This window comes from Hyperolius riggenbachi, chromosome 3, assembly GCF_040937935.1.
Source record: "Hyperolius riggenbachi isolate aHypRig1 chromosome 3, aHypRig1.pri, whole genome shotgun sequence".
NCBI lineage: Eukaryota > Metazoa > Chordata > Amphibia > Anura > Hyperoliidae > Hyperolius > Hyperolius riggenbachi.
This window is the reverse complement of record NC_090648.1, coordinates 473,951,324-474,210,782: the sequence shown is the minus strand read 5'-3', so window position 1 is coordinate 474,210,782 and position 259,459 is coordinate 473,951,324. Positions and strand designations below refer to the sequence as shown.

Here is a 259,459-nt window from a genome sequence, read left to right as displayed (position 1 = left end):
TGCAAATCGCCAAACGCAAATTTGTATCCTGCACCATTTTCAGGCGATTTCCCGGCGATCGCGTTTAGTGCTATAGAAGCGCTAATCGCAAGTGTGAAAAATCGCCAAGTGTGAATTGTGATTTTTTTCGCATTAATCGCCAACAATCGCCAGAGCAAAACGCTAGCAAAAGTGCTAGCGTTTTGCAAGTGTGAATGGGGCCTTAAAGTAAACCTGAGACGGGTAAAAAAAAGTTTTATACATACTTGGGGCTTCCTCCAGCCCCCTTCAGGCTGATCACTTCCTTGCCATCCTCCTCCACTGCATGGATCCTCCGGTAGGCGGCTTGGTAACTTCACAAGTACATGCCCGAGCATGCGCACGTGCCTCTTCGTGCTACCATTGCCAGGAGAGACCATGATGGGTGAGCACACGTGGCCGGCCTGCGCTGACCTGCAAAATTACCGGGCCATCTAGCAGAAGACCGCATGGGAAACCTGTAACAAATTTAGACACGCCTGTTAGGCATAACCTGATGGTTACCCTGTGTCCCCGCCCCTGAGGTTTCTGATTGGTTAATACCTGTGCTCGTGCTTGTATTTATATGTGTTGAGTGTCACACAGTCTTTGTACACAGCTTGACAAAGGGTGTATCCCGAAACAGTAGCCTGTTGCTGCGCTTATTTGTATCTATGATCCTGCAACAATAAAACAGAGCTATATCCAACGAGTCTTCTTGCTATAAATAAACGGATTGTCCTCTTGGGTACGAGGACAATCTGTGTCTACGCACATCTGACTTCCTAATCCGTGGGTGCTCCTGAACTTTCCTTACATTACCAGAGGATCCAGGTGACGGAGGAGGGTGCGAGGGACCGATCAGCCTGGAGGAAACCCCAGATATGTATACAACTTTTTTTTTTCTCGTCTCAGGTACCCTTTAAATAATCCATTGTATCCACCAGCACGTGTTTCTTTGGGAGACTGTTTCTCATGTCCAAAGGCATTACAGGTTCTGCTACATGCAAACTGGTAGATACTTATCTACAGAAACATTTGCTTGTGATCATCTGGAAAATAACTGGCCGACTGCTATTGCAGCTTCCTAACACACCGCCTGGTACACAAGCAACTTAGGCCTTGCGTGTATGTCGGTACTTATGCTATTTACAATTTATAAAATTTGTGTAAGGCCCAGTACACTTTACGTACACTACCTGCACATTGTTATAATTTAAGTAGGCCTCAGTTATTTGGACTGAGTTTTAGGTAAAAGACTTGTTTGCAGAGTATACCTTTAACCTCCCTGGCGGTTTGTTAAAATCCGCTAGGGAGCAGCAAATACCTTTTTTTCAATTTTTTTTTTTCCATGTAGCGAGACAATGTCTCGCTACATGATAGCCGCTGCTGAGCGGCATACCCCCAGCCCCTTCGATCGCCTCCGGCGAACGGAGATCAAGAGATCCCGTTTAAAGAACGGGATCTCTTGGAGGGCTTCCCCCGTCGCCATGGTGACGGGGCAGGATGACGTCACCGACGTCATCGACGTCGTGACGTCAAAGGGGAATCCGATCCACCCCACAGCGCTGCCTGGCACTGATTGGCCAGGCAGCGCACGGGGTCTGGGGGGCGGCTGCGGCGACGGGTATAGCGGCGGATCGGCGGGTAGTGGCGGCGATCGGAGGTTACACGCAGCTAACAAAGTGCTAGCTGCGTGTAACAAAAAAAAAATTATGCAAATCAGCCCAGCGGGGCCTGAGCGGTGCCTCCCGGCGGCATAGCCCGAGCTCAGCTCGGGCTTACCGCCAGGGAGGTTAAATAGAGTGCCGAAACCCGGGATCAAACCAGGAACCTTTGGTTTTTGTGTGTTAAATTACGCAAAACAAATTAACCTGGTCAAGAGATTGGTGCCTCATAAACAATCTCATGAACCAATATTTCCAAATTAAGGGATATACAGGGTTACGGGTATAGGTGTAGCAGTACCTTTGATGGAGCTGATTGTATAAAGGCTTCTTTTAGAAGGCACCTGGCACTGCTCCATTGTGTAACAGACAAATGAGTTTCACTTTTCTGTGATCATGCAAGTTTGTAAGTGATACGCAAGTGACGCAAATGCTGAGAATGTGGTTTAGAGGGATTTAGAAGTAGGGCATGCCCAGATAGCCTGGTTACAGGAAGACCAAGAGGTCTTGCCCTCTCTTCCAGGGATAACCACCTAGAGCAGAGAAGGTGTGTGAGCACGAGCATCGAAAAGCGAAACATAAATAAAAGAAACCAGGTACTGCTGGGTTCAGAAGCTGGGATCTGCGGATCAAGCCATTTTAGGGAGGATTGTTATAATTTAAGTAGGCCTCAGTTATTTGGACTTGTACAACTTGTACTTTGAAGACGACTGAGAACGGTCTATCTCCAATAATGCTTGCTGTGTGAGAGTCAAGTTATCTCACAGTCTGTAAGGTGCAACTCTAAGAAGTTGCTGGTGTCGAAGCAAAAAGGTGAATTATAACACACATGTAATGTTTCCAGAGATTTGCTGGATTTACCCCAATACGTGAGCAAAGGTCCTGCTCCAGAATATTAACCTTTAACTCTACATATAATGGTTTTGTTGTTCAATCATGTCTGACTCTTTGCGACCCCATAGACCACAGCTCACCAGGGGTAGCAGGAAATTCAGGCATCCCACTAGCGGCAGAGATTTGGGCACCGCCGTAGGCTCCCATTGAAACAGCTGTATTGAGGGGAAATTTGAGCGCCCTGTAAATAGTGGGTGTTGGGCAGTGGCGTAGCTAAGGAACTGTGGGCCCCGATGCAAGTTTTACATTGGGGCCTGTCACAGAACAGCCGTGAGAAACGCAGGCGAATCTGGACGATTTGCAGTCGATTTTCTGATTTCCTGGTTAGATTTGTGCAGTCATGGCAAGCGATCAGAAAATGACATTTCTTAGTATAAAAGGCAGTTTCTTTTCTCCTTCCACCAAAAGGCAGGAGCCTGCAGCAGAGTGTCCCAGGCACCCAGCTGTGCTAATGGCCCATCCATCAGATGAAGTAGATAAGCAGCCTGGCAGAAGAAATTTAGAGGAAGGAGAGTGAGACTCCCCGGCCCCGATCACAGCGGGGGAGCTGACACGTAGTCTGCTGTCCTAAGCTTCAAAAGAGCCTTCACCTAGAACTGACCTACTGTTACCTCTAGATGTATATAATATTCCATAAGCTGCTATATGTGTCATATTTCCTGTATTGCCAGGCTGGCAGCCCCCCCAAACTCACAGAGCATGCTGGGCCTGGTCTGGCGCTGGTACTGAAAAAGTTTCAGAACATTCTGAGGTAAAGACTGCCAGTTAGGCAGTTCGAAAGTGCCCTGATGATACCACAGGGGTCCTACCCCTAATGTTTGGTATCAGGCTGCTGGGTAAATCGACACAGACCTGAAAATGTTAGTAAATCTGCCCTGACCTGTACGGTTCTGTGAGATAGAGCCCATATATGGTTAGATATGATTTCTGGTCCCCAGGACAAGGGGAGGACTCCTCTCATATTCTAAGGGGGTGTGTGGCTCCCGCCCTCACTCCCTCCTACTGGATTAGGGGCATAAGAATGGCAGAGGAGCCAAACTCAGTGTCCTCCACTTTGAACATCATCCTGATTATATCCTTGCCAGCTTGAGGACATGCTGGCACCTGGTTTGTTTGGACTTTGGAACTGAACTGCAACCAAGAACTTTAGGAGATTTCCCAGAAGGACATACTTCCACGAACTAAGTATCTTCTCCCTTTTTATTTTCATACTGGCTATTAATGTTTCTATAATTGTTGATTTTAATAATTTTCTGTATATATTAATTATTTATATTGCATTTTAATAAAACAACGCTAAAACTTCATTTTGTTTATTCCGCTACCCTATTATTCAGCCGCACAGAAACTGAACCCAGGGCTCTGAAGAGACGCTACTATTGTCACTAGCTAGACAGAATAGAGTGTGTTTAACCGTTTTTATTTGCAGGTCTAGACTTAGCCAGTCCGTGGGCTTCTCTGTCCCATGGCCATGGTAACAGAGGTGGTGGAAGTTATACCCTGAAATAGTGTGTAATTTGTAATTACCGTAACTCACAGGCTCCCTTCTAGTCGGTCTGCTGCCAAAATTCCAGCGGTTTCTGTGCACCGAGTGCGACCACAGCTTGCATGGTCTGTGTGCTGAAACCACTTGGAAGGCATTTTGCGGTCCGGCCACTAGGGGCACTGTGACACGCCCCCCTAAGCACTCTATACATAGCAATTTATACGGCGCACTAAAACCTGCCAATGACAACTACAGTGTCAGAGGTGCAAGAAGGGGGTTGGGGACAGTTTGTTAATGATTACTACCATTCAAAGCATCTATAGAAGTGATTATTATGAGCACAGGACCAATAGAGAGCTAATACTGCAGTTAAGGGTGGACCCCTCGGGGCCCCTCTGGCTCAAGGTCCCCGATGCGGTCGCAACCTCTGCACCTCCTATTGCTACGACCCTGGTGCTGCACCCAATTCCCCTCAATGCTGCTATTTTATTGTGTGTGGGGGTGGTTAAGGTTAGGCGTCAGGCAGAGTGTATGTGTCTGTGTGTGTGTGTGTGTGTGTGGGGGGGGAGGGGGCGAGATTGGGTTAGGCATCAGGAAGGGCGTCTGTGTGTGGGGGGGGGGAGGAGATGTTAGCTATCAGAGGGAAGGTTCTCTGTGAAAGTAGGGATAGATTTAACTATCTAATACTAATATTTTACGATCCTTCTTTACACTTCCCGATATTTTTCTATCGGCTTTCCTGGGCACCCAAATGACCAGGTGCCCTTTTATTACATACACCACACCAGGCCACCCTATCTTCTACTGCCTCTCGAGGCTTGTCCAAGCTCATGTTTGTTGCTTCCATGATACTATATAGCCATTTCATTCTCTGCCGTTCCCTCTTCCTTTTGCCCTCTACCTTTCCCAGCATCAGGACCTCCTCCAATTAATCCTGTCTTCTCATTCTCATTATACTGGATGTCCAAAGTATTTCAGCTTCAGCAACGCTCCTTCCAATAAACAACGTTAATTATTTTCAAGTGTACCTGTAGGGAAAAAAGCGCCTACTCACCTTTGGAGGGGGAAGTCTCTGGATCCTAGAGAGGTTTCCCCCGTTCTCCTCCACCACCTCATTCCAGCTGGCTGAGGAGGACAGTGAAAGCCTCTTTATGATCCAGAGGCAACCCCCTCCCTAGGTAAGTATCTAAAATTGCTGATTGCAAACCTCACAGGTTTGATTTAAAGTGAATACATTTAAAGAGAACCAGAGACAAAGAAGAAATAGATTTATACATACCTGGGGCTTCCTCCAGCTCCATAAGCCTGGATCGCTCCCACGCCGCCGTCCTCCGGTGGCTCTGTCCGCCGGTACCATGTCACGTCATTTCGTCCAGTCAACACAAGCGCAGTGCGCTCCCTCCGTACTGCGCAGGTGCATGCGTACAGAGCTGGAGGGAGCCCCTGTGCATGCATAAGACCGGTCGAGTCCGGTGGAAGTGACGGGACTCGGTACTGGCGATAGAGGCAGTGGAGGATGGCAGCGTGGGAGCGATCCAGGCTTATGGAGCTGGAGAAAGCCCCAGGTATGTATAACATCATTTTCTATTTTTAAGCTTTCCCTCGTCTCTGGTTCCCTTTAAAGGGAAGGTTCAAGCATGACCTAAAAAAAATAAAAATACAAATCCTCTTACCTGGGGCTTCCTCCAGCCCGTGGCAGCCAGGACGTGCCCTCGCCGTGGCTCCGCAGGCTCCCGGTCTTCTCCGGTGGCCGACCCGACCTGGCCAGGCCGGCTGCCAGGTCGGGCTTCTTCTGCGCTCCAAAATGTGCCTCACAGGGGCGCGCTGACATCATCGGACGTCCCCGGGCTGTACTGCGCAGGCTCAGAACTACTGCGCCTGTGCAGTACAGCCCGGAGGACGGCCGATGACGTCATCTCGCCCCCGTGAGGCGCACGTTGGAGCGCAGAAGAAGCACGACCTGGCAGCCGGCCTGGCCAGGTTGGGTCGGCCACCAGAGAAGACCGGGAGCCACGGCGAGGGCACCTCCTGGCTGCCACGGGCTGGAGGAAGCCCCAGGTAAGAGGATTTGTATTTTTATTTTTTTTAGGTCATGCCTGAACCTTCCCTTTAAGCAATGCCAGCTGCCTGGCTATCCTGCTGATCCTCTGCCTCTAATACTTTTAGCCATAGCTCCTGAAGCATGCAGCAGATCAGGTGTTCCTGACATTATTGTCAAATCTGACAAGATTAGCCGCATGTTTGTTTCTGGTGTTATTAAGACACTACTGCAGCCAAATAGACCAGCAGGGCTGCCACGCAACTGGTATTGTTTTTAAAAAAAACAAATATGGCAGCCTTCATATACCTCTCACCTCTGGTTCACTTTAAGGATTGACTAATTGGATTTTGTTGCAGTCTAAGTGACTCTCAAACATCCAGCAACACAATTCGAAGGCATTGATTATTCAGCACTCAATCTTCCTCATCGTCCAACTCTCGCAATTTTACCCAGAGTTCTCCTTTAAAAAACTATTTCATCTGAAACAGATGACAGTTTATTCAATCCGTTAATCCTGTCATGTCTCCAAAGAGGCACTGAAAGCAATAAAAACACTTTATTAGGTAGTTCTGGAGAAAGATAAGTACCTTTGTCCTTTTTATTGCTTTTTGTGACATTGCTGGATAGATTCCTTCACCTTTTTATTTTTCAGCTTCCCAACACGGAACTGACGCTGCAATAAAATGCTATAGATGTTTTGAGTCTTCCGCATGCTATGCAAAAGTAAACAAATATTGCTGCTTTTCTACATAGACGTAGCGTAGTTGCCACTATTGCCAGAAGGCTGATTTTATTCTCTGAGGCCTAGTTCACATTGCGTTCGGCTCACGTGTTCGTCAGCAGTGGGGTTTTTTTTCCATAATTTTCTGCGCGGTCGCTCGGTTTTGTGGGCGTTTTTGTATGCGCTTTTGCAGAGCGCTTCCATCTTTTGATTCGGAAAAAAATCAGGAAAAAATAAATGCCATGTATTTTTTTTTTTTAAACACTCACACAATCGCTTGCCAAAGCGATTTTGTGAGCGTTTTGTGTTTTTCCTGTACCTTCCATTGAGGTAAATCGCCTCAAAAATGGCCCAAGTACCATCGCAAACGAACCACTCTGATATGAACTGTTGCTGCCGCACAGTCCCGTCGCGCTCTCCATTCTTGTCGCTCAGGCGCTGCTGCAGTCCACTCATTCAGCTGTCCTAAATGACAGCTGAACTCTGTACGCCGTTCAGGACCTGATTTTATTGGTTCCTGACCCTGTGATCACTGTAAGCCAATCAGAGTAATCACAGCTCGAAATCCAGCAAAAAAAGTATCTTGCCATAGACGGTGGATGCAGAAAGGGTTAAACTTTTACCTACTGTATAGACTTGCATATAAGCCGACCTGTGTATAAGCCGAGATACTCACTTTTCACTCATAAACCAGGAAAAAGTGATTGACTTGCATATAAACCTCCTCCCCAGTATAGTCTTCTCCACACAAGCCAGATGTGCCCCCATTACAAGTCATCCCCTCTCCCCATAGCCAGATGTGCCCCAAGGATGTTACAGCTGTGTCTCAAGATGCCACTAGATGGCGTCATAGATAAGACACAACGATTGCCACACAGGAAGAACACCCAATCACTGCACCGATGATACCGCTGGAAAACCACGTGGGCAGGAGAGTATCTGGGTAATATAGAGCCTATGGCAAACACTGAAATTGCGCCCCACTCTGGTCAGAGCCCCCTTCCCCTCTAAAAACAGCATCCTTTCTCATGTACATGTGTAATGGTTGCCTGTGTTTTTGGGCTTGAGATATTGCTGAAATTACTTTTATGGAAATATCTTTTATTTCCTCTCTGTCCTCTTTTCTAACACTAAGCCAAGTGCACCTTACATACATAAATTAAGTAGCCATGTTCCCCAGATGACAGAATTAATCTGATCTTAGTCTAAGTGACAGGGAGGCATGGGGCAGGCATGGCAGCGCAGCTCATGGACTGTGGTGCCCATAGCACGAGTCATGCCTGCACCCCTCTAGATACGCCTCTGCATGTGGAGCATGCGGATATGCAGAGACGGAATCCCAGAAGCCAGCAAGGGACAAGCGGAGGTCGCAAAGAGGTATACATTTACACAGGGGAAAAGGGGGACATTTACATTGGGGGGGACAGCGTCGGGAGTTTCGTCAAGCGCGTCGATTGTTGGGAAATTGTATGTTGTTACTGCAGCGCACCTGATCAAGCAACATCTTGCAGCATCGAGAATGCGACCTATTTTAATTCCGAAATTGGTCGCATTGTTGGTCGGACATGCATTTGGCGGCACCGATTTTCATTCAATTCAATTATAATTTTCGAATTGGATGGTCGATTGGCCACCAAGTCGCCTGATGTATGGCCACCTTTAAGCTACATACTGTTCCCCGTTGAATGGAGACAAGAGACCAGGGAGCGGCAGCTCCCTGGCGGCGACAGCTATACACACGTCTCGCCAGAAAGGCAGAGACGCAGCGGAAGCTGTCTGTGAAAGGAGCATCCCCCGGCCGGATACTCCATCCACTCTCCTTTGTCTCCTGTCGCTAGTCCGCATACACACGCAGTACACGTGGCGGACTAGCGACAGTTGCGGCGACAGCTGTTTCCAGCGATTGGCCACGTCAATCGCCTGGCGACAGCTCTGACTGGCGACTGTTCGTGGCGCACGCATCATACACACGGGGGACCTGTTGCCGCAACATGCACGTGCCACGTGTTTGTGGTGACAGTTGTGCCCCGTGTGTATGGGCCTTTAGATTCCTTTCCAAAGGATATTGATAAGGGGAGCCAGGGACCAGATCCCCATCTTAAATCCCTAACTGACAAAAACTGCATTCCTCCATATCCTCCGGAGGCTTCCCCTGTTCTCCTCCATCTGGCCGTTCCAGCACTGCACTGTATCTGCGCAGTAGCAAAGACTCAGGCTTTGGCAGAAAAAGCAGAGCTGGGTTAATGCTACTGCGCAGGTGCACACTATCAACAAGGGCTTGTTGACAAGTCTTTCAGGGGACAATCCGGTGGAGGAGGATGGGGGAAGCCTCTGGATTATCCAGAGGCTTCCCTCTATTAAAGTAGAATGAAACCCAGCATTTCTTCTTTGCTCTAAAACATTAATTACAGCATATTATATGCTACCACCATTTTATTACTAGAACAGCATTCAAAGGGTTAAACACAGGACTTCAAAGCTCCCTGCCGGGAAAGCTGGACGCATCTGAACTGGAGATAATGTTATGTATTTAATTGTATCAAGTGAGGGATGTAAACAAACACTTCTCTGACACTGCAGGCTCTCCTGAACACAGACAGACACTCAGAAAGCATTTCTGCTTATATTTCAAGATGAAAAAGAACAGTTATGAATAAAATACAAAGTCATCTCTCAGAGCAAAAAAAGTGTACTTTGGGAACTTGTAATTTCTAAATGAATAATAATGCTTATGCACAAAAGCAAATATGATAACCAGCATCTAAAAAGTAGGAAAATATGTTTTATTGAATATTATGTCAGGGTTTTATAACACTTTAAGGTGAGTACTTTTTTTTTCACTACAGGTATCATTTAAAGCGGACCTGAACTCAGATCTTCCTCTCTGCTCTAAAAGATAAGCAGCAGCATAATAACCTTTTTAAGAAACACATTTCTTTGTTACAGCTTACAGAAGTCCTGCAGTAAATCTGCAGTATGACTACTTCCTGCTTTCTTGGAAAGCAAACACAGAGTTAGTATCCTGTGTTTACAAATTAGCTGCCCTGCCGAGGCAGCCAGCTGACACAGCGAGGGAGTTTTCAGCCGCGGTTCTGCGGCGTTTTAAGAGAGACAATAATGTTTAGGGAGACTTCAGTCTCAATAGCCACAAATAATAACCGCTGCCATCTAGTGACCATTTTAAATATAACCCAAGTAGTGCAAATCTATCTAACAATTATTACCAATATTTATTACAAACAATGATCTATACAGTGCCATAGCTATATCTGCCATATATTACCCACTATGTACTAAACCCAGATATTGCGTAGTTTCTAGCAATCATTAAAAATGGTTAATCATTGCAAATGGTTTCATTGCATTAACCCAATAAGTACTACATCCTTACTCAACTTAAACAAATGTTCCTACCAAAAAACAAACAAACAAAAAAACACACATTAGCCAGTGTTCTCTCGCACAAAATAGTGGTAGGTATAAGATTGTGAGCTCCTCTGAGAAAAGTCAGACCTTAATGCTGGCGGGGGCTGCATCAGCTATGCGGGTACTTTAGGGAGGCTTATGACAGTCCATCAGCAGCAGCTAGGCCTGAACATGCAATGTACTCCTTATCATCAACAGTATCTTCTCTGAGTTCAATGTCGCTGTGTGTGGAAAGCTTTCTCACACAGAGGCCTAGTGCACACCAGAGCGGTTCTGCTGCGGTTTGCGATCCGCTTGCGGGTGCGGATCCGCTAGGGTAATGTATTTCAATGGGGTGGTGCACACCAGAGCGGGAGGCGTTTTGCAGAAACGCATACTCCCGGGCTGCTGCAGATTTTGGATTGCGGATGCGTTTTTGCCTCAATGTTAAGTATAGGAAAAACGCAAACCGCTCTGAAAAACGGCACTTCAGAGCGGTTTGCCAGGCGCTTTTTGTTACGGTAGCTGTTCAGTAACAGCTTTACTGTAACAATACATGAAATCTACTACACCAAAAACGCTTCACAAAACCGCAAAATGCTAGCTGAAACACTACAGAAAAAGAAGAAAAAGCGTTTCAAAATCTGCTAGCATTTTGCGGATCTGCTAGCAGTTTTTGGTTTGCACCAGGCCTAACAGTCTGTAGTAACACCACTTTGAAACATACTAGGTGGCTTGGGGTTGGCCCGCAGACCTGTACTCAAGTGTCTGTGGCCTCTGGTATGGCTCGGGTCTAGGCAAGGTCACTGTCCATACTGGTATGCGCTGGTCTCTCTATAGCCGCCGGGTCCCCTACTACTGTCCAGGCGACTGCTACAGCCTCTCTGTGTCACCTTCTGCCCGCTCCGCACCACCAGCTCCGTCCATCTTTCTCTCCTCTCTGGCGCGCGCTCTCTGGTCCCAGCCCCTTCCCTCCGGCTACACCCTGGTCTCCCCGCCCCTTGAGCATGCGCAGAAGCTCCCTGACTGGTCACGCTGGGTTTCTGGAAAGTTCCAGCAAATTCCCCTAATTTGCATATTGGATCACTTAGCAACAGTCTATGCGACCTGCCTGACGCTTACTCTCCTTCCCATGCGCCTATTTGATTCCATAGGCCTAGATACTTTCTTGTGGCCATTTTTCAGAAGGCAACTCTGCAATAATATTGTGTAACCTTCTTTTGGGGGTTACAGAGGAAGTCCTTGATGCACGCACAATGGGCTTGATTCACAAAATGGTGCTAACTTACTGTTAGCACGCTGTGAAAAGTGCTTTGCGTGAAATTTCGCGTGATAACGATTTTCACGTGCGCGTTAACGTTCACGCGATAAATTCACGTTATTGTGCGTTAATGTTTGCGTTAGCACGCAAACGCAAATTTTTGTGCGCGCGAAACGGTTTTCTTGCGAAAACCAATTTTTTCACGTGAAAACGCACCAAAACGCGCGAAAACCCGTGCTAACAGCCGTGCTAAAAGTTAGCACCGTTTTGTGAATCAAGCCCCAAGAGTGGAGTCAACTCCGAGCTGCACAAGGTTGTTGGGCAGGATGTCCAGGCAGATCGTGTTGATGGCAAGCTTAAGTCCAAGAAAAGGTTCCCGGCATCTACAGCGACTCCTCGAGAGCCACTCAGAGTGGCACTGACGTGGTCTGGAGTGTACTGCGCAGGCGCAGTAGTTCTGCACCTTTGCAGAACACTCCAGATGACATCAGCACATCTGCAAGCAGCTCTTGCACAGGCGCAGTAAATGCCCGCAGTATCTGCTCCAGAGGGGACCTGCGGGCTACCGGCTGGGAGCGGAGCTGCAGCAAGGGCACAGGATGGCTGCCAGGGGCTGGAGGAAGCCCCAGGTAAGTAGATTTTGGTTTTGGTTTTTCATTACCTTAGATCTGTCCTTTAACGTTTAAGAGCCATATCATCCAACCTGCAGACGGCAGCTCTTTCAGACTTCACTGACCTTCATCAGTGTATGAAAGATATTAATATGTCTCTTTGGTAGTCATTGTGAAGCAGAATCTCTAGGATTTTGTAAGGAGCTAAAAGGAACCAAAAAGTCCCCTTTCTAAAAAAGCTAAACTAAATATGTTGGAGTTCTGAAGACAGAAGAGATTAGATTATAACCTTTCTACTGTAGTTAGTTTACTATTAGAACACTGTACATCTATAAAGTTTGTAAATGGCGCCATCTAGAGGACTTCTGGAAGTTGTGGGTATTCAAAGTCTCTCATTCTTATGACATAAACAGTAGGTTCTAACTACAAACCAGTGATAAAACAGGAAAAATGCCCCCAATACCCCCCCCCCCCCCCAAAAAAAATGAAAATAAAAAAAAATGATTTACTATTTTATCACCTCGTTTCCACTTTAATGTTGAATTATTCGATTTATGAAATTATGACGAACAGGAGGAGTAATTGTAAACAAACTGTTTGCCATCCCCTACTTGCATCTCGGACACTGTTGTTGAAGAAAAAGAAAAAGGTTTTGGTGCGCCGTATCAATTGTTATGCATAGAGTGCTTGGGGGGACCAATGTAAAACTTGCACCGGGGCCCATAGCTACTTCGCTACACCACTGAGAAGAATATTGCTGCTCTTTGCTTTATGCCTGCAGGCGCTGTGTGACAATAGCTGAAAGGATTTCAAAAAGTTGCTGTGCTGCGAAACTCGTGCAGTACAGACTGTGCCACTGAGGAGACCATTTTGACCACCTTCATGTAGTGTGAGGCATACCTCCCAACTTTTTGAGATGAGAAAGAGGGACACCCCTGTCACACCCCTTGTCATGCATAGTCACTGCTAGTCACCATGAAGATTTAATCAGAAAAATACTGTATATCCTCGAATATAAGTCGACCTCTTGTATAAGTCGACCCCAATATTTGACCCTCTTAAGATGGAATTTTGTTCTGACTTAAGTATAAGTCTACCCAGCAAAGTTAATGGCTGCACTTAGGGACCAGGAAGAATTAACAGTTGCACTTGAGGACCTAGAGGTGTTAATGACTGCACTGCATACAGTATTGCAGCTATTAACTCCTCCTGTCCCTTAATTGCAGCCAGTAACTCCAGGCCCTTAAGTACCGCAATTATTTACTCCTCTTCTTGCAGCCCAGTATCCCTCCCCGCCCCCCTTTCCTTGGTAATTGTGGCCAGGACTTTCAGACCTGTGTTTTCTTGGCATTTACTTTTTCAAGAAAGTGTCACTTACCACTGGGTAAATTGCTGCAAACGGAAATGTCACTAATAGTACACACATTATTTATTGTGCTCAGAGTTGCTTGTGACTCGCATATAAGTCGACCCCTACACTTTTATTTAGGGCCGGTTCACACGGACGGCAGGCGGCGTTGGGGCGGCCAGGAAGTCGCGTCGTCCTGTGACGTCCCGTTCGGTGGCAGCGGTACAGAGATCGTCGCGATCGGCGTTTCTCGTCCCCGCAGGGGGACATGAAGCCGCGCCGGCTAGCCGTCCCTGGACGTTGCATGCGGCTTCTAGGGACGGCCGAAACGATGCGTTAAATCGGGATCAGAACGCCGCGTTTATGCAATCGACGGTAATCGACGGTAACCGCGCAATGCTAAACGCTCCTATTCACTTGAATGGGAGAGTTTAGCCGATGGGTCCCGAACGCTTGACGGTAGACGCCGCCAAGCGGCCGTGTGAACCGGCCCTTAGTGAATTAGACCTACGTTTCTAAACTTATAGTCGAGTATATACAGTATGTTGTTTTATAATTCAAACCACACAGGTCCTTTCTATCTTGGTTCATTTTCCTACATATTCACATTTTAAAATGAGTAATATATCAATTTAAAGCATGGGAATAAAGTTTAGACTCTATCAAACACATTTCTTAGTAGATAAATAAACATATTTACATAGAAAGATGAACAAAGTCCTTAAAGAGGGACAAATGAGGAGGAAAGAGGGACAAAGGGACAGGGCTCCCAAAGAGGGACTGTCCCTCCAAAAGAGGGACAGTTGGGAGCTATGGTGTGAGGGCCAACAGATTTTGGAATACTATAAACAGATAGTGCAGGTAAGCTCTTATAATACATAGAAGTGGTGACATTTGCTAATGATTGGACAATCAAAGTTGGTTGTGTGCACCAGGCTTGAGTTGAAGAGGTACTCCATGAAATAACAGCACCCTCCTGGGTCCCCAAGCAAAGTTTACACCCAGATACACACACACACTCTCCCCCTCTACTGAGTATCATATTAGAAGCAGTAGAGTGTTGTACTGTGTTTCGTTTGAATGAGTTACAATGCCTTCTCATCACACTGAGTCTGTGGAATGTGATGGTTAAGCAAACAAGTGGTCTTATCTGTTTGTCATAAATTAGCTTGCATCCCTGTGAGACCCTCTTGATGTTGTAATTAAGGAATCCAATGGCAATTATTGCATAACAATGTATCTCCTTTTTAATGTCCACTGTATACAAACTTTGTTGTAAATTTTGTCAGTATACAGGAATCAGTCTGATGAAGGCTTCATAGCCGAAAGCTTACTCCTTTTCTTCCAAGTTAGCTAATAAATGGTGTCATCCTGATCCAAAACTTCTTGCTTCTACTGAAGGAGATATGAATTTATTTTTATTTAATTTACAAAATGTAAGATGTAGTGTAAAATGTTCAGAGCCAAACGCACCAAAGTGCGCCCCTCATCCCTCCCACCCCAGCAGTCACACACTGATTGCTATTAGACTAAGAGGCGCTCCAGGGCCACCTACTCTCCAACACCTTAATCTCTAGTTATCTGGCTTGCAGTCACTGCCATGTATCCCCTTTTCTTATTTCTTTCTGTTTCTAACCCAATAGGGGAATGATAGCTGAGTGACTTGTGCGCCCCCTCCTACACTGCACCCTGAGGTTGGAGCCTCTCTAGGCTCTGCCTCGGCCCCGTCCCTGAATATGATTATTTTTTACTTTTTTACGTTTATTTTTACCACTAGATGTCCTTACACTCACAGTGCGACAGTATTATTACAGCAAAGATCATTGGCTTTTCATTGAAGCCATGGTCTTTGCCTTACCGGCACTTTGATTCAGGGAAGACTTCTTCCCTTTCACTAATCTCGGCTTTCCGGTTTCCAACGGGGATGGGGGGGAGCGTGCATGCACGGTAGCAGCGGGGGAGGACGTTTTAAAACGTCCTGTGTTTTGTTAACATGTATCAGAGCTGACAAAAAAGAAAAGATTTATACATACCTGGGGCTTCCTCCAGCCCCATACGCTCAGATTGCTCCCACCGTAACATGCTGCCCCTGTAATCTCTTTGTCTGACGCAAGTGTTTCACCTGGTTTCACGAGAGAACCAACATCCAGAAGGAAGGGAGAGTCCAGTGAGATGTGTGTGTGTGTGTGTGTGTGTGTGTGTGGGGGGGGGTCAGTGGTCAGGGATTCATGCATGTTAGTCTCGGCTAGTATAAAAAACAATTTCCAATTTTAATGCCATTTTGGGGGCATGGATTCACATATGTATGATATCTAGATATCACAGACTTTTAGCCAGATGTAATAAGAAGCTCTTAGCTGTAATAATGAGATTTGTGACTGGCCTCAAGGGACTCAAGACAGGAAGACAGAGGGCTAGTGCAACACAGATGCATTTGATTCAATCAGAGGTATGAAGGCTCTGATGCAATAAGGACATCAGTAGCGGAAAATGGTAACATTTCCAATACATACATTTCCCAGCGTAAAATGCACTATAAATTACTTTTTCTAATGATGCTTTCACTTGGAATAGTCCAAAATCTGAGACATCTGTCAGATTTTCTCTATGGTAGGTGGATAAAATCTAAAGGTAGCCATACATCAGGTGACTTGGCAGCCGATTGACCATTCGATTCGATTATTATAACTGGAATTGGATGAAAATTGGTGCCGCCAAGTGCATTCCTGATCGACAATGTGACCAATTGCGGGCCGAAATTGGTTGCATATATCAGTCAGACATGAAGGAAGATGTAGGGCTGATTTACACGGTGTGTATGCGGCTATGGAAGCGCGGCGGATTCAGAAGATGGACGGGCACCGCGACACAGGACAGGTAATGTGTAAATGTACTCCTGCGCACACATTTATACATTAGAGGAACAGAGGCGAGGTGGCGGATGCGGCAAGTTTACTAATTGGGCGCCGCCATAGGTGTATGCGGCAAGTGGACTAATTGGGCACCGCCAATAGAAAATATTGCTCTAGGTAGTGTGTGTGTGTGTGCAGAGGCGGGACAAGGTCCTTCAGCACCCAAGGCTGAGATAGCAAAGTGCGCCCCTCCATCCCTCCCACCCCAGCTGTCACACACTAATTGCTATTAGACTAAGAGGCGCCCCAGGGCCCCCAACATCTTAATCTCTAGTTATCTGGCTTGCAGTCACTGCTATGTATGCCCTTTTCTTATTTCTTTGTGCTTCAAACACAATTGGGAATGACAGCTGAATGAATTGTGCGCCCCCTGCTACACTGCGCCCTGAGGCTGGAGCCTCTGCAGCCTCTGCCTCGGCCCGGCCCTGTGTGTGTGTGTGTGTGGGTTAGTTTTAGGCATCAGCCAGGTAGTGTGTGTGTGTGTGTGTGTGTGTCAGTGTGTGTGTGTGTGTGTGTGTGTGTGTGTGTGTGTGTGTGTGTGTGTGTGTGTGTGTGTGTGTCAGTGTGTGTGTGTGTGTGTGTGTGTGTGTGTGTGTGGGGAAGGGGGGGTTAGTTTTAGGCATCAGCCAGGGTAGTTTTAGGTATTAGCCAGGTAGTGTGTTTGGGTGGGGGGTAGTTTTAGGCAGTAGCCAGGTAGTGTGTGCGTGTGTGTGTGTGTGTGTGTGTGGGGGGGGGGGGTAGTTTTAGGCATTAGCCAGGTAGGGTGTGTGTGTGTGTGTGGTTAGTTTTATGCATTAGCTAGGCATTAGTCAGGTAGGGTGTGTGTGTGTGGTTAGTTTTAGGCATTAGCTAGGCATTAGTCAGGTAGTGTGCGCGGGTGTGTGTGTGTGTGTGTGTGTGTGTGTGCGGGGGGGGGGGGGGGGGGGGTTAGTTTCAGGCATTAGCTAGGTAGTGTGTGCAGGTGGGGTAGGGTTAGTTTTAAGCATTAACCAGGTAGTGTGTGTGTGTGTGAGAGAGAGTGTGTGTGTGTGTGTGTGTGTGTGTGTGGGGGGGGGGGGGGGGTTAGTTTTAGGCATCAGCCAGGGTAGTTTTAGGCATTAGTTAGGTAGTGTGCGCAGGTGGGGGTTAGTTATAGGCATTAGTCAGGTAGTGTGTGCGGGGGAAGGGGAGGGTGTTAAGGTTAGCCGTCTGGGGGGGAGGTTCTGTGTGAGAGTAGGGTTAGGTTTGGCAATAATATTAAATACAGATATTTTACACTTTAATAGTAAAATATTGGTATTTAATACCAATATTTTACTATCTGCATTCCTGCACCCAAATTTCCAGGCACCTTTAATATATGTATGCTACCAGTTTAGTGAATGCAGCCCTTTATCACTTACTATGCAAGTAATTTCTCATTCTGAGCACTAGAGGGCATATGAGGACAGCATTTCTTCTGCAATGAGTTTATATCGAGTAAAATGTAATTTTGCCTTCTTAAAACATGTTATTGGCCATAATTCAGCTGTAAGTGAGAAACTGTAGTTTCCCATGATGCACCACTCTTGAACATGCAAACCATCTCTATTTTCCCCTGAAAGCAAGGCTGCATATACAGAACCGTCGGTGTATAGTGAGCCCATAGCTAATAAGTTTTACAGAGCCACATCAATCCAATATGCATAAAGTATGTTTCAGACTTTTTGGTCCTCATCAGTGCATGGCCCGGATTGATATGGTTCTATGGGATAGGGCTTGAACCAGTACTAAAGAATACCTAGACCAAAACCAAAAAGTCAGAAACAGGATGTATATATGTTGGCAGTGGCGTATCTAGAGGGGTACAGGCATGGCTTGGGCCATGGCCGCAACATCACCATGGGCAACATACCTACCCCTGTGCTGTGTTGCCATGCCTGCCCCCCTGTGCTGCGCCGCCATGCCTGACCCTGTGCTGCGCTGCCATGCCGGACCCTGTGCTGTGCCCCCGTGCATGCCCCAGCGCTGCGCCACCATGTCTGCCCCTGTGCTGCCCCTCATGTCTGACCCTGTGCTGTGCAGCCATGTCTGACTCTGTGCTGCACTGCCATGTCTTCCCCCTGTGCTGTGCCGCCATGCCTGACCCTGTGCTGTGCCGCCATGCCTGACCCTGTGCCTCCCCATCACTCAAATCAGATTCATTCTCTTATCATGACTGCCTAATGTATGTATCTAGGGCGAACTTGACTATTTAATTATTTTATCTTCACTCACCTGGCTATTTAAGTTGTTTATCATGAGGCACCAGACTCTGGATGCTTGTGACTATGTAATATTTTTATTGGGGGGCATGTGACACTTGATGAATTATCTAGAGGCAGGGGCTACTTGATTCTTTTATCAGGAGGCATGGAAATATTTGATTCTTTTATCTGGAATCACATGACTACTTGGCACATGGTTACTTAATTCTAATATCTAAGGGACCATGGCCTCAGGTTCCACACTTACCTGGGGCTTCCTTAATTAATCACTTAACGACCGCCTAACGCCGATAGGCGGCGGCAGGTCGTAAGTGGTTTTGCATGGAAACAGCCTTTCCATGTCAGTTCATAGAGGGTGTCTCCGTGAACAGCCTGCGAGTCTCCGATCGTGGCTCGCAGGCGAAATGTAAACACGCGGGGAAGAAATCCCCGGTGTTTACATCATACGGCGCTGCTGCGCAGCAGCGCCGTAAAGGAGATCGCGATGATCGCCGCAGTCTGATAGGCAGATCGCCGTCCTGCGCCGCCCAGGGGAAGGAGGGGAGGGAGGGAAAGAGAGGGAGGCCCAATATCGCTGCGGAGGGAGGCTTTGAGGAGCCCCCCCACAACACGCGGATAGCCGGCGGCGATCAGACCCCCCTCCCCCAAGCAGGACATCCCCTAGTGGGGAAAAAAGGGGGGGGAAGTCTGGTCGCCCTGGCTGCAACTTGATCTGTGCTGTGCATGCAGCACAGATCAGCACAAAATAGCGTGGTTCTTATGTGATTAAACCCCCTTAAGGCAGCGCATGCCTCCCGTCTCCCCGGGGGACTCCTGTCGCTCACAAGCCCCCCAAGTGTCCAGAATCTTGTGGGACTGTCCCGATTTGGGGGCTATCCCGCAATGACCCCCCAGTGTCCCGGCTGGCAATGGGCAGAGAGGGGGGGAAAAAATGATTGAGGCGCCAGCCGCGTTAATGTGACGTGGGGCCGGCATCACATACATTCCTCCCTCCCTCTGAATGTCCCCCCCCCCCTGTGTCCCCCCTGTTTGCAGAGTAAAGTGTGCGCAGCTGAGCGGGCTGTCATCTAATCTTACCATTGATCCTCGCGTACCGGCAGCCGGCTTCACTCTGCTTCCTGTGACATCACAGGAAGGAAGCAGAGAATAGCCAGATGCCAGTACATGAGGATCAGTGGTAAGATTAGATGACAGCCCGCTCTACTGCGCACACTTTACTCTGCAAACAGGGGGGGGGGGCACATTCGGAGGGAGGGAGGGAGGAATGTATGTGATGCTGGCCCCACATGTCACATTAATGCGGCTTGCGCCCAGTGGCGTAGCTATGAATCTCGGGGCCCCGGTGCGAGTTTTACATTGGGGCCCCCCAAGAACTCTATACGTAGCAATTGATATGGCGCAACAAAACCTGCCAAGGTCATCTACAGTGTCAGAGGTGCCAGAAGGAGATGGGGAACAGCTTGTTAATGATTACTACCATTCAAAGCATCTATAGAAGTGATCATTACCAACACAGGACCAATAAACAGCTTATACTTTGGTTTAGGAAGGGCCCCATGGGGCCCCTCTCTGGCCCAAGGGCCCAGATGCGGTCGCTACTTCTGCAACCCCCATTGCTACGCCCCTGCTTGCGCCTCTATAATTTTTTTCCGCCTCCTCTCCAGTGGCATCCTCCTCCCCACCCACCGGGTGAAGGGATATTGATTAAAAAATTTTTTTTACTAGAAAATCTTTATAGGAGTGTGTTGGGGGTGTGGTTAGGGATGTGGCCTAAGTGTCCCGATTTCTGATTTGAAAGTGTTGGGAGGTATGTTCTCGCAATTCAGCACGAAACCCTGGCTGAGTCACCCTTCATCGCGCATGCGCAGCCCGGCCAGGCGCACTCCCCTGTCTCGCTCCTGCGGCTGGGAGCATTCTGCACTTGCACAGTAGTACAGCGCAGGCACAGAACGCTCCCGGGGAATGCTCCTGGGGCTGTGTACGTGCGATGAAGCGCGACTCGGCCAGGCTTTCGGGCTCAATTGTGGGGGACCAGAGCCACCCGGGGAGATGGAAAGGGCTTAAGGAAGCCTCAGTTAAGTATGGAACCTAAGATGCTTCTTATCTCCGGTACACTTTAAAATCTGGTATTTGGATAGCCCAGCTGATTAATTCTGGTATCTAAGGGCAAGACATGTGTCTTATAACAGTAGTGCGGCCTACAGATAGAAGTTAAGGGAGCCATATATCTAACGATGATGGACAGATTCGACCAAGAGACAAATCTCTCTCTAATCAAATCTGATTATAAAGAGATCTGGCTGCCCATACACTGCAGGCTGATTCCCGATCAATTTCATAGTGAAATCAATCTGGAATCGGCCTTGTAACTCTGGCTGCCTCGCCGACCCAATGCAGTCCTCCAAATGTTCAATGTGCCCTGCCCCCTGGTGCCAATTGCACTATACACTAACTGTCCATGTCTGCCGCTGGTTCTGGGCTCCATACACGTGCCCCACGTGGTTGCGACGTACATGTGGGCTTGTGTGTGACGTCACACATGCACCTACGTTACACGGGCAACCACATGGGGCACGTGTATGGAGCCCGGAACCAGCGGCAGACATGGATAGTGTAACCATTGGTGTCAACACGCAGAGAGAGAATCTGATTATTGGTGATCTGCAGAATCACCAGTAATGCAGATATACACCAGATTATGGAGAATCTGCAGAATCACCAATAATCCAGGTATGTCTAACCTCTGGACACCTGAGATATGAGTGTTTGGTGTAACAGTACCACTTTGAGTAAGGACCACCAGAGGAGCTGGAGGTTAGAGGACGAAAGGAATTTACCCCAGACTGTGGGTGAATCCCTATAGCCTAAAGTAGAGTTGAGCCGAAATTTTCGTAATTTCGCATTACTATAATTACGCATGCGAAATTTGCGATTACGATGCGAAATTACGGTAGCGTAATTGCCATTAAAATCGTAATTGAAAATACCGTAAGCGTAATTTTCAACGTGTAATTTCGCGTTTCGTTCATGCCGTAATTTCGCATTAAACGCTACCGTAATTTCGCGTTAAACCGTAACGCTCCGTATAATGTAAAAAAGCCACCGACTTTAAGGGTTAATAGCAAAGCCCCCTTAAATGCCAAGAGCCTCAAATTTGGAGAATATATTAAGGAGATCAGGAGGAATAAGAGGAAGCCAGAATCAAATCAGAAGGAACCCCATTGGTCTGCTAAGGACCAATGGGGCTCCTTGGAGCCCAAATTCAAAGATGCTTCTCAGAGCTCTGAGCTATATATCTCAGAGCTCTGTCGGGTCCGTGCAGCGCAGACGCGTATGCGGCGGCTGAGCGGCGAGTGACGTCGGGTGCGGCGTAGTTACAATGTAACAAAGTTGTTACATTGTAATAACTTTGTTACATTGTAACTGATAGAACATTTCCGAGGCTATTTCAAGGGATCATTTATTTAAAGGGACAGGTAAGTATTAATGGTTAATTAAGAATATTAAAGGACTTTTTTTTCGTGGTTATGTTTTTTGTTCAATTAAAATACTTTTTCTAAGTGTTTGTGTGTTTATTTACTTTTAACTCTTAAAGGAAATGGGTAAGGGGTACAAAGGGGCATAAATCGCGGCCTCCACCTCCACCGCCCATCGGAGGTGGAGAAGAGCCCCTTGTCCTTGGATTGGACAAGGGCTCGGAGGGGGAGGGGAAAGCTTGGCTGCCCCTCCCCTTCCGAGACCCCCCAATCCATGGACCATGCGGGCTGGTATAGTCAGGGTGCGGAGCCCCACGCGGCCGGTGCTCCGCATTCTGGCTATCCCAGCCTGCATGGGGGACAAGGGGTTAAAGAGGTCTGGGAGGGGGGACCCCACGTCGTTTTTTTTCCCACACTCAGAACGAAGTAAGTAAAACTCTTCCCACTTGGGGGAATCTATGAAAATAATACACTATTGTTACCTGTGCAAAAAAAACCTGACATTTTCCGCATTTAAAAGACATTTTTGCCCTTGAAACTTAAAAATCGATTTTCTCAAAAACTATAAGGTCTTTTTGAAAAAAATTTGTTTCCTCTTATTCCCACTGATCCCCTTAATATACCCTAGGAATTTGGTGTTCCTAAACTTTAAGCAGGCTTTGCTATTAACCATTAAAGTCGGCGGGTTTTTAAATGTATACATTTTTACTTTGAAACTTTAACATCGATTTTCTCAAAAACTATAAGGTCTTTTTTTAAAAAAAAATGTTTCCTCTTATTCCTTCTGATCTCCTTAATATATTCTCCAAATTTGAGGCTCTTAGCATTTAAGGGGGCTTTGCTATTAACCCTTAAAGTCGGCGGCTTTTTTACATTATACGGAGCGTTACGGTTCAACGCGAAATTACGGTAGCGTTTAATGCGAAATTACGGCATGAACAAATACCCATTGTAATGCGAAAATTACGCGAAAATTACGCTTACGCGAAATTTCGCGAAATCCTTCTTCATTACGATTATGTACTTACGGCCATAATCGTAATTACACTAATTACGCGAAATTTCGCGAAATCGTAATTACGTCATTACGCTCATCTCTAGCCTAAAGGCTCCCTAGGAGAGGGGCCTAGGCTTGGTTGCAGGATGCCCTGCTGCTAAGATGAACAGACTTGCCCTAACTGGATGAGAGATACTAGCTCTCTACACCCTGGAAGTGGGCTAAAGTAATAAATACACAATTGGTGTGAGGTCCGTAGTCACAACACCCCGGAACTAGTCTATATCATAACACAGTAATGACACAGTTTCCTAGGCTTGGGTGGGAGGTCCGTAGTCACAACACCCTGGAACTAGTCTACAGCATAACATAACAATGCGAGAATAATCTAGCTCAGTGTGAATTCCCAGGTCCTCCTGGTTACAACACACTGTGGGATCTGACTGAGGTCTGTGTGCCAACACATAGCATTTGCAATGGCAGACAACGTGAGACTGAGGGACGAGTGGTTATATAGTGCAGCGCTGATCAGCGCCGCCCCGTCCCCTCCAGCCAATCCGCATACATCCTGAGATCAGCTGACCAAGGGAGTCAAGCTTCTGTCTCTCCGCGCGCGCGTGTATTCCTCAGCCTATGTGCACAGGAAGGCTGTACTACATCAGACACATGTCGCCGCGCGTAAACCGCCGGACTGGACGCGGAAGTAGCCGCCATGCCGTCAGAGCACGCGGCGGCTATTCCGCAATCCTTCACAGACAGGTAGTGTATAGTGCACTGTACATGCATAGTGTATAGGGCACCGGGGGCACATTGGGGGGGGGGACAGTGTCTGGGGTTTGTTGCGTACGTCATTGTTCTGATATCGCACCCCATTACTGCTGCGCACCCGATCAAGCCAGTTGGCGCTACATCTTGCAGCATCTCTGACCGTTTCATATGACCAATTATGGGCTGAAATTGTACGTATCGTCGATAAGGCATGCACTTGGCGGCACCAATTGTCATCTGATTTGATTATAATAATCAAATCAAATGGTAGATTGGCCGCCAAGTCGCCTTAGGTTTGGCCACCTTTAAAGGATACCCGAAGTGACATGTGACATGATGAGGTAGACATGTGTATGTATAGTACCTAGCACACAAATAACTATGCTGTGTTCCTTTTTTTCTTTCTCTGCCTGAAAGAGTTAAATATCAGCTATATAAGTGGCTCAGTCCTGACTGACAGACAGGAAGTGGCTACAGTGTCACCCTCACTGATCAGAAATTCCAACTATAAAACACTTTCCAAGCAGAAAATGGCTTCTGAGAGCAGGAAAGAGATAAAAAGGGGAATTTCTTATCAGTGAGGGTCACACTGTAGTCACGTCCTCTCTGAGTCAGGACTGAGTCAGCCACTTACATACCTGATATTTAACTCTTTCAGGCAGAGAAAGAAAAAAAAAAGGAACACAGCATAGTTATTTGTGTGTTTGGCACTGTACATACCCATGTCTTTCTCATCATGTTACTTCGGGTATCCTTTAAACTGCCTCTCTGGCAGTATTGAATTGTGGTCTCCCCATTGCTTGTTGGACTGAGATATTCCAACTTGTCTAACACCCTTTCAACCAATAAACAGAGAGGGTGGGGAAAAAGTAGGGGGTACATATTAATTGGTCTTCCTGGAGCCCTGTATGGTCTTAATCCATATCAGATGTTTAAGGTGCATACACACGCACTACCAGAAACAGCCTTATCAGTCCGCTGACAGCGCGTACGCACGTGCAACTGTCGGCTAAAAGACCGCCCAGCGGGAGGGTCAGGCGGACCCGTCGTTGCCGCTGGCAGTGCTTGTGTACGCACCTTTAAACTAATTAGCTGTAATAGTGAGGGGAATGGTTATTGTTAGAAGTGGAGTGGAGGGAAGTTAGTGTTAAGAGTCAAAAGGGGAAGGTTAGGATTGGAGTGGGAGATTAGTGTTAAAAAGGGGGAAAGTTAATGTTAGAATATAGTACAGAGGGGGAATTAGAAGAGATATTTCCAAAAAAGGGCAGGGGAAGGGGGGCTCTGACTGGAGGGGGGGGGGGGGGGGGGCAATATGCACTAGCGGTTTTGGATGTGCATATTTGGATGGGGGTTATCAGTTGCCTACCAAGGGGGGTTATTAGTTCCCTCGGGAGGGTTATTAGTTGCACAGCGCTTGCGCGTGTGTGTGTGTGTGTGTGTGTAAGGGGGGTTAGTAGCTCCATCCAGGGGGTTATTTCTTTCCCACCAAGGGGGGGGGGGGATGTTATTAGTACCCTCGGGGGGGGAGGGGGGTTATTAGTTGCTTGCCAACCAAGGAGAGTTCATGTATGCTACTTTGACTATACATCCTAGTTTGTTGGGACACTGGACTTTACCCTGGAACTTAGTGGAAAGCAGCCCAAAGAAGGTACTGTGCTCTGCTGTGTACATTGTTTGGCTGCAGGACTTTTGACCTGCATGCAGAGTCTGCTGTGTTCTGCGCTGAGGACAACAAGCCGCACTCTGCCAGCCATGCCACAGCAAAAGCACAGCCAGCAAGCCTGCAGCGTCCCAGCTGCATCTCAGTGAGAGGATCCCTCCTTCAGCTGTTGTGGATGTGCCCCTTCATGCAACTAGCCAAACAGCAGGCTCTGAGTGAGGACCAGTGGCTTTGTATGCGCTCAGGGGGCCCCTTGGAATGCACATCTAATATGCAACTGTTACTTAGCATCTGACAGCCTGGAAGACGGATTAGCAGATCAGACACGGCTCTCTGAAAGTATGCAGATCCTCAGGAAGAACACAGATGAGGTAAGCAAAAAAAGTCTTATATTAAAATACAGGCAACTTCATGTTTCCTGCTTCTTTAGCTCCTCTGCAGTTTCGCTTGCAGCTGCACAGCCGGGTGATTAAATCGCTGGTAGTTTAGATCTGATTTATTGCTTGGGATTAGGAGTCTGGTGTTTGAGGCAAGGCCACAAAGGCTATGGCCTATGGCACTAGGAAGCAAGGGGCGGGCTGGCACACTCATGCAGTCAAGCTGCCAAACATTTGAACTGCAGTAGTCAGGCAAGTATCTGGAACTCAGGGGATGAAGGAGCAGCAAACCGGGGCAGCTTATTGTCTGTGACCTGAGCCGTCACTCATCATCACCGTCAGCTGCTCTTTGAGTCCAGCTCCGCCCTCCACCCAGTTCCAACCTATCAGAGTGGAAGGCATCTATTTGGCCCATAAATGGAAGAAAAACGGTGCACGCACGATCAAGCTCTTGTGATTGAGATTTTACCAGCATTCCCAATCAATCCTTTCGACCTGAAATTGATCAAAAAATTGCTCAATTGAAACCACTGATTTTCCGACAGTTCGATAAAATAAATTTCATTGATTTGGACGGTTGATCAGCCCGCAAAATTGAGGGGTGTATGAGCATCTTTAAGGTTAGGGTATAGGACAGATGGAGGTTAGCTTTATTAAAGTTGGGAGGTTAAAGGACACCCGAACCAAAAATAAACTAATTAAATAAACAATTGTATCTATCCTTCTTCTCCTAAAAAATACTTTTTAAGATATTCCACAGTTTTATTTTATGTTTAAATCTTTTTAAGTTTTAACTGTTTTATTGTTTTTGCTGAATGACACATTAATTGAAGTATGCCAGAGCTAAAAATCGATGAACTATTGACCCTTTTTATCTCTTTCCTGCACTCAGAAGCCATTTCTGCTAGGAAAGTGTTTTATAGTTGGAATTTCTTATCAGTGAGGGTCACACTGTAGTCACTTCCTGTTAGTCAAGACTGAGTCAGCCACTTACATGCCTGATATTTAACTCTTTGCGGAAAAAAAAGGAAAAAAAAAAAAAAAAGGAACACAGCATAGTTATTTGTGTGGTAGGCACTTTACATACCAATGTCTATCTCATCATGTCACACGTCACTTCGGGTATCCTTTAAGGTGTTTTCATAAGGAAGGGGTTAACATTCAAGGTAAGGTTAGGGATATTTGTCAGGGAAGCAGACAGCATTAATCTCCTCAGCGGTAATTCCGAGTCAGGCTTGGGTTGTAAATCTGCAGCTCAGAGCAGTAACCCCAAGCTGGATCCATGAGAGATGTGAAATGAAATGTACAGGGCTGCCGCAGGGGAGGACTGGCCAGGGGGGAAGGGGGGTAATTTCCCCCCAGGCTGTCTCTTATTTAATGATTTAGGGCTGGTAAAGGACCTGGTGCATTCAGGTTTTTGTATAAGGCAATGTGAACCACTAGGTTAGCTGGCTGAGGAAAATAAAAGCACAATTAGAGAACAATTAGAGGGTGGGCAAGTTAGTAAATATACACAGTATGATGCAGAGCAGAAGCTTACCTGCAGGGTCCGTGGGTAAAATATTTGTCCGGACTCTCTTTGGAAATAATTGTGTGTTTGGAAGGGGTGATGCTTGGGAAATTAAGGAGGCCATACACCTGTTGACTGGGCGATCAACCAACTGTTTTGATAATTATTATCGAATTCGCCACAAGCATGCCCAGTCAATGATTTCACTAATTTCAGGCGGAAATTGGTCGAGTTTGACATGCTGGGAAATTTAGACCGATGTGGTTGATCGGGTGCACAGCGGTAACGGCATGCGATAATCATGAAATACGGAAACGAAGGAAACCCCTGGCTGTCTGTCATCCCTCCAAATGTATTATGTGACCCTGATGCCTGTGCATTTATACTTTCATGCAGCACTGTCCTGCAAGCGTCCGTGCTGTATTTCCGCATTGGCGTCACATGTGACTACCAGTATATAGCGCGTGGGGCGCATGTGTGACATCATTTGGGCTGAGGCTGCCATGAACATGGGCCTCTAGTTTGTGTTTTAAAGGTCCCAGTCCTCCCCTGTCTAGCGGTATGACTTTAAGGGTCTAAAAGCGTGTGAAAAAATTGCACTGATTTTAGACACTAAAATCCGGAAATCATACAGCCAGGGAGGTTAAAGGGGATTATAACATCCAAAAATAAAAATTGCCAAACAAGCTAGTACCCCAAATATACATGTAAACCCGATTTTTTTTTCTAAAATAGTTCCCTATATGTCCCTCAATTTGTATTTCTCTGTTCTGTGTACCTTTGCCTTACTTTCAGGAACTATGCAGTGTCAGCGGGATTGTGGGAAGTTTTTTTTACTTAGTTACAATATCAAGCTCATATCAGTATGCAAATAACCGAAAGCTTCCTACAGATCAAATAAGGTCACTATTGGCTTGATTCATTAGGCTGTGCTGCTAAAGCGCGTAACTTTAACATAGTATAACTATGTTAACTGACATAGTAGCGGACGCTAGTGGACGCTAGTGGAGTATCGCCCCGCGATACTTCACAGGACCGCCCGCATTTAAAGTTACGCATGTTGCTATGTAAGCAATGCATCTAACTAAGAAAGGCAAGCTCCTTACAGCAATGAGCGCTGCTATGTAAGGCGTGCATAGTGGGCGCTCCTTCACATTAAGCAGCGCTGCTTTCGTAGCGCAGCTTAAAGAGAATCTGTACTGTCCGATTTGTACAATAAAAAACATACCAATGGAGTCACTGTGATCTCCTGGATCCCTCTTTGCTGTTTCCGCTGCTTCCGCCGCGATCCTGGATTTTAATCGCCAGTTTTAGGCAGTGTTTACAAACAAAAAACATGGGCACTAACCAGGAAGTGATATTTGTGTGTGTATGTGTGTGTGTGTGTGTATATATACTGTATACACACACACACACACACACACACACACACACACACACTAATATGTGTGTATATATACGTGTGTGTGTGTGTATATATATCTCATGTTACAGTATACTACAAGTTTTTATTACATAGTGAATTATCTGCACTCCAGTCTGGGATTCTCACAATTTCTCAGCATGTGACAGGCAGCTCCCTTCCCCCCTCAGCCTCGCAAACTGCATCAGAAACTGAGAGCAGAGGCTGAGAAGTAAACAAAGCACACAGAACCTGCAGGGGGAGTGCATAACTTGTATTCATTAAAAAAGAAAATTGTGGAGCGCCAGTGGTGGATGTGCCCAGCACTCGATCCGTCAGCACTCCAGATCCAAAATTTTGTAGTAGAGAGTGAAGCCGGCACCATCCAAGTTGAATTAATGCTCTTTTATTTGATATTAATGCATACTATCAAGCAAGATACAGCAGTGTCAAGCAACGTTTCGAGGCTATTGCCCCTTTATCAAGCTATTGCTGCATCAATGTTACATGAAATGGTCACCATACACATATTATATAGTACTACTAATCAGTGAAAGCCAATAGTTTCAAATTTAACTCTAACTAACCAATCATAATGGTCCTAAAACACACGGACCTGATGGGGAACTATATGGCTAAACACTGACTGGATGCAGGCGTGAATACACTCCCACTTCCACACACCCACTATGACTCACCTCCTCCGCCCCTTGTAGTCCATCTAACTCCCTTGCTTCCACAATGCAGGTCGCTACGAGCGGACCTGATGGGGAACACACAAAGTAACACGCCGGCTTCAGCACGCCTGCGCAGCTGCAGTGCGTGTGGAATAACTTGTATTCATTACAACAGAGGCAGCCCATTCCTCAATGGGTCGACAAAGCTTGACAAAGAAAAGAAGATTAGATATATTACAGAGACAGCGCAACTAGAAAAGGCTGCAGTAATCCAGACCACATTAGAACAGGTATAGGAACTTATAGGATAGAAGAAATAATGCCGAAAATGTTGTTACAGAGTCTCTTTAAAGAGGAACTCCAGTGAAAATAATGTGATAAAAAGTGCTTCATTTTTACAATAATTATGTATAAATGATTTAGTCAGTGTTTGCCCATTGTAAAAGCTTTCCTCTCCCTAATTTACATACTGACATTTATCATATGGTGACATTTTTACTGCTGGCAGGTGATGTCACTGGAAGTAGCTGTTGCTTGCTTTTTTGGCGTTTAGAAACAGCTGTAAAGAGCTATTTCCCACAATGCAAGGAGGTTCACAGACAGGAAACAGCCAGGCCCATGGTCCTCACAGTTTCCTGTGGGAGGGGTTTCACCGCAATGGGGTTGATTCACTAAACCAGGCTATGACAAATAGCACGCCTTATCAGAGGTAGCACGCCTTATCAAAGTTTACACGCCTTATCAGAGTAGCCTAGCGAGCGCTACAAACTTATGCCTGCTAATTGGCAATGGCACTCGTCCTGCCCTGAGCCTGAGGGTTCATAGCGCTTGCTATACTACTCTGATAAGGCGTGTTAACTTTGATAAGGCGTGCTATCTCGGATATAAGGCGTGCTATTTGTCATAGCACGGTTTAGTGAATCAACACCAATATTAGCCATACAGAGCCCCATACAGCCCCATACAGAGCCCCATACAGAGCCCCCTGATGACCGTTTGTGAAAAGGAATAGATTTCTCATGGGAAAGGGGGTATCACCTACTGATTGGGATGAACTTCAATTCTTGGTCACAGTTTCTCTTTAACGAATCAGGTCCTATGTCCAGAAGAAGATAATTGAACCCCCCTCATCCCTCTGAAGAGTTTACACAGTGATGTGAGTCTGCTGTCCAGGTGATGTTTGCTGTAGGATGGACACTGGGACATTAAACTGTGGCAGCAAAAGGCAACATTTTAAGGCTCATACACACGGGGTACGGCCGTCGCCGCAACCACGTGGCACGTGCATGTTGCGGCGACAGTTCGCCCGTGTGTATGACGCGTGCGCCCCGAACCGTCGCCCGTCGGAGCTGTCGCCAGGCGATTGACATGTTCAATCGCCGGCTACAGCTGTCGCCGCAACCTCGCCGGAACTGTCGCTAGTCCCGCATGTGTATGTGGGCTAGCAACAGCAACCCACACACAGCACACGGAGCTTCCGGTGGGGGGGAGGAACCTCGGCGACAGCTTCCGCCGCATCGCTAATCCCTCTGCTGCCGTGTGGACGCAGAGGGACTTGGCGACGAGCTGTCGCCGAGCTGTCGCGCACACACGCTCCCGTGTGCTAGCGACAGCTACAATTGTCCCCCCTTGTGTACTTAGCTTAACACTGAGCTTGGTTGATAAAAAAAGAAAAGGGCAAAATTGATTTTGGCATCACAGAGAAATGGAAAACAGCAGAAATATTATTTTATTTTTTCCATATTACATTTCTCCTAAACAGGGGCATAACTATAAATCATGAGGCCCCCCAGCAAAGCTTTGATGGGCCCTCCCAATGGTCACACCCCTTCCCTTGACAACCCCTGGTGACCCTCACAGCCTGGGGCCCCATCTTACAAGGGCCCTAAAACAAGTGCGGACATCATAATCTACACACCCATAACAAGTAGCCACAAAAACACCTGATATGAAGAATGGAACCCTTTATCAGAGTGAAATAGTAGGGCCCCTCAGCCGATGAACTAGCCTACCATTGACAAATGCATAGGCAGGAAGGTTTCGGGGGGGGGGGGGGGGGGGGGGGATAGTAAAGTCAGTGGGATGTAAGTTAGTTTGACATGTAGGCTATTTTGTTGGAGCGACCCCTTACAGCTCTGAAGCCCCTTGCCTTTGCAGGGGCTGATCCCTTGCAGTTAATCCTGTTTTACTAAAAATGACAAAAAAAGCAGAGTAACCAAGCAGCTCGGGGTGACCCAAACCACTAGGAACGTATAGGGGGATAAAAGAGACCGAAACGCAACCCTGCTACTAATAAGCAATGCCTGGTTAAATTTGCCTTCTTAAAACAGAAGGACATTTGCAATAATTTAGCTATAAGTGAACATTTTTGTGGTTACCCACAATGCACCACTACTGAATATGCAAATAATCCCTTTGTGCACCAGTAAGCCAGGCAAGCATCCAGAACCGCTGGTTTATAGGCTTGCTATACACCAGCGGTTCTGGATGCTTCTCTGGCTTACAGGGGCGAAAAGGGATAATTTGCATATTCAGTAGTAGTGAATTGTGGGTAACCACAAATGTTCACTTATAGCTGAATTATTGCAAATTTCCTTCATTTTTAAGAAGGCAAATTCCACAAAAAATGACATGAAACACAAAAAAACAGCATAGGTAAGCTAATATCTCATTAGATTATTATTTTCATTTTTCAGTTAATATGGAGTTTTTGCCCGCTTTAAAGGAGGTTTAGGCACTAGAACTTTCATTAGGTGGGTTGTTACTTTCACAACAATACAAAATGAAATGGGTCCGCTTTCAATTCTTCACACTCAATAAATCGAATCCCCCCCCAATCCCCCCTTCTCTTGGTGCTTTAACCTATGAATACGCACAGATCCATTCCAGGGGGGATACAATCCTTGTGGCAGATGGGATGTCCTGAAACATACACTTCAAAGTGCATAGAAAGCACACAAGGAAAAAACACTGTTCAACGGATCTGTGCTATGTAATCTTCCACACTTCCTGCAGATCAGAGGGGCTGAGCAGGGAGAAAAACAGAATTGCGGTGAGTAAACACACTGAAATGATTCTGAAGGGCCACTCTTATAATATTATTATACCAAATGTGGGCAATGTTTTGTGTGTCCAGTAAAGGGACTTGAGTTACACACTGTAATAAGTAAATAGGCAGCCTTATAGGACTAGGACTACTTGGGAAAGTAGAGAGGGTTGCTTCTTCTCTAAAATAAATTGGAGTTGATCTCATTTAGAAAAGGATTTGAACGCATGTAACAGATCGCAAAGGCCTTGCAAACATCTGCGCAGGAGTTTTTGTACTTGTTCATTTTCTTCACTTAATACAAGTGTGGAATAGATGGGGCAGTATTGCGAAAGTGGTTAACTATTTCCTCGCTAGTTCAATTGTCCGAGCTGTAAATACATAGAACACTGACAGGGAAGCAGGAAATTGGACAGTTTGGGCGCCCCAGAGGCGCTAATGTAAACATTGGCTATTGGGTGCCAAAACCAGAAATTTATAATAATAGTAAATAGCGGGTGCTGTGCCTGTCCAACCAACATTTTTCGTTTGTGAGAATTATCATTTTGAAATGTATTATTTTCAAATTTTGAAATGTATGATTTTTTAAATGTATTGTTTGAAAAAGGAATGTTTTTTTTTGTATTTATGTCAGTTGCGGCAGGGAGTTTTTAAGGTTAGGCATCAGGAAGGGGGGGTTTAGGGTTAGGCGACAGGAAAGGTGGTTTTAAGGTTAGGCGTCAGGAAGGGGGGTTTTAGTGATAGATGTCAGGAAGAAGAGTTTTAGAGTTAGGCATCAAGAAGGGGTGTTTTTAGGGTTAGGTGTCAGGAAGGAGGGGTTTTAGGGTTAGGTGTCATGAAGGGGGGCTTTAAGGTTAGGAATTAGATGAGGGAGGGTTCTGTGTGAGAGTTGGGTTAGGTTTAGTTGTAGTAAAATATCAGGAACATTTACTAATGTGTTATTATCATCATTACCACTGTAACTACTGTATGTTTCCGGTTTCATTTGGCGCCAAATCCACAACACTATTGTTTAGATTTATATCCGCTTCACCCGGCACCCATTTTTCCTCACGCCTCTATATCATGCACACAGCTGACAGATCTATAATACTAATCCACTGTTGGATTAAGCCTCATACACACGCTTTACTAAATTTGGCTGAGGCAGTCGATAATGACCGCCTCCGCCAATCAAGCATGTGTACTTAGGCTCGCGACCCCCGAAGCACAAGTGATCTACCTGGCAGACCTACTAACCCCTAGCGATGAGTGATCCTATTGTCCACACCGCTGCCTAGCCTGCCACTTGACGTCGCGCACGCATGACCCCGTCATCCCTCCGCAGAGCAACAGAACGCATTGTCAGCTAAACAGCTGACTCTGTGCAGACCAGCCCAGGGATTCCCGACCACATCAAAGGTGTGTGTGCACCTTTAGTTGGACCCACAGTAAGCATGGATCTGGAAGCTGAGAGATCACCATGACAATCTGGCATCACAAGGATTTTGAAGAAACGTATCCTATATACTAACCAAAGGCTGTACATATGCATAGTTCTGGAAGCACATTTGGGTGGCGTTGTTGTGGTTGGTGGCTTGTGGCCAGCCACTCAGGGCAGCAGTTGTGGTGTGTGCACTGAGCGCCCAATTCTTTTCAATTCAATTGCATAGATCAACTTCAGTTTCAAGTAGAGTATTTTTTTTAAAGAAGCATTAACTTTGCTGTTGCCAACTGCATCACTTGCACCTGTCTGGAAATCATCCCAAGGTCGGGGTAGCAGGGGATGAGGGGAATTCTATGCAATCTGCAGAGCACTGCACATGGTGTTTTAAAGCCCCGTCTACACGGGGAGATGTGGAGGCGATCCGGCAGCTCGATTAGCCGCCGGATCGCCTCTTCCGCATGCCCGCGCGTACCCGCCACGTTCCCGCTCGTCGCGCGTGCGTCGTATTCGATCCCCTGCTCGTCCCCGCCCAGCCCCGATTATCTTCCGCTCGATTCCCTGCCATTGTGCCCTCGTGGGGAACGAGCAGGGAATCGGCGGCTCACAGATCGGACCTGTGGGAACTTATCAATCGAGCCGCATCAGCGGCTCAATTGATAAGGAACATCACCGCCACATCTCCCCGTGTAGACGGGGCTTTACAAGGTAGGCCACTGGTGTGGGCACCAGTACTTGGCTACAATACAGCCGATGCCTGCTAGCTATCTTGGCATTCAGGATTTTTTGGGCAGGCTCAGTCAGGTGCTGGCATTCACCTATTCAATAGCTCGAGCTGCCTGTATTTACATTTTATAAACAGAAAAGCCAGTTGCGCTGGGTCTATATAGTTCCACCGGTCTGAATCGTCAATAATACTTGGTGCTTATACACCTGATTGAAATTTAAAACATGCATAAATTTGCATACATTTATTAATACAGAAAGCATATACAAATGATATATAGATACAATCTCCACATAAAATACTATAAAACAATAGTTATTACCAGTATTTGCATTTTCAATCAACCGCTATAATGAATGTCACACTCATACACTCACACATACCCAGACCATCCAATGTGTACAAAAAAGGGGGAGGGGGAGGGGATATGGTTGTTCTATGTGTCAACCAATTTGGGGAAATATAGATTGTAATAAATGATTTGTGAGAAAGATAAATATAGTATTGAGGGATGACTGTATGGAGAAAGGCTTATGTTGCTATGCACAGTCCTTCTCTGTAGATCTTGCCAGTCTATTATAGCTTCCCTTTATCTTCCCAAATGGGTTACTGGTTTGATGGTGCGGAGATTTTGACTGTGTGTAACCACTAACCAAATAGGGGAATCCCCTTTTCCTCAGTCCTATTGGTTAATATAGTACCTGTTCGATGATATAGAGGGATAAAGGTCAAGGAGTTCACTCCTTCAAAGTCTATTCCAGGTATTATGCCGGTATTTTGATCTGAAATTAAAATAGCTTTCCGTGTGGATTACAAATGTACTCACACTCCCCTCTTGAGTGCTGCGGGGTTGTGGCAAAACGTTCAATTCCTGGGGTCAGAGCTCCGGCCGGCAGCTCAATGACTTACAATAACTTTCGTCTCCCGTTCGTCACTACGTGTCTACGATAGTGAGATGTAGTGGTTCCGGGTGGCGGCTGGTTCACTTCCGGTGACGTCACCTATTGCCCGCGTCTACGGTTGCTTGGAGACCAGTCTGCTGCGCTTATTGGAGAGATGGAGAGATGAATAAAGATTGTCTCAAGCGTATGCGACCTATGTGATGGGGTTCCTTATGCAACTTAAGACTCCGGGAAGGTATACTGCAGGGCTGACGCGTTTCGACGGTCTGCAGCCGTCTTTCTCAAAGCCAGTATCCTTGTGAACTGCCGTCTGTTGGCGGATATAGTCTAGTGAGTCCCTCCCATCTTCGGTAAAGTTACTCATGTAAATAAGAGCGTGTGAGTGTTGTAGCCGGGCAGGCAGGCACAGCACTAGAGGAGACTCACAGGCAGTTCCAGCATGTCTAAGAAGGAGGAGCGATGGAGGAGATCATGGAGTCTAAAGTGATGTGGTACCCTGACAGCAAGAGAATCACACAGATGGATCAGTTCAGGGCCAGGGTGAACAAGAACTATAGTCTCAGCCTGGGTGAGTGACGGATGCTAAACTAGTGAGAGAGAAAGAGAGCTTCTATTTACATTTTGGCCATAGTGCTTAGGTTCAGTGGCTAACAGGAAGCCAACCGTGAAAGACCCCAGTATCAGACAGCCTCCGATAATGGACTGTAGTAAAAGACAGCACTCCATAACAGACACCAGTAACAGACCTCAGAAGCAGATAGCACTCCATAACATACTCCAGTAACAAGCTGCAGTACTAGCCAATAACATAAAAGAGTCCAGTAACAGACAGCACTCTATGACAGCCCCCATCCCTCAGTAACACAACCCCATGACAAATTCCAGTAAGACAGAACCACATGACAGTCACCCAATAAAGGGCAGCACTCCATAACAGACCCCAGTAATAAGCAGCACCCCAAAACAGCTCTTGATAGCCAACATCCTATTCTTAACCATGCAGCACAGCTGAACTGCCACAGCTAATCTATGCCCCAAACACTGGCGTAACAATAGTCCCTGCAGCCCCTGCTCCCGCTTGAGATGTCACTACCGGAAGTGTTGTCAGCCGCTAAAGCGAGGAGTATGCGGTGGAACGCACAAAAGAAGGTATGTATCTGCCCGCCGCCCACACTGTAACTAGCTAGAGGGAAACGCAGAGGGGAGAGCCCCGAGGTGAGGGAGAGGGGGGGAACTTACCCTCTCCCCGCCGACTGTGGCCAAGGCTTTCCCCTAATGCTGCCACCCCTCCAGTCCCCACAAAACGGCCACGAGCAGGCCCCAGGGAGGGGGGGGGCGCTCTGAAATTTTGCAATGGGGCCCGGTGCCTATAGGCACAGATGTCCTGGCACCCGAAACCTCACCCTCCATGAACCTACAAACCCTCACCAAAGCACACACCACAAATGTGCCAGCTGGCCCAGCTGTCACCTTTCCCCTACTTCTCCAGCCTGGCATAGGTAGCCTCAATTGCACCTTAGTATTAGGTAGCCAGAGGTACCCTCAGTATTAAGTAGCTAGAGGTTTCCCTGACTGAAGGGAGATCTGATCAGTGGAATGTTGAGAGCTGAGTGAGTAATCTCTTATTTACGCTCTGATCAGGATTCTGCATAGGTAGGGTGGTAGGGAGGAACTCAGGGAGGGGAGTGAGCTGCCTTTCCACCATCAGGCGCCTGTAGGCACGTGCCTACAGTGCCTTATGGTAAATCCGTCCCTGGCCACCTCTCTGTCTCTCTTTTTGCCATTCTTTTTTTATGTCACTTCACTCTGTCTTCATCCTGTCTGTCGCCTCTTCCTCCGTCAGTCTCTGCCGTCTTGCTTTCTCTTAGTCTGCCTCCCCTCTCGCTCCCTTTCTGCCCCCCCCCCCCTTCCTCTCTCCCCCTGCTCTTTATTCAATTCACTTTTTCTCCTAAGTTTTCTCCTAGGTGATGCTTTCACACCTTAGGACTGGTTCACATGGACGTCTGGGCTGTGGTCAACGACGGGTGCAGCACTAGTCGTTTAAGCCTTGGGCCAAATGAATGGACAGCGCTTGGTACCATTGTTTACCATACTTAGCGTCGTTTGCGCAAATGCTGCACTTTGATCCCAATTTTCCTCGTCGTTTTGTTTTTTTCTTCGATGCAACCTACAGCATCCAGGATTGGCAACTGCGCTGCCTCCATGTGCCCCTGCTGTGGTCAAAAACGCAACATACAGAGAAAACGACAGGAATCGCCACCAAAGGTAGCCAAATGCTGCATTTGAACAAGACAATGGCCGGCTGCTGGATGCTGGTTGAGATGCCCGTTTGAACCAGGCCTTAATGATAAATTGCCTTTGGAGCTACCAACAGGCAAGAATAAAATAATTTTGACAGTACTTTTTCACCTACTTTTAGAATTGCAGAGTGCAGAAAAGATATTTTAAGCAGAAAATGAACAATTTTCTCCAAAGAGAAAACTTAGGCAAAAAAGAGAAGTGAATAAAGCCCTCTGTGAATTGTCCCTCTTTCTCTTGCTGACACCCCTAGTTCTGTCACTGCTTAGCCCTTCCTTTTCTCTAGACTCTTTGGGGTTAGTTTTAATGTAAATTAGTAGATTTTCCTTTAGGCTACTTGCACACCAAGACGTTGCGTTAGGTGCTACGTTAAGGTCGCATAACGTGCACCTAACGCATCGTATGGTGCTACAAGTGAGGATGGTAGAGTGAGCCGCGTTAGGCGGCTCGATTCCTATAATGTCTCCCAGAGTGGCGCTGATTGGCCAGCGGGACCACGTGATGCGGAGCGAGACACTCCGCATCACGTGGTCCCGCCGGCCAATCAGCGCCCGCCAGTGCAGTGAATATTAAGTAGCCATGTGCGCGGCTACTGTAGCTGGCTCTCCCCGCCTCCTCTTCGCCCCCCACTGCGCATGTGCAAACAGTCTAACGCGGCTATAGCCGCTGTAACGCCGTAGCATGCTGCACTTTCCGGAGAACGTGCAGCGTTACATGTAACGCAACGTGGGCTGTGTGAACAGCCCACTTGTGTTACATTGCTGTGCGTTTGGGGAGTGTTACAGGCGCACTAACGTGCGCCTGTAACGTCTTAGTGTGTAAGCAGCCTTAATGTTGGATTAAAGTACTAAACCCAATTACTTTTCTGCAAACGAAATCTCAAAAAAAATCTATTCTCCGAGGAGTCCACATTTTTGTGTGATAGCCAATGAAAACAAGATGTTATGCAATAAAAATGCCTTTCCTAAAATTCTCCTAACGCTTATGTTCACATTTCCTTCTACTCTCTTCCTGGCTTCTATGAAATTTACACACTGACAGAACTGCGTGCAATTACATCAGCACAAAGCAGGTTCTAGTACCGTGAGTTATTTGCTAGCTCAGTGGGCAGGGGCAAACCCAGGATTTTCAAGGGGTGGGGGGAGGCGATTCATGAAAGGTCTCCCTCAACAATACATAATACAGTATATTAATATGGTAGGACATCATGCTGGGTACACATAATGCAATTTCCTGTCTGACCGACAACTGGATCGATCAGGAGCAGTTTGGATACAGATAATAATGAGGACAGACGACATTGCTAATGAAAGTAAAGCATTCACACAGCAGGGAATAGTGCTGTGCTCATACCTGACTCTGTTTAGTTCCCCAGAGCTGCTCCATGCTCTGTACACACACTGCTGCTCCATGCTCTGTACACACGCTGCTGCTCCATCCAAAGTCAAAAGAAGCAGGGAAAGAAAGGGGGCGGGGCTGTGAGCTGCAGGATACCTGCAGATATTTTGATGTCTCAACTTGTGCCTGTCCCCAGACACTGCACCGGCCCTGGTCTGAAGGGGAATCTGGGCAGCTGTAATCCCCCCTCCCCCTGCGTTTGCCTATGGTGGGGCTGATGCATAGCTCCCAACTGTCCCTCTTTTGGAGAGACAGTCCCTTGTTGGGAGCCCTGTCCCTCTGTTCCTCCTCATTTGTCCCTCTTTCAGGACTTTGTCCCTCTTTCTATGCAAATATATATATTTCTCTACTAAAAGTGTGTTTGATTGACTCTAAGAAGAAAGAAACCTGAGACGTTTTTATTAGCTGTATGTCAGGAGGAGGATGTGCATCACAAGGAACTACAATGAAAAAATATATATGTACTGTGTTTCCCTAAAAATAAGACGGTGTCTTATTATGTAATAATTTTTGTTCCAAAAGGTATGCTCGGGCTTATTTTCAGGGGATGTCTTATATTTCTATAAACACACAAGTTCCTGTGCTGTATGTCCCCCTGCCTTCCCCACTGTGCCACCTCTTCCTCTGCTGGATCCACCTCTTGTGTGCCCGTGTTCTCCTTGTAACTTTAGTGTCCTCCTGGTGTCCCCCCTCTGTCCCCCTGTCCTCCTCTACCCCATGTCTTCACGTGTCTTCCACTGTCCCCCTGCATCCTCCTCTTACCCCCAGCTCCAATGCCGCACTGTCCCCTGATTTCCCCCTACATCCTTTTCTTTCCCCAGCTCCATGCTGCTGTGTCCCCAAGCTTCAGCCTATGGGGAAAAATTACAGCAACTTGTGTTTCTGCTGGAGCCGATGGTCTTTTAGGCATTGGGCCAATCACAGCATTTGGTGAGTAGCAGTGAGTGTAGTAATTGGCCCACTGAGGGAGCGAGACATGGTCCCACCTGCCAGACCATCAGCTCCAGTAAGAACACAAGTTGCCATACTTTTTCCCCTTACTGCCCCTAGGTCTTACATTTGGGGTAGCCAGGGCTTATATTTCAAGCATGCTCAAAATTCCTGCTAGGGCTTACTTTCGGGGATGTCTTCTTTTCAGGGAAATAGGGTATGCAACGTTATTATATCAAAAGGACAAAATATTGCAGTAAAAAATCTGTCGTATCAAAAACATTTTTAGAGTCACAGGGTTGATTCTTCCAAGAGGAGAAGAGCAATTTCAGACAAATTCAGTACACTTTGTTTGCATGTAAGTGCAGGCAACTGCACTAGTCCATTTTTACATTGAGGGATCAATAGTGGCATTTAGCCCTTGTGCCTATCCCCAGTATTAGGTAGCCACCAGTATGGGCAGTCACAGGACTGGGTCAAGGCAATGGTGGGAGAGGCTCCAGCCTCAGGGCGCAGTGTAGAAGGGGGCACACAACTCACCCAGCTATCATTCCCCTATTGTGTTTGAAGCAGAGAGAAATAAGAAAAAGGGATACATGCCAGTGACTGCAAGCCAGATAACTAGAGTTTAAGGAGTTTTGGTTTGTGGGCCCTGAGGCGCCTCTAATGGCCCATACTCACGGGCTACAATTGTCGCCGCAACACGCGGCGCGCGCGTGTTGCCGCGACAGGTCGCCCGTGAGTATGCGGCGTTGCACGCGCTCGCACCCCGAACTGTCGCCCGTCGCTGATGTGGCCAGGCGATTGAAGCGTTCAATCGCCTGGCGACAGTCGCCGCCGCAACTCCGCCGCAACTGACGCTAGTCCGCGTGAGTACGCGGACTAGCGACAGCAACCTCCATGAAGTATACGGAGCTTCCGGCGGGGGGAGGAGGAACGTCGGCGACCGCTGGTCCCTCTTCCGCGTGTGTACGCGGAGGGACCTGGCGATGAGCTGTCGCTGGCCTGTCGCGCACACGCTCACGTGTGCTGGCGACAGGCCACTTTTGCAGCCCGTGAGTATGGGCCATTAGTCTAATAGCAATCAGTGTGTGATGGCTAGAGTGGGAGAGATGAAGGGGTGTACTTTGGTGTCTCAGCCTTGGGTGCTGGAGGACCTTGTCCCGGCTCTGGGCAGTCAGAGAGGCTTCCAGTAATAGATAGCCCCCAAGTATAGGTAGCAAGAGGTAGCCCCAGTATTAGGTAGCTCTCAGTATAGATAACTCTCGCCTTTGCTCCGCTCACATTACTCTGTACCATAGGGGGCCCACTGAGAACCCCATTATTGCCACCGGCCATTGCCACTGGACCCTTTTTGGCTACGGGGCTCCATAGCAGCCACTATGGCTGCTATGGTGATTTCTATGCCACTGACTCATATCTTCCATAGGAAAATATGAATACAATGTAATTTATACCCTGTTCCCCAGAATTTGTTTTTTGGTTAAGTGAAAAAAAAATCTTGTGGCAGAAGATTCTTTGCATAGCTAGGATTAGTTCATAGCTTTCCGATGATCCGCACTATTACTCCCCCGATGATTTAAGAAACTATCTGGTTTTCATTATTGCTGAACAAGACAAAGAGTATAAATCTCAATATCTTTACTGTCTGGCTTAATTTTAAGTGTTTCTGCAGAAGTGTTACCAGTTAGGAGTCCGTTAGTAGTGTTTGTACAGGGGAGGGCGACACACAGGAGAATCAGGAACGCATGATCATTTCAGGTGATTGTTTTTGGAAGCCTGTGCTGGGCATAACATTCCAGGAGAAGAGTCTGCTAAAGTTCATGAGGTTCCCCCTCACTAGGTTCCACGTACCCTCTACCCGGAATAAGTGTTGTCCACCCCCCTCCTCCACCCCTCCCCCCACATGCAGCTACCATTCCCCTTTCCCCATTTCAAATAATTTAATAACTATCTTTAAATACGATTATTTACTGGAACCAATAAAAGAGTGTGTGGTGTGTGTGTGTGTGTGTGTTAACTGTTTGTCGGGAGTGGCTGGTGATAGTGGCCTTGGGCGGTACAAAGTACAAATCCGGCCCTGTTGACATGTGCGGCTAACATAACCCCCCTTCCCCTACACCTCTCCAAAACAAGTGTGGGCTGCACAAACACCTATTATCCCCTAAAGGATACCCAAGGTTAACATGAGTAGTGTTTTTTTACTTATCTGGGGCTTCTTCCAGCCCCCCGCAGGCTTATAGGTCCCTTGCTGACCTCCCAATCCTCTTCCTCGGTCCGTTGTTTGGGCAAGTACAGCATGGGACTTAGCTAAGTCACGTGCTACTGTGCATGCGCTGGTCTAGCGTTGCACCTCCTTGACCGTAGCTGAGAGCGTTCTGCATATGCATGACTAAAGGGGCCCATACACTGGTCGATTTTAACCATCGTTCGACGGCCAATTCAACCATTTTGATCGAATCGGCTAGAAATCGATACAGCAGAAAGCATGATCGATCGGCAGATCGATCAATTTCTGGCCGATTTCGATCGATCAGTCCGGACGGAAAATCTGGGTCGATAGGCTGCTGGCAGCCAATCGCAATTGGCTGCTGGCAGCCTAAGCTGCCTCAAGCAATTGGCTGCTGGCAGCCGATCGATGGCCCATAGGGTTGCATTGGATTGAATGGTGCAACTCTGCATTTCAATCGAATTTCAATAGATTTCATTCTGTGGCACACATCAGATACATTCCTGTCAGATTCGACCTGATAGGCATCTGACAGAAATCTATCTGATGGTCGAATCTGCTGCAAATCTGTTAGTGTATATGGCCAGTTTAAGAGTATCTTTAAAATTAAGAAGGTGGAAGATGATCGGTCAGGGGAGACCAGGGGAGCCAGAGAGACCTCTATTGGCTGGCATCCTTTGGGCCCTCTCTACTACAAAAAACAGAAAGCTTTCCTCTGGCAGCAGCCGTTTCAATAAGGATTCCATAAAGGAGGGGACATTCCTTCCTTTGGCGCCCTCTGGAAGCCCCTGGAGGCACAGATTGTTCCTCCTGTTGCGGTTTTCTGCGTTCACCGCACAGAGCTCAAGGGCAATGAGTCTCCGCTGCATGTCAAGAATGACGACGCCATGTGCTCTGACTGTGTCCTCCGTCTCAGAGGCGGAGTTCTGTGGTGCGGTCATGGATAACTGAGAGATCTTGGTGAAAGAGGCTAAACTTGGACTCCAAGTGATCAAATTTTAAGGTTAGGGGGGACTGACGAGCTTTAATTGCCTCAAGCAATTCTGCTGGGCTTGGAGAGGGGATGGACAGAGTAGCCCAGTGGAGCTTTACCTGCTCCAGCGCTGGGTTGGTCCACTTACTGTTCACCCAGGGGGGTAGCAATAGGGGTTGCAGAGGTAGCCACCGCATCGGAGCCCTTGGGCCAGAGGGGCCCCCGAAGGGCCCTCCCTCAACTACAGTATAAGCTCTCTATTGGTCCTATGCTCATAATAATCACTTCTATAGATACTTTGAATATTGGTAATCATTAACAAACTGCTCCCCATTCCCTTCTTGCACCTCTGACACTGTAGTTGCCATTGGCAGGTTTTAGTGCACCGTATCAATTGTTATGTATAGAGTGCTTGGGGGGCCCCATGTAAGACTTGCACCGGGGCCCATAGCTCCTTAGCTGCACCACTGTGTTCACTGGAACTGCTCTGCACAATATGAGATTCATTTGGCTAGTGGCAGCTGCACACCTTCCCAAATACTGAAGGATGCCCAAATCACAGCTACTGCTGTATATCCCACCCAGTTACTAGCTCAACCCTCTGCCATTACATTAGACAGCATGTTCTCTATAAACACATGCAGGGTGGACACGGGCATAGCTCTCAGCCTCTCAACCGTCCCTTTTTGGATGGACAGTCCCTCTTTGGGAACACAATCCCTCTGTCCCTCTTTCTTCCTCATTTGTCCCTCTTTCAGGTCTCATGTACAGATTTGTATAGATGTATGTATTTTATCTACTGAAAAAAAAATGTGTTTAATTGACTCTAAACTGTATTCCCATCCTTTGAATTGATACATTTCTTATTTTCAAATGTTAATATGAAAGTAAATGAACCAGGATAGAAAGGAGCAATGTGGTTTGAATGAGAAAACAACATACCGTATTTCCTCGAATATATGTCAACTTCGTTTATAAGTCGATTCCAATATTTGACCCTCTTAAACTGGAATTTTTTTAGTGACTCAAGTATAAGTCTACCCAGAAAAGTTAAGAGCTGAACTTAGGGACCAGGAGGGGTTAATGACTGCAAGGCATAAAGTATTACAGCCCTTAACCCCTCCTGGTCCTTAAGTGCAGTCTTTATCCACCCCCCTCCTTAGTAAGCACTGCTACTCAGTATCTTTCTCCATACCTTTCCTTGTTTTCTTGGCATCTCTTTTTATCAAAAAAGTGTCACTTACCAGGTAAGTGACACTTTTTACCACTGGGTAAATTGGTGCAAATGGGAATGTCATTAATAGTACACACATTACTCAGTGTGCTCAGTTTTAAAGCCGTTGGTTGGCAAAAGTGCCAGTGTCTTACAGGCAATGGATACTACAGGGTGGGCCATTGATATGAATACACCTTAATAAAATGGGAATGGTTGGTGATATTAACTTCCTGTTTGTGGCACATTAGTATATGTGAGAGGGGAAACTTTTCAAGATGGGTGGTGACCATGGTGGCCATTTTGAAGTCGGCCATTTTGAATCCAACTTTTGTTTTTTCAATAGGAAGAGGGTCATGTGACACATCAAACTTATTGAAAATTTCACAAGAAAAACAATGGTGTTGTAATGATCGCTGCTGCAGCAGGTGTTGCTGGAAGTAGTAGTGCTGCAGCTCAGGCAGTTCTGATGTCTTTCCATGCAAGCTGCATAGCTTTGTCTGTCTTTCCCTGCTGTCAGCTTGTGACTGATTATCATTCACCTGTGTGGGAATCTGCATGTCTGCTCCCATTGGATGACCTCAGTATAAAGATCTGCTTCCTGCAGGGTTTCCTTGGGTTTTCATAGCTTCAGTTTAAGCCTGTCTTGCTGTCGCTTCGGCCCCCGATCGTGTTTCTTGTTCTAAAGATACTTTGCTGGTCTTTGCATCATATATTGGTTCATTGCCAATATATATGCATACCAGCACGTTTATTATTTTCCTTGTATTCGTGTTACGTTGATACATCAGTGTCGCTGATATATACGTACACGCAGTGGTGCTCACCGCCAGGTCGTGATCACGCTTACGCGTGGATTCACGACCATTTTGACGCATTCCGCCTCGGACACGAAAATCCGTGAATAGATTTTCAACCACGAAAATCTACTTCGGCTTCGCGTGAATGCGGACAGAAATCCGCATTCACGCTCGTGAAACCCGGGGCTGAAGTCGTGGTTTGCGGAAATGCGTCAAACTATGCGGAAGTGACACATTGCAGGCCAATCAGAGTGCCCCAGCCAGGCCCTAGCAACCAATCACAGGAGGGGAGCTATGCCCTCCCCTCCTGAATATAAAGCGGCGGCCATGATGGAAAAGCTCTGTCCTTGCTACTAGACTGTGGTGCTGAGAGGATTATCTCCAGGCCATTGTTGTTTGAGCAAGTGCATTTATTGTGTTAAAAACAAAGCGTTTTTTTTGCTAACACTGCTCTTATACTGTACACAGTTAGCTAGTCAGTGAGTGATTGCTGTAGTTAGTTGTAGTCAGTGTAGTGTAGTGGGAGTGTGGGAGTCTAGTGATTATTTAACTGTGTGTAGTGCTGTGCAGGCAGGTTCAGTGCTGCAGTGTAGTGGGAGTGGGGATTATCTGTGTGTAGAGTGCAGGCAGGCAGGTTAGTGCAGCTGCAGTGTTCACTTGTATATTCCAGTGACAGTTATACACTTGTACTATTTGCAGGCAGCCAGTCACACCGCCAGCGCCGCCACTCTCTGCCAGCGCTGTTCATTCATTCTGTCAGTGACCTTGTGCCGTGCCCAGTGCCCACTGCTCGCTCGCTCGCTGGCATATGAGCATCTCATTACACAGTGTGACATCCTTGTGTGCCCACTGCATCCTTCAGTGACCTAGTTGTTTATCCAGTGCCCACTGCTGTGCCCACTGCATCCTTCAGTGACCTTGTACTGTGGCCACTGCATCCTTCAGTGACCTAGTTGTATATCCAGTGCCCACTGCTGTGCCCACTGCATCCTTCAGTGACCTTGTACTGTGCCCACTGCATCCTTCAGTGACCTAGTTGTATATCCAGTGCCCACTGCTGTGCCCACTGCATCCTTCAGTGACCTTGTACTGTGCCCACTGCATCCTTCAGTGACCTAGTTGTATATCCAGTGCCCACTGCTGTGCCCACTGCATTCTTCAGTGACCTTGTACTGTGGCCACTGCATCCTTCAGTGACCTTGTACTGTGCCCACTGCATCCTTCAGTGACCTTGTACTGTGCCCACTGCATCCTTCAGTGACCTAGTTGTATATCCAGTGCCCACTGCTGTGCCCACTGCATCCTTCAGTGACCTTGTACTGTGGCCACTGCATCCTTCAGTGACCTAGTTGTATATCCAGTGCCCACTGCTGTGCCCACTGCATTCTTCAGTGACCTTGTACTGTGGCCACTGCATCCTTCAGTGACCTTGTACTGTGCCCACTGCATCCTTCAGTGACCTTGTACTGTGCCCACTGCATCCTTCAGTGACCTAGTTGTATATCCAGTGCCCACTGCTGTGCCCACTGCATCCTTCAGTGACCTTGTACTGTGGCCACTGCATCCTTCAGTGACCTAGTTGTATATCCAGTGCCCACTGCTGTGCCCACTGCATCCTTCAGTGACCTTGTACTGTGGCCACTGCATCCTTCAGTGACCTTGTGCTGTGCCCACTGCATCCTTCAGTGACCTTGTACTGTGCCCACTGCATCCAGTGATTCATTACTAGCAACATGTCTGGCAGGGTTTCGCGGGGTGAGAGGAAAGGGAGTTCAATTGCCTCAGCCACTTCTGGGACTGCTCCACGTCCAGGGAGAGGACGCCCAGCTGTACGTGGTCGTGATGCAGCAGAAAAGGGGGCAGCAAAGCCTGGGCCGAGTCAGCGGACGCCATTGTCCAAATATTTTAAAGTTTCTGGTCCCCGTGTGGTGGTTGAGCAAATGGAACCTGACGTACTCATGGACATCATGACTTCCTCCCAGACCTCTACTGTGAGCACCACTCCAAGCAGTAGCAGCAGCAGCCAACATCCCACGCTTGTTGTGACATCCACCCCAGCACCCACTGGTCAGCAGCCCTCCCAGGATGACAGCGTTCTGTCCCTCAGTCCGGCATCTGGGAACCTGCTGATGCAAGAAGCACAGGACTTACTGGGGACTGATGTGGCAGAGATTGAGATCGGGCCACAATCACAAGCGTTGTTGAGTTCTGGTGATGAAGAAGAGGGGTCTGTGTCTGGGGATGTAGGGACAGAAGAGGAGGCGGGGGAGTCAGAGGAAGAGCTGGATTATGATGATGCTGCTGATGATGACGTTGTGGACCCTAACTATGTGCAGCCTGCTGAGTCCGTGGAAGAATGGTCAGAGCAGGATGACGAGTCACCTCGGCCTAGGCAAGGATATCGCCATATGTCAGGCAGGGGCATCGGCAGCAGTGGGCGTGGAGGAAGTAGACAGGACACTGCTTCAGCCGACACCACCACCATGCAACCCCCGGCAACTACTACCACACGTTGCTCCGCTGCACCCTCTGCTAGTGGGGGCCGCAGTAAATTAAAGTCACCAGTGTGGGATTGCTTTGAGGAATGTACTGATGACAAAAGGTATGCGGTGTGCAGGTTATGCAGCAAAAGATTGAGCCGTGGGAAAAGTCTGAGCAAGATGGGTACCTCATCCCTCCAGGGCCACCTGAGAAGCCGCCACTGCCGCGAGTATGCGGACTTTAAGAGGAAGCAGGCACTGCTGGCAGGGGTTCCTGAGAGCAGAAGGCCCACCAGCGCAGCAGCATCCTCCCTCCCTCAGGGTCGTGAATCCCCCACAGCAGCAGCAGTAGTAGCACGCAAGCGCTCTTCCACCTCGGCTGCTCAGGACACAGACATTGAGGCTGGCAGCCAGTGTTCGTCTCTCTCCTCTGTCTCCCCTGCATCCCAGCGTCGTCAGACCCTGCTGAGCGACACCTTTCAGGGTCTGACCAAGCCTCTGCCTCCAAGCCACAGGCGGATCCGCAAACTAAATGGCTTGCTGGCCCGGGCCATGGCATCACAGCTGCTTCCCTACTCCCTGGTGCAGGAGGGGAGCGCCATGCAGACGCTGCTCCAATTTGGCATCCCCGAGTGGCAAGTCCCCAGTCGCCACTATTTCAGCAGGAGCGCGATCCCAGCACTCCACAAGTTTGCGGTGGAAAACGTGGCCCGTTCCCTGGACTACTCTGTGGGCAAGCGGGTCCACGTGACCATGGACTCGTGGAGTAGCAGATTTGGGACAGGTCGCTACCTGTCCTTTACGGCCCACTGGGTGACACTGATGGAAGGGAGGGAGGACAAGAGCGCATCAGCCCAGCTAGTGGTGCCACCACGCGGGATCAGGGGGGATGCAGAAGGGTCCTGTCACGACACTCCCTCAGCACCCGGAAAGCAAGCCCGCCTCGGCAGCAGCAGCGCCAAGCCTCGGCACTGCCAAGCCCTTTTAAAATTGGTGACCCTGGGGAAGGAGAGGCTTACAGCCACCAACGTCCTGGCCACCCTCAGGAAGCAGGAGCGGAGGTGGCTGACCCCCAGAGGCCTGGAAGTGGGGTATGTGGCAGCCGATAACGGGGCCAACCTGGTGGCAGCAGTGCAGCAGGGAAACCTCTAGCACATCCCCTGCTTTGCCCACGTGCTCAATCTTGTGGTGCAGCGCTTCTTGCGCACCTACCAGGGGATGAGCGAGCTGCTGCAGGATGCCCGGGCGGTGGTACGCTTTTTCCGCCTGTCAGCCACTGCCTCTGCACTCTTGTCCACCTTACAGCAGCAGTATGGAAGGCCACAACACCGGATGATCATCGACATGCCAGTTCGCTGGAATTCGACTCTGGCCATGTTGGAGCGGCTGTGTCAGCACAGGCTGGCTCTTAGGGCCTACATGCTAGACCCAAGTGTCCCCAGCAACCAGCAAGTCCCCATGATTACTGCCACTCAGTGGACACTGATGCAGCAAGTATGCCTGGTGCTGAGTCCCTTCCTGGAGGCAACCAAGATGGTCAGTGAGGAGCGGGCCTCTGTGTGCCAGTGGGTGCCCTTGGTTTGTCTACTGGAGCAGGCAATGGACAATTTAATTGAGCGTGGGGATGAAGCCCTGAGGCAGTTGGAAGAACAGGAGCAGATGGCAGCACAGTCCAGCTCAGAGGAGGGCTCACAGCAGGTAGTGGAAGAGTTGGAGGTCCCTAACCTGAATGAGGAGGAGGAGGAGGAGCAGAGTGCAGCAGGCGTTGTACGTGGATGGCGGTTTGAGGAGGACAACGACATGGCACAGGAAGAGGACAGGCATGCGTTATGGGACAATGGCGAGGACGAGGAAGATCTTGCTGGCAGGGCCCACTTGTTTCCCATGGCTGTGCACATGTTGCGCTGCCTTCGCAGGGACCCCCGGGTGATCCAGATGCGTTCAAGGGAGGACATCTGGATTACCTTGATGCTTGATCCCCGTCTGAAGGGGAAGCTGGGAGACTTAATGACGCCATCCACCACCGAGCAACGCACAAGGGAGTTGAAGGAGGCCCTTGTGCGCAGACTACTGGAAGCATTCCCCCAGCCTTCCACCCCCACTGTAACTGCTCTGCCAAGCCAGCAAGAGGTGCCTGCCATTGCCACTAGCAGCACAACAACAACCACCAGCAGCAGCAGCAGCAACTGGCGCCCCGGAGACCTGAAGAGCCTAAGCAAGAGCCTGTATGCAGTGCAGCAGCCCAGAACAGAGGTGCCCGCCACAGCATCCACCACCAACCAGCACAAGCAACGACTGACCACCATGGTGTCTGACTATATGGGGTCATCCAGCGGGCTCAATGACACCGACAGCCCCGTGGACCCCTTGGAGTACTGGGTCAAGAGACTGGACATCTGGAGCGAGCTTTCCCAGTACGCCCTGGAACTCCTATCCTGCCCTCCTTCCAGTGTCCTCTCAGAGAGATGCTTTAGTGCGACCGGTGGCGTGGTCACAGAGAAGCGCTCTCGGCTCTCCCACGCCTCTGTGGACAAACTCACCTTCCTGAAAATCAACCAGGCTTGGGTGGAAGGTGAGTTTCTGGCCCCTATTGTCGGACACATTGGGACATGAAGTGGCTGCTGCATGTGCTGTTGTTAACTATGCCTGCCTTTATAAAGACATTTACTACCTGCCTAGTGCCTACCTTGGTTAATTTTTTGGTGTTATGGTACTACTACCAGTAAGTTGCCATGGTCCTCCTTCTGAGCTGCTGAACTGACCGCCCGCTTTGTCCTCCTGACTCAGTCGCTACTACACTCTGCGTTCACACTGCCCGGGTCACCGGGTGCATTTAATTTTTTGGCCAGCACTATGACGCTGTGCTACTACTACTGTGCTGCTGCTGCTGAACTGACCGCCCGCTTTGTCCTCCTGACTCAGTCGCTACTACACTCTGCGTTCACACTGCCCGGGTCGCCGGGTGCATTTAATTTTTTGGCCAGCACTATGACGCTGTGCTACTACTACTGTGCTGCTGCTGCTGCTGAACTGACCGCCCGCTTTGTCCTCCTGACTCAGTCGCTACTACACTCTGCGTTCACACTGCCCGGGTCACCGGGTGCATTTAATTTTTTGGCCAGCACTATGACGCTGTGCTACTACTACTGTGCTGCTGCTGCTGCTGAACTGACCGCCCGGTTTGTCCTCCTGACTCAGTCGCTACTACACTCTGCGTTCACACTGCCCGGGTCGCCGGGTGCATTTAATTTTTTGGCCAGCACTATGACGCTGTGCTACTACTACTGTGCTGCTGCTGCTGAACTGACCGCCCGCTTTGTCCTCCTGACTCAGTCGCTACTACACTCTGCGTTCACACTGCCCGGGTCGCCGGGTGCATTTAATTTTTTGGCCAGCACTATGACGCTGTGCTACTACTACTGTGCTGCTGCTGCTGCTGAACTGACCGCCCGCTTTGTCCTCCTGACTCAGTCGCTACTACACTCTGCGTTCACACTGCCCGGGTCACCGGGTGCATTTAATTTTTTGGCCAGCACTATGACGCTGTGCTACTACTACTGTGCTGCTGCTGCTGAACTGACCGCCCGCTTTGTCCTCCTGACTCAGTCGCTACTACACTCTGCGTTCACACTGCCCGGGTCGCCGGGTGCATTTAATTTTTTGGCCAGCACTATGACGCTGTGCTATTACTACTGTGCTGCTGCTGCTGAACTGACCGCCCGCTTTGTCCTCCTGACTCAGTCGCTACTACACTCTGCGTTCACACTGCCCGGGTCACCGGGTGCATTTAATTTTTTGGCCAGCACTATGACGCTGTGCTGCTACTACTACCACCAGTATGTTGCCGTGGTCCTTCTGTGCTGCTGAACTGACCGCCCGCATAGTCCTTCTCCTGACTCAGTCGCTACCACCACTGCACTCTGCGTTCACACTGCCCGTGTCCACTGACAACTCTGCTGCGATGTCATTGCTAATTGCTGCAAAAAAAAAAAAAAATTACAAAAACCTCTCTGGAGCCTTTTTGCCGTCAGCCACTCATCCTCCTCCAGCGGTACCTTCGCCGCCAAGTGCCATTGGAACTCGCCTTCACCTCTTTGACTGCTTAACGCGTATATCCCTTTTTAAAACCACTTATTACCAATTAATAGCCCCATTTAAAGTGTTGATTTCACTTTAAAATCCATTTTCTCTAGAAAAATTTTTTTGGGGGGAATTTTTAATGTTGAAGTTATGTTGCCCCTTATCACCTCGATAATCCATGCTATTTGGGGGACTGTAGCATGTATGGGGGCTTTGTTATTAACGTTAAAAGAAAATCCGCCTCCGGGCGTGAATCCGCGCGTGATTACACCATTCACGGGAAAAAATCCGCGTGGTTGCGTGGACGCGGACGAAAATCCGCATGCGGCGGGGCCGAATGCGGATTTTTTTTTGCAACCACGCGGATTTCCGAATTCGTGGATGAGGCACATCCGAACATCCCTGCGTACACGAACTGTTTATATCCTGTGTTCAGTTAGTCAGTTTTCCAGCACGTTTTGGTAGTTTGCGCGTACCGTGATCACCCGTGCTGAGGTAGTTATCCTGCTCCTGGTCCTGTTCGTGGATTGCGTTCATCTCTGCGAAGAGATAACGAATCCTTCTGAATCCTGTTCTGTTACCGTTTGTGGATTGCGTTCATCTCTGCGAAGAGATAGCGAATCCTTCTGAGTCCTGTTCCCTGTATTACTCCAGTCCTAGTCAGCGTTCCTGCTTATGTCATATATCGGTTCATTGCCGATATATACATATGTTAGTCAGACGTTACAAATAGTTTCATTGATAGCTGTAATTGTAATACGCTAGGAAAACATACTTATTGTATATTTGTCTGTGTTACGTTCATCTATCTTGATCCTGCTATTTCCTGACTATCCTGTCCTGTCTTTGTGAGGCACGCCATCGCTGCAATCGCATTGGCTGCCTCATTCCAGTCTGTCTTGTTTTGGACGCTTGCTGTCGCTAAGTAGCCGCTAGCTAGCAAGCGTTCATTCTGTCTACCTGTCCTGATCTCCTCAGTTCTGGTTTATGCGCTCAGCGCTACTTTGCGCTGAGACGTTATAACGAAAGCATTGTTTGTGGCTGTCAGATCTGCACCGGCTCTGTGCGCCACAATCTCCTATTGGAGTCAGTCCTCCCCTCCACTATACTAGGGATAGCCTGTTTCCTTGTGCTGGTGTGTGTACCTCCTCCACGCCAGCTCATGCGTTGCATGCTGACTGTGGAGAATACACCACCAAGCCTTACATTATGAAAACCCCATTACCAATCCCCATTGTGGGGGGGATTCCTAGAAAGTATGACACTGTTAATTATGGTTCCTGTTCCTTTAAGAAATTTGAAGAACTTAGCTCTGAAACAGAAAATGAGTTTTTCTCTGAATGTGCCAGGTTCCTGGCCAATCCTGATCTCCAAGCGACTCCTGTTTCAACCTGGGCACTCCAACTAAGTTATATTTTGTTTAAAGGGGAATTATTCCAGTGGGCATTTGATGTTCTCAATCATTCCGATTTGAAAGAGAGACCGCTGGAATTTCTAGCGTTTGTGATCCATAACTGGTTGCGCATAGATCCATTGCCTTTTCCTCTTAATGAACTCCTGGCAGCAGGCCAATCAGCTTCTCCTTCAATTGCTTGCAAAAATGTTCAGCAAGCAGAAAGTGTTACTGATAATTTTCCTGCAGCCTTGAATAAATCACCAAAAACAGCAGGGTCTAAGGCAAAACGCAAACGTTCTAAGAAACGTGTCCGATCTGCAGAGTCGTTATCCTTAGGCCACATACACACATCAGACCATAGTCTTTGGAAAATGAAAGATCACAGACCAATCTTACCACCCTTCCTGTAGTATAAGAGCCATACTCTACACAGTCTTTTCTATGGAGCTGAACTCCCCATCAGAAAAAAATCTTTTCAAGATGCTGAACACACAGATCCTGTACAGACACAAAAGATCAGTATCTGCAAAAGATCTGTTCCTGCCAGAAATCCATTCCTGCAAATTGCAATGATAGTCTATGAGATCTGCAGATCATCATACACACATGATTTAACTGACATTCATCTGCAGATCCGCAGATCTGAAAATCCATCCTGGTGGATCTGATCTGCAGATGAATGTCAGTTAAATCATGTGTGTATGATGATCTGCAGATCTCATAGACTATCATTGCAATTTGCAGGAATGGATTTTTGGCAGGAACAGATCTTTTGCAGATACTGATCTTTTGTGTCTGTACAGCATCTGTGTGTGCAGCATCTTGCAAAGATTTTTTTCTGATGTGGAGTTCAGCTCCATAGAAAAGACTGTGTAGAGTATGGCTCTCATACTACATGAAGGGTGGTAAGATTGGTCTGTGATCTTTCATTTTCCAAAGACTATAGTCTGATGTGTGTATGAGCCTTTAGCGACTGAGACCTATAATGAGATTCTGCCATTAACAGATAATGAAATGCAATTGTCTTTCAGGGGAGTTAAATGGACTTATGAAACTACTAATGAACTTTCCTCCCTGGCTAGGGAAAATAAAGATTTTTGTTTAAAAGAATTATCTGAGTATGATTATGAGGAGATATTACACAGTATTGAACAAATCAACTTATTTGTGAAGCAAGGAAAGTTTGCATACACTACAGTTCAGCACTTGCTACAGGTATTGGAGATTCTTATGCTACGTACACACATGCGACAACGATCGTTCGTTGTCAACGACGAACGATCTTTTAATTGACGAAAGAACGACCGAAGTAAAGTTAGTTGTAAAAAGTGTGTAACGATCACATCGTTAGAACGAACGTTACACCACGTAAAAGCACTTATTGCGCCTGCGCATAAAATTGTAAAGTTCCTTGGAGAAAAAGTGAAATGCGCATGTCCAGCCTGGTACGAACGATCGTTTCCAACGATGTACCACTTTTGCTAACGATCGTCGGTGGTAAAAATCCGCCAAGACAGAACTTTGTTTTGTAGCGATTTGACTCGTTCGTCGTTTGCCTTAATAGTCGTTGGTTCGTTTTTTGTAACGATCGTCGTTGGTAAAGATCGGGGAACGATCGTTACAAACGACTATAGTCGCATGTGTGTACGCACCTTTAGGAATAAGGAATCTGCCAATCACCTGCTAATTAACCCAATATATGTCCCTGCTACAATCATATCTGCAAACCATGATCTGCCTGTTAAGTATGCTTGGAATCCTCCATTTGAGAAAGGAGAGATGGAAGCTCTGGTCAATGAATGGAAGAATGATTCAAGTTCATTTTGTCAATTTTACAGTGCAAAAAGTGAATTAGTATTGAATGCATGCATTAAGTCTGCCTATAACCTAATAAAAACTAGTGTGTGTGTGGGTATGACTTTGTGGCTCCATTGATTGATGTGTGGGAACTGATTTTGGATGATTTTTATGTGACTCTCGAATTCGCAAATTTGGCGTTCTGACCCGCCTGCTTCAGCACCTTTGGCTGATTCAGCAGGTGATTCGGAGCTCTTTTTGTGTGAAATTGAAGTTCCTGCAATTCCACCCTGTACCATGGATAACTCAGTGTTACTTACCAGTAAAACAGAAGCCACTGATACATTCTTAACCTTGCCCTGCGCAAATTTCTCAGCAGAGAATCCAGAGGTCCTGCTGACTTCCGAGTCCAGCCTAGCCAGTACTCATGACTCTTTGTTCAGTGAAACAGACACCAGAAAAATCTTGCCTGCCTCTGCAAACACTTCTGCAGAAATTACATGTGTTAATAAAGTTCAACTCCTGTCTGATCCAGCAGATGCCAATAGATGCACTACATCAGTTTCCGAGTCCCAGCAATCCTGTCTAGAAACCTCAGAACCCCAGCATCTGAATTTTCCAATTTTACAAATGAATGGTGATTCAGATGCGCAAACATTGTGTCTTGATCTTCCTGTTTCTACACCTCACTCTAGTTTTGTGAATAGCTCAGAGCATCTGCTATGTGAACCTGAAATCGCAGAATTATTACCTTGTTCAGAAAATATTCCAGTAAATTTGCCCTGTACCATGAATTGTGCAGTAGATCTCTCCAATGAAACTCAGGTCACAGAATCATTATGCTGTCCAGCAGGTGCTTCCATGGTTTTGCCCTGCAATATGGACTGTTCAGTGATCCTGTCCAGTGAAGCTGTGGTCGCAGAGTCTTATGCTTCACCCAGTACTTTGGATACTTCAAACCCTCTAGCAGAGGAGTCTGAGGCACTGCTTACCTCAGTTGGTGTTGCAGTAATATTCACTTGTCTAGCAGCTGTTTTAGAATTACAGTCTGCTCTAATAAAACTTGATGAATGTCTGCCCAGCAAAGCAGAAGCCATTGAAATACTGTCCTCGTCAGCAAGTGTGTTAGATACCTTGCCCTGTATACAGTCTGATTTAACCAATGTTGTTGAGTCCCTCTCCAGTGTTGTAACAGCCGAGGAACTCCAGCCCTGTCCTCTGAATGTTTCAGAAGTCTTGCCCTGTAACATGGATAATTCTGATTCTCTGGTCAAAATAATAGAAATCTCAGAATTTCAGTCCGGTCTGATGAGTGTTCCTGAAACCCAGCCCTGTATCCTGAAAGATTCTGGTTCTCTGGCCGCTGTGGCAGAGGTTCCAGAGTCCCCTTCCTGTCCAGGGAATTCCTCAGTTTTGCCTAGTCCAGTGGGGGCTGCTGCAATACTGACTTGTTCTGCAGCGCCTCATGAGCTCCAATCCAGTGTATTAGATGAGTCTCTGTCCAGTCCAGGGGTAGTTGTGGAGTCCCTATCTGGTTCAGTGCATACATCAGAAGATTTGTCCTGTCTTGTTAGTGCCCCTGAATCTGATTTGTTACTGACTTTACTGGAATCAGCGACATCTAAGTCTGATCCTGCATTCTCGTGTAAAAGTCCAGTAGTTGCGAAGTCTAGTCATGATGATTTTTTTTTGGCCAGTCCTGGTTTTGGTCCTGTCTTGGCTGACCCTGAGGCTCACAGTTCCTTGACATGCCCAGAGGTTTCTCTTGTGCCAGTGTGCCCAGATGTTCTTTGTGTGCCAGAATGCCCAAGTGTGTCTAAGGTGTTAGCGTGCTCTGATGCTTCCTTAGTGGGAACATGTTCTGATGTTGCCAGTCTGCCTGCATGCCCAGAGATGGTTCTGGTCCCTGAAAGCCCTGATCTTGATGTTTGTCCTTGTGGCCCTGACTCGGGAATTGCCCTAGGTTCCATAGGGGTTCTTGATAGTTCTCCATGTGAGCCTAAGGGGCGTTCTGACCTATGGGGATCTCTTTGGAGCTTCAAGGTGTTCTGGGAGGTCTCTGAGAAAACTTGTCCTGGTGCCTTGGACTGGTTCAACAGTGGGTTTTGTGTTGGTAAAGACAGTCCCGGTGGGCATTGCAAAGGCTTTGGCGTTTCTGAACGGTTCCTGGAAGGCGGTGGGTATCGCTCAGGGAGTTTCGGAGGGCTTTCTTCTGGAAATCATGGTTCTGATGGGTGTCACACTGGGGCTTGTAGTACTGATGGGCATGGTTCTGTAGGTTCTGGTTCTGATGGGTCCAGTCTTGTGGGGACTGATTCTGGAATTCGGTCTTGCCGGGCTGTCCCGGTCATCATGAATTATCAGTCAGACTGTTTTGTTGGGAATTTCAGTTTTGAAAAGCGTCTGGAATCCGCTTTTAAGGGCAGGGGTACTGTAATGATCGCTGCTGCAGCAGGTGTTGCTGGAAGTAGTAGTGCTGCAGCTCAGGCAGTTCTGATGTCTTTCCATGCAAGCTGCATAGCTTTGTCTGTCTTTCCCTGATCTCAGCTAGTGACTGATTATCATTCACCTGTGTGGGAATCTGCATGTCTGCTCCCATTGGATGACCTCAGTATAAAGATCTGCTTCCTGCAGGGTTTCCTTGGGTTTTCATAGCTTCAGTTTAAGCCTGTCTTGCTGTCGCTTCGGCCCCCGATCGTGTTTCTTGTTCTAAAGATACTTTGCTGGTCTTTGCATCATATATTGGTTCATTGCCAATATATATGCATACCAGCACGTTTATTATTTTCCTTGTATTTGTGTTACGTTGATACATCAGTGTCGCTGATATATACGTACACGAACTGTTTATATCCTGTGTTCAGTTAGTCAGCTTTCCAGCACGTTTTGGTAGTTTGCGCGTACCGTGATCACCCGTGCTGAGGTAGTTATCCTGCTCCTGGTCCTGTTCGTGGATTGCGTTCATCTCTGCGAAGAGATAACGAATCCTTCTGAATCCTGTTCTGTTACCGTTTGTGGATTGCGTTCATCTCTGCGAAAAGATAGCGAAACCTTCTGAGTCCTGTTCCCTGTATTACTCCAGTCCTAGTCAGCGTTCCTGCTTATGTCATATATCGGTTCATTGCCGATATATACATATGTTAGTCAGACGTTACAAATAGTTTCATTGATAGCTGTAATTGTAATACGCTAGGAAAACATACTTATTGTATATTTGTCTGTGTTACGTTCATCTATCTTGATCCTGCTATTTCCTGACTATCCTGTCCTGTCTTTGTGAGGCACGCCATCGCTGCAATCGCATTGGCTGCCTCATTCCAGTCTGTCTTGTTTTGGACGCTTGCTGTCGCTAAGTAGCCGCTAGCTAGCAAGCGTTCATTCTGTCTACCTGTCCTGATCTCCTCAGTTCTGGTTTATGCGCTCAGCGCTACTTTGCGCTGAGACGTTATAACGAAAGCATTGTTTGTGGCTGTCAGATCTGCACCGGCTCTGTGCGCCACAATCTCCTATTGGAGTCGATGCTCCTCCCCTCCACTATACTAGGGATAGCCTGTTTCCTTGTGCTGGTGTGTGTACCTCCTCCACGCCAGCTCATGCGTTGCATGCTGACTGTGGAGAATACACCACCAAGCCTTACAGGTGTGCTTGGTTTTAACATAACTTTTTTCTTTCATGAGTTATTTACAAGTTTCTGACCACGTATAAAAGGCATTCGATGTGCTGCCTATTGTGTTGGATTGTCAATGCAACCCTCTTCTCCCACTCCTCACACACTGATAGCAACACTGCAGGAGAAATGCTAGCACAATGCTAGCTGCTATCTTGAAAAGTTTCCCCCTTCACATATACTAATGTGCCACAAACAGGAAGTTAATATCACCAACCATTCCTATTTTATTAAGGTGTATTCATATAAATGGCCCACCCTGTATACAAGCTATACAATGTAGTGCTTTTCCAAGCAAAAAGTAATGGTGGGAGTGAGATTATAAAGCATGCTGGCCGCTACGGCTCTGCAAAGGTTATGATTCAGAAATTCAGGTCCGACTTGAGTACAAGTCAACCTCTATATTTTTATTTAGTGAGGCAGACCTAAATTTCTAGACTTATAGTCGAGTACATACAGTATTTTTCTTATAAAATCTTTATAGTATGTGTGACTAGGGGAGTGCTGGGGGCGTGATTAGGGGTGTGGCAGGGGCAAGGCTTAAGTGTCCCTCTTTCTTATCTCAAGAAAGTTGGGAGGTATGCACAGGGTAGATTTCTCTGTGTTCTCCTTCTTTCCTGTGCGAGAGGTCAGGTCTGCTTTAATTGAGCAACTGTGGTTTCCCATGATGCATCACTCCCAAATATGCAAATTGTCTTTTTATGCCCCATGAAAGCCAGGCTTACATCCAGAACCGCTGGTGTATAGCGAGCCTGTAGAGAATAATTTTTACAGAGTCACATCAATCCGACATGCAGACAGCCTGTTTCAGACTTTCTGGTCCTCATCAGAGTACAGCAAGGATTTATATGACTCCAGTGCTGCGTAATATGTTGGCAGCACTGCATAATATGTTGGCGCTTTATAAATACAATAAATAAATAAATAGTGGTTCAGGGTCACCACGAGCTGTCTGGGCATTCTTTATACAGAGGGGCACTGCTGGACAGTTGAGCTGTGTATGATGTGTTTGTTGTGCTGTGTACACTGTGCCAGCCTGCGCTCCCTTTTCAGCTCACAGTAAGCCAGGCTGGGCAAACTGCCACGTCCTACTTTCATGATAGATGTGGAATGCTTTGTCCTCTGATCCTGCTATGCAGCACATTACCCCGGTAACAGGTGAGTGATTGGACACTGGAAATGCAACCAATATAAAAAAAACTTGTTCCGGAAATCTGAGTTTAGACAATTTGGGGCAAAGTGAAAGGTGACCTGCAGAGACTGCCAGAAGCCGGGACACTCCAGGTTTTCCTAGTCTCCATAGTTGTGTCCTGCTGTCAGCAGTCCCTCTGAGCACAACGTATGTAACCAGGGCAGCTGTTTCTGGCTATTTTGACGGCTAAGGTAAGGCAGCCGTTGCCTGCACCCCACCCCCTAAACATATGAATAGGAAGTCTGTAGAATACATAAATTAAGCCTGGCATGAATAAAAAATCAGTTTTATTCACCCAGGGCTTTTACCACCACTCTGCAGCCCTCCCGTGCCCTCACAGTCACCTGTGGATTTTCCTGTCCTTCGCCACCAGCTAGTTTTGTTTTTGGCTGACAGGCTCACTGCGCCTGCGCAGCCCTGGCCACACGTCTCCTTCTTCGTATTTCTGTCTGCAATAGCCTCCTGCTCCTGTCGGGCCTGTCATCGAAACAAAACTAGTTGGCGGGGTAGAGGAGAATCCGGGAGTAACTGTGAGAGCACAGGACGGCTGCAGGGGGCTGGTAGAAGCCCCGGGTGAGTAAAACTGATTTTTTTATGCCAGGCTTAAGTATCCCTTTAAAGGATGCATGAGGCAAACTTAACAAAATCAGATTTAGCTACCTGGGCTTCCTCCAGCCCTGGAAGCCTGTGTGTCCTTCGCCTCCAGTCCGCTCTTAGGCAGTTTGCTGGGGTCCCCTCCATAGCGGCCCAGGTTGGAGGCTTCTGCGACGCACGCACGCACTCGACCCAGTTGCTGAGTAGGGGACCCCAGCAGTGAGAGCCTGAGGGAAAAAGCTGTACATGTGCCTGGAAGTTTTAGTTGCGACTGACCAGTATCTCACAATCCTAAAGGAATAAGCTGAAATATGGAGTGAGCAAGTTGAGTGTAGTCAGAGGCAATCTTGGTCGCTTTCTTTTTGTACCTGCTAGCGTAAAGATCCTACAGGGAAGATAAGCTACAGACAATTATCCTTTCCTCTGTTCAGCTGATGCGCTGCAATCTCACCTTTGCTTGTACTGAGCAGCTGCCAAACCTTACAGTCATAGATTATGTCATGATGGATTTGATGAATTGAGGTGGGAAGAGGTTCAATGGAGATGGCAGCTGGGCCCCTTGACACCCACTCGAAGTGTAGAACTGCACCATTAATTTTTGTGGCAGGTATACCTTTTTCAGCTGCTGTAGGTGGTACATCCTCTGTTGCGTTTTCTTGATAATAGTGACAGCATTGTTATTGTCCCATTTTATTTTGTTGGAGATTGTGGCCCCAAGAAACTTGAACGACTCCACTCAGGTTTCTGTAGATCCATTTATGGTTAGGGGAGAGAGATCTCCTAAAATCTATTATCATCTCCATGGTCTAATGAGTATTAAGTTCCAAGTTGTTGCTGCTGCACCAGGAGGTAAGCTGTCCCACGACATGCCTGTATGCAGATGTATGTAATGCAGTTAAATAACGTCTGCAGTTTGGCTTATGTAGGGCGCTATTGATAAATAACGTTAGTGTGCCACTATTGATAAATAACGTTAGTGTGTGCCGTTTTTCTTCTTTTTTCCCTGTGCGCCATTATTATGCAGTACTAACGATAAATAGCGATAAGCATATCTTTTTAATGCGGCGCCATTTTTATGCATAGGCGCTGTGCGCCATTATTCACTGATCTCCTTTTAGCCACAGCCCCTCAACAAGCATGCAGATCAGATGCTCTGACTCAAGTCAGACTGGATTAGCTGCATGCTTGTTTCAGGTGTGTGATTCAATCATTACTGCAGCCAGAGATAAGCAAGACTGACAAGCAACTGGTATTGTTTAAAAGGAAACATCCAAATCCCTCTCAGTTAAGGTTCCCTTTAAAGGGAAGGTTCAGGTACTGTTAAAAAAAATAAAAATCCGCATCCACTTACCTGGGGCTTCCCCCAGCCCGTGGCAGGCAGGAGGTGCCCTCGGCACCGCTCCGCAGGCTCCCGGTAGTCTCCGGTGGCCGACCCGACCTGGCCAGGCCGGTGGCCAGGTCGGGCTTCTTCTGCGTTCTAAAATGCGCCTCACGGCGGCGCGCTGACGTCATCGGACGTCCTCCGGGCTTTACTGCGCAGGCTGAGCCAGTATGGGTAGTATAGTTGCCCCCAGTATAGGTAGCTAGTATAGTTGCCTCCAGTATAGTTTAGGAGGTAGGTGGCTTCCCCCTCCGTCACTGCGGCCGCCGCTCATGTATCCTGAGCTGGCGGCCGCTTCCTCTATACATTTACCCGGCTGGCCCAGTCTCCTATGTCAAACACGCTCTTTACTCCCTGCTTCTCCCCGCCTCCTCTGTCCGTAGTTAGGTAGCTACAAGAAAATGGCAGCTGATGTCCACAAATGCGGACATCGGCAGCCATTTTCTTGTAGCTAGCTAACTACGGACAGAGGAGGCGGGGAGAAGCAGGGAGTGAAGAGCGTGTTTGACGGAGGAGACGGGGCCGGCCATTTTCTTGTAGCACCACTATAATTATAGAAAGAGCAGAGACTGGGAGAAGAGGGGAGAAACATAACGGGCAGCAAACGGCGACACATACCCGATGCTGTAGTGACACATGAATGTGTCGCGGCACATGGGTTGGGAATGGCTGCTCTAGTACATAATGCCTACAACTGTTTAATTGAACTAGCAGTTGCCTTTAATGCCTGGTACATGCCATGCAATTTCCGGCCAGATAGACAGCCGAAGAGATCATTTTCAACAGTGATCAGAAAATCGATCACATGGAAATAAGATTCGACCTAAATTATCTACTGGCCGTCTATGTGACGGGAAATTGCATGGTGTGTACCAGTCATAATACACATCATGCAATTTCTCATCGGGTCAAATCAATAAATTCAGACTGGTCCAATCAGCTCTCAATTGATAACTCGATTAATTTTATGCAGATTGAAAGTACAATCACATTATCGATCAGGAGCTATTTGGACCTGTTGGAAATTATTAATTCGACCCGTTGATCTGATAGGAAATTGCATGTTGTGTAATGGGAATTCCCTAAAGAACAATCTGCTAATAATAGCTCCTTGGTGCCCCCTAAGGGACGGTTCACACTTGCTTTAAAAATGTATTTGGGCGATACATCTTTAAAGCTCCACTTAAAAATGCTGGAAGCAGATCCTTTTTAAAAAATAGGATCCGCTTCCACTTGTAAAAAACACGGATCGTACACTGATCCGTGTGCCGCAGAACATGAGTCGGAACGCAGAGTCCCATTTTCCCGGGCAGGACCAATGAAAGCCTATGAGAATAGATACTCTCAGTTCTCACTAGGCTAGTCACCACATCCACGTCGCCCATTTCGCCCACATTTGCATCGCCGCCATGAGGTCATACTCATGCGTCCCGCTGGCCATCGCTACTGCTTGGTTCGTTCTAAACAGCCCGGTGGCCGGGGATCTCTATTGTGCTGCAAAAAACCAATGGTGATCCTCAGCAACAGGGAGAATTCTCATTGGTACATGTTGCTAGGGAGAATTGGCCTGCTGCAGCCTATGGAGAGCCACGCTTCTGCTGGCCTCCAGGCTGTTGAAGGGACAGAGAGGCGGGAGCGAGCGACGGTGGCGAGACAGGTGAGCAGCGATGCGTACGGGCGGACGAGATCGATGCATGCGTACGTGCGATCGTGGAATGGAACAGAACGATCGGGTATTTTGTTGCAAGTGAATGTAGAATGGACGCTATGCATCTGACTTGTGGAAGCACTTACCATTTACATTCTGCAATCACACAAGTGTGAACCAGCCCTAAAGCAGCTGTCACCCCATCCCTCTGCCTGTGTTGTTTTCTCTACCTGAAAATAGACCTGTATGTAAGCCAGTAAAGCTTAATACTGATCAGTAAGGAATAAATCAATGTGTAACGTTTGATTTCTGTTTTCCTTTAATGTTTCAGAGTCCTGACTGAGCTCTGACTGCCGCCCATATCTCATATCTGACATCTTCAGTAAGGATCGAGGAAAAGAACATATATATTCTGTTTGCCATCATGCCAGATAATATTGTCCTATTAGGAGCCGTCACGCTGCTTGGCGTTCTAGAGCAAGGTAGGATGAACCCCACTTAACATATCAGGAGAAATGTTAAATGTATATCAGCCCACACTGACCAACCAAATGAAATCGACCACAAAGGACTGTCTCATAAACTGCAGTCATCCATCCAGAACTGGCTGAGGATAGTTATATCATCAACTTTGCTCAAAAAGACCTTAAAGAGACACGGTAAAAACCCTCTCCCCCCGGGACACTTATCTCGGGAGGGGGAAGCCTCTGGATCCAAATGAGGCTATCCCCGTTCTCCTCCATCCTGGCGACCCAGTGCTGGAAGCCCCCAAAACGACGGCAAACCACAGCCAACAAGGATGTTGGCTGTGGTGCAGGTGCAGTAGCGGCTTTCCAATGGGCTCAGGCAGAAATAGCCGAGCCTGATTGGGTTCGCTCTACTGCGCATGTAACTTGTGCCTTTGCAGTAGAGCAGACTCAATCGGCGCAGCTATTTCTGCCTGAGCCAGATTGGAAAGCCGCTACTGCACCTTTGCTGGATTTATTTATTTATTTATTGTATTTATAAAGCGGCAAAATATTACGCAGCGCTGGACATTAGTTTAGGTTACAGACAATACTTAGGAGTGACATACAGCAATATGACAATACAGGAATACAAGAAAAACCAGATCACACAGCACAGTATGAGTACCAGGTAATGCTTAGTCAGTCACTGGAGGGGAGCATGGAGATTAGGCAAGTTAGGTTCACAGTAATGGAGGTGCAAGATCAGGTAGGACACAAAAGGAGGAGGACCCTGCCCAAAGGCTTACAATCTAGAGGGAGAGGTAAGGACACGAATGGTAGGGGACCAGAGTTCAGCTGTAGGTTTACAGCACTTGTGAGGGGCAGGGGCGTCGCTAGCCCTGTTTTAGGGGGGCACGTGCCCCCAATCTTTCCTGGGGTGCCACGGATCTCCGCCCGGCTGCCCCCTCTGTCAAGACAGCGGCTTCCTCCAGCCGCCGCGTCACTGACACTCGTCTCAGACCTCAGGATCAGGCGGCGAGCCGGCGACCAATCGTGCGGGCGCTAGGACCCAGCGCCCGCACTGATATGCGGAAGTGACATCACTTCCGCATATCGAGCGGGTGCGTCCAGCGCCCGCTCGTACATCTGGTCTGGTCGCCGCTGATCCTGAGGTCTGCTGAGAGGTAGGGGGGGAGCGGCGGCGGCTAGAGGGGGGGCCTCCCTGTCACTCACTCACTCACTAAAGGGGCTCCCTGGCACGCACTCACTCCCTAAAGGGGCTCCCTGTCACTCACTCACTCCCTAAAGGGGCTCCCTGTCACTCACTCACTCCCTAAAGGGGCTCCCTGGCACGCACTCACTCCCTAAAGGGGCTCCCTGGCACGCACCCACTCCCTAAAGGGGCTCCCTGGCACGCACTCACTCCCTAAAGGGGCTCCCTGTCACTCACCCACTCCCTAAAGGGGCTCCCTGTCACTCACTCACTCCCTAAAGGGGCTCCCTGTCACTCACTCACTCCCTAAAGGGGCTCCCTGTCACTCACTCACTCCCTAAAGGGGCTCCCTGTCACTCACTCACTCCCTAAAGGGGCTCCCTGGCACGCACTCACTCCCTAAAGGGGCTCCCTGGCACGCACTCACTCCCTAAAGGGGCTCCCTGTCACTCACTCACTCCCTAAAGGGGCTCCCTGTCACTCACTCACTCCCTAAAGGGGCTCCCTGTCACTCACTCACTCCCTAAAGGGGCTCCCTGGCACGCACCCACTCCCTAAAGGGGCTCCCTGGCACGCACCCACTCCCTAAAGGGGCTCCCTGGCACGCACTCACTCCCTAAAGGGGCTCCCTGTCACTCACCCACTCCCTAAAGGGGCTCCCTGTCACTCACTCACTCCCTAAAGGGGCTCCCTGGCACGCACTCACTCCCTAAAGGGGCTCCCTGGCACGCACTCACTCCCTAAAGGGGCTCCCTGTCACTCACTCACTCCCTAAAGGGGCTCCCTGTCACTCACTCACTCACTCCCTAAAGGGGCTCCCTGTCACTCACTCACTCCCTAAAGGGGCTCCCTGTCACTCACTCACTCCCTAAAGGGGCTCCCTGTCACTCACTCACTCCCTAAAGGGGCTCCCTGTCACTCACTCACTGCCTAAAGGGGCTTCCTGTCACTCACTCACTGCCTAAAGGGGCTCCCTGGCACTCACTCACTGCCTAAAGGGGCTTCCTGTCACTCACTCACTGCCTAAAGGGGCTCCCTGGCACTCACTCACTACCTAAAGGTGCTCCCTGTCACTCACTATCGGGGTCCCTGTCACTCACTACCTAACTGGAGGCGCCTGTCACTCACTAGCTAACCTGGGGGTCCCTGTCACTCACTACCTAACTTGGGGGGGCTACCATATTAAGGGGGCATTCTGCCTATTTATGTGAAATGCTGTCTATTTATGTGCCTCATGACTGCTGAATGTGTCTTGTTGGGAGCCTTATGATTTGTTGGGGGCCTCATGATTGCTGAATTTGTCTTGTTGGGGGCCTCATGATTTGTTGGGGGCCTCATGATTGCTGAATTTGTGTTGTTGGGGGCCTCATGATTGCTGAATTTGTCTTGTTGGGGGCCTCATGATTTGTTGGAGGCCTCATGATTGCTGAATTTGTCTTGTTGGGGGCCTCCTGATTTGTTGGGGGCCTCATGATTGCTGAATGTGTCTTGTTGGGGGTCACATGATTGCTAACTGCGAGACTTTGGGAAAAGCTGAATCCTTATCATATGAGACAATAGCATTAAACCTACTTTTTTAGCGTTTTAAAACAGAAAATAAAACTGGGAGGTTCTAAAAAATTGAATACATTTTTCAGGAGTAGGATGGATGAAATTGTTTATCTTCACAGTTTATTTTCAACTTGGATTTTCCATAATGTTCATGTATGAGTTAAAACGTTTGTACAGTATTTAGTTTAAATTGCTGTTGCCACTTTGCGATAGATACCGGTAAGTGACTTTTGGGTTGCAGTTTGGGCACTCGGCCTCCAAAAGGTTCGCCACCACTGTCCTAATCTGATGTCCCACCATTGCTAGGTTCATGTAAATTTGTCTCCACCCGTTACCACACCTATATTCTGGTCCATGGCCCACCCATTTTTTGGTGCGGCGCGATAAGCACGCCGCACAACGTGATCGTCATATTTTTGGCACGCTAGCTGCAGTGTGCTGAATTCTGCTGCCTACAGTATGTACAGTATACGCTGTTCTCTAGTGCTTGCACTGTGTGCTGATTTACCTCCAGTGTGTACAGTGTAAGGTGTTACTCTGTGCCTTTATTGATTGTAAACCAGCTGTATTGTATGCTGATCCCTGCTACTTTCAGTATGTACAGTATTAGCTGTAAAGCCTGGTACACACATGCAATTTTGATTAGCCAATTTTAGCTCTGTTCATAAAATTCATTGTCTGTTGGCCCACTTACTGCACGGGGGTGGGAAATTGGGGGTCAGTGATTGACCAATCAAAATTTTATGTGCGTATACATCTTTGATTTATGCCTATACTGATTGTAAATGATCGAAATAAAGGACAGGGGGCTCCGTCCAATATTTCGATGGGCAGGCCCGTTATCCGTAGCTTACACCGCTGCTAAGTTCATGTACATTTGGCCCCACCCATGGCCACGCCCACTCACTGCATGGCCACGCCCATTTTTTTGCCTCCCCTCCTGGTGCCCACAGGTGCCACTGATCTCCAAGGACCCTAGAAACGCCCCTGGTGAGGGGTAGTAGGCCAGAGTGAAAAGGTGAGTTTTGAGGGCTTTCTTGAAGATGTTGAAGGAGGGGGCTGCCCTAATGGGTGGAGGCAGGGACGGAGCAAGACCAAGTTGCGCCTGGGGCAAGGTCAGGTTTTGGCGCCTAAAGGTCAGGTTTTGGCACCTAAACTGCCATTCATTTTGCCGCCTTTTTAAGAATTCAACAAGCTGCGCCTGGGGCAAGATACCCGCTCGCCCCCCTCTAGATCCGTCCCTGGGTGGAGGTAGGGAGTTCCATAGTGTTGGAGCAGCTTGAGAAGTCCTGGAGGCGTGCATGGGACTGGGTGATGCGGGGGGCGGTTAGGCGAAGTTCATTGGAAGAGCGGAGTGAGCGGCTAGGTGTGTACCTCTGAGTAAGATCGGAAATGTAGGTTGGACAGGTTTTGTGGACAGATTTGTAGGTCAGACACAGTATCTTGAATCTGATTCTGGACTGGATAGGAAGCCAGTGGAGGGATTCTAGGAGGGGATCTGCCGTGGTGGAGCGATGGGAGCAGTGGATAATTCTGGCTGCCGCATTCATGATGGACTGCAGTGGGGCTGTTCGGGTCATAGGGAGACCAGACAGCAGGGCATTGCAGTAGTCAAGGCGGGAAATTATGAGGGCATGGATGAGGAGTTTGGTGGTGGCAGAGGTCAGGAAAGGGCGAATCTTACAGATGTTACGAAGGTGGAAGTTGCAGGACTTTGTGAGGTTTTGGATGTGGGAAGTGAAGGAGAGTGCGGAGTCCAGGGTGACACCCAGACAGCGGGCTTGAGAGGTAGGGCGAATGGTAGTGTGGTTAACAGTGACATGCACATCTGGGAGGTTCGTGGATGGCCGGGGTGGGAAGATCATAAATTCCGTTTTGTCTAGATTTAGTTTCAGGAACCTAGCGGACATCCAGGAGGAGATGGCTGATAGGCAGGAGGAGACCTTGTCCATGGTCGTGGTGGATAGGTCAGGGGTGTGGAGGTAGATCTGGGTGTCATCTGCATACAGATGATAGTTAAAACCCATGGAGGAGATAACCTTGCCAATGGAGGATGTGTATAGGGTGAACAGTAGGGGGCCAAGGACCGAACCTTGGGAGACTCCCACCGAGAGGTGGTTGGGGGTGGACGAGGACTCATTGAAGGCGGTCGTGAAGGAGCGGTTGGAGAGGTAGGATGAAAGCCAGGACAGGGCGAGATCATGAATGCCCAAGGACTGGAGGGACTGGAGGAGTAGGGGATGATCTACTGTGTCAAAAGCTGCTGACAGGTCAAGGAGGAGGAGAATGGAGTATTTACCTTCAGCTTTAGCTAAGGCAAGGTCGTTGACCACTTTGGTGAGAGCAGTTTCGGTTGAGTGGGCAGGCCGAAATCCAGATTGGAGTGGGTCTAGCAGTGAGTTGGCATTGAGGTACTGGGTCAGGCGTTTGTGAACCAGACGCTCAAGGACTTTTGAGGCAAAGGGGAAGAGGGAGATAGGACGGTAGTTGGAGGGTAGCAAGGGGTCGAGTGAGGGTTTCTTGAGCAGGGGTAGTACAGTGGCCTGCTTGAAGTCTGAGGGGAAGGTGCCTGTGGATAGGGAGAGGTTGAACAGGGTAGTGAGGACTGGGGCCAATTCTGTGAAGTGAGGCTGGAGTAAATCAGAAGGGATGGGTTCAAGGGGGGAAGTAGTGGTATGGGAAGTCTGCAGTAGGTGGTTGACTTCCTCGGTGGTAGTAGGAGTGAAGGATGTGAGGGGAGGATAGGGTGGAGGAGGAGCTGGTTGGGAGGGGGTGGGAGGTGAAGATTGGAGATTGGATATTTCCTGGCGGATGGAGACAATTTTGTTGGTGAAGTGGGTGGCTAAATCTGTGGCAGAGAGGGAGGAAACGGAGGGTGGGGGGGTGGGTTTAGGCAGGGAGTTGAAGGTGGCAAAAAGACGCCGGGGGTTGGAAGCTTGTGCTCCGATGAGCTTGGTAAAGTATTCCTGCTTCGCATGAGCAAGGGCAGTGTGGAACTGCAGCAGGTTGGTCTTGTACTGTAGGAAATCCTGGTTAAGTCTAGTTTTTCTCCATTTCCGTTCAGTGGCGCGTGTTTTCCTCTGGAGGATGCGAGTATGGGTAGTGCGCCAGGGCTGGGGGTTAGGGGGTCGGTTGCGGCGAAATATTGGTGGAGCAGCTTTCTCTGGGGCTGATGAGAGAATTTGGTGATACTGAGCTGCAGCAAGATTTGGACAGGTTAGGGTGGGGAGAGTGGAGGAGAGGGCATAGAGGGGGTCAGCAAGGACGCTAGGGTTGAGCTTGTGTAGGTCTCGCTGCCATCGACCAGGTGGGTGGGTGGCTAATTTGGAGGTGCCTTCCGTGAGGAGGTTGAAGGTGAGAAGGTGATGGTCTGAGGGTGGAAAGGGTGCGATGTCAAGGTCTGCAATGGTGGTGGATTTAGTGAATATAAGGTCGAGAGTGTGACCTGCAGTGTGAGTGGGGGTGTTGGCGTGTTGTACTAGTCCAAGTGAGTTGGCAATGGTGAGTAGCCGGGTCACAGCGGAGCTCTGGGCTTCATCGATGGGAATATTGAAATCCCCAAGGATGATGGTGGGGAGGTCAGAGGAGAGGATGTGAGGGAGCCAGGAGGCAAGGTCATCGAGAAATTGTGGGGTGGAGCCCGGAGGGCGGTATAAGACCGCAACAATAGCAGGGAGGGGGTGGTAGAGGCGGATGGTGTGGGCCTCAAATGATGTGAATTGTAGAGAGGTAGGTGGGGTGAGGATACGGAAGGTGCAGGATGGGGAGAGGAGCAGACCCACCCCTCCCCCGGTCCTGTTGTCTGGTCTGGGGGTGTGACTGAGGTGAAGCCCCCCGTAGGAGAGGGCAGCCTCTGCGGCAGAGTCAGAGGGGGTGAGCCATGTCTCAGTGAGTGCGAGGATGGTGAGGGATTTGGAGAGGAAGAGGTCGTGGACCGCTGTAAGTTTGTTGCGGACGGATCTGGCATTTCAGAGACCGCAGGGTAGGGGGAGTATGCGTTTGTGGCTGGGATGGATGGAAATAAGGTTGGAGCGAGGATGGGTGTTGAGGTTATTTGTGGGCAGAGGGCTGTGAAGTGTATGAAGCAGGTCAGCAGGGGATGCTTGTCTGGCAGCAGGCTGTGGCCCAGGATTGGGTGATATATCACCAGCTGCAAGTAAGAGTAGGACGGAGAGAGTAAGCAAATGTGAATGGGATTTAAATGTTTGTGAGGTTTTTAAGCTGCTTGAGGGAGAGAGAGATTTCAGGAGAGCTAACAGCTCATGAGAAGCTGAGTAAGGTGAGGAAAGCAGAGCAGGTGAAATGAATATGGAGTGTGGTACACTGGGAGGATGCATATTGCAATGCAACTTGTGGATGTTTGCAGACAGGCAGAACATAAGAAAAAGTGCAGTAAACATGGTAATGGTCTCTGATTATAACCAGGAAATTTCCAATCACTAAACAGTTTATATGAGTATGCAGTTAGTGCATGCAAACCTGTGTAAATAAAGAAGCAGAGTCTACTTGGCTGTGCAACATATGTCCAGCAGTGGCATTTTTAGCAATAGCATTGGAGGCAGTTGTGGATGCAGAGTAGTTGTTTCCAGCAGAGTCCTGTGGCTGTTGAATCCTGTTTGCATTCCTTGGTGAATTCTTGGTAAATTCTTGGTAAGTTGTAAAGCACTTTGTAATAAATGGCACTTCGGAATTAAATGGCACAAGTGACCTAGGCCACGAGTGACCAAGCTCCAGCGCTTAAATAGGAATGGTAGCTGCCATGGTTGAATTGGAAGTGATTCTCAATTAGAAATTGTGTTAGGTAAATATTTACATGTCTGCTGTTCGGGGGCTTTCAAGCAGGGATGCTCATCCGGATTCCAGATATCCGGGTAACCCGGATATCCGAACTTTTTTCCGCTATCTGATTCGGATTCTGGATTTCTGTAGAAATCCGATAGCTATCTGCGGATATCCGCGGATATTGCGGATATCCGGATCCGAAATATTGTAACTAATGAGATGACGTCCTGGAGCCAATCAGAGGGCTCCCAGCAGAAGCCCTAGCAACCAATCACAGAGGGGAACACTGGCCAGCCCCACCTGACCTCATTGAGCCAATCAGAGGGCTCCCAGCCTAAACCCTGCCACACAATCACAGAAAGGAACACTGGCCAGCCCCCCTGTATAATAAAGAGGGCTGCCATGATGAGACATATCGTCCAAGCTTGCTGAATGCTCACTGAGAAACATGCTCCAGTGCTGCTGGCCTAGCAAGGGCTGTACACAGTTATACATCTAAAGCTGTTCAGTGATTAATCCCTTCACTATCACTACACTATTGTTAAATCGTTAATTAGCTTGATGTCATTGTGTGACAGTTAGAGTGTGTGCTGTGCTGCAGGGCTGCAGGCAGCTGCTATGTGTCTGTGTGTGTGCTGTACACAGACCAGGCCAGCTGCTGCCTGCTGGCCAGCTATTAGCCTTAGCTAGCTACAGTATAGCTTAGGTTAGGGATTAGGGGATAGGATTACTGTGTTATTGTGTAGTTAGTACTGTAGTACTGCAGTCAGTGCTAGCAGTTGTTAGAGTAGTAGTATTACTGTGTTTGCTTTCTACAGAACTGCTGTACTGTGAGCAGTGCCAGTGTGACAGTTAGTGTGCACTAGTGTCTTCTCCTCTGCTGTCTGACTGTCACTCGGCACTTGTCACCTGTCACGTGACACTTGCCAAGTGCCACGTGACACGTGCCAAGTGTCACTTGGCAACTGTCACGTGACAAGTGTCACTTGGCAGCTGCCACGTGACAAGTGCAACGTGACAAGTGCCACTTGGCACGTGTCACGTGGCACTTGCCACCTGTCACTTGGCACGTGTCACGTGGCACTTGGCAAGTGCCACGTGTCAAGTGACGCGTGCCAAGTGCCACGTCTGGCATGCTCCTGGCACATGTTACATCTGCTGCTGCTGCATTTCCGTGCTCCTGCCGCCTGTGCTGCTCACACCGCCAGGGTGCCACAGGCCACTGCTTCTGTGCTGATACCACCTATATTTAACCCAAAACACAATTGTTGTAATTTCTTGGAGGTGTATTAGCTGAAAACTGTCATGTCCCAGTTGTGCAGTTGGACTTTGGACGCAATGTGGGCTGCACGACCGCTGTCTGGAACCTAGGCCTGATGTTAATTGACAGCCATTTTTGTTTGGGGGGGGGGGATTTTAAGTCCCCACATCATCAATTAGTGTTCCCCTTTAAAAATAACGATGCTACATGCCTCATTTACCCTAAAAACGTTTTTAAAGCAATTTAAAGGCCACTTCCGTTTTTTCTATCCGGATATTCGAATCCAACCCTATTGCCCGGATAATGCGTTCGGATATCCGCATGAACGCGGATATCAGAATGTTCGAATCTGGATATCCGATCCGGATATCTGGATCCGGATCAATTCAATTCGGATTTTGAAAAGGGGTATCCGAGCACCCCTGCTTTCAAGCACTGGATTGCTGGGACAGAGGAGGACAGGGGAAGGCCTTATTGGGATCCAGAGGCTTCCCCTTCCTTGCAGATGTTGACTTGGCTCGGATTCAAACCAGGGACCCAGCGCTGCAAGGCGAGAGGAGAGCGCTAACCACTACGCCACTGTGCTGCCCATTTCAATTCATTTATTTTGTATCAACTTCTCTAGGTTTTTATGTTCACTGTTTAGAGATGTTTATTTATATATGAAATTTCAATGAATCAATAAATTAAGGATCATTTCTTCCTCCCTTGCAGCATATTTTTCCCTGCAGGTGATTGCGGCTCGCAGGAAGTACAGCGTCTCCCCTCCCTGCACCGCTGGACCTCCCGAGTTCGAAAGAGTCTTCCGAGCTCAGTAAGGACATGTCTATACACCCACTTCTTGTCTATTTGTTTTATAGATAACATAAACCCTACTGGCTGCCACCTGTAGCTCCATTTCATGTCCAGGAGACAGTGCAATCTTACTGGACAGAAAGATATTTAAACTCCTCCCCTATCCCATTATCGCCTATAGAAAGTAGTCAGTGAGGAGCATTGTGGCAGCCAACCTTTCCCAGTCTATTTAATTTTTCCACTCACCTCCTCCCTGTGCTGGTGAGAGGTTAACTCTTTGTGCCAGCACTGCAGCTCAGCAGACTTCCAGAACAACAATCGGCAGAGCTGAAGATTGATAGCGCATTAACCTGATTGGCCGCAGGACATCTGAAGGCTGGCGCAGCTACTTCCGCACAAATGCTGCCACTCCTGGAACAGAGTACATGATCTGGACAAAGGGAGACACTGGAAGAACAGAGAAGGACCTAGGAGGACACTGGGCACATTAAAATGGTGCAGTGGGGGCAGGGGTCAGGATGCCTGGGAGCAGCAGCTTGGGGGGGGGGGGGGGGGGGACGCTTGGCGCTGGCCCCAAACTATTATTCAGATCATAAGATGCAGGGACTCCCCCCTCCTCACTTTTGAGGGGAGAAAAAGTGTGCCTTGGGGTCTGAAAAATATGAGAAACAGAAAGGGGAAATTTTTATAATTTGGCTTATCTCCTGTATGTCTGATCTGGCCAACCATCATATGGTGAAGCTTACAGCTGCTGCGGGCCAGTTTCTGTAAGGGCAACATAGACCTGCGCCTAGGGTGACTACTGCCTAAGGGCGCATTACATGCTAAAGAATGGATGTTATACATGGATGAGGATCTTATATGTGGAAGGGGAGCCACAGCAGAGGCCAGAAAGATGAGGTCCCCCAATGGTCACACACATTCCCTTGCCTCCCCTAGGTAACCCTCACAGCCTGGGGACCCATCTTGCAAGAGTCATAAAACAAGTGGGGCAATCATGATCAGGGGCGTAACTAAAAATCACTGGGCCCCCCTGTGAAACTTTGGATGAGGCCCACCTACCCTCTCCCCCCCTGCTTTCTGTACAGTTAGACTGAGAACAAATGTTATTCAAATGGCTAGTGCACAATTGAATGTGTTTTCCCCATGCAGATCAAAACAGACAGCAGTGAAGCATCTCTTTATCAGTTACATTAGCTTCTGTGATAAAAGGTGCATGTCTTCACACATACAGACACACATGGTGTGCAGAAAACACATACAGAAAACCTACAGACAAGTGAGCTCCCAGCCTCAGCTTATTATACTCGCTCTGTGCATCTCTGATGGAGCAGAACTGGCTCTGCAGACTTCTCCAGCATCACTACAGTACACGACTCTTGGGGAGGGGAAGAGAGGCTGGTGGCAGGACGCTATACACAAGACCATGCTGCACACTGAATAGGGACCAGGGCCGGCGCTACCATTAAGGCAAAGGAGGCAGCTGCCCCAGGGCCCCAGAGCTTGTAGGGGCCCCCAGTGGCTACAAGAGGAAAAAAATTTTTTGCAAATCGGCCTTATAGTTTTTGAGAAAATCGATTTTAAAGTTTCAAAGGAAAAAAAAAACACATTTAAAAACCTGCCGACTTTAACGGTTAATAGCAAATCTACCTTAAATGCTAGAAACCCTAAATTTGCAGGATATGTTAGGGAGATCATTAGGAATAAGAGGAAAAAACAATTTTTCAAAAAGACCTTATAGTTTTTGAGAAAATCGATTTTAAAGTTTAGAAGGAAAAAGGTATAGTTTTAAATGCGGTAAATGTCACTTTTAGTGTAGTGTAATTTTACATGCATCAAACGAAAGCGCAATAAATTTCCTGACGGGGTTTCCAGGGGGTCCATACGCAGCCACAGCGCTTTGGCCAGGGATCGCTATACAGCCGCCATATGGCTGTATGAAGATCCCTGGTATTTTTTTCCTATTTTCCCAAATTTTTTATGTTTAGAGTGTGGGAATTTTTTTTTTAAATTATGTGGGGTCCCCCCTCCTGAAACTTTTTAACCCCTTGTGCCCCATGCAGGCTGGGATAGCCAGAATGTGGAGCTCTGACCGATTGGGACTTCACACCCTGACTATACCAGCTGCAAAAAAGGTCCCCTAATGCCGATTTTTGTTCCGGGGTATATGTTGGGGGGCCCCCCAGGTTTATTTTGCCCTGGGGCCCCATTGTTGCTTAAACCGGCCCTGATAGGGACTGTCTACAAATCTTTGTCTACAAACAATAAGGGAAAGAGGTGCCCTGATTTGAATAAAAGCTTTTAAAACCAGTTTAAAAATGAAAAATCATAATGAGGTATCTTACCTCAATGACGAAATCTCTGTAAACTTACAAAAGATTTTTATTTGAGCACAGGCAACGCGTTTCGCAGATCTGAGCCCGCTTCCTCAGGCCAATACAGTGCCTAAAACAGCAGGAATAGTTCCTCAATATACATACATATACATACTTCATAAAAAAATATAAAAAAATTATAAAAAAAAAAATTAACAGCCAGAATACATATATAAATGAATAAATAGCATAACATGATTTAATTTGGCAGATTTATCCATGCACTAATAGTTAATTTGTCTACAAAACTTTGTATTATTTCTTATCAGTGTTTTTTCTCTCTCCATGCCCTTAGTTGTCAGTCTCTCGGTACAGGGAAAAGAAACTTCTACCTGCTCATGGCCCCCTGTGGCTTCTGGGCCCCCCTGCGGCTGAATACCTTGCAGGGTCTATTGTTACTCCCCTGATCATGATCTTCGTAGCCTCAAAAACAACTGATTGGGAGGATGGGTCTGGGGAAGTTAGTAGATGGGGCCCCCCATGGCTCTGGACCCTTCTGTGGTTACAGGGTCTGCTCCAGTATAGTTTTGCACCGAACACCGAAGAGGGTTTTTCCAGGACATCAGAAGAGACTGGTGCAGACAATGGGCCAATGCAGATAATCCATAGGCTTCTCCCGTCCCCCTCACCTCCAGTGCTGGGACCCCGGAACCACTTGAACAAGCCCTTGTCAAGGAGCGCATGTGGCTGTACTCCCATCCGTGCACAGCCGCCTTGCACATGTGCAGTAGTAGCATGGAGCCCACTCAGGTTCATGCGACCATAAACTTCCAGAGTATCCTAAATCGCTTAGATTTCATACTGAAAGCTATCACAAATCGGTGTGTGGTGTATGGGCAGGCAGCAGATCTCCCTTTCATGCCCCATGCTTGATCTTCCCGTACTTTGCTAGACCAATGAACACCTTAAAGTGAACCCGAGGTGAGAGGGATATGGAGGCTGCCATTATGCAGTCTGGATTGCCAGCTATTGTTTATAGTGTAACACAGTTGTATGTAACTAAGTATACTACATCTGGGTCATCGGGATCAATTTGCCATTCCAGGGTGAACTGCACGGAATACTTCCCCATGTTCCTGGCTGTGTTGTGGTTGTCGGGAATCTTCTTCCATCAAGGTGACTGTCTGGAATCACAATGTATTCTACATATTCTCATTAATATATTACTGTCATTGCATTTGTGTTGCGATGCAATGCTTGTGTTCATTGCGACGTGATGAAACGGACAAAGTGTGAAAGGACCCTCAGTAAAGACTTCTTAAATCTATTACAGGTTCTATTTAATTAGATAGGACTTACATGAGCAAAGGTGCGATTTTGCGCACCGATCGACAATCCGTTTCAATAATTTTATCCAATTAGATAAAAATTGGTGATGGTGATTAAGGTCAGGAGTCGTGCCAGTGGGACAGGTGATAATTTACACTGCACAGGCTTTAGGGGGGGGGGATCTCCCTTTCATTAATGTATGGGCAGGCAGCAGATCTGCCTTGATTACATTCGTCATGCCCCATGCTTGATCTTCCCATACATTGCTAGATCTATGAACACCTTAAAGTGAACCCGAGGTGAGAGTGATATGGAGGCTGCCATATATATTTCCTTCTAAGCTATACCGGTTGCTTGGCTGTCCTCCTTATCCTCTGCCTCTAATACTTTCAGCCATAGACCATGAACAAGCATGCAGCAGATATGGGGCTTGATTCACTATGCGGTGCTAACCTACTTAGCACGTCTAAAGTCTTTAGGCGCGCTAACCAGTGTGCTAAGTAGGTTAGCACCGGTTTTCTCAATCAGATCGCGCGCTAAGTACCGCGCGCAAAGTCCTATGCGCACGCTAAGTCCCATAGGCTTTAATGGGCACTTCGCGCGGATCGCTCTGCGCTCTGTGCAGTGCGCACGTAAAGTTTTACGCGCGTAAAGTTTTGCGCGCGAAAAGCTCGTTTAGACATGCTAAGGGAGTTTTCACAGGCGTGCTAACAGTTAGCATCGCTTTGTGAATCAAGTCCCTGGTGTTTCTGCTACTTTTGTCAGATCTGAGAAGATTAGCTACATGCTTGTTTCTGGTGTTATTCAGACACTACTGCAGCCAAATAGATCAGTAGGGATGCCAGACTACTGGGATTGTTTAAAAGAAAATAAATATGACAGCCTCTATATCACTCTCACTTCGGGTTTACCTTAAAACGTTACAACAGATACTGCTGCTATGAACTGGCCTAGTACTGGTTACATCTTGAACCTTTGCAGGTCTTGGGCCTGATGCAATACAGTGGGTTGCAAAAGTATTCGGCCCCCTTGAAGTTTTCCACATTTTGTCACATTACTGCCACAAACATGCATCAATTTTATTGGAATTCCACGTGAAAGACCAATACAAAGTGGTGTACATGTGAGAAGTGGATCGAAAATCATACATCATTCCAAACATTTTTTTACAAATAAATAACTGCAAAGTGGGGTGTGCGTAATTATTCGGCCCCCTGAGTGAATACTTTGTAGAACCACCTTTTGCTGCAATTACAGCTGCCAGTCTTTTAGGGTATGTCTCTACCAGCTTTGCACATCTAGAGACTGAAATCCTTGCCCATTCTTCTTTGCAAAACAGCTCCAGCTCAGTAAGATTAGATGGACAACGTTTGTGAACAGCAGTTTTCAGATCTTGCCACAGCATCTCGATTGGATTTAGATCTGGACTTTGACTGGGCCATTCTAACACATAGATATAAGAATTGCGCAGAAAAAGTGGGATCAGCGCATCACCAGGCCGCCTCTGGATGGCCTCAGCTCAGAGATGCGCTGAGCCCCCCCAGGAACTACAAAACGCACCTTGAACCCAAACAGAGGCTCTGCATATACACCAAAGAAAAACTATCAAGTAGGAGCAGCTGACCAGAATTAAATCAAACATAGCAAAGAAATGAACAGCGCTACTTAAAAACAGATGAGTGCTTACCTGCAAAAAAGTGCACACCCCACTCATGGGATTCAAATACACAATGAGCACACACATGACCTGTCTACCACTTGGAGGATGTTAGTTTCACTAACAATTTGCAATTTGTTAGGTACTTGTCCCTCCCACTGTCGAAGAAGTCTTTCCTCCATGGGAGGGGACCTAACACTAACTAAAACCTACCTATGCATATGCATAGCCTGGGCGCGCTACCAGTAAATTTAAATTTAAGAATTGCGCAGAAAAAGTGGGATCAGCGCATCACCAGGCCGCCTCTGGATGGCCTCAGCTCAGAGATGCGCTGAGCCCCCCCAGGAACTACAAAACGCACCTTGAACCCAAACAGAGGCTCTGCATATACACCAAAGAAAAACTATGAAGTGGGAGCAGCTGACCAGAATTAAATCAAACATAGCAAAGAAATGAACAGCGCTACTTAAAAACAGATGAGTGCTTACCTGCAAAAAAGTGCACACCCCACTCATGGGATTCAAATACACAATGAGCACACACATGACCTGTCTACCACTTGGAGGATGTTAGTTTCACTAACAATTTGCAATTTGTTAGGTACTTGTCCCTCCCACTGTCGAAGAAGTCTTTCCTCCATGGGAGGGGACCTAACACTAACTAAAACCTACCTATGCATATGCATAGCCTGGGCGCGCTACCAGTAAATTTAAATTTAAGAATTGCGCAGAAAAAGTGGGATCAGCGCATCACCAGGCCGCCTCTGGATGGCCTCAGCTCAGAGATGCGCTGAGCCCCCCCAGGAACTACAAAACGCACCTTGAACCCAAACAGAGGCTCTGCATATACACCAAAGAAAAACTATCAAGTGGGAGCAGCTGACCAGAATTAAATCAAACATAGCAAAGAAATGAACAGCGCTACTTAAAAACAGATGAGTGCTTACCTGCAAAAAAGTGCACACCCCACTCATGGGATTCAAATACACAATGAGCACACACATGACCTGTCTACCACTTGGAGGATGTTAGTTTCACTAACAATTTGCAATTTGTTAGATACTTGTCCCTCCCACTGTCGAAGAAGTCTTTCCTCCATGGGAGGGGACCTAACACTAACTAAAACCTACCTATGCATATGCATAGCCTGGGCGCGCTACCAGTAAATTTAAATTTAAGAATTGCGCAGAAAAAGTGGGATCAGCGCATCACCAGGCCGCCTCTGGATGGCCTCAGCTCAGAGATGCGCTGAGCCCCCCCAGGAACTACAAAACGCACCTTGAACCCAAACAGAGGCTCTGCATATACACCAAAGAAAAACTATCAAGTGGGAGCAGCTGACCAGAATTAAATCAAACATAGCAAAGAAATGAACAGCGCTACTTAAAAACAGATGAGTGCTTACCTGCAAAAAAGTGCACACCCCACTCATGGGATTCAAATACACAATGAGCACACACATGACCTGTCTACCACTTGGAGGATGTTAGTTTCACTAACAATTTGCAATTTGTTAGGTACTTGTCCCTCCCACTGTCGAAGAAGTCTTTCCTCCATGGGAGGGGACCTAACACTAACTAAAACCTACCTATGCATATGCATAGCCTGGGCGCGCTACCAGTAAATTTAAATTTAAGAATTGCGCAGAAAAAGTGGGATCAGCGCATCACCAGGCCGCCTCTGGATGGCCTCAGCTCAGAGATGCGCTGAGCCCCCCCAGGAACTACAAAACGCACCTTGAACCCAAACAGAGGCTCTGCATATACTGGTAGCGCGCCCAGGCTATGCATATGCATAGGTAGGTTTTAGTTAGTGTTAGGTCCCCTCCCATGGAGGAAAGACTTCTTCGACAGTGGGAGGGACAAGTACCTAACAAATTGCAAATTGTTAGTGAAACTAACATCCTCCAAGTGGTAGACAGGTCATGTGTGTGCTCATTGTGTATTTGAATCCCATGAGTGGGGTGTGCACTTTTTTGCAGGTAAGCACTCATCTGTTTTTAAGTAGCGCTGTTCATTTCTTTGCTATGTTTGATTTAATTCTGGTCAGCTGCTCCCACTTGATAGTTTTTCTTTGGTGTATATGCAGAGCCTCTGTTTGGGTTCAAGGTGCGTTTTGTAGTTCCTGGGGGGGCTCAGCGCATCTCTGAGCTGAGGCCATCCAGAGGCGGCCTGGTGATGCGCTGATCCCACTTTTTCTGCGCAATTCTTAAATTTAAATTTACTGGTAGCGCGCCCAGGCTATGCATATGCATAGGTAGGTTTTAGTTAGTGTTAGGTCCCCTCCCATGGAGGAAAGACTTCTTCGACAGTGGGAGGGACAAGTACCTAACAAATTGCAAATTGTTAGTGAAACTAACATCCTCCAAGTGGTAGACAGGTCATGTGTGTGCTCATTGTGTATTTGAATCCCATGAGTGGGGTGTGCACTTTTTTGCAGGTAAGCACTCATCTGTTTTTAAGTAGCGCTGTTCATTTCTTTGCTATGTTTGATTTAATTCTGGTCAGCTGCTCCCACTTGATAGTTTTTCTTTGGTGTATATGCAGAGCCTCTGTTTGGGTTCAAGGTGCGTTTTGTAGTTCCTGGGGGGGCTCAGCGCATCTCTGAGCTGAGGCCATCCAGAGGCGGCCTGGTGATGCGCTGATCCCACTTTTTCTGCGCAATTCTTAAATTTAAATTTACTGGTAGCGCGTCCAGGCTATGCATATGCATAGGTAGGTTTTAGTTAGTGTTAGGTCCCCTCCCATGGAGGAAAGACTTCTTCGACAGTGGGAGGGACAAGTACCTAACAACAAATTGCAAATTGTTAGTGAAACTAACATCCTCCAAGTGGTAGACAGGTCATGTGTGTGCTCATTGTGTATTTGAATCCCATGAGTGGGGTGTGCACTTTTTTGCAGGTAAGCACTCATCTGTTTTTAAGTAGCGCTGTTCATTTCTTTGCTATGTTTGATTTAATTCTGGTCAGCTGCTCCCACTTGATAGTTTTTCTTTGGTGTATATGCAGAGCCTCTGTTTGGGTTCAAGGTGCGTTTTGTAGTTCCTGGGGGGGCTCAGCGCATCTCTGAGCTGAGGCCATCCAGAGGCGGCCTGGTGATGCGCTGATCCCACTTTTTCTGCGCAATTCTTAAATTTAAATTTACTGGTAGCGCGCCCAGGCTATGCATATGCATAGGTAGGTTTTAGTTAGTGTTAGGTCCCCTCCCATGGAGGAAAGACTTCTTCGACAGTGGTAGAGATGAGCGTAATGACCTAATTACGATTTTGCGAAATTTCGCGTAATTAGTGTAATTACGATTATGGCCGTAAGTACATAATCGTAATGAAGAAGGATTTCGCGAAATTTCGCGTAAGCGTAATTTTCGCGTAATTTTCGCATTACAGTCGTATCATGCCGTAATTTCGCATTAAACGCTACCGTAATTTCGCGTTAAACCGTAACGCTCCGTATAATATAAAAAAGCCGCCGACTTTAAGGGTTAATAGCAAAGCCCCCTTAAATGCTAAGAGCCTCAAATTTGGAGAATATATTAAGGAGATCAGGAGGAATAAGAGGAAAAAATTTTTTTTCAAAAAGACCTTATAGTTTTTGAGAAAATCGATGTTAAAGTTTCAAAGGAAAAATGTAAACATTTAAAAACCCGCCGACTTTAACGGTTAATAGCAAAGCCTGCTTAAAGTTTAGGAACACCAAATTCCCAGGGTATATTAAGGGGATCAGTGGGAATAAGAGGAAAAAATTTTTTTTCAAAAAGACCTTATAGTTTTTGAGAAAATCGATTTTTAAGTTTCAAGGGCGAAAATGTCTTTTAAATGCGGAAAATGTCAGTTTTTTTTGCACAGGTAACAATAGTGTATTATTTTCATAGATTCCCCCAAGTGGGAAGAGTTTTACTTACTTCGTTCTGAGTGTGGGAAATATAAAAAAAAAATGACGTGGGGTCCCCCCTCCCAGACCTCTTTAACCCCTTGTCCCCCATGCAGGCTGGGATAGCCAGAATGCGGAGCACCGGCCGCGTGGGGCTCCGCACCCTGACTATACCAGCCCGCATGGTCCATGGATTGGGGGGTCTCGGAAGGGGAGGGGCAGCCAAGCTTTCCCCTCCCCCTCCGAGCCCTTGTCCAATCCAAGGACAAGGGGCTCTTCTCCACCTCCGATGGGCGGTGGAGGTGGAGGCCGCGATTTCCTGGGTGGGGGGTTCATGGTGGAATCTGGGAGTCCCCTTTAAAAAGGGGTCCCCCAGATGCCCACCCCCCCTCCCAGGAGAAATGAGTATAGAGGTACTTGTAGTACCCCTTACCCATTTCCTTTAAGAGTTAAAAGTAAATAAACACACAAACACATAGAAAAAGTATTTTAATTGAACAAAAAACATAACCACGAAAAAAGTCCTTTAATATTCTTAATTAACCATTAATACTTACCTGTCCCTTTAAATAAATGATCCCACGCAATATCCTCGGAAATGTTCTATCAGTTACAATGTAACAAAGTTATTATGTAACAACTTTGTTACATTGTAACTACGCCGCACCCGACGCCACTCGCCGCTCAGCCGCCGCATACGCGTCCGTGCAGGACGCTAAGTCCCCGCAGCTCCCGCTGTCCACCCCGCCCACATCTGTCACCCACATGTCACCCACATGTGGGTGACATGTGGGTGACATGTGGGAGAGGCGGGGAGGGCAGCGGAGCCGGCGGGGACTTAGCGTCCTGCACGGACCCGACAGAGCTCTGAGCTATATAGCTCAGAGCTCTGAGAAGCATCTTTGTATTTGGGCTCCAAGGAGCCCCATTGGTCCTTAGCAGACCAATGGGGTTCCTTCAAATCAGAAGGAACCCCATTGGTCTGCTAAGGACCAATGGGGCTCCTTGGAGCCCAAATACAAAGATGCTTTCGAGAGCTCTGAGCTATAGCTCAGAGCTCTGTCGGGTCCTGCAGCGCAGACGCGGAGGCGGCGGCGGCGGTGAGTGACGTCGGGTGCGGCGTAGTTACAATGTAACAAAGTTGTTATATTGTAATAACTACAGTTACATACATTACATTGTAACTGATAGAACATTTCCGAGGATATTGCGTGGGATCATTTATTTAAAGGGACAGGTAAGTATTAATGGTTAATTAAGAATATTAAAGGACTTTTTTCGTGGTTATGTTTTTTGTTCAATTAAAATACTTTTTCTATGTGTTTGTGTGTTTATTTACTTTTAACTCTTAAAGGAAATGGGTAAGGGGTACTACAAGTACCTCTATACTCATTTCTCCTGGGAGGGGGGTGGGCATCTGGGGGACCCCTTTTTAAAGGGGACTCCCAGATTCCACCATGAACCCCCCACCCAGGAAATCGCGGCCTCCACCTCCACCGCCCATCGGAGGTGGAGAAGAGCCCCTTGTCCTTGGATTGGACAAGGGCTCGGAGGGGGAGGGGAAAGCTTGGCTGCCCCTCCCCTTCCGAGACCCCCCAATCCATGGACCATGCGGGCTGGTATAGTCAGGGTGCGGAGCCCCACGCGGCCGGTGCTCCGCATTCTGGCTATCCCAGCCTGCATGGGGGACAAGGGGTTAAAGAGGTCTGGGAGGGGGGACCCCACGTCGTTTTTTTTTTATATTTCCCACACTCAGAACGAAGTAAGTAAAACTCTTCCCACTTGGGGGAATCTATGAAAATAATACACTATTGTTACCTGTGCAAAAAAAACTGACATTTTCCGCATTTAAAAGACATTTTTGCCCTTGAAACTTAAAAATCGATTTTCTCAAAAACTATAAGGTGTTTTTGAAAAAAAAAAATTTCCTCTTATTCCCACTGATCCCCTTAATATACCCTAGGAATTTGGTGTTCCTAAACTTTAAGCAGGCTTTGCTATTAACCGTTAAAATCGGCGGGTTTTTAAATGTATACATTTTTACTTTGAAACTTTAACATCGATTTTCTCAAAAACTATAAGGTCTTTTTGAAAAAAATTTTTTTCCTCTTATTCCTCCGGATCTCCTTAATATATTCTCCAAATTTGAGGCTCTTAGCATTTAAGGGGGCTTTGCTATTAACCCTTAAAGTCGGCGGCTTTTTTATATTATACGGAGCGTTACGGTTTAACGCGAAATTACGGTAGCGTTTAATGCGAAATTACGGCATGAACGAAACGCGAAATTTCGCGTTGAAAATTACGCTTACGGTATTTTCAATTACGATTTTAATGGCAATTTCGCTACGCTAATTTCGCATCGTAATCGCAAATTTCGCATGCGTAATTATAGTAATGCGAAATTACGAAAATTTCAGCTCAACTCTAAGTGGGAGGGACAAGTACCTAACAAATTGCAAATTGTTAGTGAAACTAACATCCTCCAAGTGGTAGACAGGTCATGTGTGTGCTCATTGTGTATTTGAATCCCATGAGTGGGGTGTGCACTTTTTTGCAGGTAAGCACTCATCTGTTTTTAAGTAGCGCTGTTCATTTCTTTGCTAACACATAGATATGTTTTGTTTTAAACCATTCCATTGTTGCCCTGGCTTTATGTTTAGGGTCATTGTCCTGCTGGAAGGTGAACCTCCACTCCAGTCTCAAGTCTTTTGCAGTCTCCAAGAGGTTTTATTCCAAGTTTACCCTGTATTTGGCTCCATCCATCTTCCCATCAACTCTGACCAGCTTCCCTGTCCCTGCTGAAGAGATGCCACCTCCGAGCATGATGCTGCCACCACCATATTTGACAGTGGGGATGGTGTGTTCAGAGTGATGTGCAGTGTTACTTTTCCGCCACACATAGCGTTTTGCATTTTGGCCAAAAAGTTCCATTTTGGTCTCATCTGACCAAAGCACCTTCTTCCACATGGTTGCTGTGTCCCCCACATGGCTTGTGGCAAACTCTAAACGGGACTTCTTATGCTTTCTGTTAACAATGCCTTTCTTCTTGCCACCCTTCCATAAAGGCCAACTTTGTACAGTGCATGACTAATAGTTGTCCCATGGACAGAGTCTCCCACCTGAGCTGTAGATCTCTGCAGCTCGTCCAGAGTCACCATGGGCCTCTTGACTGCATTTCTGATCAGCGCTCTCCTTGTTCGGCCTGTGAGTTTAGGTGGATGGCCTTGTCTTGGTAGGTTTACAGTTGTGCCATACTCCTTCCATTTCTGAATGATCGCTAGAACAGTGCTCCGTGAGATGTTCAAGGCTTTGGAAATCTTTTTGTAGCCTAAGCCTGCTTTAAATTTCTCAATAACTTGATCCCTGACCTGTCTTGTGTGTTCTTTGGACTTCATGGTGTTGTTGCTTCCAATATTCTCTTAGACAACCTCTGAGGCCCTCACACTAGCAGCTGTATTTGTACTGACATTAGATTACACACAGGTGCACTCTATTTAGTCATTAGCACTCATCAGGCAATGTCTATAGGCAACTGACTGCACTCAGATCAAAGGGGGCTGAATAATTATGCACACCCCACTTTGCAGTTATTGATTTGTAAAAAATGTTTGGAATCATGTATGATTTTCGTTCCACTTCTCACGTGTACACCACTTTGTGTTGGTCTTTCATGTGGAATTCCAGTAAAATTGATTCATGTTTGTGGCAGTAATGTGACAAAATGTGGAAAACGTCAAGGGGGCCGAATACTTTTGCAACCAACTGTAACTTGTGGTGACACTGTAGTGCACAGACAGCTCACGGCAATATTACACTTACTTTGTAGCAAGTAACACGAGGTACACTATTTGCGCGACATGCTGTACTGAGGTAACAATAACAATAATAACAATAATATTTATATAGCGCTTTTCTCCCTGGGGACTCAAAGCGCTGTGACCCTGCATTATGCAGTCTCAAAGGCTAGGGAAAAGAGGTGAGTTTTTAGCCTTTTTTTAAAGCTGTCCAGAGAAGGAGCCTCTCGTACTGATTGTGGAAGTGAGTTCCATAGAGTAGGGGCTGCATAGGAAAAGGCCCGAGCACCAAATGTTAAGTGTATCCTGGGAATAACCAGCTTCATCTTGTTGGCAGAGCGGAGGGTGCGTGGAGGGGCATAAAGTTCCAATAGATCCGCTATGTATTTGGGTCCCATGTGGTGTAGAGCCTTGAATGTCAGCAGGCAGATCTTAAAATTGATTCTCCATTTTACTGGCAACCAGTGAAGAGTTTGCAGTACTGGGGTGATGTGTGAGCTGCGGGGGGCATTGGCTAGGAGTCTGGCTGCAGCATTCTGTACTAGCTGTAAGGGGCGCAGAACCTTATCTGTAGATCCGATTAACAGGGCGTTGCAGTAGTCTAGGCGGGAGGATACAAATGCGTGAACCAGGGCAGGTAGGTCTTCAGCTGGGATAAGGTGTTTTATTTTCGCTATATTTCTTAGATGGAAGAAGGAAGACTTGACGACAGCTGATACCTGCTGTCTGAGTTTTAGATTTCCATCCAGGATCACCCCAAGGTTTCGCACAGAGTCTTTATACTGTACAGTATCTCCCCCAATTGCTGGTTTGAGGTGGTGAGCGTTTTGAACTTTATCCATCATGTGTGGACCACCTACCACCAACACCTCTGTTTTGTCAGAGTTCAGCCTCAGCCAGCTGGTGTTCATCCAATTTTGTAAATCCACTAGACACGCATTTATGGATGCTGATGGGTCTTGGGTGCCAGGCTTGAAGGACAGATACAGTTGTGTGTCATCTGTATAACAATGGTATCCTAAACCATAGTTCTGGATTGTTTTGCCCAGTGGGAGCATGTAGACTGCAAAGAGTAATGGTGATAGTACAGAACCCTGTGGAACTCCATAGGCGTTACCGTCACAACGGTTGTGCTACTCGAGTATCGCGGGTCCCGCTTATAGTGTAACTCGCGTTACTTGCTGCAGAAGTAAGTGTAATACTGCTGTGTGCTGTCTGTACACGGCTGTACCACCGCCAGTTTCTGCATCAGGCCCATTCACTCGTCTCTGTATTTATCAGCAGTTGGCTGATGGTGTAATGGTTAAGGGCTCTGCCTCTGACAAAGGAGACCAGGGTTCGAATCTCGGCTCTGCCTGTTCAGTAAGCCAGCACTAATTCAGTAGGAGACCTTTGGCAAGTCTCCCTTACACTGCTACTGCCAATAGAGCGCGCCCTAGTGGCTGCTGCTCTGCTCTGGCGCTTTGAGTCCGCAAGGAGAAAAGCGCAATATAAATGTTATTTGTCTTGTCTTGTCTATTATGTTATGATAATTTATTGTGTAATGTTGTCTGTTTTGTACTATGTACAGCGCTACAGAAGATGTTGGCGCTATCCAAATAATAAATAATAATGAACTGACCTTATACTTTCTGAATTGTTCCTGTTTTCAGAAATGGCTGCAGCCTGCGGGCTTCTGTATCTGTTTGCCCGCTTTCGCTACTTCAAGGGTTACAGCGCCTCATCACAGGCCAGGTAAAACACAGCGGACTCTGCACTGAGATGGATTAAGATGTAAAGGGGCCCTAGCCTAGGCAAAGAAGTAGATTTGGGGGCCCCTTTGTTTCTTTTTGGTAAGCTGAAGTGGGGAGAGGTAAGAGAAGGTGGCACGTGGCGTGGGCCCCTTGACACCCAATAGGCCCCAGGCACCTGCCTAGGTTGCCTGGTGGATGATTCTGCTCTGACTCTGCATAGTAAAAACAATCACTCAAATAGCCTTTCTTGTCTTCTTGTGCACTTTATTCAAACTTTTTAACTTAGGTGTTTTATATAAATGTATACCATTATATACCAAATATATATGCATTCTCTGATTCTGGAGTTGAAGCTGTAATTTAGCTTTTCATTTTTTTGTAGGCATATGATAGTAATTCTGCATTAATTAGCAATGCAGAAGGTTTTCTGTGTTTGAAATCCATACTTTTTGCAACTCATATATTACTAGTACCTGGTTGGCTGGGTCCTGTAGCTCCCCGCTGCCTGGAGAGTAGGAGTTGCCTTTCCAACAAAGAGCAGATCGCCTGACCCAGCCCACATTCTTCTTCTGCTGTTTCTAAAACACATACACAATTCTCATCAACCTGTACCAATAATGAAGCTTCTCCCACTGATCTTTTGTTTTACTGTTTTATAAAAGCTGGTTAGAGTGTGGGAAGGGCAAATGCTTTTTTATTTTACACATTGAGTAGGAATAGAAAGATAATACTCTACTGAGCTGTAGCGGAAGTGCTGGTCACAAAGAGTTCACGTGACTAAAGCGACCCAGTAGTGGTAGCTGACCTATCCCTTTCACTTAAAGGAAACATCTGAGGTAGAAAAAAAGCCCCTGGCAGCCAATATGTACCTCGTCACATCTCCGGAGTCCCGGTATCCCCTCCACTGGCTGCCTGATTGCTGCAGGTGTATGACTCAAAAACAACTAAAGCCAAAAGCGTGACAGCCAGGCAACTGGCATTGTTTATAAAGGAATGAAGATGACAGGCTCTGTATTTCTCTCACTTCAGGTTCCCTTTAAAGGAAGCATCTGAGGCGGAAAACAAATGAGATTCACTTACCCGGGGCTTCCTCCAGCTCCTGGCAGCCGATATTTCTCTCGCCGCAGCTCCGGAGTCCCAGGATCCCCTCCATTTCAGATGCCGAACTCGCCAGGTCGGCATCTACTGCACTTGCGCAAGCGACGCTGTCATGGTCTGTAGTGTTCTGTGCAGGCGCAGAACTACTGTGTCTGCGCGCAACACTCCAGACCACTTGAGAGTGATTGACAGCGGCACTCGTGCAGGCACAGTAGAAGCCGACCTGGCGATCTGAAATGGAGGGGATCCTGGGACTCCGGAGCAGCGTTGAGGAAAATTTCGGCTGCCAGGGGCTGGAGCCTTGGGTAAGTGAATCTCATTTGTTTTCTGCCTCGGATGTTTCCTTTAAAGGGAACCTGAAGTGAGAGAAATACAGAGGCTGTCATCTTCATTCCTTTATAAACAATGCCAGTTGCCTGGCTGTCACGCTTTTGGCTTTAGTTGTTTTTGAGTCATACACCTGCAGCAATCAGGCAGCCAGTGGAGTCAGACCAGAGTCACAGGGCCAGATTTATGAAAGCATTGCCAACAGTTTTTTCTTCTTAAACAGTTCTAAGTTCTAACCAGCAGGGGGACTGTTCTGCATGATAAGAACATTCCTAACTTCTCGATTTTATCAAGAATTGCAGTACAATTAAGAAAAGTGCAAATCCAGATTAAGAAGTGCATATTAGCATTTCTACGCAGCGTGTGCAGGGCAGGCTAGACATGATTTTTGAAGTGCTCCTCGTCCCTGCTGCCAGGTGTCCTGTGAAGCTGTTCTGTGCTTTACCCTTCCAGTGCTGGGCATTGATCCACTGTTTCAGGTCTAATACATTTATTTTATAGACTTATTTACATTACATCATGTCAGTTAACCTAAAATAATCTATCGTAAATAATATATTCATGCTATTATAACTTCGCTTTTCTGTATCGATACAGCAGATGTATTGGCTACCTCAGCAACAGCAATTTCTCTCACCCACTGCACTGTCTGAGAAACCTTCCTAACTTCGCCTGTTTAAAAACAGTTTAAAAACAGTTTAAAGAGAACCCAAGGTGTGTTTGAAGAATGTTATCTACATACAGAGGCTGGATCTGCCTATACAGCCCAGCCTCTGTTGCTATGCCAAACCCCCCTAATGTCCCCCTGCACTCTGCAATCAGACATAGATCACAGCCGCGCTGTGCGTGCTGTGTTTACATCTGTAGTGTCAGTCTCGGCTGCTCCCCCGCCTCCTGCAGAGCTCCGGTCCCTGCCCCCCTCCCTTCCCTCTAATCAGCGGAGAGGGAAGGGAGGCAGGCGGGGACCGGAGTTCTGCAGGAGGTGGGGAGAGCAGTAGACTGACACTATAGAGAAAAACACAGCCCACTGCAACACGCTGTGTGTGACAGCGAGGCTGTGATTTATGAGGGATTGCAGAGTGCAGGGGGACCTTAGGGGGGTTTGGAATACCAACAGAGGCTGGGCTGTATAGGCAGATCCACCCTCTGTATGCAGATAACATTCTTCAAACTCACCTCGGGTTCTCTTTAAGCTGGCTGTTTGATTTAATGATAGATAAGATCAGCATGTCCCAAATATCAATGTCTACTGATCTAGACACTGCCACTGTTTGATATTAAAAATTAATCCAACAGCAATCTTGACTTGGCTCCACCTGATAGTCCTGCCAGGACCTGCCAGATAAAATACATTCCCCCCCAAAAATGTTGTTTAGGTCAGCAGAAGTGAAGCAGGCAATTTGGGCACGAGCGGCAGTCCGGTAAAGTAGGCGCTGTATAGACTGCAGGGCCGGTGCTACCATAGAGGCAAAGGGGGCAGTTACCCCAGGGCCCCAGAGCATGGGGCCCCCCAAAGTATTTCACCCCATCTTCACTGTTGCTCCCCGGGCCTCTGCAGAGACTTTGGCAGAGTGTGGTTTCATATGTGCTGGCGAGCAGCTGATACACTACACTGCCTAAGACTCAGCAGGGGCCCCTGGGAGTACAATTAAGCTGGGAGGTGATTGGGAGGGTCCACAGCCAGCTCAGGGGCTCAATAGGGAAATGTGGCTGCAACAAAGAAGAACCCCTAATGCTGCTTTTTGGTTGAGGGTTGTCTGTTTTTTTTTGGGGGGGGGGGGGGCTCTAGGCAAATGCTGTGCCTGGCAATAGATATCACCGACAAAGTCATTTGAGTGCCAGACATTAGGGGCGGTAGCAGTACCAGCGATGGCGGCACAGATATTGGCAGATTATGCAGTGAGGGGTTGGTTATGGTTACATAGAAACAGGATTAAATTAGCTGTTAGTAAAATATCTGTAAAAATTACCAATATTGTACCATTGGATTTAGCAACTGACTAGTAATTTTACCAACATTCCACTTGCGACTTTCCCCGGCGCCAAATTACCATGGCACCCTTTTTACGTGAATGGCAGTAGAAGTAGTCACAATACCCCAGCCAGTATATATTTAGCATCACTGGGAGGGAGGCGGCGCCCCAAACATGTAGGTGTGTGGGTGTGGAAAAAGCATCCAAAAATGGCTGACATCTATAAAGAAGTTAGGGTTGCCAGGTGTCCGGTTTTAGACCGGACAGTCCGGTTTATGGCCACTGTGTCCTGTCCAAAAAGGCATGTTAAACCGGACAATTAAGATGTCCGGTTTTATGCCTTTTGCCACTTGCCGCCAGTAACTCCGAAACATCCATTCATCAGCCGTATCAGAGTCACAGAGATCATTCTGCCCGATTAGCAATAGGGATTCGGGAAGCACTACTGTGGATATGGCACCGCCCCTGTTTGTCATCACATCACAATACTGAGATCCGCCTCCAACATGGCGGCCTGTACGGCTCCGAAGTTGCGACATGGTGATGTACGACATGCCGCGCTAACTTGTGTGCGCATGCGCAGTGTCTGTAGTGAGGCTGTCTCCTGATGGTGGGAGCGGGGTTTTCCTGCAGTTTGTAATTTGGCAAAACTGTGCAGGACTCGTCACCAGCAGTATGGCGTTCAACTTCGGATCTGATACAGGGGCCAGCACTAACCCAGGTAGGAAGATAGTGAGAGATGGGGACACAAAGCTCGGGGGGTGTTGTATAGAAGCAGCACGCTGTCACACATCATGCTTGTCAAACCTTATGTTACTGCTGTCTCTCAACACGATTACAGCAATTGAAATACAGTTTGATTATGAAGTCAGTGTAGCCCGTTTTGGGTAACAGGCCCGCCACCCGTCCGCCAGCGCTGCGCGACCGCTGATTCGCTGCCTGGCTGTCAGTCAAAGCGCTTCCCGACGTTGCTACGTGTAATGCTTGTGCATTTACTGGTGAAAAGCGGTCTCTTATTATGTGCATTTACTGGTGAAAAGTGGTCTCTTATGTGCATGTACTGGTGAGGACAGTTAGTGACATGGCTATGTACTCTGTAATGTGCTGCAGAAGATGTCAGTGCGATATAAATACTGTAAAAAACATTTTTTAAAAAGCCTATTGCTTAGCCACACTCTACATAAAAGTGTGCTTCTGACTCCGCCCCTAACTCCACCCCCTGTCCGGTTTTCTCCATCAGCCGACCTGGCAACCCTAAAAGAAGTGGGCAAACCCACCTGGAAATAAAGACTGCAGGTTCAACCAGTTACATTCTCCTGACTGCAACCAGGCCCGGATTTACATCACAGGAGCCTATAGGCACAGATGTCCTGGAAGTGGAACCCTAGACTTGGTCCTCCATGAACCTACAAACCCATGCTGAACTGCACAGCAAGTGTGCTGGCCTTGCTGTCACTTCCCCCTTATGTCCTTTGCCCATCATAGGTAGCTACAGGTGTTCCTTAGTATTAGGTAGCCAGAGGTACCCTCAGTATTAAGTAGCTAGAGGTGCCCTGACTGAAGGGAGGTCTCATTAGTGGAATACCGAGAGCAGGGTGAGTAACCTCTCATTTACTATTCTGCATAGGGAAGGACGGAGAGAGGCACTTGGGGAGGGGAGTGAGGCAGCCGCCTTTCCACCAACAGGCGCCTGTAGGCACGAGCCTACAGTGCCTTATGGTAAATCTGGCCCTGTGTGTAATAATTACTCGTGTATACATTTTAATTCATGTAAAATTATTTTTTTATTATTTGAAAAACAGCATTTGCGTTTTTTTTTTCACTTCAACATAAATTTAGTGTCCTATGCATAGCAACAGGAGACTCACCTAAGGCTTTATACTGTATTTAAAAATACTTTGCCAAAAGTAATACTTTAGTTAACATTAACCTCCCTGGCGTTCTGATTTCCCGCAGCCACACAGCTGCGAGTGTTTTTTTTAACCTAATTTTTTTTAAATCATGTAGCTAGCCTAGCGCTAACTACATGATACCCCCCTCCCTGCTGAATCCCACCCACCCTTCCGATCACCGCCGGTGATCATGCCCATCAGGAAATCCCGTTCTGAACGGGATTTCCTTCAGGGCTTCCCCCGTCGCCATGGCGACAAACGGAATGACGTCATCGACGTCGTGAGACGGAGTCCCGATCCACCCCTCAGCGCTGCCTGGCACTGATTGGCCAGGCTGCGCAGGGGTCTCGGGGGGGGGGGGGGGGGGGCTTTTACGCTTTTGGTAGCAGCGGATCAGCAGCGAGCAGTGGCAATCAGAAACAAAAATTAAAATTATTCAAATCGGCCCACCAGGGCCTGAGCGGTGCCCTGCGGCGTTACTGGACAAGCTCAGCTCGTCCAGAACGCTAAGGAGGTTTTAAGCAACGCATATGCCTTTAGAGCTGAACAGCTTCAGTTTTGCGTTCAGTTGGAGCAGACAAAGGAAATATTATTGTCGGTCAGAGTTGTTTTTTCCTGAATGGTTATCACTGAAGGCACCGACTTCCTGTTATTTGTCCCTTCATAGCTGAGCTGTACATGAGCTGCGAGCTCCCTCATTGATTTGTACTTCATTGATGTGACATTGCAGAATTACGCAGCATCACCTGCTGCAACACAGTGTGGATCAGTCAGGACCTGACAGCTCTGAGCATCCTTCTTTTATTACAGCAGAAGGAAGGGGCTTGACAAGGCAGGCTTCATCTGAATGATCAACTGCATGGATGTGCAGAGCCGCAAGTTACACAACTTGCATTCAAAACAGATGCAACAAAATGGAGGATGTTGGCTTCCAATTACAGTTTGCACGCAGCGTGTTCCATACTAGACTCTTCCACCGCCTTGAGGGAGCCTCATGGAAGAGTCCCTAACCTCTAATCAACAAAAAAACAGTGTGTGTGAACCTGGGGGCAGCTGGACATAAAATGCTTTACACATTTTTGGGGGAATAGGTGGAAATTGGCAGCGCTCCTAATCAGGCTGCACCTGAAATGAGTACCAACAGAGGCGTGCAGAGCCCCCTAGAGGCTAAATACACACCTTGTACTCAAAACAGATGCAAACTATGCACTAAACCCTAAACTCATATTAAACAGAATGCAAACTGAAATCTGAAATAACACACCGATGCAGCTAGCCATATGTAAATATACATTCTATACAGCAGGAGGAGGTGGCAGTGCTTCACAAGGCAGGCTACATCTGAATGACCAGCAATCGATGTGCTTAATTATAGGCAAATTACACAATTTGCATTCAAAACAGATGCCTCAAAAGGGAGGATGTTGGCTTCCAAGAACAGTTTGAGCTCAGACTCAGAGTATTCCGTAATAGACCACCACGTTGAGGGAGTCAAGTACAGAACACTCTAGTAGGGGACACACCCCCACGCAGCTCAGGGTTTCCTACAATGCTTCACTGCTGAATATTCAAATGATCTCTTTATGCCCCTGAAGCCAGACTTACATCCAGAACCGTTGGTGTATAGCAAGCCTATAGCTTATAACATTTACAGAGCCACATCTACCAAACATGCAGACAGCCTGTTTTGGACTATTGGTCCTCCTCAGTGCATGGCAGGCATTGATATAACGCTATGGGATGGGACTTGGACCAGGACAACAGAATACCCAAGCAGCTTGGGATGACCCAGAACCACTAGGAAAGTATAGGTGACTAAAAGGAAAGCCCTCTGTAACGATTGGTGTCAGCAATAACTGATGTCTGGTTATTGGGTGATCTGCAGTATCACCAATAATCCAGACACTATACCTGATTATGTGGTGATCTGCAGAATCACCAATAATGCAAGTATAACAAACAACAGGAGATAGAAAATGACAGTGTAGTGCTTGGTGCAACAGTAGTAACTGATAGGTTTTGGCAATACCTCACCAGAGGAGCTCATGGGAACTATCAGTTCAGGATTCCTCACCAGAGGCCAGGGCTCTCTGGTGGGGGAAGAGTAGTCAGACTAGCAAGGTCGGCAACAGAATGGCAGATACAGTACAAAAACGGAAGGCAAGAGAAGGTAGGTAAACAGGCAAAGTCAGCAGCAGGATCAGATGGGCAGAGGCACAGAATCAATAGGCAAGAGAGAGGTCAGAAGCGAGCCAGAGTCATACACAGATAATCATAAACAAGCAAGTGATAACATAGGTATCAAACAATTCCTATCTTGTGTGAAATCCCTGGTTTCCTCCCAGATCAAAGCACACCGGAACTATCTAAGGTCTGAGCGCTAACACGAAGTATTCGCAACAGTAGACAAGTTGCGAGTGATTGAGGAAGGCTTTAGGAGCGGAGGAGACCCTACTGCCACACCCACTCCTATCAGCCAATGAGGAGCGGCGTCTGTTTCCTCTGACGTCAGCCGACCGCCCATCGGCTGACGCGCCTCCTCCTCGCATAAAGGTCCTGTCTGTGCTCGCGACACTGCGACCCTATGTGCGGCTGACAGCTGAGCTCCATATTATACATGAGTTGTCCATGCAGTTCTCAGGGGTTCTGTGCAAATTGCACACCGGGGTCCACGGCTCTGAGTCTAATTTAGGGCTGGGACCCCCAGGAGCTATTTCAGCCTCACTTTGGATTTTGCTGGCTATTCCAAAAGCCCTAGGCTAATATAAGTCTATGGAGGTGATTGCACAGGAAGGATTGCAATTACCCCAAATCACAATCCAAGGTCCTGCATCCTTTTTGGAACGATTGCGTTTCAATGGAAAAGACAGGATCGCTGCAAAATCGCGGTAAAAATCGCTAGCATTAAATTCAAAAGCACATTACAATCACCAGAAAATGGTGCTAAAATTTCTACAAAAAGGGCTGGTTCACACTGGGGCACTTTTCAGCGCTTTGCTGATCGGCGGTCATAAGCAAAAGCGCTGTGTTGTGAACCAGCCCTAAGTGTATACACTGCCATACACATTAAAAGGCAATAGCAGTTGAAAAAGCTGCTGAAATCGCTAGTAAAATGCTGCAGTGTGAACGAGGCCTTAGCGATTGTGACTGCCTTTTGCAATTTCTAGTCAGCCGCAGCCCTAAATAAGGGTTGGTTCACACTGGGTGCTTTGGAAGCGTTTTGCTGATTGCCGGCGATCAGCAAAGCACTGCTGCTAATATATCCCTATAAATACATTCACACTGCAGCGTTTGCGATATTAATCAATCGCAAATGTGATGCATGCAGCGCTTTGGCGGTTGTGAGTCTCATTTTATTGAACGGGAGTCACAATCACAAATTGTGGTAAAAACACAAAATTTTGAGCCGCAAAATCGCAATTGCAATTTACACTTCAAATGTGAACCGACCCTCAGTGTTATTTTATTTGACTTGAGTTCTGCTGATCACTTATTTGCTTGTTGTCTTCCCAGGTTGGCCCCGATGTATCTCAATGCTGGAGTTCTGTGGTTTATGATTGGCCTTTCTGCATTAGGCATTCTTCACGCCCTTCTCTCCCATTACCTGGGGCTATAAATCCTCTGATGTCTTCCACTAATAGCTAGAGGCAAACGGAAGCGCAATACATGTTAATAAAGGATGATGGAAATTATTGGATGTTAAGGATTGGGCTGTTCCTCTAATACTGGCATACTCAGCACAGTACTGCTCCAGACCTAAGAGCACTGCAGTAATGATAGCTTCTGTATTCATTAAATATTATACTGTAAATTTGATGTATTTTTAAATGTAGGCCACCAGTCCACCGCTACTTAAACTCCTATCAGGCCGTAGGTTTCGAGCCATCTCCACCAAGACCTCAAGGCACAGGAACTCTTTTTTCCCCCTCTGCTGTCAACCTCTTGAACTCTCTATGCCCTCCCCTCCAGATTCCCCCCTCCCCCATCTTAAAGCCGTAGCCAAAAAACATCTGCGCTTATTGATTGATGGACAGTGTAGTGAAACACTGCTATTATGTACCTTATTGTTGTTTGCTTTTGTTTTTACTGTACTTTATTTTACTGTTTGCTGTTTTTACTGTACTTTTATTACTTACTCTCATTAATCTTTTACTCTACTCTGATCTGAGCCACACGTGTGTCAAAACCAATTCCAGGCACAATCCTGTCATGCTTGGTCGATAAAACGATTCTGATTCTAAAGTACATTTGAATCAAATCTATTGTAAAGTATAATATTAATGATTTATACATATACTGAGTATGCTATAAAAAGTATTATATATTCTATGCATTTATAACCCAACTAAACTTGAAATCGAATAAGGCAAATTCTGATAGCTACAGCAAGATCCAAAGGGATTTTAGGGTAGTTAATAAGTATACAGTACATATCCCTGAAAGGGGACTAAGTCCTATAGACACAAGATTGAAATATTTTTTATTGGCAAAAAAAAAATCTAAAAAACAAATATGTGAGGGCATATAAATACAAAATTGCCCGAGGCTCAAAATATTGTAGAGTGTATTAAATAAGGCTGGATGTAGCAAACATATATAGGACAGAGGGGAGGTATGTAGAAAGTTACCCTCCTAATGCACAAAATCCCATCTATCTACTCTATATGAGTCGGTTTATAAATGTCAATCCATCCCAAATGTCAATTCACCATAACAATATTACTCTGTGTCCAGAATAACGAAATAACTAATTTATGGCTAAATAGCCACTTGGGATAAAAGTATACTAAATATAGTGTATTTACAAAAGGACTGTTTAAGAAACAACATGTTTCGCCTAAACCAGGCTTCATCAGGGTGTAAATACAAAGTAGCGGCACACAAGTAAAATACATACATCCACCACCCACCAAACTCTTAGCAAACATTTGTCCAAACACCGCAGCAGCCCAAGTCTGGGTTATATACTCATCCTGTATTTTATGTGATATGATGTTATCACTTTTTGTATTTCGACTGTTTTTTATATCAATAAATCTATAGATGATAAACATGGTCTTAATTTACTGATTAATAAAAAGGCACTCAATCAGCCTGTTAACATGGCTGGGCAATCACCCAGGGCCCACATCTACTAAGGGCTCCCCAGCTCAGAGATTGCAGAGGCTTCAGATGGGGTTGGGGTAAAGGGGGCAACAAAGAAAGCCTTGGCAAGGGATGTAAATACCCTGATGTGGGGAAACGAATGCTTCCAAAGCCTTCTGAGGAATCCTACAGGTGTGAAATTTGAACTGGGGACAGTGGTGGAATGAGGGGACAGAGAGAGGCCTGGGAAGGCTCTGTGGGGTCCAGAGACTTCCTTTCCATAGGTGAGTATCTAACTCGTTTTTCTCTGATCTTGATTCAGGATTGCCTTCTGTATGAGCAAGACACTGTGTTTAAAGCGGACCCAAACCAAACATTTCTTTTTAATTAAAAATATTTAGTTGCACCACTCTGACACATACAAAGATAAATAAACCTATGATCATTTCAGTGCATGCTTTTCACCCTTCTCTTTCCATAACTAGGGTTATACTGAGGGCGGCCATTAGCAATTCCTCCATTGCCAGACACCACCTACTCCACCAGTTTGCCGGAAAAATTCCGGCAATTTGAAAGGAAGGGAGGGGTTCCTCCAATAAATGTAAAATATTTTATATTTGTCATCATGCAGCTGGAAAAAGGCTGCTATTTATTATTATAATTTAGTAAATAGATTTTATTTCTGAAATCTTGTATTTTTAATTTGGGTCCACTTTAACAGTCTGGTAGCAATATAGTGGTATGACACTGCCACCTGCTGGATTTTCAAGGGTAATACAGGTTTTAGACTTGGTCTCCCATTTACTTTGTTTAGAGTTGGTAAATATATGCTACTTGTCTTGGGGTTGGGAACCACAAGGAGGGCTCTTAGGGTTAGCCACCACCATGGGGGGAGGGGGGGCCATAGGGTTAGTAACGCTAAAATACCGTTTGATTGATGGAAAGATGTTATATTGGACTTCTGAAACGAAAATATATGATTAAGATTACAACTAATGTTTTATGCCCTTTAATTTATACTTTACATGTATTTTTACGGTCGATAACATGTTATTGATAGTTTCTGCTACATGTCAAATATAAACACGATTAAACATATACTATGTGTCCCTGGAATAATAGCAATCGGTAAAAATGAATTTTAAACAAATTGATAATTTGAAACGAAATGTATTTGTAAACCGATATTTTTATACTTATTGTAAAATAAGGAATTCGGCTGTACCCTGCACCTTTTCTTCCTAGCGCCTCTATTTCATGCACACATACACAGCATTTGGGGAGGGGGTGGAGGGGGCAGGGCGCTGTAAACAAGACCCTGCTGAACACTGAATAGGGTCTGTCTACAAATCTATATAAAAAAACTGTATTGGCAGGACCATATACATTTAGCATTGCCAAAGCAAAACATTAGTGTCAGCATGGGAGGGGGGTGGTAGTGGGACTATAGGCATGGGGAGGGTATGGGTGACAGTATAAGGGATATATAGTTCATAGGGGTGGGGAATGATATAAGGAGTATACAGCCCATGAGGCATCACCTGCGTTCATCAGTGGCAAATTTGCCAAACTTGGTATTCTTTAGCAAATGCCAAACATCCTGCACAGTGTTGGGCTGTAAGCAAAACCCCCACCTGTGAATGTCAAGCCCTCATACCACCCTCATGGAGTCTGACCATATGAGCAGACACATTGGGGTCAATGCATAAAAGGCTGTGCGGGGAAGAAATCTTGTCAGGAAAATACCGCTTTCGGTATTTTAGACTTTTGTGGGATAATTCATAAAAATGTTTACAGTTGCGATAGAATTTTGGGGATTTCCCGAACTAAGCTGGCGGTAACACGAGAAGCTGCCTGAGTTATTACATTTGGCTGTTCTCCGTGCAGAGACACAGTTACAATAAAAGAGGCGTCCCCAACACGGTGGCGCAGTGGTTAGCTCTCTCGCCTTGCAGCACTGGGTCCCTGGTTCGAATCCCAGCCAGGGCACTATCTGCAAAGAGTTTGTATGTTCTCTCCGTGTCTGCGTGGGTTTCCTCCGGGCACTCCGGTTTCCTCCCACATTCCAAAAACATGCGGATAAGTTAATTGGCTCCCCCTAAAATTGGCCCTAGACTACAGTACTTACACTACATAATATAGACATATGGCAATGGTAGGGATTAGATTGTGAGCTCCTTTGAGGGACAGTTAGTGACAAGACAATACATATATTTACACTGTACAGCGCTGCGTAATATGTCGGCGCTATATAAATACTAAATAATAATAATAATAATAATAACTTCCCTTTAGAAGTGCATGTTTTTTTAAACTGCCTCTGTTTGCCCTGAATCTGCGCTGAATCTGTCTATTAGTCTTTCTAAAAACAAAAGCAGGGACACCGAGAGCCCAATATAGTGTAGTAAGGAAAACAATAGGTTGGAATTGAAAAGTATATAGTGTATATAATCACAAAAGTGGGTTACCTCCTGGGTAACCACTGTACAGGCAGGTGAGGAGATTAGACCTGTCCTCACTCAGGTCAGGATTAAAAGTCGCTCTCTGTAGATCAGGAAAAAAGATGGAGGATATTGGTAATATAAGAGTGAACAGAGGCGCCAGAAGGATAAAAGGTACTAAAAAGTTTAAAATTCCTCAGGAGGTGGTGGTGGACTCGCCTCCTTGAAGTAGACAAGATACTGTCAGCTTATCAGATGCGCTTATCGTGACCTTGAGACTGTACTGCATGTACTCCTATTTGTTATTGCCTGAGGAAGCGGGAATATACCTGTGAAACGCGTTGCATGGTTGTCTGGAGTATATAAATAAACCTGTTATTGTTAAAAAGCTGACAGTATCTTGTCTACTTCAAGGAGGCGAGTCCACCACCACCTCCTGAGGAATTTTAAACTTTTTAGTACCTTTTATCCTGCTGGCACCTCTGTTTACTCTTATATTAGTATTTCTAAACAATCTATTTAATTGCCACAGCTTAGAACAACTTCAAGAAATGTTACACATGCAGGCTTTCTGATGTAAAAAACATATGAAACCAGGTACCCAAGAGGTTAAAAAACACAGCCTGGGGTATTCTGGAAAGCCTTTTTTGTTCTGCTCTCACTGCTGCTGCCTGGGAGGTCTGTCTCCATGAACTTTGCTCTTATCTGCACCCTTATTACCTCTTTGGTATTCTCAGTCCCAGTCCTGCTCTAATCTTTATAAATTGACATTTAGTGACATGTGTTGAGATAATCACCGCACAAGGCGGTAATTTACCTCACTGCTCAGGAATTTCAGCTTTTCATGCGGTAACAACTTTTATGAATTGACATTTTGCTAAGTGGTCGGTAAAGTCTGCTGTTTTGGGCATTACCGCATGCGGGAATGCTTTATGAATTGACCCCATTCACATTTGTGGCCTGCTGGAGGTCATTTTGCAGGGCTCGGGCAGTGCTCCTCCTCTTCCTCCTTGCACAAAGGCGGAGGTAGCAGTCCTGCTGCTGGGTTGTTGCCCTCCTACGGGTTTCTTCACGTCTCCTGATGTACTGGCCTGTCTCCTGGTAGCGCCTCCATGCTCTGGACACTACGCTGACAGACACAGCGAACCTTCTTGCCACAGCTCACATTGATGTGTCATCCTGGATGAGCTGCACTACCTGAGCCCCTTGTGTGGGCTTCAGACTCCGTCTCATGCTACCACTAGAGTGAAATGACAGCCGATCACAGCCGATCACTTCCCTGCCTACAGAGGACACAGCCGTGTGACCTTAGATCGCAGCGTTGTACAGGGTTATTAGACGGCAGTTTCGCCGTCTAACAGTCTCCGAGTGGCGACTGAAGGTGGAGCAGAGCTCCGCCTTCCAAGCGGAGAGGCGTGCGCATCGGCGCGCACAATCTCCTGCTAGCCCCATTCCCAGCCATTCACGTCAATCGGCGTGGAGTGGTCCTGGGGCTGCCGTCACGTTCACGCCAATTGGCGCAGAGTGGTCGGCAAGTAGTTAATTACCGACTCATTATTGGAAGCAAAACGGAATTTTGATTTTACTCGTAATTATGATTATGATCAGGTCCCAAAATGTAGTCAAAGTTACTGGAAGTCGAAATTGGCCATTATGAGCAACACTAGTGGTTAATAGCAAGGCTCCCATACATGCTACAATCAAAAGTATGTAAAGGAGAATGACATTTGTTGAAAAGGACCTTGTAGTTTTTCAAGAAAATCGATTTTGAGTACTTCAAAGAAATGTTCAGACTATGGGAAATATTTTGGAGATATTGGGCATCTCTGCAGGAACAAATTTTTGTGTCAAAAAACCCAGACAGTGGCATGGTGGAGGAGGATCTATGGCGATGGCGAAATGTTGCGCAAAAAATACTTATTTTACGCAAACGCTTTTTTTGTATGGGAGAAAAGCGTTTTACAAATGTTATTGTATTGTATTTTTAAAGATATGTCAATGGCCACCTACTTTAGCAGTTAAAGTGAACCTAAACCGAAGATTTAAAAAAAATGCACTTACTTGGGGCTTCTGCCAGCCCCCCGCAGCCGCCCTGTGCCCACGGCATCACTCAAGAATCATCCAGTCTTCTACTGCGGCTAAGTTTCAATTCAGAGTGGCTGACCAGTCGATGGCCACTGCGCTTGCGCTATATCGTACGCGTCCTCTCATGCTCCCATCACTGGAAGCATCCTTCACTTGCACAATACTAGAACATTGTGTAGTGCGCATGCGCAGGATGATACTGGTGTTGGGAGCATGATAAAGGACGCGTGGGCCAGGGCAGCACAGGCTCAATGGCCAACAACTGGCCAGTCGCTCTGACTTGAAAATTAGCTGCCCGGGGGACCAGAGGGTCTTTGAGTGATTGCGCAGGCACAGAGCGGCTGCAGGGGGCTGGTAGAAGCCCCAGGTAAGTAAAACTTTGTTTTTAATCTTCGGTTCAGATTCACTTTAATAGCAAAGCACCCATACATGCTAGGATCAGAATCAGAATCAATTTATTTCGCCAAGTAAGTTTGCCCTTACAAGGAATTTGTCTTGGCAGTTGCTTAACAAACACAAAAAAAACAATACAAGGACAGACAGTATGTGTATTACAAGTCAAGGACAGTATGTAAGTATAGTGGAAGTAAATAGTGTTCTTTTTCAGTTCTGTGCTGATTACTTTCAAGTCCTAGCAGCTCTAGCGTGGTCCTGCATTAAGCATGGCTACTGCTAGAGATGGTCTGAATGGTTCGACCGCAAACCGATTAGCGCGAACATCATAGGTTCGCGTTTGCGCTGAACTGCGAACTTTATGCGAGTTCGACCCGCCCCCTATACTACATCTTTAGGCTCAACTTTGACCCTCTACATCACAGTCAGCAGACACAGGGCAGCCAATCAGGCTACACGCCCTCCTGGAGCCCCCCCCCCCCCCCCATATAAGGCAGCTGCGTTGGCCATTATCTCACTCGGTGTGGCTGCAGTAATTAGAGAAGGGAGAGAGGTTGCTGCACAGATTAAGGAAAGCTTAGTTAGGCTCTTGCTAGGCTTGTTAGCTTGCTCGTTCCTGATACTTATTGCTAAAAAGCACCCTCAACAGCTCTTTTGAGAGCTAATGTTCTTTTGATGTGTGTTTTTTTTTTGTGTGTGTGTGGCCCACTGACACTTTCATATAGACTGCGCTATATTTCTTCAAACCTGGGTTGATTAATATTTCTTTAATTAAAGATTGTGGTAAAATGCACATTAAAACACAAGATAAAAATCTGCACTTAAAGGGAACCTTAACTGAACGGGGGTAAAGAGTTTCACTTACCTGGGGCTATTACCAGCCCCCTGCAGCAGTCCTGTGCCCTCGGAGCCACTCTGGAATCCTCCGGTCCCCCGCCATCACTTAGTTTCGTTTTTGACGACTCACCAGTCGGGCGGCCGCCATGAGTATTATTGGACGCATTGCCTACTGCAATTAGCGCTGTTGCGGACCGCAATGTGTACAAAAATACGCGTTGCCGCATTCCGTACGCGTAGATATGCGGCAACGTGTATTTTTGTATTATTCATGTGAAACTTGGTGTAATGGAGCGCACACGCAGCCCAGAGTAGATGCAGGGGACAGCGTGCTTCTGAGCCCTTAGCTATGCGCCACCAGAAGTGAAGAGACGAAGATTTATGTCCAGGTCAAGGGTCAAGAGCAAGTCGCTGGGACACCGGCATGAAACTTCCACGAACGGCAGCAGACGGAGGGGGCAGGAGGAGGTCACAGTATGTAATTTTAACCCCCTACACACTGGATCTTTATCTTTGTTCAGCTGTGGTATCCTTTAAGTGCAGATTTTTATCTTGTGTTTTAATGTGCATTTTACCACAATCTTTAATTAAAGAAATATTAATCAACCCAGGTTTGAAGAAATATAGCGCAGTCTGATATTTTTTATTTTTATATGATTTGTTGAGGAATTGGGATATCCTTGATCAGACTCAGCTGCTCACCATATTGGCGCAACACTTTGCTATTTTTCCTTACTGTATATGTAAGTGTCAGTGGGCCACACACACACAAAAAACACACATCAAAAGAACATTAGCTCTCAAAAGAGCTGTTGAGGGTGCTTTTTAGCAATAAGTATCAGCAAAGACCAAGCTAACAAGCCTAACAAGAGCCTAACTAAGCTTTCCCTAGTCTGCTGACTGTGATGTAGAGGGTCAAAGTTGAGCCTAATGATGTAGGATAAGGGGCGGGTCGAACTCGCATAAAGTTCGCGGTTCAGTGCAAACGCAAACCTATGATGTTCGCGCGAATTAGTTTGAAGGAATATAGCGCAGTCTGATATTTTTTATTTTTACTTGCACATACAGCCCTGTCAGTCGCAGGCAGCTCGCCCTTGCTAATTGCTGTACTGTGCAAGGCCCAGCACATTCATTGACTACCTTTTCACTGCACATGTGTGGGACAACTGCACATTTGTAATACCAGTCACTGCATACCTGTTCATGTTTACTGCACCTGCGTGACAGCAGCACGCAGTGTTATATACCAGTCACTGCACCTGTTCACGGATCAGCACTATCGTTGGGCTGCACACTTATTGGTGCGATCATGTTTCACTCCCAATGGTTCACATTGCAATTGCAGCAAGTGGAAAAAAGCTTTTGCAATCGCAAATGCATTTGTGATTGTGCTTGCAAGTGGAAAAGGGCTCTAAAGATCTCTCACTGGGGAGAAGTCCTATTAGTGTGCGGAGTGTGGGCAATGTTTTGTTCATAAATAACTTTTTGTCAGGTCTGAGAGATCTCACACTGGTGAGAATCCCTCTTCATGTTTTGCACAGAAATCAGAGATTGTTTTACATGGCAACTTTCATGCTGAAGGTAAGCCCTATTCATGTTCTGAGTGTGGGAAATGTGTTGGGCATAAATCACTGCTAGTTACACATGTGAGCTCTCACACTGGTTAGAAGAAGCCCTATTCATGTGCTGAGTGTGGGAAATGTCTTGCACATATATCAGCTCTTGTCACACACTGGTGAGAAGCCCTATTCATGTGCTCAGTGTGGATCCTCTCATATCTGGCAAGCAAAGATTTATGCTCAACATAAAAAAGTTTATGCTCAACATAAAAAAGTTCAGACCCTTAGGTAACTATTTATGTTTTGTTTTTTTATTGTAATTTTTTTCAAATTAAAAATTGTATTGAGTATTTTTGGGTGTGTGGAAGGTAAACAGTTACGGTAATTGTAAATGTAAAAATGTTTATTCATTTAAAAAAAAATGTATGTAGATGTAGTTTTACTATTTGGCCACAAGATGGCCACAGTCAAAAATGTTTTTTTTGCTTCCTGTAAGCGTACTTACAGGAAGTGAAGCGGGGATGTCAGTGGCATAGCTAAAAATTATGGGGCCCCATAGCAAAATTTTCATGAGGCCCTCAGATGGAGGCACTCTTGAGCAATGCCACCTGACCCTACCCTATGGATATGAGTTCATTGTGCAAATTACATTACCATGCAATGTACACTGTGTATAGTTCTTTGGCTGAGAGACACAGTCAGAGGGTGGAGAGAAACAAAGGAGAGTTAATAGTGAGCACATAAAGTACTACCTGGGCCCTCTATGCTCCAGGGCCCCATAGCAGTTGCTATGGCTGCTATGGCTATTGCTACGCCTCTGGGGGATGTGTAACAGAACAATCGCGGCTTCTTCATAGAAGCCAGCGATCGTTCTAAGGGACTTATATCAATGAATGGGAAATGCTTTCCCATTCATTGATCTCCGGGCTAATGGGCAGCCCGCGCACCTTGGCGGTTGCGGCCCTGCGAACCCCGGTGGCTCCGGGTTTTTTTTGGACGTAGCCAGGGCCGGATTTCTGAGCAGGCCACAGAGGCCGGTTCCTAGGGCGGGGAATTCTTGGGGCGATTGAGAAGTAACTTGTGTCTCACTGTCACCTCAGTTCCTTCTGTCTGTAGACGCCCGCATAGCTTTGCACATTACAGCATGTTGTGTGTATGCGTGCAGCGGGCGGCTAGGCGGAAGCCAGGGAAGTTAGCAGGATCAGCTGAGTAGAGCAGGCAGCGGCAGCATAGAGGAGTGCTGCATGGAGGTCTCACCACGCCGCTGGGGCAGTCAGAAACCCCAGGGCGCAGGCAGAGAAGAAGGAGAAGTCCTCTGTGCATAGTCAGGAAGGCAACAGCAACTTTGTGTATACACTCCCCCCTCCTTTGAGTCCCGACGGCAAAGCACGGGGGAGGAGAGAGTGCTGAAATCATCGGAACTGCACGTGGGGAGAAGCTGAAGCAGGACTCTGTACAGATAGAATAGAGATCAGGCAGCTGAAGGATCGGGTGTCTGGCTTTTAGAATAACTTCTTCTGCTGCAGACACAGTGACTTCAAGCCTGTGTGAGTACCTGATCCTGACCTCCTACCCAGGAAGCAGCATTAGCTGGTGACCCCTTTGTCCCCTCCACCCACCATAGAGGAACTACAGCTCATATAGCATGCTCCCCTGTATAGAGGCACTACAGCTTCTAGCATGCCCACCTATACAGAGGCACTACAGCTCCTAGCATGCCCCCTCTATAGAGGCACTACAGCTCCCAGCATGCCCACCTATACAGAGGCACTACAGCTCCAAGCATGCCCCCTCTATAGAGGCACTACAGCTCCCAGCATGCCCATCTATACAGAGGCACTACAGCTCCTAGCATGCCCCCTCTACAGAGGCACTACATCTCCCAGAATGTCCACCTATATAGAGGCACAACAGCTCCCAGCATGCACCTCCTCCTCATAGTACTGGGGTGTCCCCCATGTCCCCAGAGCCAGCTGGTAGACCCCTTCCCTCTATGTGTATAGTCGTCCATGATGCCCTTGCAGAGTATGCGCAGCAGAGTACCCTCATCTGTCCCTCTGACGCACTCTTCTGGGTGCCTCAGTCTTCATCCACACAGACGCCTTATCTCCATGACCCAGGTGCACGAGTAATGTATATGCCGCCAGGTCATGGAGATGAGGCATCCACAAGGATGATGCACACAGACTGAAGGAGGAGCATGCCGATTGGATAGGTGAGTGCGCCTTGCTGCAAATATTGTGCAGGGGCACCGTGGACCACTATACACATTGGGGGATGGGGTTGGCAGCCTGCTCTTGGGCCCTGGGGACACCCCAATACTATATGGAGGAGGAGAATGCTGGGAGCTGTGGTGCCTCTATGGAGAGGTGGAGCATGCTGGGAACAGTAGTGCTTCTATGGAGGGGCAAACTGGAAGCTGTGGTGCTTCTATAGGTGGGGGTGGGGGGCGCATTCTGGGAGCTGTTTGCCCTTCACCTACCTTACACCAGCCCTTCTGTCCCTTATGCCTGGTACGCACGATGAGATTTTCTGGCAGATTTCCTGTCAGATCGATTATTTCCAACATGTCCAATCTTATTTCCGATCAATGTTCCATAGAAGTAAGCGGAAAATCGATCAGAAATCATATTGGACATATTGGAAATAATCAATCTGACAGGAAATCTGCCAGAAAATCTCATTGTGTCTGCCAGGCATTAGTTCTGTCCCTCTGCATGCATACATACATCTCCTTTGGTTGACCTTACTCAGCTCTAAGGCCTGGTGCACACCAAAAACCGCTAGCAGATCCGCAAAATGCTAGCAGATTTTGAAACGCTTTTTCTTATTTTTCTGTAGCGTTTCAGCTAGCGTTTTGCGGTTTTGTGTAGCGGTTTTGGTGTAGTAGATTTCATGTATTGTTGCAGTAAAGCTGTTACTGAACAGCTACTGTAACAAAAACGCCTGGCAAACCGCTCTGAAGTGCCGTTTTTCAGAGCGGTTTGCGTTTTTCCTATACTTAACATTGAGGCAGAAACGCATCCGCAATCCAAAATCTGCAGCAGCCCGGGAGTATGCGTTTCTGCAAAACGCCTCCCGCTCTGGTGTGCACCAGCCCATTGAAATACATTACCCTAGCGGATCCGCACCCGCAAGCAGATCGCAAACCGCAGCGGAAACGCTCCGGTGTGCACTAGGCCAAACTGCCTTCTTCCATACACATGCACACACACATACACAGTTGCAGTGCTGGGTCCCTTTCTGGTCCAATAGGTTTCTTCAGTGCGCAAGCAGGACTGTGGCCAAGCGTATCTGTACTGCGCACATGCAAATAAGGTTTGCATATGCTCAGTAAAATGAAATGCTTGTGCATGGAGGAAAAAAGCAGTACACAAGTGCCTTAGTTCTACTGAGCATGTACCAGCTTTACTTGTGCATGCCCAGTATGGACACACTCGCCTACAGCCAAGCTTGAACACTGCAGAATCCTATTTGACCAGAGAGGGACCCAGTGCTGAAACGGTGGGGTGTAAGATGATTTCTACAGTAGTTTCAGTTAAAGTTTTGTGTTTGCTGGGGGGAGAAAAGTGTGTGTGTGGTTGATGAGGATGCTGCTAGGAGGGGAGGGGGGGGGGGGGGGGGAGGCGGCTGGTGACAGCGGGCCTTGGGCGGCATAAAGTAGAAATCCGGCCCTGGACGTACCTCCTACGTCCAGCATGCATATTTGGACGTAGGGGCTACGTCCTGTGGGCTAAAGTGGTTAAAGAAATTGTGGCTGCAGAGATGACCTTTATAGGCAAAATGTTTCCAACAATGGGAACATTTTTGAAAAAGAAAATCTTTTTTAATTATGCCCATTCTTCTCCTTTACATGCTCTGAAAACTTGGCCATTCTAGCATGTATGGGGGCTTTGCTGTTAACTGCTAAAGTCGGCGGCCATTAACTTTAATGTTAAAGCAGAACTGACAAAAAACAAAGAGCTTCACTTTGTGCTGCAAGGGGCTGGCAGAAGCCCCAGGTAAGTGAAACTTTTTGTTTATTTTTATCTTTAGTTCTGCTTTAAATGCAAACTTTTCACACAAAAATATACATAAAACGGTGACTGTTCGCCAGGAATTGTTCACCTGGCGAATTGTTCTGCCATCCCTAATTCTTACGTATGCTATTGGAAGTTACATACAAACATCTTCAATGACCAGCATCGACATCTGCTATTTCAATACCACCACCTTGTGGTCAAAATTCAGAATGCACTTCAGTTTCATTTCATATTGATTAACTGTGTGCCTATATGTTGTTTGTCTTTAGCCCTTAGGAGCACACAAGTCAGGGACCCAAAGGATAATGAGGCAAAGCTAAACCCGGGGCTTCTTCCGGCCCTTAGAAGTCTATCAAGTCCCACGCCAAAGTTCCGCTCTGCTCCAGGTCACTGCTGTCCCCTCTGTATGATCGTGACCTGCACATGGGTCGTGATGTTCTGCGTATATACTTGCACAGTCCAAGTCCTGTGGCTGGGAGCATGATCACAAGAGGCACAGTGCGCGCCTGCTCATATGCAGAAGACCATAACCTAGCAGCAGGTTTTACGGAGGAGACAGCGGCAGCCTGGAGCACAGCGGTACTTCTGCAGCCTGGAGCATGACGGTACTTCTGCAGCCTGGAGCAGGGTACTGCTGTGGCCTGGAGCACGGCGGTACTTCAGCAGCCTGGAGCAGGGCAGTACTTCCGTGGCTTGGAGCATGGCAGTACTTCTGCGGCCTGGAGCACAGTGGTACTTCTGTGACCTGGAGCAGGGCGGTACTTCCGCGGCCTGGAGCACTGTGGTATTCCGTGGCCTGGAGCACGGCGGCACTTCCGTGGCCTGGAGTACGGCGGTACTTCCGCAGCCTGGAGCATGGCGGTACTTCCGCGACCTGGAGCATGGCGGTACTTCCGCGACCTGGAGCCGGGTACTTCCGTGGCCTGAAGCACGGCGGTACTTCCGCAGCCTGAAGCACGGTGGTACTTCCGTGGCCTGAAGCAGGGCAGTACTTTTGTGGCCTGGAGCATGGCAGTACTTCGGCGGCCTTGAGCAGGGCAGTACTTCCGCGGCCTGGAGCCGTGCAGTATTTTTGCGGCCTGAAGCAGGGCAGTACCTTTGTGGCCTGGAGCAGGTCGGTACTTCAGCGGCCTGGAGCAGGGCAGTTCTTCTGGGGCCTGGAGCACGGCGGTACTTCTGTGACCTGGGGCAGGGCAGTACTTCTGTGGCCTGGAGCAGGGCAGTACTTCTGTGGCCTGGAGCACGGCAGTACTTTTGTGGCCTGGAGCACAGCAGTACTTCTGCGGTCTGGAGCAGGGCAGTACTTCTGTGGCCTGGAGCAGGGCAGTACCTTTGCGGCCTGGAGCATGGCAGTACTTCCGCAGCCTGGAGCAGGGCAGTACTTCTGTGGCCTGGAGCAGGGCAGTACTTCCGCAGCCTGGAGCAGGGCAGTACTTCTGCGGCCTGGAGCACGGCAGTACTTCCGCAGCCTGGAGCAGGGCAGTATTTCTGTGGCCTGGAGCAGGGCAGTACTTCTGTGGTCTGGAGCACGGCAGTACTTCTGTGGCCAGGAGCAGGGCAGTACTTCTGCGGCCTGGAGCAGGGCAGTACTTCCGTGGCCTGGAGCAGGGCAGTACTACTGCGGCCTGGAGCAGGGCAGTACTTCTGTGGTCTGGAGCACAGCAGTACCTCTGTGGCCTGGAGCAGGGCAGTACTTTTGCGGCCTGGGGCAGGGCAGTATACTTCTGTGGCCTGGAGCAGGGCAGTACCTTTGCGGCCTGGAGAAGGCCAGTATTTATGTGGCCTGGAGCAGGGCAGTACTTCTGTGGCCTGGAGCACGGCAGTACTTCTGTGGCCTGGAGCAGGGCAGCACTTCTGTGGCCCCGAGCAGGGCAGTACTTCTGTGGCCTGGAGCATGGCAGTACTTCTGTGGCCTGGAGCACGGCAGTACTTCTGTGGCCTGGAGCACGGCAGTACTTCTGTGACCTGGAGCACGGCAGCACTTCGGTGGCCTGGAGCAGGGCAGTACTTCTGTGGCCTGGAACAGGGCACTATTTATGTGGCCTGGAGCACGGCAGTACTTCTGTGGCCTGGAGCACGGCAGTACTTCTGTGGCCTGGAGCAGGGCAGTACTTCTGTGGTTTGGAGCAGGGCAGTACTTCTGCGGCCTGGAGCACCGCAGTACTTCTGTGGCCTGGAGCACGGCAGTACTTCTGTGGCCTTGAGCAGGGCAGTACTTCTGTGGCCTGGAGCAGGGCAGCACTTCTGTGGCCTGGAGCACGGCAGCACTTCTGTGGCCTGGAGCACGATAGTACTTCTGTGGCCTGGAGCACGGCAGTACTTCTGTGGCCTGGAGCACAGCAGTACTTCTATGGCCTGGAGCACGGCAGTACTTCTGTGGCCTGGAGCACGATAGTACTTCTGTGGCCTGGAGCACGGCAGTACTTCTGTGGCCTGGAGCACGGCAGTACTTCTGTGGCCTGGAGCAGGGCAGTACTTCTGTGGCCTGGAGCCCGATAGTACTTCTGTGGCCTGGAGCACGATAGTACTTCTGTGAAAACCTACTACACAGAAAGTGTACATGCTAGGGTGTGCTAAACAAGTGGGTACATGCACTGGTCAAAAAACAAGAATTAGTAAACAAACACACTACCAGTATATGCCGTTCAACCACCTGATATTTATTGAGACAACTTAATGATAACTCGTGTTACGAAAGAATCACTTTCAACCCTTTTGAAAAAGTTAAGGATCAATTAAATACGAGGCTCCAATGGGGCTATTTGGATGGAATTTTGACTGAAAAGGAATATAAAGCGTTGGTGGTCTCTGAGTATACTATCCCTACGCTGTATATATTACCCAAAGTTCATAAGAATCCTGCATGTCCCCCTGGACGCCCCATTATTTCCGCAAGGGGCTCCCCCCTTGAGAGAACAGCCCAATATATTGATAAAAAATTGAAACCATTGGTGGAGAGGCTTCCATCATTTGTACTGGACACCATGCACTTTTTAGAAAAATTGAAAAGTATCAGCATCCCACAGGATGCATTACTTGCAAGCTTGGACGTAGAATCCTTGTTTACGTCCATTCCCAATGATATTGGGAGACGGGGTACATCTAAATTTATGGAACGGTTCTATCCTCAGAACGAGGGTCACAATGATTTTGTGGATTCCCTTTTGCAGTTTATTCTGATGAATAATTTTTTCACGTTTGACGGCAAATTCTATAGACAGAAACGGGGGGTTGCCATGGGAGCGGCTTGCTCTCCTGCGTATGCCTGTCTCCATTTAGCGGCTTGGGAGGAGGAGATAGTTTACAATCATGCCCTATATAAAAAATATGTATTACTATGGATTCGTTATGTGGACGACATTTTTTTGATTTGGGCAGGCTCCAAAGCGATTTTCTTTGATTTTGTAGAGAGCCTTAACTCAAACAGGTTTAATATTTTCCTTACCTCCACAATAAATGAAAATGAACTTGATTTTTTGGATATAAAGGTGTCCAGGGATGATGGGGGCCTGTCTACCAGGACTTTTAGAAAGAAAACTGCAGGAAATTTACTCTTACATTATGATAGTGCTCATTTGAATTCACAGAAAAAAGCTGTACCTATTGGCCAGTTCCTCCGAATTAGGAGGAACTGTTCCTCAACAGCAGAGTATCTAAAAGAAGCACAGGCCTTGAGGGCAAGATTAAGGGCTAGGGGTTACCCACATAAATTATTAAAATCAGCCTTATATAGAGCCCTACATACAGATAGACACACTTTATTGAGGAAGAAGCCTAAAGATGCAGTAGAGGATTTCCCCAGGTTGATTACAACATTTGGGGGACATTGGGACAGATTAAAAGAAACTGTGGAAAAATATTGGCATATATTGCTAAAAGATGACAAGATTGCCACAATTGTGGGCCCTCGACCGTTGCTAACGGCTAGGAGAAACAAGAATCTGTCTGACCTATTGGTACAGTCTGAGTATAAATCTGACCTTAGCAGGGGTCCTCCTGAGATGAAGGGGATGATAAGATGTGGCAAATGCTCAGTCTGTCCCTTTGTTGATGAAACAGACATATTCTACGATTCTAGCAGGAAACAGCAGTTCAAAATTAACAGTAGGATTGATTGTGATACTACGCATGTAGTTTATCAACTAATGTGTCCTTGTGGGTTATACTATGTGGGAAAAACTAAAAGAGAGTTTAAAACCCGTATACAGGAACACATTAGGAGTATTAATGATTCTATCAAGGAAGAGAAAAGGGATAAAACTCCTATTTCTACTCATTTTGCTGAATTTCATGAATCCAGCCCTCTTGGGCTGAAGGTTAAGGGTATATACTGTCTGAATCCAAGTATTAGATTTGAGAAGACTGATTCTATACTATACAGGAAAGAGAGTTATTGGATATACACACTGGACACACTGTATCCCAAAGGTTTAAATAGGGACCTAAATTTGAAGGTGTTTTTGAAATAATCCGATTAGGTTGGACTGGATAGGATTGGTATATGTGGTACAGACGACTTGACTCATATGGACAGCAACTGTAAGCGATGGGATTACTTGCCACCCGATAGTATAACTTAAATGGTGTGAATGGGAGTGATTTAGTATTGTCTGCAATTGGAGAAGTCACCAGGGGTTATTCGAATGTTGCCCACTAGAGGTCAGCAGAGCATTAACTTCTTATTGGGCAAGTTTTACATATAGGCATATGTGAATATATTAAAAGATCCAGAAGATGTTCATATATGGATTTGTACCACCAGAGGGAGCTATGTGGACTATGAGGCCTACTGCGCAGGTGATCTAAATATGTGATGTCACAAAGGTGAATGGACTTGCGCAGTATGGCGTAGACAGCCTAAAAGAAGTTCTGGCGGAAACGACCTCTCAGTCCCATAAAAGGCGGTCATGTGATCCAGCGCAGTTGCGCAGTACGTCCTGAGGAAGTCCCTGGGCGGGGCGAAACGCGTCGACGTAGGCCTGCGTCACGCGCTGAGATGTGCCTCTCTGCCCCCCTCTGCCCTCCCGCCGGATCGGAGCACGGTGCCCGGAACTATGGCGTATACTTTCAAGGACTGAACTCCCGCCTGGTTGGGGTAATATAAGTCTGAGGCCCTGAGTTTGATACTCCCGCAGATATACATCGTGGACACTGCGGTCAATCGGGCAGGCTAAAAACCGTTCATGCGGACGCTGCATATCGCATCAATGGAGGAGGTGGTAACTATGTGAAACAGTGTATACGGCATCTATATCCGCAAGGTTCATGTGTATATCCAATTATGGTGAAGTATTACATGCATGGAAACTTCGTTGTGGCTTGGCTGAAATACTGAACTGTTTTGTCCGCATAGGCCTATAACTATTATATTACAGCAAACTGGCTAGGTGCACCAGCCTAAATGGTCTGAAAAGACTCTTGAAGGAATATAGTGATCTTTCCATGACGATCTTCCTAAAGTGGAACTTTACCTTATGCCATTGAATTTTGAAAGCAGGACTTTCCGTGGGATATTTTTCATATATGCCTCTCATGGACTGTGTTCTTAAGTGTCATTTTTTTCATGGGTGACGACCCATGTTAGTTGGTATCTTGATGTGGATGTCTGCATGCAGGGCATGGTGTTGTGATTGCGGGGGGGCATAGGGGGGCTTTGGGGGGGCACATTTTTATTGCTGTTGACCACTGTGATATTGGCGCATGGGGTGATGCGGACACGTTTGACGGGCAATTAGCATATTAGATGCTTTAATCTTTTGGCATTGTAGGTGTCCGTGCCCGCCTCTCCCCATGTTGGGGGAGTGATATGGTCAACTGGCTATATTCTGGTCTGTGTGCAGTCCCCTGAGACTTTCTGTTTGAGACATTGTGGGGTAACACCCCGTTTAATGATAAATTGTGCATTAATATGGTGTGCTACAAAAAAACTTTTTTACAGACTCATTATTATCAATCAAGGTAAAAAATAACCTTTGAGTCTCAATAAATATCAGGTGGTTGAACGGCATATACTGGTAGTGTGTTTGTTTACTAATTACCAGTACTTCTGTGGCCTGGAGCAGGGCAGTACTTCTGTGGCCTGGAGCAGGGCAGTACTTCTGTGGCCTGGAGCACAGCAGCACTTCTGTGGCCTGGAGCAGGGCAGTACTTCTGTGGCCTGGAGCAGGGCAGTACTTCTGTGGCCTGGAGCACGGCAGTACTTCTACGGCCTGGAGCACGGCAGTACTTCTGTGGCCTGGAGCACGGCCGTACTTCTGCGCGCCACCTGATAGACTTCTAGGGGCTGGAAGAGGCCCCGGGTGAGTAACTTGTCTTTCTTAGCTTTGCCTAATGTATCCTTTAAAGAGGCCAAGATACAACTCTGATAAGAGTTCCAGAAACAATGAGAAGAAACCCTTATATAAATACATGGGGGTTCTGTTTCATAGGAAATATTCTTGTTTTTTTGTCTGAAGTATGTGGATTGGACTCATTTCCTACACTTGGCATACACAAATAAACTTAATCTGTCTCATAGCTGGTTTACAATGAGGATAGTTTTACACCTGGCCAGAGTGTTGCAGTGTGATGATCCCCTCGCATCACACTGCAACGGCAAAAAATAGATACATTTGACAGTGCGCCCTCTGCACGCCCTTTGCCTCCTGTTGCAGCCCCTTGCCCACTGAAGTACTTCTTGCTGGACAGGAAGTACACTGCTGGGATTCCTTGTCGTATTGGCATTGTTCTGTGCATGCATGCCGCATCGCCACCGCTAACATATTTAAAATGTCTGCATTGTCTAAAGACTTCCGTGCATTCCGTCATTGGAGGACGTCCGACAGTAAAGGGCAGTTGACTTTGCAGCAGAGCGGAGGTGATTCGGAGACTTCGGGCGCAATGCGACGCGATGGGGTAAGTGTACTAGGCCCTATAGACTTTCAATGCTGTTGCGTTACCCTGCGTACAGAAAGGGTAACGCAATGCAAAGAAAGTCTCCTAGCGTAAAAGGGGCCTGAATGTGCTGGATCAGCATGTCCATTGCAGATCAGATGCTGTGTGATTCCATATAGCAGCAATGCAGAAGTTGCAGCGCACAGCACACTGCTGCCTGCATTTTTGTGCGCAGCGGATACATTTCTATTCCACTGAAAAGGACATAGAAGCTGCATGGCTGCGAATACGCCACCCCATAACAGCGTAACAAATTCTACTACTTTTTCCCAAACTACATTTTACGGACTAATTTATAAACATGCAGTAAGTGACTGAATTTTATCCCAATCAGTAGCTGATGCCCCCATGAGAAATCTTCACCTTTTCTGGCGATGGTGGGGAGTAGCCCATTCTTCACCCACGCCTTCGGGACATTCCAGAGGTAAGTGTCTCTTTCCCTTCAGGGGACACTGAGGAACGGACAGGTGTAAAAACTCAAACTATCATTCTGTAGTTCTGAAAATCCCAGCAAACTGTGTCATGATTACTATCTTTCTGTCTTCTGAACAAGACGACGTCTTCTATGTCACGGAGTACCTGAGCGGTGGAAACCTGAGACGGCAAATTAACTTGCAAGATCCTTTTGATATCAAAGCCATAATTCCTTTCTCAGTTATGCCACTGGAAACAGCCGTTACTTCCCACAATGCAATGAGGTTCACAGACAGGAAACTGGCAGGGCCATGGCCCTGACATCACGCTCTGGGAGGGGTTTCAGCACAATATCAGCCATAAAGATATCCTTGATGATCTATTTAAAAAAAGTCAAAAGTTTTCTTTTTGGAAAGAGGGTATCAGCTTCTGATTGGGGTTAAAGTTCCTCTTTAACAGTACACATCGCTCATCTGCAGCAAAGTGAGTCAGTGAGATATCTCTTTACACTTGTGCCTGGATCTGTCGCTCTGTGGCTCAAGTCCTAATCTCTACAGCAGGCCCAGATTTACCTTACAGGAGCCTATAGGCACACATGTCCTGGCACCCTAGATCTCGCCCTCCTTGAACCTACAAAACCCCACTGAACGGCACCACAAGTGACAAGATGGGTGACCCAGCTGTCACTTCTCCCTTACTTCCCTTGCCCATCATAGGTAGCTACAAGTGTCCTTTAGCATTAGGTAGCCAGAGCTATCCTCAGTATTAAGTAGCTAGTGGTGCCCCCAAATGAAGGGAGATCTCATCAATTGAATGCTAAGAGTTGAGTGAGTAACCTCTTATTTACACTCTGCTCGGGACTCTGCATTGGTAAGGAGGAAGGGGAGTGAGCCGCCTTTCCATCATCAGGTGCCTGTAGGCAGGTGCCTACAGTGCCTTATGGTAAATCCGGCCCTACTCTACAGGCAACAGTTATTGAGTGTATACAAACTTTAAAGCCCTTACCCCCACCTGTGCTTTCGAAAGTGCACAAAAAGCCGATATGTGCATTTGCATGCTTTGTGTAATGCATTTCAATGTGGTTTTATGTGTTAATAAATGTGTTTTAAAGTGCACTTTTCTAGTGTGTTTTTCAGTACAGCTGTGAAATAAGTACAGTATTGTTGGTGGGAAAAACACTCCAAAAAGCACCCCGAGGTTTGCACTTCTGCACGTGATATTAAAGTGCTCAGGTGCTCTCATTTACTTTCATTATTGTGTGCTTTGTCTGAAACGATGCGTTGTGCTATTGCATTCCATCACAAGTACATTAACTCTAAAAAAAGAAAGGTTGACTGTATAGGACTCCTAAAGGATGAGGGTGGGAACTCAATGGTGGATGACCAAGGGAAGGCAGAGTTATTAAATGCTTTCTTTGCTTCTGTCTTCACAAAAGAAACAGCACTGTTGCAAATTACAGATGCAGAAAAGTCTCAATCTTCTAACTGTAATATTAAATACTTAACGCAGGAAGAAGTGAAGGCAAGACTAAATAAATTAAAAATAGACAAGGCACCTGGCCCGGATGGCATGCATCCTCGGGTCCTAAGGAAATTAAGTTCAGTTATAGCTAAACCCCTTTATCTTATCTTTTGTGACTCTCTTGCAACTGGCAGAGTCCCAGTGGATTGGCGTACAGCCCACGATTTCCCATTATTTAAGAAGGGCATAAAATCAGATCCAGGAAATTATTGACCTGTAAGCTTAACATCAGTTGTATGCAAACTATTTGAGGGGTTACTAAGAGATACTATACATGACTTCATAGTAGAAAATAATCTTATTTCTCAGCATCAACATGGGTTTACTAAAGACAGGTCCTGTTTGACTAACATGCTCAGCTTTTATGAGGTAGTGAATGCTAATATGGATATTGGGAATGCTGTAGATGTGATATACTTGGACTTTGCAAAGGCCTTCGACACTGTTCCCCACAAAAGTCTGGTGCAAAAGTTGAGGATGCAAGGACTGGGGAAGAGTCTGTGTTCATGGATAGGGAACTGGCTAATGGACAGAAAACAAAGAGTTGTGGTCAATGGATCGTACTCAAAATGGGAGAATGTTAGCAGTGGGGTCCCACAGGGGTCTGTTCTGGGTCCAGTGCTCTTCAATTTATTTATTAATGACCTAGTAGATGCAGTAGTGAGCAATGTTGCTATTTTTGCAGATGATACAAAATTGTGCAGAATCATCAACTCTGAGGAAGATAGTGTCATATTGCAACAGGATCTGGATAGGATGGCTATATGGGCACATACATGGCAGATGAAATTCAATGTTGACAAATGTAAAGTCATGCATTTTGGACGTACTAATGGTCTAGCACCATACAAAATAAATGGGATACAGTTGAGGACATCAAACTTGGAGAAGGACTTAGGAGTACTCATTGACAACAAGTTAAATAATCGTACTCAATGCCAAGCCGCTGTAGCTAAAGCTAACAAAATTTTGGGATGCATTAAAAGGGAAATAAAAACTCGAGATGCTAGCATAATATTGCCCCTGTTTAACTCTCTAGTAAGGCCACATCTGGAATATGGAATTCAGTTCTGGGCACCACATTACAAAAAAGATATTGCAGTTTTAGAGCAGGTGCAGAGACGAGCAACAAAATTGATACGTGGGATGGAAGGTCTCACTTATCAAGAAAGGTTAGATAAACTGGGTTTATTTAGTCTAGAGAAAAGACACCTCAGAGGGGATCTAATTAACATGTATAAATACATCAGAGGGCAATATAATAGCTTGGCGGATGAGTTTTTTGTCCCTAGGCCTTCTCTAAGGACTAGAGGACATGATCTGCGCATGGAGGAAAAACGTTTTAGCCATTTATTTAGGAAAGGGTTCTTTACAGTAAGAGTGATTAAGATGTGGAATGCATTGCCACAGGAAGTCGTTATGGCAAACTCTATACCTGCATTTAAAATGCTTTCCTTGCGTTGAAAGACATCCATGGCTACAATTACTAGGTAATGCCTAATGATGTTGATCCAGGGATTTTATCTGATTGCCATCTGGAGTCGGGAAGGAATTTTTCCCTTTAGGGGCTAATTGGACCATGCCTTGTAAGGGTTTTTTCGCCTTCCTCTGGATCAACAGGGATATGTGAGGGAGCAGGCTGGTGTTGTACTTTATACTGGTTGAACTCGATGGACGTATGTCTTTTTTCAACCAAAATAACTATGTAACTATGTAACACATGAGTAGAAACATTGAACAGTGCATTCTAAGGACTTCTGATATCCAGGACCAGCATTTCCATAGGGGCAAACTGAGCATTTTGACCTGTCCTCTGCAGAAGAAAAAAACAATACAATGACTGACACTTGAGATAGCAAGCTTCAGAAGGCAGAGCTCTCTGCGACTTTGAAAGTCGTGGAGCTCAATGGCTCTTTTGCATAGATAACAACTGGAGTTTCTTAACTCTTCATGGAAACAGACTTATGTCTCTGCTGCTAATGTTTTATTTCTTAGCTGTACTACACATACCAATCATTATATCATCATTTTTTGTTCACTTCAGTGTCTGTTTAAATAGGCCGTTTGAATGCGAACCGCGTAGTGTTATACATGCACATGAAAATGCGCAGTCACACACGCAGCTGCAACATGAGCAGACACCTTTCATGCATGCGCTCACAACATTGCCTTACAGTGCCATCACTACATACATGCGTACCAGCCGCCTCGTCTGGACAGGTAACTGACCGTGAACCCCCCCAAATTCCTAGACAGTCCTAGACACTTGCCCAACTGCTGCAGTTCACATGTTTGGCGGCTTGACTGCATGAGTGTGCCAGCCCCACCCCTTGCTTCCTGGTGCCCTAGGCCATAGCCCTTAGGGCCTTGCCTGAAATCCTGCAATGTTTATCTCATTTAAGGAGTCACTTCAAATTTTCCTTTAATTTCTTTTCAGCTTCCTGTATACCCTGATCTGCTCTGTATGATTATTTTCCCCTATTTACATTTTAAAACTTTATTTAAAACTTGGAATGTATTTCACCCACAGCATTGTAAACAGAAAATAAAACACTACCTAGATAAACCTCATCCACTGTTGAAAATGTTTGATGACTGGGTTCCAATTTTAGGCTACCACCATCTTGATAAAGCAAACCATTTTTGCGGAACCTGGAATGTTGCAGTGGCTAGGTAGGGGTCACACTTGCAGGATTGTACACGCATGCGTTTTTATGCTATTGCATTTCTGCATTTTCCAATACGTCTGCAATTTTTCAATGTGCGTTTTTTGATGCATATGGTCTCATTGATTATGTATAAGCAAACTGACAAGATTATGTACTCTGTACGGCGATGCGTAATATGTCGGCGCTATATACTTGAATAAATAAACCCAAAAGCAGTGCATGTTATCAGTTTTTTTTATGTAGACAATATGCAGGACAGAATCGCAGATGGAGAGAAATCGCAGGAGGCCCATAGGAAACCAGTATGTGCGATATCTCATTGTGGCAAAATGCATACGATTTTCACAAGTGTGACCCCTGCCTTAGAGAGATGAGGGGAGAGGCTACATTACCTAATAAGGTAATAGGGAGAACGAAAACATTGAGGGGTAAATGGACTATATAATATATGTGAGGAGGCCATTAGTAATGACCTCATATTTTACCTCATATTAACTATAAGGGTGTATTCACACTTTGGCCGATGTGTCGCGCCACACAAAATTTGCATCCTGACACAGAAGCAATGATAGTCCTATGCATTAACAGTTTGACATGTGCATTTACATACATACTTGAATAGTACTGTATGCCTAGGACCGGGCCGAGGTAGAGGCGAGAGAGGCTCCAGCCTCAGAGCGCAGTGCAGGAGGAGCACACAACTCACTTAGCTATCATTCTCCTACTGTGTTTGAAGCAGAAAGAAATAAGAAAAGGGGATACATGGCAGTGACTGCAAGCCAGAAAACTAGAGATTAAGGTGTTGGGGGGTTTGGGGGGCCCTGGGGCACCTCCTAGTCTAATAGCAATCAGTGTGTGACGCTGGAGTGGGAGGGGTGCACTTTGGTGTCTCAGCCTTGGGTGCTGGCAGACCTTGTCCCGGTATATGCCTCACTGTATTGCCTGGTACACACCATGCAATTTTCTATCAGACAGGTCAAATCAAATTATTTCCAGAAGGTCCCAAAAAGTTGATCAGAAAAATGTTCGGAAATCAGATTGGACCTCTTGGAAATAATCGATTTGCCCCACCAATCTGATAGGAAATTGCGTGGTGTGTACCAGACATATGGCCGCACCACGCCGTCCAGGTGCAATGTGACCCTTCGTTAACGGTGCGGTTAAAGAATAATCGCACAGTGGCGGATCCGGCACTCTTTGTGAGGAGCCTGACAGGATACACAGCCCTTCACAGAAATTAATTTAACAATCCATACAGCTGTCGGTGTCCTGACCACCCTGTATGTATAATATGTATGCCAGGCGGAAGAAGCCCCTTGAAGTAATGAGTACATTATGTTCCCTTCCAGCACTGGCAGTGACTGTCTCCTGTCAGGGTGCAGCTTGGCCATTCATCACTAGATGGCTTATTCTGCTCACAGGACAGGCATGGAGTGTCTTTGTGTGGAGAGGGGAGGTGGATAAGACGCTTCTGAGCCCTCCTCTCTAGGCAGTGCTGAGATCACATTCTGCAGGCACAATGCCCAGGCTGACATGAGGAGAGGCCACTGATCACTACCAGAGTTCTACTTCTGCACTGGGCACACCTGTGGCAGCCACACTGCCACTCCTAACCCATAGGAGACTTACCTAACCCCCCCTCCATGGAGCAGGTCTGAGGAGGTAAGTGATCACTGCCCAGCAAGACTTCTGGGGTTCTTATCAGCATTTCCCAGCTGCCACTTCCTATATAGCTATGGAACACATAGCTAAGCTCAGGGTTACTGTCTGCAGGGAGCATTGTGGGGGGACATATGGGACTTATTCAGCAAAAAGAAACTGAAATTTTAATTTGTTCTTAACTGTTTGTTAACTTTATGGAAGTGGGTGACTCAGTGGAATGTTCACGTATCTTGATTTTTGTATGTTGTGTTACCCAAATTCGGCATCAGGCAAATCGGGTGCATGTGGCTTCTGGACAAATCGGGCTCCACCATAGACTTCAGTTGAAACTATTGGAAAGGGAAGTTCAGATAATTATCATTTTTGGTGCAGGAGGGACATTTAGGGTTAGGCGTCAGGAAGGAGGTTTGTGCAGGGGGGGGGGTCTTAGGGTTAGGCACCACCGGGGGTTAGGGTTAGGCATCAGTAGTGGAGGGTTCTGTGTGAGAGTAGGGTTATGTTTAGCTATAGTAAAATATCGGTTACAATTACTGATATTTTACTAATGAAAATTAACACTTTAAATAGTAGAGTATCAGTAAATTTACCAATGTTCTACTGCCCGATGGCCGATGCCTGATTTTCCATAGTGCACGAATTCTCTGTGAAATCGCTCCTGAGCTCAGCTAATTAAAGGTGACCATTAACGGTACAATATTTTCAAAATCTTATGATCAGACTTTTACGATCGAATTGTACAGAAAACCACGCATTATGTAGAGAAAATCGTCCTGAAACGCAATCTATTATTGATTGGAATAGAAAATGAAGTCTACCCGAATGTCTCTTACCCTTTTGTGTCTTGCAATTTGTCACACATTTTTTTCATGTTACTTTTGTCACTGTCATTGGCAATTCTGTATTTTCTTTATTGCTGTATACCATGGTCTGTATTATTATGTACCCCATGTTTGTTTCTTACTCTGTACAGTGCCACGGAATATGTTGGCGCTTTATAAATCACTGTGGACAGCACGGCGGCATAGTGGTTGGCGCTCTCGCCTTGCAGCGCTGGGTCCCTGCTTCAAATCCCAGCAAGGGCACTATTTAAGTTTGTATGTTCTCCCCGTGTCTGTGCTGGTTTCCTCTGGGCACCCCAGTTTCCTCTCACATCCCAAAAACATACAGATAACTGAATTGGCTTCCCCCCTAAATTGGCCCTAGACTACGATAAATACACTACTTGATACATACATAGACATATGACTATGGTAGGGATTAGATTGTGAGCCCCTCTGAGGGACAAGACAATATACTCTGGACAGCGCTGCAGAATATGTTGGTGATATATAAATACTAAATAATAATAATGTCGGAGTTTTCAATCGTATCTGAAGACAGAAAGTCCGGGTAATGTGAACAATCAATAATTACCTTCCGATTACTTTTGATCCCACAAAGCAAATTGAATGGTCGCATCTGAGGGAAAATATTGTTTGGTTACTGGCAGGGCTGTGGAGTCGGAGTCGTGGAGTCGGAGTCATGGAGTCGGGCAATTTTGGGTGCCTGGAGTCGGAGTCGGGAAAAAATGCACCGACTCCTAATGAATTTGTAACTGTAATTAAAATAGAAAATATGATAAAATGTTCTATTTCTCAGATAATAGTCATTAAAAATAATGTATATATACAGTATATATACAGTAATAGCTGTGCTTAGTCCACAAAAATGAAATAAACCAATCAAAATTAGTTACTTGTGCTGCTTCAATAAAGCAGTCCCCTTATTTTTAAGGTCAGATATACATATCTGATTGTGACTGTATATATGATGTGTACACAGGAATCTCTTATATATACTAAATAACATCTATGCTGTAAGAATAAAGCCTGATGTGTAGCTGTGTCACTAATAGAGATGGTCAACGAGATGGAAATAATTCTGCATTGATGCTGATTTATGCAAATGTATGCACTCCCTTTGCTGATGAAATAAAATAATTTGATATGTTATTAAAATTTGGTTTGGTGACTACAAATTAAAGGGTAACTGAGACGGATGAAAAGTAAAGTTTTATACATACCTGGGGCTTCCTCCAGCCCCCTTCAGGCTAATCAGTCCCTCACTGTCCTCCACCACCCGGATCTTCTGCTATGAGTCCTGGTAATTCAGCTAGTCAGCGCTGTCCGGCCGCATGCCGCTCCCACAGCCAGGAACATTCTGCACCTGCGCAATAGTGCTGCACAGGTGTAGTACGCTCACGGCGGAGTGTGTTCATGCGCACTACGCTTGACTGACTCAAGTACCTGGACTCATAGCAGAAGATCCAGGTGGTGGAGGAGGACAACGAGGGACTGATTATCCTGAAGGCGGCTGGAGGAAGCCCCAGGTATGTATAAAACTTTAATTTCATCTGTCTCAGGTTTACTTTGTTACACAGTAGTACTATACTCTACATATGCACTCCCCACAGAGCTGCAGGGAATCCACTGAGAATGCTGTGCACATTGAACACAGAGGTGTTGTCTGTTTACAATCTCCTCATTCCCCTGCAGAGTACCTGCACATCATTCTTACATGCACCCACACTTGATAGATGTTCTTTGTTCCGGTTGTACCTTTTACAAGTACTCTTACCAAGGACTAGTTTTAGTCTAAAGGGAATAAATATAGTAGTCTACATATCCTTCTCACTTCAGTTGTCTTCTAAATTCCTAAGCGTTGGCAGTTAAGAGACGAATTTCATGTTACATACTTTTAATCAACAAAATTGTAATATGCAAATTAGAGGAGTCGGAGTCGTGGAGTCGGAGTCGGTGGAATCCTAAACTGAGGAGTCGGAGTCGGTGGATTTTTGGACCGACTCCACAGCCCTGGTTACTGGGCACCTTAGTATAAGAACAATTGATTAATATGCTTTGTCCAGAAACTTGGGCTACCAATGGCCACACTCACTCACGCACACATACTGATTTTCAATGGATTTTATTTTAGAATAGATTCAATCAGGTATTTTTATCACATATAGGCCTCTTGCACACTGCAAGTGATTCCGATTCTGCTTTTTAATCAGTTTTTACATCCGATTCAGATTCCGCTTTGCAGTGTGCAGGGAGCAAACTGCAAATCGGAATCTGAATCGGATGTAAAAACTGATTAAAAAGCGGAATCTGAATCGGAATCACTTGCAGTGTGCAAGAGGCCATAAGGAGAAATGGCTGACAGCATTGAAACGTGCTTGCCTATGATGTGATCAGACTATGGAATGATAGGGCTGAAATGCATACAATTCTTTATTGGATAATAGACAGAGAACTAAAATTTCCTTCAGAGCTCTCACACTGCCAGCCCAAAGTTAGCTTGTTATGGTTTTGTTGACATTGTATTATTGACATTATGCCTCAACTAACCCTCGTTCATACGCTGGGAAAGATTTGGGAGAGGTGGCTGGTCTTTGCAAAACACCTACCACCTGTCCAGCTGCCCTGATAGTGATACACCAAAGGTAATCCCAGAACGGCAGATACACTGTTCCCTTCCTTATCCTGTATACATTTAAAAACGGCATACAGTAATTTGGATGCCTACTCATGCCGATAGACTATAGAAATTCTACTATTGACTTCCTTAACTCATACCTCAGATTAACTGTTCCCTACCTATGCCTAACACTAACCCACCTCCTACTAATACCTAACACTAGGATAGCCCCTACTTATACCTAACACTAACCTATGCCTTACCTACACCTAACACTAACCTACACCCTACTTATGCCTAACACTAACCTACGCCTAACCCTCCCTCACACCTAACACTAACCTATCCCTTACTTACACCTAACACTAACCTACACCCTACTTATGCCTAACACTACCCTACGCCTAACCCTCCCTCACACCTAACACTAACCTACCCCCTACCTAAACCTGACACTAGCCTATCCCTTACCTACACCAAACACTAACTTACCCTCTAACCCTCTACCTACGCCTAACACTAACTTACCCCCTACTTACACCTAACATTAACCTACCCCCTACCTATGCCTTATACCAGGGGTAGGGAACTTTGGCTCTCCAGCTGTTAAGGAACCCCAAGTCCCACAATGCTTTGCAGGAGTCTGACAGCCACAGTCATGATTAATAAAGGCAAATGCATGCTGGTATTTGTAGTTTTATCACAGCTAGAGAGCCAAGGTTCCCTACCGCTGCCTTATACTAATCTACCTCTACCTACGCCTAACACTAACTTACATGCTACTTAAACCTAACACGAATTTATCCCCTATTTACACCTCTGGCTGACTCAAAGCACTTGAGCTGCAGCCACAAGGGCGCGCTCAGTAGGCAGTAGCAGTGTTAGGGAGTCTAGCCCAAGTACTCCTTACTGAATAACTGCTGGCTTACTAAACAGGAAGAGCCGAGTTTTGAACCCAGGTCTTCTGTGTCAGAAGCAGATCGCTTAACACTAACCTACCCCCTAACAATTTACACTAACATATCCCTTACCTACACCTAAAACTAACCTACCCCCTACTAGCGCCTAATACAAACCTACCCCTACCTACGCCTAACAATAACTCCAACTTATGTCTAACACTAACTTTCCCTCTGCCTACTCCTAACACTAACCATTAACCACCCACTTGAGCTTGGCTGAACTGTAGCCAACCGCCTGCTACACTGCATTACTTATCAAGGCTGTGGAGTCTGAGTCGAGGAGTCGGAACAATTTTTGGTACTTGGAGTCTGAGTCTGAGGTCTCATAAACTGAGAACTCTAGTGCTGGGAATACACAGTTCGGTTTTGAGCCATTTAGATGGCTTGATAGATAAATTCCAACATGTCCGATCTCCAGCTCAATCGTTTCGCCCCTCGATTTGTGATAGCAGTGAATGGAAAAAGATAAGAAAAAAAACGAGCAGAAGATAAGAGAATCGACTGCAGAATTGAGCGGCGAAACGATTGAACGGGAGAATCGAGTGGCAACAACGAGTCGTGTATGCCCAGCATAAGTTGGATGATTTTTTGTTCAGTCTGATAGTTGCTCCATTGGCAGATCAGTTATGAATCTTTACACGATTCAAAACCTTAAAATGTACCAGAGACATAGAAAATAATGTTTTTATACTTACCGGGGGCTTCCTCCAGCCCCTTAAGCACGTCTGGCCATCCTCCTGCGGTCTACCGTTCAGCTGCAGTCATCCCCGATTACTGGTTCAGTCACATCAGGCGGGGTCTTCTGCGCATGCATGATGATATATCATATACAGTGGGATGCGAAAGTTTGGGCAATGTTGTTTATCGTCATGATTTTCCTGCATAAATCGTTGGTTGTTATGTTAAAAAATGTCAGTTAATTATATCATATAGCAGACACACACAGTGATATTTGAGAAGTGAAATGAAGTTTATTGCATTTACAAAAAGTGCGCAATAATTGTTTAAATTGTTTAAATGAAATTAGGCAGGTGCATAAATTTGGACACTGTCATTTTATTGATTATTTTAGAACTAAAGGTGCATACACACATCAGACTATAGTCTTTGGAAAATGAAAGATCACAGACCAATCTTACCACCCTTCATGTGGTAAGATGTCAGTTAAACAAGGTGTGTATGATGATCTGCAGATCTTATAGACTATGAATGCAATTTGCAGGAACGGATCTTTGGCAGGAACAGATCTTTTGCAGATACTGATCTTTTGTGTCTGTACAGCACCTTGCAAAGATTTTTTCTGATGTGGAGTTTAGCTCCATAGAATAGACTGTGAAGGTATGGCTCTCATACTACATGAAGGGTGGTAAGATTGGTCTGTGATCTTTCATTTTCCAAAGACTATAGTCTGATGTGTGTATGCACCTTAATTATTAAAACTCAAATTGGCTTGGTAAACTCAGTGACCCCGGGCCTACATACACAGGTGAATCCAATTATAAGAAAGAGTATTTAAGGGGCTCAATTGTAAGTTTCCCTCCTCTTTTAAATTTCTCTGAAGAGTAGCAACATGGAGGTCTCAAAACAACTCTCAAATGACCTGAAGACAAAGATTGTACACTATCATGGCTTAGGGGAAGGATACAGAAAGCTGCCTAAGGGCCCATTCACACTTGCTAAACGCAAAACGCTAGCGCTTTTGCTAGCCTTTTGCTATGGTGATTTTTTGCATTGAACGTGAAAAAAATCGCCATTCACACTTGCTGATTTTTTAGCGATTGCGTTTAGCGCTTCTATAGCACTGAAACGCGATCGCCGGGAAATCGCCTGAAAATGGTTCAGGCTACACTTTTGTGTTTGTCGATTTGTGTTAATCAAATCACCCAAGTGAGAACGGGCCCATAGGGTATTATTGCACTAGTGCTTTAAAAAGTGCTAGCGCTTGAGCGTTTTGCCAAAATCGCTGGCAAAATGCTCTAGTATGAATGGGCCCTTAGAGATTTCAGCTGTCTGTTTCCACAGTTAGGAACATATTGAGGAAATGGAAGACCACAGGCTTGGTTAAAGTTAAGGCTCGAAGTGGCAGACCAAGAAAAGTCTCAGATAAACAGAAGCGACGAATGGTGAGAACAGTCAGAGTCAACCCACAGACCAGCACCAAAGACCTACAACATCATCTTGCTGCAGATGGAGTCACTGTGCATCGTTCAACCATTAGGCCCACTTTACACAAAAAGATGTATGCAGAGGAAGCCTTTTCTCCGCCAACAGCACAAACAGAGCCGCTTGATATGCTAAAGCACATTTGGACAAGCCAGCTTCATTTTGCATTCATTGCATTCCAGCGGTTCTGGAGGTGTGTTTAGCTTCTAAGGGTACAATGGTTAATTTGCATATATTCAGCAGTGATGCCCAGGGAGACATCTCAAGCTCACTCCAACCTGAATTATCGCAAATTCTTTCTGTTTTAGGAAAGCAAACTTTTGTTTTTCTTAACATCTTAGTAAGGGGGCTTTTAGGACCATTGTAGTCCCTTACACACTCCAATGAGTTCTGGGTCACCATGAGCTTGCTGGTTAGTCTGTAACTTTCGGATTTACAAGCCCTACTCCATAGAGTCAAATTAATCCATGCCATGCACTGATGAGGATCAAACAATCTGAAACAGTCTGTATGCATGTTGGATTATTATGGCTCTGTACAAATTAACAAGCTGACACATCATTGCATTCCAGCGGTTCTGGAGGTGTGTTTAGCTTCTAAGGGTACAATGGTTAATTTGCATATATTCAGCAGTGGTGCTCTGGGAGACATCTCAAGCTCATTACAACCTGAATTATCGCAAATTCTTTCTGTTTTAGGAAAGCAAACTTTTGTTTTTATTTTGGAATAAGGTGCTGTGGACTGATGAAACTAAAATTAAGTTATTAGGGCATAACAAGGGGCGTTATGCATAGAGGAAAAAAAAAACACAGCATTTCAAGAAAATCACCTGCTACCTACAGTAAAATATGGTGGTGGTTCCATCATGCTGTGGGGCTGTGTGGCCAGTGCAGGGACTGGGAATCTTGTCAAAGTTGAGGGCCGCATGGATTCCACTCAGTGTCAGCAGAGACCAATGTCCAGGAATTAGTGACAAAGCTGAAGCTGCGACGCGGCTGGATCTTTCAACAAGACAACGACCCTAAACAGTGCTCAAAATCCACTAAGGCATTCATGCAGAGGAACAAGTACAATGTTCTGGAATGGCCATCTCAGTCCCACAACCTGAATATAACTGAAAATCTGTGGTGTGAGTTAAAGAGAGCTGTCCATGCTGGGGAGCCATCAAACCTGAATGCAATAGAGATGTTTTGTAAAGAGGAATGGTCCAACATACCTTCCACCAGAATACAGACTCTCATTGGAACCTACAGGAGGCATTTAGAGGCTGTAATTTCTGCAAAAGGAGGATCTACTAAATATTGATTTCATTTCTTTTTTGTGGTGCCCAAATGTATGCACCTGCCTAATTTTGTTTAAACAATGAATGCACACTTTCTGTAAATCCAATAAACTTCATTTCACTTCTCAAATATCACTGTGTGTGTGTCCTATATGATATATTTAACTGACATTTTTTATCATACAAACCAAGGATTTATACAGGAAAATCAATGACGATTAACAACGTTGCCCAAACTTTCGCATTCCACTGTATATATATATATATATATACATATATATATATATATATGTGTGTGCGTGTGTGTGTGTGTCTCAGGTACCACACTTACCTGGGGCTTCCTTAAGCCCCCTTAAGGCCTCTCGTCCCTCGCCGTCTCCCCAGGTGCCTCCTGTCACCCACAATAGTGCCCAAAAGCCTGGCTGAGTCACGCTTGGTCACGAATGCCAGTTGTCTGGCTGCATGCAGCTAATTTAGTCAGACTTCAGTCAGAAACATCTGATCTGCATGCTTGTTCAGAAGGTATGGCTAAATGCATTTGAGGCAGAGGATCAGCAGAACTGCCAGGCAACCGGTATTGTTCAAAAGAAAAAAAAATATGGCCATCTCCATATCCCCTTACATCAGGTTCCCTTTACAAACCTGTAACAAAAAAAAACAACCCTTCTGTGGGATACTTACCTTGGGAGGGGGAAGCCTCTGGATCCTAATGAGGCTTTCCCCATGCAATAATCATGCAACAACTCGCACAGGAAGCACAGGTCTCACCAGTTATTGTAGGTATAGTACTGATAGTGTACTCCTCTGTCCACATTTCTGTACAGCCTGAATAATACTGTAGCATTGCAGCCATGCACAAGCAAGTCACAGATGAAAGGCAGTTCCTTCAGTAATCAAGCAGCAGCTTGCACAGGGAGCATAGGACTCACTAGTGAATACAGGTACAGTACTGATAGTAGTGTTGGGCGAACATCTAGCTGTTCGGGTTCGGGCCGAACAGGCCGAACATGGCCGCGATGTTCGGGTGTTCGACCCGAACTCCGAACATAATGGAAGTCAATGGGGACCCGAACTTTTGTGGTTTGTAAAGCCTCCTTACATGCTACATACCCCAAATTTACAGGGTATGTGCACCTTGGGAGTGGGTACAAGAGGAAAAAATTTAGCAAAAAGAGCTTATAGTTTTTGAGAAAATCGATTTTAAAGTTTCAAAGGGAAAACTGTCTTTTAAATGCGGGAAATGTCTGTTTTCTTTGCACAGGTAACATGCTTTTTGTCGGCATGCAGTCATAAATGTAATACATATAAGAGGTTCCAGGAAAAGGGACCGGTAATGCTAACCCAGCAGCAGCACACGTGATGGAACAGGAGGAGGGTGGCGCAGGAGGAGAAGGCCACGCTTTGAGACACAACAACCCAGGCCTTGCATGAGGACAAGAAGCGTGCGGATAGCATGCTTTGTACCACCATGCAGTCATAAATGTAATAAAGATAAGTGGTTCAATAAACAGGGACCACGCGGCAACGCTAACCCAGCAGCAGCACACGTGATGGAACAGGAGGAGGCGCAGGAGGAGAAGGCCACGCTTTGTGAGACACAACAACCCAGGCCTTGCATGAGGACAAAAAGCGTGCGGATAGCATGCTTTGTACCGCCATGTAGTCATAAATGTAATAAAGATAAGAGGTTCAATAAACAGGGACCACGCGGCAACGCTAACCCAGCAGCAGCAGCAGCAGCAGCACACGTGATGGAACAGGAGGAGGCGCAGGAGGAGAAGGCCACGCTTTGTGAGACACAACAACCCAGGCCTTGCATGAGGACAAAAAGCGTGCGGATAGCATGCTTTGTACCGCCATGTAGTCATAAATGTAATAAAGATAAGAGGTTCCATAAACAGGGACCGGCAACGGTAACCCAGCAGCAGCAGCAGCAGCAGCAGCACACGTGATGGAACAGGAGGAGGCGCAGGAGGAGAAGGCCACGCTTTGTGAGACACAACAACCCAGGCCTTGCATGAGGACAAAAAGCGTGCGGATAGCATGCTTTGTACCGCCATGTAGTCATAAATGTAATAAAGATAAGAGGTTCCATAAACAGGGACCGGCAACGGTAACCCAGCAGCAGCAGCAGCAGCACACGTGATGGAACAGGAGGAGGCGCAGGAGGAGAAGGCCACGCTTTGTGAGACACAACAACCCAGGCCTTGCATGAGGACAAAAAGCGTGCGGATAGCATGCTTTGTACCGCCATGTAGTCATAAATGTAATAAAGATAAGAGGTTCCATAAACAGGGACCGGCAACGGTAACCCAGCAGCAGCAGCAGCAGCACACGTGATGGAACAGGAGGAGGCGCAGGAGGAGAAGGCCACGCTTTGTGAGACACAACAACCCAAGCCTTGCATGAGGACAAAAAGCGTGCGGATATAGCAGCAATGCTTTTTGCCGCCATGCAGTCATAAATGTAATACAGATGAGAGGTTCAATAAACAGGGACCGGAAACGCTAAACCATCCCAGATGTTCATCGGTCATGTTACTTGGTTGGGGTCCAGGAGTGTTGCGTAGTCGTTTCCAATCCAGGATTGATTCATTTTAATTTGAGTCAGACGGTCTGCATTTTCTGTGGAGAGGCGGATACGCCGATCTGTGATGATGCCTCCAGCAGCACTGAAACAGCGTTCCGACATAACGCTGGCTGCCGGGCAAGCCAGCACCTCTATTGCGTACATTGCCAGTTCGTGCCAGGTGTCTAGCTTCATGCCCGGTTTCAGGTCCAGCGGTGCCAGCCACAAATCCGTCTGTTCCTTTATTCCCCTCCAAATTTCCTCCCCTGTGTGCTGCTTATCCCCAAGGCAGATCAGCTTCAGCAACGCTTGCTGACGCATGCCAACAGCTGTGCTGCACTGCTTCCACGATCCTACTGCTGCTGGTGCTGGGTTAGCATTTCCGGATGAGGTACAGCTTTGAGATGCGTTGGAGGAGAAGGAGTCAGAGAGGTAGGTGCTGCTGTTGTTATCCAGCTGTTTGCGGCGTGGGCAACACCCGCGCCGTAGCAGGTGAGGAATCGCTGCCAGGCTCCACAAGGTTCACCCAGTGCGCGGTAAGGGAGATGTATCGACCCTGGCCGAACGCACTCGTCCAGGTGTCAGTGGTGAGGTGAACCTTGCAGGCAACGGCATTCTTCAAGCTTCGGGTTATTTAGCTGACCACGTGCTCATGCAACTCAGGCACTGCAGAGCGCGCAAAGTGGTAGCGGCTGGGAACCACGTAACGTGGGATGGCCACTGACATCATGCCCTTGAAGCTGTTTGTCTCCACCACTCGATATGGCAGCATTTCGCAGGCCAGAAGCTTGGCTATGCTGGCTGGCTGTTACTGCCACGGCCCGGGGGTCATTTGCTGGCAATTTCCTCTTGTGCTCAAACATCTCAGAGACAGACAACTCAACCGTAGCGCTGCACACCGAAGGGCTGTTGGTTGTTGTGTTTGATGAACACTGGGAGACCTCAAGAGCACTAGTCCGGAAAGTGACAGTGTCAGCATCGTCTGATGTTTGTGAATGTTGTGAACCACGCAATGGCTGGGCTACTGCTGCTGCTGAGGCGGGTCTGGTGGTGAGTCTGGTGAACCCAAGGGAGGCAGTGTTGCTGGTGGTACCCTGTCCTGCCGCGTTTGCCCACAGAGTGGGATGTTTGGATAGAATGTGGCGGCTCATGCTGGTGGTGGAGAGGTTGTTAATACTTTTCCCCCTGCTCAGGCGGGTCTTGCACACCTTGCAAATCGCCATGGTAACATCCTCAGTGCAGTCTTCAAAGAAAGCCCAGACTTTAACTGGCTGAGGACTCGGACCTCGTGCGTGATGTGCTGGTGCTGCTTAACCCACTGCTGGACGCTTGAGAGGTCATCCAAGTAATTATCTGGTCCTGTTCTTTTGGATCTGTGAGGGTTGTTGTCCTGGACAACATGGGCAGTATTGAGTGGGTTTTCTTGGGTGCTCCCCTGTGGCCTGTACGTGAACCGTCAGGGGAAACACCTCTTCCCTTGCCCCTCCCTCTTTCACCGGATTTCTTCCTCATTTCACTTATCCTTAAAGTACACGCTGACTGGCAGCAGTACAGTGGCAGTACAGAAATGCTATACAGTGGTGGGTGAGCGGTGTACCACTATTGTCAGCAGTGACACAGAGCACAATGCTATACAGTGGCGGGTGAGCGGTGTACTACTGTTCCCAGCAGACACAGAGTGGAAGTAAACACAATGCTATATAGTGTGGCTGAGCCGTGTACACAGAGTGGCATTAAACACAATGCTATATAGTCTGCTATATAGTCACCCCGAACAGGGTGATGTTCTGCAGAACCCGAACAGTGGCAAACACTGTTCGCCCAACACTACTGGGAGGGAACGCAGATTTTAGTACCTAAACACACGATACAACATGTTTTCCGGGGTCGGACTCTGAGGCACATACAGATGGTCCCGATCATCATCCTCATCATACAACTCTTCTCCTGAGTCTGACCCACCCACCACCTCTGCCACCCCAACATCCCCAGACACAGACCCCTCATCGTCCTCAACATTAACTTGGGATGCTGGCCTGAGCCAGACCTCCTCCTCCACATCAGGCCCCATCATCTCCTCAATGGCAGCCCTCATTAATCGCTCTGGCGACGGACTGATGGACACAACGTTCTCCTCCGGGGAGGGCTGCTGCTGACCACTGGCTGCTGGGGTGGATGTTATAGCTTGCGTGGGGCGTTGGCTGTTGCTGTTGTTGGGAGTGCTGCTCACAGCGGAGGTCTCTGGGGAACTCATGTTGAGCTCATATAGTGGTTGACGGTGAGTGGAGTATTACTGATCCCAGCAATATACACACTGACTGGCAGAGTACGCAATGCTATATAGTGTGGCTGAGCGGTGTACACAGAGTGGCAGTAAACACAATGCTATATAGTCTGGCTGAGCGAGCGGTGTACTACTGTTCCCAGCAGAATCAGAGTGGCAGTAAACAATGGTATATAGTCTGGCTGAGCGGTGTACACAGAGTGTCAGTAAACAATGGTATATAGTCTGGCTGAGCGAGCGGTGTACTACTGTTCCCAGCAGAATCAGAGTGGCAGTAAACAATGGTATATAGTCTGGCTGAGCGGTGTACACAGAGTGTCAGTAAACAATGGTATATAGTCTGGCTGAGCGGTGTACACAGAGTGTCAGTAAACAATGGTATATAGTCTGGCTGAGCGGTGTACACAGAGTGGCAGTAAACACAATGCTATATACTCTGGCTGAGCGAGCGGTGTACTACTGTTCCCAGCAGACACAGAACAGTAAACAGAATGCTATATAGTGTGGCTGAGCGAGCGGTGTACCACTATTCCCAGCAGACACAGAACAGTAAACAGAATGCTATATAGTGTGGCTGAGCGAGCGGTGTACCACTATTCCCAGCAGACACAGAACAGTGAACAGAATGCTATATAGTGTGGCTGAGCGAGCGGTGTACCACTATTCCCAGCGGACACAGAACAGTGAACAGAATGCTATATAGTGTGGCTGAGCGAGCGGTGTACCACTATTCCCAGCAGACACAGAACAGTAAACAGAATGCTATATAGTGTGGCTGAGCGAGCGGTGTACCACTATTCCCAGCAGACACAGAACAGTAAACAGAATGCTATATAGTGTGGCTGAGCGAGCGGTGTACCACTATTCCAAGCAGACACAGAACAGTGAACAGAATGCTATATAGTGTGGCTGAGCGAGCGGTGTACCACTATTCCCAGCAGACACAGAGTGGCAGTAAACAGAATGCTATATAGTGTGGCTGAGCGAGGTACACAGAGTGGCAGTAAACAGAATGCTATATAGTGTGGCTGAGCAAGCGGTGTACTACTATTCCCAGCAGACACAGAGTGGCAGTAAACAGAATGCTATATAGTGTGGCTGAGCGAGGTACACAGAGTGGCAGTAAACAGAATGCTATATAGTGTGGCTGAGCAAGCGGTGTACTACTGTTCCCAGCAGTGACACAATGACAGGGGGGACCCTGGCTAGCGTGGCTGGAGCGCGAACTACCCTGCCTGCCTACCCAAAGCTAAACCCACAGACAAATGGCGGAGATATGACGTGGTTCGGGTATTTATTTACCCGAACCACGTGACCGTTCGGCCAATCAGAGCGCGTTTGGGTCCGAACCACGTGACCCGTTCGGCCAATCACAGCGCTAGCCGAACGTTCGGGGAACGTTCGGCCATGCGCTCTTAGTTCGGCCATATGGCCGAACGGTTTGGCCGAGCACCGTCAGGTGTTCGGCCGAACTCGAACATCACCCGAACAGGGTGATGTTCTGCAGAACCCGAACAGTGGCGAACACTGTTCGCCCAACACTAACTGATAGTGTGCTTCTCTGTCCACATTTCTGTGCAGCCTGGATGATGCTGTAGCAATGCAGCCATGCACTAGCAAGTCACAGATGACAGGTAGTTCCCTCAGTGATCAGGCAGCAGCTTACACAGGAAGCATAGGTCTCACCGGCCGGTGCTTTTGAGGTGATTCACGCAGGCCCAGAGTAGTGCGCAAGCAGGCTTAATGTGGCTGCCATCTGTCCCGCCAACTACAGCTCATGGGTCTCTGACTGACATATGATGTATGGGCCCACCCACTTTCCACTATAGCTGGATGCAGAATACTGCAAGGGCCAAAAAACATGTTTATTATAACAGAAGTTCTATGACATCTGGGTTTACTATACCACTATACTTACATATAATGGGGCTTGGCTGGGAACTAGACATTTAATTTACTATACCCCATGCTCTACTGTATTAGAGTTTACTATAACGAGATTATATTGTAGTAGTATGGGCAGCAGGTGGCGTAGTGGGCAGCAGGTGGCTTAGTGGTTAGCGCTCATGCCTTGCATCGCTAGGTCCCTGGTTCAAATCCCAGCCAGGTCAACATCTGCAAGGAGTTTGTATGTTCTCCATGTGTCTGTGTGGGTTTCCTCCGGGCATTCCGGTTTCCTCCCACATTCCAAAAACATACTGTAACGGTAGAGTGTTGCAGCTCAGATGTCTGATTATTTGGTGATCTGCAGAATCACCAATAATGCAGATACTATACCTGATTATGTGTGATCTGCAGAATCACCAATAATACCATTATAGCAACGCAAGGAGCTGAGTGTGTAGTGCTTGGTGTAACCGTAATTTTAATAGTTTGGCGAGACCTTACCAGAGGGGCTGGTGAGGTACTATCGGTATACTGACCGTATGCTAGAGTACAATAACTTTAATAGTTTGGCGAGACCTCACCAGAGGGGCTGGTGAGGTACTATCGGCACACTGCCCGTGAGCTAGAGTACCAACCCCAGCAAGCTGGAGATACTAAGGGCTTGATTCACAAAGCGGTGCTAACAGTTAGCACGCTGGTGAAAAGCCCTTTATCATGCCTAAACTCAGTTTAGGCATGATAAGTTTAGGTGTGATAAGTTTAGGTGTGATAAGTTTAGGCATGATAAGTTTAGGTGTGATAAGTTTAGGCATGATAAGTTTAAGCGGCAACTGCGTTAGCACTGCAGTGCACAGCTGATCAAAAGCTTTACGCTAGCAAAGACTGGTGCACTTTGTATAAAGTTTAATGGCGCTGCTTTGCGTGCGGGACTTTGCAAGCGATCTAAACTTATCTAAACTTATCATGCCTAAACTTATCACACCTAAACTTATCACGCCTAAACTTATCACGCCTAAACTGGCTTTTCACCAGCATGGTGCAATGGTTATCATGCCTAAAGTCTTTTAGGCGTGCTAACTGGGTTAGCACCGCTTTGTGAATCGAGCCCCAAGACTGAAGAGATAGAACCTCCCGCGGAGTGGGTGATTCAGACAGTACTACAGCCTAGAGATCACCTGAGGGGCAGGTGATTGAGACTGTATTGTAGCCTGAAGAGCAGGAGATACAGACAATACTGTGACTAATGATCACCTGAAGAGCCGGCGATTCCTACCATACTGCAGGCTAGGAGCAGGAGGTACAAACAGTACTGCAACTAGGGATCACCTGAGGAGCAGGCGATTCAGACTGTATTGCAGCCTAGGAGCAGGAGGAACTAGTCACTAGAAAATAACTTCACCAGAGGAGCTGGAGAAGCTAACACCTCACCAGTGGCGAGGGCCCACTGGTGAGTAGAATGGTCAGACAGGCAAGGGTCGGCAACAGAGAGGACAGTATCAGAACAGAATCGTGAGGCAGAAGAGTAATCGGTAATCAGGCAGGGGTTCAGCAACTTTGAGGCAGATAGGCAGAAGTACAGAATCAGTAAACGAGATCAGAGTCAGAGTTTAGCCAGAGTCATACACAGGTAATCAATACAATATAACAATTCTAGGTGTGAAGTCCTTGGTTTCAACACCTGGGATCTAGTCTGAGGTCTGAGCGCTAACACAAGAAGTATTCACGACAGCAGACAGTGTCCGAATGAAGCCCGGAGGCTTAAGAAGCAGAGGAGACCTCACTTGCACGCCCCCCCCCTGCAGCCAGCCAATCCTGGGCGCCGTGAGGCTCCTCTGACGTCAGCCAACCAGCAGGTCAGCTGACGAGCCTCCTCTTTGCATAAAGGTCCCGTCTGTGCGCGCGCCCGCGTGAGACGGTGACCCCTTGAGAGAACAAACATTCCGTCCTTGGCGTCCTAGACACCGAGAGGACGGGGAGCGGCATGGAGGCAGCTGCGGCGGCGGTGCTGTTCGCCGCAGCTGCCCCGTTCGTTACACATACATATAAGTTAATTGGCTTCCCCCTAAATTGGCCCTGGACTAAAAGATACATACCATACATACATAGACATATGACTATGGTTAGAGACTAGATTGTGAGCTCCTTTGAGGGACGGTTAGTGGTAAGACTATATATACTCTGTACAGCGCTGCGGAAGATGTCGGCGCTATATAAATATTAATAATAGTATACTGTAGCTTCTCTTTCTGTGCTATGTTTTGTGTTATCCTGAATCTGGCCTTTATCTTAGGCTGTAATCCTTTTAAGTTTTGCTGGTGCTGTCATTGTTACAGATTGCTTTTGTGCCGGTGTCCAGTTAGCATTCCTGTCCCATTATAAGATGGTGCGGCTGCCAGCAGCCTGTCAGGAGACATAAAAGGATCCAGCACTGCGGTCTCCAAATAAAATAGTGCTGCCTGCACAGAGATTAAAAATGAACAAGACAGGAAGAGAGAGAGGGCTTGATGATGTTTGATGGCCGTCACGTGGTGATGCGGACACCGCTGGCAATTTCACATTCAGCTTGCATTTTTTTTTTCCCGTTGATGGATCCAATGATTCAGTCCTACAGCCAAGGACATTTTTTTGTACTAAGACTTTTAAGTAAATCTGTCACTTACTGCTTCAACATAAATTAAGATCCGCACCACGATGATCAAATATACTGCATAGACATATAGTATCGCCCAACTTTCTCAGCACAAGCCATGCTTTCCTACATGAAAATATTTAAAGGCTAACTGAAGTGAGAGAGATATGGAGGCTGACTGACATATTTATTTCCCTTTAAAAATGCTAATTGCCTCGTTGTCCTGCTAATCCTCTGCCTCTAATACGTTTAGCCATAGACCCTGAACAAGAATACCGATCAGATGTTTGACTAAGTTTGACTGCAGTTGCCGTAGGTTTGTTTCAAGTGTGTGATTCAGACACTACTGATGCATGAGAGCTTAGCAACTGGTATTGTTTAAAAGGAAATAAATATGGCAGTCTCCACATCCTTCTTACATTTCAGTTGTCCTTTAAGTGATGCTGAATCCAAAACAAATACAAAGTGGAATAATTCCTGTGTCACATGATGGATTGGTGAAGCCAGCATTCACATGATGGATTGGTGGAGGCAGTGGTCACCTGATGACTTGGTGGAGGCAGTGGTCACCTGATGACTTGGTGGAGGCAGCTGTAACCTGATGACTTGGTGGAGGCAGAGGTCACATGATGACTTGGCGGAGGCAACAGTTGCCTGATGACTTGGCGGAGCCAGCTTTCACCTGATGACTTGGTGGAGGCAGTGGTCCCCTGATGACATGGTGGAGTGAGCGGTCACATGATAATTTTTTGGAAGCAGCAAGATAAGTTAGTGGAGAGAGCAGTCATTTGATATGTTGGTGGAGGGAGCTGTCACATAATAAGTTGGTGGAGGCAGTAGTGACGTGATAAGTTACTGGAGGCAGCAGTCATGGGATAAGCTGGTGAAGGCAGTAATCATGTAATTAGTTGGTGGAGGCAGTAGTTATGTGATAAGCTGGCAGAGGCAGCGGTCACATGGGAAGCTGATGGAGGCAGCGATCACATGATAAGTTGCTGAAAGCAGTGGTCATGTGATAATTTGGTGCAGGTAGCAGTCATGTAATAAGTTGGTGGAGGCAGCAGTCACGTGAGAAGTTGGTGGAGGCAGCAATCACGTGATAAGTTGGTGGAGGCAGCAATCACGTGATAAGTTGATGGAGGCAGTGATCACATAAGTTGGTGGAGGCAGTGATCACATAAGTTGGTGGAGGCAGCAATCACGTGATAAGTTGATGGAGGCAGTGATCACATAAGTTAGTGGAGGCAGCGGTCACTTGATAATTGGGTGCAGGTAGCAATCATGTAATAAGTTGGTGGAGGCAGCAATCATGTATTGCTTAGTGAAGGCAGTTCTCAAATTCTTATGCAACCAAATCTCAGAAGGGGCCCGCTTACAGTAAAAGGCTGGGCAGGCAAGATGTCCAGGCAGTGAGGAAAGCAGTCTTACCACCTGTCGTACTGTGATCCACTCATTTTTTTTGAATTAACTAAACCCGTTGTTATAGCAGGACTATTATTTGAAAGACAAGAAAGGTTTATCTTTATTACCTTCATCGGTTCCCAATAATAAGCCTTTAAAAACAAACAAAAAATGCCTGACGGTTTATCGTGAACTATTAGCGGTGGTCTGATAGACGTGTGTGACGTTATTCTGCTGCACAGAGGCAATGCTGCTGTTATTTGCTCCTCTGTTTGTCAAGCAATTAAGGAATGATCGTTGGGATGGAAGATAAACATGCGTTTGATATGCCTGGCTTGGGCAGACTTGGCAGAACAGGGCTCACTTTTTACAGGCTGCAGAGGATGTCAGCAATTACCTTAAGCATGATTTAATCTTTGCTAGAAAGATAATTACACCAGAAAAAAATGTATTTGCGTAGGCCTGACTTTCTCTCTCCCCCATCTTTTTTTTATATCTCGCTGAGACAAGCATGGTTTTCATTTTTAAACTTTAAAGAACTTTAAAGAGCTCCAAGTGATCATCATTGAAACCAAATGTCCAAGCTCACTTTTTTTTTATAACTAGTAGATTGTTTTAGAATTATGCATAAGAAAAAAAAAGTTTTGTGAAAACTTGCAGTTTCCGCAAAAGAAAAAATATTTGTTTGAAAAATGCATATATCCACAGAAAACCTGCCTGCCCACTCCCGTGTTATACCTTGTAAAGCCTGAAGCAGGTAATGTGGGTGCCGTCACAGCAGCATTCCTATGACGCCCACCGCGCGTAGCGGTAATTCTGGGGTCCAGCGGCTGCCAGACCCTGAACTACATCCCCCTCTGAGTTTCGAGCACTCGGAGAGGGAATAGTATTTAATGTCGGCAGGGAGTTTAGCGTCAGCAGGGAAAGCTGTCATTGTGCTCTCCCTGCGCCAAACTGAGCGGCACCGCCACAATATTTACTCCGTAAAGCAAGGCTTCCTTTGCTTAACCACCCACCCCCACCCCCTTGTCTGTGACCAGGCTATTTTCCTATTTTTTACAAATTAGGACTATGCAGCTTTAATGGATTGTTACAGAGACATACAACCGTGCACACAAATGAATCCCCCCCACCTGTTCTGCCCACCAACAGAGATTTCTGTTGGTGGGCTCTGATCGATGCTGCAGGCAGTGTTTTTTTATATTAATTTAATTATCTTTTTTTAATAATACATTTTTTTTTCTTTATCCCTGATCCCTGCCTCCCCCCGCCGGCCAATCACAGAGATCAGCTCTCATAGACATCAGCCTACGATAGACGATAGCTCTGTGAGCCTCTCCAGGGGACAGCCGAATGACACGGCTGTCCCCAGTACAGCGCTGCTGTAGATCGCAGTGCTGTACAATGTAAATAGAGTCTAACAATCTCCTTGTAGTGATCGCCGCTCATTGGCGCGTGATCTTCTGCAAAGCCCCGCCCCAGGACTTCACGCCAGTCGGCAGTTACGCGGTCCTGCGGCTGCCAGCTTCCCGGCCCTATCGGCGTTAGGCGGAGCAGTTAAAGGAGAGCATAAAGGACACATATGGGAATTGTAAAAAAAAATTAAAAAAAAATTCCTTACCTGGGGCTTTCTCTTTTGCCGTAGCTCCGCTCCAAGATGGTCTCCCGGGATCGGACTTGGTCAGGTGGGCGGCCTCTGCGCCTAAGCGGGCGTGTAGTCACGCTCCTGTAGCCGGGATCTTTCTGCGCAGGACCAAAAGTACTGCACTTGTGCAGAAGGCTCCTGCCCATGGGAGTCTGAGCGGAACGGCCACGTGCTCGCACATGCACTCACCTGGCCACGGGAGACCGGCGGGGAGCGGAGCTGTGGCGAGGGACACATAGGAAGCCCCAGGTAAGTAAATTTGATTTTTTTTTTTACAATTCCTAGATGTATCCGTTAAGTGAAGAAATAATTGCATCTTCCAGCCCCTAAAGTCTTCCTGGTCCCTCGCTGTCATCTGGCACTGCTTGGCCCCCAGTTGTCTGCCTCCAGTCAGCCCCATGACGCACGCCTCCACCAATGCCCTCCCGTACCCGGGAGCACTCTGTGCTTGTGCAGTATGCAAAAACTGCTGCCGCGCATGCACAGAAAGCTCCCAGACGTGGGACCTTGATAGAGAAGACACATGGCCATCGGCACACATGCTTACGGAGGGGAATGGTGGAGTGCGGGATGATGGTGAGGGACTAGGAGCATTTTAGCGTTTTAAGTAAAACGTCAATTCTTTTTTTCACTTAAGGTTCCCGTTACAGAATCCGTAGTCATGTCACTGACTGTTCTCAGAGGGGCTCACAATCTAATCCTACCATAGTCACAGTCTAATGTCCTACCATATTATTATTATGTATTTATAGTGGGTTGCAAAAGTATTCGGCCCCCTTGAAGTTTTCCATCAATTTTATTGGAATTCCACATGAAAAACACAAAGTGGTGTACACATGAGAAGTGGAATGAAAATCATACGATTCCAAACATTTTTTACAAATAAATAACTGCAAAGTAGTGTGTGCATAATTATTCGGTCCCCTTTGATCTGAGTGCAGTCAGTTGCCTATAGACATTGCCTGATGAATGCTAATGACTTAATAGAGTGCACCTGTGTGTAATCTAATGTCAGTACAAATACAGCTGCTCTGTGAGGGCCTCAGAGGTTGTCTAAGAGAATATTGGGAGCAACAACAACGTGAAGTCCAAAGAACACACAAGACAGGTCAGGGATCAAGTTATTGAGAAATTTAAAGCAGGCTTAGGCTACAAAAAGATTTCCAAAGCCTTGAACATCCCATGGAGCACTGTTCAAGCGATCATTCAGAAATGGAAGGAGTATGGCACAACTGTACACCTACCAAGACAAGGCCATCCACCTAAACTCACAGGCCGAACAAGGAGAGCGCTGATTAGAAATGCAGTCAAGAGGCCCATGGTGACTCTGGACGAGCTGCAGAGATCTACAGCTCAGGTGGGAGACTCTGTCCATAGAACAACTATTAGTCATGCACTGTACAAAGTTGGCCTTTATGGAAGAGTGGCAAGAAGAAAGGCATTGTTAACAGAAAGCATAAGAAGTCCCATTTGCAGTTTGCCACAAGCCATGTGAGGGACACAGCAACCATGTGGAAGAAAGTGCTCTGGTCAGATGAGACCAAAATGGAACTTTTTGGCCAAAATGCAAAACGCTATGTGTGGCAGAAAACTAACACTGCACATCACTCTGAACACACCATCCCCACTGTCAAATATGGTGGTGGCAGCATCATGCTCGGGGGGTGCATCTCTTCAGCAGGGACAGGGAAGCTGGTCAGAGTTGATGGGAAGATGGATGGAGCCAAATACAGGGCAAACTTGGAAGAAAACCTCTTGGAGACTGCAAAAGACTTGAGACTGGGGCGGAGGTTCACCTTCCAGCAGGACAATGACCCTAAACATAAAGCCAGGGCAACAATGGAATGGTTTAAAACAAAACATATCTATGTGTTAGAATGGCCCAGTCAAAGTCCAGATCTAAATCCAATCGAGAATCTGTGGCAAGAGCTGAAAACTGCTGTTCACAAACGCTGTCCATCTAATCTGACTGAGCTGGAGCTGTTTTGCAAAGAAGAATGGGCAAGGATTTCAGTCTCTAGATGTGCAAAGCCGGTAGGGACGTACCTTAAAGACTGGCAGCTGTAACTGCAGCAAAACGTGGTTCTACAAAGTATTGACTCGGGGCCGAATAATTATGCACACCCTACTTTGCAGTTATTTATTTGTAAAAAATGTTTGGAATCATGTATGATTTTCGATCCACTTCTCACATGTACACCACTTTGTATTGGACTTTCAAATGGAATTCCAATAAAATTGATGCATGTTTGTGGCAGTAATGTGACAAAATGTGGAAAACTTCAAGTGGGCCGAATACTTTTGCAACCCACTGTATATAGCACTGATAACTTCTCCAGCACTGTACAGAGTACATAGTCATGTCACTGACTGTCCTCAGAGGAGCTCACCACCTAATCCTTCCACAGTCATAGTCTGATATCACTACCATATAATTATTATGTATTTATACAGCACTGATATCTTCTGCAGCACTTTACAGAGTACATAGTCATGTCACTGACTGTCCTCAGAGGAGTGCAGGAATCTGCAATATAGGGAATTAATGGGTGCTGCCTTGATGGTAGGGCAGCTATCCACTTACCAATGAATTGTAGGAAAGGTGGCCCTGAAGACTCTCTGTCACCAGTCCAAGAGTGGGGGTGGAGCCAGGGAGGAAAGGGATTCTGAGGAAAAAATAGAGGGGCAGAGAAGGTAAGTGCAGTTTTTTAAAGTTTGCATTTAAATGATCTTTAGAACTGTACATTTTTATTTCCAATTGAATGAAAACTTGAAGACCTAAAAGTATAACAGCAGTTCTAAAGACCTCAAACAAATGTCAATAGGCTTTGCTCAAGCATCACACCCAGGGTCGGATTTCTGAAAAGGCCCCAGAGGCCGGGGCCTTTGGCGGCAGCTGAACATAAAAGAGGAGTTGCTGCATATGAAAGAGGAGGCTGAAAATGGGAAGCAGTATCGAAAGTTATGGTTGGGCACACCCAGGGCCGGCCCTAGACTTTTTGCCGCCTGAGGCCCGCCGAGCTGGAGGGGTAGCTGGCAGGACGGAGGTATTGGGCCAGCGGCGGGGAGGGGGGTCGGACCCCCCCCTCCCTCGCCTGGGTCCCCCGTCCTCCGCTCCCCTCCAGCCTAAATAGAAGCAGCTGTATGTGTAAGAGGCACGGGCGGGGAGGACACTCACCTCTTCCCAGCATGCGCTCCACTGACGTCACTTCCTGCAGGAAGTGATGTCAGTGGAGCGCACGCTGGAGCGAGGAGGAGGTGAGTGTCTCCCCGCCCGAGCCTCTTACACATACGGCTGCTTCTATTTAGGCTGGAGGGGAGTGGAGGACGGGGGACCCAGGCGAGGGAGGGGGGGGTCCGACCCCCCTCCCCGCCGCTGGCCCAATACCCCCGTCCTGCCAGCTACCCCTCCAGCTCAGCGGGCCGGCTCCCCGCACCCACAGACGGGCGGGTGCCGCCCCTGGAAATTTGCCGCCTGAGGCAAAAGTTTCACCCCGCCTCATGAGCGGGCCGGCCCTGGGCACACCATAAATAGTTGGGTGCTTGGTATTGTGGCATAGGCAAACCACTATCAAAGTCTGTATTCAAATATACCACCACTCTCCAAAAACATTCAAAGAAATCACGCTCTTTTTATTGAGCTGACATATCCACAAAAAACTGACAATTGTTTTGGGGCCTTTCAGGGTCCCCCTTTCTCAAGGCGTGATTTCTTTTAACGTTTTTGGAGAGTGCTGCTATAATTGAATACTGAAAATGGGAAGCAACACATGGAAAAAGGGAAACTGATGCCCAAGGGAGCTGTTCATGAAAGAGGGGTTACACTAAATGTGTGATACACATGCAAGAGGGGCTGCACATGGAATGGGAGGGGGCTGCAGTACATGGATGATACACATGGAAGAGGGGGCTGCACATGGAATGGGAGGGGCTGCAGTACATGGATGATACACATGGAAGAGGGGGCTGCACATGGAATGGGAGGGGCTGCAGTACATGGATGATACACATGGAAGAGGGGGCTGCACATGGAATGGGAGGGGCTGCAGTACATGGATGATACACATGGAAGAGGGGACTGCACATGGAATGGGAGGGGGCTGCTGTACATGGGTGATACACATGGAAGAGGGGGCTGCACATGGAATGGGAGAGGCTGATGCACAAGAAAGGGGAGCCACAACATACTTGGCCTAGTGGCACAAAAAGTATAAATCGGGCCTTAACACCCAGGGTGTCTTGTAGTGATATTGCACAGCACACTCGGTTCTCTATCAAATACTCTGTATAGCAATAAACATGCCAGCAAAATACCACATCTCTTTATCAAAACATGTAGCTGCCAGAAGTTAACGCAACCTCATCTTTTATGCTTTTGAAGCCGTAACCTGGCACTTAACCAGAGCCAATCGCTGTGGATCTCACACCCTCCATCCTTTAAAGGGTAGGAGCCACAAAGCAGGTGGGGTCCCACACAACAGAAATGCACATAAACTCACAGTCACAGTGCACATTAGAACACATATGAATAAAATACAAAACAAGAGACAAACACTCATTGAAAATACAATCAATGTTCAGTTTCAAAAGGAATAGAAGGAAATGTGCTCTTGTGTTCCTTCAAGCCCCTGCCCCAGGCAGGGAGTGTAATATATGGGAGGGCAAGGGGAGGGCGTACGAGAGAAATGGCCGCCGGGAGACTTGGGCGCAGGATACAGCCGATATATGGCTTATCCTGCTTCTGCACAAGTCCCGGTGGCGTTAATTACTATTCTCCCTCCAGGTCCACATGGATGGTGGGGAATGATGTAATTCAGCTTCCAGATATTGCTGGCGGCCAATTTACAGTGTTTTAAAAGTAACTTCAGGTCTGTTTTCTGACGGCGTCAAAGTTACTCACTGTGTGCCGCTATAGCCGGAATTCCTATTACGGTCTATGGTGGCGCCGGCTGCGCCGAAACTTCCTGAGCTGGATTCCTAGTGTTTGAAGGGGAGCAACCAACTGCGATCCCCACTGAAATCCACCTTCCTAGTGACTGACAGCCTATCCACCGTCCATCACTAGGCAGTCACGGATTTAACAGAGATTGCAGCCATTGTGGGAACCCACATCAAAAGGTGCAGGCACCATCCACACATCCAATATTGATTGGCAAATGATTGGCCAATTTTACCACTCCCATGTAGCATGAGGGCCAACAGATTCTAAATAAGTGTAGGTAAGCTCTCAAACTACATGGAAGTGCTTTAGATTTCATTCACTTCGGTAAATACCTGCTAGTTAAAACTATGCCCCACTGTGGCTGCCTGATGCGGCGTAGTTTTACCGCCACTGGGTTCTGAGCACAGGACGCAATAGCACATCCCCACCAGCACAGGGAGGAGTCGAATTCATTGGCTCCTGACCCCCTGATCATTGTGAGCCAATCACAGTGACCAGGAAGTGGATAAAGAAAAAGAAAGAATGTAAATCTGGGAGAGGACATACTATACAATTTATCAATGAATACATTAAAAATTAGCAATTTTATCCATTACTAGGTGACCTAAGCCCGTTTAAAAACAGGCTCTAATTCTGTCACTGCCACATGTAAGCATGCATGCGCCCACCAGGCGCGCATACGTCCTCCCAGCACGCTCACACGCCCGCTGCGTGCGCACACATGCCCGCCTGCCCCCTGGCCCCGTCCTCCCATGCAAGCCGCGCGTCACTCCCCCTCAGTGTCTCTGCGTCCCTGCACATGCGCAGAGAGAAAACACACACAGGGACATGGAACGCAAAGACACTTACCGTAGGTTTTATTAGGTCGGATGTTATTTTCACTACAGTTCCTCCTTAAAGAGCACAACCCCCCTCCCCCCATTACTCTATCTTTCAATTTTTTTTTCTAAACTCTGCATGATTAATTGATTTTATCTGTCCACTTCAACAACTTCTCATTTAGTAATCGTATTCTATTTTTAAAAACTCTGCAAGTTTCAACATCTGTCTCCCTCCCATTAGTATTGCTGTATAGAGGTTCCTGTGTAATGTTTACGCCGTCCAAGTAAGAGGAAATTCAGCACATCTGGTTTCACTTGAGGGAGGATTCTGACACACTTGAAGTATCTTTGGACTGGGATATTTTTTTGTTCTTCAAAAGTCATCTTAGTGAAATCTACTCTGGCCCATATGCAATTCAGTTTTTCTCCATAGTTTTCTCCAAGTTGATCTTTTCACATCTTGTCAACAAAATGCCTTTTAAACCCCCAGCAAGAAAGAAAATACACAAAATCATTTGGATTGTACTTTTACTACTACTTTTTATATTTTTTCAATTAAGTAATTCTGAAAAGTTATTTTAACCTCCTCTCCTTAGAGCTACACTCGGTGTAAAATCTCAGCTCAGAGCGGTAACCCCGAACTACACTCATGGTAGCCGCCGGAAGGTCCATGCATAGCATTGCGTGCAGCGGGCGTTCTCGCTCACCTCCCGGGCGATCCAGACGCTGGCGGCCATTCCTCTTCCTCTCCTCCGAGGCTCTGCATCCCCCTGGTGAGATCGCTGATTGTCGTCATGATGACAGACGGCAATCTCACTATAGGGTTACAGCGCCACCCGGAGGACGAAGGGAGGACTGCAGTGCTGGATCCCAGGGAGGTGAGTAAGTGTAGGGGCTGCTCCAGGCTCTCTGGTCGTATGATTCTTTCTTGATTTTAGGGTCTAAAAGCACATGAAAAAAATTTACCCTAAAATCAGGAAGGAATTATACCGCCAGGGAGGTTAAAGAGAAGATGAAAAATTATCACTAAGGAGAAAAATCAGGAGAAAAGATGAATTGCATATGGGCCTCTGTACATAGCTTTATGTCCGGGAATTACTTAGTTTCAGACGTCAGATTCTTACTGAATATCCAATGAGAACTCCTCTGATCTATATTTGCCGTAGAGAATGTAAAACGCTTTTCTTCTATGAGGAGTTTCTGAGATGTGCAAGCAGCCACGGAGAAGGGCAAGGGGACTTTCTGCTGTATTATAAACTGTGACAGTGCAGTCAGCGTCATCAGAAAAGGGAAGAAAATATCAGCAGATACTGTTTTTACTGTACTTTCTTTATTACTTCCCTTTTAATAGTAGTATGTTGACCAATCGCTGACAGTGACTGTGAGTTCATCACATGCCTCAATTTAGACTGTAAAATGTGTTACTTAAGAGAGTCTGAAGCCAAAAAAATGCCTGGCGGTCAATTAAATCTGCCAGGGAGGCAGCGCAGCACCATTTAAAAATTTTTTTTTCAAATCATGTAGCTAGCCTAGCGCTAGCTACATGACAGCCGCTGAGCAGCGGCATCCCCCCACCCCCTCCGATCGCCTCCGGCGATCAGGCCCGTCAGGAAATCCTGTGGACGTCATCAGCGCCGTGACATCAGAGGGAGTCCCGATCCACCCCTCAGCGCTGCCTGGCACTTATTGGCCAGGCAGCGCTCGGGGTCTCGGGAGGTGCACCCACAGACGCGGCGGGTAGCGACAAATCGGCGTCGTGCGGCGGCGATCGAAGGTAACGCGCAGCTAGCAAAGTGCTAGCTGCGTGTATAAAAAAAAATTATGCAAATCGGCCCAGCGGGGCCTGAGAAATCTTCCTGCGCGGCTTACCCCGTGTCCAGCACGGGGTTACCGCTAAGGAGGTTAATAGCAAGTCTTCTTCAGTATGAATGCCATAGCTGAGATGCCGCATCCCCGCATCACAGCAAGGTTTTATCCCCCCCAATATCACTGGGCAAAATTCCACGACTTTCCAGGCCATAAATTTTGCTGCCCGGGGGAGGAAGAGCTTTGCGCTGTAGCCCTTCCTCCAGTCACATCAATCTCCGTGGATCTCCGCCTCTCCCCGCCCCTCTCAGAAAAAGAAGAATGAGAGGGGCTGGAGGAGGAGGAGATCCATGGAGATTGACGCGAGTAGAGGCAGAACTACTGCACAAAGCTCTGCCTCTACCCGGAAGGATAGAAGAATTTTGCCCCAGGGATTTACAGGGTGATTAAGTCCTCATTCTGCCACAGGAATGCGGTGTTTCAGCTATGGCATTAATGCTGAAGAGGACTGGCTATTAAAAACAGGTCATTTTTTAGGCTTTAGACTCTCTTTAAGGCCCCTTTTACACTTGCATTGAAAACCTGTGCTGGAAGTTTCTGTTTCACTACCGAGCCGTCGCAATGTCAACAGTGCATTACTGGAAGACTTCCGCGGCGGTCGAAGGCATTGAAGTCAATGGGCAGTGCATACATTTTTAAAATATTGGCGGTGGTGCAGCACACATGCGTGGAATGACGGGAATATGCTCAGAAAACCCGGGAATCCCAGTGACGTACTTCCTGTCCAGCAGGGAGTACATCACTGGGCGAGGGGTGTGCGGGGGGCAGTGCTATGCATAGGACCTTGTCGGCGCACTCTGTCGCAGGGACATATGTTTGTGGTTTTGTGCGTTACGGTGCGACTGGTTGGGGCATAGCACCGCAAACACACACCACAAGTATGACACCGGTCTTAAAGTTCTGAACAGCATTTCACAGACAACTTCATTACAACGAATTGCAACAATTATTCAGGGCTGTAGAGTCAGTACAAAAATCATCACTCCGAAGTTTATGAAACCACAGACTCCGACACCAGGTACCCAAAATGGCTCCGACTCCTCGACTCCTTAGTCTAATACTTACGAGGGCAGTGGTTTTGGTATAAAAATCATCCGACTACGACTCCCGACGACTCTGTTTATGAAACCACCAGGGGCGTAACAATAGACCCTGAAAGGGATGCAGCCGTAGGGGGGCCCAGAAGCGGCTATGGCGCCCCATGGAGGGAGAAGTTTCTTTTCCCTGTCTTGAGAGACTGACAACGGCCACTTATAAGGAATCATACAAAGTTTTGTAGACTGTCTTTATTCAGTGCTCTTGTGTACAACGCCCAGCCCCCAACCTCTCAACCCCTTCCTGAGTGCTGTGTACTGTAGTGATGCAGGAGAAGTCTGCAGAGACACCTGGTGTCTGTACAGTGGTGTGAAAAACTATTTGCCCCCTTCCTGATTTCTTATTCTTTTGCATGTTTGTCACACTTAAATGTTTCTGCTCATCAAAAAACGTTAACTATTAGTCAAAGATAACATAATTGAACACAAAATGCAGTTTTAAATGATGGTTTTTATTATTTAGTGAGAAAAAAAACTCAAAACCTACATGGCCCTGTGTGAAAAAGAAATTGCCCCCTGATATAACTGGTTGGACCACCCTTAGCAGCAATAACTGCAATCAAGCGTTTGCGATAGCTTGCAACAAGTCTTTTACAGCGCTCTGGAGGAATTTTGGCCCACTCATCTTTGCAGAATTGTTGTAATTCAGCTTTATTTGAGGGTTTCCTAGCATGAACTGCCTTTTTAAGGTCATGCCACAACATCTCAATAGGATTCAGGTCAGGGCTTTGACTAGGCCACTCCAAAGTCTTCATTTTGTTTTTCTTCAGCCATCCAGAGGTGGATTTGCTGGTGTGTTTTGGGTCATTGTCCTGCTGCAGCACCCAAGATCGCTTCAGCTTGAGTTGACGAACAGATGACCGGACATTCTCCTTCAGAATTTTTTGGTAGACAGTAGAATTCATGGTTCCATCTATCACAGTAAGCCTTCCAGGTTCTGAAGCAGCAAAACAACCCCAGACCATCACACTACCACCACCATATTTTACTGTTGGTATGATGTTCTTTTGCTGAAATGCTGTGTTACTTCTACGCCAGATGTAACGGGACACGCACCTTCCAAAAAGTTCAACTTTTGTCTCGTCGGTCCACAAGGTATTTTCCCAAAGGTCTTGGCAATCATTGAGATGTTTTTTTAGCAAAATTGAGACGAGCCTTGATGCTCTTTTTGCTTAAAAGTTGTTTGCGCCTTGGATATCTGCCATGCAGCCTGTTTTTGCCCAGTCTCTTTCTTATGGTGGAGTCGTGAACACTGACCTTAATTGAGGCAAGTGAGGCCTGCAGTTCTTTAGATGTTGTCCTAGGGTCTTTTGTGGCCTCTCGGATAAGTTTTTTTCTGCGCTCTTGGGGTAATATTGGTCGGCCGGCCACTCCTGGGAAGGTTCATCACTGTTCCATGTGTTTGCCATTTGTGGATAATGGCTCTCACTGTGGTTCGCTGGAGTCCCTAAGCTTTAGAAATGGCTTTATAACCTTTACCAGACTGATAGATCTCAATTACAGTACTTTTGTTCTCATTTGTTCCTGAATTTCTTTGGATCTTGGCATGATGTCTAGCTTTTGAGGTGCTTTTGGTCTACTTCTCTGTGTCAGATAGCTCCTATTTAAGTGATTTCTTTATTGAAACAGGTGTGGCAGTAATCAGGCCTGGGGGTGACTACAGAAATTGAACTCAGGTGTGATAAACCACAGTTAAGTTATTTTTTAACAAGCGGGGGCAATCACTTTTTTTTACACAGGGCCATGTAGATTTGGAGGTTTTTTTTCTCACTAAATAATAAAAACCATCATTTAAAACTGCATTTTGTGTTCAATTAGGTTATCTGTGACTAATAGTTAACGGTTTTTGATGAGCAGAAACATTTAAGTGTGACAGACATGCAAAAGAATAAGAAATCAGGAAGGGGGCAAATAGTTTTTCACACCACTGTATGTGCGAAAACATGCCCGTTTTATCACAAAAGTTAATGTAATGTAATTGATAGAGAAAATGCTCCCAGTGCTTCACTGTCAGTTTTAAGCAGCATGGGGAAAACACATTCAAATGTGCACTAGCCAATTGAATAACATTTGTTCTCAGTATACCTGTGCAGAAAGTGTGTGTGTGTGGGGGGGGGGGACCCATCCAAAGTTTTGCATGGGGACCCAGTGATTTCTAGTTACACCCCTGGAAACCACCAACTCCAGGTACCCGACTCCTCGACTCCGACTGCACAGCCCTGCAATTATTATATAAGCCCTAACTTTGCTACTGCCCTATAATCGATCCAGTTCTGATTTTCCAGCATTCCCAATTGCATTTCAGATAATTTTAAACACCCAGCACAAGGTGATTGCAAGTTATTGTAGTACCAAGTGACAGCGGCAAAACAATGTCTGGCGCTCGATGACTGCAGTAGGGGAACAGGGGGAAGATAACTTCCTGATACGATATTTCTTATACTGTATATAACTGAAAACGAACTGGAACTATTAGGGCTGTGTGATTGGTTGGCTTGCCGATGTATCTCTACCAAAACAGGAAGTCTAGTAACCTGCTAGCAACACATCTTCCCCTCTGTTGTACAGATTAGCCACATCACACAGTAACCATCAATGACAGTTTTTTTCATGAAAAGTTACTGAAAGAGTTAATAGACTGTTTCATTTTGTTCTGAAGCTTATCAGTTAAAGGGGCACTATGGCGAAAAATTTTAAAATTTAAAATATGTGCAAACATATACAAATAAGAAGTACGTTTTTTTCCAGAGTAAAATGAGCTATAAATTACTTTTCTCCTATTGCTGTCGCTTACAGTAGGTAGTAGAAATCTGACAGAAGCGACAGATTTTGGACTAGTCCATCTCTTCATACGGGATTCTCAGCAAGGCTTTTATTCTCTATAAAGATATTCCATAAAAAAGATTTAAACAATTATGTTTTCCAGCTTCCCTGCTCGCTACACAGTTTTTTGGCAGTTGGACAGAGCAACTGCCATTCACTAAGTGCTTTTGAAAATAAATAAATCCCTGAGAATTCCCTATGAAGAGATGAACTAGTCCACAACCTGTCGCTTCTGTCAGATTTCTACTACCTACTGTAAGCGACAGCAACATAGAAAAAAAGTAATTTATGGCTCATTTTACTCTGGAAAAAGCGTACTTCTTATTTGTATAGGTTTGCACATATTTTAAATTTTAAATGTTTTTGCCATAGTGCCCCTTTAACCCCCTTGGCGGTATGAAAAATACCGCCAGGGGGAAGCGCAACAGTTTTTTTTTTTTTTTTTTAATCATGTAGCGAGCCGAGGGCTCGCTACATGATAGCCGCTGCTCAGCGGCATCCCCCCAGCCCCGCCGATCGCCTCCGGCGATAGGCGATCAGGAAATCCCGTTCAAAGAACGGGATTTCCTGGAGGGCTTCCCCCGTCGCCATGGCGACGGGGCGGGATGACGTCACCGACGTCAGCGACGTCGGGACGTCATTGGGAGACCCGATCCACCCCTCGGCGCTGCCTGGCACTGATTGGCCAGGCAGCGCTCGGGGTCTGGGGGGGGGGGGGGGGGGGCCGCGCGCCGCACCGGATAGCGGCGATCGGGCGCGCGGCGGCGGCGATCGGGGTGCTGGCGCAGCTAGCAAAGTGCTAGCTGCGTCCAGCAAAAAAAAAATTAAGCAAATCGGCCCAGCAGGGCCTGAGCGGCACCCTCCGGCGGCTTACCCCGTGTCACACACGGGGTTACCGCTAAGGAGGTTAAAGAGGAATCACAGTGAAAATAATGTAATGAATAAAATTGCTTATTTCTTTTGCAATATTCATTTTTAAATTATTATTCAGTTTTTGCCCATTGTAAAATCTTTGCTCTTGTAATGCTGGGGGGGGGGGGGGGGGGGGGGGGCTTATTTTCTGGCCACCCAGCGCAACAAGTCTAAGCAGCTGGATAATGGAAGAGGCTACACAGGTTGTCCAGAGCAACTGTAGCTCTGGGCTTCCGATATCGCTACAAATAAGACACAATGGCAGCGCAGTGCGATATTGTGCTGCCTATGGTCTGAGTAACCAGACAAAGAACGAACAGACAGACAGAACGCTAGCAAGACTAAGCGCAGCCCTAGCGATAGCAAGCATTCAGACAGATACAAGACAGGACTATAGCTTGGAGCGTAACTAGTAGCAAACACTGCTCACAGTCACGTCCACAGAAGCAGAGCAAGCAGGTTAACAGTCACCAGCAAGCATTCAGACAGATACAAGACAGGACTATAGATTGGAGCGTAACTATACAATACAATACAATACAATAACATTTCTATAGCGCTTTTCTCCCATAGGACTCAAAGCGCTTAGGCTCTCTCAGATTCAGTAATTAGTAGGATGAAGTAGTCACACAACAAAAGTTATATTTCTGCAAATGCCAGACTGAACAGGTGGGTTTTCAGTCTGGATTTAAACACGTCCAGGAATGGGGCTGTCCTGATCTGTTGAGGTAAGGAGTTCCAAAATGTAGGGGCAAGGGCGGAGCTAGCCATGGCGGCGTGAAGACATGCCTGATCGGAGCTCCTCACTCGGTAGCACTTAACCACGCTCATGCCCGCTTGAACATCAGCTATTTCCTCACCGAACTATGTCCAGGGAATCCAAGAGGCGAAACACTTCTTCCAAAACGCTGTTGAAAGAGGATTCCTCCCAGCAATCAGTGACAAAGTTTCTCACACGCTCCTCGTTGGAACAGACCAAAATGGCGGAGGCCTCACGCAGCACCAAAGGCAAGGATACACCTAACGAAGCCACGACCCGCTCTCTTAACGAGATCTGGGACTACCTTCACAGTTTGCCCACTAAAAATGACCTCACAGAGCTAGCGGACCGCATCACTGCTAGCACACGGGAAGAACTTCAAACACTACACGCTGCAGTTACCGATAACAGCGCCCGCATCTCAACAGTGGAGGTTGATTTAGCCACGGTCAAAGCCGACCTTGCCTCCCTCCAAAAAGCGCATAAATCTCAAACCACACTTAACGCTACAATGCGAGCCGGCATGGAGGACTTACAAAACCGGAGCCGCAGGAACAACATTCGCCTAAGAGGACTCCCAGAATCCGTGAGCATGGAACAACTATGTGAGAAAGTAACCGCCATTTTCAACGGCCTACTAAGAAATCCAGATGACGCCACTATTAAGATGGATCGCATCCACCGCGCCCTAAGAGCTAAACCCGCGGATAATGAACCACCAAGAGACGTGATCTGCAGGATCCACCATTTCTACTTAAAAGAGAACATTATGAAAGCGGCGAGACAAAGAGCAGAAATACTATACGAAGGCAACCACTTAGGCCTCTACCAGGATCTAGCCCCGAGCACCTTGGCCCAACGCAGAGCCCTGCAACCCCTGCTTAAGGAGCTCCAGGAAAACGGCGCTGTATATAAATGGGGATTCCCCTTCCAGGTGAACATCACCCTGAAAGGCAAGTCGTTTATTCTCCGCACGCCAGCAGACCTTCCGGACTTATTCAAGTCACTGGGCATACCAGAAGTGGAAGTACCAGAATGGCAGCCCGAACAACTTTTTATAGGTCTACCACAGCGAAACAAGCGACAACGCCAATCTAAGTCCCAACAGGGGGAACACCCTTGAACACACCAATGATTCTACATTAACAGATAAGTACTTTTGCTGGGTTGCCTTGTAGGGGACCTGGGACTTGTGGTTGGGAGGGGGTAAGATGTCGGGATGTGGTAAAGCAGAAGACTCCTTAACTCACCTTTGGGTCTCATCTCCAGAGGCGCAGTACGGGCAATTACGCGAGAGGCATAGTTAATCTTTTAACTTACAACAATGGAGGAGGGGGCACTTTTTACTCCAAGGGCCCGACTTAGATCACCACTGGCCCGCAACGAGATCACTACATAAGCGGATGGTAAACATTTTCCTAATCCGAACCTGCCCAAGACATGATGAACCCAAGCACGCGATACGGGCGAAGAAGATCCCTAACAATGGCTGCTTCAAACTAATATAGCAACGTTTAATGCCACATAATCAGTAGATATCAATTACAATGAGGGGGGATCCTAGCTAGGGAAGGTGGGGTAAGGGATAATGGAGTATCGTAGATATACCACACGTAAGAACTTGTCTTGCTCTATAGAGATGCCTTGGGATCATCTAACGTTGTCAACAGTTTATATGGTGTACCTTTACATGATGTACCTTTACTTCCTGTATTTTACTTACTTATATGCACGTTTTGATAGGAATCGGTATTTAACCTGTTACACCTGTCCCCCCCTCCCGTTCCCTAAAGGTCATTTACTTCTAACTAGGCGCCAAGGATGCTCCCTGCTCCCGCTGAATTTAATTTAACAGCTTTAATTCGCACAGACACTGGGGTGTGGGGTGCCTCCCCTTCATAGACGCCATAGAGCTAAACTCACTCTTCACATTAATGGGGTAACTCAGATTGCAGCATCTCACCCATGCTCCTCCCGCATAGACCGAAAAAGCCTTCATACACCACATCACGGATCTCCGTGTTGCCTTTCCCCGCGCACCCCAGAAGCCTCCCTTGCGCCACGGCCACTGAAACGTAGTATGCCTTCCCCATATAGACGCCACGGAGATAAAATCACTCTTTCATCTTTATAGCAGGGGGGTAACTTAGACAGCAACACCTTACAATTGCTGCTCCTACATACGGCCATAATGTGGACCGAACAAGCCTCCATACACCGCGTGGCGGATCCCGGTAAAGCCTCCCCCCGCGAGCCTCAGAGGCCTCCCTTGGTACCCCTGCAAGGGCAGAACCTGGCACTCAGCCCCTAGATCTACCCTAATTCAGCGGAAGATAGCCCTCGCCAAACTTAAGTTAAAACAGGTTGGACCTGTAAAGAATTATAGCCACTCTCTAGCCACTTCCCTCCACGTGATTTGAAGTGAATAGGCTGCTCCCCATACCCTGTACTAGAAAAAGGTTTCAATACGTTGGTTAATGGTTTAATAATGCACCTGGCCATTTGCTGTTAATTCCGAGTGAGGACCGAACGATTCGGTCTCAGTCGACATGTTGGTTTCTCACCCACATAGGTCAGTCCTTGTGACTGGTATACACAAAGTGATAATACGCGATGTTACTACAGTTTTTTGTATGTTTTTCAAGTTTAACCTTACCCCTTACCCCACGTCTCAAGAGGTTGTTTGCATTAGCTACATAGCCACTATTCACCAATGGCACATTTAAAAATAGTTTCAATCAATGCCAGGGGTTTAAACATTCCGGAAAAAAGGACAGCTTTGTTACATGACATGCATAAGCAAAAAGCAGATGTTCTCCTGATACAGGAAACACACTTTAAAGGAGACGCCACCCCGAGACTCACAAATAAGCATTTCAAATTACTCTTCACTAGTAACTCACCAGATTCTAAGTCGAAAGGAGTCGCTATTCTACTTAATAAAAATCTTCCAATTACAGGCATAGAAACTAAAGGGGATGATCAGGGCAGATTCCTCCTGCTAAAATGTGCAATTAATCACCTGAAATACACCATATGCTCACTGTATGCCCCAAATATAAACCAAATACCCTTTATCTTGAAATTTCTAGATACTCTCGATCAGTTTCGTGAGGGAAGCATAATCATAGGGGGAGACCTAAATATAGTCTTAAATCCCAAGATAGACACATCACATGGCAAATCCTCTATCTCATTCCAGCAATTGAATAGGGTACGAAAAGCATTCCGTGAGCGACAATTGATAGATGTCTGGAGACTATTAAACCCCTCTGCAAAAGACTACACATTTTACTCTGCTTTGCACTCAATATATACGAGAATAGACTATATATTGATTTCCCATAACCTTCTCTCAGACGTAGGCAAAGCAGATATAGGGGTAATAACTTATTCAGACCACGCCCCCACTTCCATTGAATTATTCTGCAGACACAAAAAGAGCTGTCCTTTCAACTGGAAACTAAATGCTTCCCTGTTGGCGAACCTTGAAATTAAAGAATCTATCTCCAGGGAACTGGAAGAATATTTCTCAACCAATACCACTCCAGGGATGCCAGCTTCGACAATATGGGAGGCACATAAATGTGTTATTAGAGGTAGACTAATCCAGATAGGTGCTAGAATGAAAAAACAACAAGAAAAGGAGCTCGGTGATCTCACCTCTAAGATATATGAGCTAGAACAATGCCACAAGCGGTCCCAAATGCCACAAGACCTTAATAAGCTTAAAGAAGCCAGAGAAGCTATCCAAAGAATAATGCATCAGAAATCCTTAAAAGCTATCCATAGATGTCAAAATATATTCTATATGGGAGGAAACAAACCGGGTAAAATCTTAGCCAGAGCCTTACGCTCCCAACAACAAAGGAACTATATTCCCCAAATCATTGATAATAATTCAGGTAAACACATCCGGAATGAATCCATCGCTAAAACCTTTAGGGAGTTCTATCATAAACTGTATAATCTGAGGGGAGAGTCTGGAACAGACAGGGACTCTCAGGTGAAACAGAAGATGAAACAATACCTAATTGAGGCTGATGTCCCACTTTTGTCTGAAGAAATGAGAGGAGACTTGGAGGCTCCGATATCCGAAGATGAAATAGCGCAAGTAATCTCTCAGGCCAAAACAGGAAAGGCTCCAGGGCCGGACGGCTTTTCAATAGAATATTACAAAACATTCAAAACCATCTTGGTCCCACAGCTGTGCAAAGTATTTAATAAGATAGCAGACTCTGATGCCCCGGAGACCTTCCCCCCTCAAACACTAGAGTCACACATATCAGTAATTCTCAAACCTAAGAAAGACCCAACCTCCTGTACCAGCTATAGACCCATTTCACTGATAAACTTAGATCTTAAGATCTTCTCAAAAATACTTGCCAATCGCCTAGCAGCCCATATGCAATACCTGATTCATTGGGATCAAGTAGGGTTTATCCCGGAAAGAGAGGGAAGAGATAATACCATCAAGACAATTAACGCCATCCAGTCTGCACGGTCAGATGATATCCCTATAATGCTTTTATCCACTGACGCCGAAAAGGCGTTTGACCGGGTAGACTGGACATGGATGATGTCTGTTTTGGAACACATCAACCTAGGGCCCAGAATGTTGACCTGTGTTAAAGCTTTATACTCTAACCCCTCAGCAAGAATCAGAACAAATGGAACCCTTTCGCCCCCTCTGCAGATATCCAATGGGTCCCGACAGGGATGCCCATTCTCCCCCCTCATTTTCGCCCTGGCACTGGAGCCCTTCTTATGCCATATACGCAAGAATCCCGACATTGAAGGCCTTAGACAACATGAGCATCACATAAAAATAGCTGCCTACGCAGATGACCTTCTCTTCTACATCTCCAACCCTCTGATCTCCCTGCCGAACCTCTTACAATGCTTTAAGATCTACGGTGAGCTCTCCCTATTTAGAATTAATCTCGATAAATGTGAAGCCCTAAACATAAATTTGCCCAGGGACCTTCAGGAACATATCTCAGTAAATTTCCCCTTTAAATGGAACGAACACCATATAACCTACCTAGGCACCAAAATCACACCAGATAATAAAAACCTATTTCTCAAAAATTTTCCACCTCTCTTGGATACTCTCATGGCAGACCTTAAAAGATGGGATAAGCCTCAATTCTCATGGTTTGGTAGGATAGCCATTGTAAAAATGAACCTGATGCCAAGATTGTTATATCTGTTCCAGACTCTCCCAATACAGATCCCTAACTCCTTCCTCAAAAAGACTCAGATGACCTTTAACAGATACGTCTGGAAGGGGAAGCCCCCACCTATACAGAAATTGACCCTCTTTAGGCCAAAACAGGCAGGGGGTGTTGCTCTCCCAGACGTTCAAAGTTACTACAATGCTGCTGTTCTTACCAGAATGGTAGACTGGCACAGACATGCAAACACTAAACAGTGGGTCACCATTGAACAGTTTATGACACCGTTCCCTTTATCCAATTTGCCATGGTCCTCAAATACCTTACAGATGGAATGGTCGAGATCACACCTTGTCTGGAATACTCTCAGAGTATTTTCAAAGACACGAGCACTTCAAACAATGTCCCCCTGGCCCTCACCGCTGCTGACTATATGGAACAACCCAGCTTTCCCTCCTGGTTGTGGCATGGGGTTTCTGAGACATTGGAAAAAGAAAGGTCCCCATACACCTCAAGATCTGTTCCTCATGAACACCTGGGCCTCTCTAACTGAATTAAAAAATAACTTCCAAAACCCTGATCTAGACTGGTGGGGATTATTGCAAATACAGCATTTTCTCCAATCACTCGCGGTATCTCCCTCTTCCTCACGCAATCATACAGAGTTTGAAAAGATGTGTCTAGCCACAGGACCAATTAAAAAACACCTCTCGCTGATATATGGTTTACTCTCTAACTTGGAGGTAGATACACTTCCATTCTTCTCAGCTTGGGAATCAGACCTGGGGGAAAGCTTTTCTTCCGCCCAAAAAACTACAATGTGCATATTTGCCCACAAGGCATCCTCGGCTACACGTATCCAAGAGACAAACTATAAGATTTTGACACGGTGGCACTATACGCCCTTAAGACTATCCAAGATGTTCGCAGACAGAGACCCCAACTGCTGGAGATGTAACTCTGCGGAGGGTTCTATACTGCACATTTTATGGGAGTGCCCTAGTGTAAAAGCCCTGTGGAAGCAGACTGAAAAAATCCTAAAAGAAATGTCGGGAAGAGACATACCGTTTACCCCCCAGTTCTATCTCCTACATCTTAATAATTGGAGCATAAGGTCTTACAAAGGCTCTGTGGTTCGACACATCTTAAATGCTGTCAAAACTCTATTGCTCAGGAACTGGGGATCCACACGTACACCGTCTATTGCAGATATGGTCAAGGAACTCGATTCGATATACGATCTAGAACAGAATGTCTTTAATGTACAAGGTAGACCCAAAAAAATTTCCTCTATGTGGAGGCTATGGCTGATATATAGATACTCCTCTGAACTTAAACAGATTCTGGAGGAGAGGAATTGATAAGATGCTCCCTTAGTTGTTCTGATCCTCTTCTACGAGCATCCCTGTTTGTACACAGACCACCTGGCGCTGGTTGTAATTCCGAAAAACTTAAAAAGCCAAAAGGCTATTTGTACTTACCTGGCAAACACCCTTGAGACTTCCCCAGTTATACGAGGTGGCTCAAAGACTTATTCTTTGGCCTCTCTCTTTTCCTTTATTTTCATTTCAGATATTAAGATTTAGACAAAATAGAGTCCAACCAATGGAAACATTTTTCCTCCCTTGCTTCTATCCAGTTACTAATTAATTTTGGATTCAAAATGTTTCATATCCAGATTCACGACCTTATTATAACACTGTTCTTTATGTCCTAAATATGCATACCATGGTCATACAACTTCATTTGTACCATTAATGAAAATGATATGTGATTAATGCTTTATTATGATACAATGTACTGCTGTTGTTCTCTAAATAAAAGAATTTGAAAAAAAAAATGTAGGGGCAGCATGACAGAAGGCTCTGGGACCAAAAGTTTCCAAGTGGACTCTGGGTATGTCTAGATTATTAGAACCTGTGGATCTGAGAATGCGGGGATTGCTACGCAGCTGTAACATATCTTTCATGTATCCAGGGCCTAGATTATTCAGGGATTTAAATGTCAGTAGGCCGATCTTGAATAGGACACTCCATTCTATAGGTAGCCAGTGAAGGGAATGCAGGACTGGCGTTATGTGGCAGTGACGGGGTTGGTTGGTTAGCAGTCTGGCAGCAGTATTCTGTATCAGCTGTAGGCGGTACAAGACCTTTTTTGGAAGGCCAGTGTAGAGAGCATTGCAGTAGTCCAGTCGGGATGTGATGAAGGCGTGGACTAAGGTTGGCAGATCTTCTGGGGGTATGAGGTGCTTGATTTTTGCAATGTTCTTCAGGTGAAAATAGGATGATTTCACCACAGCAGAGATTTGAGTTCTGAAGTTTAAATCCCCATCAATTAGAACTCCCAGGCTACGCACATGATCAGAGCTGCGTAGATCCGTGCCTCCTATTCTCAGTGGTGAAGACTGCAAGTTAAGTTGTTTTGTTATCATGCTCTGCCCTCCAATCAGAAGGACTTCAGTTTTGTCTGCATTTAGTTTCAGCCAGTTGTCATTCATCCATTGCTGTAGTTCACGTAAGCAGGCGTTTATAGTTAGAGTTGGGTCTGTCACACCAGGCTTGAAGGAAAGATATAGTTGGGTGTCGTCTGCATAGCAGTGGTATGTCAGGCCATGTTTTTGGATTAGTTTTCCCAACGGTAGCATGTAAATCGTGAAAAGCAGGGGAGAGAGGATTGAGCCCTGGGGCACCCCATACTTAAGTGTTACAGGGGTGGACAGGAAGGGCCCCATAGACACTTTGTGGGTTCTGCCACTCAAGAAGGATTGGAACCACTGAAGTACTATGCCATCAATGCCGCAGTATTCCTGTAGCCTGTTTATCAAGATGTCATGGTCAACTGTGTCAAAGGCTGCAGAAAGGTCTAGCAGTATGAGGATCGAGCACTCTTCTCTGTCTCTTGCCATGAGCAGGTGGTTGCATATTTGGATGAGGGCAGTTTCAGTGCTGTGGTGTTTCCTGAAGCCAGACTGGAATGGGTCATAACTGTTATTTTGAAGGATTCTGGCTTCTAGCTGGAGGTATACAGCTTTTTCAATTAGCTTGCCCAGAAAGGGGAGGTTAGAGACAGGTCTGTAGCTGGTCATTGCATCTGGGTCCAGGGAGGGTTTTTTGAGGAGAGGCCTGATGATTGCTTCCTTCAGTAAAGCAGGAAATATCCCTGATTGTAAGGAACAGTTAACAATTTTGAGGAATACCGGTACGAACAGGTTGGGGCAGTTCAACATGAACTGTGTTGGGCCAGGATCCAGGTCACAGGTAGTTAGGCGGACGTGAAGGAGGATGCTTGATGTGACTTCTTCATCAATTTCTTTGAAGTTTGACCAAGGTGTTACGTTGTCTCTGCTAATGGTCTTCGGCGCTATATTAGGCTCAGATGCTGTAAGTTGGATGGCGGACCTTATAGCGGAGACTTTGTCTGTGAAGAAATGGGCAAATTGGTCACAGAGGTCCTTTGAAGACTCGATATTAAGTTTTTGACATGCTGGGTTGCAGAGTTTTTCCACTGTGCGGAACAGTTGGGCTGGTTTGTTAACTGCATTTGCAATCTCTTGTGATAGAAAGGATGATTTTTTTCCCGTGATTACCTTTTGGTAGCTCTTCAAGTGGAAGATTAAGGCATGTTTGTCTTCTGGGGACTGAGATTTGCGCCACAGCCTCTCAAGTTTTCGGCCTTGTCTTTTCAGCTCTTTTATAGCGTTATCAAACCACTGTGCATGATGGTGTGGAGTAAGATATTTGGTGCGCAGAGGAGCAATGGTCTCAAAGGTGGAGGACACACATTTGTTGTATTTAAACTAGTTGTATTAAAACTAGTAGCAACCACCGCTCACAGTCACCTCCACAGAAGCAGAGCAAGCAGGTTAACAGTCACCAGCAAGCATCCACCCAGGCAAGACTACAGGATAGAACGTAACAGCAATAATAGCGTAATAGCAACTGCAGCCTATAGTTACGTTCCCAGAAACTAGAGTAGCAGGAATACTACCCAGGGCCGGCCCTAGACTTTTTGCCGCCTGCCGCAGAGCCGGAGGGGTAGCGGGCAGGACGGGGGTATTGGGCCTAGCGTTCCAGCGTGTGCTCCACTGACGTCACTTCCTGCAACGCCGCCCACTGTATTGTAAGTGGACGGCGTTGCAGGAAGTGACGTCAGTGGAACGCGGAAAAGGTGAGTCCTCCCCGCCCGTGCCTCTTACTATCTGGCATCGGCTGCTTCCTATTTACAGCTGGAGGGGAGCGTAGATCGGGGGACCCAGGAGAGGGAGGGGGGGTCCGACCCCCCTCCCCACCGCTAGGCCCAATACCCCCGTCCTGCCCGCTACCCCTCCGGCTCGGCGGCCGGCACCCACGGACGGGCGGGTGCAGCCCCTAGAAGTTTGCCGCCTGAGGCAAAAGTTTCACCGCGCCTCATGAGCGGGCCCCGCGCCTCATGAGCGGGCCGGCCCTGATACTACCAGTCACCAATGTGGTGATGGCAGAATCCAAGCTATCAGGATAGTGGACTTCACTGATCCACCGCGGATGCAGCGAACGTCCATCAGGCATGGAAACAAGGCAATACACAATAATACAGAAAAATAACAAACGGCTCAACTAACGGATAAATATATATTAGCAAGTCTGCATATATATTTATCAAGAAACTAGCTAAAGCACAAGTAATAAGGTCGCACTGAACTACAATAACAGATCTATACAGAGTGACAAAGTGCTCCTCAGACCAGCGTACTGACCGCTATGTCGGGCAGAGTCTGAAATGGGAGGCAGACTTTTATGCTGGCATCAGCCAATAGATGCAAGCATGCAAATTTCCACACAGCTGAATGGTAATCATTTAATCCTGAGCTGGCTTGATTACCATTTTCTAGCTGGCTGTGAATGCAAAGGACTTTCATAAGAAATACATGCAGTATTATATAACAACATGCATGCAGGAAATCCAGGGCTATCCGGCCACAGCTCAGCTGTAGTAAGCAATTGGTGGAATGATGACAGCATTCTGAGCTGCCCAGAACTGCAGAGCGTTTGCAAATGACAATGAGACTTATTGCGAATGCACAACCGAATGCAGGCTGACAAGCCAGAACTGTCCGTTTGCAGCTCCACCGCAACGGACAGAACACGCGACAGGAGGGATCCTGACAGCTCTCCCTGATTATATTCTGACATTTATGAAGGGTGGCGACATCCGTCCAATCAGGTGATCTCTGCGGAATGTATGTTTCTGAGCATTCCAAAGCCAATGAAAACAATGCCTGGTCTCCCAGAATTCTCCATTCAGCATAGCAAATCAGCCTAGGCTAAGCATCATTGGGAGGGCGGGGCTACATAACAATATACAGCAATGTATAGATATAGGAAGTGTTTCTGATTCTGAAACCAGGAAAATTAGTTTAAAAGTGGATATCCTGAATAATTTACTGCATGCTATTATATTATTATTATTTAATATATATATATATAGCAGCAACATCTTCCACAGCGCTGTACATAGTTATAGTCTTGTCACTTAACTGTCCCTCAGATGAGGTCACAATCTAAACCCTCCCATAGTCATATGTCTGTGTATGTATTGTGTAGAGTATGTATTGTAGTCTGGGGCCAATTCAGGTGGAAGTCAATTAACCTATCTTTAAGTTTTTGGAAAGTGGGAGGAAACCGGAGTGCCCAGAGGAAACCCACTTGGGGAACATAAAAACGCCATGCAGATAGTGCCCCGGCTGGGATTCTAAGCGGGGACCCAGCACTGAAAGTGAGAGGGCTAACCAATACGCCACCGTGCTGCCCAATATATATCACTACAGTCCCTGTTTAAGTGCAGCACAGCTCTGGAGGTTGTCCTTTGAACACTTAGGCTCCTAACACACGCTAGATGGTTCTCTGGTGCAGGCAGCTGGTCAGGGGTAGAATAGGAAAATAATGTGCTCTGGGGTCAGTCGGAGGTCTTTAAAGACACGGTATGCTGGATCTTTAGGCCACATTGGGGAGCTCCCGTAGACACACCTTGGCGGAGTTTAATCCAGCATATTTTTCTACTCTCTATTAAGCTAGTGTCAAACAAATTACTTGCAACTCAGAAACACAGACACTGGCAACTTCCTGCAAAACAGACTGTTACTGTTACAGGCTCCAATCCTCTCACAGAGATTTAGTCTGTGCCTTTCTTATCTCCTCCCCATAACGCACGTGCATTGGCGTAATGCATCATTTTGTGGTACAGCATTGTGTCGTACTTAAAATTACACTGTATTGATTTTATTTTTAAAAAATAATGCCAAGATGGGGTGCCTTTAAGGCCCACCTACCAGACCGATGCATTTATGCCACTTGTAGCGCACCTCTGGACCCCAAAATACACACGTACTCAACCAACTTGGTTAAGTACTCTCCTTGCAGGAAGTGGCAGAGTAGTTTCCTGAGGCTCTGTCCCACTATGCCCATAGCCGGCCCTCTCTGCCCACCTGTTTACATAATGGTTGCCCTTTCAGCCACGCTCCTGATGCTGTCCGTCTCCCAGCTCAAATCCACAGCCGGCGACTGCAGCTTGTGTCTGCGAGAAAAACAAGTATTGTATATTCTGGTGTATAAGACTACTTTTTAACCCTTGAAAATGTTCTGAAAAGTCAGGGGTCGTCTTATAGGCCGGATGTCATTGATGCCAGGTGATCCTGTTATCGCCTCTCAAATCTCGCTTCTGAGGACTGTAGTGAAGCAGCGCAGGCGCACATATGCGAGATCTCTGCCTCGCACATATGCAAGGCAGAGAAGAAGGTAAATAGGATACTAGGGTGGGCCAGAAGGGTGACAGAGGCGTGTTTTATGAGCACAGTGCAATCCATTCTTCCATAACACTCTGATAAACAGGGAGTCAAGGAGAGCTGACAAATCTGCTTAGAAAGGGTGAGAATTGACCAATCCAACCAGTCAATCACCAATATATACTGAGTAACGCATACAGTACAGCACCAGTATCTGTTCATACATAGCACCAGTATATGATGTTTTTTTTATTTTTATTTGGTGTGCGTTGGAAGAGGGGTAGTCTTATACGTGGAGTATATCCCAAACTCTATATTTTAACTGGAAAAGTTGGGGGGTGGTCTTATACACCCAGTCGTCTTATACGTGCCGTGGCCAGCAGCGTAGGTGTAAATTGGAGTACTCAAATGTACCAGGAGAGGAGCCAACTGAGAGATGGATCCAGTGTCAGTGTGTGCTATTGCGTATCGCTATTGCGTCATTACGCATTACGGCAATCTCCGCCTTCATCAGATCAGATCTGATGAAGGTGGAGATCGCTGAAACGCATAATGACGCAGAAACAAGCTGACACAGGGGACAACTCCCAGTTGGCTCCTCTTCCGGTAGAATCGAGTACTTCCAAGTTTTTCTTTAAAGGACACCCGTTGTGATGTTTGACATGATGAGATAGACAAAGGTATGTACAGTGCCTAGCACACAAATTAACTATGCTGTGTTCCTTTTTTTCTTTCTCTGCCTGAAAGAGTTAAAGCGGACCCAAACTAAACATTTTTTTTTATTAAAAATATTTAGTTGCACCACTCTGACACATACAAAGATAAATAAACACTCCTTCAAACCTATGATCATTTCAGTGCATGCTTTTCACCCTTCTCTTTTTATATCTAGGGTTATACTGGGGGCAGCCATTAGCAATTCCTCCATTGCTAGACACCATCTACTCCACCAGTTTGCCGGAAAAATCCCGGCAATTTGAAAAGAAGGGAGGGGTTCCTCCAATAAATGTAAAATATTTTATAATTGTCATCATGCAGCTGAAAAAAGGCTGCTATTTATTATTATAATTTAGAAAATAGGTTTTATTTCTGAAATCTTGTATTTTTAATTTGGGTCCACTTTAAACATGAGGTATGTAAGTGGCTGACTCAGTCCTGGCTCAGACAGGAAGTGACTACAGTGTGACCCTCACTGATAAGAAATTCCAACTATAAAACATTTCCTAGCAGAAAATGGCTTCTGAGAGCAGGAAAGAGATAAAAAGGGTCAATAGTTCATAGATTTTAGCTCTGGCATACTTCAATGAATGTGTCATTAAGCAAAATCAATAAAACAGTTAAAACTTAAAAAGTAGATTTAAACATAAAATAAAACTGTGGGATATCTTAAAAAGTCATTTTTAGGAGACAGAATATAGATACAATCATTTATTTCATTAGTTTATTTTTGCCTCGGGTGTCCTTTAAGCCTGACACTTTGATCAGAGAGGCCTGAGGCTAGATCCAGCACCGCCGGTGCAGGCAGCCCAGATGTGCGCACGTCATATTTATTTGAGCTAGAGCCGGTGGGGTTGATTCCTTGTCGGATTATATTCAACAGCAGCAGGGCTAGCGGGAGCAATATTGATCATTGTCGGACTGGGGAGAAGAAGAGTTAAACGGCCACAGCTGCTTACTGGAATGGAAGTGAGTTTTGTTTGTTGTTTGCTTGTTTGTTGTTTTGGCACAGACTGACTGTCTGGTTTAGGTCTTTAGCTATTTTGGATACACCTTTCCTGCTTGGTTTATCAGAGCAGAGACTAAAGTCAACTTCTGAAAAGGATTTCCTTGTGTACCCATGTTGTGTATGTAATAGCAACAGTTAGTAACAGGACACAATATTCATTCCTGCACGTTTTGCCTTTTTTTTCAGTTTAGCTTTTCCACTTCTTGTCATTCCCTTTTTGTTTTCCTTTTTTTAACCTGTTATGTTGAATATTTCCCTTTAACCACTTGCCGACCGCACACTCATAACGTGCGTCGGCAAAGTGGCAGCTGCAGGACCAGCGACGCAGTACTGCGTCGCCAGCTGCAGCCTAATTAATCAGGAAGCAGCCGCTCGTACGAGCGGCTGCTTCCTGTCAAATCACGGCGGGGGGCTCCGTGAATAGCCTGCGGGCCGCCGATGGCGGCTCGCAGGCTAGATGTAAACACAAGCGGAAATAATCCGCTTTGTTTACATTTGTACGGCGCTGCTGCGCAGCAGCGCCGTAAGGCAGAACGGCGATCCCCGGCCAATCAGCGGCCGGGGATCGCCGCCATGTGACAGGGGACGTCCTGTCACTGGCTGCACAGGACGGATAGCCGTCCTGTGCAGCCCCGATCACCGGGGGAGGCAGCAGGTAGGGGAGGGAGGAGGGAATATCGCCGCGGAGGGGGGCTTTGAGGTGCCCCCCCCCCCGCCACCCACAGCAGGCAGGAGAGATCAGACCCCCCCAGCACATCATCCCCATAGGGGGGAAAAAAGGGGGGCAATCTGATCTCCCTGCCTGCACCCTGATCTGTGCTGGGGGCTGCAGAGCCCACCCAGCACAGATCAATCAAACCAGCGCTGGTCCTTAAGGGGGGGTAAAGGGTGGGTCCTCAAGTGGTTAATACTTTCTCTTGCTGTCTTCTTTGTTGTCTACTTTTTTCCAACGATTTCTTTGTGTAAGAAAATATCAGAAGCACAATTCGCTGGCATTGGGAAGTGGTGAATCATAAGGGATCTTTGACACAAGAGGCTGAACTGCGCACTTGTTGGGCAATTAACGATGCGGGTTGCTGGCCATGAGCTCCTTTTAGCTGCAGTTATATGCAATCGAATGGTAGCTTTTTGTAAGTGTCTTTATAGATTGACCACTCTGTGTGCTTACTATGTGCTGATGTCTTCCTGTGTACACAATTAATGATTGTCAACATGAGACTCTGCTGTAGCTCCAGTCCTGGCCACAAAGAGTAAACTTTTCACCAGTACATGGAGGACATGGGCGGGGTCAGCTCTGTGCTCACAAGGAGAGACTAGCAAAAATAAGGGAGAGAAAATCAGATACTTACCTAAGAAGAGTGAAGCCTCTGTACCCTCCCCACCACTCCACTGCTCACTGGGACCCTCTGGAAGTCTGGGCCATCACTCCACTTCATGCAAGAGCACGAAATGCTGCAGCCTCAAGCTCTTGTTGGATTTCTTTCGGGGGTCCCCAAGTGGCAATGGTGGTCCGGAAGAGGGCGTGGAAAGCTTTTGCAGGATCCAGAGGCTTCCCTCTTCTTAGGTAAGTATCCAATTTTCTGCCTTGGGTCCACTTTAAGTGTATTTTATTTGGTAAAGTTTGGAAATAGTTTCTTGATGATTTAAAGTGGGATTGTCAACCATAAAATAAAATTCCATTTACCCACTGCTCTGTGTTTATCATGTAGTCTGCTTCCTGACCTTGCATTGCAAGCATTCCAATATAATCATAAATGTTTCTGCTGTAATGAATCTTATCTCAGTCAGCCTGGCTCTATTCTGGTACATTGCCGGGAGAGGGAAGCTTGTTATTTCCCCCCCCCCCCCACATTCCTGCTCCTCACTGATTGGCTAAGGGCAGTTCAGTGTGACACGAGGTTGAGAAGGGAAATACACCTCACCCCTCTGCTAAAGCTGCTGAAATACGATCTATGCTGTGCTCACGTGTTTACAAAGCAAGCTAGATATGACAGTGAAGTTTCTACAGAGCGCAGTGGGGAGGAGGACGTGCAATGAATACACCATTTTAGGTAGGAGGGAAAAAAAAGAGCAAGGGAGGAAATGGCATCAGGATTGGCTTCAGCCAGAGGCAGTAAAGATGGAAAATGCCTGGAACGGTTTTCTATTTATTTTCTGTATAAAATTCACTGAATTCAAAACGTGGACAGTACAATACATATGTAAGTAGAACAAGTCTACTTATATATGTGCTTTTTTTCCTGGGATACTATGGCTGTCCCTGCTGCTTTAAAAGGATATGGACCTATTTATGTGTCATTACTTTAGTACCTTCTATGCATATCTCACTTACCATTTCTTGTTTCAGGCACTGGATTCCGCGTCAAAAGCCAAAATGTCAGATCTCGTGACTCCAACCCCAGCAGAGCTCCCTAAACACATCCTGGACATTTGGGTCATTGTGGTCATTATCCTGGCCACCATCTTGGTGATGACATCACTGCTTCTCTTCCCGGCTGCCGCCGTTATTTTCTACAGAGTGCGGACTCATCCGATCCGGAGCGCCCGGTAGCGTGGCAGACCATGCTATACAACGGTCTGGACTGCTGTGTAAGAATGTGGGCGGATGAGGCAACATAACACTGACTGGCTAGCAGGTTGCCACATACAGAGCAATGTACATCTCTTACAATACGTCACGAATGGACGTGAAGGTTCAAGAATGAACAATGCCATTATATTTAATGAAGGAGCCCCATGTAGCAAGCTAAATGTTTTATATTCACACATTTGTTCATCTTCATAATATATATGTGCAACGTCAAAAAATAATCTAACCTTAAAGTCATAATAATACATTGAATCTTAAAGGATATCCGAAGTGACATGTGACATGATGAGATAGACATGTGTATGTACAGTGCCTAGCACACACAACTATACTTTGTTCCTTTTTTTTCTTTCTCTGCCTGAAAGAGTTAAATATCAGGTATGCAAGTGGCTGACTCAGTCCTGACTCAGACAGGAAGTGGCTACAGTGTGACCCTCACTGATAAGAAATTCCAACTATAAAACACTTTCCTAGCAAAAAATGGCTTCTGAAAGCAAGAAAGAGATAAAAAGGGGAATTTTTTATCAGTGAGGGTCACACTGTAGTCACTTCCTGTCTGAGTCACGACTGAGTCAGCCACTTACATACCTGATATTTAACTATTTCAGGCAGAGAAAGTAAAAAAGGAACACAGCATAGTTATTTGTGTGCTAGGCACTGTACATACGCGTCTATCTCATCATGTCACATGTCACTTCAGGTATCCTTTAAAGAGGCCCTGTAGTGACATATAGCAGAATGCAGTCAATTATTCAGGATTCACATTTTTACGGTAATTTTTCTGGTTTCAGCATCAGAAATACTTTGTATAGTGGTATGTAGCCCCGCCCTCCAAGTGATGCTTAGCCTAGGCTATTTAGCTATGTGGAATTCTCCTCCCTCAGCATTTTGGGACATCCAGTATATTTTGCACAGGCTTCAGACCTCTCAGTAAACAAAACATTCCGCAGAGCTGCACCTGGCAGGACCAAAGATGTCGCCACCTATGAGATATATTTCAGAATGTAAATCAGTGCGAGGAAAGGTTTTACAATGGGCAAACACCGACCAAATAATTTATAAATGAACATTGTAAAAAAAATAAGCAATATTATTGATTGCAATTATTTTCACAATAGTTCCTCTTCAAGTTTAGATTAGATAGCAGTTGTGGCTTAACTTCGGACTCCTGTTTATTGCAATGTAAACAATAGAACCAGTTTTGCTTCTGGAAGTCGAAAAGAACATGGAATCCGCTTCCGCCAAAGAGGAATATCTTTACAGGCACAACCTTACCTTACTGGGGCTATAAGCTTGCCTGATTTAGGGTCAGTTCACACTAGCTCCACAACCCTGCATGTTCATTGAACGGGCAGTGAACTCAACGCAGATGGGTCAGAGTTGGACATTTTCTACAAACCAGTCCACGGAACTCTGTTTGTACCATGCCCCTGTGTTTCCAGACTGATTCCATTTTTTCAGACAGAGGACTCTATGGCATTCATTGGATAAATAGCACACATCTGCTCGGTACCCGGCCATGGACCACAGCGCACCCTTTTGGCAGCACAGGGTGTCTGTACAATATAGAGACTACTGCTACATCCTATTATGTTGTAGTGTGAACTTCATGGTAAACAAGCTGAAACTTCCTGTATAATGTTATAAAAACTCTTCTTTTAAACGATATAGAATTAAAGTGTGTGTTTAAGAAGTTCCGGAAATTGCTCCAATTTGCTTAATACATTGACAGCTAAAATGATTCCCACGGACAGGCTGGTGGCCAATCAGTGTATCTACTGATTAACAATATAGTTTTGAAGGAATACTGCATGACAACAAACATGTAACTTAAACAAGATCCAGCATACAAAGAATACACATTTTTGTAAAATGCTGAAATATTATAAAGAGCGAGTAAAATGATAGCATCCAAAAAGTCTAAAAGGTATTCTTTCTGTTAAGTTGAAAGCTAATATGTAAACATGGGAGGATAACTCTTTCTGTGTTCCCAGGATACCAAGAAGTAAGTACACTGAAGCATCTCTGAAGGAAAAAGGGGTAAAGAGGCGCCTAAGGTGAATAAAATACATTAAAAGCAACTAAAATATAAATAAATGAGGTGGTTTACCTCAATGATGACACACCCATATAGGAATGGATATTTATTAGTAAAAAAAAGCACAGGCAACACGTTTCGTGGGAACTCCCCCACTTCCTTAGGTCAAATAAAGTGCCACTAAATGCCAGTAGCCGGATTCAAGGTGCCTTGAATCCGGCTACCGGCATTTAGTGGCAGTTTATTTGGCCTGAGGAAGTGGGCGAGTTCTCACAAAACGCGTTGCCTGTGCTTTTTTTTTTTACTAATAAATATCCATGCATGAGAAGTCCTGTCGCTGGCCCGAGTAATAATATACTCAGGGCCGGATTTCTGGAAAGGCCAGAAAGGCCACGGCCTAGGGCGATAAAATTAGATAAGATAAGAAGGGCGGCATGACTTGGAGAGAGAAGAGGTCATATGTCAAAGTAAATCATCTCTTCTGGTCCCGCAGCGCAGCCATCCAGTGTCCTGCTCTGCACTAATAGCTGAATTCCAGAGTTCCCCAATCCCTGCATCTCTCTCTCACTTCCTGATGTGTTAAAACAATCAGGATCAATCATAACGGTCATCTGATAATCCATTCCTTTCTATGATGGACTTACAGATCGATGTGAGAAATACCAGAGATTTACATTACAAAGCAGATAGAACTAAGTTCCGCTGAGTTTTAATGCTGGCATTCCCAAACATCAGTGAGCTCTGCAGTTTCTTCTCCTCTTTTTACAACTTTGACACTGACCTCAGCAGATGTTAATTTATCTAATCCTAATTTATGACTGTTGTTAAGACTTTTTTTTCCCTAGCTAGCAGTGGTCTCTTCTGTTCCTTAGTTAACTCTTTCCTGACTCATTTTCTGTGCACCAGCTCCTAAAATCTATGAGACTGCAGGATAAAAAATGCTCTTTTCTTCCCTTTCATTGCTAAATTGTCATTTTAAATGACACCTGAGCAGTGGTGCTCATCCAATATTTGGGTATCCGAACTACCCAGATAATCTGAACTTTTTCCACTATCCGAACTTTGAATAGCAATTCGGATATTTTTAAAATCTGAATAGCACTATCTGAGCAAACTCGGATTTCTCATCTGAGAGAGAGAGAGAGGGATTTTAAGTCCCCACATCATTAAAAAAACATGATGTTACATGCCTCATTTACCCTAAAAAACGTTTTAAAGGCAATTTAAATAAGCCTTCTTCAGACTTTGTTCCCGTATACTGCCAATATGTTAGAGCACACCACCATATGTACATTTAGCATTCAAAAGAGATGCATAGATTTTTCAGCAAATATAAATAAATGTCATTCAGATGCTTTAAAGTGAAGCTGAACTCTTGCACAGGACAGAAGGAAAACAGAGAACTGTACCATGTATGTATTTCGAGAGGCTGTCTAATTCCCCCTACTCTGTGTCACAAGTTGTAATTTAATCTCTACACTGTGTCACCTGACTGCCAAAACAGCTAAGCTCATTTGAAAGCAAAGGATGTTAAAAATATGTCTGCTTCCATAAAAGCAGGAAGTAGACACACTGCAGATTTATTGCAGGATTTGTATCAGCTGTAGCAAAGAAATGTTTTTATTTAAAGGTTATTTTGTTGCGTATCTTTTAGAGCAGAGAGGAAGTTCTGAGTTCAGGTCCACTCTAATTACAACAGAGCAGCCAAAGTGGGTCCTGACAGGATGTTTGCTACTTACCTGTTCTCTGTTTTGGATGGGCTTCTCTCCATCGCACTGCCCTGCCACCTGTTTGTGGCTCTGACTGCAGCCAGTCGCACAGAGGACAAAGAAGCAGCGCATGCTCTGGTCACTCGCGCTCCCTGTCACCTGTCTGTGGCTCCAACTGCAGCCAGTTGCACAGAGGACAAAGAAGCAGCGCATGCTCTGGCCACTCGTGCTCCCTGTCACCTGTGTGTGGGTCTGACTGCAGCCAGTCGCACAGAGGACAAAGAAGCAGCGCATGCTCTGTCCACTCGTACTCCCTGTCACCTGTTTGTGGCTCTGACTGCAGCCAGTCGCACAGAGGACAAAGAAGCAGCGCATGCTCTGGTCACTCGCGCTCCCTGTCACCTGTCTGTGGCTCCAACTGCAGCCAGTTGCACAGAGGACAAAGAAGCAGCGCATGCTCTGGCCACTCGTGCTCCCTGTCACCTGTGTGTGGCTCTGACTGCAGCCAGTCGCACAGAGGACAAAGAAGCAGCGCATGCTCTGTCCACTCGCACTCCCTGTCACCTGTTTGTGGCTCTGACTGCAGCCAGTCGCACAGAGGACAAAGAAGCAGCGCATGCTCTGGCCACTCGCACTCCCTGTAATTTCTCACTCCTGCCCAGATGTGCACAGCAACCGAGGGCGGTACAGTGTTATGTATTCTTGACAAGTACCAGTCATACATCAGCGTCATTTCTCAAGTATGCATGTCCTGAACACTATCGGCTGCTGTGCACATTCGGGCAGGAGCGCAAATTACAGGAATTATTTGTTGAATGGGGGGCAGAGCAGCACAACTGAAATGAGCCCATTGAAACCAATGATCGCTAGTCAGTGTTGGACAATTTTTTTGTAATTTTTGTTTTGGGGGGGGGGGGGCGCTTGGTGACTGCAGGCCTAGGGCACTGGAAAGTACAAATCCGGCCCTGAATATACTTATGTCATGGCTGGGCTGTGCTTCCTGCACCTGAAGCCGGCTAATATGCAGCTGGCCCTGGGGAATTTGTGCAAGATTGGAGACTTCAGCAGGGCCGTCAGGGACATAGTGGAGAAATGCTGGGCAGCCCAGCCAAAGGACAGACCAAAAGGTGTGAGGAATGGAGCAGCAGCTGATCTATGGCGAATCAGCTGATCAAGTAACAGAGTGCAGATTTTTTCAGCCTGTCTAACTGTCGAGCCGTTCTGCTAGACGGGATAATACACAAGTACCCTGGGGAATTATGTTTTATGGAGAAGAAAAATAAGAGTGATTTTTAACTTTTGGATTGCCTGGTTAGCCATCTTATTACTTGTTTACCAGATAAAAATAAAGAATTGATTTTTTATTTTATGTCCGACAGTTACACTTTAAGAAGGCAAACCATACTAAGCTATTATTTACAAATCACTGTGCAGACTTGCATTGTAGGTAGCTACAGCAGTGACCTTGTAGTTGACTACACATCTCACATAGCAGAGACTGCTGTAAGTTTACCATGTATTGTAGCCTTCACAGTACCCAGAACTCCGAGTATTAGGCCTCTTGCACACTGCAAATCGGAATCTGAATCGGATGTAAAAACTGATTAAAAAGCGGAATCTGAATCTGAATCACTTGCAGTGTGCAAGAGGCCTAATACCTTGGTGGTTACAAATTGGAAAATGTTGGATATTTGAGCTGTCCATTTGTTACCTGAAGGATCTTTTGTACCTGGCCTGGGTGTCTTTGCCTAACTGCATGATTTGTGCAGTGACAGCGGGATTGTGGGAAGTTTTTTCTTAATTTTTTTTTTTTAGCTACAGTAATAAGCTTGTCTCAGCATACAAATAACAGAAAGCTTCCTATTCCAGGTAAGATAAGGACACTATGAACAGAAAGTCCCCCTACCCTGTAAAGAGTTTATGCAGTGATGTAAGCCTGTTGTCTAGGTGATATAAGCTGTGGGAGGGAACAGTTAACTGTGGCAGGAGGGAGAGGAAATTAACACTGTGCTAAACTGGAAATAAAGGGGGCAAAAGCTATTCCACTATTGGCATCACAGGGAAACAGTAAAGATGGAAACCAGCAGAAATGTTCCTTTTTTCAGATCACATTTCTCCTAAATCTGACAGTGAACACTAAAAACAACAGGATAGGTCAGCTGAATAAGTAATTTGTTATTGGGTAATTTATTCTAGTTACAGTAGAATTCCTTTATAGTAAACTCTAAGGGATCGGGAAAAGTGGTTTACTATATCAGAAGTTTACTATATCATAATTGGTCTTACTCAAGCACGTAAAGTATACCATAGTACTGGATGTTAATTCAGTCAATAATTGGGAACCACTTTTTCTCTTCAATGCTTCAGCAAGCGAGCACAGACAATGTCTAAAGCTGTCCATATGCCACAGACTGATTCCCAATCAATTTCGTGCTGCAATTGATCCGGAATTGGCCCTGTGCGCCACCTCACCGCTGTGCCCCCTAATGTTATGTCCAGTGCCACGTGCCAAAAGGTGTGTGACATCACAAGCGCGCCCTTACCTGGAAACCACGTGGGGCGTGCGTGTGGAATGTGGAAGAGGAGAATGCGCCCGGAGCAGCGGGGGTCAAGCGGAGGCCGCAGACAGGTAATGTATACTTTACACGGGGCACACGGGACATTACCTTACACAGCGGCGAGGCAGCGGATGGTTTCGTCGATCGTCAGGAAACTGCATGCCGCTCCCGCCGCACACCCAACCGACTTCGGCCTGACATCTTGCAGCATGCGCTATCGACAATGCGACTAATTTCCGTCCCCAAATTGGTTGCTTTGTCGGTCGGTCATGCACTTGGTGGCACCGATTTTCATCCAATTCGTTTATAATAATCGAATTGGATGGTCGGTCGGCTGCCAAGTCGCCTGATGTATGGCTACCTTTAGCTAGATCACAATGCACAGTGCTCACTATGCAGCGATTTGCATGCAATAATCACGCAACAGCTTGTACAGGAAGCATAGGTCTCACTAGTGAATACATGTACAGTACTTATAGTGTGCTCCTCTGTCCACATCTCTGTGCAGCCTGGATGATGCTGTAGGGTTGCAGCCATGCACAAGCAAGTTACAGATGACAGGCAATTCCCTCAGTAATCTGGCGGCAGCTTACACAGGAAGCTTAGGTTTCACCGGCTGGTGCTTTTGAGGTAATCCACACAGGCCCAGAGAAGTGTGCAGATAGCGAGCAGGCTACAAGTGGCTGCCAGCCCGCCCACCCACCACAGCTGTTGTATGACGCATGTGCCCGCCCACTTTCCAATACAGCCAGATATAGAATACCAAAGGGCCAAAAACAGGCTTACTATAACAGAAGTTCTTTTATATCAGAGTTTACTATACTAGGCATTACTACCATATAATTATAATGGTGCTTTGCCGGCACCTGGATATTAAGTTTAACATACCCCAATGTTTACTATGTCAGAGTTTAAAATAATGGGAATATACTGTAATGTGGAGTTTCATCCCTTTACGTAAGTCCTGGAATAGTCTAGTTTATGTTTGGTGCTTGTCTGCTTCACTGTTGAAATGCATTTCCTGGTGATAAGCGAGCAAATAAAGCTTAAAGTTCACAATGTTAAGCAGATATCATGATAATGACTCAAAGTTTTGCTTCTGGTGAGAGCAAGTAAGTGAATGTTTCCCTGACGTTATCAGTCTCCAGAAACAGCCCATTTATATAACCCCAGGAGCTGCCAAGCCCGACTGTGGCTTTGCAAAAAACATTCCTATAGTTCCGCAGCACAAGGCTGTTAAAGGAACACTATTAATTAGCATGTTTTTTTTTCTTATTGAGAAAACAATAGTTTGGGAAGTGCTCCTAACGATTGGCGTATACATTTGATGCTTATGTCTTTGTTTACTGTTATCAAATTCTTTTCACACTTCACCGATGGGGACAAGCTGAGCAGGGTGACAGACCAGTGAACCATGAGGGAGGGGGGATTTCCTCACACTACATCTGTTAACTCTGTGTGTGAGATAGGTCTGACCAGCTTAAAGTCGACCTGAACTCTTGCACAGGACTGAAAAAATCCATAGAGAAATGCACCCTGTATATATTTAGAGAGTTTAGCCTGTTTAATGCCCCCTCATTTGTGTCTAATCACAAGTTGTAATCTGATCTTTCCCATGTCACATGACTACCTATGACAGAGATGGCAGATAAGGCCATTTGAAAGCACTGGAGGTTAACAATATGTCTGCTTCCATGAATCAGGAAGTAGAAACAACGCAGATTTATTTTAGGATTTGTATCAGGTGTAACAAAGAAATGTTTTTAGTTTAAAGGTTATTATGCTTCTGGGTATCTTTTAGAGCAGAGAGGACGTTCTGAGTTCAGGTCCGCTTTAACTCAATGAGCTGTCTTCAGAGGAAATGTATTTTGTTTGTAATTTTGTGTGAAACCTGACACCCGAGGGTTTTCATATAACTCTGTAGTCTGACATGCAAAGAACAGCACTGGCTGTGTAATACTGAAGCACAGGCACACACCTTTGCAAATTAATCATTCCACTGCAGCTAAAATCTACACACAACGAATTAAGTCTTTTGCCTCTATTTAACATGAAAAGTAGGAAAATGTTTACACAGCTACTTAGACATTATTTGTACATTGTCATTTAGAACACTTGGTTATTGATAGTGTTCCTTTAAGGCATGTGTATGCAACCGGGAACATTGACACAAATACTGTTTACTCAACTGTGAAGGAGGGTGACCAATCACCCTAAAAAAGAAGAACAGAGGCAACGGGAGCCCAAATGGTGCAGTATGTCACAGATTGGATGATAAATGTCAACCGAAATGATGGTACTCACAAAGTAAGGTTGCATAAGGGGCAACCAGCCACTGAAGGCAGGTGGAGATGTATAAACCCCACTCCACTCGGGTGTCCAGCTGGAGCTGGATGTGGTCACACTCTTGGAAAAACAACAAAGGTTCTATTAGGGGCACAACACTAGGTACCAAGGTACACCCCTCTGAAGGAGGTTGAAAAGCACAAAAGGGTTAAGAGGCACCCAATTGTAGATAAAACTAGTAGTTAAAAACAACTAAAAAATAGAAAAAAAAAGGTGACTTACCTCAATAGCGACAAGTTCATATAAATATGAATCCTTCCTAATAAGCACAGGCAATGAGTTTTGTGGGTCTGTGCCCACTTCCTCAGGCCAAATACAGTGCCAGTAACTCCTATCATCAGTCCTATCAACCAGGAGTTACTGGCACTGTATTTGGTCCAAGGAAGTGGGTGCAGTCCCATGAAACGAGTTGCTTGTGCTTATTTGAATTCATATTTTTATGACCTTGTTGTTATTGAGGTAAGCCAACTTTTTTTTTTCTATTTTTAGTTGTTTTTAGCTACCATTGGGCGCCTCTTAACCCCTTGGTACTATATTCCTGCACTGGACAGAATAATTAAGCCATAATTATTGGCATGAGAAAAACAGGAAGTTTTTTATTTTTCAGAGTTTGCTCTATTCAGCTGTGATAGCTACACAAAGCTCCTAATATTTAAAATTCTGAGGCCTCTTTTGCACAGGAGGCTGAAAACAGTGAATTCACTGCCTGTCAGCTGGTCTTGTGCACCAGCCACCAGCTTGTTAGTGTTCAGTGCTGGCGGTGACGAGACAGCGCCCCCATGAATATTTGACTGCAGCCGCGATCAGACACGGCAAGTTTTTGTAACGCTGGGCAACACCACCACAAGTCAAGCGTTGACTCGCGTGGTTTCATACGGGAGACTGAAATGTGCACTTGTTGGGCAATTCAGCCTCCTGTGTGAAAGACGCCTCCCAGTTTTCCTGAGTGCTTACCTTTGGAGGGGAAGCCACTGGATCCCAAAGAGGCCTCCCTCATCCCCCCGTTCCTTTGCTGGCACCCCCTGAAAGTACACTCACTGACAAGGGCTAGTCGGCACGCAGGCAAGCCTAATCGAGTCTGATTGGGATGAAGTTTAATCCTTGGTTACAGTTCCTCTTTAAAGCCCAGATCATGTGATCATTGTAAGGAAGCACTAGATGGAGTACTTGGAATTTCTAAATGTATGAACTTAGAGGAGGATCATCTCAGCAGCATATAAGCAGAAGGGGCAAGAATACACTCCTGTCACATGGATCTCAGATGAGAGGACAGTCGTAACGGAAAGGAAGCCAATTCAAAATGCCTCAAGTGCTTCAAGTTAACCTGCACTCTTGCACAGGATACAAGGAAAACATAACAGAAATGCACCCTGTATGCATTTAACCACTTAACGACCGCCTAACGCCGATAGGCGGCGGCTGGTCGTAAGTGGTTTTACATGTAAACGGCTGCTCGAACGGCCGTTCCATGTCAGTTCACGGAGGGTGTCTCCGTGAACAGCCTGCGAGCCTCCGATCGCAGCTTGCAGGCTAAATGTAAACACGCGGGGAAGAAATCCTCGGTGTTTACGTCGCATGGCGCTGCTGCGCAGCAGCGCCGTAAAGGAGATCGGCGATCCTAGGCCTCTAATCACCTACAGCAAAATAGCTGGCGGCGACCAGACCCCCCCCCAGCAGGACATCCCCTGGGGGAAGTCTGATCGCCCTGCTTGCAATGTGATCCGTGCTGTGGGCTGAAGAGCCCCCGCAGCACAGATCACTCAAAATGAGCCCGGTCCTTAACCACTTTACCCCCGCGCGTACGTATTTCTCCGTCCCTTTTTCCATCCTTTAACCCCCAGGGACGGAGAAATACGTACTTTCCGCGCTCCCGCCGCTGTCCGCGCTCCCGCTCGTAAACACGCCGCCCTCCGCTAGTAAACACGCCGCCACCCGCTCGCCCGGAGATCAATGAACGGGAAAATCCATTCCCGTTCGTTGATCTAAGCCCCGCAATGATCCGCTGCCGCTCGGCTGAGCAGCGCGACCATTGTGGGGAAAAAAAAAAGTTCTCAGCCTCTTTCTACTTCCTGCTAGCGTCCTTCCGGACGCTTGCAGGTCGCATAAACAAAATGTTACTGTGGCCATCTTGTGGCCAAATAGTAAAACTACATCCAAAGCATTTTTCACATAGAAATAAATTAGATTAACACACAAAATTAACCCTTTGCCTCCCACACTCCCCAATTTTTTTTTTCTTGTAATTAAAAAAAAAAAAAAATTACAATTAAAAAAAAATACATAAATAGTTACCTTAGGGACTGAACTTTTTAAATATTTATGTCAAGAGGGTATAACACTGTTACTTTATAAACTATGGGCTTGTAATTAGGGATGGACGCAAAACTGAAAAAAATGCACCTTTATTTCCAATTAAAATATTGGCGCCAAACATTGTGATAGGGACATAATTTAAATGGTTTTATAACCGGGACAAAAGGGCAAATACATTTCATGGGTTTTAATTACAGTAGCATGCATTATTTAAAAACTATAAAGGCCAAAAACTGAAAAACAATAATTTTTTTCCCACGTTTTTTTCCTTTTTTCCCATTAAAACACATTTAGAATAAAATAATTCGTGGCATAATGTCCCACCTAAAGAAAGCCTAATTGGTGGCGAAAAAAACAAGATATAGTTCATTTCATTGCGATAAGTAATGATAAAGTTATAGACGAATGAATGGAAGGAGCGCTGAAAGGTGAAAATTGCTCTGGTGGTCAGGGGGTAAAACCCCTCAGTTGGGAAGTGGTTAAGTGGTTAAAGAGTCAAGCCTGTGTATTTCCCCCTCATTTGTGTCTTATCATTAGTTGTAATTTGATCACCCCCTGTGTCAAATGACCGCCTATGGCAGATAAGCCCATTTTGAAAGCACAGGCTTTAAAGCGACACTTAAGTCAAACAAAAAAAAATGAGTTTTACTCACCTAGGGCTTCCAATAGCCCCCTGCAGCTGTCCGGTGCCCTCGCCGTCTCCCTCCGATCCTCCTGGCCCCGCCGGCAGCCACTTCCTGTTTCGGTGACAGGAGCTGACAGGCTGGGGACGCGAGTGATTCTTCGCGTTCCTGGCCACAATAGCGCCATCTATGCTGCTATAGCATATATCATATACCATATAGCAGCATAGAGGGTGCTAATGTGTCTGGGAACGTGAAGAATCACTCGCTTCCCCAGCCTGTCAGCTCCTGTCACCGAAACAGGAAGTGGCTGCCGGCGGGGCCAGGAGGATCGGAGGGAGACGACGAGGGCACCGGACAGCTGCAGGGGGCTATTGGAAGCCCCAGGTGAGTAAAACTCATTTTTTTTGTTTGACTTAAGTGTCCCTTTAAACAATATGTCTGCTTCCATGAATCAGGAAGTAGAAACTGCTGATTTATTTTAGGATTTGTATCAGCTGTAACAAACACGTGTTTTTTGTTTAAACGTTATTATGCTGTTGTGTACATTTTAGAGCAGAGAGGAGTTCTGAGTTCAGGTCCACTTTAAGATGTTTATTTGTTTTTGAATGTACGTGTTGCAAATTACACTGCAGTGCTTATGTAATGGCACAGCCGAAGGATTCTGAACTCTGACCTAATGCCACATTGTAAATAAAATGTGTTGTCAGTGAGCGGAAGCATTGGCCTTCAAAGCCGTTTATGAGGTCATATTTTATGAATTATTACAAAAACTGTCACAGCGAGATTAAGCAGATCCATGTACTGCGATTAGACAAACCTATTTACAGTGATAAGGAAGCAATGTACTGTATTTATGAGACGCTTCCATTATAATTAGCCAAGACAGGATTAAGCTAGGCCACAGGAAACATGTTTAGTTTTATTTAAAGAAATGACCAACTGTTGTTTGCAACCAAGTCGGTCGCAGAAGAGCACACAGCAATCTATGTACAGAAACTCCTGCATAGAAGGAAACATCCAACAGGAATTGATTGGGAAAAAAAATCCCATCAGGCACTTTTGCCATCAATGTAATGGTGGCCACTAATGATCCAATCTTTTTCATCCAATCTTACCATTTCTATATCAGGTAACTGCCTGAAGTATCCATTCAGTATATTCACTCAATTTACCCTTATACTACATAGATTTGGTAAGATTGGATGAAAAAGATTGGATCATTAGCGGCCACCTTAAGTAGTGACCAGATTTTTGTGGGAGGGGCGCGGGGAGGGGGGGGGCGGCGAAAAAAGGGGAGGACTGAGGAGCGTGCAGCGATGAAAACCGGGGGGGGGAGGGGGCGAAAAATGGGCGTGGCCATGACATTGTATGGGCGGAGCTAACGTAATGATGTAACAGCGAGGCATAAGAAAGCAGTGTTTACGCCATGATGTGGACAAACGAGACTTTGCATCATGGGTGTGCAGAAACTGTGTGATGCTAATAGTATACCGTAACCACAAAGTAGCAAACATAGCCATCTATGACCAGTAAATAATAAATGCAGTAACAGTTACCCCGGACACCAGAAAATAAACGCAATAGGCAACATGTCAGCACAAAATAAACGCAATGCGGGCAACATGTCAGTATAAAATAAATGCAATGCGGGCAAACATGTCAGTATAAAATAAATGCAATGCGGGCAAACATGTCAGTACAAAATAAACGCAATGCGGGCAACATGTCAGTACAAAATAAACGCAATGCAGGCAAACATTTCACCAGAAAATTACTGCAATGCGGGCAAACATTTCACCAGAAAATTAACGCAATGCAGGCAAACATTTCACCAGAAAATAAACGCAATGCGGGCAAACATTTCACCAGAAAATTAACGCAATGCGGGCAAACATTTCACCAGAAAATAAACGCAATGCGGGCAAACATTTCACCAGAAAATAAACGCAATGCGAGCAAACATTTCCCCAGAAAATTAACGCAGTGCGGGCAAACATTTTCCCAGAAAAGAAACGCAATGCAGGCAAACATTTCCCCAGAAAAGAAACGCAATGTGGGCAAGCATTTCCCCAGAAAAGAAACGCAATGTGGGCAAACATTTCGCTAGAAAGTAAACGCAATGCGGGCAAACATTTCACCAGGAAAGAAACGCAATGCGGGCAAATATTTCCCCAGAAAAGAAACGCAATGCGGGCAAACATTTCACCAGAAAAGAAACGCAATGCGGGCAAACATTTCCCCAGAGAATAAACGCAATGCGGGCAAACATTTCACTAGAAAGTAAACGCAATGCGGGCAAACATTTCAACAGAAAAGAAACGTAATGGGAGCAAATTTCACCTGGAAAAGAAAGCATTTACTCACCTGGCAGAAGTCTCCGGCCTCTGGCGCGCTGCTCCCGGGACCACCTTCCTCCTGCTCGTCTCCCGCGCTGACAGGGCTACGGGAAGATGGTGCCCGAAGCCCTGTACTGGAGACACAAATAGTCTCCAGTACAGGGCTTCGGCAGCCATCTTGCCGTAGCCCTGCTCGCCTGCCGGTGTCGGAACGGAATGAAGAAGGAGGCTGGAGCGGGGCTGCCGGCAATGAACTGGCACGGCGTCTATAGACGCCGCTGCCAGTTCATGAGGATAGAGTGACCAGAGTCCCGAGGCCGGGACGTCCTGCTGCTGAAAGCGGGACGTTTCCCGGGAGTCGGGACCTCATGCAGCCTGGGACAGCGGACACCGAATCCGGGACGCGTCCCGGGCAATCCGGGACGTCTGGTCACTCTACCTTAAGTCGCCCAACCTGGTTGGCTGAGGTTCTTACAAATTTACGCACACAGTCAACCAAATTCACAATTACAGAATTGTTTTGCAGTCAATTGGTTTAGGCCGAGCAGGAAGTACTTCACTAGGACTCCCACCATGCACACTGCCTGTGTGGCCCATTGACATGCATTACTGCATGATCCGTACGGTAAGCATGGTTCATGCAGTAACGTGCTGCAGCCTTTGCGTCAGATCCGATTTTTCCCCTTTTTATACGTAAGTATGCAATTTATTCCACTATATTCACTTTATTTCTACTGGGCTTGCATGGGCCTTACTTACACATCCCCAGTATGGGTGCGCTTGTCCATGGCCAATGCTGCCGGAAGAAATTTATTCGATTTGCTCTGAGCTGAATAGGTGTAAAGGGTCTCTATGCTGCAGGGCCAGATTTTCCATAAGGCGCTGTAGGCACATGCCTACAAGCGCCTTATGTGGGAGAGGTGGCCTCCTTCCTCAGATCACTGACCTCAGGAGCTTACAGTCTAATCTCAGCCTTATATCAGTAACCCCAGGCACATACACCCTAATCCTTGTCTCACATCACTAAAGGTGCGTGCACACGCTTGATTTGCTGGAACGACGGGTCCATCGGACCCTCCCGCTGGGCGGGCGTTCCAGCGATGGAGCGTGTGTACAGTCTGTCTGCAGACTGATAAGGCTGTTTATGAGCGATTCGCTGTGCGGCGAGGGCACAGGACGGCTGCCACGGGCTGGAGGAAGCCCCAGGTAAGTGGATCTTTTTTTTTTCTTGGACACTTACTTTAAAGAGAATCTGTACTCTAATATTCTTACACTAAAAAGGCATACCATTCTATTCCTTATTTTCTCCTGTGCCCCTCTGTGCTGTTTCTGCCACTCTCTGCTGCAATCCTGGCTTGTAGTTAACAGTTTTAGGCAGTGTTTACAAACAAACTAACCAGCTTGTGATAGGCTCACATAAACAGAGTGTGTGAGTCATACAGAGTGTGCAGGAGGCCTGCAGAGGGTGTGTATCGCTTCTATCCAATCACAAGCAGCCCTGCACATTCCACACATTCAAGCCTTAGCCCGACAGACACGACAGAGGAAAGGAGATATTACAGAGGCAGTGCAATTAGGAAAGGCTGCAGTAAGCCAGAGCACAACAGGCATAGGAACTTATAGGATAGAAGAACTAAGGCTGAAAATTTTGTTACAGAGTCTCTTCAAATAACACCAGAAACAAGAATGCAGCTAATCTCAGATCTGACAAAAATGGCAGAAACACCTGATCTCCTGCATGCTTGTTCAGAGTTTATGGCTAAAAGTATTAGGGCTTGTTTCCACTATTGCGGTGCGGAATCGCCTGGATTCCACCGCTGATGAAATCGCATGCGGATGCGATTTCCCATGCGTTTTTTGCCACGAATTCGCATGCGAATTTGCATAGGTGAGGGTATATGCGAATTTAACCATGTCACTGCCTGTTTGAATTACATTGGTACCTATGCGAATTCGCATGCGAATTCGCATGAAAATTCGCATACTATAGCCGCATGCGAATTTCCTATTAAATACATTAGCAGCGATTCGCATGCATTCCACTCGCAGGCAAATTCGTTGGCTCTTTTGTGCGTTTTTTTACCGCTGAAAAAAACGCACATCACCAACGCAACAGTGGAAACAGGCCCATCCACTTGCATACCATGTGCGAATCTGCATGCGTTGGACGCATGCGGATTCGCGATAGTGGAAACGAGCCCTTAGAGGCAGAAGTAGCCAGGCAACTGGTACTGCTTTGAAAGGAAATAAATATGGCAGCCTACATACAGTATCCTTCTCGCAAGGGCATAACAGCCCATGAGGCTCCCCTGTGAAATTATCAAGGGGCCCTCTAGAATCCAAAACATTTCCCTGCCATATCCAATTTCTCTCTCCTCCCCTCCCCCAACGCATGCAGAATAACGCAGGGGCCAGGGTAATATTTACCTCCTCCAGTGCTGCTGGTCTCCTCCATGCATCACAGCTGCACACTCTCCAGTGCCATTTGCTGGCTTCCAATAACGTGACTTGCATCAGTCATGTGATCAGGAGCCAGTGAATGTCAGCAGAAAGTGTGCAGCTGTGATGCTTGGAGGAGACCCACAGTGCTGGAGAAGGTAAACATCACTCCACTACCTGTGCTACTCTGCATGTGCGTAAGGAGAGGGAGGAGGAGTGGGCCCCCACAGCCTCTAGGCCACCCAGCAGTTGCAGGGGTGGCAGGGGCTATTGTTTCGCCCCCTGACCTCTTGCTTCATTTGTCCTTTAAATATGGGCATAATAAAACAGAACAAAGCCTTTTTTGGTGTGCACATATTTACTGACTTACTTTTAAGGGCCAACTTTATTCCAGACAAGCAATAATAGCAATAAAGGCAGCTGTGTCGGGTCCTCTGAGTGTTTTGTATGCAGTTTCCACATCAGTTTCCAGGAAGCTTGGAAGCCTGAGAAGGCTCTGCTTTCAATTAGCAGCCTGCGATCATTGTACAGCTCACCAGGGGGTTTACTAGGAAAGAATCCATGTACTTCCACTGGTTCTGTGAACGTCAGATGCACAGATGGATATTGACAAACTCCTGATGGAGCAGAGAAAAGCTTCATTTAAAGGGTTCAAACACACACATACAGTTCATTTAAAATACATGACTTGAAAATGCAGAGCCTATAGAGGCCAAACAATGTACTGCTAACCAGGCACGTGCAGAGGGGGGTGCTCTGGGTGCCCAGGCACCCCCCTTTTTAAAATCAGCAAAAAAGGCCCCTCTGATCGCGCAAAATAAGCCCCGCCCCCTACCGCGGTAAGCCCCGCCCACCCGCGAGAAGCTCCGCCTCCCCCTGGGGCACTTTCAGGTGAAGAGGCCTGGATAGGAATCCTAGTGTGGCATACTGACCTCTCCCTCCACCTAGGAGCCATACTGACCTCTACCTCCCCAAGCACCCATAGTGACTTTTTACCTCACCCACAGGGACCTCTCCATCCTCCTAGCACCCCTAGTGACTTCTCCCTCCCCAGCACCCACAGTGACCTCTCCCTCCACCTAGCACCCACAGTGACCTCTCCTTCCACCTAGCACCCACAGTGACCTCTCCCTGCACCTAGCACCCACAGTGACCTCTCCCTCCACCTAGCACCCACAGTGACCTCTCCCTCCACCTAGCACCCACAGTGACCTCTCCCTCCCACAGTGACCTCTCCATCCACCTAGCACCCACAGTGACCTCTCTATCCACCTAGCACCCACAGTGACCTCTCCCTCCACCTAGCACCCACAGTGACCTCTCCCTCCCACAGTGACCTCTTTATCCACCTAGCACCCACAGTGACCTCTCCCTCCACCTAGCACCCACAGTGACCTCTCCCTTCCACAGTGACCTCTCCATCCACCTAGCACCCACAGTGACCTCTCCATTCACCTAGCACCCACAGTGACTTCTCCCTCCCCAGCACCCACAGTGATCTCTCCCTCCACCTAGCACCCACAGTGACCTCTCCCTCCACCTAGCACCCACAGTGACCTCTCCCTGCACCTAGCACCCACAGTGACCTCTCCCTCCACCTAGCACCCACAGTGACCTCTCCCTCCACCTAGCACCCACAGTGACCTCTCCCTCCACCTAGCACCCACAGTGACCTCTCCCTCCACCAGCACCCACAGTGACCTCTCCCTCCACCTAGCACCCACAGTGACCTCTCCCTCCACCTAGCACCCACAGTGACCTCTCCCTCCACCTAGCACCCACAGTGACCTCTCCCTCCACCAGCACCCACAGTGACCTCTCCCTCCCACAGTGACCTCTCCCTTCACCTAGCACCCACAATCACCTCTCCTTCCCCAAATCTAGCAGTGATCCTGCCTACCCCAGCACCCACACTGACATATCCTTCCCCCAGCACCCACAGTGATCTTTCCCTCCCCCAGAGGCTACCCACCTGTCCCCTGCAGCACTTACAGGGACCTCCCATCCCAAAAGCAGCACCCACACTGATCTCTCCCAACACCCAGCATCCACAACTACTCCCTCCTCCAATGACTACAATGACCTCTCCCAGCACCCACAGTGACCTCCCCTTCCTTCAGCACTCATACTGACCTCTTCCTTCCACAGAACCCACAGTGACCTACCCTTCCACCAGCACCCACACTGACCTCTACCTCCCCCAGCAACCACACTGACCTCTACCTCTCCTAGCAGCAACTATGCTATTCATAGCAGTACCCACAGTGACCTCCCACCCCCTGCACTCACCGCAATCCCACCAATATTTAGCACCCACATTACACTCAACCAGTAACCCCCACAATAGCAAGCACCCAGTACTTGCACCAAGCACCCTGCACCCAATACTCACATCCGGCCTCAATATGGCACTTAGTACTTGCATCATTCACCCTATAGCTGGCACCCAGTACTCACACCCACTTGGCACAGTACTTGCACATTATCTAAACTCACATAAACCAGTACTAGCACCCAAAGTACCTGCACTCAGAATCCACATGACACACGATGCCCACCCATAGCTAGCACCTAGTGCAGGCAATGCACCAAGTATTCGCACCAATGTACCTGCACCCAACACCCACATGTTTCATCTGCAGTAGTTCCAGTTGCACTAAGCCTCCACTTGGTGCCCAGCACAAACACCAAACACTCACATATGACATCCAGTACTTGCACCCAGAACTCAAAAGGGACTGAGTACCTGCAATCAACACCTACATGATGCTTGACACCAACCCATACAGCCAGAATGCACGACACCCTCTGCCAGCACCCAGAACCCACATGGCACCCAGCTTCAGCATTTAGCACTCACATGACAACAAATACCCCACTAGCCATCACCCATTACCCAGATGTTACCATGTACTCGCTCCCAGTACCCACTTGGCACTCAGTATTTGCACCTAAGACCCACATGACACCCTATAACCCCCATAATCAACACCCACATGGCATAGTACTCACACAGCACAAAGTTCCAAAGCCATTATATGCACCTAGTACCCATCCATGGCCAGCACTCAAATAGCAACCAGTACCCACCCTTGGTCTGAACCCATATGAGACTCAGTTCTCTCCCATGGCACACATCCAGACCACACATGGCACTCCCTACTCACTCATGTCCAACAGTTACATGGCTCCCTGTACCAATTAGCACTCACATGGCACCCACTATTGTTTATCGCCTTCTGCTACTCATTCAGCACCCAATACTGTATAGCACCCACTGCAAATAAACACCCAATACAATTTGGACCTTGGTACCCACAGCAGCTTGACACAGACTGTACTTTGGCACATCAACACCCACTGCAACTTACCACAAAGTGGACCTTTGCGTCTTACCACCCACTGCATCTGGGCACCCACTGCACCTTGGCATCTACTAATGCTTAGCAACCACTGCATATTGGCAACCACTGCTTCTTTGCCTGAAAAGAAGCTTGGGTGCTGATCTAGAGGGACAGAGGTCCCAGTAATGAAAGGTGAATCCATGCCTACATGCCTACATCAGGATCCACTGTGCCCACTCTAATAGTGCGCACCTATGACTGCTGATTTGAGGGTGGTGGCACCAAAGAAGTTGGTTGGAAGAAGACACAAAGTCTGCCTGATACTTCTATAAAGTGTGTGTGTGTGTGTGTGTGTGTGTGTGTGTGTGTGTGTGTGTGTGTGTGTGTGTGTGTGTGTGTGTGTGTGTGTGTGTGTGTGTGTGTGTGTGTGTGTGTGTGTGTGTGTGTGTGTGTGTGTGTGTGTGTGTGTGTGTGTGTGTGTGTGCGTGTGGTGGGGGGGGGGGGGTTAAGACTGCCTAGTGCTTTCTGGAGAAGGGGTATTACATACACAATTTAGCACGATTTATCGATTAGGGCCCCTTTTTCAAATTTGAGCACCCCCCCCTTGAGAATCCTCTGCACGGCCCTGCTGCTAACTGCTTCCTATAGAACAAGACGTGGAAAATGCTGCCACCCACAACGCCTCTAGGACCCATCCCTCACAAATGGGGCTGGATTACCCAGCATGAGTATGAGATGGTGTTTGTGTGTTTTATTGTGTTTTGTGTCACAGGTTTTATAGCTAAGTTGTGTCTGTTGAGCACTCCAGCGCACCCATATGAAGTCCTCATATACAGAATGCCTAGATGTTTGGGGAGTATTTGTTGTATGTACTTTTTATTCTTTTATTTACTCTTTCTCAGAGCCGGGACAAGGTCCTCCAACAACCAAGGCTGAGACACCAAAGTGCGCCTCTCCATCCCTCCCACCCCAGGCGTCACACATAGGGCTTGATTCACTAAGACAAATAGCATGCCTTATCCGAGTTAACACACCTCATCAGAGATAACACCTTATCTGAGTTAACACACCTTATCAGAGTAGCATAACAAGAGCTACAAACTTTTGCCTGCTAATTGGCAATGACGAGAGTTCCACTCGTCCTGCCCTCGAAATGTTCGCCCCTCTTGCATATTTTTATTTATTATTGTATTTATAAAGCGCCAACATATTATGCAGTGCTGGGCATTAGTTAAGGTTACAGACAATATTTAGGGGTGACAAACCGCAATAAGACAATACAGGAATACATGCAAACCAGATCATGCAGCACAACATGAGTACAAGGTAATGCTTAGTCAGTCACTGGATGGCAGCATGGAGATTAGGCCAGTCGAGTTCACTCAAGAGTTCACTCAGATCCATAGGATGGGTGTACGGTAATGGAGGTGTGTAGCCCTTTCAGAGTAAGAAAATGTTATGTGGTAATGTGTTGACATGTGTAATGTAACATTCGCTTGATAGGTGAAATTTCGCCTTGCTACTAAGGAGACTTAACACTGTAGAACCAAATAGGCGCATTAAAGGCCTTAAGCGAGCATTCGGTCGCATGCACTTGCGATTGCTGGGCGACCATAGACATAGAGCGGGATAGAAAGGGGAACCTTCCAGAAACCGCGTGAGCAGCAGCGCGAGAGGCAGCGCAGGTGCAGTGGGCAGAGTGGCGCGAGACATAGGCCGAGGAGACGGGTTATAACCAGTTCTCCTCACAGAGCGCAGTCAGGCAGCGGTGAGCGAGGGGAGCGGAGGCCCGCAGAGCAGCAGCCGCAGCAGCTACCCCATGAGGCATAAAGGGGGCCCGGCGGCAGCTAACCGGACACATAGAAATGGAGAGAGAGAGATTAGCCAGGAGTGACAGAGACCAGGCGACAGCTGGGAAAGGCTAAAGAGACGCCAAGCTAGATCCAAGCCTAGTGCAGAGAGACACTGTTAAGTCAGATGAGTATGAGCATTGCAACTTCATTAAGCCACAGACGGTAATCAGAGTAGTAGTCCGCAAAAAGACAAAAACAGCCAGAATTCAGTGGTGATTGTCTGAGGAAAGTGACAGTTAACCGCAGCATACTGAATTGTATCCTCTAAAGGTAGCCATACACTGGCCCGATTGGGTGCCGTTTCGACAGCAGATTCGATCCCTGGGATCGAATCTGCTGCCAATCGTTCACGCTAAACGCACCTGCCGATTCGATTTCCTCCTGAAATCGGATCGGTCCGTCGATCGCGCCGTGCGGGAAATTACCATCGATTGCCCGCGGGTAGGGAGCGCGTCGCTAGCGGCGGCCGATCCGATGCAGGTATACATTACCTGACGCTGGCTCCTGGGCATCTTCTCCGCACTGCACCGCTCTGTTCCTGCTTCCATCCCAGCGTACATTAACTTCTTATGTCACTCCAGTGACCAGGAAGTTCAACTAGAGGGGATGCGGTGCAGGATGCTGGGATGCGGTGCAGCGCAGAGAAGAGGACCCGGAACCAGCTTCAGGTAATGTATACGGGGGGGGGGGCTGACAGGCGGCAGGAGCAGCTCAACAGATTGTGATCGGTTTCAGCCTGAGACCGATTCACAATCTGTTTGCAGTAAAGGCAGCCATACGATCCCTCTCTGATCAGATTCGATCAGCTAGGGATCTGTCAGTTGGTCGATCTAATGGCAAATCGACCAGTGTATGGCTACCTTAATGAAGGTGGTGTGATTAGGATCTGCCTGTCTGTTACATCCTTAAAAGAAACTGTAACCTGTTGATGATAAACAGTTCATTTCTGCAATATAGCCCTGTATTGCCTAAGAAACAAAGACTGTGCCTAGGTCATAACCCAGTGTTATTGAACTGTGTTGCCAGAGAGTGAATGGCCTCTGTCAAGCCCCTCATTTGATGTGTAAGCTAACATATAAACAGGAAGTTGCGTCAGAGGCTAGAGAGAGGACCGTCCACGCTGGAGCGCACGGAAGGTATGTATCTGCCGCTGCCCGCCGCCTGCATACACAAACTATTCAGCCCGAGGTGAGGGGGGGGGGGGGGGCGTCCCCCCTCCCCGCTGAAGTGCAGCATGGCTTTCCCCTCATGCTGTGACTCCTCCAACTTTCCCCTCAACTTTTCTGCACTCCCCTGTGCCTGCTGCAGCTTATATAGCCTCTGCCCAGGGCACTATGACATCATCGCTTGAACTTTTCTAACTTTCCCCTCAACTTTTCTGCAATCCCCTCTGCCTGCTGCAGTTTATATAGCCTCTGCCCAGGGGATTATGGCATAATCAGTTGAACTTTTCTAAGTGGAAGTGTAAGCAGGGGAGGGGACAGCCGCAGTGTCAGAGAGGTGTAAGCAGGGGAGTGGACAGGCACAGTGTCAGGTGTAAGCAGGGGAGGGGCCACCACAGTGTCAGAGGGGACAGCCACAGAGGAGAGGGGACAGCTGCAGTGTTGAAGTATAAGCAGTGGAGTGGACAGCCACTGTGTCAGAGAAATGTAAGTAGGGGAGGGGACAGCCGCAGTGTCAGAGAGGTGTAAGCAGGGGAGGGGGCCGTCACAGTGTCAGAGAAATGTAAGCAGGGGAGGGGACAGCCGCAGTGTCAGAGAGGTGTAAACAGGGGAGGGGACAGCTGCAGTGTCAGAGAGGTGTATGCAGAGGAGGGGAAAGCCAAAGTGTCAGAAAGGTGCAAACAGGAGTGGGCAAAGCTGCAGTGTCACAGAGGTGTAGGCAGGGGAAGGTATAGCTGCAGTGTCAGAGAAGTGTAAGCAGGGGAGGGGACATCTGCAGTATCACAGAGATGTAGGCTGGGGAGGGGACAGCTGCAGTGTCAGCGAGGTGTACATAAAATTGGTTAGTGATTGACCAATCAGAATTCAAAGTGTGTACCAGGCTTAAGTTGCATAGCCGGATTCCTATTTATACAAACCTACCTTCTTTCCTAGTTCTCTTTCCAGTTGCTGAGCATTACTTGCAGTACAATGAACATTCTGATTACTATTCCAGAGAGCCGTTCTATCACTGAGCTTTCTCACTAGAGAACTCTTTTCCAATAGTGCAGATAATCAGAAAATGTGAACGGTAAAATAGTATATAAAAGACAGATCAGCTACACTGCAAAAGAGTCTGCAGCCAAAAGCAATCAGGATAGCATATTGCTGTTCAATACTGAACTTTTCTGTAATTCGTGTCACCTCATTCTCAAAAATGTGAAGTCAGTAAGACTGTTCTGGAGATATTGCAGGTAACTACAAGTCCAGTAATTTTAAAGAGAAACTCCAACCTAGAATTGAACTTTATCCCAATCAGTAGCTGATACCCCCTTTTACATGAGAAATATAGTGCTTTTCACAAACAGACCATCAGGGGGCGCTGTATGACTGATTTTGTGCTGAAACCCCTCCCACAAGAAGCTCTGGGACAGCGGTACTTTTGGCAGTTTGTTACAATGTAACAAGGCTCACAGACAGGAAATGGCTGTTTACAGCTGTCTCCAACAGCCAAAACAGCTAGGAGCAGCTACATAACCTGCCCACAGTAAAAAATGTCACCATATAATAAATGTCAGAATGTAAATCGGGGAGAGGAAAGATTTTACAATGAGCAAACACTGACTAAATCATTTATCCATAATTATGGTAAAAAGTGAAGCACTTTTTTTACTACATTATTTTCACTGGAGTTCCTCTTCAAAGGGGACATGAACACAGAACTTCCTCTCTGCTATAAAAGATACGCAACAACAAAATAAACTTCAGTGCTGGAACCCACTAGAGCGATTTTTTGAGCGTTTAGGGAGCGCTTTGAATCGCTAGCGCTTTCCCTAAACGTGTATATAAGCCTCTGAAGAAGCGGGTCCTTTAGCCCGCGAAACGGCTGTCAGGCAATTTCTTCACTGTGTTATGGGGATGCTGGGGATGCAATAAAAGGTGACTGCTGAATTGGCAAGCTGGTGCCCGGATCTTTTTTCCTCAAGTTTGTTTACTTTCCCTAAACGCTCTGCCAATGTAAATAAATGTAACAAATTCCACAGTAGCGATTGCGATTAGAAAAATCGCAATCGCAGGACATGCAGCATTTGGAAAGCGTTTGCGCTTCAATGTAATGTACTGATGCACTGGCAAATCGCTCATGAATCGCTACACATAGCGATTTGAGTGCGATTGCAAACTGTAAATAAAATTATGATACATTGAAAGGCCCAATCAGAATTAAAATCACTAATCGCAAATCGCTACACAATCGCTGGCAAAAAGCTTACATTTTCACCAAAAGCGCTGGAAAACGCTCATTAAATCGCTTACAAATCGCTTATTAAAAACGCTAGCGATTGTACTAGCGATTTGCGATTTGTAGTGGGTTCCAGGCCTCAAAGTGGACCTGACTCTTGCACAGGACAGAGGGAAAACACAGAGAAACGCACCCTGTATGTATTTATGATGGCAGAGCTCTGTAAGCCAGTCAGTAGCAGCTTTCATTGGCTCCTGACTGTGTGATCAATGTAAGCCAATGGGAGTACTTTAATTGACAGAGGCAGGAGCCAATTAAATTGGCTCCTGACTGGCTCAATCCAGTGGTAAAAAAAAAATAAAAAAAAAATACATACAAAAGTGAAAAAAATACATTTTCCACACTTTACATTAAATACAAATAAATTAATACCTCCTTTTCTCCTCCCCTGACCCCCCCATTAGTTACCGAAATAAAACAATTGTAACAAAAGAAAGTGACAGTAGTTAAAAAACAAAATACATAAATAGTTACGTTAGGGACTCCACTTTTTTTTTTTACTATGCATGGCATGAGGGTATATTACTGTTATATTTGCATATACGGGGTTGTAACGGACGAAAAACTGAAAAAAATGCAACTTTATTTCCAAATAAAATATTGTTGCTATACATTGTACTAGGGACATAATTTAAACATTGTAATAGTCGGGACAAATGGGCAAATTAAATGTGTGGGTTTTAATCACAGCATGTTTAATTTTAAAACTATATTGGCTGAAAACTGAGAAATAATGAATTTTTCAATTTTTTTTTCTGTCAAATTCCTGTTAAAATGCAGTTAGAATACAATAATTCTTAGCATTATGTACCAACAAAAGAAAGCCTAATTGGTGGTAAAAAAAAACCAAGATATAGATAGATTATTACTACTTGTCTCAACTAAGTAGTTGAGACAAGTAGTAATAAAGTTATTGGCAAATGAAAGGTAGGAGTGCTGACAGTGACAGGGGAAAATTGCTCTGGTCCATATTCCTCTCCCTCAAGGTTCCCTTCAAGTTAAAGTGGACCTAAACTATTGCACAGGACAAAAGGAAAACATCTTAAGTTTACTTTACGGAAGTCAAAGAAACGTTATTGTCTGCATGACAAAGTAGTAAAGCTATGTACAGAAATTGCATTTTTGTCAGCCCAGACAATTGTTGCTGGTCAATATGGGCAAAATATAAAAATGGCATCAGTACAAATCCAGAGGGGCAGTTGTTAGACCATTGTTATGACAAACGCTCATCATAGGCCATTCTTGTCCACACCTCCTGCTTATCCTCTTCCCAGCCTCACATATGCAGTCTTTACATCTTACCCTCGGTCGCAAAACGTGTTACCTGAAGCATTGTGCTGCGATTTTGGAGCGATCGCGGTACAGTGCTTAATAAAGCACGGATCGCAATCACTCTGATTTAAAGAAGTGTACAGTGATTTTACTGCGCTAATCGTACAAAACCGTTTTGCGCTTTTAAGTGTGAATGGGCCCTAAGTGTGTCATCGCTCGACATGCGGTGGGGATAGTGCGTGGCTGAGAACCATGACATGTGGCTGCTCTCAGATATGTCTCTTTGGGGGAGGAGTGGTCTGTCCACCGCCGTTACCGTTTGCTAACAAGCGGCTGGCTGGTGCAAGAGAGCAGCTGACAGGCGATGAATTCACAGCCTTCAGCTGCCCTATGAAAGAAGCCCTATAGGCAAGTGGTATGTATAAACACATAAACTTCATACATCATTATTTAGTATTTATATAGTGCTGACATCTCCTGCAGCGCTGTACAGAGTATATACTATATAGCCTTGTCACTTAAAGGGAGCCCAAGGTGAGAGGAATAACAGTTGCCCGGCAGCCCTCCTGATCCTGTATCTAATACTGTTGCCATAGACCCTGAACAAGCATGCAGCAGATCAGGTATTCTGACTCAGCTGACTGGATTAGCCATTTGCTTGTTTAAGAATTTTGACTCAGGCTGAGAACACACTTAGCAGAAACGGTAGCATTGCGTAAAAACGTAGCATTAATGCGTATAATGTTAAGTCAATGGGACGCATGAAAATACGCATGTGTATGCGTTTTTTATATGCGTTTTTAAAACGCTGGTTTTGTTGCATTTTTTCAAAAACGCACATAATGAAAGTCAATGGTGACGCAATGTAATGTGTTTTATACGTATTTTTAAAAAAAAAATGTTTTCTGATGTATTTCCACTTCCTGTTGTCTACCTAGTGATTTGCATAAAACACAATAGAAAAACGCATGGAAAAAGCACACAAAACGCATATGCAAACACGTAAAAACGCATGCAAAACTCATATGTGGAAAAAAGACGCAAACGCACTAAAAACGCACTGAAAACGCAAAAACACATAAAACGCAACCTTTCACGCACAGCCATGTGTGCACCCAGCCTATGACACTACTATTTATGTCAGAAGATCAACAGGGCCGCCAGGCAACTGGCAGTGATTACAAGGAAATAAATATGGCAGCCCCCATATCCCTCTCACTGTCCCTCAGAGAGGCTCACAATCTAATCCCTACCATAGTCATATATCTATGTATGTATCGTGTAGTGCATGTATCATAGTCTAGGGCAGGCATGGGCAAACTCTGCCCTCCAGCTGTTAAGGAACTACAAATCCCACAATGCATTTGCCTTTATGAGTTATGACTATGGCTGCCAGACTCCTGCAATGCATTGTGGGACTTGTAGTTCCTTAACAGCTGGAGGGCCAAATTTGTCCATGCCTGGTCTAGGGCCAATTTAGGGGGAGGAGGGAGCCAATTAAAGGACAACTGAAGGGAGAAAAATATGGAGGCTGCCATATTTACTTCCTTTTAAACCATACCAGTTGCCTGGCAGCCCTGCTGATCTGTTTGACTGCAGTAATGTCTGAATGACACCCGAAACAAGCATGCAGCTAATCTTGTCAGATTTGACAATTATGTAGGAATGGTCGTAGTCAGCCAACTTCGCTACGCTGGAACTATGCGTAGTTTTCCGCAATTACGCTTCGCAAACTACGGCTACGAAATCAGAAACTTCGCTACGTTTGCATTTCGTAGACTACGCGCTAAAATACGGAAGCTTCATGTAGAGCGAAGCGTAGTTGATGCGGACGCTTATGCCCTTATGCGGAAAAAATTCCGCAATAATCCGCTTACTATGCGCATGGCTGAACTAATATATGCGTACATTCCACCTTCCAATGCGGAACTGTATACGTATAGAAGGGCTATAATATTTCTGTGCATGCGCAATGATCCGTATAGACGCAGTTACCGCACGCGTAGCTGACTTCGCAATACATACTTCAACTACGCGTAGCGGGCGAAGTTTCGCATAGCGGGACTACGACCACGTGGAAATACTTACGCGAAGTTTGCAAACTCCGTCTATGAACTACGATGCGTAGTTGCGGACTACGACGCGTAGATTCGCACTGGCGTAGTTTACGAGCAACCCTGCAATTATGTCAGAATCACCTGATCTGCTGCATGCTTGTTTAGGGCCTATGGCTAAAGTATTAGAGGCAGAGGATCAGCAGGACAGCCAGGAAACTGGTATTGTTTAAAAGGAAATAAATATGGCAGCCTCCACATACCTCTCCTTACAGTTGTCCTTAATGAACCTATCTGTATGTTTTTGGGATGTGGGAGGAAACCGGAGTGCCCAGAGGAATCCCACAGAGACACGAGGAGAACATACAAACTCTGTGCAGATAGTGCTCTGGCTGGGATTCAAACCGGGGACCTAGCATGCTAACCACTACGCCACCCTGCTGCCTGTATAAATCAATAATAATAAATGCCTGGCTTACTGGAATACTGCAGTTCAATCATACAAATAAGTAGAATCTTTGGACTGGTGTACGGCGCATCTGTTTCCATCACAGCAGTAAACCTTTCAGATGTGGATTGCTGAGTTTACAAAGAATAATGGTAAGACTTTCTCAAACCCCAGTAGAACCGTCTCACTGCTGCTGGATTATATCTAGAGGCTTCTGATCGATTATGCTTCAGGGAGCAATGTCATGCTTCAGCCAGAGCAGCTCATCTGTAGAGAGGAGCTTTAAAGAGGAACTCCAGTAAAAATAATGTAGTAAAAAAAAGTGCTTCATTTTTTACCATAATTATGTATAAATGATTTAGTCAGTATTTGCTCATTGTAAAATCTTTCCTCTCCCAGATTCACATTCTGACATGTATTACATGGTGACATTGTTACTGTGGGCAGGTTATGTAGCTGTTTCTAGCTGTTCTGGCTGTTAGAGACAGCTGTAAACAGCTAATTCCTGTCTGTGAACATTATTACATTGTGGCAGTTTGCCCAGAGTACCGTAGTACTCAGAGCTTCTTGTGGGAGGGGTTTCAGCACAAAATCAGTCATACAGCGCCCCCTGATGGTCTGTTTGTGAAAATCATTATATTTCTCATGTAAAAGGGGGTATCAGCTACTGATTGGGATAGAGTTAAATTCTAGGTTGGAGTTTCTCTTTAAAGTGGAACTGTAACAAGAGGAATATGGAAGCTGCCATATTTATTTCCGTTTAAACAATACCAGTTTCCTGGATGTACTGCTGATCCTCTGTCTCTAATACTTGTAGCCATAGACCCGGAACAAGCATGCAGCAGATCAGGTATTTCTGAGATTATTGTCAGATCTGACAAGGTTAGCTGCATGCTTGTTTCTGGTGTGATTTAGACACTACTGCAGCCAAACAGACCAGCGGTGCTGCCAGGCAACTGGTATTGTTTAAAAGAAAATACATATGGAAGCCCTCTCATTACAGTTGTCCTTTAAAGGACTTACAAGGTAAGTCATACAAAAAAAGTTAATTACCTTAAGAATATCAGACCTCAGGGCAGACGATCACTGGCTCCCTGACTGTTTAGAAATGCTCCGTTAGCCTAATCCACTTATCATTAGCGGCCCCGACCCGGCCCAGGGTCGCCTTATCTCACAGCGCTTAGAACCGCCGCTTTAAAAGTCCTTTGCCTGCGCAGTTCACATAGCCAGTACTGCGGCTGCGCAGGCTTTTTAGCCCTGGAAGCGGCACATCGTCGCTCCGTAGTCTCTGTTATACGTCATGTGGGCGTCACCACATGACCACCCACATGACTGACTGCCCTTCCTTCACTAGCCACGCCCCCTCAGCGCACAGAATATCAGCGCTGAGCGAGGGAGGACGTTACCTAGCTACAGGATTTGTTTACTGCAGATTTGCAGAGTAAGTTATTTTATGCAAATCTGTAGTAAACAAATCCTGTAGCTAGGTAACGTCCCCCCTCGCTCAGCGCTGATATTCTGTGCTGAGGGGGCGTGGCTAGTGAAGGAGGGGCAGTCAGTCATGTGGGGGGTCATGTGGTGACGCCCACATGACGTATAACAGAGACTACGGAGCGACGATGTGCCGCTCCCAGGGCTGAAAGCCTGCGCAGCCGCAGTACTGGCTATGCGAACTGCGCAGGCAGAGGACTTATAAAGCGGCGATTCTAAGCGCTGTGAGATAAGGCGACCCTGGGCCGGGTCGGGGCCGCTAATGATAAGTAGATTAGGATAACGGAGCATTTCTAAACAGCGAGGGAGCCAGTGACCGTCTGCCCTGAGGTCTGATATTCACCTAAGGTAATTAACTTTTTTTGTATGACTCACCTCGTAAGTCCTTTAACCACTTCGCCGCCCGGGTACAGTATATCTACGCTCCTTTGGACTTCAGTTCCCCACCCGGAGCGTAGATATACGCACCCCCCACCGCTGCTGCCGCAGCACGTGCGCGCACTCCCGCGATCGTGCACGTCGCCGCCCGCTCACCTGGAGATCAATGAACAGGAAAATCCATTCCCGTTCGTTGATCCCTGTCCCCGCAATGATCGGCATGCTTCTATGCGAAGCAGCGCGACCATTGTGAAAAAACTCAGTTTCCCAGCCTCCCTTCCTGCAAGCGTCCTTCCGACGCTTGTAGGACGCCTGAAAAAATGTGGCCATCTTGTGGCCAAAAAGTAATACTACACCCAAAAACATTTTTCACATACACATACATTATTTTCACTATTAATTTTAACTCATTAACTCCCACACTCCCCAATTGTTACCAATATTTTTTTTTGTAATATTCAAATAAAATTTTAAAAAAATTACAATAAAAAAAAAAAACTGAAATAGTTACCTTAGGGACTGAAATCTTTAAATATTTATATCAAGAAGGTATAACACTGTTACTGTATAAAATTATGGGCTTGTAATTAGGGATAGACGCAAAACAGAAAAAAATGCACCTTTATTTGCAAATAAAATATTGGCGCCAAACATTGTGGCAGGGACATAATTTAAACGGTGTAATAACTGGGACAAATGGGCATATAAGTTACATGGATTTTAATTATAGTAGCATGCATTATTTAAAAACTATAATGGCGGAAAACTGAAAAATAATGTTTTTTTTTTCCAAATGTTTTCCTATTTTCCCATTAAAACACATTTAGAATAAAATAATTATTGGCATAGTGTCCCACCTAAAGAAAGCCTAATTGGTGGCGAAAAAAACAAGATATAGTTCATTTTATTGTGATAAGTAATGATAAAGTTATAGGCGAATGAATGTAAGGAGCGCTGAAAGGAGAAAATTGCTTGGATGCTGAAGGGGTAAAACACCTCAGTGGTGAAGTGGTTAAGTCCCACTTTCAGTCACTTCCTTTCTTTTATTTTTTTTACTCTGCAGGAAGTGGAACTAAGGGATGGTGCTCACATGGGGCTTGATTCACTAAACCGTGATAACTCAAATATCACACCTTATCAAAGATGTCCCACCTTATCAAAGATGTCACACCTTATCAAAGATGTCACACCTTATCAAAGTTATCACACCTTATCAAAGATAGCACACCTCATAAAAGTTAACACGCCTTATCAAAGTTAACACGCCTTATCAAAGATATCACACTGTAACGATCAGTGTAGCAACACAGATGTCTGATTATGTGTGATCTGCAGAATCTCCAATAATACAGACACTATACCTGATTATATGGTGATCTGCAGAATCACCAATAATGCAAGTATAGCTAACAGGATAATGCAATAGTGAATAGTGCTTGGTGCAACAGTAACAGAGTAGAATAACTAGGCCTCACCAGAGGAGCTGGTGGGAAGTATTAGAACACAGTTACTGACTAGTTGAAGAACCTCACCAGAGGAGCTGGTGGGTACTATTAAAACACAGTAACTGGCTAGTTTGGCAGAACCTCACCAGAGGAGCTGGTGAGTACTATTAGAACACAGTTACTGACTAGTTGAAGAACCTCACCAGAGGAGCTGGTGGGTACTATTAGAACACAGTTACTGACTAGTTGAAGAACCTCACCAGAGGAGCTGGTGGGTACTATTAGAACACAGTTACTGACTAGTTTGGCAGAACCTCACCAGAGGAGCTGGTGAGTACTATTAGAACACAGTTACTGACTAGTTTGGCAGAACCTCACCAGAGGAGCTGGTGGGTACTATTAGAACACAGTTACTGACTAGTTGAAGAACCTCACCAGAGGAGCTGGTGGGTACTATTAGAACACAGTTACTGACTAGTTTGGCAGAACCTCACCAGAGGAGCTGGTGGGTACTATTAGAACACAGTAACTGACTAGTTTGGCAGAACCTCACCAGAGGAGCTGGTGGGTACTGTTAGAACACAGTAACTGACTAGTTTGGCAGAACCTCACCAGAGGAGCTGGTGGGAACTGTTAGAACACCTCACCAGTGGCAAGGGCCCACTGGTGAGTAGAGAGGTCAGACAGGCTGGGTTCGGCAACTGAGAGACAGATACAGTACAGAATCAATAAGCAAGAGAGTAGTAAGTATTCAGGCAGAGTTTCAGCAACTAGATCAGATGGGCAGAGGTACAGAATCAATAAGCAAGAGCAGAGTCAGAGATAGCCAGAGTCATACACAGAGTATCAAATATACAGTAATAATAATAATCCTAGTCTTGTGTGAAATCCCTGGTTTCCTCCCAGATCAAAGCACACCGGATACTAGTCTAAGGTCTGAGCGCTAACACGCATGTATTCGCAACCGCAGACAGATTGCGAGTGAGCAGAGAAGGCTTAAGAAGCAGAGGAGACCTCACAGCTGCGCCCACCAATAATCAACCAATCCAGAGCGGTGTGAGTCCCCTCTGATGTCAGCCGACCAGCGGGTCAGCTGACGCGCCTCCTCCCAGCATAAAGGTCCTTCCTACGCGCGTGGCCGCGCAATACAGCAACCCTCTGTGTAAATGACGATTCCGTCCTCGGCGTGCTAGACGCCGACGGAACGGAAAACACCTCTGAACAGGGACCCGTGGCGGCTGCGGTGACACCCAGGGTGCCAGCAGCCGCAGATGTTACACACACCTTATCAAAGTTAACACGCCTTATCAAAGATATCACACCTTATCAAAGTTAACACGCCTTACCAAAGATATCACACCTTATCAAAGTTAACACGCCTTACCAAAGATATCACACCTTATCAAAGTTAACATGCCTTATCAGAGTAGCATAGCGAGCGCTACGAACCCGCAGGGGCTCAGGGCAGGGCGAGTGCCATTGCCAATTAGTAGGCATACGTTTGTAGCACTCGCTATGCTACTCTGATAAGGCGTGTTAACTTTGATAAGGTGTGATATCTTTTCATAAGGTGTGATATTTGAGTTATCACGGTTTAATGAACCAAGCCCCTAGAGCACTTCTGATTGCTTATTAAAATTCCAGCACTTTCAAAAGTGCTTGGCTAATGTTTCTCTATGGAATGGATCCATACCTCCCAACTTTTTGAGAAGAGAAAGAGGGACACTTATGCCACACGCCTGCCACACCCCTAATCACGCCCTCTTCACACCCCTAGTCACGCATACCATAAAGATGTCATAAGAAAAATATGTTTTATAATTCAAACCACACTGGTCCTTTCTATTCTGGTTCATTTTCCTCCATATAAACATTTTAAAATTATTAATTTCTCAATTTAAAGGATGGGAATAAAGTTAATCAATCACATGGTTTTAGTAGATATATATATATATATATATATATATTTACTTACAAGAGGGACAAAGTCCTGAAAGAGGGACAAATGAAGAGGATAGAGGGACAGGGCTCCCAAAGAGGGACTGTCCCTTTAATAGAGGGACAGCTGGGCGCTATCTGGATCACACAAGAGCAACGTGATTTTTCCCTAAACACAAACGCAGGTCCTGCAGCATTTCTGAGGTGATTCAGCCTCAATGTTGAGTATAAGAAAGTGGAAAATCGCTCTGAAAAGCGCTAAATCAGAGCGATTTTCCAAGCATTTTCATTACATAACCAGTACACTAGCAGTTGTACTGTATCTAAAAAAAAAAAGGTACACAAAAACACTCCAAAAATCACTAGGTAAATAGAAAATCACTAGGCACATGCCTAGAACTGCCTTGAAAAATCACTTCTTAAAAAAAAGTGTGTTTGTGAGGTGTGTGCACCTGCCCTAACATGGGCTGGACTGGAACTTTGAACAGAGCTAATCAGATTTGCCTGAAAGCTGATTTTACATTAGTCAAGCTGTAAGGTAATTAGTCACTGGGTTGAAACTGATTAGCACTGCCTCTTTTCACATTTCCAATTCAATTGATAATTCCAACCACTGCATAGCAAACCATGCCCCCCCCCCCCCCCCACACACACACAAACATCTGGTAATTCTGAACTTAGATCAGCCACTTGTGTGTAGCAGTACTCAGTATGTGACCAGTTTGATCAGGTGACAGAGCTGTAAGAATCTGATTTGCTGAGGTAATTTCCTGCTTTAGCTATGACGCAATACATGATCATGATGTAACGAATGTGGAATCGTATTCGCGGTCAGCGCACCAGATGTGCGCTGACGCGGCGGATTTCCTCCACAACCATATATTTGAGGACACCCAGGCTAGGTGCTATGCACCCGCAGAGGGCAATTCCCTCCGGCAGATGGCGCTGTGGAGTGCAGGCGAATACAGTCGCAGCACAGCCACAGATGCCAGACGGGAATTGTACAGATCCAGGACAAGGTACGATCAGGCAGGGCTGGATAGCCCACAAGAAACAGAGCAAAGGGACAGAACCAATGTGTCCACCAAACTAGTCGCCACCCAGCGACGGTGAACACACAACGGCGGAAACGAAGTGGGAATGCAATCGCAAGAATGGCGATTGCCGACAGAGACACAAGACTGAGCAAAACAGGGCACGAGGGTAGCAAAGGCACAGCAAATAATACAATGAGGAGATACAGAAAATAACAAACGCTAGCTAACCGCGAACACCGCACTCATTTGCAACAGTGCACGCGGTTATGCGCAGTCTCCACGTGATAAGCACAATAGAGACAAGCACGCCTAACTAACCATTAACAGACAAACATGAAACAGAGGACGCGAGCGCTTGCTTAACGGTTACCTCACCGAGCCTCCAGCAAGCGTAGCAGACAAGACAGACACACGAAAACAGGGACAAGCGAGAGATAGGATCCACAGCACTAGCGAAAAGTGGCTAGCGCGATCCCAGGAGACAGAACAGAAGGATCCACAGCACCAGCGAAAAGTGGCTAGCGCGATCCCAGGAGACAGAAGGATCCACAGCGCCAGCGAAAAGTGGCCAGCGCGATCCAGAGAGGCAGAACAAAAGAGATAGCTGGTAGCAACCGCTGCACCAGCTATGCTCCAAGAACAGAGATCAGAACGACTTCCAATCGACCACCGCTGGGACAGGCCAATCGCAACAGACAAACAAAACAGATAATACAACCTGACTGGGCTAGAAGGGGAGCCTAAAGCAACCCCCAGGATCTAACTATACTAGATAGCAATGGCTGACACTCCAGCAGTGTCCATCAGGAACAGACCATGGAAGGGAAATGACCAGCAAAGCCTTCTGGGAAACATAAAGCTCTTATAGTGCCAGTCATCAAAGAAGGCAGGTAGGGGATTTGCATAACGAATGTATGCAAATTCCCCAGCAAGAGAACAGACCAGAAACTTGCAATGGAAAGACAGGTCTCTGTTCCAGAGACCTGCAGCCCACAGACTAGAGGAATGGACAAACAGCTGTCTGCCTGTGCAGCCAGCTGAGCGGATCATCACACATGACCAGCAAATTGAAACCTTACATATCTAACAGCTGATCAAACTAATGTGATTCTTAAAGTGAACCTTAAGTCAACAAAAAAAATGAGTTTTACTCACCTGGGGCTTCCCTCAGCCCCCTGTAGCTGATCGGTGCCCTCGCCGTGTCTCTCCGATCCTCCCGTCCTACTTCCGGTTTCGCAGTCAGGACCAGACAGGCTGGGAACGCGAGTGATTCTTCGCGTTCCCAGCCACAATATCGTCCCTTATACTGCTATTGCGTCAAGGAAGGCCGGCGGGGACGGGAGGATCGGAGAGACATGGCGAGGGCACCGATCAGCTACAGGGGGGTGAGGGAAGCCCCAGGTGAGTAAAACTCTTTTTTTTTTCAGACTTAAGTGCCTCTTTAATGAATTCTGCTACACAAGCTTCTCTAGCTTCAACCAGTGAAATTTGTACTGCTACTCTACTGTTCTCTTTATAAAGGTGGCCATACATCTCTCAATTAGGCGGTCGATCGACCACCGGATTTAATAATTATTATCGAATTGGATGAAAATCAGTGTCACCAAGAGCCAAGGCCAGGTCAAGGCGAGAGAGGCTCCAGCCTCAGGGCGCAGTGTAGGAGGGGGTGCACAACTCACCCAGCTATCATTCCCCTATTGTGTTTGAAGCAGAGAGAAATAAGAAAAGGATACATGGCAGTGACTGCAAGCCAGATAACTAGAGATGAAGGTGTTGGGGGCCCTGGGGCGCCTCTTAGTCCAGTAGCAATCAGTGTGTGACGGCTGGGGTGGGAGGGATGGAAGGGCGCACTGTGGTGTCTCAGCCTTGGGTGCTGGAGGACCTTGTCCCGGCTCTGCCAAGAGCATGTCCGATCAGCGTTGCGAAGAATTTCCAGCCAATGAGACATGCTGACATGTATCAGACATGCGGCAAAATCTCAGGCTGATGTGCTTGATCAGATGCGCAGAGGTAACGGTGTGCGATAATCGCATATGACGAATACGTTGGAAACCCCCGGCCATGTCCCCTAAAATGTTAGTGGGATGGGTCGTTGTCCGTGCATTAATACTTTACCTGTCCTACGTTCCCCCCCCCCCCCCCCCCTCAAGTGTTCGCCACTGTGTCCACATTTTTCTTCCTCATTGGCATCCTACGTGGTTGCTGGTGTATTGCATGTGGGGCTCATGTGTGACATCACACACGTGCCCCACGTGCAATATCCCGGTGACCATGTGGGGCACCAATGAGGAAGAAGAATGCAGCACACAGCAGAGGACACTCGGGAGACAGCAGTCATGTAAAGTATTAATGCAGGTGCACCAGGGGGTCCATCTAACATTTAGGGGGACCTGGCCGAGGCAGCGAGGCAGCAACATTAGGCCGATTTCATGCTAAAATCAATCGGGAAACACCACTGCGACCAGCCGCCACCTATCGGCGTTGGCTGGTCGTTAATATACACGTAAAGAGCTGCTCGATAACAAATGTTTGCAGTCAACAGTGAAGCATGGCGGTGGCTCCTTGCAAGTTTGCGGCTGCATATCTACAAACAAAGTTCAAAATATGGTTCGGATTACTGGTTTCCTCGCTGCTGATAGATACAAGCAGATACTTATCCATCATACAAATACCACTAGAGAGGCACCTGATGCCCCAAAGGGGGCGGAGAGAGGACTATAATATTCAGAGCCAGCCATTTCGTCGTGCAGTCCTGGGGGCGTGTTTTGCTGGGGATCGCGCATCCACGCTCTGCTCCGTCATCATTCTGCCAGTGGCGATCGCCACTAGGAGACTGTTAGACGGCAAAACTGTTGTCTATTCACATAGTACAGCACTGCGATCTACGGCAGCGCTGTACTGAGGACAGCCGTGTGACACGGCTGTCCCCCTGAGCGGCAGGGAAGCGATCAGCTGTCATAGGCTGAAGCCTATGACAGCCGATTGCGATGATTAGCTGGCGGGGGAAGGGAGGGAGGGCTGGGGAAGAAAAGAACAAACAAAAAGGACTTTAGTCATTAAAAAAACCCCAATTAAATATTTATTAAAAAATAAACAAACATTTGGGGAGGATAACAGCTTACCAGCAGAGAGCTCTGTTGGTGGGCAAAAAAAGTGTGCTGAGTTGTACGGCCCTGCGGCGAGGCCTTAAAGCTGCAGTGGCCTATTTTGTAAAAAAAATGGCCTGGTCACTAGGGGGGTTTAAGCCCAGGGTCCTCAAGTAGTTAATGGACACCGGAGGTGAAAATAAACGATTGAATTAAACAATTGTATCTATCCTCCTTGTCCTAAAAATGATTTTTCAAGATATTCCACAGTTTTATTTTATATTTAAATCTACTTTTTAAGTTTTTACTGTTTTATTATTTTTGCTCAATGGCACATTCATTGAAGTATGCCAGAGCTAAAATCTATGAACTATTGACCGTTCTTATCTCTTTCCAGGTCTCAGATGCCACTTTCTGCTTGGAACGTGTTTTATAGTTGTAATTTCTTATCAGTAAGGGTCACACTGTAGTCTGACCCAGTCCTGACTCAGACAGGAACTGCCACTTCCATACCTGACGTTTAACTCTTTCAGGCAGAGAAAGAATAAAAGGAACACAGCACAGTTATTTGTGTGCTAGGCACTGTCCATACACATGTCTATCTCATCATGTCACATCACCTCGGGTTTCCTTTAAAGAGACTCGGTAACAAAAATTGCATCCTGTTTTTTATCATCCTACAAGTTCCAAAAGCTATTCTAATGGCATACAGTGAAAAATGGCGTGGGGAAAAAATGGCGCACGGAGCCGCCGATAAATCATTAAAAACGCTATTTATCGTTTTGATGGGGAATACATCAAAACGATAAATAGTGTTTTAATGATTTATCGTAATTAAAAATGTTATTTAATTGCTGGGCCAGTGGACACAATGTAGCTGCTGGGAGAGTCTGATTTTGATGGGACATGGTGGTAGATGAGCGCAGACAGGGCGGCCAGGCAGCATTTCCACAGCACACAATTGTCCCATCACTCACCGCTGCCGCACAGCACTGGGCTTCGGCTTCTGACACACATGAGAGGAGTGCAGCCAGGTACTGCACAGAGCGCTGGGGAAGCAGTGGCTGGAGAAGTGCAGCAGAACTGCACAGAAGAGGAGTAGTAACACGCCGCTGGAGGTCCAGTACACCGGGCTCCGGAGGAGAACGTCTTCCAAGCGCCCGCTGCCACCCAGACCAGAGGAGCATCCAGCGGGAGTGTAAGCACCGCACACAGCGCTGTGGAGGAGGCAGTCTGCAGGTAGGAGGGGAGCACAGTCCATGCCCACAGCGCCTGGAACAGGAAAAATGGATATTTTCTGGTGCACCATTGAAAAGCATCGTAAACGTAATTTACCGTTTTGAAGTGCCCTGCGCTATAATTTCCCCCCTGCACTTAAATAGAGGCTGTGCGCCACAATGTTGCACTTCAAAACGGTAAATTATGTTTACCGTGCTTTTTAATGGTGCGCCAGAAAGTTTCCGTTGCTGTGTGCGCCATTTTTTCCTGCTTCGATTCTAATGTGTTCTGGCTTACTGCAGCACGTTCTACTATCACCATCTCTGTAATAAATCAACTTATCTCTCTCTTGTCAGACTTGTCAGCCTGTGTCTGGAAGGCTGCCAAGTTCTTCAGTGTTGTGGTTCTGTGATGCATCTTCCCCCTCCAGGCCCCTCTCTGCACACTGCCTGTATATTATTTAGATTAGGGCAGCTTCTCTCTTCTCTCTTATCTTTTACAAGCTGGATAAATCCTCCTCTGAGCTGGCTGGGCTTTCACATACTGAGGAATTACATATGGGCAGAGCTGTCTGCACTCTGCAGTAAGAAACAGCCTGACACTTCAGTGGAAGATAGCTGCAGGGGGAAAGAAACACACAAATGATCTCTTGAGATTCAAAAGGAAGGGTGTATACAGCCTGCTTGTGTATGTATTTTCTATGTGTGGACATACTGTACATCAACCTACTTCCTGTTTTGGTGGCCATTTTGTTTGTTTATAAACAAACTTTTTAAAACTGTTTTTAACCACTTTTAATGCGGCGAGATGCGGCGAAATTGTGACAGAGGGTAATAGGAGATGTCCCCTAACGCACTGGTATGTTTACTTTTGTGTGATTTTAACAATACAGATTCTCTTTAAGCAAAGAGTTCTGGTTAAAGTTCATCTAATAATAGAGAAGACATCATAAATCATGAAATAAATTCTCCTCCTGCTGTCCCTACTTTCCATTCCATTAATGTAGCATCTCAGCATCAAGTCCGCCTAACCCAGCATAATTCTCCTTATTATTCCGCCAAAGTACAATGTTCCAGAACCTGCTGTTTCCTATTCAGCTGAGCTCTTCTTATGGGAGGCTTAGGAAAGGAAATTGCAGGCTGGATATTATGCATAAAAATGACTTTAAATACAGAAAATTGTTTCTGTGAACCACTTTGCAGTCTGACATCCTTTGAGGGCGGCTGGCGCGCTGCTCTGCCACGCTGCTCTCCCAGGAATTCTAAATTGTGTACAGACGTGCCCTGTCATGTTTAAACAAGGCACTGCAGCTCCTACAGGATCGTCATCGGAGGAGAGATGAGTGACTGTGAGAAAGGAGACATATCTGGGAAGTAGTGAGTCACTTGAGGAAAACAGTCTGTTAAGTTATGACTGTGAATTCGTATGCATGTATATTGGAACTGTAACAGCATATAGTGGAATGCAGTCAATTATTCAAGATACTCATGTTTACAGTAATGATCCTGGTTTCAGCATCAGAAACACTTCATGTAGCTATAGATTGCTGTATATTGGTTTGTAGCCCCGCCTTTTCACTGAGGCTAAGCCTAGGCTGTTAATTATGCAGAGCATTCTGGGAGACCAGGCAGTATCTACACTGGCTTTGGAATTCTCAGTAAAAGTAGGTTCACACTTTCACGATTTTTGGCCCGGATCAAAACCGGAGCCGCAGATACCAATGTTAAAAACAGAGTCAGTCTTCACTCAAAAAAACAAACAATACAGATCCGTCTGCGTTAAGGGGGATCCGTTTTGAAAACTTGAACGGACGGTCCGGATTTGCAGGATTTTCACGGACCCTGATCGCTCCTGGATACACGAGGGGTAGTGAAAATCAATGAGAGATCCCCGTCTACACAGGCAGCTTTGGACACGGAGACGGATCAGTTTATTAAGAGTGGTGTAATGTCCACAGCAATAGCTCTTTCCCAGCGCACTGTAAATATTTGGCTATGTGTGACTACATTTTCCATTAACAGAGCTGACCCGTCTCCACTACTCATCCGCCTCCACCCCTTCTCCATAGAGTAACAGTGCTATCTTACCATACAGAGTGTGAATGACAAATACTGGACAGTCTCCAGAAGAGCAATGTATATACCATGTGCAGAGTGTAAGAAGAACACCCAGGATGTCTACAGCCAAGCTGCACTGACTCCTCCAATGGGATTATGATGATTTTGAGAGGGGGGGGGGGGGGGCGGTTTGGGTGTAATGGGGGGTTGGATAAGGCAGCTTTCCCTCTTTAATAGGTGAGTATCTAACCTTTTCTTTAGTTTTCTTCAGGGTCACTTTCTTAATTTATTTATATAGCGCCAACATATTGTGCAGCACTATACAGAGTATATTATCTTGTCACTAACTGTCCCTCAGATGAGCTTACAATCTTGTCCCTACCATATGCCAATTTTATAGGGGAAAGCCAATTAACTTATCTGTATTTTTTGGGATGAAGGAGGAAACTGGAGTGTCCAGAGGAAACCCACTCAGACACGGGGAGAACATACAAACTCCTTGCAGATGTTGACCTGGCTGGGATTCTAACAAAGGACCCAGCGCTGCAAAGTAAGAGTGCTAACCACTACACCACCGTGCTGCACTTTAAAGAAGAACTGTAGGAAAAATAACATAATGAATAAAATTGTTTAACTTTTAACAAAATTCATTTATAGATTAGTCAGTGTTTGCCTATTGTAAAATCTTTCCTCTCCCTGATTTACATTCTGAAATGTATCACTGGTGGTGTCATCTTTAGTTCTGCCAGGTGATCTGTACAGCATGTTTGCTACTAAGAGTTCTATGCACAGAGGGAGATGCTGCTTGTTTGGCAGTTGAAAAAAGCTGTTGTTTCCCACAATGCAAGAAGGTTCACAGACAGCAAACTGTCAGGACCATGGTCATGACACACTGTGGGAGGGGTTTAACCACTACCAGCCATACAGGCTCCAACCTCCCCCCCCCCGCCCCCCTCGATGATCTATTTGAGTAAAGGTAAAGCTTTCTCATGGGAAAGGGGGTATCAGCTACTGATAGGGATGAAGAGTTCAATCATTGGTTGAAGTTCCTCTTTAAGTCCCTATGCAGCCTTCAATATATAGGATAGTAAAGTTGCATTAATTACCATTGTACAATGTTTTGTGCATTGTATATCTGTACTTGTTGCAGTGAGTGTATTATAATAACATCTGAGAAAGTTGTCCAGACTCCTCCCACTATCCCATTATCACTCACGTGGCAATCAGGGAGGGGGGCAGCAGCCAGACTTTCCCAGTCAACACACCACCAGATCTTTTCCACCTCCTCGATCTGCTCCAAAGCTTCATCAGAGTCTCATAATAATAACACTCTGCTGAGCTGCAATGCCGGCTGCAAAGAGTTAAAGAAAACCTGTAACAGAAAAGTGCCCCTGGGGGTACTCACCTCACGTGGGGGAAGCCTCTGGATCCTATCGAGGCCTTCCCTGTCCTCCATCCCACAGTGGCTGCGCTGGGCCCCTCCAAATGGCGGCCATGTAAATATTTACCTTCCCGGCTCCAGTGCAGGTGCAGTAGCGCCTTTCTGCTCGGGATCAGGCGGAAATAGCTGATCCCAGTCGGGTTCGCTCTACTGTGCAGGTGGAAGTTGCCTGCGCAGTAGAGCAGACCCGATTGGGATCCACTATTTCCACCTTAGCCCATCAGGGAGCCGCTACTGCACCTGCGCTGGATCCGGGGAAGGTAAATATTGCAGGTGCTACTGCGTCTGCACCACAGCTTGACTAATTGTCGGCTGTGGCTTCGGAGGGGCCCAAGCAAGACCTCCGTGGAACGGAGGAGGACGGGGAAAGCCAGAGGCATTCCCCTCCCGAGTTAAGCACCCCCCCAGGGGAACATTTTTTTGTTACAGGGTCTTTTTAATGTGTCAGCAGTACAGGAAAGAGCTGGGAGAATGAGAGCTATTCTCTAGAGGGGGAAACGTCCACTCCTCTGGCAGTTCCATTCTGGTTGGAGAACGCTGGAGCGTGACGCACATCCGGCGGGCCTTTCTGTCTGGACCCATAAAATGTTTTGATAGGATGTGGTAAACTGAACCACGCCTCTCTTGAGAAAGCTGGCTGCTTGCCAGCAAAACATGTCGGGTTTCCCGGCATGGTGCTACTGAGGGTCGCCATTATATCGTTCCTTCTCCCTGCCGCCGAGCTGCGGAGCATTTGCCTGCCAACACCCATCCTCTAAACGACCCTGCATGGTCCACCGATCCAAGGACTGATCTGCATTTGGGCAGCAGGATACTTCTGTAGCCCCTTCACCTGGACGGTAGCCACGTATGGCTGGACATCATGCCACTCCATTACGCAGGATGGGTAACATATGCATCAGTAGTTTGAAAATTTCATTTGTCTGATGCTATACACGCATGTGAGACTCTGGCATATGAGTTTTTGGAGAGCAAGATCTTTGCTGTTATGGGATACGCTGATGCACTTACCATGATTTCTTGATGGTCTGCTCTTACTTTTGATTAAGAACTAATACTTCATGCATATGCTTGCTAATTAATCTTAACCAAGAACTTTTCACATTAGCACATGTCTGCTGCTCAACTATTGATGGCTCCTGCTCTGGATTGGCCAGCATATTGAATGCATTTTGGATGTCGCTTTAATTTAGTGCTACTTTGTCCACAGCTGCTTGGCTTGCTTGCATATTCATCAACTGAACTTTACCTGCATGGCTTGCTGCTTCGCACTATTTAATCCAAGCGCTGTGTGCATTAATATTTAAGTCATCATATACATGTGGTACCATTAATATAGTGTGTGTTATAAACTGTTATAAATCACCTTTTGCTCCGTCACCAGCAACTCATCAGCAAGAGTTGCAAGCACGACTCATCACAACAAGCAGGAGATAGACTTTCTCAGGCTTCTTCAAAGTTTGATGGAGTTTATTAAGTACACAACTATACATATACAGTTCCTCATATCTTAGCAAAGCAAAGTTCCATGTTGCATTACAGCGGCGTGATTACCTTCCTAGTGACTGTAATCAGGTCCTACTTATGTAGATACTACGTTACATCTAGACTAACTATGTACAGCATACATTATATCAGATTACATAAAGAAAGGAAAATAATTAGGTGTTCCAGTCAGCATATAGAGAGCAGGAAAGTAGGAATCAGAGTGAGCTCCGTCAGCCCACCCGGCTCTTTAATACCGACTAGGAAAGAGTTAAATGTGACCTCATCTTAGCCATCCCCCAGACCCGGCTATTGGCTTCGACCCCTCGTGGTGTCATAATACACACCTAGTCGATTAATATTTAACGATGCCTTTTGCTTACATACAGGAATGTGGTATTTTGTAAACATGGCCTATGTTGATAGTTCTCGTAGTCCATTTGTCTGGGGCAGTGTAGGCCTGTGGCCTTCCTTCAGGAACATGTTCTCAGTATTTGCTTGTTATTCATCTGTTTCAAGCAAACACTGAGATGCTTCTGCCTACGTCACAAGAAACTCTATTTATTTTAAAAGGTATACTCTGCGGACAAGCCTTTTACCTAAACTCAGTCCAAATAACTGAGGCCTACTTAAATTATAACAATCCCCCCTAAAATGGCTTGATCCGCAGATCCCAGCTTCTGAACCCAACAGTACCTGGTTTCTTTTCTTTATGTTTCACTTTTCGATGTTCGTGCTCACACAACTTCTCTGCTCTAGGCGGTTATCCCTGGGAGAGAGGGAAAGACCTCTTGGTCTTCCTGTAACCAGGCTCTCTGGGGAGGCCCTACTTCTAAGTCCCTCTATACCACATGCTCAGCATTTGCGTCACTTGCGTATCACTCACAAACTTGCATGACCACAGAAAAGTGAAACTTGTTTGTTTGTTACACAACGGAGCAGTGCCAGGTGCCTTCTAAAAGAGCGCCTTCATACAATCAGCTCCATCATAGGTACTGCTACACCTATACCCGTAACCCTGTATATCCCTTAATTTGGAAATATTGGTTCATGAGATTGTTTATGAGGCACCAATCTCTTGACCAGGTTAATTTGTTTTGCGTAATTTATAACACAACCTCACCTGGATAACGATGCCCAAAGTTGTCATCCCCATCCAGACGACCAGTGGGTATAGGAAGAACTTTTGAACTGCAGAGGCACAGTCCGAGTGTCCCTGGAACATTGCCGGAAACCTTTTCCACCAGGCCAGACTGGAACTCACCTGCTTATTTTTGTATTCTACCTCGTTAAGATCACCTGGATCATGGTGAAATCTTACCTCTAACTTAGCGTTTTGTTTGTTTAACAATTGTAACAAAGTGTGGTCGTCTTGGGTCAAAACCTGTTCCCCTTTGTCCCATGTCGTGTTATCTTTCAGGATGGGAACTTCCCGTGAAACTTTGAACTTTAGAGTTCTCTTAACAATTTGCGGAATAACGTCATCAAACTTGGACAACTCGATTCATATGGGATCTCCGCTCACACAATATGTTCCCCTTGAAAGATTCACCTTCTTGGAACAATTATGAAAATGTACCTTGAATGTGTCCTTAGACATTAGGTTAAAAAAACAAACCTTTCCTTCAGCCACCGGAACTATCGGTTTGGCTTCAGGGCGGATCTTTTGAATGGTAGCCTCGCATTCTGAGTTATTGAACCAGCAAGCTTCTTCACTAAATTTGACTTGCCCCGGCAAACACAGGTACCTCTGTGAGAATTGCCTGTATGAGGGCAACTCTACTTGTTTCACCTCCCCGTCTAGCACCAAAAAATGTTGACCTCTCAGGTCATGGTGTAAGACATGTGTTGAGGTGGGAACTAAGGAAGTGGTGGTGCCTAAAGAAATGTTGCACCCTTTCCATTTGTTCACCCAAACATCTCGAAGCTTCCATACAAAAGATCCTTCTCCAGAAAAATTGATATACCTCCCCTTGTCCAATCTCAGTTGAACAGGATCTTTTAGCATCTCTCTGACAAAATATGTCCCCAACTGTCCTGATTGGACCTCTTCCCCCCTTATGTCCTGAGGCAAAATGTGTACCCGAGGTCGGGAAGACTGTACTCTCTGCAATCTTTCAATTAAGAGTACCTCTTCACTTACCCAACTAGCATGAGGATAAGTGGCTGCATATGGACTGTGTAATATTGTCCCCTGTTGTGACCCGTGTAGTGAGAATGGGGCTCCCTGTGTTGGCTTTCCCTCCCCAGGGATCGCTCTCCCCACCCTCTTTGTCACCTGAAAACGTGGCTGGATCTCGATTTTTACTTCTTGTTTCGAGAACCACAAACCCTCGGCTTTCTAGCCTCTACGTGTGTGTATAGTTGTTTCAGAGACACCCTCTGTTGGTAACCCCAGAGTGTGATGTTGTCCCCTGCGTCTCTCATGTAGGAGAATTGACACCTCCTGCTCGTTCCTCTCTAATCTGGAACCATCTCACTCTGTATAACCAAGACAAAGTACCCCCGAATCACACACTCCACCTTTTGCATGTACCCATTGTACTGCACTGTACCTTTTAACAAAACTTTGGATCGGTGCATTGATTCTGGGAGTGTGACATTCAATAGCAGATTTACACTGCCGTTCAATTCAAACTTCCAGCACACCTGACCCTTCAGACCTTTCACCCACATTGTGCCATGAAATTTGTTTGCACCTGGCACTTGTGTTCTCATTAACCCCTTATTATACATGAGAATATCCTCTCTTCGTTCTCCTAGGACGAAATGGCAGCCTAGGATCACCATCAGCACGGTACTCTTCATTATAAAAGCACCTCCTTGGGAAAGAAAAAAAATAGCGCTTTGCTCAGTCAGTTTTTTTAGTCTCTTTCCGATCTCAGGAATCTCGTTTTTTTAGTCTCTTTCCAATCTCAGGAATCTCGCTGTTCTCCAAACTCGGATTGGCATCTGGAACCTTTCGCTTATCCAACTGACATCTCCATCTTTGCTGCCAGCACTGCAGCTGTCTCGATTCCATATTGCCAAACTCCTGAAATCGACATACAAACAAATCAATTCTTATTAATGATTTGGGTTTCGCCCTGCGGCTTGTACTCTGTACACTTTAAATTGATCAATATATATACCGTAATTGATCTTGTTGCTTTATGGTTCTCATAAACTCTGTTTACTCTTTTTGGTAGATTGGAGTTAAACTTCTCTCCCCTACCTAAGTACTATCCTAAGTACTTACCTGTGTAAAATATGCTCCCGCGGACTTCACCTTTGGAAGCTCTCACCTCATTGCAGGCTCCCTCCATATCCCCCCCTATCTGTACATACGCGGCCGTCGCATGCACAGATTACGGATGCCACACCTGTTGCTGCTTTGCAGGTGAGCCTGCAATGCTCTTGCTCATTTTCGCATTTACTTACCTAGAACTTCATTGCGATACCAGCTCTGCTCGAAGTTCTGTGTGTTGTACCCTCTGACCACTGTTTGCCGTGCTACTACCCCCAGACTACAAAAAAATGGCTGCCTGCCTGTAGGAAGGAGCACTTTGCACTTAAACTACACAGGGTGCAGGGCTAAGCATTCCAGCGTCAAATGCCTGTATGCAGATCCCTGAATGCCCACTTGGTAGGTAGTCATATGGCAAACACTGTACTGATATACTGTCACTCTGTAAATGGCAATTCTTTCATCTTTACAATTGCCCCATGAACTGCTGTCAGTTCTTGTTCTTTGTGCTACACTTGGTAGGAGCTGGAAAAAAACATATTTGACCAATCAGTGGACGAGAAAAACGCATAAACAGTCCCAACCCAGCATTGACCTCTTAGTCAAGCTCTGGCCTTGTCCACGACAAAAAACGGAAAAAATGTTACCGCTCTGCAGCCGCGGTGACTGATACCTGGATTGGTAAACTTCCTTTTTTTCCAACTCCAGCACCCCCTGATGCACTGTCCCCCCTTTTACTCTATTGGGAACTCATGCTGCACCACCCGTTAAGGTGTCTCACTTAAAAGAATAATCCCATAAACAACCCACTACAGATACTTTCCTGATCTGCGCTGCACTTGCAAATCACTCCCTGGGAAATATCTGACTTCTACGTGTCTCCATGCCCCTAGCTGGGAAACACTTCCTATCCATGACCATGCTAGTCTCACAGCAACTGCTTGGTGCACGTATTCTGGCATTCCTTTCCCTGGACCCAGGCTCTGGGGAAATACTCCGGGAACCGAGATATTCAGTAGAATGTCTCATTATCTTCTACCCTCCCTTCCTCTCAGCTGCTCTGCCCGGAGCCGCGAGCGCAGCCTGACGTGACGTGGATCCCCCAGCCTCTCCTCCCCCCCTGCCATGATGTGTGGGGGCCATCACTCGTGGGGGCAGGCCCTCCCCAATGCCGCCATTTTTAGTCCTGGACTGCCAGCTAAGATGGCTGCTATGCAATCTCCCATAACAACCTCTTAATCCTATACACATTAGGAGTAAAACAAGATCAAACAGAACAAACATTTTATGCCTAGTTACATATAGCATAATTACACATTGCAGAAGATCAGCATTCCGCTACAAACACTCTTGGAAGCCTGCAAAAACCTTAGAAAAACCCTGTCCCAGCTGTAATCCTAACTGCTTCAGACCTTAGGATCCCCAGTGACGTGCAATTTTCTCCACAGGACAGCCGTCTGCTTATCTCAGACATAACTCAGAACTACTAGAGCGTGCTGTGTCCTCTTCTCACACAAACCCTTAACCGTTACCATTCCAGTTACAAACTTATTCTGAGACGAACACATAAACTTATGCAGAAATTATAAAAAACATTTAACATTTAGTCCTAACTGGAACCAGTTTGCTTTTCCTCTATGCTCTTTCTACCCAATCTCCCTCAGACTGCTGCACTTCCCACTGCCCACCAGCCGACTTATCTCTGCTGCAGGGGACACCAATCACCTCTGGCATATTTCCCAGACTCTGTGAAGTGAGAGAGAGAGAAAAAGAAAAAAAAAGAGAAAAAAAACCCAGCAACTAACACAGTTAACATCTGTCCAGCGAAAAGCATCATGCCCGTGAACAGACAAACGTGTATATATATATCCACTATGTAAGCCATAACATGCAACGCAGGAACATTAAAGCACATAAACTATGAAGACAGCACTATGTATGCTTTACACCGGAGCTGCACCCCACCTTACCCCCCCCCCCTTCCCACCACTCCCGGGAGGGGGAGGAAGTACGCAGACTCCAAACTGCAATTAACACGGAATACATTATCTATCCGTTGTACAACTCCAAATACAATAAAGATAATGCAATATAACAACGTAAACCATACGTGCCTGTGGTCCCGGACTTCTTACGCCTGCCAATTCGAACAGCCTTTGCAACTTTCCCGCGAAACTGATTGGACCCCCGGAACTTCTGAGCGTAATCTCTCTGTCCCCACACTGGCTCAGTGGATCGGCATCTCCCCCGCGGCAGTTGCGAGCCGGCCTCGGAGCGTTCATACACCTCCCAAACCTGAGGCTTTTAACTGCATGTGCACCTGCAGCTTAAGTTTAACGTCCAAGAGTTTCGTCGCTGATTTCCTCGAATTGCAGCCCGTGTGCTGGCTCACGCACACCACTTATCAGCTTGATAAGCTTTCCAGTCCGCGTCTACTCCGCTTGATTCGCTGTGGAATGTCTTGAAAACTTCGACCCCTGGCCCGTCTGCCTGTTTTGCTAGACAGTGAAGGGTTTTTCGGCACCACTGTTATAAACTGTTATAAATCACCTTTTTCTCCGGCACCAGCAACTCATCAGCAAGAGTTGCAAACACGACTCATCACAACAAGCAGGAGATAGACTTTCTCAGGCTTCTTCAAAGTTTGATGGAGTTTATTAAGTACACAACTATACAGATACAGTTCCTCATATCTTAGCAAAGCAAAGTTCCATGTTGTGTTACAGTGGCGTGATTACCTCCCTAGTGACTGTAATCAGGTCCTCCTTATGTAGATACTACGTTACATCTAGACTTACTATGTATAGCATACATTATATCAGATTACATAAAGAAAGGAAAATAATTAGGTGTTCCAGTCAGCATATAGAGAGCAGGAAAGTAGGAATCAGAGTGAGCTCCGTCAGCCCACCCGGCTCTTTAATACCGACTAGGAAAGAGTTAAATGTGACCTCATCTTAGCCATCCCCCAGACCCGGCTATTGGCTTCGACCCCTCGTGGTGTCATAATACACACCTACTCGATTAATATTTAACGATGCCTTTTGCTTACATACAGGAATGTGGTATTTTGTAAACATGGCCTATGTTGATTGTTCTCGTAGTCCATTTGTCTGGGGCAGTGTAGGCCTGTGGCCTTCCTTCAGGAACATGTTCTCAGTATTTGCTTATTATTCATCTGTTTCAAGCAAACACTGAGATGCTTCTGCCTACGTCACAAGAAACTCTATTTATTTTAAAGGTATACTCTGCGGACAAGCCTTTTACCTAAACTCAGTCCAAATAACTGAGGCCTACTTAAATTATAACAGTGTGAATATTGCACATTGGTTATTTAACATTTACAGCTGTAATAGTTGGCTGTGCATGCGGTGGATTGTATGGCTGGTGATGCTTGTGGGGTTTAGGTGGGCATTTTGGGGACTCCTCTTTTAATGTAATTTGATGTATGTTTTTGTAGGGTTTATAAATTTTTTGATAAAATATAAAATCTTTTTTGATATTTTTATATAAAAACTGATGTGGTCGTTTGACTCAATTACCTATCCTAAAGCTTTTTGTACTGGTTGAAGGATCTCTGGGTCATGTGACTGACAACTTTTCTTACAAACAAATATCATGATTGTGTGAACTAGAGCTTTGAAAGAGAAACTTAACCTCCTTCGCGGTAATCCTGAGTCAGGCTCGGAACGGAAAGCCGCAAAACAGGGTTTCCGGAGCCTGCGTGAGTTTCATGCAGGAGCTGCTGCAGACCTCTCTGACGTAGGTTTTTCTTCTTGTTAGGGTCTAAAAAGCTTATGAAAAAATTGCACGGCTTTTAGAACCTAGATCTGGAAATAGTCAGTTGCCAATACCCAGTTTCCCACAGGAAATCTTTAACTTTTCTCAAATAGATCATTAAGGATGTCTGTATATTGAGATATTGTGGTGAATTCCCTCCCATAGTGTTATGTCATGGCCATTGCCCTGATGGTTTCCTGTCAGTGAACCTCGTTGCATTGTGGGAAATAACATCTGTTTGCAATTGCCAAATAAGTAATATATATAAACAACCTTTCAGCCTATCTCATTGTTAGTGGGTGTGTTTATACTTTAGACAAGGGCAGTTGTGCTATGTAGTTTTTTTTCATGCCTGCCAATAGTACAAATGATGACCTACAGGCTCACTGTGGATCAAACAAAATGAATTACATGGCCAGCATCTATCACTTCTTGATCTATTTTTCAACCTTTCACTTTCTTATCTTTAGGTAAAGTTCCTCTTTAACCACTTCCCGACCACAGGTTTTTTTCCCCCTTAAAAACCAGAGCAATTTTCACATCACACTCCTCTTATTAATTTGCCAATAATTTTATTCTTACTTATCACATCAAAATAATCTATACATTGCTTTGTTCGCCACAAATCAGGCTTTCTTATGGTGGTACTTTTTGCTGAGACTTATTTTATATGCATTTTAAAGGGAATAATAACCACGAAAAGGAAGGTTTTCAGGGGCGTAGATACACCTACCAGCGGTACGGAAGTGGTTAAACTTGAACGAAAGAAGCAAACATCTTAGCAAACATCTTACTATGCATCAGACCACCAGCAATGATCGCTTAATTGGTTTCAGTGATAATAAGGTCATTTAACTGAATTTGTTGGCTGAACCATCATAATCATCAAACACAGCAGAAATTGCTTTAGTGGTTGCTGTTTGCTGTAACACAATAAAAACGCCTCTGAAAATAAAATCTGCGGCCTGCAGGAATAGGATAATTACAGGGAGTTGGCTGCTTCTCTGGCTGAGGCCTGCGTCACCATATCAGAGCAGGGAACGCACACAGATGACATGACTCAGTTATACGTCGCTGATAAACAGCCCTGATGTGATCGCCAGGGACAGGACTCTGTCTCGTATTCCTTTGTTAGGCGCAGTTGTTCTACGTTTCCAAGGCATTTAAATAAAATATTACTGGTTAATTATAAAGGCAGAACAAGTTGGTCAGAAGATCAGGAAGTACAGTGATTCACTCACTAATGAGTAAAGTAAAGACATTAGAGGGTAATCACAAGGTCCAATCACTATCTGTTCTTCCTCTGCTTAAAGCGGACCTGAACTCAGTACTTCCTCTCTGCTGTAAAAGATAAGCAGCAGCATAATGACCTTTAAAGAAAAAGATTTGATTGTTACAGCTGATACAAATCCTGCACTAAATCTGCAGTGTGTCTACTTCCTGCTTTCATGGAAGCATATATAGGGTCAACATGCTATGTGTGTGCAAATTAGCTGCTCTGCTGAGGCAGCCAGCTGACACAGGGGAGAATTCAAATTACACTCGTGATTAGTCACAGATGAGGGTGAATTAGACAGGCTAAACTCTCTAAATACATATAGGGTGGATTTCTCTGTTTTCCTTCTGCCCTGTGCAAGAGTTCAGGTCCACTTTAAAGCCCTAGCCAGTGGTTCTCAATCTTTTACAGGAAAAGGCACCCTTCATGACTTTGACATGTTTTTCAAGGCACTCCTTGGTAAAGAAAAACGGGTGCCCACACTTTTTCGGCTCGCGAGCTACTTTAAAATTCACAGAGTCCAGGACATCTACCAACGTTTCAAATGCTAAGCTTACCCCCCCCCCCTCCGTATAGGTAGCTAGGTATAGCTGCCTCTAGTATAGGTTAACTAGCTTTAGATGCCTTCAGTATAGGTAGCTAGATATAGGTGCCTTCAGTATAGGTATAGATGCCTTCAGTACAGGTTAGCTTGGTATAGGTGCCTTCAGTATAGGTAGCTAGATATAGGTGCCTTCAGTATAGGTATAGATGCCTTCAGTACAGGTTAGCTTGGTATAGGTGCCTTCAGTATAGGTAGCTAGATATAGGTGCCTTCAGTATAGGTATAGATGCCTTCAGTACAGGTTAGCTTGGTATAGGTGCCTTCAGTATAGGTAGCTAGATATAGGTGCCTTCAGTATAGGTATAGATGCCTTCAGTACAGGTTAGCTTGGTATAGGTGCCTTCAGTATAGGTTAGCTAGGTAACTAGCCTGGGAGGATGGGTGAATAGTTGTGTTGTCGATTGTGAGGTGGAATTCTGAGAGGGGTGTAGCATCATAGGGTGGAAAGATCAGGGGCTCAGTTTTGTCTAGGTTAGGAGTGTTGATGGGCACAAGGCTGGAGATCATTCTGTCATGCTGATTTAGTTAGAATAGCAGACTGGATACTACCTGGGTCTTTTGCCATCCCACCGTAGGTGGCGAGGTCCCCCGACATCCTCCTGGCTCCACTCCGCGTGCCTCTGCCGGCCCACATTACCAGCGACACCTGGGCTGGGCGTCGGGCCGGCTCTTCCTGGTTCCTGACGTTTGCCGTTATCACACCGCCCGCTTCGCGTCATCACGTCGGCCGGCATGACAGGTCTCCGCATGCACTGTTTTCCGCGCATGCGCAGACCTGTCACGCCGACCGCTGTGATGATGCGAAGCGGCCGGCGTGATGACGACAAACGCCAGGAACCAGGAAGAGCCGGCCCGACACCCGACCCCGGGTGTCGCCGGTAATGGGGACTGGCGGAGGCATACGGAGAGGAGCCAGGAGGACGCCAGGGTATCTTGCCGCCTACGGTGGGCTGGAAAAAGTCCCGGGTAAGTGTAATCTTAATTTCTGGGACTGCTCAGGGCCCCTTTGAAAGCAGGGTGATGTTTGAAATTATTGCTCATCCCCTGTTAACCATGGTTATCTGCAAGGAAAAAAAACTTTCAGGCGTCATAGCATTGCATAAAAAGGGCTTTGCATATATCTTTATATTGCTGTTACTAATATTGCACCTAAGTCAACCATATATCAGATCATCAAGGAGAGAGTTTCAATTGTTATGAAAAAGACTTCAGGGGGTCCAAGAAAGTCCAGCAGGTTTCAGTACCAAGATGATTGCAGAACGTGCAGAGCGTACTCAGGAATGGCAGCAGGCAGATGTGAGTATATCTGCACGCACAGTGAGGCGAAGACTTTTGGAGGATGGCCTGGCATCAAGAAGAGCAGAAAAGAAGCCACTTTCCTCCAAGAAAAATATCAGAGAGAGGCTGATATGCTGCAAAAGGTACAGGGATATGACTGCTGGTGACTGGGGTGAAGTAATGACTTAAATGACTTGAATGTTTGGGGCATGTAAATGTCCAGAAAAGAAAAGGTCAGCCCTTCCATAAGTCCTATCTCATGCCAACAGTAAAGCACCCTGAGACCATTCATGTGTGTGGGCTGCTTCTAAAGGGAGTGGGCACACTCACAATTTAGCCTAAGAACACAGCCATGAATAATGGATGGTACCAAAAAACATCCTCCTACAACTTCTTCCAACCATCCAAGATTGAACAGTTTAGTGACGAACAATGCATTTCCAGCATGATGGAGCACCGTGCCATAATGCCAAAGTGGCTTGCGGAACAAAACATTGACATTTTAGGTCCATGGTGAGGAGACTCCCCAGACCTTAATCCAGTCGAGAACTTGTGGTCAATCCTCAAGAGGCACGTTCTGACACACTCCAAGCATTGATTATGAAAGAATGGATTGCCATCAGCCAGGATTTGGCCCAAAAGCTGAATGACAGAAGGGCGAATTGCAGAGGACGAGAGAAAAAATAAATAAATAAAAAAAGACAAAACTAAGTATTAACTTTACATAAACTTTATGTACTTGTCAATAAAAGACTTTGACACCTATTAGGTGATTGTAATTATACTTCAATACATCACAGACAACTGATAAAAAAAATATGTAAACATTTTTTTGAAAACTAGTATTTGTGCCATTCTGAAAACTTTTGGAAAACTGTAGATGAGCAATTGTATCTGTGAGGCAGGGGGAGACCTTTCAGCATGTAAGCAAACAGTCCTCCCGTTCCTCAGCATCAACCTGGACCACCCAAGTCCAACCTCTACAGGACCTTAGTCAGCAGATTAAATGTTAAAGTTCATAGTGGTACAATTAGAAAAATATTTAACAAGTCTGGCTTGTTTGGAAGGGTTGCCAAGAGAAAGTTCTCTCTAAAAAGAACTTGGCAACATGACTTAGCTTTGCAAAGCTGTATCTAAACAAAACCAAAGACTTCTGGAACAATGTCCTTTGGACAGAAAAGACTAAAGTGGAGATCTTTGGCCATAACTGTTTAAAGAGGAGCTGTTAGGTATAAGGTCTCAGAGAAAATAAACACATATATCAGTAGCTAAAGATTGGCTGTACTTACATTACATATGCATTTCACTGTCCACGTTTGGATTTCACAGAATTTGTATATAGTATATGCAGAGAATGATGCTCCTGACAGCTCATGGCGGGTTCCATGTTTGTGAAGCCAAATGTGTCGTCATGTCCTGCCTGCTTCTGATCACAGAACAGCTCATACTGAATAACACTAGTTTGCAGTGAATATTAATGAGCCATGTGGCTAGGAACAATAGCGGACTCCTGCAGTGTACGCTGCCCGGAGATTTATCTGTGCTGTGGCTGGACAGAGTTTTAGAAGCTGCTGAAACTTGATCCCGTCTTCTCCTTAGCAGCCGAGGGGAGGGCCCCAGAATGCTTTGCAGTATGTTATGCGGCTTGCGTCCAGCTTAGCTCTAAGCTTTGCTGATAAGCATACATCAAAGGTAAGATAGATCTTTATCTTCAGTAATGTCTTTTTGGCTTCCTTCTAAACTGTTTAACACAGGGGACTAGAGGTTTAAATTAGCTTCTGCAGCCTGACAGTTACTCTTTAACAATTTATTCCTTCATTATTTGTGCTGTGTTTTAAAAATAAAATGGCAGATCACTCTACAAAGCTTGGAACCTGCATGACAAGAGTTCACAGGGCACCGAGGAAGCAGGAGATTTGGGTGCATGAGACAAGTGGACAAAAAGGGCGCACCATTCACTCCCATTATAAATATCGTTTAATGGGCGCCGAACAGGGGAAAAAGGGCGCCGGAGATTATTAACTTTTACAAACGGCGCCCGGAGATTTTTAATCTTTTATAACTGTGCTTGTGATGATTTAACTTTACAAAATGAGCCCGTGACGAATAACGTTTATAAAAATACTAAACATATTTATCCTATTTAATTAAAACATTATTTAACATTTTAACCCTTACTGTTTGTAAAACATTATTATTCACAAAATAAAGCGATCAGTACGTAACGTAAATTGCAATATATTTTTTACAATCACTATTTGTAAAACATTTCTAAAACATTATCCACCAAAAAAATGATTTAATTTTTTTTATTTAATGTTTAATTAATGTTTGTAAAACATTATCCATAGGGGGTCTTAGGTTTAGGCACCACCAGGGGGGGTCTTATGTTTAGGCAACACCAGGGGGGTCTTATGTTTAGGCACCACCAGGGGGGTCTTAGGGTTAGGCACCACCAGGGGGGGTCTTAGGGTTAGGCACCACCATGGGGGGTCTTAGGTTTAGGCACCACCAGGGGGGTCTTAGGTTTAGGCACCACCAGGGGGGTCTTAGGTTTAGGCACCACCAGGGGGTCTAGGGGTTAGGGATAGGTACAGGGAGGGCTTTGGGGTGGTTAGTTTTAGGCACCACCAGGGGGGTCTTAGGTTTAGGCACCACCAGGGGGTCTGGGGGTTAGGGATAGGTACAGGGAGGGTTCTGTGTGAGAGTAGGGTTAGGTATAGTTTTAGTACAATTTTAATAATACTAATCAACAGTTATTATGAATGTACTTATATTAATATCATTGTTATAAACAATATTTTCATATTTTATTAGAATAATAAACGATAAATCAAGATTATTCATAACAATATATAATTATAATGTTTAAACAAATATTACTGTTTTTTAACAAACGTAATTATAAGTTTCAGTTTAGAAACAGGGAAGATTAACGGTTTAAGAATTGCCGATTTCATACACATTATTTCATGATTTATAAATTGTTAAAACACTATTTGTAAACGAAATTCTACACAATATTTTTATAAACGATAATACTACTTATCGTTTACACCACCCTTTTTTCCCGACGCCCTTTTTTGATGTACGCGGGCACTGAAAAGAAGAGATCCTGCCTCACCCATGTAAGCCAGCAGTGTGTTCACGTGTGCAATGCAATCTGCTAGTCAGGGCCGTTTTGTACTCTTTACCACCCAAGGCCACTGTCACCAGCCGCCCTCCTGCAGTATAGGTAGCGAGATGACCCCTCCCCCTTCCCTCCAGTATAGGTAGCCAAATGACCCTTCCCCCAGTATAGGTAGCCAGATGACACCTTCCCTTCCCTCTAGTACAGGTAGCCAGATGACCCCTCCCCCTTTCCCTCTAGTACAGGTAGCCAGATGACCCCTCCCCCCTTTCCCTCCAGTATAGGTAGCCAGATGACCCCCCCTTCCCTCTAGTACAGGTAGTCTGATGACACCCCCCGTATAGGTAGCCAGATGACCCCTCCCCCTTTCCCTCCAGTATAGGTAGCCAGATGACTCCCTTAATCCCCCCCCCCTCTCAGTAAAGGTAGCCAGCTCGCCTTCACACCGCAGCAGCCACTCATTTCTCCACTCGTTTCCAGTGCAGAAGCTTCCTCTTCTTTTCTGTCTCCAATACTGCCCAAGTCCATAGCTGCCGGCCACAATGCAAACGTGCACAGAGAGCAAGGTGTCTGCTGCACAGGCAGCTAGCAGCAGAGTACCGCGGTCAGGCGCTCACCTGAACTCCCTGCATTGCAGCATTTGCAAGCTTGCCAATGCTGCACCAGTTTAGCCTGCTGCAGCGGAGCCCTTGCTGCTGTCGATTTAGGCCAAGGCCACATAGGCCATGGCCTAAATCTGGCCGTGTGCATAGCGGACACTACTGGACTGCAAAATTGTAAACAAGCCGGTGAGACTTCATACTGTGCTGCAGCTTTATCACCATACCTCTGCAGTCACCTCTGCAAACTGGGGTTCTGTGGGTAACTGGTGGGACCCACGAGTCAATTTAAAACACACCTGAAGTGGGAGGGATATGGAGGCTGACATTTATTTCCTTTTAAGCAAGGCAAATTGTCCAGCTGTCCTGATGATCCTCTAAAACTTTTAGCCATAAATCCTGAACAAGCATACAGATCAGATGTTTCTGACTGAATTGTGACTGGGTTAGCTGCTTGCTTGTTTCAGACGTGTGATTCAGACACTACTGCAGCCCACCAGATCAACAGGACAGCCAGGCAACTGGTCATGTTTAAAAGGAAATAAATATGGCAGCCTCCATACCCCTTATCTCCTTATCTGCTGTGGCAGTCAGTTGACACAGGGGAGAGATGAAATAACTTTTGATTAGACACAGATGAGGGGGAATTACACAGGCTAAACTCTCTAAATACACACTGGGGTCTATTTCTTTGCAGCACTTGCCAATCGCCTACAATGTAACCCTATAGGCGAGATTCCCCTTGCAGGGTGGAGTGTTTGCAAAGCGATGCATGCAGCATTTTGGGAGCAATCGCATTATTGGCTGAAAAGCCAAACTGGCATCGCTTCAGGAATCGTATTTAAAATCGCAGGACTTTTGCAATTCCAGAAAGCCAGCGTTTAGCGATTTTTGAAAAGTGTCGCCAGTGGGGTCCAAGGCCTCAGGGACACTCATCTTTCATGCTCATGGCACTCTGTTTTGCATCAGTAACAGTGCAGTCATAGTAGTGATGCTACATAGTTTGCATCATCATTACTACCAGTTACCAAACCTCCAAACTTTTTGAGATGAGAAAGAGGGACACTTAAAGGGGCACTACAGCGAAAGGCCTCTTGCACACTGCAAGCGATTCCGATTCAGATTCCGCTTTTTAATCAGTTTTTTCCTCCGATTCAGATTCAGATTTGCAGTGTGCAAGGAGCAAACTGCAAATCTGAATCGGAAGTAAAAACAGATTAAAAAGCGGAATCTGAATCTGAATTGCTTGCAGTGTGCAAGAGGCCAAAAACTGTAAAATTTAAAATATGTGCAAACATATACAAATAAGAAGTATATTTTTCCCAGAGCAAAATGAGCCATAAATTACTTTTCTCCTATAATGCTGTCACTTACAGTAGGCAGTAGAAATCAGACAGAAATGACAGGTTTTGGACTAGTCCATCACTTCATAGGGGGTACTCAGCAAGGCTTTTATTCTTTAAAAAAGACATTCCCTAAAAAGGATTTAAACAATGATGCTGGCCAGCTTCCCTGCCCCCTACATAGTTTTTTTGGCAGTTGGACAGAGCAACTGCAATTCACCAAGTGCTTTTGAAAATAAATATATCCTTGAGAATCCCCTATAAAGAGATGGACTAGTCCAAAACCTGTAACTTCTGTCAGATTTCTACTACCTACTGTAAGTAACAGCAACATAGGAGAAAAGTAATTTATGGCTTATTTTACTCTGGAAAAAAAGGAATACTTATTTGTATGCACATATTTTAAATTTTACAGTTTTTCGCTGTAGTGCCCCTTTAATTCACACCCCTGATCACCCTCCGTCACGCATACCATAAAGATTTCATAAGAAAAATATGTTTTATAATTCAAACCACACTGGTCCTTTGTATTCTGGTTCATTTTCCTTCATATTAACATTTTAAAATCAGTAATATATCAATTTAAAGGATGGAGATAAAGTTTAGACACAATCAGATATTTTTTAGTAGAGAAATACTGGGGTTTGCAAAAGTATTCAGCCCCCTTGAAGTTTTCCACATTTTGTCACATTACTGCCACACACATGAATCAATTTTATTGGAATTCCACGTGAAAGACCAATACAAAGTGGTGTACACGTGAGAAGTGGAACGAAAATCATACATGATTCCAAACATTTTTTACAAATCTGGGGTGTGCGTAACTATTTAGCCCCCTGAGTCAATACTTTTTAGAACCACCTTTTGCTGCAATTACAGCTGCCAGTTGTGAGAGAACGTGGAAAAGCCGCCGCGTGTACTGACAGCAAGGCGGCTGATTCCGCGTTCAACACGGCGGTCTGCACACGGAAGCGTGCATCTAGTGACATGGCAGAACGCGGAAAAGCCGCCACATGTACTGACAGCAAGGCGGCTGGTTCCGCGTCCAGCGCGGCGGTTTGCACGCAGCAGTGTGCAGCTAGTGTGGCTGAGCCTGTTAGTTCACACAGGTTTAGGAATACGCACGCGCGCTGATAGGCAGAACTTTTATGATGGCCAAGGAGGGATCAGCTGACCAGGCCGGTCAGCTGACCTCAGAGCTGGTAACCATTGGTTGATCACTTCAGGGTGGCGCCAGAGAGCACTGCGCTATATATGGGTACTGCTGGACACTCTGAAATTGTCTGCCGTTGCGATCACTACGTGGAAGCACTCAGACCTTTGTCAGATCCAACAGTGTGTTTGAACCAGGAGGACCTGGGAATTCACACTGAGCCAGATTACTTGTGTTATCATTCTGTTATACTTCAGACTAGTTCCAGGGTGTAGAGACCACAGACCTCACACCCAAGACTAGGGAACTTGTATTATCATTCTGTTATACTTCAGACTAGTTCAAGGGTGTAGAGACCACGGACCTCACACCCAAGACTAGGGAACTTGTATCATCATTCTGTTATACATCAGACTAGTTCCAGGGTGTAGAGACCATGGACCTCACACCCAAGACTAGGCATTGTTTGATATTTGTTATGACCTGTTGCTTTCCTGACTATCCCTCTGCTTTCTGATTCGGTACCTCGCATATCTGTTATCACGTTGCCAAACCCTGCCTGACTTGGATACCGAATCAGCCTTCTGTCTTTGTACCTTATCTGTCTGTGTGTTGCCGACTTGGCTTGCCCGACCACGAGAGCTATCTCTCTCCACTTAAGAGATAGTCTCCAAGATCAGTCAGTGACATCCACCTTCAGGTGTCACTCACTCTCTGGTCCTTCCTACCTTCAGCCTGACTCCACCCCTTGGAGAGTCTCAGGCTGCTGGAAGGTTTATGTACTCTCCATAGCAGTGTCTTCTGTACTGCTTAGGGTCACCTGTTCATCAGGTGGGTTACTCAAAGTTATACTGTTACACCAAACACTCACTATATATATATATATATATATCTAGAGGTGCCCAGAGGTTAGCACTATATCTGTATTATTGGTGATTCTGCAGATCATCCATAATCAGGTATAAATCTGTATTCTTGGTGATACTGCAGATCGCCAAAAATCAGATTCTCTCTGCGTGCTGACACCGATCGTTACACCAGTGTTTTAGGGTATGTCTCTACCAGCTTTGCACATCTAGAGACTGAAATCCTTGCCCATTCTTCTTTGCAAAACAGCTCCAGCTCAGTCAGATTAGATGGACAGCGTTTGTGAACAGCAGTTTTCAGATCTTGCCACAGATTCTCTATTGGATTTAGATCTGGACTTTGACTGGGCCATTCTAACACATGGATATGTTTTGTTTTAAACCATTACATTGTTGCCTTGGCTTTATGTTTAGGGTTGTTGTCCTGCTGGAAGGTGAACCTCCACCCCAGTCTCAAGTCTTTTGCGGACTCCAAGAGGTTTTATTCCAAGATTGCCCTGTATTTGGCTCCATCCGTCTTCCCATCAACTTTGACCAGCTTCCCTGTCCCTGCTGAAGAGAAGCACCCCCAGAGCATGATGCTGCCACCACCATATTTGACAGTGGGGATGGTGTGTTCTGAGTGATGTGCAGTGTTAGTTTTTCGCCACACATAGCGTTTTGTATTTTGGCCAAAAAGTTTTATTTTGGTCTCATCTGACCCAAGCACCTTCTTCCACATGTTTGCTGTGTCCCCCACATGGCTTGTGGCAAACTGCAAACGGGACTTCTTATGCTTTGCTGTTAACAATGGCTTTCTTCTTGCCACTCTTCCATAAAAGGTCAGCTTTGTGCAGTGCACAACTAATAGTTGTCCTGAGCTGTAGATCTCTGCAGCTCGTCCAGAGTCACCATGGGCCTCTTGATTGCATTTCTGATCAGCGCTCTCCTTGTTCGGCCTGTGAGTTTAGGTGGACGACCTTGTCTTGGTAAGTTTACAGTTGTGCCATATGCCTTCCATTTCTGAATGATCGCTTGAACAGTGCTTCGTGGGATGTTCAAGGCTTTGGAAATCTTTTTGCCTGCTTTAAATTTCTCAATAACTTTATCCCTGACCTGTCTGGTGTGTTCTTTGGACTTCATGGTGTTGTTGCTCCCAAGATTCTCTTAGACAACCTCTGAGGCCGTCACAGTGTACTGTCATTAGATTACACACAGGTGCACTCTAGTCATTAGCACTCATCAGGCAATGTCTATGGGTAACTGGCTGCCTTCAGACCAAAGGGGGCTGAATAATTATGCACACCCCACTTTGCAGTTATTGATTTGTAAAAAATGTTTGGAATCATGTAGGATTTTTGTTCTACTTCTCACGTGTACACCGCTTTGTATTGGTCTTTCACGTGGAAATCCAATAAAATTGATTCATGTTTGTGGCAGTAATGTGACAAAATGTGGAAAACTTCAAAGGGGCCGAATACTGTTGCAAACCCCAGTATATATATTTATATAGAAAGGAGGGACAAAGTTCCGAAAGAGGGACAAATGAGGAAGAAAGAGGGAAAGGGCTTCCAAAGAGGGACTGTCCCTCCAGAAGAGGGACAGTTGGGAGTTAAGAGGTACTACTGGAGACATCTACATTGTTGCTTCAAAAATTAAATGATGTGACAACCAGTTCTATAGTGACAACATTTGAAGAAGGATGCACTATATAGTGATGAATATTGTCAAAGCCCACAGTGAACATAGCGGTATAGAGACCTCTTTATCATGATTCTTTGTAATTCATTGCAGATTCCAGACTAGGGGTATGGTAACCTAGAATTCATAGCTGAAAATAACAAATGGATACTGAGGAATCTTGCAAACAAAACCCTTGAATGAACCCACACTAAATGTGACCAAGTAGGCTGCTGCCATCTACAGGATACCAAGAAAACTGCAGTTAGAAAGATTCCTTTGGAAGACACAAGAAATCAGCTAGTCAAACTTTGTAAATAGCTTACTGCTTGGAATACATTTCTTTAGGGTATACGAAGCATTGACAAACAGAATAATGTAATACTGGACATTTTCAGAATATGCATTTTTATTTTAATTATCCTGGTTTCAGCATGAGCAACAATTCCTATAGCTATACATTGCTGTATATTGGTGGGCAGCACGGTGGCGTAGTGGTTAGCGCTCTCGCCTTGCAGCAATGGGTCCCTGGTTCGAATTCCAGCCAGGGCACTATCTGCATAGAGTTTGTATGTTCTCTCCGTGTCTGCGTGGGTTTCCTCCGGGCACTCCAGTTTCCTCACACATTCCAAAAAACATACGGATACGTTAATTGGCTGCCCCCTAAAAATTGGCCCTAGACTACAATACATACACTACATAATATAGACATATGGCAATGGTAGGGATTAGATTGTGAGCTCCTTTGAGGGACAGTTAGTGACAAGACAATATATATACACACTGTACAGCGCTGCGTAAATTGTCGGCGCTATATAAATACTAAATAATAATAATAGTATATTGGTATGTAGCCCCATCCTCCCAGTGATGTTGATCCTAGGCTATTTATTTATACAGCCTTCTGCTCCCAGTGCACTCTGGAAGACAAAGTGTTTCACTACACATGTTATACTAACTTATGGTATAGATGTTTTTCTTATTTTCATATCGGCAGCCATCATCTAGATATTTCAGTAATCTGTCCATTATATCATTACTAATATTGTTTTTCTTTTTTAAGTTAAACCAGTGAGCAGGGGAAAACTACTGTTGCTTATGTGTGGAAGGAAGAAGCAGATCCGCATTCCAAGTCAAGAAACAATTCAGTGGATAAAATTACAAGTTGGTTGGCAACAAAATGTCTTTCTGTTGCTCAATATGGATAAAGAGGCGCCCAGACGTGAATAAAACTGAGTTAAAAACAATAATAAGAACAATAGGCAGGGAACACACTTGACTGTTTTCATACGCGTTTTCTGCACAGAAAAACTGAGAACTCATGTTAATCAATGGGCTAGTACACACTTAATATTTTTTTCGCACGCAGAAAAAAAACTGACAGTCTGCATCTTGACTCTGCACATTTTGTATCAATTACATCAGCTGCTATGAAAAAACGCGCACGTTTTCCTGCATAGAGACACACTTGGTGTGCAGAAAAAGTATGCAGGAAAACGCGCGCGGAAAACTAAAAGACAAGTGTGTTCCCTGCCTTAAGCTGAGGTGGCTTACCTAAATGACAACAGTCTCATAAGATAAAAACGAATGTATTTAACATAGGCAACACGCCGGACAGGTCACAGCCCACTTCCTCAGGCCAATAACAGTGCCAAACAAGGAACAGCCAGGAACATTAGGCACCTCTCCTTCCAGGAGCATTAGGTGCCTCTCCTGAGGTAAGCCACCTCACCTTTTTAATTTTTATTATTGTTGTTTTCAACTCAGTTTTATTCACATCTGGGCAAATCTTTATCCCTATTGTGCTTTTGTACCCGCCAACCCACCAAGGTTGGAGGGGTTCCTCTCTGGCCTCACACCTCAAGAGAGCCGGTCAATCTTTTTTACTAAGGAGAGTGACTGCACCCAGTCTAGTTTGGACACACGAGTGGAGTGGGGTTAATTATCTCTACCTGCTTTGAGTGGTTGGTTGGTTCTACTGCAACTTACCTTTGTGAGTAGCCCCTTTTGTCTTTTATTTCCGCTCATTTACCACTAACATACCACGCTATCTGGGCTTCAGTTGTCTCTGTATCTTTTTTCCTATAGGATGTCAAAACCCCCCACCCTCCTACGTTCTTCTGTTGCTGTCACTTAGAGTCAGTTCCAGTCCCTGGTTGAGTAAAGTAATGGTGGGGACTTTGTGGGCCCCGAGCCACTACAGTAGCCATGAAGGCTTCACAAACACGATGGCTAAAGCAAAGCGAAGACTGTGTGGGATTGCTGGGCTCCTTTCAGAAGCATCTGTGGGTGGTGGATAAAGGAACGCTTACTAGATATATAAGTACTAAGGTAATCCAGGGTCGGCTAAAACCCATGCCGCTGCCTAGCAGTGGAAGTGGAATTCCAAAGACTAAGGAAAAGAACTCCAACAGAAAATGAGTGTGCCTGCAAGCTTTAGATGGCAGCCCCACCACCAGGATCAGGTGCTGAAGGCTCAAAACCTACACACCTTAAAGCGGAATATAACCCTGCATTTCAACTTTGCTCTAAAACATTATTTACAGTATATTATATGCAACCAGCATTTTTTTTTTTTTACTAGACCAGCATTGGAAGGGTTACACAGTGCTTTAAAGTTCCTGGAGATTTCTGCAGACGCATCCGAAGCTGACATAGATACATTTTGTTTACATAAATGTATCTAAGTGTTGAATGCGACTCATCTCTGACTGAGAAGGAGTTGGAGGACAGCCAAAGAGTGTGTAACATTTCTCAATAGATACATATAACTAAATAGAATGTAACAATCTGAACTTCTGCATATCTCTCCACTGAACTTTAAACCTCTGTGTTTAACCCTTCCAATGCTGGTCTAGTAAAAAAAAAATGTTTTTTGCATATAATATGCTGTAAATAATGTTTTAGAGCAAAGTTGAAATGCAGGGTTATATTCCGCTTTAAGGAAAACCTGTAACATCAAAAAGTTCCCTTGGGGGGGTACTCACCTCGGGAGGGGGAAGCCTCAGGGTCCCAATGAGGCTTCATACGCCTTCCTCCGTCCCTCGGGGGGTCTCCTAATTTCTTCTCATTTCTCTATAATCACAAAATTTGATCTCTCACCTGTCACCTGACAGGCAGGGATGGCAGATAAGCTAATTTGAAAGCACAGGATGACAGTATATCCAATTACAGTTACTGATTTTTGTCTGGATTTTGACTACTCTCTGCCTAACATATTTGTGCAGTTTCACAATTTTTTAAAAGTTTGTTCATAAATGTAACCTCCTTGCCGGTTTTCCCGACCTGAGCTCGGGGTAGAAAAAACAAGCTATTAGCGGTGATCCCGAGCTCAGGTCGGGGTATGCATTGCAGAGCTTTACTTGAAGTTGTGGAGTCCCGCGCGCGATCTCGCTGCCCAGCGGGACTCCAGCCTCTCTCCCCGGCAGTGTGGGGTCTTTCCCTGGCCGCCGGGATCCCCCATGTCCCCGCTATTCTTCCGGGGACCCGGCAGCCAGTTGGAGCAGCGGAGCCGTGGTGGCAGCAGAGCAGTGGTGGCAGCGTGACGTCATCGGGGGCGGGGCTAATATTGAAAACGAACTTCTCTATATTAGAGAAATATAGAGAAGTTCGTTTATATGTATATTAGCGCCATCTTGTGGGCAAAGAGAAAACTGCAGCACAGGAGCCCAGGAAGGTACATTTTTTTTTATTTTGCTGCAGATCTCCCTGCCAGAATAATTTTTTTCAGGTTTTAGGGTCTGAAAGAGTGAAAAAAAATTGCACCGCTTTTAGACCCTAAAATCTGGAAAGAATCAGACCGCCAAGGAGGTTAATTACATCAACAAATTTGTGTTCCATTCTTTAATTTATATGCAGAATGTCTACCAGGCTTATATTCAGACATATTTTGGTGAGTTATGACTGAAAAATTGAAGGTCTAAAATTCTTGAAATAAATGTACCGCTTTTGACTCATAATTCCAGACAGAAATGCACCGCCAGGGAGGTTAACTAACTGCACAGGTAGAGAATGCTACCATAGCGGCCGAGGACATGAGCGGCCGGGGCCATGGATGCGAAGTAGTCCCCGACCACCGGGACAGACAGCAGAGTAGCCCAAGAGGACGGCAGGGCTGGAGGAAGCCCCAGGTAAGTATAAATGCTTATGTTCATTACATCTCAGGTTTCCTTTAAGGAGTACCTATTTTATAATGTATAAACCCTTTAATGCAAAGCTGCATGTCCCCCAGCATGAATCAGCAGGTGTCAATGGCAGTAACTCACCTGTTCATCAGCCATCTATAAATCTTTAGAGCTCTGAACATCCCCCCCCCTCCCCCCCATTGTTCGGCAAAACCAATGTTATATTTTTTTTTTTCTAAAGTGTTCTAGAGTTTTGGAACACTGCAAATACAGAAAGCCATGAGAGGGGGCGGAGTTTTAAAGCGCTAATGATTTATGGGCTAAGGTTGGGTTACTGCTGCTGACACCCACCAATTCATGCAAGGGAGGGATAGAGTTTAGCATCAAAGGGTTTACATATTATAAGATAAATACACTTTAAAATAATTGTACGTTGCTTTGAAAACATTTTTAAATAAACCACTGTCGACCGGACGTTGTTTTTTGTGCTCATAAAAATACTTTCTCACTTATCCAAAACACTTCTTCAGTTCAAATGAGGCAAAGAATTGCTACACAATTGCATATCTGGGTAATTCACTTGATTAAAGTCCTACAGAGAGTTTGAATAAGGATGATATCATTTACTGGCTAATACAATAGAACAAGCTTTCAGCATAATGAATATGTTTATCAGACTCCCATGCTGCATACAAGGGCTAGGCGTCTGAGGAGAATATTTATTGCAGCGAGAGCTTGCTCTTTTAATTTACAATCTTTTCAGTAATTAGTCAGTAAATTATCTCATCCTTAATAATAACTTTTTGACTTAACGGATGGCTAAAACTGTTTAGCACTCTATTAGTTTTGATTGTTAAAGGACTTCCGAGGCGAGCAATTAAATCTAGCTTTACTTGCCCGCGGCTTCTTCCCGCCCCTAGAAGTCATTTATGTCCCTTGCCGCAGCTCCAGTCTTCTACTGTGTGCTGCTAGCAGTTTCTGAAGGATATCCGACCCCCGATTGTTCGCCGTCTTCTGCGCCCGTCCCGCGCCAGAGTGTGGCCACATCACTGGAAGCGTACTATGCCTGCACAGTACTACTGCACACTGCTGACTGGCCAACTTAATTAAAGCCGTGCCCTGAGTTCCAGTATGTCAGGTGGTGGTCACCCCGGAGGTCACATAACCTCTACATTATGGAAAATAGCTGTTTTGAGAGTAAAGGGGCCCATACACCTAACAATTTTCCCGCCGAAATACGCCGCTCACACCGCTGACAGAACGATGGATTTCTGTCCGAAATCCATCGTTCCCGTCAACTCCCGTTGCTCCATCCATGCGGAAGATTTTTCTCGGGTCGGGAGTGCGTCAATAGCGGCGTTCGAATGCCCGACGACCGACGCAATACAGCAGAGATACATTACCTGCTCCGCCGGCGCGAGTCCCCGCTGTCACCTCCCGGCTGGCATCTTTTCCGCATCACGGCATCCGGCATAACCTCCTGTGTCACTGCAGTGGCAACAGAAGTACAAATAGAGGGCGCTCTATTTGAACTTCCGCTGTCACTGGAGTGACAGAAAGTTATACGCGGATGCCGGATGTTTGATTGCGGAAGGTGATGGGAGAAGATGCCAGCCGGGAGCCGATGCGGAGAAGATGCCGGGACCAGGCGGAGAAGAAGACAGCGGTGGACCAGGGGACTCGCGCCGCCCGGAACAGGTAAGGTATGCAGGGGGGCGGCAGCTCCTCCACAGATTGTGATCGGTTTCAGGCTGAAATCTATTCACAATCTGTTTGCAGAAGGTGGCCATACGATCCCTCTCTGATCAGATTCGATCAGAGAGAGATCTATCTTTTGGTCGAATCTGATGGCAAATCGACCAGTGTATGGCCACCTTAAGACAGGAAGGGCACTGTTCTTGCAGCACATTTTTATTGTTAATGTGCTTTAAGAGGGAATTAAAGTGTGTACAGACTCCTTAATTTTCAGCTTCGTTCCAGAAATCCATTCATTATCAGCGCGGGCAATTTCGACGCAGGGTGAAGCCGAAAACATCTCTGCTAATGCACAAACTCCGGACCCGCGCTGATAACTATTCCCCCTCCGAGTTGTAGAACTTGGGGGAGGGGAGGGTTAAAGTAATTCACTCACCGGCTTTTCCCGGGGGCCAAATTAACCTTTTTATTTCAACTAATTTGTGTGGAGCCTGGCTGAAACGATGGATGGCAAAATCAGGCATGCAGCGCGTGCCGAAATTATTATTTAGTATTTATATAGCACCAACATCTTCCACAGCGCTGTACAGAGTACATTGTTTTGTCACTTAATTGTCCCTCACTATCTATTCCCTATCAGAGTCATATGTCCAGTGGCGTAGCTGTGGGCCCCGATGCAGGTTTTACATTGGGGCCCCCCAAGCACTCTACACATAATAATTGATACAGCGCACCAAATCCTGCCAATCAGGGGTGCTCCTCGGATACCCCTTTTCAAAACCTGAATTGATCCGGATCCAGATCCCCAGATATCCAGATCGGATATCCGGATCCGAACCTTTGGGTATCCGAATAGAATCTGATATCCGACCCCAGTATCCGGGATATCCGGGTGGATTCGGATATCTGGATAGAAAAAATGGAAGTGGCCTTTAAATTGCTGTAAAAACGGTTTTTAGGGTAAATGAGGCATGTAGCATCATTATTTTTTAAAGGGAAACACTAATTGTTGATGTGGGGACTTAAAATCCCCCCCCCCCCCCAAAAAAAAATGGCTGTCAATTATCAGGACTAGGTTCCAGACAGCGGTCGTGCAGCCCACATTGGGCTTGATTCACAAATCGGTGCTAACTGTTAGCACACCTGTGAAAACCCCCTTAGCACATCTAAACAAGCTTTTCGCGCATAAAACTTTATGCGCGCAAAACTTTACGCGCGCACTGCACAGAGCGCAGGGCGCTCCGCGCGAAGTGCCCATTAAAGCCTATGGGACTTAGCGCGCGCATAGGACTTTGCACGCGCAAAACTCTGATTGAGAAATCCGGTGCTAACCTACTTAGCACCCTGGTTAGCACGTCTAAAGACTTTAGACGTGCTAAGTAGGTTAGCACCGCTTTGTGAATCAAGCCCATTGTGTCCAAAGTCCAACCGCACAACTGGGACATGGCAGTTTTCAGCCCAGACACCTCCAAAAAAAATTACGCAGCAATTGTGTTTTGGGTTAAATATAGGTGGTATCAGCACAGCAGCAGTGGCCTGTGGCACCCTGGCGGTGGGAGGAGCAAAGGCAGCGGAAGCAGGGCAATGCAGCAGGTGTAACGTGTGCCAGGAGCATGCCGGACGTGGCACTTGGCAGTGGCACTTGACACGTGGCACTTTGCACGTGGCCCGTGACATGTACCAAGTGCCAACTGCCACGTGCAAAGTGCCACATTACATGTGCCAAGGGCCACATGCCAAGTGACAGTCAGACAGCAGAGGAGAAGACACTAACTGTCAAACTGGCACTGCTCAGCAGCACAGCAGTTCTGTAGCTAACACAGTAGTACTACTACTCTAACAACTACTAGCACTGACTGCAGTACTACAGTACTAACTACACAATAACACAGTAATCCTATTCCCTAATCCCTAACCTATACTGTGGCTAGCTAAGGCTAATAGCTGGCCAGCAGGCAGCAGCTGGCCTGGTCTGTGCACAGCACACACACAGACACAGACACATAGCAGCTGCAGCAGCCCTGCAGCACACACTGACTGTCACACAATGAAATCAAGCTAATTAACAATATAATAGTGTAGTGATAGGGTTAATCACTGAACAGCTTTAGGTTTATCACTGTATACAGCACTTGCTAGGCCAGCAGCACTGGAGCATGTCTAACAGTAAGCATTCACAAGCAAGGACGAGATTTCTCATCATGGCAGCCCTCCTTATTATACAGGGGGGCTGGCCAGGGTTCCTTTCTGAGATTGGGTGCCAGGGATTAGGCTGGGAGCCCTCTGATTGGCTCAATGAGGTCAGGTGGGGCTGGCCAGGGTTCCCCTCTGATTGGTTGCTAGGGTTTCTGCTGGGAGCCCTCTAATTGACGCAATGACGTCCTGGACGTCATCTACTTAGTTACAGTATCTCAATAGTCGGATTTCTGCGGATATCCGCATTGCCAGCCAACTATCCGCAAATAGCTATCCGGATTTCCACAGGAATCCGGAATCTGAATTGGACAGCTGAAAAAAAGGTCAGATATCCGTGTTACCCGGATATCCGGATCAGCACCACTGCTGCCAATGACAACTACAGTGTCAGAGGTGCAAGAAGGGAATGGGGAGCAGCTTGTTAATGATTACCACTATTCAAAGTATCTATAGAAGTCATTATTATGAGCACAGGACCAATAGAGAGCTAATACTGCAGTTGAGGGAGGGCCCATCGGGGCCCCTCTGGCCTATGGGCCCCGATGCGGTTGCAACCTCTGCACTCCCTATTGCTTCGTTCCTGCATATGTCTATGTATGTATCGTGTAGTGTATGTATCGTAGTCTAGGGCCAATTTAAAGGGGAACTTCAGCCTATACAAACATCCTGTCATTAAGTTACATTAGTTATGTTAATTAAAATAGATCGGTAATATAATTTCTTACCCACCCAGTTTTAAAAAAAAACAGGCAAATCTTTGTGATTTAATGGGGGCAGCCATCTTTTTCATGGGGGCAGCCATCTTTTTGGATGAAAGGAGGAGACAGGGAGCATGAGGCACAGTTCCAACTGTCCTGTGTCCTGATCACCCCTCCCAGCTGCGCGCTAGGCTTCAAATCTCAAATTCAAAACTTAAAAAAGAAAAATTGCGCCAAAACAGCAGAATGAGAACAGCAACATCAGAAATCCCATCACACTTTGCACAGCATCGGGGGAAAAAATGCCCGGGCAGTTTTCTTCTGTGCAGCTAAAAATGAGGCTTGGGTAAGAAAAACAAAGTTCCGATGCTGTGAAACTGTTAAAGAAACACCAAGCCTTTTCAGTGCTGCTGAGTAGATTTTTAGTCCGGAGGTTCACTTTAAGCTGAAGTAAATTAACTTATCTGTATGTTGTTGGGATGTGGGAGGAAACCCACTTGGACCCGGAGAGAACATAAAAAACCCTTGAAGATAGTGCCCTGGCAGGGATATTAACCGGGGACCCAGCACTGTAAGGTGAGTGATATCCACTACGCCATCGTACTGCCCATCAGCTGCCCTGTAGTTCCAGACCCCACAGACAAGCGATTCTGGCAGAACATCATGTGTTTGGGGAAAGGCTTTGCCCTCTACGCAGGTAGGAGAGACAGTAGGCTCTGTGGATTCAAATACAACTGTGCAAAAATGCTGTGATATAAAGTTAGTACTCCCAGGAATGAAATGAGATCTGTGCTGTTTCACGGAAGAAAGCAAAAGCCTCGTCAGTCCGTAACAGACCTGATATAAAACTGAGGCAGATCTGTACCATATGTATCCTGTTTTCTCAAAGACAGAAATATCCTCTAATCTCACATCCTGTTTATGACGGTTCTGAGTTGCTGAAGACATTTGGGACTTGGGAGGGCCCCGAGTCTGCAGGAATGTGAACCGAAACCAAGCAAGACAAAAAAAAAAAAATATCTGTAAAAAGGTTTTGTTTATTACGAAGTGAAGCACAGATGGGAGATTGACTTTATATGAATGGCCTTTCATATGTAAGAATACCACTATTATTATTATTATTATTATTATTATTAAAGAGAACCCGAGGCCTCAAAAATGTAAAAAACATAAATACTTACCTAAGGAGAGGGAAGCCTATGGATTCTCCAGAGGCTTCCCATGCTGACGCTGTCCTCTGCTGCTGTCCAGGACCCTCCTTAATATTGGGACTGGACTCTTTCTGGTACGAGCACAGGCATGCTGCAGCCGCACAAGCAAGGCCACGCCTACACAGTGCATGAGCAGCTCCCGCTTACTGCGCAGGCACAGCCGTACTCATGCATGTGCATTATGGCTGCACTTGTGCTTGAAGAGGAGTGCAGCCTCGATCAGATTGAAAACAAGCACTTGTCAGCAATTTTTGGATGGTCCACGAGCAACAACGGGGGACCAGAAGACGCTGTGGGGAGTCTATAGGATCCAGAGGCTTCCCTCTTCTTAAGTATGTGATTTTGTATCCAAGCTTCAGCTCAGGTACACTAAGGGCCTGATTCACAAAGTGGTGCAAACTGTTTAGCATGGGTGTGCTAAACAGTTAGCATGTGAAGTCACGGCAAATTGCGCGCGCAAAAGTCCGAGAACTTCACGTGCTGACTGTTTAGCACACCTGTGCTAAACGGTTTGCACCGCTTTGTGAATCAGGCCCCAAGTATTTATATTGTTCTGACATCTTCTGAAGTGCTTTTACAGAGTATATAGTCATGTCACTAAAATACTATTGCAAATGTAGTTATGTGGGCAGGAAGTTACAAATAAGGCTAGATTGGCACTAGCCTCAAAAAAGTTGGTAACGGACGTCGTACTGTCATTTTCGCGTATTGGAGCTGGACTTATATACTGTGCAGGATGGTCATGTGACATTTTCCAGGGCTACAGAGACCTCTGCTGGTGGTGAACTCCATGAAGATTGTGAAATGTTCCTGAAGTGATAGGGAACATCTGCTGGTGAGCAGAGGAAGTCCATACAGTTCACAAATGTCACTAGGCGGAACAGATCATGACATCCGCTGAAAACGATATTGTACACACCTTTCTGAATTTTAACTAACGTTTAATAAACTTTTATGGACCTTTACTCGCACTCTGAAAAGTATTTGTGAATGTGGGGGGGGGGGGGGGGGGGGGGGGGGCGGGGAAATATCGGTAGTTTGCAATGGTTGTAATTTTCTGACCCAAATTCGGTTACTGCACAATTTTATCCACACTATGTGGTTTTCTGTACACTTCAATCATAAAAATCTGTTCAAATGATCAAATCTGAGGAAAATATTGTACCTTTAATGGGCACCTTTACACTACCCTATCAGTGGCCTGCATTCTCAATGAGTTACATCTGCTAATGAAAGGTCGGAAAATTGCAGACTATTGTAAGAACATGTTCACATTTACAATATTTTCCATCTAAAATTATCATTTGCAGAAAAAAAAAGTCATAAAAGAATGATAAAATGTTAGTGAAAAAAAAAACCTTATTTTAGAGGTAAATTCCACAAAAAAATAGATTTCATAAAGAGTGTATTGTTTTATCGATAATTACGGATTTTTTTTTTATAACCTGTAAATACCTGGCGCTATTTTTCACTCCATATCCAATTACATGTAATCTACAACCTTCTGAGCAGTGTTTGCTAGACTTTGGAATTGCTTTGTAGAAAACTATATTTTATGCACTTATTCCACTATTATTATTCACTATTATCACCATGTTACAGCACTATTTTTCCAACCTTTAGGGCTCATTCACACTGTGTGCTGCGCTGTCAGTTTTGATGCAACGCACATAGTGTACGATCTACATGGCAACATGAAAGTCCATAGACTTTCATGTTACCATTCACATTATAGGTGTTCGCTCCCCTGCGTTACCATGTAATACGCTGTAACGCTTCTGGGAACATCTAATGGCACAACGCACACATTCCTCCTGATTAGTTGGCTGCCAACGTCTGCACTCCTAGCGCACCACAATGTGTATTCTGTGCATTGGCCGCACGATGGCAACGCATACACGAAATCGCGTTCTGGAATGCGCTCTGTAGTGTGAATGAGCCCTTAGGCTTTGTTCACATCTAAAATCACAATCGCTAACGTCAGCAATTTGCAATTTTGTGGGCGATATTTTTTTTACGCCTCCCAGGCTTGGGTGGGTGCTGATTTTTTTTTAAAGTGTTCTTCTAAGCTCTTTTGCAGAGCGATTTAGCTTTTTACATTTGCTGACGTGACTCAGGAAGTGAACTCTTTGACCCAGAAATGAATTAATATGTATTTATTCATGAAAGCGTTTAGGAAATCGCTATACAAAGCGCTTTTTCAAAGGGCTTTGCGATTTCTCTATACCTTCTATTTAGTAAAAACAAAATGGTACGGGGAGCGCTTTGCTGAGTGGATCGGACCGCTCAGATGTGAACACTTTCATAGGGATTCATTGCACAAGCGGTTTTAAGGTGATTTGTAAAATAATCGCCGGCGCTTGAAAAAAGGGGCAAAAACACCCTAGGCAGGGCCGGATTTGTACTTTCCAGTGCCCTAGGCCTGCAGTCACCAAGCAGAAATTGGTTTGAAATGTAAACACCATTATCCTGATCTGAACCCATGACTCTGATATGAACCCATGACTGACACCATGACCTTGATCTGAACCCATGACTCTGTTATGAACCCATGACTGACACCATGACCTTGATCTGAACCCATGACTGACGTCATGACCTTGATCTGAACCCATGACCTAGTAGCCATGATCCTGATCTGAACCCATGACTCTGGAGCCACACCCCTGATCTGAACCCACGACTCGACGGCATGACTTATCTGAGCTCTGACTTGTTCCTGTGCTTTTGCGGAGAGCCAGCCTTGGGACTATGCTTGCACTTAAATTGCTTCATTAAACAGACAGTATCTATAGCATAATAGGTGTGTGGCGGGATCCCAGGTATGTTTGGTGTGTCAAGTTTGCTGAACGTATGAGCCCAGCCGGCTGCGTGAATAAAATCTGCAGGGAGTGTTTTTATGGTTTTAAAGTGGCACTTAGTGTCAATACAGTGTTGTTCACTTTTTTGAATAAAGTTTTCTATTGAATGTGAAGCAGGGTCTGACTCTATACATATTTCTAGTTTCTAACCTTCCCAGTCCCATCCTTCCACTTAGTGGTATTCATTACTTTAATACCTGTCGAGTTCCAGGAATCCCTTTTTTTCTGATCTGAACCCATGACTGATCTGAACCCATGACTGACGTCATGACCTTGATCTGAACCCATGACTCTGGAGCCACACCCCTGATCTGAACCCACGACTCTGGAGTCATGACCCTGTTCTGAACCCACAACTCCACGGCATGACTTATCTGAGCCACTGACTGGAGTCCTGACCCTGATCTGACACCATGAACCTGATCTGAAGCAATGACTCTGTAGCCATGACCCTGATCTGAACCTATCACTTTGAAGCCATGATCCTGATATAGTGGCCCTGATCACAAAGTGATCTGTTTACAAAGTGAAGTGTCAACTGGCTCCACACTGTTATTAACATTAGCAACATTTCTCTGCGGCCTGGAGGTGCCTTGCTGGCCCCGACTCTATTGTCTATGGTTATGAAAATAACTTACCTAGGTGTGGATCCAGAAGGTGAGGCTGCGCCTGATAATTGTCCATAATAACTACAATGAAAGAAGAGAGGATGGTGAGACTCAGACAAGGAACATACAGGCTTCCCGTCTCCTACCCCTGCCTAATCCCCAAGCGCAGAGTTCAATCTATTACCCCAGCCAACCCCCCCTCCACCTCTACCCCCAAACAGATTCTGGATCAGCAGGACTCACTATGTCCCGCAGTCACACACATATGGATCTAGCGATTCGCAGTCTGGTTCGCTCACCTTTAAAGGGGAACTGAAGTAAGAGGTATACGGAGGCTGCCATATTTATTTCCTTTTAATCAAAACCAGTTGCCTGGCAGCCCTGCTGGTCTATTTATGTGCAGTAGTATCTGAATAACACCAGAAACAAGCATGCAGCTAGTATTGTCAAACATGACTTTAAAGTCTGAAACACCTGATCTGCTGCCTGCTTGTTCAGGGTCTATGGCTAATAGTATTAGAGGCAGAGGATCAGCAGGGTTGCCAGGCAACTGGTATTGATTAAAAGGAAATAAATATGGCAGCTCCATATACCTCTTATGTCAGTTCCCCTTTAAACCTCTGTGCGCACACCTCTCTGCTCACCGGCTCCATACAGGACATCTGCAGGCTGACAATCAGGTCTCGTGTCTGTTTGCTCTCCGTAAAATATCCCAAGATGTTACCGCTCAATACAATCTCCGGGCTGCCATCTTCCTCTCGCTCAGCACAGTCTGCCACCATCGTAATGATTCTGAACTAGAGATGCTAACGGCTCCCATCTAAACACACAGAACCGAGGCTTTCCTGAGCCGTCATTATGTTGCTAGTTACAGTTGAATGACCTCTGTATGAGCATCATCACAGGAATATATTTTCCTCCACATCACACATTGCAGAAGTCTAACTTGGTCAGGCAGATCTGGCTTCTGATTGGCTGCTACGGATGTCAGAATAATGCCAGAAGCTGCACATACAGAGGGGGTTATTCAGTTCCAAACACCAGCAGGAAGTATGCGGCCCCTTTCACACTGCATGCGTTTCCATCTGATTATTGAGCCGCATGCAACCGCAAGGACACCAGCGCTGATCCCAGATCCCGAGAACAGCTGATCCCATTCTCTGAATGTGGCATTTCTGCCATAATGCCATACAACACCATTCAATACAAATTTTACTGCCTGTACAATTGCAAAGTACAAGTGCACAGTAAAACATTTACCCCCTTCCTACACACTTTATACTGGCAGAGGGCCCTTATTGTCTGGTTCAAAGAGAGTGGGGAGACACAATATAGTGTAGTAGGTCCTGAGGTCCTTTGTCTTAGCCATGACTGTCCACCAACCAACTGCAGAGAGCTGCTGATTTTCATCTGTTGAGTAGATTACAACAGCTGTACCAAATTAATCAGGGTAATTAGGATGCTTTAGAACAGCTTGGTGAAGAGGAAAGGAGCCTAAACCCCTGTGTTGGACAGAATGAGCTAGCTTAACAATACTGTGCAAGTCTGTGTAGTTGTCATCGGAGGGTGCTGCTCTCTTGGGTGCCACTCTAGGTGGTATATAGTCTGCAGTAGACCGTGGGATGTGAGGGGATGGGTGGAAAAACATGGGGTGGGGGAGAGCACACTCAGGTTGTCATTTAATAAAAATGGCCAGCCGGCCGTAGAATATTCTCATCTGGATCTGTGGCTGACTGTCCCATACGGGGTGGCCAGCAGAAAGGCTTTGTCCCACTTGGACCGGGGACCAAGTCTTGGCAGGAGTCCTCCTCCACAAGGCGTGCAGACGATAGCCTCCTTCAGAGCTGTAGTAGCAGGCCGCTGCTCTGGTATATTTTCCACCTAGCCTGAGTGCTGTGATGCCATTATAGGTGGCTGCACTGTCAGGCAGTCGTGGGTGGGTTAAGAAATTTGGGTTTAAGCAATTTGCCAGTGCAAGTGTATGCAAGTAGGAAATAGATGGCGGCTGCCATGTGGATCAAAAGCAAAAAAAAAAACTTTTATTGTAGCTAAGCAACGCGTTTCAGAGGGCTCAACCCTCTTTTATCAGGCCTGATGAATGTTATAAACTGTTCTAATCACCTTTTTCCGGCACCAGCAACTCAGCAGCAAGAGTTGCACACACGACTTATCACAGCAAGCAGGAGATAGACTTTCTCAGGCTTCTTCAATATCCACGTTATTTATTCAGGAAACAGAAATACAGATAGATACAGTTCATCATATCCTAGCCACGCCAATCTTCATGTTGCGTTACAAGCTTCGTGATTAAACTTCCTGCTGAAGTCAATCAGGTACCGTCTTTCTAAACTACGTTACACTAGACTACCTATGTACAGCATACATTATATCAGATTACATATAGAATGAAAATACTTAGAGGTCCTAGTCAGCATTTAGAGCTAGTGGGAAAGTAAGAAGCAGAGTGACCTCCCATCGCTCACTCGGGGTTTAATACCGACTAGAAAAGAATTAAATATGACATCATCTTCGCCATCCTATAGACCAGACTATTGGTTGCGCCCCCTCGTGGGGTCATAATATCCACCTACTCGATTAATATTTAATGAGGCTTTTGACATACTTACAAGAATTTGGGTATTTAGAAAACATGGCCTATGTTTACCGTTCCTGTGGTGTACGTGTTGAGGTCAGAGTAAGCCTGTGGCCTTCTTTCAGGAACATGTTCTCAGTATCTGCGTGTATCATCTGCTACACGCAGACCCTGAGATGCTTCTGCCTGCATCACAAGAACTCTATTTATTTTAAAGGCATACACTGCGGACAAGCCTTTTACCTAAACTCAGGCCAAGTAACTGAGGCCTACTTAAATTATAACAATCCCCCCTAAAATGGCTTGATCCGCAGATCCCAGTTTCTGAACCCAACCGTACCTGGTTTATTTCTTTGTTTCACTTTTCGATGTTCGTGCTCACACAACTTCTCTGCTCTAGGCGGTTATCCCTGGGAGAGAGGGCAAGACCTCTTGGTCTTCCTGTAACCAGGCTCTCTGGGGATGCCCTACTTCTAAGTCCCTCTATACCACATGCTCAGCATTTGCGTCACTTGCGTATCACTCACAAACTTGCATGACCACAGAAAAGTGAAACTCGTTTGTCTTTTACACCAAGGAGGAGCAGTGCCAGGTGCCTTCTAAAAGAACGCCTTTATACAATCAGCTCCATACCAGGTACTACTTCACCTATACCCGTAACCCTGTATATCCCTTAATTTGGAAATATTGGTTCATGAGATTGTTTATGAGGCACCAATCTCTTGACCAGGTTAATTCGTTTTGCGTAATTTTAACACACAACCTCACCTGGATAATGATGCCTAAAGTTCTCATCCCCATCCAGACGACCAGTGGGTGTAGGAAGAACTTGTGAACTGCAGAGGCCCAGTCCGAGTGTCCCTGGAACATCACTGGAAACCTTTTCTACCAGGTCAGACTGGAACTCACCTGCTTATTTTTGTGTTCTACCTCGTTAAGATCACCTGGATCATGGTGAAATCTTACCTCTAACTTAGTGTACTGTCTTTTTAACTGTTGTAACCAAATTTGGTCGTCTTGGCTCAAAACCTGTTCCCCTTTGTCCTATGCTGTGTTCTCTTTCAGGATGGGAACTTCACGTGAAACTTTGAACTTTAGAGTTCTCTCAACAATTTGAGAAATAACGTCATCACACCTGGATGACTGGATCCATATGGGATCTCCGCTCACCCAATATGTTCCCCTTATCGGAACAATTATGAACATGTACCTTGAATGTGTCCTTAGACATGATGCTAAAAAAACAAACCTTTCCTTCAGCCACCGGAACTATCGGTTTGGCTTCAGGGTGGATCTTTTGAATGGTAGCCTCGCATTCTATGTTATTGAGCCAGCAGGCTTCTTCACTAAATTTGACTTGCCCCGGCAAACACAGGTACCTCTGTGAGAATTGCCCGCATGAGGACAACTCTACTTGTTTCACCTCCCCGTCTAGCACCAAAAAAGGTTGACCTCTCAGGTCATGGTGTAAGACATGTGTTGAAGTGGGAACTAAGGAAGGGGCGGTGCCTAAAGGAATGTTGCACCATTTCCATTTCTTCACCCAAACATCTCGAAGCTTCCATGCAAAAGATCCTTCTCCAGAAAAATCGATATACCTCCCCTTGTCCAATCTCAGTTGTACAGGATCTTTAAGCATCTCCCTGACAAAATATGTCCCCAACTGTCCTGATTGGACCTCTTCCCCCTTATGTCCTGAGGCACAATGTGTACCCGAGGTCGGGAAGACTGTACTCTCTGCAATCTTTCAATTAAGAGTACCTCTTCACTTACCCATCTAGCATGAGGATAAGCGGCTGCATATGGACTGTGTAATATCGTCCCCTGTGGTGACCCGTGTAGTGTGAATGGGGTTCCCTGTGTTGGCTTTCCCTCCCCCGGGACCTCTCTCCCCACCCTCTTTGTCACCTGGAAATGTGGCTTGATCTCGATTTTTACTTCTTGTTTCGAGAACCACCAACCCTCGGCTTTCCAGCCGTCACGTGTGTATAGTGGTTTCTGAGACACCCTCTGTTGGCCACCCCAGAGTGTGATGTTGTCCCCTGAGTCTCTCTGGTAGGAGAATTGACGCCTCCTGCTCGTTCCTCTCCAATCTGGAACCATATCACTCTGGATAACCAAGACAAGGTACCCCTGAATCACACACTCCACCTTTTGCATGTACCCATTGTACTGCAATGTACCCTTTAACAAAACTTTGGATCGGTGTATCGATTCTGGGAGTGTGACATTCAATAGCAGATTTACACTGCCTTTCCAGTCACCCTGCCAGCACACCTGATCTTTCAGACCTTTCACCCACATTGTGCCATGAAATTTGTTTGCACCTGGCACTTGTGTTCTTTTCCTCCATTCCTGCTTGGTCCATCTGGGCCAATCAGAGGGAGGTGTGAAAGGATCAGTACCTTTGTCACCCAACATTAACATGTTTGGGCCTTGTATAACAATGAACATTTACACCAGTTGAGGACTACAGGCTTACCCCCCCCCCCCCCCCCCCCCCCTCGCGACCATGCAATTTTTTACACTTCTGCACTCTGCAGCTTTAACAACTCGCTGCAGGGCCATACAACTTATTTATTTATTTAATTTATTTATTTATTGTATTTATAAAGCGCCAACATATTACGCAGCGCTGGACAATAAATAGGGATACATACAATATTTAGGGGTGACATACAGCAAAATGACAATACCTGAATACAAGAAAGATCAGATCATGCAGCACAGTATGAACAAGGTAATGCTTAGTCAGTCACTGGATGGAGAGCATGGAGATTAGGCAAGTTAGGTTCACTCAGATGCCTAGCATTGGTTCACAGTAATGGAGGTGCATGATCAGGTTGGACACAAAAGGAGGAGAACTTAGCAAACAAATGAATCTTACTTCCATTTCTCCACACAAATAGGCCTTTCTTTTAGTGGTCTGTGATAGCTGCTGCAATGTTTTTTTTTATTTTTTTTATTTCTACAGTTATTTCTCCCCCCCCCAAATTGGCCCTAGGCTGCGATCCATAGTTTTTTTTCCCACTTCTCATTGGGCATTAGCATGGGGGAGTTGCGATTCTCGTTCTATTGAGCGGGACTCACATCACAGTAAAAACGTTAAATTGTGTGCCACAAAATCAATTCACGATTTGTGCTCCCAATGTGAACTCGCCCTTACAGAGCTGGCTGCTGCTGCCATGTGGTTCAGTGAGTCAGGCTGTAATTACTGTTTACTAATATGACCATGCCGTACTAACTATCACAACAATGTGACGGACTCTGGCCCGCTGGAGCATGGTTGAAGGAGATTTGTACAATTGAGAGGCGAGAACCACTGGTGACGAGCAGTGGAGGCGGATATCCCATGGCAAGAGGGAGGAGCAGCAGATTAATATTCCTGCAGCTGCAATAGAGACTGGGAAGCAAATGTTTCATTTGAACAGACGCACAGCACAAAATAGCCTTTTTATGCACTACCTGTCTACTAACAGCACTCCAACAGTTCAAAAAACGTTGTCGTGTCGTGTCTTACACACATAAATACATGCATATATACCTACATACATACCTACCTACATAGATACACACATACATGCATGTGTACATACATAGATAAACATACATACATCTACATAGAAACACATACATACATATACACCTGCATATATACCTACGAAGATACACACATACATGCATACGCACTTACATATCTACATAGATACACATAGATAGATACACATACCTACATAGATACACATACATAAACATAAATAGATACACATACATAATCAGTGGCGGACATACGGCCGTGCCGCCGCACGAGGGCCCCTGAAGTTCCGTTGCTTCAGGGGCCCATTAAGTATTTTTTTTTTCCCCCTGGGGGGCGCCAACTTCTATCCTCCCTCCCTCACCTCGGGGAGCCCCCCTCCCGGTATGCGCGGCGGGAGAGCGGCGAATAGAGGAAGTCTCCGGGGCTCCAGGCAGGCGCAAGAGGCTCAGCCGCCGCTTGGTCTCCAACTCTATATACGGCTTGCTACTAAACCAGGAAGTAGCGAGCAGTATACAGAGTTGGAGACATATTGGAGACCAAGCGGTTGAGCCTCTAGCGCCTACCTGGAGCCCCGGAGACTTCCTGTATTTGCCGCTCTCCCGCCGCGCATATCGGGAGGGGGGCCCCCCGAGGTGAGGAAGGGGCGGGGGGAGGATAGGAGTCGGGCCCCGCACCCGGATAGCTAGCCACCCACCCCTCCGGCTACCTGCCTACCTACCCACCCACCAGGCTTCCTACCTACCCACCCGGCTACCTAACCACCTACCCACCCGGCTACCTACCCACCCACCCACCAGGCTTCCTACCTACCTACCCGGCTACCTAACCACCTACCCACCCGGCTACCTACCCACCCACCCACCAGGCTTCCTACCTAACCACCCACCCGGCTACCTACCCACCCACCAGGCTACCTACCCACCTGGCTACCTACCTACCCACCCGGCTACCTAACCACCTACCCACCCGGCTACCTAACCACCCACCCACCCAGCTACCTACCCACCTGGCTACCTACCTACCTACCCACCCGGCTACCTAACCACCTACCCACCCGGCTACAGACCCACCCACCAGGCTTCCTACCTACCCACCCGGCTACCTACCCACTCACCAGGCTTCCTACCTACCCACCCAGCTACCTACCCACCCACTAGGCTTCCTACCTACCCACTCGGCTACCTAACCACCTACCCACCCGGCTACCTACCCACCCACCAGGCTTCCTACCTAACCACCCACCCAACTACCTAACCACCCACCCGGCTACCCACCCACCCACCCACCAGGCTACCTACCCACCCAGATAACCAGCCACACACCCGGGTACCTACCCACCCACCCACCAGGCTACCTACCCACCCGGCTAAGGGCTACCTACCTACCTACCCACCAGGCTGCCTACCTACCTACCCACCAGGCTACCTACCCACCCACCCACCAGGCTACCTTCCCACCCACCCACTCACCAACCCACCAGGCTACCTATCCACCCAACCACCCATGGGAGCTGCGCGCCGGATGGAGGCTGGGACAGGAGGTCTGCTGCTGCAGGTGAGTAAATGTTTTTGTTTTTTTATTTATATTAGCAGGTGTATGTTCTGGGCAGGTCTGCCACATGATTGCATGTATTTTCTGCGCAAATCTACCGACATGATTGCACGTATTTTCTGGGCATATCTGCCGACTTGATTGCACGTATTTTCTGGGCATATCTGCCGACTTGATTGCACATATTTTCTGGGCATATCTGCCGACTTGATTGCACGTATTTTCTGGGCATATCTGCCGACTTGATTGCACGTATTTTCTGGGCATATCTGCCGACTTGATTGCACGTATTTTCTGGACATATCTGCCGACATGATTGCACGTATTTTCTGGGCATATCTGCCGACATGATTGCACGTATTTTCTGGGCATATCTGCCGACATGATTGCACGTATTTTCTGGGCATATCTGCCGACTTGATTGCACGTATTTTCTGGGCATATCTGCCGACATGATTGCACGTATTTTCTGGGCATATCTGCCGACATGATTGCACGTATTTTCTGGGCATATCTGCCGACATGATTGCACGTATTTTCTGGGCATATCTGCCGACAAGATTGCACGTATTTTCTGGGCATATCTGCCGACATGATTGAACGTATTTTCTGGGCATATCTGCCGACATGATGTGTATTTTCTTGAGAAAACCTGCACAATTATGTGAATTTTCTGGGGAAAGGGTCACCAAAACTTGGGCCCACTGTCTTTGCGTTGCACTTTTCAAGGGAACCTGAGGTGAGAATAATCTTGAGGCTGCCATATTTCTCTCCTTTTAAGCAATACCAGTTGCCTGGCTGCCGTGCTGGTCCCCTGCACAAAAGGTGGATCAGCGCAACACCAGGCCGCCTCCGAATGGCCTCCAATCAGAGGTGCGCTGAGCCCCCCCAGAAACTACAAACGCACCTTGAACCCAAACAGAAGCTCTGCATATACACCAAAAGCATGGCTGTTAAGTGGGAGCAGCTGACCAAAAACGAAATAAATTAGTACATAGCAAGGAAATGAACAGCGCTACTTAACCTCCTTGGCGGTAATCCCGAGCTGAGCTCGGGGTATGCCGCCGGAGGTCGCCGCTCAGGCCCTGCTGGGCCGATTTGAGTTCTGAAAAAAGCAGCACACGCAGCCGGCACTTTGCCAGCCGCGTGTGCTGCCCGATCGCCGCCGCTCCGCGGCGATCCGCCGCGTGCAGCGGCGAAAGAGGGTCTCCCCAGCCGCCCGAGCCCAGCGCAGCCGGAACAAACAGTTCCGGCCGGCGCTAGGGGCTGGATCGGGCGGCTCTGACGTCAGGACGTCGACTGACGTCCATGACGTCACTCCGCTCGTCGCCATGGCGACGAGGAAAGCGAAACAAGATAGGCCGCTCATTGCGGCCTATCTTGTTACTTTCGATTGCCGGAGGCGATCGAAAGTACGCTTCCGGAGCGCCCTCTAGTGGGCTTTCATGCAGCCAACTTTCAGTTGGCTGCATGAAATATTTTTTTTTTAATTTAAAAAAAACCCTCCCGCAGCCTCCCTGGCAAAATAAATAAACCGCCAGGGAGGTTAAAAACAGGTAAGTGCCTACCTGCAAAAGAGTGCAAGCCCCACTTGTGGGATATAATACACACCGAGCATACACATGACCTGTCTGTCGATTTTATTTGGTTAGCCGCACCCAGGCTATGCATATACATAGGTTAGGATTTAGTTAGTGTTAGGCCAATCCCATGGAGGATCGACTTCTTCGCAGTGAGAGGGACAAGTACTTAATAGGTTGCATGTGTATGCTCTGTGTGTATTATATCCCACAAGTGGGGCTTGCACTCTTTTGCAGGTAGGCACTTGCCTGTTTTTAAGTAGCGCTGTTCATTTCCTTGCTATGTACTAATTTATTTCGTTTTTGGTCAGCTGCTCCCACTTAACAGCCATGCTTTTGGTGTATATGCAGAGCTTCTGTTTGGGTTCAAGGTGCGTTTGTAGTTTCTGGGGGGGCTCAGCGCACCTCTGATTGGAGGCCATTCGGAGGCGGCCTGGTGTTGCGCTGATCCACCTTTTGCGCAATTTTCAATTTTCGATTTTATTTGATTAGCCGCACCCAGGCTATGCATATACATAGGTT

At 46.3% G+C, this 259,459-nt stretch overlaps 2 protein-coding genes across 2 annotated transcripts; both read left to right on the top strand.

Annotated features, from left to right (window-relative positions):
* Nucleotides 1-25,444: 25,444 nt before the first annotated feature.
* On the top strand, nucleotides 25,445-98,697 carry LOC137564330 (leukotriene C4 synthase-like). The gene is made up of 6 exons (XM_068278085.1): nucleotides 25,445-25,840; nucleotides 63,942-64,092; nucleotides 73,581-73,680; nucleotides 77,082-77,152; nucleotides 88,276-88,357; nucleotides 97,160-98,697. Exons 2-6 carry the CDS (start codon nucleotides 64,035-64,037, stop codon nucleotides 97,260-97,262), a joined length of 414 nt encoding a protein of 137 aa, XP_068134186.1. The 5' UTR covers nucleotides 25,445-25,840; nucleotides 63,942-64,034; the 3' UTR covers nucleotides 97,263-98,697.
* A 24,410-nt stretch (nucleotides 98,698-123,107) lies between these two features.
* Nucleotides 123,108-173,368, top strand: SMIM3 (small integral membrane protein 3). Its single transcript, XM_068278086.1, has 2 exons — nucleotides 123,108-123,267; nucleotides 172,773-173,368. Exon 2 carries the CDS (start codon nucleotides 172,800-172,802, stop codon nucleotides 172,974-172,976), a length of 177 nt encoding a protein of 58 aa, XP_068134187.1. The 5' UTR covers nucleotides 123,108-123,267; nucleotides 172,773-172,799; the 3' UTR covers nucleotides 172,977-173,368.
* The last annotated feature ends 86,091 nt before the right edge of the window (nucleotides 173,369-259,459 follow it).

Excerpts from the sequence above, each read along its gene's own strand:
- LOC137564330 (XM_068278085.1), top strand. The coding sequence starts at position 64,035 with ATGCCAGATAATATTGTCCTATTAGGAGCCGTCACGCTGCTTGGCGTT. Across the intron at positions 64,093-73,580 it reads GCTTGGCGTTCTAGAGCAAG|CATATTTTTCCCTGCAGGTG; the intron begins GTAGGATGAACC and ends CCTCCCTTGCAG. Across the intron at positions 73,681-77,081 it reads GAAAGAGTCTTCCGAGCTCA|GGTGAACTGCACGGAATACT; the intron begins GTAAGGACATGT and ends TTGCCATTCCAG.
- SMIM3 (XM_068278086.1), top strand. The coding sequence starts at position 172,800 with ATGTCAGATCTCGTGACTCCAACCCCAGCAGAGCTCCCTAAACACATC.